The sequence below is a fragment of the Narcine bancroftii genome, chromosome 2 (genome assembly GCF_036971445.1).
Source record: "Narcine bancroftii isolate sNarBan1 chromosome 2, sNarBan1.hap1, whole genome shotgun sequence".
NCBI lineage: Eukaryota > Metazoa > Chordata > Chondrichthyes > Torpediniformes > Narcinidae > Narcine > Narcine bancroftii.
In genome coordinates, this window is record NC_091470.1 from 288,020,025 (window position 1) to 288,308,382 (window position 288,358).

A 288,358-nucleotide genomic window follows, 5' to 3' on the forward strand; every position below is an offset into this window, starting at 1 on the left:
TAGTCATGGTGGGGAGCTGGCTGATGGAGGACCTCAGTTTTCTTCAGGCTGACTTCAGAACACTTCCAATCTCTTTTCAGTGCCAACCGCTCAGTCCAAGATTCCGCCCTGCTCCAGCTCCCTCAACAGCCCCTAAGGCTAGAGCTGAATGAGGTCCTCACCCTGGATGAGACATATAAGGCAATCGAACAACTGAAAAGTGGCAAAGCAGCAGGTATGGATGGAATCCCCCCAGAGGTCTGGAAGGCTGGCGGCAAAACTCTGCATGCCAAACTGCATGAGTTTTTCAAGCTTTGTTGGGACCAAGGAAAACTTCCTCAGGATCTTCGTGATGCCACCATCATCACCCTGTACAAAAACAAAGGCGAGAAATCAGACTGCTCAAACTACGCTGCTCTCCATTGCAGGCAAAATCTTCGCTAGGATTCTACTAAATAGAATAATACCTAGTGTCGCCGAGAATATTCTCCTAGAATCACAATGCGGCTTTCATGCAAACAGAAGAACTACTGACATGGTCTTTGCCCTCAGACAGCTCCAAGAAAAGTGCAGAGAACAAAACAAAGGACTCTACATCACCTTTGTTGATCTCACCAAAGCTTTCGACACCGTGAGCAGGAAAGGGCTTTGGCAAATACTAGAGCGCATCGGATGTACCCTAAAGTTCCTCAACATGATTATCCAACTGCACGAAAACCAACAAGGTCGGGTCAGATACAGCAATGAGCTCTCTGAACCCTTCTCCATTAACAATGGCGTGAAGCAAGGCTGTGTTCTCGCACCAACCCTCTTTTCAATCTTCTTCAGCATGATGCTGAACCAAGCCATGAAAGACCCCAACAATGAAGACGCGGACATCCGGTACCGCACTGATGGCAGTCTCTTCAATCTGAGACGCCTGCAAGCTCACACCAAGACACAAGAGAAACTTGTCCGTGAACTACTCTTTGCAGACGATGCTGCTTTAGTTGCCCATTCAGAGCCAGCTCTTCAGCACAAATAGCGCCTTTGGAAGACTACACAAAAGAGTCTGGAAAAACAACCAACTGAAAAACCTCACAAAGATAAGCGTATACAGAGCCGTTGTCATACCCACACTCCTGTTCGGCTCCGAATCATGGGTCATCTACCGGCATCACCTACGGCTCCTAGAACGCTTCCACCAGCGTTGTCTCCGCTCCATCCTCAACATCCATTGGAGCGCTTTCATTCCTAACGTCGAAGTACTCGAGATGGCAGAGGTCGACAGCATCGAGTCCACGCTGCTGAAGATCCAGCTGCGCTGGGTGGGTCACGTCTCCAGAATGGAGGACCATCGCCTTCCCAAGATCATGTTATATGGCGAGCTCTCCACTGGCCACCGTGACAGAGGTGCACCAAAGAAAAGGCACAAGGACTGCCTAAAGAAATCTCTTGGTGCCTGCCACATTGACCACCGCCAGTGGGCTGATATCGCCTCAAACTGTGCATCTTAACGCCTCACAGTTTGGCGGGCAGCTACCTCCTTTGAAGAAGACTGCAGAGCCCACCTCACTGACAAAAGGCAAAGGAGGACAAACCCAACACCCAACCCCAACCAACCAATTTTCCCCTGCAGCCGCTGCAACCGTGTCTGCCTGTCCCGCATCGGACTTGTCAGTCACAAACGAGCCTGCAGCTGACGTGGACTTTTACCCCCTCCATAAATCTTCGTCCGCGAAGCCAAGCCAAAGAAAGAGAATTGATTTATATAAGAGATCCTGAAAATTCTTTAATTTCTTTATATAAAAAAATTACAAGATTATGGGGAAATATCTGGTTATAAAATTAATTGGGATAAAATTGAAGTTAGTAGAAGGAGATTATGATCATTGTAAATGAGTAGCTCAATTTAAGTGGACATATAACCCAATTAAATGTTTAGGTATTAGAATTAATAGAAATTTAGATAATCTGTATGTTAAATTATGTTCCATTATTTAATAAAATTAAAGAGGATTTAAATAAATGGAACAACTTACCTATTACCTTAATAGGCAGGGTGAATTGTGTAAAAATGAATATTTTTCCAAGGATTCAATATCCTTTTCAATCTATTCCTTGTTTTGTACCTCAAAACAGTTTTAAAGATTTGAATACAATTGTAAGGAAATTTTTATGGAAGGGGAAAATGAATAGGGTAACTTTAGAGAAATTAACTTTGAAATTTGAATTCGGTGGTTTACAACTTCCACATTTTCAGAATTATTATATAGCTTCACAATTAAAATTTATTAATGTAATGTTTGATCTAAATAAACCTTTTTGGGTGAATCTAGAGTTAGATAAAATTGATGAGAAGTCTATGTCAGAATTTATTTATAAATGGAATTCAAAATTGAAAATTGGTAAGGATCTACCAATTTTGAAACATTTAATTGAAATCTGGAATAAAATTGATTATGAGATAGGTGAAAAAGCAAAGATTTCAGGGGAAATGCCCTTATATCAAAATTAACTTTTTTTCCTTTTACTGTAAATAATCAGTTTTTAAAGATATGGAATCAATTGGGGATTTAAAAAGTTGAAGATTGTTTTGAAGCAGGGAATGAAGGAGAAATTTTAGGTTCCTAGTAACACGTTTTTTTTTATTATCAAGTTAAAACATTTTTATTGGGAAAATTAGGTCAAAGTTTAAAATTACCAAAACAATCTGGTTTGGAATTATTGCTTATTAAAGAAGAAAAAAATAAGTTTATTTCTGAGATGTATAAGTTATTACAAAACAAAATGCCTAACCTGAATGTTCATGAAGCAAGAATGAAATGGGAACTTGATCTAAACAGGAAGATAGACAAAAGTGTTTGGAGAAATCTGTGTAAGGATAGTATGACAAAGGTTATAAGCATAAGATATAAATTAGTGCAAAATAATTTTTTACATCAATGGTATTTAACCCCTCAAAAATTAAAGAAATTTGAATTAATTTCCTCAGATTTGTGTTTTAGATGTCGACAAGAGATAGGTAATTTTTTTCATTCAACCAGGACTTGTTCTAAAGTTAAGAATTTTTGGATACTGTTACAAGGTCAAACCAGCAACCACAAAGAAGGCATATCACACAGGGGTAAAGATGAACAATTACTTTATTAACAAAAAATACACCTTCAAACTTTAATTCAAAATCCCCCCTTTTATAACAATTCGCACTGGTTACTCTGCAAATTTCTATTACAGTGTAAAACGAATAAATTCCCCAGCCTAAATATAGCATATGTAATTAAAGTCTAAGTTATATTTCCAACCATCCCACAGAAAAACTTAGACACAAAACAAACACAAAACACACAAGACTCACAAAACTTCAATCTCAACTGAAGCAAAGATCATAAACAAAATTCAATTTGTTTGGTAAACTGAAGCCAAAAGATCTTTGAGAGAGAGAGAGAGAGCACAAAATTCAAAGTTGTCTTCTTGTGTTGCTTTCAGAGAGAGGAGCAATGGCTTGGTCCAGATCCTTCTGGCTGGCATCGGAATGTTCATCCTTTTTGAAATCCCAACATTCTAAACTGTCCTCCAGACCATGACTCATGCTTGGGCCTTCTTCCACTCCACAGCACCCCCAGCGGTGGTTTGTCATCCAAGTCCAGAAATTTTTTAGATCATTTTCTGCACATACTCAGTCCATCTCCCACTCTCTCAGCAGTTCAACTTCACCTTGGATCTCTAAGGCAAACTGTCACTTTTTAAATAAATCCACACAGCACATAGACCAATAGACAACACAGAACTCTGTAACACCTCCCCTGCTAAAAAAAAAACAAAACATTTGGTCCACAAGAACAAATTTTTAACAATTAATGGAAGTATTACATAAATAAAATAAAATGAACACTCCATTTTTTTTACAATATGTATGTGATTAGATTCATATCTACCCAGATTAACATCTTGACAATCTGCTATTACATTCTCCATCCCCTTTATGTGTGTAATAATTAAATCATACTCTTGTATGATTTCAATAACCGTCTGTTCTTATTTTTCATTTTAGACAGAAAAACTAATGGATTATGATCAGTATATATCATTTACTGTTTTTGAGCAGTACAAATATACACATCAAAATGTTGCAATGCTAAAACAAGCAATTATAACTCCTTATCAATGGTTGAATAATTTTGTTAATGGTCATTAAACTTTTTTGAGATGTATGAAATAGCATGTTCTACTCCATCACCATCCTTCTTCAGTAACACTACAGCACTAACAGCTTCGTCACTGGTGTCCATGGCTAAAGAGAATGGCTTTTCAAAGTTAGGGGTCACAAGTACAGGCTGATGGCATAAAATGGCCTTTAACTTCAGAAAAGCTTCCTGGCATGCATCTGACCAGATAATTTTTTCTTTCTTTACAAGTAGTTTTGTTATTAGGAGTGCAATTTCTGCAAAGTTTTTACAAAATCTACGATAGTAGCCAATGATACCTAGATATCTCCAAAAAGCTTTCTTATTACCAGAGATAGAGAACACAGTGATAGCCAATACTTTTGCTCCAACCGGTGCCACCTGTCCATGTCCTACCACATAACCCAGATAAATTACAGAGGCATGTCCAAACTCACTCTTGTGCAAATTCACTGTGAGGTGTGCTTCCACCAGTCTCTGAAATAATTGCTCTAATTCAAGCATGTGTTCTTCCCATGTATCCGTACTAATTACTAAATCATCGATATAGGCTCCTGCGTGCTCTAAACCCTGAATTACTGCATTAATCATTCTCTGAAATGTGCCAGGTGCATTTTTCATCCTGAAAGGCATAACATTATACTCATACAATCCTGAAAGTGTAACAAATGCAGAAATCTCACTGCCTTTCTCTGTCAAAGGAACACACCAGTATCCTTTTAAGAGATCAATCTTTGTAAGAAACTTAGCCTTCCCCACTTTATCTATACAATCATCTATTCTGGGAATAGGGACCGCATCAGTCTTTGTCACCTGGTTTACCTTTCGATAATTTGTGCAAAACCTAATTGAGCCATCTGGCTTAGGCACCAGAACACAGGGTGAACTCCAATTTGAACTTGATTTTCAGATGATGTCATTTTTGAGCATATAATCCATCTCTTGATCCAACAATCTGCCCTTTTCCTGATTAACTTGGTAAGGATGCTGCTTAATAGGCTTAGCATCACTGACCTCCACATCATGACAAGCCACAGTAGTTCTTCTTGTAACATCTGGGAATATATCCTTAAATTTCATGTAATGTCTTCATTTCTTCCCTTTCTGATTTAGTCAAATCCATGAACTTGGTGTCTAAGTTTTGCAAAACTATAGAATTTTCCAGCCCGGGGCTCGTCACTTTCAGTGCTCCATGACTTTCCCCGAAACTTATTTCCTCCTTACTTTCCTCTATAACTAGCACCTTGGTTGGAATCCTAGTCTTCTCCTCAGTCATTTTCTCAAAGTAAGGTTTAAGCATGTTCATATGACAGACCTGTATCTCTCTTCGATGATCAGGTGTCTCATGACATAGGTGACCTTGTTAATTTTTGATTTCACCTTGTGTGGTCCTGAAAACTGAGCTCTTAAAGGGTTTGACTGCATTGGAAACAAAACCAATACTTTGTCACCAGGTTTAATGTCCCTAATTTTTGCTTTTTGATCATACCGAATTTTCATTTTTCCCTGAGTAGTTTTTAAATTTATCCTTGCCATCTCGCAAGCCTGATGTAATTTGTTTTTAAATTTCAAAACATAATCCAACAGATTTGATTGTATATCATTATGTATCCACTGATCCTTAAACAATAGTAATGGACCCCTGACTTCATGACCAAACACCAACTCAAATGGACTAAAGCCAAGAGATTCCTGAGTTGCATCTCTAACAGCAAGCAATAACAAATGGATTCCTTCATCCCAATCCTTTTTATTTTCCATACAATTAGCCCTCATCCTATTTTTCACAGTTAAATGGAACCTTTCCAAGGCCCCTTGACTTTCAGGATGATAGGCAGGTGACACAATTTGATGGGCTGCCAATTCATACACCACCTGTTGAAATGTTCTGCACATAAAATTACTCCCTTTGTCTGACTGAATTTCCCTTGGTAGGCCAAACAGTGTGAAAAATTTTAGCATAGCCTTCACAATCATCTTTGCTTTAATGTTTCTCAGGGGAATAGCCTCTGGAAACCTTGAAGCTGTGCACATGAATGTTAGCAAATATTCATTTCCAGCTTTGGTTTTTGGCAATGGGCCAACACAATGCGTTGTCACTTCTGAGAAGGGCTCCCAGAAAGCAGGGATGGGTTGTAAATGTGCCACTGGTGGTCCTTGATTAGGCTTGCCCACCAGTTGACAAGTGTGACAGGTTCTACAAAAGTTCACAACGTCCTTTCTTAATTTCGGCCAATAAAACTGCTTCCTTATCTTTCCTACCATATTCTTCACTCCAAGATGACCTCCCAAAGGTGTACTATGAGCCAACTTTAATATTACATTCCTGTAAGTTTGGGAATTACAACTTGCCTTATTACCGCCCAGTTTTCACTGGCAGATATCACTTGTGGTCTCCACTTTCTCATCAATATTCCATCTTGAACAAAGTAACCTACTGGGACAGTTTCAATTTCGTGGTTAGACAGAATCTTATCTCTTATCCCAGCAAGATCAGGATCATGCTTTTGTCTGGCTATTAATTCTTCTCGACAACAGCAAAGCTGGATCCTTATGTTTGTCCTCAATGCTTGCCTCCACTACAGGATCATCACAGACTTTCTCTACCTCTACCTTTTTTCTAGACTTGGCTCTAGTAATGGCACTTGCAGGGTAGATTTCCAAATCCTTTTTGGACTCATAAACCAATGGCTTACTTGTAAGTTTCACTGCAGTTATGACTTTACTCTCTGCTAAATCATTCACTAACAAAACTCCATCCCTATCGTAACCGGGCCATTAACTAAGTCTGATTTCATCACTATTCTATGCTTCACCACCAATGCCTTGAATTAAATTCACATCTCCAGTTTTGGTCTCCTCACCAAAATTCAAAATGTTGCTTACTACAAGCGATTGGGCTGCTCCAGTATCCCACAGGATTTTAACTGGCACTTGATTGGATCCTTCTTTAACCGAAATGAAACCTTCAGTCATGAATGATTTAAAAATAAACCTAATTTTCTCACTCTGAACACAGGCAGTTGGTGTCACATTTGTGGCCCGAAATGTGAAGTTAATAAAACATTAAACACAAGTTTATCAGGTAAACTTCTCAGTGGCTTTTATTCTCCCGTTTCCTTTGTTCTCCTGCTTGTGTTCTTATCTCTCTCTCATACCACGTGACTTCCGGTACATCTCATACATATTCATTATCATGACATTCCTCCTTTAATCAGAAATAAACTTTACCTTCACTAATCAATATCCCTCGGAAACATACAAACATCGTAACTAATGGTAATACTATAACTCAACTACTTAAAATTTACTTCCTACAGCACTCATACATGCACTTTATGATATAAGATTAAATACTGTCCCAAAGTTCTTATCAAAACTATGGCACAAAGTCTTCGTATCGTTTGGGCACTTTCCGGTTTCGTTTCAGCCTGCCTGCGATATTGTCGTCGCTTCTCGGTTGTTCACTCTCAGCGTCGGACATACTGCTCACCACGGCTTCTGGTGTTTCTGGCGCTCTAGTCACTTCATCAGGAGTGCTGGTAACTGCCTCTGGAACATTATCAGGTCTCTCAGTTTCAGCATCTCGTATTGGCCTTTCAACCTCTTCACTCGATGTATCTCTGGACTGGTACCTTTTTACACTTGATACATTTCTCTTATACAGGACTCCAGTCAGAGACTTGACTGTCACCATACTGCCACTTCTGGATACGACAGTATAGGGTTGATGGTAATAAGGTGTGTCTAGCTTACCACCAGTTTCATGCCTCACTAGAACATTATCTCCTGGCATGATGTCTGAGTACTTGGCTCCACGTTTCGAATCTGTGTACAGCTTTGCTGCACCTTTCTTTTCAGCATCGTGGTCCCTCATCTCCTGGTCGTCTCGGATTTCCTTTATTTCTGGCATTTTTGTGTGGATTTTTCAACCTAAAAATGCTTCTGCAGGACTTTTTCCATTGGTTGCATGAGGCATTGCTCGATAGACAGCCACATAAGATAGCAATGCTTCTCACCAATTTTGTCCTTCAGCGTGTGCAATCCTCAATCGTTTTTCAATGGACTGATTTTGTCTCTCTATTTCTCCATTGGCTTGCGGCCATTTCGGAGTTACTTTATGATGGTGGATACCTGTGGTCCTCATGTATTCTGTAAATGTCTCTGAAATGAATTGTGGACCATTGTCAGAGTATAATGTAACAGGTAATCCATATCTTGCGAATATCTCTGCTAACGCTTGTATTGTTTTTTCAGTGGTTGTGGACTTCAACACCACGTACTCATAGTATCTGCTGTAGTAATCTATCACTACCATAATTGATTCACCCGTCGGTAAAGGTCCAAGAAAATCAACAGCTACGTTGATCCATGGTCCTGTCGGAAGTTGCGTACTCCGGATCGGTTCTGGCGCATTACTCCTACTTGTGATTTGACATCCGTGACAAGTTTTAACAAATTTCTCTGCGTCTTTATCACAACTTGGCCACCATACCTTGGTCCTGAGGTTTTGCTTGGTACCAACAATGCCTAGGTGTCCTTCATGCGCTAAGGATACGATCTTCGGTCTCAATCTTTGCGGTATCACCAATCTGCAACCTCTTAATACACACTGTCCGATGCAACAAAGTTTGTCTCTAATGGGAATGTAAGCCTTGTGAGTACACTTTTCCCATTGTCCACTCTGTATGCATTCTCTTACTTCCATGAGTTCTGGATCACGTTCGGATTCTCTCTCGACTTCCTTCGTAGTCACAGCTTTCGGTGTCAACTGAATAGCTACGAAGCGTACAAAGCTCTCTGTTTCTGTTCCCAATTCTGACTTGGATTGTGGACCTCCACCAATCTGGACAGCAGATCTGCAATGTTTGCTTTCCCTGCAATGTGGATTACTTTATATTTGTAGGGTTGTAGTCTGAGTACCCATCTCTCTATTCTGGCACATGGTTTGGATCTAGGTGCATAGATCACCTCTAATGGCTTATGATCTGTGATGAGTTCAAATTCAATGCCGTATAAATATGCATGGAACCTCTCACAGGCCCATACAAGTCTGAGTGCTTCTTTCTCTGTCTGAGAGTATCTTCTTTCCACATCTGATAACGATCTGCTGGCATAGGTAATGATTCTTGGTCCTCCATCATGCATCTGGACCAACACGGCTCCTAAACCAACCGGGCTGGCATCCGCTATGACTTTGGTTGATGCCGCCTTATCGTAATATCCAAGAGTTTTTGCATCTGTCAGGCTTTGCTTCAGCGCTGTGAACGCTTTCTTCTGCTCAGATCCAAAATGAAATGGTACACCTTTCCTGGTTAGTTTCCTTAGTGGTTCTGCCACTGTAGCGAAATTAGGAATGAACTTTGCACAAAAATTGACCAATCCCAGGAAACTCCTCACCTCTGTTGCGTTCTGAGGTTCACGTGCCTCTTCAATAGCTTTCACCTTGGCCTCTGCAGGGTTTAGTCCTTCCCGTGTAAGTCTGTGTCCCATGAAGTCTATTTCTGACACACCGAACTGGCACTTGTTTCCATTCACGGTAAGGCCTGCCTCCTGTAGTCTAGATAATACACGCCTCAACCGTTTGTCATGCTCTTCCTTCGTTGGTGCATGGACTATGATGTCGTCAGAAATGTTGGCAACTCCAGGAATGCCTTGAATCACTCGATGGATTTCATACTGGTAGATCTCCGAAGCTGCATTAATTCCAAATGATAGTCTCTTGTAAAGATACAATCCACAGTGAGTCACAAATGTAGTTACATCTCGGGAAGCTGGATCCAGCTCTAATTGATGATAGCCCCATTTCAGATCAATTTTTGTGAATACCTTACTGGTAGTTAGTTCTTGAAGTATTTCCTCCACTGTTGGTATAGGGTGTCGTTCTCTAATTATAGCTTCATTGGCCATTCTCATGTCAACTCATAGTCTTATGTCACCCTTTGGTTTGGGCACAATCACTACGGGACTGACCCATTGTGTCGAATGTTCCACCGGTTCAATAATGTCTTGTTCCATCAATTCTTTAATTTTGGCTTCAACTTTCCCACGAAGTCCAAACAGAGTTCGGCGCATTGGTTGTGCCTTGGGTTTGACCGTTTCATCTACCGCTAGCTTCAATTGTCAACCTTTCAGCTTTCCTACTCCTTGGAAGACTGCGGGGAATTCTTGCTTCATATCCTCGTATGACTGAATTGAATTGACACAAGCTCCAGTATGAAGTATTGCCAGGTCTTGCGCTGTGCTTCTACTCAGCAATGGTTCTCCCCTCTCTTCTATGACCATAAACTCTGCTTTGGTGTACTTATCTCCAGCTTCAACAGTTGCAGTAAAACATCCAATGGTCTGCAATGGCTTGGTTGCTGTGTATGGATACAGTTTCTTGGAACACTTCTTTGAGGTACAGATGATCTTCTTCCTTTTCAACTTCTCCCATAAATGTCGATCAATCACATTACTGTCACTGCCTGAGTCTACAATGTCCTGAACTGTCGCTCCACCAATGATCACTGGGACCTTCTCATGATGTACTTCATTCAACGTAAATTGGTAACAACTCTGTCCCTCCTGGGTATCATCATCGTCACCGTCTATCTGGCGAATGGTATCTTTCTTTCCAGGATACTTTCCTTTCCCCCAGGCTTTGTCTTTGGAAGTTGTACTCTTCCTCTTTTGGTCTGCATTGGACTTGCTTTTGCACTTCTTTGCAAAGTGGTCCTTACCTCTACACTTTCTGCAAACTTTGCCTTTGGCCGGGCAATATGGGTCTTTTCCAAAGTGACCTCGGTTTCCACATCGATAACACTCCACGTCCTGTGTCAACGTATATCTTGGCTGGTTATGGCGATGTGAGAGCCTCTTAATTTGCTGGCTTGAGTTGTCTTTCAGGGTCATGGTTTGAAATTGCCCTTCAACAGCTTCTAATGCAGCAGCAATGGTTAAAGCATCGGTGAGTTCCAACTCACTCCCTCTTTCCAGTAGACGTCTTCTGAGTTTATCTGATCTGCAGTGCTGTACGACTTGATCCAATAATTGGTTGTCCAAATCAGCTGGCATGTAATTGCATCCAACAGCTAGCTGGCGTAGTCTCGTCACGTACTGAGCAATTGTCTGGCCATCTTCTTGTCTCGTTCTCCGAAACAAATGGCGTTGAAATGTAGCATTTGGTGTTACTACATAGTGTGCATTTAATGCATCTACCGCTTTCTGGTACTCATCCTTTCTTCCAGTATTCAAAAGTGTCTTAAATGTTTCCCGAACTGAGGGTCCAGCAGTGAAAAGAAGTAACGCCCTTCTCTGCGCTTTTTGTTCAACTGTACCGGTATGTAGAAATAGGCCACGACTGTCGGCGTAGGATTCAAATACTTCCAGCCATGCCTTCCACTTCACACTTACAGTACTTGGATCACCAGTCGGGTCAAAATGAGCAATTCCACTGTGTGTTACAAAGTAACTGTCTGCACCAGCCATGAGGAAATATTCCAGCCCCAAAAGTACTGAAGCAAAGAGAAAATTCTTATCACCTTGAAGTTGTCTGTAAACCTCTGTAATCTTGTTTAGTCTTTAATTTTCTTCAAGCTTCTTTCATCCTCGTCGCCAATGTCACATTTGTGGCCCGAAATGTGAAGTTAATAAAACATTAAACACAAGTTTATCAGGTAAACTTCTCAGTGGCTTTTATTCTCCTGTTTCCTTTGTTGTCCTGCTTGTGTTCTTATCTCTCTCTCATACCACGTGACTTCTGGTACATCTCATACATATTCATTATCATGATAGTTGGTACCACCCCTTTCTCTTTCATCCTTTTAAGTACAGGACAATTTGCTATTATGTGCCCTGCCTTCTTACAATAGTGGCAAATAATACTCAAAAAATTTTCCTTCACCCATTTCTCTTCCTCTTTCCTTTAACCTCACTTCTAGATTTTCTTTCTACTCTACTTGGATTATCAGCAGTATTCCTTTGAAAGGTTTTTCCCTGGTGTCCACTTAGACTTGAGGGTTAAAGCATATTCCTCTGTGAATTTAGCCAATTCTTGCCAAGTTTTTTATATTTTTCTCTGCCAAGTACACTTGAATATCATCAGGAACACAATTTTTAATCTCCCCAATCAGAATGATTTCCGTCAATAAATCAAAGTTATTTTCTACTTGCGCACACCACCAATCAAAACACACAACCTTCCTATAAGCAAAATCCAGATGAGATTGGGTTGCTGCTTTTTTTAAACTCCTGAACTTTTGTCAATAAGCTCTGGGACTAGTTCATAAGATCGGAGTATAGCCTGCTTTACAAATTCGTAATCAGCTGCTTGTTGTACCGTGAGACACGAGTACACGGTTGGGCTTTCCCTTTAAGAATACTTTGTAGCAGGAGTGACCACTGGTCTGGTGGCCATTTTAAATTTACAGCTACTTTCTCAAAATGCTGAAAATACTGGTCTATTTCAGCTTCCTCAAATGGATGAACTAACCTCACTTCTCTACTGACCAGAAAACTCTCCTCCTGACCAACACACGGGTTTTGGGCTTCTCCCTCTCCTTGGGTAAGGGTCTGCCTCAATTTAGCTAGTTCTAGCTCATCTTTCCATTCTTTTTCTCTCTCCTCCCTTGCGGCTGCCCTTTCCTCCATTTCTGCCTGCCTTACTGATTCCCATTCAGCTTTCCTTTCTGCCTCTCTTTTTTCCTCTAACTCTAGTTTTCTCAAAGCCAACTTTAATTCCTCTGAAGTTTTTCTCCTTTGGAAACTGTTCTAATGCAGCTTCTTCAAATACCCCCTTTCCTATATAGTGCTTAACAATCTTTTGGGCAAGTTCCTTTTATTCATCCCAGTTCTCACTGTAAGAAGTTTTAACTTGCCAACTATAACCATTAGTTCTGACTTTTTAGCCATTTTTAAATTAACCACTGAAGGGTTCGCTATGGAGTGGTATACATTGTTGCTGGTTTTTCTGCTGGTGAGTTATACTAGACAGAGGAAATATACACTCAGCGTTTATTTTTAATTTCAAGCTGGAGGTTGAGTCAAACTCAGATGACTGATAACTAAGCACAAGTCAATCGTCCCTAAAGCTTCCAAATTGGTTTGATCCTGGATGATTACCCCAAATTATGTTACAAGATCAAACCAGCAACCACAAAGAAGGCATATCATACAGGGGTAAAGACAAACAATTACTTTATTGACAAAAATTCACCTTCAAACTTTAATTCAAAATCCCCCCTTTTATAACAATGTCCACTGTTTACTCTGCAAATTTCTATAACAGTGTAAAACTAATAAATTCCCCAGCCTAAATATAACATATGTAATTAAATACTGTTATATTTCCAACCAGTCCACAGAAAAACTTAGACACAAAACAAACACAAAACACACAAGACTCACAAAACTTCGATCTCAACTGAAGCAAAGATCATAAACAAAATTCAGTTTGTTTGGCAAACTGAAGCCAAAAGATCTTTGAGAGAGAGAGAGAGCACAAAATTCAAAGTTGTCTTCTTGTGTTGCTTTCAGAGAGAGGAGCAATGGCTTGGTCCAGATCCTTCTGGCTGGCATCGGAATGTTCATCCTTTTTGAAATCCCAACATTCTAAATTGTCCTCCAGACCAAGGCTCATGTTCTGGGCCTTCTTCCACTCCACAGTACCCCCAGTGGTGGTTTATCGTCCAATCCAGAAATTTTTAGATAATTTTCTGCACATGCTCAGTCTGTCTCCCACTCTCTCAGCAGTCCACCTTCACCTTGGCTCTCTAAGGCAAACTGTCACTTTTTAACATAAAACCACACCACACATAGGCCAATACATAACACAGAACTCTGTAACAGATACAAGTTCAATTGTTTTTGGTGCAAGTATTAAAAGTGAGTTTACCGTTTGATCCAATTTTGTTTTTATTAGGGAACATTAAGTCAATTGCTTTAAGACTGAGACTGACTATGTATCAAATTGAATTTTTATGTTTAGCTTTGGCCATTTCTAAAAAATGATTGGCTACTACTTGGAAATCTGATTTAGTTTGCAAAGATGGGTATACTGAAATGAAATCCTGTATTCCTTTAGAAAAGATAACATATAATTATAGAATAAATATCATTTTTTTGTAGAAGTATGGAGCCAATATTTGAAAATTCTTGGTTTGAAGATTTAATCTCTCAGTCCAATCTAGTGGGTGTCTCAATTTCCACAGCTAAAAAGTTGATTATTGTTGTTTTTAAGTGATGATCTCCTTTCTTCTTTCTTTGTAGGTGCAAGTGGGAGGAGGGAGGTGGATGTGGGAGGTTGGGGGGTTTTACTTAATTATACAATATCTGTATGAATATGTTATAGTTAATGTTATATGATTTAAAATTTATAAATAAAATATAAAAAAAGGCTGCATGCTTTGTGCCCTGCTCTAGTCCTTCTACACTCAGGATTGTGTAGCCAAGTTGAACTCCAATCTATTCATTTTCTGATGACACTACCATTGTTGTTCAAATATCAGGAAGATATGAGTCAGTGTATAAAATGGAGATCAAGAATCTGGTTAAGAGGTACCAGGACAATGAACTTGCTCTGAGTGTTGGCAAGAACATAGAACATTACAGCATGGTACAGACCCTTCAGCCTACAGTGTTGTGCTAACCTATATAAACCTACTTCACATCAATCTAACCTTCCCTTTTACACAGTTATAACCCTCAATTTATATTACATCCATGTGCCTACATAAAAATCTTGTACATGAACCTATAAAATCAACTACCACCACCACCCCAGCAATGCATTCGAGGCAACAACCACACAAAAACTACCACTGACATCTCACCAATACTTACCTCCACTCACCTTAAATAGATGTTCTCTGTGTGATAGTACAGATTCTATCACCAATGTGTATATGTAGAGATGGTAGTGGAGGATGACTGTGATTGGCTGAGAGTGTAGCCACACCTACTGGCAGGTCTTAAAGGATTGCTCCTAGCCAGACCAGGTCATTCTGGACTGGTCGACCTACTTGTGATATGCTCCAGTCTTTTAGTTAATAAAAGCCTTGGTTTGGATCAACAAGTCTTTGGTTCTTTCGACGTGCACTATACTCTGGTATTGGCCATTGTTGCCTTGGGGAAAGGCTGGTGTCTGTCCTCTCTATCTTTGCCCCTCATAATTTTTTCAAAGCTATTAAGTTGCCTCTCATCCTCCATAGCTCCAAAGAGAAAAACATTAGTTCAGTCATAAGACATGTTCTCTATCCAGGCAGTTTTTGGGTAAATCTCCTCTGCATCATGACTTTCTGAGTGACCATACCACAGGGAACCTTGTCAAATGCCTAACTAAAATTTACATGCAATACATCTGCCACTATCTTCATCAAACTGTTTTGCCACCTCCTCAAAAAACTCAATTAGGTTCATGAGTCACACCCTACCCCCATAAAGCCATATTGACTATCCCTAATAAAACTATCCTTCACCAAGTTTTCATAAACCCTGTTCCTAAGAATCCTCTCCAATAGTTTGCCTCCAACTGATGTCTTTAACTCCCAGGATTCTCACTATTACCTTTCTTGAACAGCGGAGACTAAGGACCTGTAGGAAGGGGAGGCCAAAAGACCATGAACCTATCTTGATTGAAGGGACAGTACATTCAATTTTATGGGACCACATATCAGCACACCTCTCCTAGAGCCAACACAAAACATTTGTAAAGAAGGCACATCAATGCCTCTACTTTCTAAAAAGACTGACGAGATTTCATTGAACTTCTATGGGTGTAATGTGGAAAGTATACTTACTGGTTGTATCATGACCTGATTTGAAAACAGATGCCCAAGACTGCAGAAGGCTACAGAAAGTTGCAAAGCAAGCCAAGTTCATCACAGGCACCTACCTCCCATCTATTGAAGACATCTACGTGAGATGCTGCCTCCTGAAAGTAGCCAACATCATAACAACCTAAAATCTAGCATTTCCATTTCAAATTTTTTTTCAAACACCCATTAGGCTTTTCAACCTCTCTGACCTAGCCTAACCTTACATAACGTTATCGTAGACTGCCAAAAGATCCAACTGCTCTATTGAAACATCATGTATTTCTTGCACTAATTGGCATGGTGTCCACTTACCCTTTCACATTTAATATCCCTTTTTCTGCCTTGATATATTGTGATAATTTCATGGATATGATTGTAGCTGGTGTATCTTACGTACCTGTGAGACTGCAAAGGTAAGAATTTTGGTGCATCTGTGCATCATACTTATGTATATGACAGTAAACTCTCATATCACACCATGTGCCTGAGGCCAGGCTTGTGGAACATGCTCTATTTCAGTTTCTGGACCTTGAAAGATAATCACAAAGATTTCAGATGCTGAAGGGCCTGCTGATAACTGCAACATCTCAGCTTGAGGGAACATAATTGGGGGTAGCTGGCTGTGGCATTGCCTGGAAAACAGTGATGGGAGGGAAGATTCTAACAGCCTGAAGCAAGAAGAACTTACAAACTGATCTCATGACATGAAACGTGTCCCTCTGAGATGTCAATTAGTGGAGGAATTTATTGTAGGTGTGCTTACTTGAAATTATAGTTGTCTTAACACCAATGATTGCTATTAAGAGAGGGCTGAGCACTCCAAACCCACTGAAATATTTCCACTAGGATTACAACTGAATTTCATGTCCAGGCCTCAGTGACATGATTAGGCATAGGATTAGCTCTCCTATTTTGGATTGTTCCAGTTTTTAAGCATTAGACCCTCAGCGTAAGTGGTATGAATGCAATGGAATCCCAAAGCAGAAAAAACTCCCCTTGAGGGAATTATTCTCTAAAACAGCAGGTGGCTTTCAAGCCTTAAAAAAAAACTTGTGAAGACACAACAAATATAACAGAAACTGTAACTTAATTTTAATTGGGAATAAATAGTGGTTCAATCTCCCCTTTATACATCATAATTGGACATTGATGTGCGTGTGTAATGCTGGAAAATGCACATTCAACCATGGCTTCTTCCTACTACAGTTTCCTTCAGTTATCAGAACAATACCCAGCTCTCCCTCTCCCTCATTTGCAATGGCTGGAGTTGAACGGCAGCTGCTGCAACACATTCAGATCACTAGAATAGACTCTAACCCTATCAGAATTACTATATAAAACTTTTGTTTTATTTTGCAGTACCTGTTGTATTCAAGAAGAGGTAGACTTCCCTGGATAACATGCAAAACAAAGTTTTTTTTTACTGTTTCTTGGTACATGCAAACTAAAACAATACTATTCAATTCAAAAGAATTCATCTAAAATTCATCACTCATTGTTCCCAATTTTATCATCCATGTTGTAATTGCACATGGTAGAAATGATTCTTTGTTGCTCATACTCAAAACTTGATATCTTAAAGATGTCCATTGGCCTGTCTTATTAAAATTCTGTATCAGAAGCCAGGTCAAATCATATCTCTTTGTTTAGTGCTAAATTCTGAAGATGAATTAAAATCCCCTGTTTGATAAGAGAAAATGTATTAACATTTAATCTGAAAAAGTTTGCATTCCTTGCCGGTCTTCACAGACAATAAATTTTCATCTCTCACAGTCTGTCCTCAGTTTTGCAGGATTGTTGCTTGTATTCCATTCCAAATGATGGTACTCACCGATGAAAATATTGTCTAGCATGAGTTTTTACATGGGATATAGGATGAAAACGGATGGAAAAGCTGGAAAATGTATCTTCAAAATTAACATCCTTTCCTGTGGGACAAACAACACCTACAAAAGGATATATTTTCCCTAGAGGGCAAAGGTTCATCAGATTCTGTAGATCCCTGAACTATCATATCAAGAGAGATTGGATTTGGGGGTAAGCCACGTGATGAGATAGAGTCAGGAAGTGGAAATCCAGCTCTCCTGGGAATTAGTTATCTAAAAAAAAGTGCAAAATTGGCAAACAGACTGAAACCGGAGTATTGAAAACTGTTTAAGAACAAACAGGAAGCATTTTTACAGTGCCCCCAAAGAGGGGGATAAACATCACTGGTCCATCGGAAACGCACCAAGAAAAACGACAAGGACAAGTAGTAAGGCCTACCACACAGATGGATCCGAGCTCCCAGCTGAACGATGAGGGCTCCTAAGGCTGCTACTAAACAACCTGCAGCGCCATTTTCAGCCTCAGTTACGGAGAGATATCAACGAGGATGAAGAAGCGGTACTGCGCATGTGCAAGCAGCAATGATCAAAAGGGTATGAAGAATTCAGTGAGAAGGTAGCCTTTTCGAAACACTACTAACAGAAGGAGAATATGAAGCTGAAATTTGGACCAGTGATGGAGGTGATGAAGATGAATAGAATCAAGAGGAAGAAGAAGCAGAAGAAGAAATGATACAACCTATTGCTACTAAAGGAAGTAGAAAACTTAAAATGCAATTAAGATGGATATTTTTAAAAAAAGATGAAAAAATGAAGAAATATTATGAAATAATGCAAAGGATGCAAAAATTATTTGAAAATATGGAGAAAAGAGTCAAAAATGTGGAATTTGGTATGGAAATGGTTCAAGACAGAATAAATAAAATGGAGAACTCAACGGATGCACTTGCTGCTGTAAATAAACAATTGTGTGAGAAAGTGGACCTGTTAGAGAATTTTAGTTGAAGAAACAATATCAAAATTGTTGGTGGTGAAGAAGGAGACAATTTAATAGCCTTTTTTCAACATTGAAGTTCTTGGACAAAATGAATTTGAAGATGTCATTGATATAGAAAGACCGTGACCATTGCCAGATCAAAAACCACGATCTATATTGATAAAGTTTCTTCGCTATCATATCTGAGAGAAAATACTAGAACTAGCAGCAAAACAAGCTAAAGAGAGAAATAATGCAATGGAATATCATGGAATTAAGATTTTCTTTTATCCTAATACAAGTTTTGAACTGTTGAAGACAAAAAAGAATTTAATCCAGTAAAAAATACCTTGTGCTCTCAAGATCTTTGTGCAAGGAGGAGCAAAGAAGTTATTTACAGACTCTGTTCGTGTGCAACCATATGCTGACACTTTATCAATTATTCAGCAGGAGGCTGAACAAGGGGGCACAACAAGCAGGAACATAAAGTTCTTTTGATCATGAAGAGCGATTTCTATTTACTTTATTCCTTTAAATGAAAAATAGATTTAGAATAGCGGTGAACATCTTGGGGGGGTGGGGGGGTGCGGTTCGTCACTTAACCCCACAGCTAGACCCATAATGAGCCCCCGAGAGAACAGCAGCGCCCCAGAGGTGATCCAGAGGACCTGTGGTGTTTCTACTGCCAGAGATGGGGGTGGAGATCACCATGCACATTTCAGGAAATCACTGGGGCCAGCCATTGCTAATGACCATGACAGCTGGCCACCAAGACAGCCTCCCGTACTTCTGGGACCAAAGGTCCGGATGACGCTTCCTCATAGATACAGGAGCAGAGGTCAGCGTTCTGCCCCCGTCAGGACAGGACACCAGGAACAGGCAGTCGGGCCCCACACTGAGGGTTGCCAACAGCAGCATGATTCGGACCTACGGTACCGGCAAGGCCTAACTGCAGTTGGGAGGTAGCCTCTTCTCGTGGGTGTTCACGCTGGCCACAGTGGAGCAGTCACTCCTTGGGGCAGACTTCATGTGCGCCCACAGCCTGCTAGTGGACCTCAAGGAAAGGAGATTGGTCTACACCAAGACTTTTCAAACCTTCTCCCTCAAAGACGTCAGGCTTCCAGCACTCCACCTAGACTCCATACAGAGATCGGACAATGAGTATGCCAGGGTCCTGGCCAAGTACCCTGCAGTGCTTACCCCTTAGTTCACCACGGTGATCCCCCAAAATGGAGTACAGCACCACATCCTGACCCAGGGCCCGCCATTCCACTGAAGACAAGATGCCTTCCTCCAGAGGAGCTCCAGCTGGCGAAGGAGGAATTCAGGAAGCTGGAGAAGCTCGCCATGGGCTTCTCCCCTGCACATGGTGCCCAAGGCAACTGGGGGCTGGAGACCATGCGGTGACTACTGCCGGTCAACAAGGCCACAACACCGGTAGCCTGTGCTGCACATCTAGGACTTAGCGGCTAACCTGCACGGGGCAAGGATCTTCTCCAAGGTAGACCTTGTATGGGGATATCATCAGATCTCGGTACACCCCAATGATATTCCCATGACCACCATCATCACTCCATTCAGCCTCTTTGAATTCCTTCAAATGCCGTTTGGGCTAAAGACCTTTCAGCAACTCAGGGATGCAGTTAGCCGAGACTGAGACGGCACCTTCGTGTACCTGGTCGACATCCTGGTGGCGAGCAGGAACCAACAGGAGCATATGGTGCACCTCCAGAACCTCTACACCCAACTGAGTGAGTTCGGCCTGACGATCAACCCAGCCGAATGCCAGTTCGGATTGGAGGCCATCAACTTCCTAGGCCACAGGATAACCAGGCAAGGAGCCACACCACCATCCAGTAAATTGGAGGCCGTCCAGAAGTTCCCCAGATCCAACTCGACCAAGGGACTACAGGTGTTCGTGGGGATGATCAATTTCTATCACAGGATCATCCCCCTCAGCTGCCTGAATCATGTGGCCCTTGTTTGTCTGGATCGAAGGCAAGGTGAAGGATATCACCTTGGATGAGGAGTCAGCAGAAGCCTTCATGAAGATCAAGGAAGCTCTGGCAGACACCGCTCTCCTGGCACATCCCAGGTCAAACTTTCCGAAGGCCCTGACAGTGGGTGCCTCAGGAACGGTGATTGGCGGAGTTCTGGAGCAGCAGATTAAAGGAAGTTAGCGACCACTGGCTTTATTCAGCAAACATCTATGGCCTCCAGAGAGCTGCTGCCACTGTACTTAGTCATCTTCCACTTCAGGTACTTGCTAGAGGGCAGGTCCTTCAGGGCTTTCACAGATCACAAGCCCCTGACTTTCGCCTTGGCTAAGATCTCAGACCCCTGGTCGGCCTGCCAGCAATGACTCCTGTCCTGCATCTCAGAGTGCAGTACAGATGTAAGGCACATCACATCTCCAGCAAGGACAACGTGGTGATTTGACACACTGCCTAGGCAAAGTATCCACGCACTATCAAGAGGAGTAGACTTCATGGCACTGGTGGAAGCACAGCAGAAAGATGAGGAGATGCCCCAATACAGGACTGCCATATCGGCACTGCAGCTCCAGGACATCCCAGTCAGCACAGGTAACACCACTTTCCTGTGCAACGTGGCCACTGGCCAAGTCAGACCCATCATCCCATCAGCTTGGAGACGACAAGTTTTCGACTCCATCCATGGACTGGCTCACCCATCCATCAGGACCACAGACCAGCTGGTGGCCAGCAAATACACTTGGTGTGGATTATGGAAGCAGATCAGTGGTGGGCAAAGGCCAAACAACTAAGGTACAGCAGCACACCAAGACCCCACCTTAGCACTTTGAGCCTGCAGAATGAAGGTTTTAGCTCATCCACATGGACATAGTAGGACCCTTGCTGGTATCCCAGGGTTTCCACTATCAGTTCACAATGGTCGACAGCTTCACCAAGTGGCCAGAAGCAGTCCCGCTGGCAGACACATGAACAATTTCGTGCATGAAAGCCCTCATCTCATCCTGGGTGGCACGGTTCAGGTTACCATCCCACATCACATCTGACAGAGGGGTCCAGCTTACCTCCAGTGGTCCAACCTCGCCAGTGTGTGGGGTGTCCAGCTGCATCACACAACAGCCTTCAACGCACAGTCCAATGGGTTGGTGGAGTGCTTCCACAGGCACCTCAAAATTGTGCTCATGACCAGACTCCCAAGGTCCCAACTGGGTAGACAAACTATCATGGGCGCTATTACAAGAAAATGTACGGCAGTGACATGGAAATCGGATTCTCAGTTAGGATGGGAAAGAAGGCACGTGGAAATTCAAGGCTGTGTACCTCTTGCATATAACTTTTTAAAATATATGATACATTTTTGAAAATTTGGTGCACATATTGTAGGCATAAATGTATAAATAGCTTTCCCTAAACTTCATGAAACCTCGCTAACACCTTGGAATAAATAAGGAAATAAAACTGAAAAGGTTAGAATTGAGTGACAGACGGTGATTCCTTGACAATCAGGTCTGTTTCTTTTTTCTTTCTTTATTAATTGTATTTTTCTTTCTTTCTTCCTTTTCTTTTGTTATTGGGGTTATTATTTGGGGGAGGGGTTGGTTGAGTTTTCATTTTCTATTATTAGTCTTTGGGAGTGGTTTATAAAACCATCATGTTTAATGGAATTGATATGACTATATGATTATTATATTTTGTATTTTGACATGAATACATGTATGGAAAATTTAAACAAAAAATTTAAAGAGGAGAGATTGGATTGACTAGACTTGTACACCAGAGTTCAGAAGACTGAGGGGTTTTCACCTATTGTCTGAAATAACAAAGGAGAGCTACAGTAACCTGTAAGCAAGGTATGATCCACTTCAGGTTTCAACTGAAGGGGGCTCCTTTCCACTGGTCTGGATAGTGAGCTTTGTATTTACTGATTTGGATGGTAGAAAAGCCAAAGTCACGTTCCTGCAAAAGTCATAGCACAAATAGTATTCAATATTTTCTCATGACATGTACTCTCAATGCCACTTGGAAAGTTTCAAATTTGATGAGTGAGTTCTGACATTTCTTGCCATTAGATTGGAATTGTAGAAATCTGCTTAGTAGCGTCACTGGGGTAGAACAGAAGGAGGCAATACCTTCAAAATGCTGAAAAGGAGAGGGGGAGGGGCATGTGTCTGGTGGTGGAATCTTGGTGGAGCTGTCTTGAGGATGATCTGTTGAATGGTGGGATGAAGTTGAGGACTGGGGAACTGTCCTTGCTCTGTCCAAGAGGAGAGGGATTGAAAGCAGATGAGTGGGAAATAATTCAAGTTTATTATCATCTGACTATGCACATATATCCAGACAAAACAGCATTTCTCCAGACCACCACTACACATGCGCATGTGCACGCACCCCTACCTCATAATAATCACATATATAATTTAAAATAAATATTTTGGGACGATTTACTTAGTTACAGGATACTGATCATCAATCTCAGAGGCTGCAGGACAAAGCTATTTCCCAGCCTGGGAGTCCTGATTTTGATGCTTCCATACTTCCTTCTTGATGGTAATGGGACAAAGATACTGTATGTTGGATGGAAAGGATCCTCAAAACTTTTTTGAGCCATATTTAAGCTTCTGGTCAATGTTGTCAATAAAGAGAGACCCCAGTTATCATTTCGGCCCACCCTCTGTATTGAATGATGGTTCTATGTTTTGCAGCTTCTCTACCACGCAATGATGCAGCCAGACTCTCTATTTTGCTCCTGTGAAATGTTGTCCAGCTGGGAGGTGATTGCTGTTCCCTCCTCAACCTTCTTAGGAAGTCTAGTAAAGCCTCTGTCCAGTAAAGGGGAAACCAGGGTTCAGGAAGACATTGCAGAAGCACTTGTGTGAAAGGTCTCATCATCAGAACAAATAAATGAAACAGAGAGATTGGGGAATGAAATGGACACTTTAAGGTGGAAAAAAATATGACCAAGACCATTATGGTAATCTGTGTTCATGATAATAAGATTATTTTCATATACATTTTACTATGTACATATACACCAAAATTCTCACTTAATGTGCCTGAACATAAAGAAATATGACTACAACAGTGGACATTAAATTAAAATTTAAAAGATAATAAAACAAAAGTTAGATATAAATGTTCACAGTTACAATTGTGCAAGAAAAAGAAACAGGAATTACAATAGAGAAGACAATCCATTGTGTAGTGTTGGAGCAGTTCATGTTAGTGTTACAAGGGGAGTTTCAAGATCCTGATAGCTGTCCAAAAGAAACTGTTTTTGAAGCTAGAGGTGCTGGTCAGGCTTCTGTTCCTACTGCTTGAGGTAACAAAGATAAAAGGTTGTGAACAGGGTGATATAGGTTCTTTATAATGTCGACTGCCTGCTTGAGGCGGCACATCACATAAATATCTTCAGTGGGTGGGAGGTTAGAGTCTGTGATGGACCTGGCTATATTTACTACCTGCTGTAGCCTTCACCATTCCTAAACATTCAAAATCCCAAATTTAATGCAGCCTAATAGTATACTTTCCACAGTTTGATAGCATATTCGACCACCAGCCAAATCTCCTCAGACTTCTTGGAAACTATAATTGTTTGTGTGCTTTCTTCACAAACTCTCTGTGGACGCATATTGCAACTAGTCTAGCTCCCGAGATAAAGACAGGAATTCAAAAAAGAAATAAATGAAGAGTGTCTTGTGATATATACTGTATGTGTAATGTACAGATGCAATAGAAGTCATACTTGCTGCAGCTTCCCAGGTAATATAAGAGATCAGTTTGCTCTTCCACAAAAATACCACATTTGTGAATAGATTTGATGGCAATGCCAGAAATGGGTTAATTGTGAGCAGAGGACTGCAAGTTCAGATACGAGTTGACAGGCAAGTGGAAAAGTCAAGGAATATCCTTCAGCAATCAGCATTAGCTAGAAATCAAGAGATGAATTGGCCAGACAAAGAAAGAAAGAAAAGAGGGTGGGGTAGTATTGATGGTGAGAGAAGGGACCGACACGATTGACAGGAAGGATATTAACTCAGAAGATGCGGAATCTGTATGGGTAGAACTGAGGAATAGCAAGGGGCGGAAAACGTTAGTGGGGGTGGTAATAGTAGTGTAGAGGTGAGGGAAGGCATTAAAAGAGAAATTAGAAAAGCGTGCAATAAGGGAACAGCTGTCATCATGGGAGACTTTAATTTGCATATGGATTGGACTAGTCAAATTGGTAAAAGTACAGAGGAGGAGGAATTCCTTGACTTTTCCACTTGCCTGTCAACTCGTATCTGAACTTGCAGTCCTCTGCTCACAATTAACGGTTATCTAGACCAATATGTCGAGGAACCAACTCGGGAGCAGGCCATTTTAGATTGGGTATTATGCAATGATAAGGGGCTAATCAGCAATCTTGTTGTGCGAGGCCCTTTGGGTAGGAGCGATCACAATATGATCGAATTCTCACTCGACATGGAGAGTGATAAAATTAAAACCGAGACTAAAGTCCTGAATTTAAATAAAGGGAATTATGATGGTATGAGACGGGAGTTGAGTAAGATTGATTGGGTGGTGTTTATGGGGGAGTTGACTGTGGATAGACAATGGAAAGCATTCATAGATCTAATGGAGAAATTGCAAAAATTGTTTATACCGGTTTAGCTTAAAAATAAACCAAAAAAGGTGACTCAACCGTGGATAACAAGGGAAATTAGAGACAGCATTGGGTCCAAAGAGAGAGCATATCAATTGGCCAAAAAAAGTACCGCAACCGAAGACTGGGAGCAGTTCAAGATGCAGCAAAGGAGGACAAAGGGATTAATCAAGAGGGCAAAAATAAATTATGAAAGTAAGCTTGCAGAAAATATAAAAACCGACTGCAAAAGCTTTTATAAATATGTCAAGAGGAAAAGATTGGTGAAATCCAGAGTAGGTCCTTTGCAGTCGGAATCAGGGGAATATATAATGGGGAATAAGGAAATGGCAGACCAATTAAATTCTTACTTTAGTTCTGTTTTTACAAGAGAGGATACAAATAACCTCCCAAGGATGTTGGGAAACATAGAGACTAATGCAAGGGAGGAACTGAAAGAAATCAGTATCTCTAAGGACATGGTCTTGGGGAAATTGATGGGATTGAAGGCAGATAAATCCCAAGGGCCTGATAATCTACATCCTAGGGTACTCAAGGAAGTGGTCATTCAGATAGCAGATGCTTTAAGAATTATTTTCCAGAACTCGATAGACTCAGGATCAGTACCCATGGATTGGAGGGTAGCTAATGTTACCCCACTATTTAAAAAGTGGGGTAGAGAAAAAGCAGGGAATTATAGGCCGGTGAGCCTTACATCAGTAGTGAGCAAAATGATGGAATCCATCATTAAGGATGTAATAGCGGAGCATATGACTAGCAGAAAAGGGATCGGACAGAGTCAACATGGATTTACAAAAGGTAAATCATGCTTGACAAATCTATTGGAATTCTTTGAGATGGTGACAGGTAAAATAGATGGGGGAGAGCCAGTGGATGTGGTGTACCTGGACTTCCAAAAGGCCTTCGATAAGGTCCCGCATAAACGACTGGCTTCCAAAATCCAGGCTCATGGGATTGGGGGCAAAGTATTGATGTGGATTGAGAACTGGCTGGCAGGTAGAAGACAGAGAGTTGGGATAAATGGCTCATTTTCTGAGTGGCAGGCGATGACCAGTGGGGTACCACGGGGATCTGTACTGGGACCCCAGCTGTTCACAATTTACATTAATGATCTGGATGAGGGGATTGGATGTAATATCTCCAAATTTGCAGATGACACTAAGCTAGGAGGGGTTGTATACACTGAAGAAGGGGTCAGGAAGCTCCAGTGTGATTTGGATAAATTGGGGGACTGGGCAGATACATGGCAAATGCACTACAATGTGGATAAATGTGAGGTTATCCACTTTGGTAATACAAACCGGAGGGCAGATTACTATTTGAATGGCAATAGATTAAGAGATGGGGAAGTGCAGAGAGACCTAGGGGTACTTGTACATCAGCCTCTGAAGGCGAGCATGCAGGTACAGCAGACGGTTAAAAAGGTAAATGGTATGTTGGCATTCATATCAAGAGGGTTTGAGTATAGGAACAAGGATACCTTACTGCAGCTGTACAGGGCCTTGGTGAGACCCCACCTGGAGTATTGTGTGCAGTTTTGGTCACCTTATTTAAGGAAGGATGTTCTTGCAATGGAGGGAGTGCAGAGGCGATTCACCAGGCTGATACCTGGAATGGCAGAAATGACTTATGAGGAAAGATTGCGCAAATTGGTATTGTACTCGCTGGAGTTTAGAAGATTGAGAGGGGATCTCATAGAGACATATAAAATTCTGGCAGGACTGGACAGAATGGATGCAGATGGGATGTTTCCAATGATGGGAAAATCCAGAACCCGGGGCCATGGTTTGAGGATAATAGGCAAACCGTTTAGGACCGAGATGAGGAGGAATTTCTTTACCCAGAGGGTGGTGAATCTGTGGAATTCATTGCCACAGAGGGCAGTAGAGGCAGGTTCATTAAATATATTTAAGAGGGAATTAGATATATTTCTTCAGTATAAGGGTATTAAAGGTTACGGAGAGAAGGTGGGGACAGGGTACTGAACTTTAAGATCAGCCATGATCTCGTTGAATGGCGGAGCAGGCTCGAAGGGTCGAATGACCTACTCCTGCTCCTATCTTCTATGTTTCTAAAGAGTTTGGGTGAATTGGGAATTTTGGAGGTGGCAGCCTAACATGAAGGATTGGAAATGGAGATGGAGCCGTGGAAGTGTGTGTGTTGAGCTTGTGCTTTACTGTAATGTACTTGCCTTGGACATAAGGTAGCCACTAAATTAATGATCTAGTTTAGGTTATCTCTGGCCACCAGCACTCACCTGGCTGTTGGAGTTAAGGGAATGGGGATTGACAATAATGATGAATGACAGGGGAAATTATGTCTTACAGTTGGTGTAGACACTTATTAGTTTAGCACAATGATAACTTGCTATATTAATCCACTTCCAAATGTTTGCAAGCTCTTACTGAATTAAAGTATGGTCAGCCTCTTTGTTTGTGCCTTTAAGCTAATGAGTTGGATCCACAAATGAATCAATGAGACAAGAACTGACAGTACATTCAGATCGTTATGCTGTCTTTCTCCTCCTCCTGCTACTGCTACTGCTTAGTAGCAGGGCTCCACAATGATCAGGTGATGAAAAACCAAGAGATTTCCTTTAGAGAGTACCACGAGACAACCCAACAACACTCCAAGAAGTGGAATCTAATTTTGAGGATCCCATACCATTCTGCCATTCTGCACTAACATCCCACAAACTGACAGATTGGTGAGCTAAGGATAGGAAGGATAATCCCTACCCTTCTAAGATCATTCAGCTATCTAGCTTGGTGACTGAAATATGACAGTGACAGAGGGTGTGCAAATGAAAACTTCATGTGAGTTTCCCAACTGATAATACTTTATATCCAACATTCATGAGCTGGTAGCCTTTGCAGTTCACTGTAAGATTTCAAACTCCATTCTTCAGCTCCATTTAATGTAATTAGCTTTTCTTCAGATTATCACTGCATAAGACCAAAAATGAATGATGTTTCCTTATAAATAATGCTGTGCCGTGCTTGTTCATACTGTTGAAGAGGGACTTGGGAGTCCTTGTGCAAGAGTCCTTAAAGATGAACTTGCAGGTAGACTTCATGGAAAGGAAGGCAATTCATTTTGAGGGGGATAGAATATAAAAGGCCTGGATAGAATGGCTATGGAGAGGATGTTTCCTTTCATGGGCACAGCCTCAGAATACAAAAACATCCCTTTAGAATAGAGTGTGGTGAGTTTTGGGAATTCATTGCCATGGACAGCTGCAGAGGCCAAGTCATTTAAGATAGAGGAACATTTTGATTAGGAAGAAAATTAAAGGGAATGGGGAGAACACTGGAGAACGGGGTTGAAAAGGATAGTAAATCTGCTATGATAGAATGGTGAGAGACTCGATGGGCCATTCACTAGTTGATTGTACATCATGAATCTATTTTATAGGGAAGGATTCAATTTTTTGTTGGAAGCTGTGTTATTCGTGCATGTGCCTTTATGTGAATGGATAAGTGTAATTGGAAGTTGCTATACGGTCTTGACTATATGCAATGATCATTTTAATCTTGAAAAAAGAACGCGTGCTTGTCATGACAAAACTGAGCTTTATTATGACCTACACAAGTTATATCCACCTGCACATACAACCACTGAGATTCTTCATTAAAGGTTCATCTGTTGATTTTTTTTTAAACTTGCCTTAATATCTCGTTAAGACATGCAAATCTGACTTGTGACCAATCCAAGTTCTGACCAATCATTTGGTTCCAATTACAGTCGTAATTCACTACCTCACACCTGTAGTGAGTTGAATGGGAAATTTAATTGGTAATTTTTCCAATTATAAAAGTGGAGAATAAGGGGTGTTGTGAACTGATTCAGCAACTAGAGCAGAACATTTTCACATGTAACCACATGGTTTATCTTACTGTTTAATCATTAGTTTGACAAATTTATCAAGATGCCTCTTTCATATTTTTCAAGGAGTGACAATTAAAACTCACAAATGCAGTTCATATACTTATTTTCATGTCGATATAGTTTATATTTCCTTTATTTTATTTTCAAATAATGCACTACAAAACAGCACTCAAAATTATTCAAAATATATCATGCTTTGTTCATAAATTAGAAATTGGAGGTAACAATTTTCTAATTCTATTTCTCCAGTATTGTTCATGCAATTGCAATAGAAAAAAAAAATAAATGTTCAGGTAAGAAAGAATGCAACAATACAGTGATTAAAAATTCTCATTTCATGTATTAATTCCTTGTGATTTTATTGAACTGGTAGGTAAAAGTAGGTTGTTTTATGTGTGGTTTTTAAAAAATTGTAATGCATTGCAATGTTTTACTCTATCTTCCAAAATAATATCAAGATAAATATAATATACATGATAGTTCTATATTATATAACAATTTTGTTCAAGATTAAACACATTTATACATTTAATATTTTATGAAATTTATAAGAGGTATACATTTTTATATTGAATTCAGTTGGCAAATTCAATATTTTAACAAACTGTTGGCATTTTACGTTCCATCGTGTTCAGAGTGGTATTCCCAGAATGTTATTGCTTACTAGTAGAATCTAAACTGAAGTTTCTGTATTAATGAACATAAAAGGCTGTTTTCATTAACATTTAAGACCAAAGTATGGATTTCTATCGACACAGCAGATTTGCAGATTAATGCAGAGACAAAGAAAGATCAACAAGAGTGCATCTCCATAAAGGTGATAATTGTTATTAAAAACTAATTTTCAAATTCCTGGATGTTTACACTGCCATGTAATGCTTCAAAGGATTTAGGGCTTGTTCTACTGAACGGAAGTTGCAGGGAGATGGATTGTTGTTTCTTTTTCTTTGACATTGATGTCTTTACCTAGCTTCGGCAAGGAACCTAATTCTATGGATTGAGTTACTAGTCCTTTGAAAAGGGAATGATTTTTGACCTTCAGTCCAAAGAGACATCAAGCAGAACATGGATTTCACTCTTTAGATTTTGTTTTCTCACTTTCCTGATTGCTTGAAAATGTTAACTTTGTTTGAACAGTGAACTTCAAAGTAAGTGGATGTTGCCCTCTCGCAGATCTTCCCTGTTCTTGTAATAAGCTGGACGTTAGCGAAAGCAAACAAACCTGTAACTTTAATTTGAGTTTCAATTGTTTACTTGGTTTCTTTGATTTAGAAATCTTTGATATAAAACCAGTCCCATTTGACATTTAATTGCTCTTCGAAATATTTTGTTATTTGTGCAATTTCATGGAAAAAGGTTACTTTCTTTTAATATGATTTTATTCCAACTCCATGTTTTAATTGGAAATTGTATCCAATTGGAATTGCTGGGTAAAAATCAATGATTTTGCTTTCCACCCCCCCCCGCCCCCCTATGACTTGAATTCATTTAAGTTGGGCGATTTTTAGTGCAGGCTTTTCCTGAAAATTGTGCCCTGTTGAATCCCCACGCTCAGACCTCGCTGTCAATGAAGACCTCAACTTCCTTGAATTGTCATTTCGACAGACAAGCCCTCCATAAATCTTCGTCCGCGAAGCCAAGCCAAAGAAGAGACAAGCCCGGCAGGTTTGGTCGTTGTGACCTGTTTGGCCATATAAGGCTTGGTGACACTCCCAGCGTTCCTTGGTTGCACACAAGCAAAACCAACCCTGAGGTGTGTGCAACTTGAAGCCGCTTTGGCCAAACATTCTCAAATTCTAGGGTTTCCACTGTGTTTACTCAACGAGCGCAAGGGGACGAGTGTCACATTGAAAGGCGCATTAGCAGGAACTGGATCTGTTGGGTGACCATATTTCCGCGTCACATCTCTGAGCAGTATCAGATTTTGTCAAAGGTAAGCCGAGGCAGAGTGACAGTTCTTCATGCGAGACGAATACCTGTCCTTTTTTCCAGTGACCTGTTTCACTCCATGTTTCCGACGTCCGATTAAAACGTTGCCCCGATTCATGAGGCGCATCTTATTTTTCGGTCTCTGCGGAGAGTTCCAGTATCAACACTTGTTGCGACGTGCACTGTCTCTGCAGTCTCACCTGTGCAAGGTTACTGAGTCGGGCCATCGGCGGTCTTGCTCGGATCAGTACATGGGGATTAAATTGGAAGGAGGAGATGACGAAAGGTGTTTTACAGAAGGTACAAATTGCAAACGGTCGTCCAGAATTAGTTCCTAATGAACTATATCCACTTAATACGTTAACGCTAACAATAGACTGTACGCAACCAAATTCTCAATGTACTCTGTTCAATGAAGTGGTTACATTTGGAATGTAATATTTTCTACAACGGTCTTTAAGCCCGAAGATTTACAGTACTTTGATTTCATTTCTTGAAGCGTGCATTTAATTTTTCAATAGGAACAAATAACCTTCTTATTTGCATTTCAGTTCAGTGGCATAATTGAGCAAATGACAGCAAGTGGTCAGCTTTTAACTCAGGCATCAGTCACTTGTAAGCGGAATTGTAAATCTTCATCGCATTCACTTAACGGAGAACAGAAAATATTTGGTCAATTTGCAAAGTTTTCTTTGCTGACCGAAGCATTGGTGCTACGAGAGGGCACGTGGATCTAAAAAAAAATCAATGTCGAATATACTCAGCTCTTTTTAGTACATTTAAAGTCGATACGATATTTGGAACAAGCCGGTGAGGAAGTCCGATTGTTTTATTTTCTGTTCTACTCGGGTAAGCTCGAGGTAGCTGTCGATAGCTTTGAGATAACATTGCAGTCGATGCTAGAGGAACGCAGGCTTGCTGCCTGTTGAATTGGGTCAGACACACAGCTGTTTGTTGAGAAACTACGGACTAGCTCATTTACATAATGAATTTATTTAAGCTACTAAGGGGTCTGGGATAACAGTGTTGCTTCCCATTGTTGCATTTCAGCCAGTGGGGCTGGATGCAGGAGAGAAACTATGGTTTGCATTACAAAAAACTAAAAGCCCCGAGGCACTTGGGCAGAACCGCAAGATTGAGCAAACAAATAGGACGGATGAAGGTTCTGCCATTTCTTTGTCTATGGGATCACTGATACCATCTGCTGCTGTTTCAAGGGAAAAGGTACATTGCTTCGAGCAGCGACTTAGCGACACACAGAGTTTGGTGCTTCATTGGGCTCGTCGCTCTATTTTCCGAAGTGTCATTTCCGAGGCTAAGTCTTCCTGTCAATGTGCGCAGTGGCTTTTTTTTTCTCGAAGCAGCTACTTCGAGACGTTTGCCCCTTAGTTTTCAGCGGTGACTGGTCTGCCCCCGTTCAGCTCTCTTTCAACTTCCAAAGCTGCTACTATGTTATTTACGTATCTTTCGGTGCATTGAATGCAGACTTTTGTGTTGAACAAAAAAAAAAGGATTATACAAAGAGATGACGGTTGATTGAATTCAAAAGCTTGAAAGGAATACAGTAGAGATCAAGGAGAATTGTAAGTGCTTGTAAGTACAAGTTTATCTCTATTAAATTGGATGGAAGATCACTTGAACTACTCACCGTTACACTCTTCTCTGAGCGAGAGGCATCGGAAACACTTTTCCTACATTTGCCTTTCTTGGAGACTAAAACCCAGAAAGTAAAGTCCTAGGAAAGTCTAACTGTTTCAATTGTTTGTGATTTAAACTTTAACAACGTGAGTGAAGAATATTACATTCGTGCAGTAAAAAAAAATAATCTCACATCGCATCCTGTAGCCTAGATTTCAGAATGACTTATAATTCCACACATTTCTACTCTGAATTTGTTCATTTAAATGATGCCCTGTAGCAGGTGAATGCGGCATTTTGGGCGAATTCATTTAAAGTGAGTTGTTTTAGAAAGGGTATTTGCTGTTTTCACCCGTGATTGGTCAGGTTACCAAAGAAGGAAATGTTTAATTGATTGACGTACCTGGTTTTAAAAGCATGTTTTGCATTTAAATTGAATGGGCAAATTGAGCATTAGAATACTTGTTCATCGATGGAATCTGCCGTGGGGTTTATTAAAACAAGGAAACCTTTTCTCGTTGAAACTTTTATATTTTGCACAGAGCAAAATACCGAATCCTTGCTCGACTTCAGGTCAGCAGTGAACTGAATGTACTAAGTCACAGTTATTGTTTGTGACTTCATTTTTTAACTGCTGAGCAGATTTTAAAGTGCATGTAAAACTGACTAACAATGGTGTAGATTTTCTAATGGCAAAATGAATATTTTGGATATTAAATTTCGATTAGAGTTTCTTGGCTCTAGTCAGAAGTCATTATTTGTATTAACACTATCACATTGTTATTATCATGGCTAGCATGCTCTTTGATTTTTAGATGGATAGGCTGTTTTTGCTTCAAAGCAACTTCTTAGTCCTTATTCACAGGCTGCTCATTTTGTGCATCCTGTTGCTATCTTACCAAAAAAAAGATGAAATCCACTCTTCATCCTACAGAAATGTTAGTCCTGAAGTACTAATAAAGTTGCAAGAGTAATTTTGGGTCCGTTTAACCATGGTATTTGTGCTGGGGTTTTTTAAACTTATCATAGAAATGGAATTTTAACATGGTGTTCCAAGCTGAGGAAAATGATATTCTCATTAAATGTATCCTTGAAATATTTCAAGTGAAAATTATTACCATAATTCAAATATTTGATGTGTTGCGTTTTCATTTTTTTAAAAAGGGGCCATGTCCAAGATAATTGGTAGTAATACAGTAGTTTCTTTGATTGAGTTGTATCTCCTGTCTAGTGCTCTATCTGACAAGGTGTGCTTGATTCTTCTCTGCTTTAGTGGTACAGCTAGAAATCATAATTCTATTGAGAGAAGAAAAATATCTGTGTCTATATTTCACACCATAAATTGACTAATATAAGTCACTATTAATTCAGTTGTGTAAAATTATTTTTACAAACAGATATCAATAACTAAATGGTTCTTGTGCGGCCGATTTAGAAGAAATAAATGCTTTGGAATGATCGCAAGAAAATCACTGGCAGCTGCAAGTGTCTAGGTGCTAGCACCCTGTGGTGTCCTGATTGCTGCCAAGGGTTAAAAGTAATTTACTCCTTCTGTGCAGGTTCCTCATAATCCACTTAAAGTGATTTATAAAAGTGGATTTTTGTATTTGGCCTTACTTTCCTGATCTTAATTATTATTTTTTTTTTCAAAAATATACCTTTCAATGATTTGTCTGTAAATTAAAAGATTAAAAGAAAAATTTGATCAGGATAAGATTGTATATTTTCTATTGAAAAAAAAATTGCTAAAATAATACTATTAATGTTTTAATGAAAGAGTCTAAAAGTTGATTATTTGGATAAATGAAATTTAACAGGTGACCAAAATTCAGACCGTGATTATAGTTTTCCTCATTTAAAACTGCCAGGCTTCTTGGATTTGGATGTTGCACTGGAACAAAATTATATAGAATTTTTTTTTGGAGTGCAAATGTGACCCGAGAGAGAATTCATTTTTGTGCCCGACACTGCGGTAGGGAAAACGTGATAAAATGTCTACCTTAAATATCGTTTGATCGTCTCTCAAAGAGTTTCCCTTCTGGAAATAATTTCTGGGGTTGAAGAGCACAGCATTAACAGATTTAACATAGCAGTTCAGTAAGATGACTAAAACTGAATGTCAGATTCAACAAGACACAAGAAACAAATTGTACATTTTCATAGCTGTGGGTCTAGAGCATACGACTACTTAAGGGGAAATTATACTTTAATTAAAATAATTGCATATGAGGTAATGAATTGTTTATTTTACAAATGCTGTTTATTCTCTACCTCATGTCAGCAATTGGCTTTGAGATTATTGGGAGGATTTAAAATCCTTTATTGATTTTAGCAAATAGGTAACGTTATTCAACAGTGAAATATTTTCAACATCGTCTTGGGTTAAAGAAAATGTATAATTTTAAAATTTCTCATTTTGTATATCTAATATTCAAAAAAGTAATTTATAAACCAGGAAAGAGATTTAGTATATTAATTATCTACTTGTTATAAATAGTGGATTACTTTTACAATGTTGAAAAAATATTTGAGATTGTTGGAATTGCATATTAAAATTTGAGTTACAATTATAAATTACATTAATTCTCATTTTGACATTTTAACAATTTTGATAAATTTCCTTTCTAAGCTTGCTATTGTATCCAGTTAAATTATCTATCTATGATCTAGTTGTGAAGCAATTAATATAAAATTAAAACTTTGTACTGTTCCAATTTTGGGGGGAAAATTTCAATGTGGGGGGGACACATGGATGACCAAGTTTCTATATGGCATGTATATTTTAAGAAGAAATCAGGTAGAAGATTTTATAAGAATTTTTACCTCTCATCTTTCACTTGAAACTCAATTTGAGTGAAATTATTGTTGTGAAGTCATTGAAATGAATCACTTGTAAAACAAATGAATTTTTGCTTTCTTACAAATTACCAATGGAAAGTTAAATGCAGAGAATCTGCTTACTGTACTGTAGACTCTAATTCAAAGAGAAAACTGGAGCCATATTAGATCCACAACGAGTCAGGCATATATGGCTAAAAGGGAGTTAACTTCATTATAATAGGCATATAATATGACAAAAAAAAACAGGCATTGTGATAATATTGTTTGTGATGCTCTCCTCCACAAAGGGTTTACATACATCTGCATTCATCAACTCCAATGCTAACATATTGTTAAAAAAGAATTTTAAAACTTGGTTTGCACATCATCATACATTAGTGTACAATAATATTTTAAATGTTAAAACTCTCTCCAATGTTACCTGCTTTGGGATATTAAATAAGGTGTTGTTATAATTATCCTGGCAAATAGAGAACAATACTTATATTTTTAAAGGATCAAAGGTCCAAAGTGATAAAACATATTGCTATGTAAGATTATGCAGGTATACCCATAAATTTAGTAAATAATTCCTTGTATCAAAAATAAATCATTTGAAATATTATTACAATGAACAATCAAAATCACCAAATCAAGTTTATGTTGGTTGTTAGTCTTCAGATAAGTGAAACCATCTGGGATTCTTTTATACATTCCAGTTCAAAGAAGTACCACCCCATCTCACTATATTCTAATTTTATTGCAGTTTAATAACAAAATGCATTTCTTTTGATCATTTAGTTTATTCAACTAATGAACAGAGGTAAGAAGGTAAAAATAGAGAAGCAAGGAATGTTTAAGAGTTGCTTTGAATTTGCTGCACTCAGAAGTTTCATCTCCTCTGGCTTTGTTCTAGGTACATCAAAGGCATGCTGGGTTTAGGTTGAACTGAAATGCACATCAAAGATGCTGTATGCTGTTTTTTAAGACAACGTAGTTTTAGAAGGGGATTGATCTCTTTGTACTTCAGGGTCAAAAATATTCAACTCACCTGGGCCATAGCACTAGTTGGCAGTTTGTATTGGTAATTGCAGAAGTTGTAGCTAACTTATTGTTCATGTGTGTATGTAACTGGAGTTACAATCATTAGTTAAGTGCAGAAATGTAAATAGATTTTTATGATACAAATTTCATTGGACTTGATATAAAGAAATGTATTGAGTTATGGTAAATGCATATTGTAAACATTAAGACATTGTAAAAATTGGATTTCATTTTTAAAAAATTTAGTATAAAATAATGAAAAGATTCTAAATTACTATGTAAAATAGTAAATCTTTGACTTTCTGCAAAGCTCTTTTCCCCCTATGACTCATCAAGATAAATTCTTTTAATTCATTTAAATAGAAGGAGCAGGTTGTCTTGTGGTGGACAGTTTAGGCTTATATTTTTACTGGAGTTTGAAAGAGCCCAGAAGGAGCTTGATTGAAACATGTATTTTGAAGGAGCTTGATTGAAACATGCATTTTAAATGGTCTTGTCAAGGTGGAAAGAGAGAGGATGTGTCTTCTCGTGATAGAATCCAAGCTCGGGTCAATGTTCAAAATTAAGGGGTGGCCTGCTTAAGATGGGTGAAGTGAATTTGTTCTGGTGGTTGAGTCTTTTAAGATCTCTTCCTCAAAAAGTGGTGGTGGAAGAAGTCTTTTAAAGCTATAGGTGCATAGATTCTTGACAAGCAAGGGACTAAAAGGTTGATTGGTTGAAATGAGAATTGAGGTTGTAATCCAATTAATCATGTTTATGCCAAATGGCAGAGCTGGTTTAGGAGGCATATTGGACTATTCCTGCTTCTAATTTGTTTATTTGTAAATGGAAAATATTTGTTAATCAAACTGGAGAATGGACTGTGTAATTTTAAAATAATGATCTTGATTTTTCCAACAATTTCCAAATTGTAGTCTTTCCTCAATCATTCTGTGGTTAGTAACTGAATTACCGCAGAGCCCACCTCACTGACAAAAGGCAAAGGAGGAAAAACCCAACACCCAACCCCAACCAACCAATTTTCCCTTGCAACCGCTGCAATCGTGTCTGCCTGTCCCGCATCGGACTTGTCAGCCACAAACGAGCCTGCAGCTGACGTGGACTTTTTACCCCCTCCATAAATCTTCGTCCGCGAAGCCAAGCCAAAGAAAGAAGACATTAAATGTAAAAATAATTGTTACTATCTTAGAATTTGAGATGTAATTTATTGTTGATCAGAATTGTGGAAGTATACCTTCATTTCTTGCCGATGCCTTTATTTCTAAAACAGCTGCTGAAATCTACAAAATTATTTGTGCGCCATTAATCTGCACTTTCAAAGTTGTATAGAATTGCAGACAATTAAGATGTCTTTCATCTTGAATGTTCTTTGACTAATTAATTAACTTTCCAGAATTGTACTTCACCTCTAATCTGTTAATTTTACTTTGATTTGATTAAATTAAATGCAAATCATAGTGACGACTGAGCATTGCTCATTTAAATGGCTTTCAGTACAACACAATTATTAATTTTTTAATCATTATTCAATTATTTTAAAAAATTGAAATGTTTCTCTTTCCATTTGTAATTGTCCTTTTAAGACTTCATGATAGTTGAGTAGTAAAAAGATAACAGCTTTGTGAAGGTTTATTATATGGGTTTCCAATGGCTTTCTGTTCACTTGTTATAAAATGTGCTCATCAGGAACAAGACAAATTTTAACTTTTAAAATGTGTCCCTTCCTGTCAATTCTGAATCTATCTACAAGGTCTATGTTCACTGCTCTTCCACCCATTCAGTCATTGACAAGGTCTATGTTCCCTGCTCTTCCACCCATTCAGTCATTGATAAGGTCTTTGTTCCCTGCTCTTCCACCTATTCAGTCATTGACAAGGTCTATGTTCCCTGCTCTTCCACCCATTCAGTCATTGACAAGGTCTTTGTTCACTGCTTTTCCACCCATTCAGTCATTGACAAGGTCTTTGTTCCCTGCTCTTCCACCCATTCAGTCATTGACAAGGTCTTTGTTCCCTGCTCTTCCACCCATTCAGTCATTGACAAGGTCTATGTTCACTGCTCTTCCACCCATTCAGTCATTGACAAGGTCTTTGTTCACTGCTCTTCCACCCATTCAGTCATTGACAAGGTCTTTGTTCACTGCTCTTCCACCCATTCAGTCATTGACAAGGTCTATGTTCCCTGCTCTTCCACCCATTCAGTCATTGACAAGGTCCTTGTTCACTGCTCTTCCACCCATTCAGTCATTGACAAGGTCTATGTTCACTGCTCTTCCACCCATTCAGTCATTGACAAGGTCCTTGTTCACTGCTCTTTCACCCATTCAATCATTGACAAGGTTCTTGTTCACTGCTCTTCCACCCATTCAGTCATTGACAAGGTCCTTGTTCACTGCTCTTCCACCCATTCAGTCATTGACAAGGTCTATGTTCCCTGCTCTTCCACCCATTCAGTCATTGACAAGGTCTATGTTCACTGCTCTTCCACCCATTCAGTCATTGACAAGGTCCTTGTTCACTGCTCTTTCACCCATTCAATCATTGACAAGGTTCTTGTTCACTGCTCTTCCACCCATTCAGTCATTGACAAGGTCCTTGTTCACTGCTCTTCCACCCATTCAGTCATTGACAAGGTCTATGTTCACTCCTCTTCCACCCATTCAGTCATTGTCAAGGTCTATGTTCACTGCTATTCAACCCAAGTTTTGAAAGTGAAGAAAGTCTGACCTGGGTAGCCTGTTGGGCTGGGCATTCCACTCAGTGAATACCTTATTCATTTTGAATAACTTGTTTTGCATTTGCATCACAGTGAGATTTGATATGAATAAGCAGTATGAAAATAAAGGTTGAGATTTTGAAAGCTACAAACAATAAAATTACTTCATTGTTTGAAATTGTTGTACTGAATTACCTTGCTAAAGCCATGATGCATCAATTTCTGGAATATGGGTGAATGAAAATTGCACTAGGCTATACTTCCACCATTTCTCTAAAGGAAGTTGAAAGCCTTCCCTTGTCATTGTACATGTTACATACTTGACTATGACTTGTAAGCAGATATATTTTTCTGCCAAACAATTACTTTTGATTTGTTTATAATAACATTTTTGTAGAACAATTATATGTCAACTAAATTTTACCTGAACAATTTTCCATATTTACATTTTAATAGGGATCTTGGAACTTAGAATTGGCCAAAAGCAATAAAAGATGAAAAGTGTGTTTGTGATTTCCATGGTGCTGTTTACTAAAATGTAAGCAAGTCATCGCCAATTCATTACTTATCAGAATAATCCATCTTTGCCATATGTTGGTGTTGCAAACATTAAATTTTTTTTTAAATGTCCTGCATTCCGAAAAATTTAGCTAAATTACTCTGGAATCCTCTAAAATTTAGCCTAATTACTTAATAAATGCTGAATGTTACCAAATTAAACTGTAAAGATCTTCCAATATCAAATTTATCAGAGAAGCATTTACAATCAATCAAAAGTGATTTGGCTTATTTTTCAGTTAATAAAACAAAAGTTTAATGGTTACAATCTGAACTTGAAATAAAAAGCTAATACAAAATTGAGTAAAATAAACTTCTTAATAAAATGGAGGGGAGAAAAAATACTAATTTTTATTTTATGGACAGAAGATGAAATATCTGATGATGGTGGTGGTGTAATGTTTCAGTTGCATTTGTTCAACATGTCTGGTTTTCAACCTACACCATTTTCTGCCAATTTTTCATGCTTACCTTGGCGAAACATTTTATATGTTGATTTGTGGGATGAGGGGGAGGGGTGCAGGGTAATTAATCTTGTTAGCTGTTGTTTCACCCTGTGGTGATTCACATTCCCATCATTTGGCTGCTTTCCTGAAATAGGGAGGAGAAAAAACTTGTAGGAGAAAACAACAGCAAAGATCAACCAAAAGACAATATGGCTCTGTTAGACTGTCTCTCTTTCTTCCTTTCTGATAAAGGTAAAGAATGTCTTTTCAAGTTGAAACCTATTGTTCAGAAACATGCTGGGCCTTGACACTTGAGTAACAAGGAGCTATTTTGTTCTTGACTGGCAGGTGGGGGAAAAAAAGTTTGACCTGATTCCGATGTTTCAGATCCTCCAGTTTCCAGGTATGGGCTTTGTTTAAAATTTTACACTGTGCAATATGTTTACACATTATCTCAGTTTGCTTGTTTCTATTGATCTTGGATGAATCTTCTCGACTTGTGAATAATGAATGTTTCAAAGATATTTTAAATGATAAAATAATGTTTTTAAATTGATAATTCTGGCATCCTGTTAGTAATGCTGTTCATCAACTTCTGCAAAAGATTTATAGAACTATTTTTAAATTTAATTATTTTTTTTAATAAAAATTTTAGACATAGGCCATTTTGACCCACGAGTCTGTGCCACACAATTTACGCACAATTAACCTATTCCCCTGGTACGTTTTGAATGGAGGGAGGAAACCAGAGCCCAGAGCCCACACAGGCACAGGGAGAATGTACAAACTCCTTACAGACAGTGGGAATTCGAACCCCAGTCCCAGTTGCTAGCGCTGTAAAAGCATTGTGCTAAATAACCACTACGCCAACCATTCCACTATGAACTCAAAGCATTCTAATGAATGGCCAGTAAAGTACATTTGAAATATAGAATTTGCAATGCCAGAAAGAGCACCAACCCTGCCAAATTAGAATGTATCAGTCTGCCTCTTTATCTGTCTGTTATTCTTCACTCCTCCCTCCAGGTCCTAATTTTACTGGTTGAAACACAAAAGTCTGCAGATGCTGAGTTTCTAGTAAAAGCACACCAAACTGCTGGAGGAACTCAGTCGGTCTTTTCAGTGTCTATAGGATACAAAAATGTATTGCCGATGTTTCGGGCCTGAGCCCTTTCTTCAACAAATAGGCAGAATAAGCCATAAGCAGGAAAACTTAAAAGTCTCTGAATTCAAACAATGCAGGCTAGGGGAGGAATCCGTAACAACAAAAGGTGGGGGGGGTGGGGGAGCGTGGCAAGATGGCGTAGAGTCTAGACGTGTAACCTCTCTGGCCGGACTTTTAAGTACCTGTTTTTTAACCCTTTGTTTTCACGTTTAAACTTCTTAAATTTTAGTTTAAAGTATTAAGGAATTATTATGGCTATTAATGGTATAAAGATTAAACCTCAAGTGCAGAAGAAGTTACATTTTCAAAGTACTGAAGATTTGGGACCTAAACAACTTGCTACAGCCTCAGGTTTAATTTCATCAGACTGGCTGTGGGAGCTGAAAAAAAAAATGTCTACTACTCACCAAATGAAGGATAGCGCTGGAATTACCCGTTCTCTGGAAGAAGGTGCGTGTTCCCATGCAGTGGATCCCAATTCTGGCAGCCTGCTGATTTTAATGGAGGGAGCACGCAGGAAGATGACTCCATTGTCTGAAACGTTTCTGGCAATGCTCCAACCTGAAGATTTCGATCTCCTCCGTGATTTTTTTAAAAAAACCGAACTGCAGGGGGAGGCCAGCGTCGACCCCCTGAGGAAGTCGGGGTGCCGTCGCTGGGAGTCCAGACCCGCAGTAAGACTGTTGAAATGCCTTTTGTTGAGTTGCAGCAGGAGCTGCAGTTACCTGGTTCTGCCACTACGTTAGAGAAAGCAAGGCTGAGATTTTCTGAATTATAATGTAACCAGTTAAATGCTGTGATTCAGCCTATAATGAATGAGTTGGCTCAAAGGATAAGTTCAGAATTGAATACAGTTAAAACATGTGTAGAAGCATCTTGTGAAGATTTTAAAAAAAATTCAGTCTGCTTTTTTGGAATGTCAACAAGTGGCTTCTAATACAGAAAAAGTGTTGAAGGTTGAAAAATCCCTTATAGAATTGCGAGAACGTGAGAAGGAGTTAGAGAGGAAAATAGACTATTTGGAGAATCAAAGTAGAAGGAATAATGTGAAAATTGCTGGTTTGCCAGAAGGTATGGAAGGACAAGATCCTCTTCGTTTTTATACTGATGGATCCCACAAGTACTAGGGCAAGAATTTTTTTCTGAAGGCTTGATATTGGAAAGAGCTCACAGAACTTTAAGGAGATCAACTTTACCTGGTCAGCCTCCGAGACCTGTATTAATTCGATGTTTGAATTATTTGGATAGAGAAGCAATACTTCGACTGATGGTGCAAAATGCAAGAAAATGACAAACTCCGTTATTGATTCAGAATAGCAGAGTTTTTTTCTATCCTGATTGGAATCAAGAGGTTCTTCAACGTCGACGTCGATTTAATCCAGTTAAAGAAGTTTTGTGGCGTGAAAGTTAGAAGTCTACTTTTCGCTATCCGGCAGTGTTGAAGGTGTTTCATGGAGACTGTCAATCTCGGTTTTTTGAGGATGATCATGAAGCAATGATTTTTGCTAATTCATTGCCAGACATAAGAGGACAAAGACGTAGTCCACCATTGTCTGCTAAAGAAAAATCTGGTTGTTCTGGAAACAGAAGAAATGGTAGAAATGGGAAAAATGGGAATGGAAAGAGTCCAACTTCTTTTGAAATGGGATCTTCGAGTTTGGAACCTCTTGGATGAATAGCAGAATCTTCTTATTCTTATTTTACTTTTTATGTTATTATGATATTTTGAGATTTTTTTTGTTCGGCTGGGGAGGAAGAGATTTGTTCTAGGTTCTATTCGTCATCAGCCACTGGTGGCTGATCCACACCTGAATTTTGTTTAGGGATTACTACCTTTTGGTAGTTTTTTTTTTGGGGGGGGGGAGGTTGTTAATTATTTTTTTTTATTTTTATTTTATCTAGCTTTTACTTTGTGATTTTTTTTTTCTCCTATTGGAGGGCCTATATACGATGATTTGAGTTTTTATATAAAGATATTATTGGTCTCTAGTAATATTAGTAGATATGTTAAAGATGAGGTTTGCTACTTTTAATGTTCGAGGTTTAAACAGTTCGATTAAGCGTAACAATGAGGGACAGCTATGGTATTGATAAGAATTCTTTGTTTCTTTATTTTTAAATTTGATCTTTGGTAAAATGTGTGTTTGGTAGAGATTATGATTTATCTGAAATGATTAAATTTGAGACTTTTCTTATGAAGGTACCAGAGAAGGGTTATATTTCATTCATGTATTAAATATTATAGGATGGTATGGATAAAAAGGGTTGGGATAAATCCAAATCTGTATAAGATTAAAATACCTTTAGATCTGATAGTATCTTTATTGGGCAGTTTGCAACCTCTGAAAGGTTTGGGATTAGATAAATTTCAACTTGCTTTTATATATTTAGCATTATTTGTAGAGAAAAAATGTATTATTAGTATGTGGAAAGATACAAATATGATTGATATTAATAGATGGCATAATGAGATGACATACTGTTTAATAATGGAAAAAATTACATATGTTTCACGTGATAATTATAGCTTTTTTATTAGTAAGTGGTTGTTATATTCAGAATATTTACATTTCAATTTATATTGATTAGATTTTAATATGTATGTTTAATTTTTCCTTAATTTTTTTTTTCCTTTATGACTCTCCTTAGGAGAGCTGGCTGAAGGGGGGGAGGGTTTTATTTCTTATTTTTTTCATTTTATTTCTATAAAATATAACATTCATGTTTTTGGTTTATTGTTGTATATGTTATTTACTATCTGTATTTTGAACGCATAAATAAAGTTTAAAAAAAAACAACAAAAGGTGTGTGAAAGGAGATGGAATGGAGAGACAGAGATGGGAAGGGTGGTGGGGGGCGGGGGGACGAAAGCCGGAGAAGTCGATATTAATGCCATCCGGTTGGAGGGTTCCCAGACAGAAGATGAGGTGCTGTTCCTCCAATTTACTGGTGATCTCAGTCTGGCAGTGCATGAGACCATACTCGGGTATATCAGCAAGAGAATGGGGTGGAAAATTGAAATGGGTTGCCACTGGGAGATCCATACTATTGCAGCGGGCAGAGCTGAGGTGGTCATCAAAGTCTGCAACCAGTCTCTCCAATATAGAAGAGACCATAACAGGAGCACTGACCGGATGCAGTAGGTGAACCCTGCAGATTCACAAGTGAAATATTGCTTTCCTGTTTCTGGCTTATTCCTTGATGAAGTGCTCAGGCACAAAATGTGATATATCATCATCTCCTATAGACGCTGAAAAGACCAGCAGAGTTCCTCCAGCATTTTGGTGTGTTTTTACTACAATCGCAGTGTCTGAGAATTTAATTTGCAATGTTCACAGAGCGATATTGTCAGATTTTTCTGCATAACATCACATCAATGTAAGGATCCTTTTTTGATGGTATTGGAATTTCTTGTAACCTAGCAAATGTAGTCTTTGCAGCCAGCTCAGATAAACTCCCTTCCAACTTTGACAGCCTGTAGGAGGCATGTTTTTTTTCCCTCTTTTGAGATCAAGGAAACCTTTTCAGATCAACAATCAAGCAAACTTGGGAAGAATGGGGACATGAGATTGCAGAAGCTGGGGTATGAAGCATAAAAAACAGTTAAAGGACTGTGGAAGCAAATTAATGGTTGAGGTTCTACATCGGGACTGAGAGGGATGAGATGGAAGCTGCTGGGTGTCAGTTGGATCTGCATGTGGGTGAGATGTGCTAAATGTTGGGGAGATGAAGTTGAAAGGGAGAAAGATTTGTTGAGATAGAAGTTGGATGGTGGTAGATGGGTGGAAAATGTGAGAGGAAAGTAAAAATGGGTACATAGAGCAAGGAGAGTGGAGACAGATGGTCAAGAGTAATAAGTGGAACCAGATAAGGGAGGGAAAATGGGTGGGTGGGGATAGGGATAGAAAAAGTGGAACCAAGGGAGAAGAATGAAAGCCAGTTCTGAGGGTGATGGGCAGATGGAAGCAAGTTGGGAAAGTAAAGAGTCTAGGTAACCAGGTAGGAGGAATGAAGAAAGTGAACAGAGTTTGAGAGAACCTGGGTGGACTGGTGTGAGAGAGGGTACATGGTTGCATGCACCTATTTGTCAACTGCAGGAAAAGTGGTCTTATGCCCTTGAAGATGGAGTTTCACTGACTTCCCTAATGCAGTGGTAACCAGGAAACTATAAGCATGGCACAGATCAGCAGCTGCTGACATGTCCTAAGGCAGGGAACCTGAAAGATTTGGCCTTGAAATTCACATGTGAAATTGATGCAGATTTCAGTCAAGATTTAAAAACAAATGCATTTTGAGTGTTGTCATTTTGTGTTGGTACAGAAGAAATATGGTTATTGAAACCTATTTGTTCTGGGTGCAAGTAAAAATTGGAATTATTTACATAAACAAGTTTGAAAATCACTTCAAATAATTATGACTTGTATTTAGCATGTCTTTTGAGAGTTTTAAACGAGTAAAAAGTGTGGCAAGAGCAAAAACCCTGCCTTAAAATGAGTGGAAGAATTTCGAGAAAGGCAGCAGGCATTTGAAAATTTGTACAAAATAATACATTCTGGATTAACTTTAAAAGTACAATGCCTTTTTAAGAGCTCTGTGAACAAATTGCTAGCTGATTTGTATGTATGGGAAATGTTCTATTTAAACACGTTCGTGTGTAAATAAACAAGTCAACTAAATTTTGACTTCCTTTTAACTTGATTGAAATTTAAAATTTCATTTCCTTTTTAAACAAAAAAAACTATTTATTCATTTTAGGTCTATGGAAATGCAGGATCTAGCAAGTCCACAAGGTCGACTAAGTGGAAGTAGTGAGTCTCCCAATGGTCCAAAACTTGACAACTCCTGCATTAATAATAATTCCATCATCCCAAATGGCACAGAAGGTGAGTGTTTAATAATCTCTGAGGTGCTGGGAAATAAAACAAATTTGGGGATCATACATTCATTTGATATTTCCTTTCAAGCCTCATGTGCAATTTTTTTCAAAATGCTTTTTGAAAAAATTGTTCACTTTCATCCATGCCTTTAATCAAACTCTTGGCAACTGGGTGAAGGTGGGATTATCTGAAAGCAGTGCATAACCTGGTTCTTCATCTGGTTGGGAGATGAAAGCAACTCTGGAACTGAGAATTTCTGTGTGCACTTGTATGTAGAATATATCCATACTGAACAAGCAGAATTGATTTCTTTTATATTTACACCTTATTTTGGATATTGGTTGCCCACTTTCTGCCAAGAATTGTACTTCCGGCAAAACTCATTGAGTAAATATGCCATAAGTCTAGCAAAAATCTTATCACAAGAGTTTTTGTCCCTAAAGTGTTCTTTCCAAAGGTCGTAAACAAGTTTGAGAAAAGGAAATGATATCTGTGGTCTAATTAAATAGATAATAGAATGTGTTATGCCCTACTTGGAGAGCGTTTGAATGGAAAATTAAAATGAGAGTATTTAACACCCCTCATGTGTTTGCAAAATACAGTTGCACCTCAGAATTATGTTGGAGAGAATATGGCTAGATTGGCAATCATACTCATATATTTTGGCACAGTCCCAAACTATGTCAATATTGGAGAGATATTCAGGTGAAAATTAAGCAGATTATGGGGGTAGATCTACCTTTGGAGCCACCATATTTTATACTGGGAATAACTCCAGAGGATATAGATACCAAAAACCAGGCCTGTTTACTTGGGGTGTTGCTGCTGTTCACAACGAAGATGATTGCAGTATTATGGAGAAATGTAAAACCACCAACTGTCCAACAATGGAGGGAAAGATTTTTTTTTAAAGTGTATTTTTGATGGAAATCCTAACAGCTGAACTAAAATTAAAGACTACTGTTTTCAACATCAGTGGTCACCGGTAATACTACAGTTATCGAGATTAATTAAGGAATGTAACCTCTCTATAATCTCAGTGGTGGGGAGGAGTTTGACCAGTGCACTCTATCTGTAATTAGAATAATGTTTACAGATGAGATTGTGATTGTCTGCACATATAGTGATGGCACAGTGATAAATTTAATAACATTTACTCTGACCCTTTTGAAAGTATCACAATGGGCATCTGAAGACATTTATGGTGAAATATATAGGTGACTGCATAGTAGTTAGAATGAGGTTAATTGGGTGCCCAAATCTGTGATACCTCTATGAACAGAACTTGAATAAGTTAGATTGATGCGCTGTATACATCTGTTATATGATTTATGTATTTTATTTGATCCTCACATGATTGGCTGATCCTAGTGCCATCCTGTCTCCTGTCTTGAAAGCAGAATCGCGAGATCTGAGAAGTGCACGGACCTCTGTGTCCAACCATGGTTTCTGGTTAGCCCCGGTTGTGTAGCATTTGATCTCCATAACACTTTCAATGCACTTGCTGATGTAACCAGTCAGCCATTGAGGTCGTGTACTCCTTGATGTTTACATGGCCACTGCAGTTAGCCACCTCTCTGAAACTGCTCCAGTCTGTCATTTCAAAGTAGTCATTTTGAAGAATCCATGTTGTAAATCCAGAGAGGTGCTGAACCGAGCACCTCTGAGCAAGTCACCCGTGACCAATGTCATATACATCCTGAGAGTCAGCTCTTTGTTATAGCTGCAATATATTCATGATGTTATTAAGAAGATTGGGAGATTTATAACCCATAAGCAAAAAATGTTCTCTATCTACTCAGTGTAGCAAAAAAGGAGAGTGAGAATAAAACCCAAAATGTGGTCTTGTACCATTTGGTGCACAGAAGAAATTCCTTAGGTTTAGGATGTATGCACTTCTCTTTCCCAGTACAGACTCATCAACTGGACACTTAGTTTTATGATAAACCCAAATGTTCAACATAATTTTGCCTATAAGGCCATGGGTCAGGGAATTGTGTGTGAGGATTGTCCTGATATTCTTGCCCCAAACTTGGATCCACATACTCTGGGCTTGACACCACACTGGGAATGGAGCCTTCCAAAATTTACAAGGCTGTTAAAATAACTGTTTACAGGAATGGGAATTGGTTGCACAACAATTTGTAATAAATTCTAAATCCAAAAAGCTGAAATTACAGCAAGGAAGAAAGCATATTCAAAGAAACAGTGTCCACTCTTAAAATTGATATTTCTTCAGAATTATGGGAACAACTATGGTTGTAGGCTTTTTTTAATCAGGAATTAATGGGATTGAAATCTGTTATTAAGATATAAGTTAATAATCATGTTCATGGTTTGGATTTTCGTGTTCTCCTCTGGAAAATAATGTTTACACTGCAGATGGGGGCATTGCTATTAGAGAGTCAAAGTAATTTTAATTCTAAGCAGAGATAGGAGTAGGAATGAGGTCCTGAAGAGAGAATATAAGGAGTTAGGAATGAAGTTAAAAAACAGGACCTCAAAGGTAGTAATCCCAGGATTTCTGTCTGTACCATGTGCCAGAGAGGGTAGGAAACCGGAAGTTGAGGCAGATAAATGTGTGGTTGAAGAAATAGTGCAGGGGGCAGAGGTTCAGATTTATGAATCATTGAGATTTCTTCTGGGGAAGATTTGACTTCTACAAAAGGGACAGGCTGCACTTGAACTGGAGGGGAACCAATATCTTTGCAGGCACATTTGCTAGAGCTGTTGGGGAGGGTTTAAACTAGTTTGGTGGGGGGGGGGGGGCAGAGGTGGGAATCAGAATGAGAGTGCAGAGGTTAGGGTAGAAGGGAGCCAGGGTGTTGGGGGTCAAGAAGTAGGAAAATAGAAAAATGTCAAAAATAATGTGCAGCAAAGATGACAAAAAGGACAGGCAGGTGGAAAGACAGGATAGATTGCAGCTTAATAGAAATACAGCAAATCAGTAACAGATACTGATCTAATGGTACTGTACTTGAACGCATAGAGCATTAGGAACTAAGATGACCATGTACAACTACAGATTAAAAGATATGACGTTGTGGTCATCACCAAGGCATGAATGATGGATGTGACTGGGAGCTGAATGTCCAAGGGAACACAGTATTTAGGAAAGAAAGGCGGGTAGGTAGAATGGGTGGTGTGGCGGTGATGATAAGCAATGATATTAACTCACTAGAAAAAAAGGACATAGGGTCAGAAGTGGCAGAATTCTTATAGGTTGAGTTAAGAAATAGCAAGGGTAAATGACCCTATTAGTATTTATGTACAGGGGCCCCCAAAAAGCAGCCAGGAGGAAGACTACGAATCACAGTTTGAAATAGAAAAAGTGTGTCAGAAAGAAAATGTCAAATTGTTATGGGGGATTTTAACATGAAAGGGATTGGGAAAGTCAGGAAGGTACTGGATCTCAAGAGAGGGAGTTTGTAGAATGCCTCAGAGATGGCTTTTTGGAACAGCTTGTCAATAAACCCACCAGGAATTGGCAGTTTTGGATTGGGTGATGTGTAATGAACCTGAGGTGATTAAGCAATTAAAAGTAATGGACCCTTAGGAAGTAGTGATCATAATAAGATTGAGTTCAGTGTCAAATTTGAAAAGGAAAAGATGATATCAGGTGTGTCAGTAATTCAGTGGAACAAAAGAAATTACAGTGGTATGAGAGAGGAACTGGCCCAAAATGACTGGAAAATAAGCTAGATGGAGGAACGGCAGAGCAGAATTGGATGATATTTGTACAAGAAATAAAGATATATTCTAAGAAAAAAGAAAATTATGAATGGGAAAAATGGCACAAATAGAGGTCAAGACGAAAAGCCAAAGGAATGGCATACAAGGAAGTAAAAGTTGGTGGAAAAACTGAGGACTTGAAAACTTTAAAAAACTTACAGAAAGAGACAAAGAAAGTCATTAGGAAAGAAAAGATGAATTTTGAAAGGAAGTTGGCAAATAACATAAAAGGATTCTGTTTTTTAAAATATATAAAGAGTAAAAGAGACAGGTAGATATAAGATTGAAAATTATGTTGGAGAAATTATGATGCATAACAAAGAGATAGCAGAGGAACTAAATGAGTATTTTGTGTCAGTCTTCACTGAGGAAGACAATAGCAATAAACCTGATATATGTGTCAGGGAATAGAATTAAGTACAGTCAGGAATACAAGAGAGATGGTGTTTTGTAAGCTGAATGGACTAAAGATGGATAAGTTTCCGAACCGGATGAGGTGCACCCATGGATTCTGAAAGAGATGGCTTTGGAGATTGTGGAGGGATTGGAAATGTTTTTCCAGAAATTGATAAGACTCTGGCATGGTTCCAGAGGTTTGGAAGGTCACAAATGTAGCTCTGCTGTTTAAGGAAGGAAGGAGGCAGAAAAAAGGAAATTATAGGCCTATCAGTCTGACATTGGTCGTTGGAAAGTTATTGGAGTCAATTCTCAAGGACGAGGTTATGAAATACCTCGAGGTGCATGACATGATAGGTTTCATGAAGTGAAGATACTGCTTGACCAACCTTTTGAAATTTTTTGAGATAATCTCAAGTAGGATGGACGAGGGAGAGGCTGTGGATGTTGTGTATTTGGATTTTCAAAAGGCCTTCGATAAGGTGTCGCATAAGAGGCTGCTTAATAAGAGGAGAGCCCATGGAATTACAGGAAAGATATTAGATCAGGTGGAGCATTGGCTGATAGGCAGAAAGCAAAGGGTGGGAATAAAGGGATCCTGATCTGGTTTCTTATCGGTTACTAGTGGTGTTCCGCAGGGGTTGGTGTTCGAGCCACTTCTCTTTACATTGTAGATTGATGATTTAGATTATGGATTAAATGGTTTAGATTATGGATTGAATGGTTTTGTGGCTAAATTTGCAGATGACATCAAGATAGGTGTGAAGTAGGAAGTGTTGAAGAAACTGAAAGGTTGTAGAGAGATTTGGACAGCTTAGGAGAGTGGGCAAAGATATAGCAGATGAGATCAAATGTTGAGAAATGTATGGTTGTACATTTTGGAAGAGGTAGATTATTATTTGGATGGGGGAAAAGTTCAAAATCTGGAAGTGCAAAGGGACTTGGGGGTCCTTGTGCAGGATAACCTCAAGGTTAATCACCAGGTTGGATCAGCAGTAAAGAAGACAAAAGCTATGTTGGCATTCATTTCAAGAGGAATAGTGTACAAGACTAAAGACGTGTTGATGAGGCTCATTTGGAGTAATGTGTGCAGTTTTGGGTCCGTTGTCTTAGAAGGAATGTAATGATATTAGAGAGAGTTCAGAGAAGATTTACCAGGATGATTCCTGGAATGCAATGGCTAACATAAGAGGAACATTTATCAGCTCTTGGACTATATTTGAGGGACTATAAAAGAATGCTCAAAGGTTTGGACAGATTAGATGTGAATAAAATGTTTCCCTTGGAGGGTGAATCCAGGACAAGAGAGCACAGTCTTAGAATTAGAAGGAACCAATTTAAAACCAAGATGAGAAATTTCTTTAGTCAGAGGGTTGTGGATTTCTGGAATTCGTTTCCACATACAGCTGTCGAGGCCCAATCATTGGGGGAGTTTAAAGACTAGATCGATAGGTATCTAATTAGGGTATCAAAGGATATAGGGAAAAGACCGAAACTAGATGTGAGAATGGTTTAGCTCAGGGTGGATTTGCAGAGCAGACTCAATGGGCTGAATGGCCTACTTCTGTTCCATTATCTTGTGAAAATCTAATGAGTTCTAAAATAGACATGGCTGCGTCTATTGCAATACTGTATTTTATGTACTTGAAAATTTAGCTTAATAGTTTTACAGCAAAGTGAAGTTTACTATTAAGAGTAAATATTGATGTTGATGAAGGCAGGCTCCTTTTTGTGCTGCAGTAGTCTGCAACCAAGGGTAATACATAGAAAATAGACAAATTAATGATGAACTGAATCATATGTACTCTAATATAAAATTCACCATAATATTCCTCATTCCAGGGAAGATGGGATCTGTACTGTCAGGAATGAGATTAATATCCTTGCGGGTAGGTTTGTTATTTAAACTAGATTTTCAGAGTCAGGGGTACCAGAATGTTAGAGCATCTTGTGAGAAGGAGGATAAAGGTCATGTGAGGACTGCATGTATAGACAGAAATCAAAGGTTTGTACGTGATAGAAATTTTCTTGTGTATTTATTTTAATGCAAGGAGTGTTGTTAGAAACACCGACAAGTTTGAGGTATGGATTGACACATATGATTGTTATTAGTGAGACTTGTTTACAGGATGGGCAGGACTGGCAGCTTAATATTCTGGGGTTCCATTGCTTCAGACGTGTTAGAAGGGGAGGTATGAAAGGGGGAGGAATGGCATTGCTAGACAGGTAAAATAACTCAGTTGTGCAAAGTCAGGGCAGCTAGAATGGTTTGTCAACAGAGGCCAAATGGGTGGAATTGAGGAACAGGAAAGGCGTGACCACATTAATAGGATTGTATTACAGACCGCCCAATAGTCAGAGAATGGAGGAGCTAATCTGTAGAGAGATAGCAGAACAATGTAAGAAGCAGAAAGTTGTGATAGTAGGAGATTTTAACTTACCATATATTCATGGGGACTCCCATAGTGTAAAAGGACTGGATGGCTTGAAGTTTGTCAAATGCATTCAGGAAAGTTTTCTAAATCTATATATATGTGTGTGTGTGTGTGTGTGTGTGTGTGTGTGTGTGTGTGTGTGTGTGTGTGTGTGTGTGTGTGTGTGTGTGTGTGTGTGTGTGTGTGTGTGTGTGTGTGTGTGTGTGTGTGTGTGTGTGTGTGTGTGTGTATATATATGTATATGTATGTATATATTTTTTTTTCTTTCTTTGGCTTGGCTTCGCGGACGAAGATTTATGGAGGGGTAATGTCCATGTCAGCTGCAGGCTCGTTTGTGGCTGACAAGTCCGATGCAGGACAGGCAGACACGGTTGCAGCGGTTGCAAGGGAAAATTGGTTGGTTGGGGTTGGGTGTTGGGTTTTTCCTCCTTTGTCTTTTGACAGTAAGGTGGGCTCTGCGGTCTTCTTCAAAGGAGGTTGCTGCCCGCCGAACTATGAGGCGCCAAGATGCACGGTTTGCACATACACATACACACACATTATATGTACCAATGAGAGAGGCTGCAATATAGGATCTCCTATTAGGGAATAAGACAGATGTACGTGTAGGCGAACATTTTGGGTCCAGTAACCATAATGTCATGAGCTTCATGTTAATTATGGAAAAGGATAAGTCTGGTCCTCATGTTGGGATTCTAAATTGGAGGAAGCCAAACTTCGTGGAAATGAGAAAGGATCTAGGAGGAATGATTGGGATAAGTTGTTTTCTGGCAATGATGTGTTCAGTAAGGTGAAACTTTGAGAGTGCAAAGTTTGCTTGTTCCTGTCAGGATTAAAGGCAACATTAACTGGAATAGGGAACACTGTTTTTCAAGGGATTTTGGTGATCTGGTTAAGAAGAAGGAGGAGGTGTATAGCAACAAGGAGCTAATAAGGTTCTTGAAGAGTACAGAAAATGCAAGAAAATACTCAAGAAGGAAATCAGGAAGGCAAAAAGAAGACATGAGGTTGCTTTGGCAGATGATGTAAAGGTAAACCCAAAGGGTTTTTTTCAAGTATTTTAAATGTAAAAGGATAGTAAGGGACAAAATTGGTCCCCATAGAGGAACAGAGTAGAGCCTCGCGTAATAGGGGAGATCTTACTCAGGAAACTGGCAGAGTGCATAAGAAATGAAGGAAGGAAAGAAAACAGAAGTGTCATGGAACATACGGAGATTAAGGAGGAGGAAGTGCTTGCTGCCTTACAGCGAATAAAGGTAGATAGTTCCCCTGGGCCAGATATGATATTCTCTTGGACCTTGAGGAAGACTGGTGTAGAATTGAAAGGACCCTAGCAGATGTATTCAAAATTGGAGGGTAGCTCATGTTGTCCCATAGTTTAAAAAAGGCTCCAAAAATAAAATAGGTAATTATAGGCTGGTGAGCCTGACATCAGAAGCAGGTAAATTATTGGAAGGATTTCTGAGAGATAGGATATATAGGTATTTGGACAGCCATGGGCTGATTAAGGACAGTCAGCATTACTTTATGTGTGGTAAGTTTTTTAAATAAATCTTGTAGAGTTTTTCGAGGAGGTTACCACAAAAGCAGATGAAAGAAAAGCTGTGGATGTTGTCTACATGGACTTTAGTAAGGCCTTTGACAAGGTCCCACATGGGAGGTTAGTTCAGAAGGTTAAGACATTAGGTATCCATGGAGTGGTTGTAAACTGGATTCGAAATTGACTACGTGGGAGAAAACAGAGAGTGGTAATGGATGGTTGCTTCTCAGACTGGAGGCCTGTGATAAGTGATGTGACTCAAGGATCTGTGTTGGGACCATTGTTGTTTGTTCTCTATAATCAGTGATCTGGATGATAATGTGGTAAATTGGATCAGCAAGTTTGCTGATGACGCAAAGATAGGAGGTGTAATGGCCAGTGAGGATGATTTTTCAAAGCTTGCAGATGGATCTGGACCAACTGGGAGAATGGGCCAAAAATGGTAGATGGAGCTTAATGCAGACATGTGTGAGGTGATGCATTTTGGAAGGGCAAACCAAGGTAGGATATGTACAGTAAATGGTAGGGCACTGAATGTGGAGAAGCAAAGAGATTTGGGGATACAGATACATTGTTCCCTGAAGGTGGACAGTTGTAAAGAAAGCTTTTGGCACCTTAGCCTTTATAAATCGAAGTATTGAGTATAGGAGTTGGGATGTTATGTTGAAGTTGTTTAAGACATTGGTGAGGCCAAATTTGGAATATTTGTGCAGTTCCTTTTCGCTAAACTATAGGAAGGATATCAATAAGATTTACAATGAGTGCAGAGAAGATTTACTAGGATGTTGACAGGAGTTGAGTTACAGGGAAAGATTAAACAGGTTAGGACTTTATATCTTAGAGCATAGAAGGATGAAGGGAGATTTGATAAAGTTTACAAGAATGTGAGAGGTATTGACTGAATGGATGTGAGTAAGCTTAAATTGGGGGAGATAAATCGGAAGGTCAAAATTTTAAGCTGAAAGGGGAAAGGTTTAGGGCAGTGGCTATCAACTTTTTTTTCCCCCACTCACATACACTTTAAGTATTCCCTATGCCATAGGTGCTCTGTGATTAGTAAGGGATTGCTTATGGTGGTATGTGGGTGGAAAGAAAAAGTTTGAAAGTCACTGTTTTAATCATACCTCTTCTCTTCTCTCTCTCTTAACTCTCATAACTCCAAAGGAAATGGGCCAATGACGATTTTTCTAAAGCAATATATTTCAATAATAATTTGGTCTAGAACAATGATTCTCAACCTTCCCACTCACGTACCACCTTAAGCAATCCCTTACTAATCATAGAGATTACTTAAGGTGGTATGTGAGTAGAAAGATAAAGGTTGAGAACCATTGATTTAGAGGGAACATTGGGGGAATGTTATTCACTCAGAGTGGTGGGAATGTGGAATGGGCTGCCTTCTGATGTGTATGTGGGCTTTATCTTGCATTTTGAGAATCAATTGGATAAATATATGGATGGGTGTGATCTGGAGGGTTATGGAATGGGAACAGGTCAATGGGACCAACAGAGTGGTGGTTGGCACAGACTAGAAGGGCCATCTAGCCTGTTTTCTGTGTTGTAGCATTCTATGGTTCTATTTACCATTCAATAATTTTTTTTAATCTTCAAAAGAGAGATTACAATTACATGGAAAAAAAATAGAGACAACTTTTATTGAATGGTAAATAAAGAATGTTATGGTGAATTTTGTATTGGAGTTTATATGCTCAAGAAATTCCAGGGACGGCATAGGGGTAAAAGGCTGTTCACTGGAAGTGCCTGATTCATAAAGCTTAAATGTCTGGATTCTTTGATATGTGTGCTTCATTTCCACAAACCTCCAGGCAAGAAAATGTACTGTATGTGTTAGCCAATTGCCTAATGTGTGATTATACAATATAATTTGCAATACTTAATTGTTTCTGCATTGTCTATTTTATTACATTGGATCAAGCTTTACTACTTTTTGTGATAATCACTCATATCTATGAGAATATCTCTTCTCTTTGGCTTTGCTTCGCGGACGAAGATTTATGGAGGGGGTAAATGTCCACGTCAGCTGCCGGCTCGTTTGTGGCTGACAAGTCCGATGCGGGACAGGCAGACACGGTTGCAGGGGAAAATTGGTTGGTTGGGGTTGAGTGTTGGGTTTTTCCTCCTTTGCCTTTTGTCAGTGAGGTGGGCTCTGCGGTCTTCTTCAAAGGAGGTTGCTGCCCGCCGAACTGTGAGGCGCCAAGATGCACAGTTTGAGGCGATATCAGCCCACTGGCGGTGGTCAATGTGGCAGGCACCAAGAGATTTCTTTAGGCAGTCCTTGTACCTCTTCTTTGGTGCACCTCTGTCACGGTGGCCAGAGGAGAGCTTGCCATATAACACGATCTTGGGAAGGCGATGGTCCTCCATTCTGGAGACGTGACCCACCCAGCGCAGCTGGATCTTCAGCAGCGTGGACTCGATGCTGTCGACCTCTGCCATCTCGAGTACTTCGACGTTAGGGATGAAAGCGCTCCAATGAATGTTGAGGATGGAGCGGAGACAACGCTGGTGGAAGCGTTCTAGGTATAAACCAAGAAATGGAAGGTCTTTAGGTCAATTCAGTTTATTTCCTTATTTGATTATTTAGTTTCTTCAACTGAAGTTCTACCAAAATGTTTTCTTCCATAAGATCTAAGAAATTCAGTTCAGCAACTCAGAAAAGCTGGATTTCATCCTTTTTTCTTATTTTGTGAATTGAACTAATACTTTCAGGGCACATTAATGATGCAACTACATGTGCACTTTTATTGATTGAAGCTACGAAGCTAAATGAGTTGCAGCACAGTTCAAATGATCAGCAACCCAACCTCCAGATGCACATCTCTGACCCAACTTGTAAGCCTTCAGCACCGTCTTCCATCTCTGTTCCGATACCTGTTATCCCCTTCAACCAATCACAAGCCAATCTCCAGCAGTCCACAGCCTGGTGAGAGTCATTTGACTGCAGTCGCCAGCAGCCACAGCCTGCACGTGTTACTTACCTTGGGTCATCAACAGCCCGCCAGCTGTTATTCACCCTCAAAACCCCTCACTGATCTGCCACCAAGGTCACCATCCTCTGGGTCATCTCCTCAGCTTCTCATTCTTAAACAGGCGATGACCTCCCTGTTTTCTGGTGCCCTGTGTCAGACTTCCACTTCCCTTGAGTCTGCAGCCCCTTGTGGCCACTGCCAATCGTAGGTGCCGCCACCTTGGGATTTTAAAATAAACTATCATCAGCTCCTTTAACAGGCCACGTAAAGCCTATACAGAGCTGGTGACGGTTGGACTGGCGATTGGACCCTGCAGGGGAGCACTGTGACTTCACGGCCCACTCTCCATGGGTCTGCACCAGCAACAGCAATGCCTTTGCAGCAGCTCCGACCGTCCCGCCATTTAAATAAAATGTATTTTAGTTTGATTTCTACCATTTAATTGTCAAGTATCCATTAAATCAGTAGTAAAAACATTAATCAACAAAGTAAAATTGGATTACTAGTTTAAAAAAATTGATGAACTTTAAAACTACTTGGAGGGAGCACGTTCTGTTTCAGAAATATAATTTTAAGATGCCTCTTCATTCACTAGTATTCCTAATGCACAGTTTTAGCACTCCCTTTTGAAGATTTAGGTACATATAATTCTTTCTTCATTTATTCATTCATAATTCTTAATATATTTTAGTTCAGTTGATTAGTGTATGCCAAGTCACCAAATGTAATGCTATTTAAACTGAACACCACCAATCCTCTTTGAACATGTGCAAAAATGCACCACGTGTCACTAAGTTTCACTACGCCACCCAAGACCGCAGTTAATCAAGAATTAAATAAATATTGTATGCTCTGCCTAGACATGAAAATGTCCCTTTTATACAAATAGAAAAAAAGTCTGGATCCAAAGGAATACAAGTTTAGTTCTAAGAAGTTGAGAATTGTTTTCATGTTCTCAGTTGAGATTACTTACTATTCTTTGAGTCCAGTTCATCAACATTTATGAAAGGAAAATAAAATGGGTATTTCACATGAATGGGTTTGTGCAACTGGTGCCAGATGCAGCTGATGCAAAGACAAGGGACCAAATGTGGTCAAGAAAGAATATTTTCTGCATTTTACATTTTTTAAAATTTAAAACAATTATCTGTCAGGCTTCCTCATTTTAATGCTCAATGTGTTACTCATCTTGGTGTCCCAATTGTGATATTGATGAACTTCAATTCACAAACGGTTTTGAATTCCATTCTCCATTTGCACACAAACTAGTGGTGTTGTCGCAGCTGAAAAAGATCCTGCTCAGTCTGCCCTCTGTCCTTGGTTGCACCTGCTTTTTACTCTGTAGCCACACTTGCATTTTGTGTCCCTGTGGACCCAGCTTGTGTCCCTGTGGACCCAGCTTGTGTCCCTGTGGACCCAGCTTGTGTCCCTGTGGACCCAGCTTGTGTCCCTGTGGACCCAGCTTGCTACCTCAACCATCGCACCATGGTGTTGGCTGTGAGTGATGTTCAGGCCTCTGATAAAAAATTGTGAGGCCTTACCCTCCAGAAGACCTCAGTAAGTCTTTTTGTGGTTGGTGTTATGAAAATACTATGAATGGACTTTAAATGGCTTCAATAATTGAATAAATTTAAAAGAAAGTCTTTTAAATGATAAAACATTATTTAAATTTCGACGCAGCACATTAACAGGCTCTTTCGGCCCACGAGCCTGTGCCACCCAATTAAACTACAACCCCCAATATATTTTGTATGGCGGAGGGAACTCGAAACCCATGTAATCTTTGGCTTGGCTTCGCGGACGAAGATTTATGGAGGGGGTAAAAGTCCACGTCAGCTGCAGGCTCGTTTGTGGCTGACAAGTCCGATGCGGGACAGGCAGACACGATTGCAGCGGTTGCAAGGGAAAATTGGTTGGTTGGGGTTGGGTGTTGGGTTTTTCCTCCTTTGCCTTTTGTCAGTGAGGTGGGCTCTGCGGTCTTCTTCAAAGGAGGTTGCTGCCCGCCAAACTGTGAGGCGCCAAGATGCACGGTTTGAGGCGTTATCAGCCCACTGGCGGTGGTCAATGTGGCAGGCACCAAGAGATTTCTTTAGGCAGTCCTTGTACCTTTTCTTTGGTGCACCTCTGTCACGGTGGCCAGTGGAGAGCTCGCCATATAACACGATCTTGGGAAGGCGATGGTCCTCCATTCTGGAGACGTGACCCATCCAGCGCAGCTGGATCTTCAGCAGCGTGGACTCGATGCTGTCGACCTCTGCCATCTCGAGTACTTCGACGTTAGGGGTGTAAGCGCTCCAATGGATGTTGAGGATGGAGCGGAGACAACGCTGGTGGAAGCGTTCTAGGAGCCGTAGGTGGTGCCGGTAGAGGACCCATGATTCGGAGCCGAACAGGAGTGTGGGTATGACAACGGCTCTGTATACGCTTATCTTTGTGAGGTTTTTCAGTTGGTTGTTTTTCCAGACTCTTTTGTGTAGTCTTCCAAAGGCGCTATTTGCCTTGGCGAGTCTGTTGTCTATCTCATTGTCGATCCTTGCATCTGATGAAATGGTGCAGCCGAGATAGGTAAACTGGAGATAGGAAACCCATGTAGATACGGGGAGAATGTGCAAACTCCTTACAGACAGCACAGAATGTTTGTTTTTCCCTTTGCTCAGTGGTGGGTGGAGAATTGGAGTCTGAATCTGACCCCCATGTCATTCTGGTTTCTATTTGCAAGGTACAGGCTGTCTTGCATACTGCAGTATAAACAAATAATTCCTTTTTTTTTAAATGATGGGGAGTTTGATATTTGCTAAATAAGATTTCATTATTTGTTAATGCTCATTAATTGAACTTGGAACTAAATGAAAGAAGATGCAATGAAAGGTAAAGATTTGGCATAAAAATCTTTATACTCTTTATGCATCTTGTTACAATTTATAAAGGCTTAATTTTTTAATTCAAGAGGTAGGAACATCAATCAGATATTTCCCAAATCTTCCTAGACGTTAACCCAGATGAGTGCCTTCCAAAAATCATATACTTGCATCCACATGTTGTTCTTTTAGATTTCGCATTCCTTCATAAACTGCCTCCCTCCCCCAACACATGTCGACCTCTCAATGAATCTAGTATCTATTCTTTGGTGAAATAATTAAACCATGACTGAATTTTGAAGCCTAGCCTTGATATAACTAAACAACTAAGTTTCTTTGTTTTAATCTAGATTTCTGAATTTAATGGATTTCATCCTGGAAAAGGGGGAAAAATATCACATGTCTTCTATGTTATTTTATCTATCTTCTTCTCATCAACTTTAAAAAAAAATCTCTTGTCAAGATTGGCTCCTTGTTTACAATCTCCCTTGAGGTGACTGCGTGATTATGCTTACCATAGCAGATTGATTGCCAGGTACAAGAACTTAAACCACTGCAGATTTTTCAAATTCTGCTACTAATGAACAGATTCAGTTAATTATTTGATGTTGTCTCTGTGCCCTTTGGATATGGTTTTGAGATGGTGTTTCAGCCTCAAGCAAGTTTTCATTAAATGTTATTTTATGTTAACTGATTAAAATCTATATTTTGCCAAGAAATTAAGTTGACTGCACTATGTATCTTATGGTGCTGTATTTTAGTTTATGATTTTGAAATAAGTAATTCATAATGCCATCTGTCAAATTGGAATCAGGACCGTAATTTGTTTGTAGAAATGGTGGAGCCATTTGAAAGTGATGAATAAACAAGCGAGGACATTTTGTTTAAAAGGTATTTATTTTGTTTGAATAGTAAAATAGTGGAAACTCATAACATTTCAATTAATTTAATTGATGTTAAGAGATCTTCTAGTGCATGGAATATATCAACTTATTAATCAAATCCATAAAACCTAATTTCATTTTGTTTTGCATTTTAAAAATAACTTGGGGATTAGTTGAATAAAATCACCATTTTAAAAATCTTTGGAATGAGAATAAATGATGCTCTCACAGGCACTTGAATAGAATTCCTGATGAAAAGAACTATAGAGCATTTGGATTCTTGCATTTATTGCAATATTTGAAATAAAGTAAAATAGAAAATAGTCATTGCTTTGTAAGCTTTATGCTCTTGGCTCAATTATTAGATATGCTCTAATGTATCAATTAATTGAATAATTCAAAGTTAGTTCATATGTGTGTTAATGGAGCATCTGATGACAATGAGATAGACAACAGACTCGCCAAGGCAAATAGCGCCTTTGGAAGACTACACAAAAGAGTCTGGAAAAACAACCAACTGAAAAACCTCACAAAGATAAGCGTATACAGAGCCGTTGTCATACCCACACTCCTGTTCGGCTCCGAATCATGGGTCCTCTACCGGCACCACCTACGGCTCCTAGAACGCTTCCACCAGCGTTGTCTCCGCTCCATCCTCAACATCCATTGGAGCGCTCACACCCCTAACGTCGAGGTACTCGAGATGGCAGAGGTCGACAGCATCGAGTCCACGCTGCTGAAGATCCAGCTGCGCTGGATGGGTCACGTCTCCAGAATGGAGGACCATCGCCTTCCCAAGATCGTATTATATGGCGAGCTCTCCACTGGCCACCGTGACAGAGGTGCACCAAAGAAAAGGTACAAGGACTGCCTAAAGAAATCTCTTGGTGCCTGCCACATTGACCACCGCCAGTGGGCTGATAACGCCTCAAACCGTGCATCTTGGCGCCTCACAGTTTGGCGGGCAGCAGCCTCCTTTGAAGAAGACCGCAGAGCCTACCTCACTGACAAAAGGCAAAGGAGGAAAAACCCAACACCCAACCCCAACCAACCAATTTTCCCTTGCAACCGCTGCAATCGTGTCTGCCTGTCCCGCATCGGACTGGTCAGCCACAAACGAGCCTGCAGCTGACGTGGACTTTTTACCCCCTCCATAAATCTTCGTCCGCGAAGCCAAGCCAAAGATAATGGAGCAAATGCAAGAAGGGACTTGATCTGATGTCTCAGTAAATTAAGCAATTTATTTCCTTAATCTATAGAAAGGAAGATTGGAACAATTTTTGCACCTTTTAGATATTTTACTTTTTTTCCTGAATATCTGCGGCCTCATGTCAGGATGTGCATAATCATTGCCAGAAATCAAACTTTGAAGAACCAGTGTAAAGGATGCAGAACATCCAAATAATTGTTGAAAACTTTAAAAATGCTAAATGCAAATACAGTTGAAAACTACAGCAATCCCGGTGCCACATCTGTCAGAAACTGCCTCTACTTTTCAGTTATTTACCCTTCTATTGAAACATTTTTAATGAATGATTTTCTCAATGTGTGACATGGAAAATACAACCTACTATTTTGATTTTAATGGATTTGACACTCAATTTTTAAATATCCAACTTTTTTAGATTAATAAAATCTTTTCTCTAATTGTTTTCAGTCAAAACCGAGCCAATGAGCAACAGTGAAATTGCTGCAACAGAAGAAACTTTGGACAATTTCTCAGGTATGAGTGACGATGTCAAGCTGTCCACATGTTAAGCACGACCATTGTCAGGATAGGATTGTCAAATTTTGCTTTGTAAATCAGCCCTTAAACCAATTCAATTCTAGAGTGTTTTTGAGCTTCGAAAAAAAGTGATTTGTGAAATCTATAATCCAACAGCCTGTTTTATTTGTACTGAGACTTTCTATGTTCCATCTTGCTCCAAAATTAATAAAAGTTGCTTGACTATTTTGTTAATAAGACCACCATTATCATTTGTTTTGCCAGATTTTTGCAACTGTATGCCCATGTTAGATTGTCCAATTAGATTTTTTAAAACTCTTGGATTATTTAATTATTACAAAAATCACTTTACAGCTTCTTGTCGGTTAAAAATAGAATTTTGTCACATCTGCATAATAATTTTTTTTGGAAACTTCTGATTTGTTGAGTGGCTTATTGTTAAAAAAAAAAATCCATTTTTGCTCTGATTGGCAGAGGAGTCAGAACCAGGAGAGAGCGAGAAATAAGGTAATTTTTTTTTTAAAAAGTGAACTGAGAGAATTTGTTTACATGATACGCAGTTAGGATCTGGAATGCATGAGCAGGGATGATGATGGAGACAAATTTCAATGGTGGCATTCTGAAGAAGAGTTAAGTAAGTATTTGGAAGGCAGGAAGGTGAGACTAGCTGGATTGCTTACATACAGAGCAGGTACAGACCTGTCTATCTGTTGACTCCACCACCATAATAAGGCCCAATACAAAGCAGAAGAACATTCATATCTTCAATCTAGGCACCTTGAACCATCTGGTATGAAAATAGATTTTCCAATTTCAGGTAATTTGTTCTCGCATCACTTTCCTTTCTCACGCTTGCATTTCTTTCACAGTCTGTTTCTTTAAAATGTCTTGCTCATGGACAGTCCTCCTTACCTGATCTATCCTAACCTATATTTTTTACCTCGCTCCTCCCCATAACTTGGAAACAGTATTTCTTCCACTCTTTTCCCACTTTTAACAGAGGGTCACTGACCCAAATATCAATTGGTTTGCCTTGCCACAATGTGGCCTAACTGGGTAAGTGCTGCCAGCATTTCCGTTTTATTCCTTGCATGCTATTGCATGTTCTGAATCCTGGCACAGGAGGGGTAGATGGAAACTTCTTCAGAGTCCATCCCCTAAGAGTGCACAGAGAGCCACATTCCTTCTGTCCATGGTCTCTGAAAACTTGTACCTCCAGAAACTTGGTCTTGTGTATTTTAGCTGTCCATCTACAAGGTGGGTTTGTGGGTGATGAGTTTCTACTGTATTTTGGGGGACAAGGGCAGTCAACACCTAATTTTGATATTTACTTGCACTCCAGCTCTGTCAGAATGGATTTAACATGAATCACTACTTGGACCCTAGTGGCAAATGCCAGTGGAATCCTGAAGATAAGATCCCATTGTTTGCATTACTCCAACCTAGTCCTGCAATATGCTCTGGAGGACGATAGAACATTACAGCACAGAAACAGGCTCTTCAGCCCTTCTAGTCTGTGTCAAACTATTTTTTTGCCTAGTCTCACTGACCTGCACTCAGTCCCTACTCTTCCATACCACTCGCACCCATATACCTGTCCAAATTTTTCTTGAATATTAAAATTGACCCCACATTCACCACCTCAGCTGACAACTCTTTCCACACTTCAACTACTCTCTGTGTGAAGAGGTTCCCCCTAATGTTCCATTTAAACTTTCTCCTTTCATCCTTAACCCATCTCCTCTGGTTTGTATTTCACCTACTCTCAGTGGAAAAAAAACCTACCTACATTTGCTCTGTCTGTCTCCCTCATAATTTGAAATACCTCCAAATCTCCCCTCATTCTTTTACATTCCAGGGGGGAAAAAAGTCCCAACCTATTTATCCTTTCCCTGTAACTCAGTTCATGAAGTTTGGCCAACATCCTGGTAAATCTTCTCTGCACTCTTTCAGTCTTAATCCTGCTGCAGTTAGGTGACCAAAACTGCATACAATACTTCAAATTTGCCTTTACCAATGACTTGTACAACTTTACCATAACATCCCAACTCCTACACTCAATAATTTGATTTATGAAAGCTAATATATCAAAAGCTCTCTTTGCTACCCTATTTATCTGTGACGTCACTTTTTGGAGAGATTTGGATACTTTGTCATCTGCTATTTCTTACTCGGTCTTGTCATTTTTTTTAAAAACTTTATCGGCAGGGGAAGGAAATGGATTTATAGGTACAACAGCTGGCAGTGGACAGAGACTTGGCAGATGCTGGCAAAGATGAGGCTCCCTCTGGATATGCTGTCAGCCAGTTTGATTTGCTGGAGATTTGCAGGATTCTATTTCACAGGCCATGCAGAGACAGGGAGGTAACATGGAGAAAAGACAGGTCATTCTCAGACCATCTGTGTTTGGTATTCAATTGCAGTGGGTCCAGGATGAGAGGTTACACCACCACTTCAACTCCAGTCGACCTACTCTCCAGTTGCTTTGGAAATCTGTAACGATTGCCTTTCATGTAATGTGCAAAATTTGCAAAGAGCTGCTCAAAATCAATGATTTATTTTTACAGACTAACAACTTATTCTTTGTACCTGTGCAGCAGTAGCGAGACTGCAGTGAATTAATGAGCATTCTCACTTTGAAGTAGATAGTGCTTCTATGATGGTGTGTGGAACTAGTGCCAGAGGAGTTGGTTGAGGCAGATACTATTGCAATGTTCAAGAAACATTTAGATGGATACATGAAGAGGATGGGTTTAGAGGGATGTTGGTCAAACGCAGGCTTGGTGGGGGTGAAAAGGATGAGGAATGGGTCTGGGTGAGCAGTGCAGGGGGGGGGAGGGTAGTGGCAGCATGGGGGGTGGCAAGATGGGAAGAAAGGCCAGTTTCCACGCTGTCTGACTCCATGACTAAGATTTCTGTTCATGTCAAGAGAATCATTAAAGCTAATCAAGTGCTTTCATTAAAGATTCTTGCAATGAACTGCTGTGATTAACTTTAACATACCTGACAATTGCTGATTTCAATACTCTTCAAGGGTGGTAGGCTTTAAGAATGTAACTCTATAAGCCACATTGGCACAGACGGGTAAGTTGCATGGCCATGATATTTGACAAGCTGTTAGGATGCTGCATTTTGTCAGGAGAGACTTTCGTGAAATGTGCAACTGTAGTAAACACACAGGAAAGAAGGCTCAAGCCTGAAACTTCAGTTATATCTCCTATGGATGCCATGAGACCTGCTGATATCCTCTAGCATTTTAATTATCTCACAGAAAACACTGCATCACATACATCCATCATAGATAGAGTGTGAGACCAAAACCTGGTTTGTCACCAGCACAAGCAAAGATTGTGTCTGGAAGTTGTTGGAAATTAGTTTTCAAAATGCAGGACAGAGTTCAAATTGACACAGCATTATTGAAGTGTCTGAAGATTGAACAAATGGAGGCTGTTCATTCCATTGAAAAGTTTGCCTTCCACTTGATTGATCACTGTTGGCTTCATCAAATGCCCAAAATGGATTGCTGTCCTTCATCTGGAATTCCAGTTTCAAGATGTGTGAAACACGAAAGTTTACAGACATTGTGGTTGTAGTCAAAGTGCACAAAAATGCTGGAGGAACTCAGCTGGCCTCACAATGCCCAGAGGTGAAGATATATTATCAACATTTCAGGCCTGAGCCCTTTTGCAAGCTATAAGCAAAAAGCAGGTAGGTGTTCGAATTAAAGACTGGGAAAAGAAAGGAGGAACCATGGGAGGGGGAGGGGGAGGAGTCCAGACCATCAGCGAAAAGATGTTAACTGGATATGATAAGAGGAAAGGTGAGAACTGATATTCCCTCTGTGAAAAGGGATAGAGGGAAAAGAGAAGAAAGACAGAAGAAAGGAGATGGGAAGAAGATTGGTGGGGAGGTTAATGGATTGATTTTGGCTCTTGTGAAAGAAGACCAAAGTACTCTCTGGGGTAATCAATTGCTTAGATTCTGTGTACCTATTTGGGCAGAAATCTCCTCACCTTGAAAATGCCTTGATATTCAGATTTCCACACTATTATAGCATATGTGTTACTTGGCTCCCACCTACAAAAAGGACATTAATGGTTCTGGTCCAAGGACAGGTTTTAACTGGAATGGGCCCAAAGGAGTTAAAGCTGGGTATGATTGAGAAGATAAAAGAGAAAGGGAATAGGACAGAAGATGGATGTGTTGAGGACGAAGGAAGACTAGGGAGAGATTTGACTTTCTGGACAATGGAGACTATTTGTGTTTCTTTTTGCTATCTTTAAGCTTTTTGAGGCAAATTAAGGCATGTTTGTTTGACCAAATGTCCTATCTGCACTTAATTATAACATGTTCTATTTGCATCCTCCATTCATTGGATCTAGCCTGCTGCCCAAACTTGCCACACTTTTCCTGAGGCCACAATACCTTTGTAACCCTGGACTTTCAATTGATTTTGGCTGTATAACAAAGTGCAGTGAGTATCAACCAGGCCTCCACCAGTGAATTCTGAAGCTCCACCCATTCATCATTCTGAAGGTATTATAGACCACAAGATGAAGGAGCAGGACTGTGTTACAGGCCCAGAGGACCCCAAAACCCAGCAGCAATAGCAATTTACCAAGACAAATGGTTACTTAAACAAAAGTTACTTTTAATTATCTTTAAACATGAAAACAAGATCAAACTTCAACTTATTCTTAACAACTTAAGTTAACCCCCTTCTAATTCTAAGCACACACATATGCAATGTGTGTATAAATTCTAAAAAGTTTTTAGATTTACAGTCCAGTCTCACTTTTCACTCCTCTAAGTTCATCAGTATCAGGCAATTCTCATACTCTGCACAGAATTCAACATTTATGAATCTTCACCTGGTTTTGGCGCTTGAAAGAAAAACGGTTACTGCTCAGGAAGGTTCTTGTGGGTTTTCAGAGTGAGATTTGTTGCTTGTTGGATACACACAACTGATTCCTTCCGATAAGCCACTTCAGTGTCTTGCTGAAGAAACTTGCCCCATCAGGGTTTTCCAGATGATAACCTCTTTCTTTCAGGTCACCACAATGAAACGTTATACAGCCAGCTATCTCCTCTTGTATGGACTACAAGTGCTTTGAATAGGCTGAACTAAGAACTCACAACCCATCTTCAAAATGTTTTTTTTTTCCCCCACAAGCTTGACAGCTTGTCATGTTTCAGTTCTCTCTCTCTCTCTCTCAAAGTTTTTGCAAAGGCACTCAGAGCCTGGACTGTCGGGCTTGAGCCAAGCTCCTGCATTTTTAAATGAGATCTGTTTTGAAGTGTTTGTATCTGTGTGTGACCTACACTAAAAAAAACTGCCACAATTTATCTTCTTTAAAACATATCTATATACAATATAAAATAATCTGTCATAACTGGGCCATTCAACCCATTGAGTCTGCTATGATATTTGAATCATGGCTGATGTTTTCTTTCTCTTAATCCTAGAATTTTTTTTTTTACCTTCTCCCTGTAACCTTTGACACCCGTGCTAATCAAGAAACTAGGAACCTCTGCTTTAAATACGCCCAATGACTTAGTATCCGCAGCTGTCTGTAGCAATAAATTCTATAGATTCACCACCCTCTGGCTGAAGATGTTTCTTCTTGTTTATGTTCTCAATGGAAATCCAGTGTTCCCTCTGGTTCTGGATTCTCCAGTTCCTAGGAACATTCTAATAGTCCACTCTATTCAGCTCTTTCAATATTCAGTAGATTTTGATGTGATCTCCCTTCATCCTTATAAACTCCAGGCCTAGAGTATCATTAAAAGGATTCTAATATGTTAATCCTCTTATCTCAAGGATCATTCTTGTAAGCCTATCTGGTCCCTCTTCAATGCCAGTATATCCTTCTTTAGATATGGGGACCAAAACATTTCACAATATTCCAAATGTGGTCTGAACACTGCCTTGCAAAGCCGAAACATTAAATCCTTGCTTTTAGAATCAGAATTTGTCGTGAAATTCAGTGCTTTTATATTCTAGTCTTCGAAATGAATCCTTTCATAACTTATTTAAAAAAAATAAGTAAATAATTTTCCTTGTAAATTAACCTCCCCCAAAAGAAATAAATTAATGAAAGTAAGAAAAGACAAAATCAGCAAATTATTTTTTCTTTTTATAATCAAGTCAGACACTTCTATTCAAAAATAGAGGATTGTATTTCTAATGCCAGTCATCCTTGCTGTAAAACTGAGGGACCAGATTAAAAAATGCATCTGGTTCCTCAGTTCAATCTGTTTATGCTGAGTGCAACAGCCTTACCCAGAGCCAAGTGTAAATGCAGAGAATAAAAACAAACTGGCACTGCAGGAGGATATTGCCAGTGTATCTTTATATAACTGCTGGCCACAGAGGAGGGCAATTCAGCCCTTTGTTTTATATAATGAGCTGCAGTCACACAGTTTATCTTGCAAGGATTGCTTCCAATATTTGCATATGATGTATAGATGTAGAAAGGAGAGCAGCTCTCTGGAAGTATTTGCAAAGCTGGCCACACCATATTTATTGTATTGTTTCATAATACCTTGATTAGAAAAGAAATCCACTCTGAGGACAACTTGGTCATAAAAACTGCAGCCCTACATGTTAGACTTTCTAATTATGATTTGACCTTCTGATGAAGTTTTCACATATCAGTGAGTTTCCCTCTAAAATGGTCTGCATCCTGAGTATAATGGTATACATATTAATGGATTACAAATTTAATTTTCAACTTTAAGACTGATTTTTGTTCATTGCAGCACTCAGAGAAACACATTGTGGGAAATAGTATGCATGAGTTTTGTGTTTTTCTGTCCATTAGAGTTATGCTGACGTATGTTAATGGGAGGTAACTGCCACAGTAAATTGCCCACCCATTATGCAACACCATCTGATACTCCTTTCTATCAATTTTAATGAAAACCAAGCGGGTTCTATAAACAGACAGTGACCTGCCTGGCAGTTTATCACCCAAACTAGAGGTAAATGTTACCCTTTATTATGTTTCATGAGCAAAAACCATAAGCTGCACACATGAAGGTTTCCATAATGCACTCCCTGCAGATGCCAAGCCCTCTTCGACCCTTACAAATGAATACAGTAATTACTTAATCTGTGACATATTTGTACTGCAACACCATTGATCTAAATGATTTTTTTAAAATGTGGACAATTTTCACCCATGATGTCGCATATGTCGCTCCTTATAAACTCTTCCTGGTGGAAAAGAAAATTGGGTCTGGTGTTTGAATGGTTGATTTACAACCATATAGTTTACACTCCTGGTGAAGAAGAAAGATTTTTTTTTAAATCAAGATCATATTTACAAAGAGTAGGTATGAATATTTAAATGAAACTCGGACATTCCCTTAAGGAGTGTTCCTGTTGAAGATCTCTTGTCCTATACCTTTTTGCTTTGTAGGGCGTTATATGGTGGAGGATGGGGAGTTTACGGGATTCTTTCTCATATATATACCACATGTATTTGGAATGGATTTGCAATATTGTAAAATATGCAATCTATATGTGATTTTACATTTATAAATAATTTTTCTTTAAAAATGTCAGTTTATGTCTATTCAGTGAATTGAGCTGGAACATCAGGTGAAGAAGGAATGAAGAAAATTGGAGGGAGAAACTTGTGAATTAAATAAACAGTTGGGCTTGATTAGAAATTGATAATTGTGTGTTGCTGTTATTTAAGCATGCATTTGAATTGGTGAGATAATACTGACCATCATCAAATAACTGTAGATTTCTAAACTATAACTTTTCAATTTTTTTTTGGTTTTTATAGGAAATACAATACAATGAAGGAAAGGGAACAAAACTGAAAATACAGTATCATATGTATAGATACATTAATATAAATCTTCAAACTGTATTAACTATTTCCCCTACCACCACTGCAATGGGTGAAAATGAAAAAAATATCAAAAGTATTGTATATATTTTTTTAAAAATCCACCTAACCTACTCTAATTTTTAAAAAAAACTAACAAAAGCAGCTGAGCAGCTTATCCAGATGGTTACATATACTTTGCAGTTTTTGGTTCCTGCTATAAATTTAAAAAAAAGTAAAATTACAACTCATCTGGAAGAGCAAGTGCATCTAATCACATTAGAAACATTTACATCACATGAAAAAAAACATAAATGTCATCATGTATCTTCAGTTTTCACCGATTAACTAAGTACATGATATCTAATTATTTTCTAAACTTAAACAAGACATGAGAAAATAATCGAAACACTGTTGAAGGACGAGAGTCTTTCCATTTGAATACAATAGCTCTTCTAGCCAACACTATAGAGAAGGCCTCAACCCATTGAACAGATACAGGAAAAACTCCCTATGTCTAGGTCAATAACTCCTAAAAGAGCAGTTTTTGGATTGAGTTGAAGCTCCACTTGGAGTATAGTTGAAAAGATATTAAAAAATGTCTTTCCAAAAGTTTTCTAAGGATGAGCAAGACCAAAACCTGTCAATGTAGCAATTTCAGATTTCCATCTGTCACAAATAGGATTAATATTAGAAAAATATACTAGCCAATTTATCTTTGGACATGTGAACACTATACACCACTTTGAATTGGATTAATAAATGTTGAGCACATATTGAAGAGGTTTAAAAATCTTATCCCATAGATGAACTATATCTTCTAACAATTTTTTAAAATTCTGTTCAGGAATTGATGGTGGCTTTAGCCCACGGGAAACTCATCACTTCTCTCCACATATTTATTCTTCCAAGTAAGTTTTCTTTCATTCTTTGAAATAAGCAGAATTGAGAACAATTTAAGCCCTTACTCAGCTCCTTTAGTTTTTATCCATTTTTAAACTTTGTTGATTTGCAAAGACAATGATGCTTTATATGACCAGAACCCAAAAGTTACCATTTTTGATAGTATGTTCCTTTGTAGAGTTATTCATCCAGGGGGAAAAGAAGTTTTCTATCATATGCACTGTATTCAAGTCTGACTGACAGAGTTACCTGTGATTTATCAGTTGCTTTATGCATTTATACTGCTTTTATTCCATATTGCTCCATATTTGTTACAAGCAGCAGGTCATATCCACACATTCTCCCTACACCACCCTCACAAACGATGGCATCATATGGACAGTCTCCGTATGCAACAGGAATGCAGCAAGGAGCAACTTATGCAACTTATCCCCAACCAGGCCAGCATTATGGAATCCCATCCTATGGTAAGCAGATTTATTGTTTAAATTATCTTTGTTTTGTCAGTTACTATTACAGAATGACTTCAAGAGCTAACAACAAATTTTATCATTTATTTGACATTAGACATTTATTTACATCAAATGATAACTGTTCTGTTTCTACTATACCTAAATGAGAATCCACAGATCTGATGACATTAACCGATATAGGTGCATTATGGGCAGGCATCAAGACAGAAGGTGGATTGACTCAAACGCAGTCACCTGGCCAAACGGGATTTCTAAGTTATGGTTCAAGCTTTAGTGCACCTCAACCAGGCCAAGCCCCTTACAGTTACCAAATGCAAGGTCTGTGCCATCTAATGTGCTTAACCAATTTCATTGTGCAGTGATGTTTAACCAATGCATGCTAACTTTTTAAGATCAATGCTTGCCAGCTACATTTGTATTGGTGTACATTAACCTGTATACGAATACGTTTTTAAGGTACTTCATTCACAATCACGTAGTTTGAGACTAAACGGAGAGACAAGGTCAGCATCAAAGCTAGGAAAGCTTTACTTTGGTATTGAAAGTATTCAAATACTATGAAACAAATACATGAAACCTTATTCTGTAATGAATTCCAGTCATTAATGTAGAGTGGAAGTAAGTTTATTGAAAATGTGTAAGTGAATGATAATATAATGTAAGGCAATAATATGAAGTTTGATTGTCCTATAAAACTCTTGAAAAGAAGGGATATCTTGTTAGCATCAACTGGTGTTATTTTGTTTCACTCGAGAGATGGGACAGCACTGTCTTTGAAGGCAACTTTTACTCCCATGAAACAGAACATTTGGCTGTTTGATAATAGGGGTATCAATTATGGGTTCATCTTTAGACTGGTGGACTCATCTACTTTGCCAATTTGTCACTCTTTCTGATTCAATGTTGAATGACTCAGCAACTTCTCTCCCCATTTGTATTTTGCCATCTACAGCTACAAATAAACCAGCCACATAACGATCACTGGGTAAAAGTGTAGCTGGAAATTTCCACTTGGTCATCTGAAAAATTTGACTCCATTATTCAAATAAATTGAATTTCAAAAGTCAAGTTTTTAAACATGCAACCGCTACTATATTGTACAATTACCAAATGGGGATGTATTTCCAGACAGGAATCATTTGAGAGCTTCTGGCTGTGAAACACAACCTTCTCTTTCCCCCCCCCCCACTCACTTTCCTTCCTGCTCCTCCAATCCTATTTCCACTCTCCCTCCCAAGGAGTTTTCACTGGAAACTATAGTAATGCTTGTATTCATCTGCAGACTGTGACATTTTTCATCATTGGCTGAGTGCTATCAATAGTGTTCAATGCATTGTAGCGAGGGCATACAGTGATGGGTGAAATACATTTCAAACAGATTATGGAGTGAAAGGTTCAACTACTTCAGGCAAGAACTTTCTGTTTTAGAAAAGTGTCCATCTCTTCAGCTGCCCTGGAGATGGCTGACTCATCTTTAACTGCAAGATGCATTTAAGACCAATCTCCTTCTCCCTCCCTGAAGTGACTTCCAACTTTTTACAGTTCTGTGACAGAAGATATCCAGAAAGTATTTAAACTGTTTGAAGTTGTTATGATTCTTCCAAAATGTAAAATTATGGGCCTGATAGTGAACAAATGTTTCTAGTTTGACGATGCTGGGGTAAATTCCAGAACAGTGAATGCTGTAAAAGGGGTGGCCTGAGTTGAACTAAACATGCATCAATGTTCTGGACACCTGACCACATGTTATTGCTTAGTCTGCTGAGCTCCTCCAGCAGTTTGCCTATTTTGCTCCAAATTCCAGTATTTTCTTTTCTCCTGCGTCTCAATATACAAGTAGCTGGCTCATGATAACAAGGGAAATAGCATCAAATGTTGTTGGGTGGTAAACTTCAGGTCATTAAACAAAGCATTTAACTGAGCCACGGACTAAATGAAGTTGAGTAGAGCAAAAAGTTGAGAACGATTATGACTAGGAAATGTAGGTAAAATTCAATACTGGAAGTTAAGATATTATGAGGCATGTATTTGTGATGACAGTGTATGGAGAAAAAGGTAAGGGGCAGCAAAACATTGAGCCTCTTGACTCGCTTTTACAAATGATCCTATCCTGTACCTGCAAACTTGCTAAATTACTGCCAATGCCTTTGCAACTTGAATGGTGTTTGGCTTAGAATGGCTAGTCAGCATTTTGCACACTTTAACAGAATTGTCTCTCTGAGATATTTTAGCATCATGGGGTACTAATGCAATAGATCTCCATGCTCCAGTTGCTGCCTAACCAGCAGTCTGCAATGCAGCTGCCAAAAAAATGATTCTACAAATTCAACTTGTCAAAATAAGAAGCCAAATGCTCTTGTTGGCTCCACAGTAGTTTCTGTGTCATCTTCCCCTTTTTCTCCTTGCAACCTCCATGGGCCTACCCAAGGGGAAGAACTAAAGGTGAAGATGGCACAAATTAACGTGGTGGAAAGCAGAAAACTATTTCTCTGGTTGCCTTACTGCCACCCGCAGTTCAGCAGACTTATGCTAATGAGGACGAGGCCCAATTTCGGAAGAGCCTTGGGCATCTAGTTTCTGGTGCACACAAAGGATTTAAAAAAAAAAACAGATTTGAGAAAGGATCCTTTTTTTAAAAAAGCACTATTGCACGGATTAATATTGTAGTTACAAAAAGAGAAAATAGACCGTGAGGAGGTATTATGTGTTTTTTTTTAAATGATGGAAATTATAACATCAGGATTTAATAGAACAACATGGATAAAATTGATAGGGAACAAAAGAAAGAAACAAGTGTTTTATTTCTGGTCACATTGTTAGATTTAACTAAACACTGAAATGTATAAAGAAATAACAGAAATATTTTTGAAGCCGAATTTACTCTTCACATTAATATGCCACACTGTCTGCTAAGTTCCAAGTAAATGTTGAACTGATCTTGAACAATCCTGGAGCAGCAAGGAGTAGCACTAGAAAGTCAGCTAAATGCTTTGGGGAACCAAAGTGGGCCCACCCACGAGAAAGGTGAAATAAACTTTGACAGCTCTGCAGAGCCCAGGTTTGTCCAAGTTGTCGATCACTCTGAATGTTTCTGACATTAAGCACTATTAAAACCAAAAGTAAAAAGAAGTTAAAATTTCCAAAACACAGATATTTCCCCAAATCCTTTGCAGCTATTTCCTTTGATTTAAAATGAATGGCTAAACATGCACAGTAACAGAATGATGATCCTGCAGGTTTCCTATTGTGGAAAACCACTGCAATGTCCCACAGTTGGTGAGCCACTGAATGCATTAACAGAATGCCCATCCTCTGGAAATCTCAAAATGGTGGTGATGGATTATTTCCACAATCAAATGGGGAATGCTTGTTCCCCACCTCCACCACGTGCAGACAGAATCAGTTTACAATTCAATGGAAAATCAGCTTGGATGATCAGAACTGGAGTAAAAGAAAATATTTGGGCAATGTGATGTGTCAGACATGGATACGGTGGTGATGAAAGTCATGATTTATATTTGCACAGTGTTCTCTGACAAGTTTGTGTTAGGGATGCAGCAGATGTGTGTTATTTGGGAAATTCTGCATTTGTGTGTTGAGTTCTTGGCTGAAAATTCAACGTTGCTTCTTTGTCAAGACAACATTTATTGTCTGGGTGTTTAATCTAGACCATTGGAACATCCAACAGAAAGAACTGCTATAATTCTTCCACTGGACTTCTTGGAAGATTAAATTTTGTATTGTATTTTAATCGTCTCTAAAATTTAGTGGATTTTTAATGTCCTGCTTTCTCTTGGTTTAATTTTAATGTTTTCCCACTCAATCATTCTCCGCATCCTTACGGAGATGGGATAAAAGTTGAATGAAGGCTAGTAGACATTTGCTTGTTCACGGTGTTTTGACATATAATATTTTCCCATATGTTGCGATCTATATCAGGTAACGCTCCTCAGATATTCAGCCAATGTGCTTTTTCTGCTTGTAGACATTAAACCATGAACACAAAGGTATGTTTAAGAATAATCTTGAAATAGGGTAACATGGGATGCTCAGCAATTTAATTTGAAATGGCTGTTTAAACATTTTGGAGAATTCAGAACCATAGAGCCAAAGAAAATTACAGCACAGAAATAGGGCCTATGGTCTTTCTAGTCTGTGCCAAACAATTTTTTTGACTAGTCCCAATGACCTGCATATCCAGGCCATTGTCCTGGATATCCCTCCCATCCATGTATCTGTCCAAATTCATCTTAGATATTTATAATTGAGCCCACATTCATCACTTCAGCTGGCTGCTTGATCCACACTCTCACCACTCCCTATGCGAAGAAATTACACCTAAATTTTCCCCTTTCACCCTTAACCCTTTGGTTTGTCTCTCACCTACCCTAAGTGGAAAAAGCCTACCCACTTACTCTCTCTATTCCCCTCATAATTTGAAATATCTTGATCAAACATCCCTTCATCCTTTTGCGCTCCAAGGAAAAATGTCCAAACCCGCTTAACCTTTCCCTGCAACTCAGTTCCTGAAGTTTGTGCAACTTCCTAGTAAATTTTCACTGTACTCTTTCAATCTTATGATATCTTTCCTATAGTTAGGTGGGCAAAACTGCACCCTTTACTCCAAATATGGCCTTATCAATGCCTTGTACAACTTTACCATAATATCCCAACTCCTATACTCAATAATTTAATTTATGATGGCCAATATGCCAAGTGCTTTCCTTGCAACCCTTTCTCTCTGTGATACCACTTTCAGAGAATTACAGTGCTCTCCATAATTGGGACAAAAATGCTCATTTTCCTTTATTTGCCCCTGTGCTCCACACTTTTAAATTTGTAATCAAACAATGCACATACCAGATTTTATTCAAGGTTATTTGTATACATATTAGTTTGACCATTAAACAGGCAAAAGGCAAAGGAGGAAAAACCCAACACCCAACCCCAACCCACCAATTTTCCCCTGCAACCGCTGCAACCGTGTCTGCCTGTCCCGCATCGGACTTGTCAGCCACAAACGAGCCTGCAGCTGACGTGGACTTTTACCCCCTCCATAAATCTTCGTCCGCGAAGCCAAGCCAAAGAAAAAAGTTTGACCATGTAGAAATTACAGAACTTGTTAAACATTGTCCCCTCATTTCACTGTAAGATTTGGCTTCACAGGTATTTGTGAGACTCTGGTATGTTTAGTTGCTTCATTGGTGCAGATATAAGAGACCTGAATATGCTTCAAGAGTATGTGGTTGTCATTTTTCAATACAAGGACTAGAGTTGTGCGATTGAAAATCAAAGAAGCCATTATGACTCTGATTAAAAAAAACAATAATAAAACATTAAGAGACATTGGTCAAACTTTAGGATTACCAAAATCAACAGTTTGGAACATTAAGAAGAAAGAGCGTACTGGTATTCCAAGGAAGACCTCCATTGCAGGTGCAAGAAGAATTCTCATCATAATGAAGAAACATCCCAAAATGCCTGCCCGACAAATCAGGAACACTCTTCAGAAGGAAAGTGTGGATTTGTCAATAACTACTTTCTGCAGAAGACTTTATGAACAGAAATACAGAGGCTACTCTGCAAGATGCAAACATCGCAAAGGCGTTATGCTTTGGATCTTGGGCAGTTCCTTTACGCCTCAACACTTTGCTCTTGCCTTCACTCTGATACAGGTTAATTTGGTCTCATCTGTCTGTTCACAAGACCTTTTTGTGGAATACCGCATGCTCTTTTAAATACTTGGCAAACTGTTATCTAGGTACCTTTTCAGTGGTTAATTAATGGTTTGCATCTTGCAGTGTACTCTCTGTATTTCTGTTAATGAAGTATTCTGCGGAAATAGACATTGACATATCGACACCAGCATCCTAAAGTGTGTTTCTTATCTGTTGGACCTGCAGTTGGGGATTTTTTTTCCCTCATGATGAAATTTCTTCTGTCACCAGCAGTGGAGGTCTTCCTTGGAATACCAGTTATTTTTCAATTACTGAGCTCACCAGTACACTCTTTCTTCTTGATGATGTTCCAAACTGTTAATTTTGGTCATCCGAAGGTTTGGGCAATGTCTCTTAATGTTTTTTTTCTTCTTGTTTTTTTCAGCCTCCTAATGGCTTCTTTGACTTTGCACAACTCTGGTCCTCCTATTGAAAATGACAACGACAGACTCTAAAGTTGATCAAGAAGCAAACCCAGCTCTCTTATACCTGCACCAATAAAGCAATTAAACATACCTGAGTACTCACAAACACCTGTGCCGCCAAATGTCCCCCTGAAATGAGAAGACTATGTATATAAAGTGCTTTAATTTCTAGATGGTCAAACCAAAATATATGCCTTGAATAAAATCTGGAATGTGCACTTTAATTACATGTGAATTGTTTCATTACATATTCAAAACTGTAGAACACAGGCAAATAAATGGAAAAATTGTCTTTGTCCCAAACATTATGGAGGGTGCTATATGCATCTGTTATCCCAAATACCTCTGTTCTACTGTACTACTCAGTGCTCAACCATTTACTGTGTATATCCTTCCAAACTTCAACACCTTGTGGCCATTAGGTAGGCGAACCAGCCACGCTTGTCAAAATGGTGGCCAAAATGGCGCCGTTGAGGGTTTCCTCCTGACCTCATCACCGGGCTCAGAAGCCCACGCTTCGGGACCCACATGGACCCCCCCCCCCGGTGACTTCAGGGTGCCCCAGCATGGTTCTCAGCCAGGTCCGGGCTGAGAGTATAAGACCAGCCAGGCAGCCTGCAATAAATCAGTTTTTGCTCACTGAACTCAACCCATCTGGTTGTCCGATCCTTCAGTTAGCAGTGTAGCCGCCGCTACAATTGGTTACCCCGGAAGGTTCAAAGATGTTTAAACCCAACATGAATGACCCTTCGATCAACACTATAGCCATCAAGCTTCCTGACTTCTGAGTTCAGGAGCCAGAGACCTGGTTCAGGCACGCAGAGGCTCAGTTTCACCTCCGCCAGATTTCATTGGATTCGACCAAATTTTACCATGTGGTCGCCGCCCTGGACCATGCCACCCCCAAATGAGTGCTGCACCTCGTTCAGCACCCACCCATGGAGAATAAGTATGGGACCATGAAGCGGGTACTCACCGGCTCCCTTGGGCTTTCCAAGTGCCAGCGTACCACTCGGATGCTGCGCCTCGACTCCTTGGGGACAGAACTCCAATTGAGTTCATGGATGAGATGCTCGCGCTCATGGGCGATCACACCAACTGCCCACTCTTCGATCGCATCTTCCTCGACCATCTGCCTGAAGACATCCGGCCGTTACTGTCCCTGGAGAGCTTTGTCGACCCTTGGAAGATCGCTCAAAACGCTCAGGAGCTATGGCTCGAATGATTCCCGGAGGGCTCAGCTATCCAGCAGGTTACGAGTCACAGGCATGACCACGCCAAGCCTTCCTCTAGCACTGAGGTGGAACAGCCTGGTCCTGCAGGGGCCTCAAAGAACATAGCCAGAAGCAAATCATCCACTTCAGGCCTCTGCTTCTTCCACCAGCACTGGGGAGCCCAGGCTCGGAAGTGTTGTCAGCCCTGCTCATTCCAGAGAAACTAGCAGGCCGGCCGCTGTTAATGGCTGCGGCGGCTGGCTAGGAACTCAGTCTTCTCTATCTGCGGGATTCAGTCAATGGCCGACGCTTCCTCGTTGACACCGGGGCCCAGATCAGCGTCCTCTCAGCCACAGCCATCGAGTCTCGGAACCAGCCTCGAGCACCTCCCCTCCGTGTAGCCAATTTGACAGAGATGCGAATGTATGGAGACAAGAACGCCCACTTCCAGATCGGCCAGTGGATTCTCGTGGAGATTCACCGTTTCGTCCCTTCCAACTGCCATCCTGGTTGTCGACTTACTCCTCACCCACGGACGCCTGGTTGACATTCAAGGTAGGCGACTGGTAGATGTCCGTACCTTCCAATCTGTTCACCTCAACACCTCCTGCACAGAGTAGCTGCAGATGGCCATGGTCAGCACGCCCAAGGACGAGTTTCAGCATAATCCTGGATGAATTCCCGTCCTTCCTCAAGCCACAGTTCTCCGCCGCCTCACCACGCCATGGGGTGTTTCATTACATCCCCACCAAAAGCCCACCGCTCCATGCCAAGGCATGCCGGCTCCCACCGGATAAGCTTCAGATAGCGAAGGAAGAGTTTTCGGATCTGCCGGAGCTGGGGATTATTCGACGCTCTGACAGTCCTTGGGCCTCACTACTCCACCTGGTCCCGAAAGCCTCAGGCAGTTGGCGCCCCTGTGGAGATTATTGAAGGCTTAACGATGCGAAAGTACCCAACTGTTACCCAATCCCTCACATCCAGGAATTTACAGCCAACCTGCATGGCGCGAGGGTATTCTCCAAGGTCGACCTGGTGGGCGGGTATCACCAAATCCCGATGCACTCTGAGGACATACCAAAAACAGCCATCATCACCCCCTTCAGCTTGTTTGAATTCCTACACATGCCGTTCCAGCTCAAGAACGCCACCCAGACCTTCCAGCGCCTTATGGACACAGAGGACAGGGATTTGAATTTTGTATTCATTTATCTGGACGACATCCTTGTCACCAGCTGAGACTGGGCACAACACAAGTCTCACCTGTGGACCCTTTTCTCCCGACTGGCCGACTTCGGCCTAACATTCAATCCGGAAAAGTGCCAGTTCAGGAAAGAGTCTATGCAGTTCCTGGGCCATACCATCATGGCCAAAGGAGCCACACCTGCCGCTACGAAGGTCACTGCAATCAGGGAGTTCCCACCCCTCGACAACCTGAAGGGGCTACAGGAGTTCGCGGGTATGGTCAATTTCTATAACCACTTCATTCCAGGCGCTGCGCGCATCATGCAGCCGCTCTTCACCCTCATCGCGGCCAAAGACTAGACACTTGCCTGTACTCCAGAGGCCAGTAGGGCATTCGAAGCCATGAAAGTTGCCCTCGTGAAGGCTACCCTGCTTGTCCACCCATGCACTGACCTGAATATGGCGCTCTCCGTCGATCCCTCTGCCACAGCTGTCGGTGCCATCTTGGAGCAGCAGGTGAATGGACAGTGAAAACCACTGGCATTCTTTAGCCGACTCTTTTGCCTGCCAGAGCGCAAGTATAGCACTTTCGATCATGAGTTGCTGGGCATATGCCTGGTGGTGTGTCATTCCTTCTACTTGGAGGGGAGCCATTTCACCATTTTTACTGACCACAAACCCCTCACTCAGGCGCTCGCAATGGCAAGAGATTCCTGGTCGGCCTGCCAACAGTGTCACCTATCCTTCGTGTTGGAGTTCACCACTGACATTTGGCACAAAGCGGGAAAAGATAACATGGTCGCCGACACACTCTCACGACTGGCCATTTGCGCACTGACACCTGGCCTCAACTTCAACCAGCTCGCCCGGGACCAGAAGTCCGACGAGGAGACGCGGGCCTTCTGGACTGCCTTCACATATCTGAGGTTCCAGGACCTCCCAACTCCTCATGGTGAGGGCACAGTCCTGTGCGATGTCTCCATGGGCACCCCGTGACCAGTGGTTCCCCAGCAGTGGCGCATGCAATTCTTCCACCATATCCATGACCTTTCCCACCCTTCCATTAGGTCCATGGTCTGTATGGTGGCAAAACATTTCATCTGGCATGGGCTTCAGAAGCAGTTTGCAGACTGGGCCAGAACCTGCACCCAATGCCAGCTTTCCAAGGTACACAGGCACACCAGAGCGCCCGTACAAGATTTTGAAGATGTCCGGTAACGGTTCATCCACATACATGTGAACATTGTCGGACCCTTACTCATTTCCCGAGGTAACCATTACCTTTTCACAGGGGTAGACCGTACCACTCATTGACCCGAGGCAATCCTGATGCCAGATGCCTCCACAGACTCCTGCTCCCGAGCACTTTTGAACGATTGGGTTGCCTGGTTCGGCGTCCCGAACCACCTCACCAGTGATCGGGGTGCCCAGTTCACCTCTGTGCTCTGGGCATAGCTCGCCAACAGGCTGGGGATCGAGCTACATCACACCATGGCCTATCTCCCACAGTCCAATGGGATAGTCGAGCAACTGCACCACCACCTTAAGTCGGCACTTATGGCCCGCCTCACCGGCCCTGACTGGGTGGACAAGCTGCCTTGGGAACTCCTGGGCATCCGCTCAACACCCAAAGAAGACCTACAGGCGTCATCAGCCAAGCTGGTCTACGGAGCACCGCTAGCCCTACCCGGTGAGTTCGTCAATGCACCTCACAACCCCCAGCAGTCACCATACTGTCTACTTCCCCACCTCCAGGCCCAGTTGGACTCCGCCCAGACACAGCACATGGTCCTCTTACATCCTCAGCGAGCTGTACTTCGCAGAGTACATTTTTATCAGACGGGGTCTGTCCACAGCACCTCTACAAAGACCATATGAAAGGCCATACAAAGTCGTCCAGTGTTCTGGATCCACTTTCACACTGGACATCGGTGGTAAGAGGGAACTGTTTACGGTGGACAGGTTAAAGCCAGCCCACTTCGACCCCACTGAATCAGTAGTTGTGGCCCAACCCAAGAAGTGAGGCCACGTGGCAAAAAAGGACATTGGTGCTGGTTCGGGGTGGGGGGGGGGGGTGGTTGCTGTGTGGCTATACGCCATTAGGCAGGCGAACCGGCCCAGCTTGTCACGCACACGGCGGGGCAGCCGGCCAAAATGGAACTGTCAGGGGTTTCCTCCCGACCTCAGCACCGGGCTCAGAAGCCTGCACTTGGGGACCCACGTGATGCCCCGGTGATGTCTGGGCCCCCCAGCACGGTTCTCAGCCAGGTCTGGGCTGGGAGTATAAGACCAGCCCGGCATCCTGCAATAAATCAGTTTTTGCTCATTGTACTCAACCAGTCTGGTTGTGCGATCCTTCATTTAGCAGTGTAGCTGCCGCTACAACCTAACACTTGTCTGCATTAAATTCTATCTGCCATTTTTAGCCCATTTTTCCAGATGGTCCAGTTCACTCTGCAAGCTTTGAAAACCTTCCTCGCTGTCCACAATGTCTCCAATTTTTGTGTCATCTGCAAACATGATGATCTAATTTACCACACATTATCAGCTTTATTGTCAGAGTACATATATGACATCACATATAACCCTGAGATTCCTCTTTCTGTGGGTGCGGCAGAATTACCAATTAATTGGTAGTGCAAAAATAAACTATACACAGCATAAACATGTAAAGAAATAAAAGAACTGTAAACAAACTGCAATATATAAAGTGCCCAAGTAAGAGTCCTTAAAAGATTCTCTGATTGATTTTGTTGAAGATTCTGATGGTAGAGAGTAGCAACTTTTACTGAGCCTGGTGGTGCGAGTCTTGTGGCACCTATATCCCTTCCCTGATGGTCACAGCAAGAACAGAGTGTGTGCAGGGTGGTGTAGGTTTTTGATTCTTGCTGCTGCCCTCTGATGGCAGTGTTCCCTGTGGATATACTCAATAGTGGGGAGTGTTTTACCTGTAATGTCCTGGGCAGTGTCCACTACCTTTTGGAAGGCTTTATGCTCAGGGGTATCATGATGAAGCCGGTCACCGCACTTTCCATCATGTCTCTGTAGAAATTTGCCAGACTTTTTTGTGTCATACCAAACCTCCACAAAGTCCTGAGGAAGTAGAGTCACTGACATGCTTTCTTCAAGATTCCATTTGTGTTGGGTCCAGGAAAGATCCTCTGAGATAGTGACTCCCAAGAACTTAAATTTTCTCACCTTCTCCACCTCTGATCCAACAGTGATTACAAGCTTTCCTTTTCTGAAGTCAACAATTAGCTCCTTTTCATGACATGCTTTAGCTGGTTCCAGGAAGTGCATAGCCATTACTTGGAAATCAGATACAGGTTTTGGGTTAGAGAGATGGCATGCTGAATTGTGTAGTTGCATTCCATTTGAGAAGATAAAAATATGGAGCTCATACTTACAATATGTTTGTTTGAAAATTTGAAGGATTCTCTGAAGGCCCATTCTGTTGGTGATCCTCAGTTCCATCATTATTATTAGTATTCAGATTTTTTTAATATTCTCCAAACATTTTTGCTACCTTTTTATGTTCTTTTATAAAGAATTTAAAAAAAACAATTAGCTCCTCTTCCTTTATACAACTTACTACCTTGGTATTGTTGGCAAATATGTAGATGGTGTTATTGTTGTACCGAGCTGCAAAGTCATAAGTGCAACCAGATCATTGATACAGATGACAAACAACAATGGTCCCAGCACAGATCCCTGAGGCACACTAATAGTGACGGGCCTCCAGTCTGAGAAACAATTATCTACCATCTCTTTCTGGCTTCTCCCATATAGCCAATGTCAAATCCAGTTTACTACCTCACAATGAATACCATGTCTGAACCTTCTTGACTAACCTCCCATGTTAGACTTTGTCAAAGGCCTTACTAAAGTTAATGTAGACAAGCCTTTTTTTTTTAAAAAGATTTTTTATTGAAGCAAAATGGCCATATTTTTAATAAACATTCACATCGGAAAAAAAAAACAAGTGAACAAAGCCTTCCCTCCCACCCACGACCCCGGTATGGTAGAAATTTCTCCCAAGTTCACTCTTGAAAGATAGCAAAAATAAAATTCGATCAAGTAAGGCAGTGGTTTTCAAACTAATGCCATAAGTGCTCTGCGATTAGTAAGGAATTGCTTAAGGTGATATGTGAATGGGAAGGGAAGGTTGAGAATCGCTGCTCTAGACCCAATTGTTACTGAAATATTTTCCTTGAGAAAAATTGTCATTGGCCCATTTCCTTTGGAGTTATGAAACCGTGCACATAACAAGTCAATTAGGTATGATTAAAACGGTGCTTTTCAAATGTTTTCTTTCCACTCACATACTACCTTAAGCAATCCCTTAATCACAGACCACCTATGGTATAGAGATTGCTTGAGGTGGAATGCAAATTTAGTGGGGCACTTTGAAAACCTCTGAAAAGTTGTGAGGTAGCCTTTCCTTTTTTTATTGTTTTTAATTTAAATTTAGACATACAGCATGTAACAAGCCCTTTCAGCTCACAAACCTGTGCTGCCAAATTACACCCAATTGACCTACTCCCCCTGATAAATTTTTGAACAGTGGGAGGAAACCAGAGCATCCAGAAGAAACCAACGCTGTCACGGGGAGAATGTACAAAACTCCTTATGGACGGCGTAGGATTCGAACCCAATTCCCGACTGTTAGTGCTTTTTAAAAGAGTTGTGCTAACCTTGCCTTCATTAACTCTCCTGGAAATGTCCTTGGAAAAACAATAGATTGAATAAACACTACTTACTGCACACAAAACCATGTTGGCCATCCAAATACCTGATTTCTTGGAACACTTGCCAATAATTTACCTGCTGCTGCATCAAGCTCATCAGCTTAAAATTTCCAGGGTTACTTTTGGGGCCTTTTTTAAACAATGGAATAATATGAGCTACCCTTCAATCCTCTTGACCGCACCTGTGGTTATGGACATTTTAAATATTTCTGCCAGAGTCCCTGCAATTTTTACACTAGCCTCCCTCACGGTCTGAGGGAATATCTTGTCAAGCCCTAGGGATTTATCTACCCTTGGTTTAAGACAGCAAGCACTTACTCCTCTTTAATCTGTATCCGTCCCATAACCTCACTGCTTGTTTTCCTAACTTCCCTTGACTCTGTGTCGCTTTCCTGAGTAATGGATGCAAAAAAAAAACACATTTGAGATTTCCACCTCTTTTGGATCTATACATAGCTGACCACTCTGCTCTTCAAGGGGATCAATTTTGTCCCATACTTTTGCTTTTAATATACCTGTAGAAACCCTTAGGATTTTCCTTCACGTCTGTCAAAGCAGCCTCATGCCTTAGTTTAGCCTTTCTAATTTTTTGTATTTTTAAACTTAAAATTAAAATCTAATTTTATTTTTTTAAAAAATTAAACATACAGTATGGCGGCAGGCCATTTTGGCCCACAAGACCTTGCCACTCAATACAACCCCCAGTACGCCTTGAATGGTGGGAGGAAGCCGGAACCCTAGAGGAAACCCATGCAGTCACGGGGAGAACATACAAACTCCTTGCAGTGTGGGATTTGAACCCTTGTCCTGATTACTGGCGCTCTAACGTTGCGCTAACTGCCACGCCAACTGCGCCACCTCTTATTGCATTTTTTGTAACTCTTCAATTCCCTGATTTTCTCCGTGTTGCCTTTCCCTGCTATACACCTCTCTCCACTAAAACCAGTCCCCCAATATCCCTAAAAAAAACAAGGTTCCTTATGCCTGTTAACTTTGCCTTTAATCTTGACAGGAACATATAAACTCTACTCTCAAAATTTCACCTTTAGAGATCCTCCATTGACCTCGCACATCCTTGCCAGAAAACAGCTTATCCCAATCCATGAATTCTTTTTTCTCAAAATTGGCCTTTCTCCAATTGAGAACCTCAACCTGAGACCCAGATCTATCCTTCTCCATAATTAGCATGAAACTAATTATCACTGGACCTAAAATATTCTCTGACACATACTTCTGTCACCTGTCCTATTTTGTTCCCTAATAGGAGATCCAGTATTTCACTCTCTAGTTGGCATGTCTATATATTGATTTACAAAACTTTGCTGAACACATTGGACAAATGTCAAGTTACTAGTCCCTTTTATGCTATGGGTATCCCAGTCAATATATAAAATCTCCTACTATCACAACCTTGCACTTCCTGCAGCTGTCTGCTATCTCTCTAATTTGCACCTCCAATTCTCATTGACTATTAGGCAGTCTATAATACAACCCCATGAGTTTGGCCATGCCTTTCCCTTTCCTCAGCTCCACCCCTATAGCCTCAGTAGATGAGGCTCAGTTGTCTGTCCTGGCTGAGCGTAGCTGTGATATTTTCGCTGAATAGCAATGCCACTCCTCCCCCTTTCACATCTGAAACAACGAAGCCCATAACATTGAGCTGCCAGTAATGGCCCTCCTGCAATCAAGTTTCACTAATGGCCACAATGTCATTATTCCACATGCCAATCCACACTCTAAACGTGTCTAACTTTCCTACAATATTTCTTGCATTAAAATAGAAGCACCTGAGAAAATTTCAATCACCTACAAATCTTTGATTTCTAACTTTACATGCAATTTTCAGATCATCCTTTCCCTTCTCCGCTTAACCATCTACTCTGGAACTGTAGTTCCCACCCCCCTGCAAATCTAGTTTAAACCCCTCTGAGCAACACCAGCAAACTTTAGTGCAAGAATATTAGTCCCCTTCATTTCAGATGCATACTGCCCCATTGGCACAACTCTCACCTTCCCTGGGAAGAGAGCCCAATGGTCCAGAAACCTGAAGCCCTCCCTCCACCATGTCTTTAGCTGTCTTATTTCTATATTCAATATTTCTAACCGCACGACTAGCAATCCTGAGATCACAACCCTGGAGGTCCTTTGCGCCTAATTCCCTGAACTCTTTTTGCAAAACCTAGGACCTCATTACCCTTCACGTCCAAAAAACATGCAAATTCTGTGTCATAGTGGTTATTTCTTTTAAAATTTACTGGGATAATTTGTTATCCTTTAAGCAAGAATAGATTGTACTTCTCCACTAGATGAGACTTAATAAAATTGCACTGGGCTTACCTTGGCAAATCAAAATTCATGTGGCTCTGCTCAAATGGTATACCTCTTGTGGTAGAATTGTTCAAGTAGTTACTAATAATAATCCAATGACACCAGGCAGAAAAAAATCATTTTTTTTAAATATAACCAGCCACTAAAATTGTATTTTCTTATTTAACAAGTTAGATTTACAAGTTCATAATTTTAAAAGCAAAGTATATGCTATTTAAATGTTTTAATATGTCTTTGCAAAATACTGCATTATATTTTTCTATCATAAAATTGTGCATTAATCTGTAAACCAGCTTGAGCTGAGAATAATTCAACCTGTAATTTTACTTAATTTATTGGTGTTTGTTATCTTGGCAATTGCAAAATTTAAACATTCAAACTCTGAATTTCTCTATTTCCAATGGAAGAGTACAAAATGTATTGCCCAGAAGTTCAAAACTCAGCTGTACAAATTAAACATGTGTGATGTATTAGAGACCAGGTGTTTAGTCTGAACTCTCTTGTTGCCTTCTCCCATCAGGAACAAATGGAATCAGTCATGTAACTAATGAAGCAGAATCCATATTGAATAAACATTCGGCCAAATATTTTGCCTGCTCCATCCTGAATTAAATTTAGCAGCTTGAGTGAATTCCTATGAGGGCATTTTTATTTTTTTCCCCCAGTGGAAAACTGACTTCTGTTTGTAAGATAATTATCAGATCCTTATCAGTCTAAACAAGTATTTTAAAGAAAGATCACTCTTAATTTTATTCCTTATTTGGGAAGAGAGGTGCTGGAAAAGTAGGATGGAACAAAAGAGAAAAAAAATGTTTCAAAAATATGCCTTCTATCTCATTAATCCACTGGAATTTTGGGGAGCTTTTGTTTTAAAAAAAATTCTTTTTTTCTCCCCTCATCTCCTGAAGGTGCTGACCGTGGTGGGTAGAGTTCCTTGGGCACCAGCAGACCTTCAGTATCTCACCCACGTGGCCATTCTTCATGCATAAGCCTAGAGGGTGAGAGCCCGCAGGCTTTGACCATGGGACCATCACAGGTGAGCCTGACGTCCACATGAGCACTTTCCAGCAGGAATCACTGGACAATGATCTGGAAAGAGAACCATGACTTTTTTTGGTTCCCCATCCCTACATCTAGATGATCCACCTTTTAGATGCCCCACCTGGCATGTCTAATTCAGTGGAGATTAGAAATGAAAAACAAGAGCATTTTGGTCTTGATTATGATTTAGGGCTACACCAATTTGTGACATTGTGCACAGGCTAGAATTTGTGAAGTCATGAGACCACTAAAGGACTGAGGAAATTTCCTTAACCCCTTATTATGAGTTATCCATCTTCACATCTTGATTTGGCTCTGATAGCACTAGAATATACATCTCTTGGGGTAATCATCTCCAGTTATACTGGACTCTGTAACAATCAGACCTATTCTCAAAAGAGTGCTTAAATGAATAATGTCACACAACTGTATTTAAGAACTTGGTTTGAATTTTGAAATGAAGGTGTACTGCAGTGCAGGAAATGGAGCACGTCAAAGTTCATTTGAACTGAAATCCTGGTGCTTTGAGCAAACTATTTGACTTTCAATTTTTTTTAAAACAAATGTCACCTTTGGCTATAAATTTGACACTTATTTGATTTAACTAAGATATTAATCCATGTTAAGGCAATTAGCAATGGCAAGTAAGAAACATAACATCTTTATCCTGCTTTCCTCTCTTCCTTTACTTTTTCAGAATGTGGCATTAGATTGAAAACTTGTCACTGCAATAAGTTGCAGATTGGAGTGCAGATTTGCTGCAAACATTCAAGTCACGTGGATATCCCTGGAAGGGGAAAACATTATTACAATTAGAACATGGGCATGTGATAATGAGCTAGATCATCTTGGTCACCATGGCTTCTTGGAGCTTCTTTGGTTGATTTTGTGGATCAGAGAGCAATTTTTTAAAAGCTCTCATCCTAAAATGACCAAAAGCTTTTCATTTTGATTTCCCATAAATTAAGCATTTCATACCATAAGAATTTTCATTATTTTGGAGACTTTCAATTAAATAAGTTGATATCGGGCCACCAGCACTAAAAAGAGCATGAGGAGATGCATTATTTTATTTTCTTGGATTTCAATCCCAGGTCAGTACCAAGGTCAAAGTTCAGATTTGTAGTCCAGTTACAGACATGGCATTACATACAACCCTGAGATTCTTTTTCCTGAATGTACCATCTACCAGCATACTGAACTTTTAAGAATTTATTTCTATTGGCTTCAATAGACCTATATTTCAGAAATGGAATATTGAGTGCACATATTGACAGTTTGAATGTCTTGGGAAGAGTATTAATTATATTTCCTGGACAGCTACTTAAATGAGCAAAGCATAGAAGGATATCCAATTAATACAGAAAAATCAGATTAATATAGATGAGGATTGACAGTCAACATAAATGTGATGGCCGAAGGGCCAATTTCATTGCTGTAGAGATCTGACTCTGATAATGATTAAACTATAGCCCAAGAGGACATCAGCCTGCTATTGTCTTCAGAGATCCATGCAAATTTTTAATATGCAATTCACATTTGAAGCAAATGACTCTCAGAGAATTAATAGAAAATTACAATCCCATTATCTTTGAGAGATGGTTGCAGTTTTCTTCATGGTAGCGAGCAGCATTGTTGAAACACATGTTGAATGACCATGTTATGCGAGATTTGTAACACAGCAGCTAAAAACAAGAGCATTGGATTTGAATATTTACATCTGTGTTTCTAATAAGTTAATGTTTTCCATGTGGATGTAAATTCCAGTGCAGCCAAATATTAATTGAACTGCCATTTTGAGACTTGGCACCCCTTTTATCACTGGAATGAGCTATTTATTAGTTTGGAGATGAAATATAACATGTTACAAGTTGTACAATATACAAAAAGTCTCAGCAGGCCTACTACTTCCTACTACTGTAGGAAGTAAAAAGTTGTAATTGGTTTGTAATCATGTTCTCACTATACTTCTGAACTTTTAGTCTTTGATTATTTTTGTATCAGGTCTGAAATTTATGGACTTGCATTACTCGTGTGTTAACTGTATTTGACTCGACTTGAGCATCTCTATAAAATGAAAAAGTATGAAATCAATTCAGAAATGTCAATTCCAAACAATATATTTAACTGAACTGAGAAAAGTTCCCCTGGGTCATTTCCAGCAGATAAAGGAATTTGTTTTATTGGTATAAGTTGTTTTCTTAGACTTCACTACCTGTACTGTTTTGCAGTGGTAGTGCACTTTGTGCTCATTGGAGAGCCCTTTTTGTCTAGTATTCAAATACAAATTTGCAATCCCATAGGCAGAGAACAAGTGATTTTGTGATCCCATGCCAGCCAGATCAGTGTAGAATGGAATTCCCATTGAATTGAATGAAAATCCTTGATGTAGAGATAAGAAAAGGTCATTTGATTATTTTGTCCAGATTTTATTAAATAATGTAATAAATGTAAACAAACTGCGCAATACAGAGGGGGGGAAAAAAAATCAATGAAGCCCTTAAATGAATCTCTGATAAAAATTTGTCAGGGTTTCAGATATAGTACCAAACCTCCGCAAACTCCTGAGGAAGTAAAGTTGCTGATGTGCTTTATTCACTATGCTATTAGAGTGTTGGGTCCAGGAAAGATTCCCTGAGATAGTGACTCCCAAAAAGTTAAATTTGCTCAGCCTCTCCGCCTCTGATCCCCCAATGATCCCTCTGGTTTTCCCTTCCTGAAGTCAACAATCAGCTCCTTCGTTTTGGTGACATTGAGTGTGAGGTTGTTGTGGGTGCACCATTCAGCCAAGTTTTCAATCTCCCTCCTGCATGCTGACTCCACAGAAAAGGGGTGTTGTCTGCAAATTTGTTGGTGTTGTTGTGCTGAGCCACACAGTCACAGTGCTATAGCAAGTAGAGGAGGGAGCTAGGAACGCAGCCTTGTGGTGGACCGGTATTGATGGAGATTGTGGTTCTTACCAATCCTCACTGATTGTGGTCTGGAGGTGAGGAAATCCAAGATCTAATTGCACTGGGGTATTGAGTACTAGGTTTTGGAATTTGCTGATCAATTTTGAAGGGATTGTGGTGTTAAATGCTGAACTGTAGTCTATAAAAAAGCATCCTGATGTATGCATATTTGCTATACAAGTGTTCCAGGGCTTTGTGTAGAGCCAGTGAGATGACATCCACTGTTGCTAAGATAAGAGAGTTGGGACAGATCCATGTCAACGCTCAGACAGGATAGGATGTGCTTCAACGCCAGCCTTTCAAAATGCTACATCGCTGTTGAAGTGAGTGCCACTGGTCAATATTCATTTAGGCAGGTTACCACACTCTTTGGCATATTAGAGATATTTTAAAAACTCTCAGGAAGCCTCAGTGGTTTTTCATCAGTCAATTCACCATCTCAGCTTGCTCCTGATGAGGCATTATGGGGCTGGTCTCTGCAATACACCAGCTAAGATGGAGTCACTGCAGAGTCTCTCCATAGACTTCAAACCCATTATATAAATGCGAGTGAAACACAAAAATCCTGGAGGAACTCTACATGTCTTGCAGCCTGCATAAGGGGTAGGTAAGGGGTTTGGCTGTTTGGACCAATCCATCCATACCAGATTATAATCAGAATGGGGAGAGTGTGAGGTAAGTCTGGGTGGTGGGCTGAACTGAGCTTGATGGTTCTTGCGTTGCTATAGAGTTATCACATTTTGCACTAGGAACCAACCTTACCCTTAATTGCAACTTGACAAAATGTCCTTCTTGAAAAACCACTTTGTACATAACTGAAGAATAAATTGATTGTAAAATAAATTGCAATGAGAGACTGGAAAAATATTTGCAAGATGTGTAAAATTCCTTGTAAATATCAAGATAAATCCTGACAATTATAGGCGTGAAATATTTCCTGAGTTTGCTATAGTTCATTAAAATGTTTCATTTTTGCATAATTCCTCCCTCCTCACAGGTTTGCAATACCTTGTTTGGTCAGAAGCATTGAAACAATTCCAAGAATTTGACATTTCTGTTTCCTTGTTATTTATGAGTGTTGGGCATTTGTTAAAAATAACCTTGGCAATGCAAAGTGTATCCCTTTAATAACTGACCTGCATTTTCCCTGTCCTTGCATGGATTATATCAACTCCTGCAATAATGCTGCAGAATGTTGAATAATTACTGCTTAATTCAATCATTTATGTTTTGGAGGCAGTTCTATATAAATGCACATTGTGTCACAAACTTTGGAAATTTAAGTATTTAACCCGGCATGTGTAGTGTTTAAATGTAGATGTTTGAGTTATTGGTGATCACCTATGCTAGAGCACAAGCTAACTGATCTTGTTTTTTTTTAAAAAGTAAAAATGAAATCAGGGAATCAAATTCTCTGATTTATAGAGCCCATCTGGACTCCATAGGCAGCTCCCTCAAGAAATCTTCTAACTTCTGCCACATATATTGTGCATTGATGATGGACATAGCACATGTCAAGGAGCAGATCAACCAAAGCAATGGACTCCTGTCAGAAGCCCACAAGGGAGGCCTACATCTGGCCAACAAAAATGTGAAATTTGTGGGGGGGGGGGGGGGAGAGAAACACTGTGCGTGGGAGCTGGAAACTAGTCCCAACAGGTCTTCATTCCTTCAATATTGCTAAGGTTCTTTGCTTTAATGTGGGTCTCTGCTCTCTCCTGACTTGGCCTTTAACCTGAAAGTTTTAAATTTTTATCGAATTTGGAAGTTCCTATCTAGTTAATTTGTCCTGCAGAGACGCCAAAGTTTTAAAGACCTATGTAGAATTCAGAGCCTCAAAAACAAAACTACCTGTTCCTCTATTATACAGGAGGTGTATGGTTTACATTCTGAATGTTGATGAAACTTTTAATATTAAACTGCTGTAGTAATCTTCATCTATCCTCATTAAAATGCTAGGTCACAGTCAGCAATACTGGTTTGCCCACACAGTGTCTTATATCAAACCTGTTTTACGTTTGTTACGGTCTGTAAGACCTCCCCATGAGTTGATGGCCACAGGATGAAAGGGCCATGCTCATTTTGTTTCTCTTAACAGAGGTGTAATTACTTTTTCTGCTGACTGCTGTGAATTAATCTCCTGTGTTATTTTTACAAAAGCTGGTAATATTGAAGAGATTTGAATCAATGAGATAGGCAAGGTTTCTCATGGAAGTTGCTTTTTGGTGGTGAAGGCGTATAACATATATACACAATTTTGTTTTTCAACAAAATTGTAAAATAGATTCTTTGTCTGGACCATCAGTGTCTTGGGAATATTCATACAAAAATTAAAAATATTTGTGATGTTCATTTTGCACAAATTTGCCACTTAATTAAAAATCATTTCCAATATGCATTTTCTAAGTCACAATGTAGTTTTACTCATTGACTTCTTTTTTTTCTCATTGGTGTTCACATTTTCCAAATGCCTTAAACACTTCAATACTTCACCCCAGAGAGCTGTTGTGTATTCTTTATTTGAAAGTTTATGATTGCAGCCTGTGCAACACTGGAGTATTGCACAGCTCTACGTCTTTCTGTTCGCAGTTAACATCCATAAGGGGACTTGAGGCAGAATCACTCTGGTATTGATTGGAAGAGTGTTGCATTTTTAATTAAGAGGCTGTTTTTTTTTAACCTACTAATTTATGATGGTTGAGATCAATTGTAATGTATCTGATCAATCTTGGTTGAGATCCACCTAAGTAAAATAACTGAAATCACACTTAATTAATTTGAAAATCTTGATGTATCCTGGGAAATATTTTCTGTATGATAATTTATGTATGAGCACTTGGAACTGAATTTTAATTTCCTGGTGTACTGAAAACAGTTAAGGTTGAGCCTTCAGCATGTGAGAAAACTGGAAGTTTCTGGATCACCTTCTCTGTGACTGCTTAATCCAGCCATTGAATTTCTAAATTTTTTCAAAACTTTGACCAAGTATGTGAAATGCCAGTACATGTCTCCATTTCATCTGCATTATGTAAAGAGACATTAAAAATGTGGCATTTGATGGATTTGGAAGTTGGCTGCACAATAAATGGAAGAGAGAAGAGAAAGTATTGATGAGGCAGGCTGTCCCTGAAGTTGGTGTTTTTGTTTCCTCTGTTATGCTGGGATCTGGAAGAGTTTATGGGGAATTTATTTCCCCTGCTGCTGGTAGAAAAAAAAACCCACAGCAAGGCCAAGAAAAATATGGCTGAAAGTAGCCGCAGTAGTGAACAGCATTAATATGCAGACTCGACCTGAGTGATTTTTGTAACTTCTGCAAGGCATAAAAATGAGGATGGTGATACAATTGCACACACACTCTTGGGCTTGCTCACATCACTTGAAGCTTTTCCTAGCGGGTTAGAATGTACCATTTCACCTTTCAAGTGTTTTCATTACTTTTTGCTTCAGCTGTGCTTGCATTCACAGTATACCTGATATGCAACCATCTTTATAGTTTTGTCTATTACATGGGCAGTGTGAAGAATTGCTGTCCATCATCTGCTCAATATCTGCAAATAATTTCGCTCCTAGGTTGCTTCCTATTTTCAGAAGAAGGGATCTCAGACCACCAAGTAGAAACAGAACCAGAACTGGGCATTCATGTAGTCCTTATGCTGGAAGTGCAGACCACTTAGAGATTTCTGGGAGGTTACATTGGCATGGAGGGTGTGGGGAGAGGAGAAAGATGCATCAAAATGACCTTATTCCCAAAAGAAGTTATTATCCTTCTGCTCTGTATATGACCCTTGCAGGGGCCCAAGTCAGCATAAAGTGATCAAAGACATCTGCATAACCATAACTCTTAAAATTCTTAACAGGATGGTTCCAATTCTTGTCTCTAGAGCAGGGGTGGGCAACCTTTTTTTTAAAAAAAAAAACCTCACATTGCACCTTAAGTATTCCCTATGCCATAAGTACTCTGATTGGTAAGGTATGTGAGTGGAAATAAAATTTTGAAAACCACCGTTTTTATCGTACCTAATTGACTCGTTATGTGCATGGTTTCGTAACACCAAAGGAAACGGGCCAATGGCAATTTGTCTCAAGCAAAATATTTCAGTAACAATTGGGTCTAGAGCAGTGGTTCTCAACCTTCCCTTTCTACTCACATATCACTTTAAATAATCCCTTATTAATCACAGAGCACTTATGGCCTAGGCATTACTTACAGTGAAATGTGAGTTTTTTTAAAAAGGTTGCCCACCCCTGGTCTAGAGGATGAAGACTTTGTGAGATATCAATCAAGATACTGAGCAAGTCAGAGATGAAAACCTGTTAATTGCTTTACTTCAGAGGGTTTTCACTCTTGTAACTTTTGCCAATGAAGTACCAGATCATACATTTGCAGTACCATACATGTGGTAAGAAAAGGAGTTTATTTTTCATCTAATAACTTGAGTAATATGTGAGGCATGGTGATAATGGAGATGCTGAGCAGTTGAGAACCATACTAGAGGTTGCAAGACACTCCCCAGGTTTACACTGATATTGTATCTTGCAGTTATCAATGAATAGAGTCATTGAAAAATGTGTGATGCTCTAGAGATTATTGTAGCCTTTTGAGCTTGGAATGTCTGAAGGTGCAATGGTTTTCAAACTTTTTCTCTCCACTCTCATACCACCTTAAGTGTTCCCTAAGCCATAGGTGCTCTGTGATTGGTAAGGAATTACTTAGAGGTATGTGACTGGAAAGAAAAAGTTTGAAAACCACTGTTTTAATCGTACCTAATTAACTTGTTATGTGCATGGTTTCATAACTCCAAAGGAAATGGGCCAATGACATTTTTTCTCAAACAAAATATTTCAGTAACCATTGGGCCTAGAGCACCTTCCCTTCCCACTCATATACCTCCTTAAGCAATCCCTTACTCATCACAGAGCACCGACAGCATAGGGATTACTTAAGGTGGTATGTGAGTGGAAAGAAAAAGTTTGAAAACCACTGCCCTAGAGGAAAATATTGTATTATTTCACAGATTCAAGTGATGTCTATGTCAAAGTAAAGAGAGAGCATAAAACACAGCCATTTTTATATGTAGATGTTCATCAGGTGCCTGCACACTGTGAAGAAGAGAGACGATGACCCAGTCTTGACTATTCATTGCCTCATTTTGCTCTTCAGCAATGTAATTGTTAACTAATGGCCAGCCGAACAGGACATAAGGGCCAGGAGATGGATGATAAATTGAGGGGCTTATGAAAATGGAACCTATGGCTCTTCTTCTCATCTATTGTCTTCCTTTCAGTCCATATCTTACAGTTTGCCTGCATCTTGTGTTAACCATGCTATCAATAGCAGGATTCTTGTGTGTTTCATAAACAGAGATTGTTAGTCATGGTGATTCGGCATCCAGAACAGGGATCAGAACAAAGGAGCTCTGAGTTACAATGCTAATTCCGCAGATCGGAAGGCACAGATCCAGCACTGTCTGTAAGGAGTTTGTACACTCTCCCCATGGATTTTCCCTGGGTGCTCGGATTTCTCCCTACACACCAAATCATGCAAAGTGATAGGTCAATTTGGATGTAATTGGGCTGCATTGGTTTAAATGGCCAGAATCAGCTTCTACTGTGCTGTAAATAAATTTTAAAAAATTTAAATGCAAAATTTTAAATGTAAAACCTCTTACACCCTTCAAAGCCATTGCATTTGGCACAAGTTCACCATGAGCTTCAAGGAGCTGTGATGAAGTTTTCTTTTTTTTAAACATGATATTGTTTTCAATAATATATTAACCTAACAAAGTTGGTATTCTACTTCTGATGGATTGCTCAAATTCAAGCCACCGATTGGAGGTAGCTTTCTGGTAAGCTGTTACTTCCAACCTCCCATCTGTGCCTAAACTCAGGTGCATGGATTAAAATTCAGCCTTTATTGTAAAAGTATCAAAATAGACATTTAAAAGAAACACTCCAGGAGATCAGGTGTACATATTAAGGTTTTGTAAACAAACAAATATAAATTGTGTAACTATTAAGTTAATCAACAAAAATAGAAATTTCAGTGCATCCAATGGGGGAAACAAGGTGGGTGATGCAGCTTGGTTTCAATGACCATTTTAATTATTGCCCTCTCAATGCAAATTTTAGTTTGCATAATTTAATTGGTTTGCTGTGTCCTATGATGGTTAGGTTAGGACGGTCAATAGTGATGGGGAAAACAGTGGAGTCCTGTGCCATGACATTCAGTTCAGTGATCATTAAGAATCCCCAAACGGGCATATCTGTGGAAAATAGTGCCTTTAGCAAGCACTGAAATTGTGCCTTTGTCCAAATATCTGACACCCATATTTTTGATAACTTTACCATAATATCAGCTCAAAAATACGTCAAGCTCATTAATCTTTTAGCAAATTTTGACACTACATGAAAATTATAACTGCACCTTTGTTGGTTTCACTGCTGGAAATTGGTCTATGATGTGATCAAAGTCAGTTTTTTCAGTTTATTTTCTTTCTACTCTCAGCAGGTCAAGATCACAGAGTCTGTCTTGACCCATGGAGGCTCTCAGATATGAAAGTATTAGTTTTAATTTGCTGAATTATCTCTCACAGCTGGGGATGAAAACTGCAATGGTTAGCATTATCTAAAGAACAATGTGAGGAGTGGGGAAGATGCTCTCATCTCCATTATAAACAAAGAATTTGAGAAGCCCTTCAGGTCTTGATATTTCATGTTGGCTCACCTTGATAGTAACATTCTGCAATCCAAAATTTCTTTATAAAGCTGCTGTCCATCAAGATCAGAACTGTACAATTTGCTCAAATTTTCACACATCTTCTTTAGGCTGTTAGTGTCAGTGCCATAACACCAGTCCCTCGACACCAAGAAGGTGCCCAAACTTGGTATCAGTGTCATGCAGACGAGCGAACCTTTCATCCATTTCTCTGTGAAGACAGTCTAATGTTCCCTTCATGACTCTTTCCGTTTCTTCCTTAGCTGTTAACCCAGCATCTCTCGAGTTCTCATCAGTCATTTGTTTCTTTCGTCTCTGATGTCTTTCAACTTCAATATTCTATTCTTGACAGAGACCAAGTACCTCCTAGTGACTCACTAACCAACACTTCTCGTTTATCATCAAAATGATCTCAGAGGGCTTTCAAATCCACGGCAGCCTCATGGAAGTTCAGGCTAAGATCCTGCAGTCTCTTTTGAATACGGTCAATACAAATGTGTACTTTGTTCCAGTAATCTTACTGAAATGGAATGATTTATCCCCTACTCATACACTGGTTATATGATGCAATGTCCAATTTAAGTACGGAGAAAATTAAAGATAGAAAGTTTTAATTTATAAAGTTGTGAGGCCCATTCTTAGAATTCTATTATAATTAGAAGAATTATGAATTATCGTGTGCTCCGGAGATACAATGGGCCACCATTGGATCCGCATTTTTATTTTTATTGATTAATTAGAGGAAGGGGGTAGATTAAATTTAGTTTTTATTTTTTTTTTAATTTGGCTTAACTCAGCAAACAGGATTAACATGGTTATACAGATCAATTCAAATTATTGTTATTTATGTTTATCAAGGAATTCTGGACTTTGTTTCATTTTGTTTGTCTCCTTACATGTTTACAAATGATTTAAGTGCTTTCTTTACTAAAGTTTATATGTTAAACTCAATAAAAATACCTTAAAAAGAAAGAAAATGCTGGAGGAGCTCCATGGGTTCAGGCAGCGTTCATGGAAGGGGTGACAGCCCAAAATATCCACTATCCATTGCCTTCCAAGGATGCCTGCCTGACATGAATTCCTCTACATTTTGTGTGTTGCTTGAATTGTCCAGCATCGGCAGTCTTTCTCATTGACCACTGTAATAGCAAGTTTGGTTCTTGTCTCTGAGTAGAGTGAAATGTGTCTAAGGAAAAACAAAATTCTGTTACTTATTTTATGCCACATCATCCATCTGTGTGTGTTTGGATTGTCAAATGTTCTGTGTGTGACTTTTAAAAAAAGCTTCAGTTTTTCCACCACTGAGGTTGGATTTTGTTCCTTGAAAGCAGTAAGGGTCATCCAAATTTATTGTAGTCACTTCCTGCCCACTGGCAACAGGCTAAGCATCTAAATTATAGAGCTTGAGATGTAGGGACTCTGGGCACTTCTATCGTTCTGCCTTGTGCTCAGAAGGGACAGGCTGAAGGCCAGAGCATTATCATGCATGCTCTTTATAGATGTGTACTTTTTTTTGAAGGAACCTCATCTAATCCTTGATTGCATAGCACAAGGCTTGATTGTCTCATTATGGGGTCTGATAGCAAAAATTGCCTATCATAAATGTTTTCAGATTTCAGAAGCTCAATTGAAGTGAGGTTAATTTTTCTCAATACTTGGTGATGTGAAATCCCAAAATAAATGTAGTATATATAGGCTGTAGAATTGCTTGAATCTCAGTGAAATTAGAACCTTAGAGACACCTCTTTGCTTTTGATTTTAATAGGTAAAAAATGCTATTATATTCATTTTTATGAGCCCTTTTTAACATGAAATATTGTCTGAGTTCTATACTCAAGAATCTGTGGTGCAAGAATCCAGAAACAATAGTTGGGGAAACTATTTTTTTTTTTTTAAATATGGTTTTTATATAACCCATACTTGCATTGTTCACTCTTTTCCCAAAAAGTACACAAATTAGATTTTGTTGAAGGAAAGTCTGATGAAAGTTTTCTTTTTTTCAGGGGGAAGTTTTACTTCAGCATCAGGAATTTACACTGGAAGCAATTCACTTACACATTCGACAGGCTTTAATAGTTCACAGCAGGTAACCGTGGCTTCACTTTTTTATCTTTACTGCAGGACTAAAGAAATGAAAACTCAACTCATGTCTTCACAGCCTGGAAATAAAAGCAGGTTAAATTAAGCAATAATTTAAAATATTATATCAGTTAAAAAGTAGAGGAGGCCAGAACTAACACTGAGGGCTAACTTTAACGTGTGAATGCAAAGCAGTGAAACAAGCCCTACGCATTCAGAAATGACTGTTGGCTCATGGCGCAGTGCCTACCTGTTTCTTCTGGTAACATCTTTTAATATGTAAATTAGGTACATCATCAGTTTCCATGGATATGATTGCTATGTCTGAGGGAAAAAATAATTGATTCATTCCAAAAACAATGAGACCGAAAAGTAGAAGCTTAAAAATTGTTTTTTGTGGAACCACCAGTGTGCACCCAAATATATAATAGAAACTTAACCGTCTCTCCGTCTTTGCCTCATCCTACCCCACATCTTTCCCTACGTACCAGTGCAGGCACACCACTTCAAAATAATTTTATTATCTTTAGTTTCCTTAACCACCCTTTCCTTTTCCAGCACAGAGCCAATGTTCCAATGTTCCCCTTTTTGTGTGTTCAACTATAGAACAGTCCCCTCAGCCCAACTGACCAAGTTGGCATTCTGGATTTGGTTCATTTCACTCCTATCCATAAATCTGTCCAAATATCTTTGGAATTTGGTTTTTGTGTCTGCACAAAATCTCAACTCAAGTGAGCAACACCTTCAATTTGTACATAGACTCCAACTGCTCATATTGTACTTATCAATTCAGGATATGAAATAGACATTTGTTCATCTGCATCATAGATTATTACATTAACATGCAAGTCCCTTGAAAAATCAATTAGAGTCAAGGGTGGTTTTATCTCTTTTTTTTTAGTACAGGAAACAATGGTAAAAATCACCAATTTTCAATGCTTTATCAAATATGTTCAATATCCTGTTCAGTTTTGTTGACACTTAGTCATCCTGAATCACTTCTCTATACACAGGCTAGACTTTCTGTATATTTGAATATGGATCTTAGCATGTGCTTAAGAACCCCTTCTCAGAAATTGGGGAATGGTTGCTATCAAACATCTAATATAATTTGGTGCGATGGGCAGTAGCTCTGAGTGACTGTCAGTCAAGTTAAGCATCTTTTTGATTCAAGTTCCTCCTGAGGGTTTCTACCAGTGAGGTGTCTGGTCTGTATTGGAATTATTCAATCTGCTAACTACTAAGGCCGGGAAGATTCCTTCATAACATCAGTAAATTGGAACAATGGCCGATATTTAATTTTGCATGATTCCTCAGCCTTCAACCTCCAACCTGCTCTGCAAAAGCATTATCTAACCATGTGTAGTAGTAGAATGGTGAACAGTGGCTTACACCCATTTCTGCACATTTACATTTGGAGCTTGTTAAGGATTTGTCATTGGCTTCTCAACATTTAATTTGGATATGTAGCATTGTATCAGGCCAATCTGGCCCTCCAACCGTGCTGCCCAGATACCCCACTTAACCTATATTTTCTGTGAAAGTATCAGCTTCAAATCTACACCAATGACATCCAACTCCTCACCTCCATCTTTCTTGATTCCTCAGTCTCTGATTTGTCAGATTGCATGTTTGACATATCGTGCTGGATAATAGAAATATCTTTCAAATAGAAAGAATAAATCCATTATTTGGGAGTTATTCCATAATCTGTATCCCTAGATTTTGACTGCATTATTGGAAGCTCTTTCTGGCAACTCTCTGAAACAAAACCTTGGGCGTTCTATGTGACTGTAAGATTAGCTAAGAACCACCTTCTCCTGGCATAACTGAATCCATTTGTTTCAGCTCTGTGCCTTCATGTAACTACACCTCTGCTTCAGTTCATCTGATGCTGAAACCTTCATCATCTTTATTACCTTTCTTCTTCACTAGTACCACTATTCTAGTCAGTGTCCCAGATGGCACCTTGTGATTAGCACATCTGAAGTTTTGCTGCCCATAATCATCAGTTGCTCCTTGACCTCTTCACCATTTATGCCACTGCTCACAGACCTGCATTGACTTCCTGTGTACTAACAATTTGGTTTTGAACTCTTATTCTTTCATTTAAAATTGCCTATTTCATGGTAACTTACTTCATTTGTACAATTCTACAAGATTTTTGAGCTACTCCAATTCTGGCCTCTTGTGCATCTTCTATTTTCATTACTCAACCACTAACAAACTTGCTGCTAATCCATGGAGTTCTCTACCTTAATGCTGCTCTACCCATCTCCTTCTTTACGATACTTATGAGTTTATACCTTTGAAGCACTTATATTGTGTCCTAATATCCCTTTATGTAACTTGGTGTTTTTGATAATAGACCTGTTGAACATCTTAGGCCACAAAATGCAGGACGATGTCTGATTTTATGTGTAAAGAAAAAGGATATTATTATAAAATAAATTAAAACTGGGGGGAGAAATCTGTCAAATCCCTTTTAAATCTTTTCCCTCACACCTTAAATCTAGGCTCTTAGATTCCCCTACAGTGGGGGAAAAAATATTTATCTATGCCCCTCATGGTTTAATAAATCTCCAAGGCCCCTACTTCATCCTCCTATGCTCGAGGGAGTCCTTCTATTTGGCCTTATAATTTTTTTAAATGTTAGAATATTTTAATGATATAGCATGACTGAAGGCCCTTTTGGCCCATAAAGCACGCTACCTTATTACCCTCAATTATTCTGCTAATTCTGCATGTTTCGGAGAGTGGGAGGAAACAAGAGCACCATTTTTTTTTAAACCCACACAAGACACAGATAGCATGTTCAAACTCCTTACTAATAGAGCCAGATTTGAACCCTGGTTACCGATACCATAATAACGTTGGGCTAACTGTGCCGCTCCTTCAACCCCACCAGCCTTGGTAGCATGCTCGTGAATAGTTTCTGACCCTGTAATCTTGTTTCTGTGGATGGATGGATGACCAGAACTGAACACAATAGTCCAGGTGCAGTCTCCTCAATTTCTTTGTACAGTTGTAACATGATGTCCCTGCTCCTGCATTCAATGCCTGACCAATGAAGGCAGGCATCCAAAGCAGAAAGATGGCTTATGGAACCATTCAAGAACTAATAAAACAATTCTTTATTGTTCAAGTTATCAAAAGTTCTAAGAACAAATCCATAAGCTCTAACAAATATTTTTAAAACTTGGGTGGGGGTGGAGGGGGGGGTGGTGGGGAGTGAAATATATGCTTGGGAGTTTCTACCAAGAAAAAAATTCACAGAAATGTGTGAACTTGAGCAATGCTTAATAGCACAAAATACTCGTGCCAACCTGAGTTCTCAAAAGATGATACAAGTTTCACACTGCAGCATTGAAAGCACAGATCACCAATGTGCCAAGCTGATGTGAACAAGAACCATTTTTAAGAGGTGACTGTTTCATTGTTATGTTTAACACTGATACAACTACCCTCTGTTTATTATAAATCAAGGGTAGTTCTTTTATGTGTAAAGAAAAAGGATATTATTATAAAATAAATTAAAACTGGGGGGAGAAATCTGTCAAATCCCTTTTAAATCTTTTCCCTCACACCTTAAATCTAGGCTCTTGGATTCCCCTACAATGGGGGGAAAAAATATTTATGCCCCTCATGGTTTAATAAATCTCCAAGGCCCCTACTTCATCCTCCTATGCTCGAGGGAGTCCTTCTATTTGGCCTTATAATTTTTTTAAATGTTAGAATATTTTAATGATATAGCATGACTGAAGGCCCTTTTGGCCCATAAAGCACGCTACCTTATTACCCTCAATTATTCTGCTAACTCTGCATGTTTCGGAGAGTGGGAGGAAACAAGAGCACCATTTTTTTTTAAAACCCACACAAGACACAAATAGCATGTTCAAACTCCTTACTAATAGAGCCAGATGGTCTATTGTTTGCCAAGGATGGTCTATTTATGTAATGTTATTCCTAAATGAATATTAGGAAACCAATAATCAACACTTTATGCCCTTATGCTTCTTGACACCCAACACTTCTGATTTCTCGATAAAAATTTTAAAGGCTGAATTCATCCCTTCAGCTTGAATTGCCTCCTTAATTATTGTATTCATTTTAGTTCCATAGAACTATTCCTGTTAAAAACACAATGCTGGAGAAACTCAGCAGGTCAAGCAGTGCCCTTAATATAGCAAAGATAAAGATACATAACTGATGTTTCATGTTTTACCTCCATACTCTTGTTACCCCACTCGACAGTTATTTTCAGATTAAAATTGTTAAAGGCCAATGACTTAGCCTTCCCGTCTCCTTGGTACAAGGATAATCTACAAGAGATGATCCAAAAAAATGTAGGCAATAAGCAGAATTGGGGGCAGCTGCTTGGTCAATGGTGAAGATGATGAATGTGTGTTAGCATGTGTGAAAGCCATAACTGCAATTGCAAAGTTCAGAATTATTGGTCGAGTTTGAGGTCAGTGATGCTAACTTTCAGGAAGGCAACAGCTGAACAAAGGGGTTTTAAGCCCACCCTTGTTTTTAGCAAACAACTGATGCCGCAAAGTGCTTTTCCTGGGCATCCCTGAAATCTAGTTGGGATAGTAATGCACTGCCTTTCAACAATTCAGTCTAAGGAATTCTAAACTGGAGACTATAAATTAGCAAGGATGAATTAGATGAAAACCTTGCACCAAAAATTAAATAAAACTTGAGAAAGATAGTGAGCTAATGGAGTAAAAAGAGAGAGCCCAAAAAAGAAAAAAATGATAATATACAACTAAAAATAATTAAGCTCTGAAGGCACGAAACTCCATACTTTTGTGATACCATCAATTTTTCTGGCAATTCACTCTCCTGACTATACTATTAGGTGACATTCCACAGAAGTTGGATTACTGTTTTGCTTGTTCTTGTTCCCTTCCATTGAGGATGTGTACATCTCTGTCTACACATGAGAACACTTCTTGCCCTCTTTTCAGTTGTAGACAACATTTTTACAAAAGTCTAATGTTTGTAAAAGATCACTGTCGCTGCTAAGTGGGAAGGTGTGGGCTAAAATTCAACTTCAAAGATTGGAATGCAAAAGCTCACCTGGAGTTCCTGTGCAGCAACAAGGACGGTCATCTGGACTGATTCCAAACTAATGTTTGTCCTCAGGGATGAATATAAAAGACACCATAGCATTATTCCAAAGAGTATGGGAATACTGGTCAATATATACCTTCTAGGTCATTCATTGCTTTGGGAGGCCAAACCTAACCTTGAGCAACAACACATCCTATTCCTCCTGGAGACTCTTGAACCCAACTACATGAACAATGATTTTTCTATACACCCTCTATGGGTTTTGTACAACAAATCCACCGACTTCCGCAGCAACCTTAACCACACCTTCCTTTCACATGTAAGGATGTGTCCCTTTCTGCCAGTTTCTCTGCCTCCGCTGTATCTGCTCTTAAGATGAAGCCTTCCATTCCAGGACATCTGAAATGTTCTCCTTGTTCAAGGAATGCAGCTTCCCCATGGTCAATAGAGGCAGCTCCTGCTTTTTCACTCTTTTTGCTCTCAACCCCAGCCCCCCAAAACAGAACGTGGATAGGATTCCTCTTGTCCTCCCCTTTCATTCCCATGAGTCTCTGCATTCAGCACATCATCCTTCTTCATTTCTGCAACTAGGCGCCACCATTAACCACATCGACCCTTTTCCCCCTTCCACAGAAGTTGAATCCACAGTCAGATCACCCATGACTTTATTGATGGCCTCCTCCTGCTCCTATTTATTTTGTTCTTATGCAATAAAAACTGCTGTTGGAACACAGGAAGTCGAGCACATCAGTGGGAGGAAGAGAAATAGAACCATGGAACATTACAGCAAAGAAACAAGCTGTTAGGCCTTCCGAGCCTGCAATAAAGTATTACCCTGTCTAGTCCCACTGACCTGCACACAGTCTATATCTCTCCATGCCTCTTGCATTCATGTACCTGTCCAGATTTTTCTTAACTGTTAAAATTGAGCCCACATTCACCATGAGTGACCAGATGGAAATGAAGGTAGGAGGGGGTGGAAAGAGAGGATAGGTTTAAGTAGGGGAGGGGGTAGTGAGTGGAAGAGGATGAAAACAAAGAGGGGGTGGGGGGATTGGGGAGAAAAGTGAACTTAAATGGGAAGGAAAGAAAGGGGGAAGAATAGAAATAGCTTGGAAGAAGCAAGAGGAGCCTCTATCTGAAATCGGAAAATACACTGTTCAAACCATTGGGCTGTAGTCTCCCCAGGTTGAATATGAGGTGATGCTCCAACTGTTTTAAATTTATTTAATGAGGCAGTCTTCACTGCTTCCTTTGGCAGGCTTTCCCCAATTTGGCCTAAGTGTGACTCCAAACCCACATTAATGCAGTTTTGCTCCAGATTCTACCATTTGCAGCATCACAGGTCTCATTTTATTCTAAATTTATGTAACTCTCACCTCTATCTAGTTCCAGTTTCCATCTCTTTCTTCTTAACCATCATTCTTACTTTTCACTCCAGGTTTTCCAATTGGTGTCTCTCTCCTTCACTTGCTCTCCCACCTTCTTCTCCCCAATTTTTTTCTTTTGTTTTGCCCCCCCCCCCCCAACCTGATATCATCCCTTCCTACTTTAGTCTCTATAAAAGGTTCTGACCCAAATCTGAACAACTATGTCACACGTTGGCTGGTTGAATGCCTCCAGCAGCTGGTTTGTTCAAGACTTCCAGCATCTGCAGCTTTTGTGTCTCTTTAACTACTACCTGTGATTCTTCCACAAAGGCGGCAAGGTTGGTGTAGTGGTTAGCACAACGCCTTTACAGCGCCCGCGATTTGGACTAGGGTTTGAATCCTGCGCTGTCAGTAAGGAGTTGGTATGTTCCCCCTGTGTCTGTGTGGGTTTTCCCGGGAGCTCCGGTTTCCTCCCACTGTTCAAAACACACCGGAGGTGTAGGGTAATTGGGCGGCACAGGTTCGAGGGCTGAAATGGCCTGTTACGGTGCTGTATGTTAAATGGGGGAAAAAAATTAAAAAGCCTTGTATGGTAGAATCTTGATGGATCGAAATTAACTGCTAAATATCCTGAATTAAGACCGAAACTTCACTTCAAAAGTAGTCACTGGCTGTAAGAATTGTGGACTGCTCTGAAGTTGAGACAAATGTAAACTAAATTGAAGTTCTTTCTTCCTGTGTTTATCTGAAGCTTGGGGTAGGCTTATTCATATTTATTTCATTATCTTCTCACTGACCTAGCAGCTGTTTTCAATGTTCTCATCTACCTATTACTAATAACTGGATAAGGCAAGGAACATCATGTACAAAATTATTTGAACTAATAGGGTAATAACAGTATTTAAATAACATCTAAATCTGTTTATTGCCTTTTCTAGGAATATTCTTATACAGGCTTTGGCCAGGGGCAATATCCACAGTATTATAATAATTCTCCATATTCTTATATGACGAGCAACATCACCAGTCCAGCAACTCCTTCGACCACCACAACAACGTATCAGCTCCAAAGTTCACCATCTGTCACTAGTCAGGCTATTACAACAGACGCTGCTACAGGTAATAAAAAAAAACACTTCTAAATTTACTTACTGTTAAATTATATTTCAAGGACCAGGAAAAGAGCCATAAAGGTAGGAAGAAATAAAATGCTGAAGAATTCAAATTATTTGGGGCTATTTAATTATGATAATCAATTACTAACCCAATCATCTGGAATAATTATCCGGAGACGTGAGATACATATTATTGTGCCTGTAGGGGAATATAAATTTAATTTAAATCTTGAACAAAATAAAATGATAGCAGTAATCCTACTCCTGACACAATTAAATAGATGTAAATCCAAGGTGAAGAGTATGTGGTGTCTTTCTCCAATTTGGCTGAAATGTGTCTGTAGTCCCACATCAATGTGATTGACTCTTATGTGACCTTTCATTTGGCACAGTAGCCTCCAATTGTAGCAGAAATTACTTTGCATGTATAAACTGTAGTAGTACACTAAAGTGTGTTTCACCTCCACTTTCTCTGTGAAAATGAATGCTGACCTTGCCAGCAACAATCTCGTCTTTTAAGTAAACAAAACAATGACATAATCATGCCTGAGAATACCAGCCCATTTGAGTTCAGTTTTTTTTTTGGGGGGGTTGGGGGGGGGAAAGATGAACTAGAATTTTTCTCTGACAGAATTTAGACCTTAATGAAGAAGAAAGGAAGAAAGTTTGGGAGAGAAAAGCCTTGATGTAACATTTTATAGTTGTATGATTTTTGGGAAATAGGTTATTCTGGCCACCTAAAGGATTCAACTTCCACCTAATATTCCAAGAGTGGTGCTTCTGCCTAAAGAATTGTTAATGAAACCTTTGAAAATTAAGTCAAGGTTCCCAGTAGATTAAAAGTATGTTGGGAGAAGACCATGTGGGTACGTGATTCAGTCTGTAAGTCCTGGAGGAGTTCTATTGTTTAAGATCCAAACTTCCATCAGTCCTTCTAGCTTCACAAAAGCTTACAATTATTTTCAATTCCCTTTGTGACTGGCTTATTACAAAGTCTGATGTTAAACTGCCATTTTATATCAAACGTTTGATTTAAAGGCAAGTCACTAATTTTTCTAATGCAATGTTTGAAGCTGATCAGAGATATGTGAGCATGTTTAAGGAGGGTTTTTTCTGTGTAGTATGTTTACGTGTTGTTATGGACTATCCTTGTCATTTCATTCGGAGCCGAACAGGAGCGTGGGTATGACAACGGCTCTGTACACGCTGATCTTTGTGTGTTTCTTCAGGTGGTTGTTTTTCCAGACTCTTGTGTAGTCTTCCAAAGGCGCTATTTGCCTTGGCAAGTCTGTTGTCTATCTCTTTGTCGATCCTTGCATCCGATGAAATGGTGCAGCCAAGGTAGGTAAACTGGTTGATCGTTTTGAGTTCAGTGTGCCCGATGGAGATGTGAGGGGGCTGTGGTCATGGTGGGGAGCTGGCTGATGGAGGACCTCAGTTTTCTTCAGGCTGACTTCCAGGCCAAACATTTTGGCAGTTTCCGCAAAACAGGACGTCATGCGCTGGAGAGCTGGCTCTGAATGGACAACTAAAGCAGCATCATCTGCAAAGAGTAGTTCACGGACAAGTTGCTCTGTGTCTTGGTGTGGTTCTCTACCGGCATCACCTACGGCTCCTAGAACACTTCCATCAGCGCTGTCTCCGCTCCATCCTCAACATTCATTGGAATGACTTCATCACCAACATCGAAGTACTCGAGCTGCCAGAGTCCGCAAGCATCGAATCCACGCTGCTGAAGACCCAACTGCGTTGGGTGGGTCACGTCTCCAGAATGGAGGACCATCGCCTTCCCAAGATCGTGTTCTATGGCGAGCTCTCCACTGGCCACCAAGACAGAGGTGTACCAAAGAAGAGGTACAAGGACTGCTTAAAGAAATCTCTTGATGCCTGCCCCATTGACCACCGCCAGTGCATCTTGGTGCCTCACAGTTCGGCGGGCAGCAACCTCCTTTGAAGAAGACCGCAGAGCCCACCTCACTGAAAAAAGACAAAGGAGGAAAAACCAACACCCAACCCCAACCCACCAATTTTTCCTTGCAACCGTGCCTGCCTGTTCCGCATCGGACTTTTCAGTCACCAACGAGCCTGCAGCAGACGTGGACATACCCCTCCATAAATCTTCGTCCGCGAAGCCAAGCCAAAGATATCATTTCATTAATATAAAAGGGATTTGGAGCCTGGAAAGTACTAATTGTATTCAATTTTTGGGACCTTGGTATATTTATCATGTGTTTGAATACTCCTGTTCAATTTCAGGAATGCATGGCTTGCCAGGATAGCTCCTTTGGATATAAATGCTACCCTTGCCTCTTAAGATGTGCTTCTGAATGCAGGGCCCGCTAGTCAGAAGCAAAGATGCAGTGGTTCTCAACCAACACCAAGAATTTGAACAAAACGATCAATATCCATGCTAAAAACGTTTGCGTGCCTGGTGGGTAGATGCGAGTGGGTAGAAGCCTTGCACATCAGAGGAGTGGAAAGGGACAGATATTTATCCATCAACAGGTTGACATCAAACATAGAAAAGGAGCCAGCCACAATTGAATCTGTTCAAGACACCTTCACTGAATTCTAAATCATAGCTTCTTAAAATGCCTTTTCCTTCAATTACCTTGGCCTATCGGTCATTAGAGTTGATGGAAATTGGTGGTTAATTCACTAGACTACCAGCCAGAGTTATGGATCATTGATCCAAATCCAACCCCCCCTCCCCCCACCTTAGTAGCTGGGAAAGTTGATTATAAATCAGTCTGGAATTTTGAAAAAAATGAAGCTTTACTTGCTGATGTTAACCTTAAAAGCACGAGTGTTGTAAAAAAATTGTGTGGTTTACTAATGTCCTTCAGAGAAGTTAATTTGTATGCTTGTCCAGTCATTTCTGTCCAGGCTGACTAATTAAACTCCAGTTTGATTACAGAATAGAGAAGAATTAGAAAATTCTATATTCATACCATTATAGAATACCCAGTTTCCAAAGGAGAGGGAATAATTCCTGTTGCCTCTGGCAGCCTTTATCTTTTAATCATCAACTCCATCCTGTGAGACTCATCTTCCTCCACCTGATCCCTTTGTTTTTTCTTGCTTTCTGTCCCTTTGACTGGCATCTGCCAATCTACTGTCTCTATCCGTCATGCCTCACTTCTCCCTGGCTCACCAGTCGCACAAGGAACCCCAATCCCACTGCCCACTCCCAGTCTTCTTTGCACTTGTTTGCTTCTGCATTTCCACCATCTCAATTAAGTGTTTCAGCATGAAACATCAACCATTCCTTTTCTCCCATTGATGCAGCTTCACCAGCTCAGTTCCTCCAGCCGATTATGGTTACCCACTAATTTGGTCACCTCTTTACCTCCTCTTCATTTCAGGCCAGTTAGGTATGGACACTAAATGCAGAAACAAACAATATGCTTGTAATAGCAAAGGGAAAATTCAAATTTACATTTCAGAAATTAATAGTTGATTAACTAAAATACCCATAATAACAGCTTTTTTTTTGTATTTGATTTAAATGTGGCTGGGCCAAGGATCAGATATGTAGGGACTTCCTTGAACTAGAATAATCATCTTGTGTTGGACAAGACCCTTTTCCTGGAACATCTAAATCCTGAGATTGAAATAGGACAGGTTTGAGACCTTAACATGGGCACTTTGAAACCCTACCTTACCTCATTTCTGCTTCAGAAAGGATTCTGCGATGAGACATAGACGTGGCCATGTATCTGCAAATGCCACATCACATAACTGTGGTCCAACACTCCCAACCTGGTGACAAATCCGAAGTTCAACTCCTACATGGCAACAATCTGCTCCTTGAAGGCACCGTTGGGCCCCTGGTTTCCAACTTTCTTCTCTTGCAGATCAGCAGTTGTCTCTGACTGATTAATCTGCTCATGATCATTCTTAGCCCCTCATCCCAGCTAATGTATCTCACCCTTTGAAGATCTTTGCCATCATTGCATTTCAAAGTTCAATCTAGATGCAAAAACAAATAGCGCCACGGCCGGAGCTACTGTAACAGTAGCGCTGCCGCTGGTGTGGACCTGCAGAAAGCTGGGAGAAAAGTCTCAGCGCTCTCCCCTGGGTCTAACTACCCAGTACAACTGTGATCGGCTCTGTATGGCTTCAAACAGCCTGTTAAAGGAGCCAATGGTGGTTTATTTTAAAATCCCGTGACTGCGGGGTCTGGTCCAAGATGGCGGCACCTACGATTGGCAGCTACCATGAGAGGTTGCAAATTTTTGGGAAGCCGAAGACTGGTTACCAGAAAATGGGGAGACCAGCCTGTTTGAGAAGAAGCAGAGGAGATGACCCACAGGCGGTACACTGCCGAGAGGCTCTGAAGCTGAAGAACACACAGACAGCGAGCTATTGGTGACTCAAAATGAAGAACTCGTGCAGGCTGTGGGCTGCTGGAGACTGCAGTCAAAGGACTCACACTAGGCCATGGACTTCTGGAGACTGGCTCAAATTGTACCAGGTATCAGAACCAGGATGCGAGAGGGTGCTGGAGGCTTCCTGATCATATCAGAGGAGTGAATCTGATGGTTCAGAATGAAAGCTGTGTGGCCATGGGAGCTCTGGAGGCAAAGCCATGAGCATTCAATAACCCTAGGGGAGCTCTTTTGTTTCTTTCCCTGGCTGTAAGGGACACTGGGCAATTTTTGCTGATAGCAAATCTTTGTCTACTTTACATTAGGCTAAAGGAAATTTCGTGTTTTAACAAACCCAAAGGACCCCAAAACCCAGCAGCAATAGATATTCACCAAGACAAATGATTACTTCCAAAAAAAGTTGGTTTTAATTATCTTTAAACATGAAAACAGAATTACACTTTAAATTTTCTATTATTAACTTAACTAACCTAACTTAACCCCCTTCTAATTCTAAGTACATGTGTATGTAATATGTGTGTAAGTTCAGAAAAGTTCTTTGGTTCACAGTCCAATCTCCCTTCTCATTCCTCCAAGTTCACTGGTTGCAGGCAATTCTTATACATGTGCGGTACTGTGCATAAAATTGAATATGTATAAAGTTCACCAGGCTTTGGTGCTCGAAAGGTAAATGGTTACCACTCAGGAAGGTTCTTGTAGGTTTTCAGAGAGAGATGTGTTGTTCCAGGATTTCCACTGAGGTACTTCCCTCAGTCACTTCATTGTCTTGCTGACGAAACTTGCCCCATCAGGGCAACTCCCAAAAATATTTCTATATACTCTGTCACAGTGTAATTTCACACTTTCTGTTTTATTACATGACAATAAAATAACCTTGAATCTTGAATTAGTGTATATAATCTTTCTCTTGTTTTCTTTAGTCCACCTTCATTTCTATGGTCAAGTATTATGTATTCCATAGCAATTTACAGCAGGACATTTATTGTGAGAATGTTCCACAGTCCTCTCGATAATTTTTTACTGATAAGGGAATGCATTTGGTTCCTGTGGTCCATTGGTTATGTGCCAAGAATTTAAAATTAGTTCATTGATCCTGTGTTGGATGTGGATTTGACACTTCTATGAATGTAACTGAGGATAGGAAGGAAGAATAGCATAAAAGGGATGTTGGAAAAGTTCTTGCTTCGTAATACAAATTTCACATTGAAGGTCATTTGTCTATGCAACTCTCATACCTAGGAATTGGAGTTGCATTGAAGTCTTACAATTAGAGTTCACATGTCGGCACAGTTCAATGTTCAGTACCTACCTCACAAGGGAGACCTACCTGTGTTCAACCTCAGTGATGTCTGTGTGGTATTTGTACATTCTACTTATGACCCCATGGGTTTCCTCCAGGTGTGTGTCAGTTTCTTCTGACGTGTGAAGAAACTGGTGCAGGGGGTAAGGCTTCAGATTCTTGGACCTTTGGGATCTCTTTTAGAGAAGGGATGACCCACACAAAAAGGATAGGTTACACCTGAACCCAAAGGGGACCGATATTCTGATGGGCAGGTTTAATGTAGCTGTTCGGGGCATTTTAAACTAATTTGGCAGGGGATGAGAACCAGAGTGCCAGGCTTGAAGAAGGGGGGAGCAGCAGTAAAGTGAAAATGATGTGCAGCAAGGATGACAGGCAGGTGATGAGACAAAAATAATAGCCAGAGGAATATCAGAGTCCTAGTACATTCAAAAACTGGTCTAAAGGTATTATACAGTACTTAATTGCACACAGCATTAGAAACAAGTTCAGCTACAGGTTGGAGGGTAAAATGCTGTAGCCATTACTAAGTCGTGGCTAAAGGATTGATGTTATTAGCAACTGATACATGATGTATCCCAAGGATAGGTTGGAAGAGGGGCCTGTAAGGCTCTGCTGATAAGCAACAATATTAAATTATTGGAAAGAAGGGACATAGGATCAGAAGAGGTTTAGTCCTATTGGATTGAGTTAGAATATAATAAAGGAAAAAGGACACAAATGGCAGTTATATACAGCCCCCCAAACAGGACGTGGGTTACAAAATACAAATGGAAATAAACAAGGCATGTCAAAAGGACAGCATTACAATAATTATGGGGGATTTTAACATGAAAGTAGATTGGGAAAGTCAGGTCAGTACGGGACTTCAGAGAGGGAGAGTTTGTGGAATGCCTTTGGGATGGCTTTTTGAGGCATCTTGCTGATGAGCCCACCAGGGGATCGGCAGTTCTGGATTAGGTGATGTGTAATGAATCAGAGGTGATTAGAGAGGTTAAGGTGAAGGGCCCTTAGGAGGCAGTGATCACAATATGATTAAGTTCACTTTGAAATTTAAAATGGAGTGGCTAGAGTCTGACATGTCAGTATTTCAGAGGGGTAAAGGAAATTACAGTTCCATGAGAGATGAACTAGCCTAAGTCGATTGGAAAAAACATTAAAGGGGAAACCAGCAGATCAGCAATGGATGAAGTTTTGAGAAATGAAGAAAATGCAGGACAGGCACAGACCAAAATGAAAGAAAATTGTGAATGGAACAATCCCCCATAATTATTGTAATGCTGTCCTTTTGACATGCCTTGTTTATTTCCAGTTGTATTTTGTGACCCACGTCCTGTTTGGGGGGCTATATATAACTGCCATTTGTGTCCTTTTTCCTTTATTATATTCTAACTCAATCTAGTAGGACTAAACTTCTGATCCTATGTCCCTTCTTTCCAATAATTTAATTGTGGGTGATGAGAGAAGTTAAAGCCAAAGTGGAAAGATTGAGGACTGGGAAACTTTTAAAAACTTGGAGAAGACAACTAAGAAGGTGATTAGGGAAGAAAAGATGAATTATGAAAGGAGGTTAGTCATATCCAAGAGGACACTAAAAGCTTTTTTAAATAAGAATGAAAGAGTGACCAAGTAGACATAGGACCAATAGAAAATGATGCTGAAGTGATGGTAATGGGAGATAAGGAGATGGCAGAGGAAGTGAATGAATATTTTGGATCAGTCTTCACAGTGAAAGACATTAGTTGCATACCGGACTCTCATGGCTCTCTCAGTAGAGAAGTGAGTGTGGTCAAGACCATGAGAGAGAACGTACTTAGGAAGCTAAATGGTCTAAGGGTAAATAAGTCTCCGTACCAGATGAAATACACCCTCAGGTTCTGAAGAAGATGACTGTCATGTCGCATTGGTAATAATCTTCCAGGAATCTGGCATGGTTCTGGTAGGCTGGGGGGATCATGAATGACACTTCACTGTTTCAAAAGGGAGTGAGGCAGCAGAAAGGAAAATGTAGGCCTATTCGCCTGATGTTGGTGGTTGGGAAGCTGTTGGAGTTGATTGTCAAGGATGAGATTACGGAATACCTAGAGGTGCATGAAATGTCAGCATGGTTTCCTTAAAGGAAAATCATGCCTGACAAACCCATTGCAATTTTTTGAACAGATCGCAAATAGGATAGACAGGGGAGATGCAGTGGATGTTGTGCATTTGGACATTCAAAAGGCTTTTAACAAAGTGCCACACATAAGGCTGTAAAACAAGATGATAGCCCTTGGAATTACAGGAAGGATACATGCATGGCTAGAGCATTGTCTGGTTGGCAGGAAACAAAGTAGGAATTATTCTGGTTGACTACCAGTTACGAGTGGTCTGCAGTGGTCGGTGTTGGGGATGCTTCTTTTTATGTTGTATGTAAGTGATTTGAATTATGGAATGAGTGGCTTTGTGTCTAAATTGCAGATGATACCAAAATAGATGGTAGGGGAAGTGATGCTGAGGATATCAAAAGGCTATAGAGATACTTGGATAGATTAGTAGAATGGGCAGAGGTGGCAAATGAAATACAATGTTGGAAAGTGTAAGGTCGGGCACTTTGGTAAATGGGAGACTATTATTAAGATGGGGAGAAATTCAAAATTCTGAGGTGTAAAGGTCCAAGATGGTGGCTGCATAAGCATCTCACAGCGACTCCTCCAGTCAAGTGCACATTGTATGTTAAACTGGAGAATTTAGACAATTGGAGCATTGAGGAATATCCAGTATTCAACAACGGCACTGTGATACCTCCATGTGAGGTTCATGGCACTGCTATTGAACTGACCCACCACTGTGGAAGTGGGCCCTCCAGTCCTCGGTGTCAAGGAGCATCGGATGTGAGGTGAGGCTGGCAGAGTTCAAGAAGCAGTGGCAGAACAATCAGTTTTGGAGCTCAAAGGGACAGGAGTTGGGACTTTCATGCAGGCTCTCATGGAGAGCTGCAGCTGTGAGGATTGGAGTAGGTCGCAGAGACCAACAGAGGAGTGCGATGGTGAGGTCGACCGGGCAGATAATGGGACTACTGGTTGCAGCAAGCACTTTGGGGAGTGGTGTTGGAGGGAGTCGGTGGTGACATTGACTACCTTGATCACAGTGTGGGGGTTTCCCCTTCTGGGCAATTGAACAAAGTTACTGAACTCTGAGGTCAATTGACTGAATGCGTGTCTGTGCTGGAAGTAGTGGCTGTTTAAGATCTTGCCTGCTACTATTGTGGTATTGTACTACTAGTCTGGTCCTACTGATTGTTGTATTATAGTCACTGTCCAGTAATGAGGGGGGTTTATATTGATTGGGGTCCTTGGTAAATTTTGTGTTTGGTGTGTCCATGCTGCAAGCGTGCTCAAGATGGCTGCGTATATCTATGGCAGCTTCTTGGGTGGGTAAAGTGGTTTGGAATTGGTTGTATGTTTGGTCTGGTGTTCCATATAACCATATACAGCACAGAACAGGCCAGTTTGGCCCTACTAGTCCATGCTGGAACAAATCCCCACCCTCCTAGTCCCACTGACCAGCACCTGGTCCATACCCCTCCAATCCTCTCCCCTCCATGTAATTATCCAGTCTTTCCTTAAATGTAAATAACATCCTTGCTTCAACCACCTCTGCCGGAAGCTTATTCCACATCCCAACCACGTGAAGAAATTTCCCCTCATGTTCCCCTTATAATTTTCCCCCTGCAATCTCAAACCATGGCCTCTGGTTTGAATATCCCCCACTCTTAATTGAAAAAGCCTATCCATGTTGACTCTCTCTGTCCCTTTTAAAATCTTGAACACCTCCATCAAATTCCCCCTCAATCTTCTATGCTTCAGAGAAAAAAGCTCCAGGCTGCTCAACCTTTCTCTGTAACTCAAACCCTGACATCCTTTCAACCTTCTCTGCACTCTCTCTATTTTGTTTATATCCTTCCTATAATTCGGTGACCAAAACTGCACACAGTTCCTTGCTCGTGATGGTGGCGCGTAGATTCACAGTGGCTTCCGTGGTTGGCTGAGTGCTGTGCATGGGCTGCCTTGGTTAGTCTTGTTCTTATTTATTAGATTGTTTTTGGTTGGGTCTTGTCTCGTGTTTATGGGCTCTGCGGGGAAATACATTTTTGTTTTTATGCTTTCAGTTAGGAAATGACAATAAAATAACTCTGACTTGGGAGTTCTCGTATAGGATAACCTAAAGGTTGACCTGGTTGAGTCAGTGGTGAAAAAGGCAAATGCAATGTTGGCATTTATTTTGAGAGGGTTAGTACACAAGAGCAGAGATGTAATGTGAGACCTCACTTGGAGTACCGTGCACAGTTTGGGCATCATATTTGAGTTCTTGGACAGGGTTCAGAGAAGGTTTACTAGAATGATACTAGGAATGAGAAACAATTGACAGCACTTGGACTGTACTCTTTGGAGTACAGAAGGATGAGCGGAGACCTCATTGAGGTATTTTGAATCTTGGTATGCCTAGACAGAGTAGATGCGGCAAGATTATTTTCCATGTTGGTGTATTCCAGGATAAGAGGGCATAATTTCAGGATAAAAGAGCATCAATTTACAACAGAAATGTGGAAAAATGTCTTTAGTCAAAGGATTGTGAGTCTGTGGAACTTGTTGTCACAGGCAGCTATGGAAGCAAGGTCCTTAAGGTCCAAATACACAAAAGTGCTGGAGAAACTCAGTAGGTCATGCAGCATCTATAGGAAGTCAGGGATAGCCAGCATTATGGGCATGAGACTTTCATCAATGTATGACCAAAAAACTGACAGGTGCCTGAATAAAAAGGTAAGGGGAGTAGTACAGACTAACAGTTAAGTGGGTAGAAAAGATAAAAGCTGGGAAGTGATTGGGGAATGGTACCTCTCTGAATGGAGAAGGAAAGGAAGGGGGTGAGATCTAAAGGAAAGGAGACAGAGGGATATGGAAGAGGAGAGACTTGGGAGAGGATTTTAATGGAAACTGAGTCGATATTCATAATATCTGGTTGGAGAGTGCCCAGGTGAAATTATTAGGTGTTGTTCCTCCAATTTACGGATAGCTTCGATTTGGCAATGTATGAGGCTACCCATGTGAATGTGTGTGGAATTAAAATGGTCAACCACTTGGAGTTCCCTGTTATTCAAACTTCACAATTATTGTCAAGACATACATGGCATCACACAGAACCTTGAATTCTTTTTTTTCTCTCTCCAGGTCAGGCAGAATTTCTACTTATTGGTAGTAAAAAAAAAAAGTACTCCGGAAAGATATGTATACAAAAGATAAACCTACAAATCAAGTGTGCAACACAGAAAAAAAAATTCAGTAATAAATAATATGCAAAATAAGAGTCCTTAAATGAGTCTCTGAGTTTGTTGTTTAGGTTACTAGATAGGACTTTGTGACAAATATGCTTAGCCCATCTTAAGTTTTGAACCTTGTGTTATCTGGTCAGGATAATGTGAACTATTTTGTAACCATGTAAGCATACACCCTTCTCACTGTAGTAACTGTAGTGCATCACTGTGGGGTATATGTATAGAGTGTGTGTGAACAGTTTCCTGAGATGGTGGAAGACATCAGTAAGTAAAGTCTCTTTTGTTATTTGAATCTTGCATCTCTAAGTTATTTAAGAAGCCTCCCAAGTAACACAGTTATTTGTTGAAACATCTCCAAGCACATTAAGTGGTATTCACAACGATCACTAATTCCCAAAGCTCTCTGCATGTTAGTTGAATGTCAAAATATCTGATCTATTTTCCAAAGCTGCAATTTGAAAATTATTCATATTTTTCTTTTACATATCCCCATTATAGCTAAATTGATCTTTTAAAAAAAGATACTCTTGCATAAGAAAAACACAAACTGCTGGACGAACATTGAGCAGCATTGTTGGGAGAAAATGAATGGTCAAATTCATCCCTTCATCAAGATGCTTTATCATCCTTTATCAACGGAGTTTGTGTTGAATTGCATGATTTAAATGGTTTCCCGTGGAATTCCTATTTCCCCTCCAGTCTCTTTCCCGCCCACATATATGGCACACAAGAAGACAATAAGCTGAAGAAATCAATATGCAGCAGATGAAAATCTCAAATAAAGCTAGAAATACTCAGTCTAACCGCAAATGTGAAGAAAGAAACAGTTAAAATCAGGTCAATGATCATTTATCAGAAAGTGTTCAAAGTGATTGAACACAAAATTTATATTTTTAATATTCTATGACTAAAAGTGTAAATGTTCTAGTCTGGGCACTTGGGCATATGTGAGTTCTGAAAAAGAAATTTTGTCCTTGAGATTTGGCATCAGTTTGTCCGATTTTTTTTTTTTTTTTTTCTCATCTAATCCATTTGTACGTTCAGTGACAACATTAGGACCAGAATCCCACTTCAATTTCCAATCCTTGCAATGCATATGAGAGCAACTCCATTCTTAAAGGAGGAAGATGAAAAGATTTTCCTTTTGTGGTAGTAAAGACTATATTTGCAAATTTATTTTTTAGTATGAATTAAGGTATGGCTCCCAAACCTGAAATTGTGATTCTGATACAGAATTACCATTTCATACTTCAGATCTATGAAAGGTCTTTGCAAGGGCTATTAGATAAAAATACATTACAATTTTTGAGTTCATTTGCAGTCTGTTATCTATGTGTCTTTCCATATTTCCTAAGTCTATGGTCTTGAGGTTTGCAGTCAACATATTCCAGGTTGGGTCTCATAAATGTAGCAAATAAAAATATATTGACTCCAATATCGATCATAGAACTGGATTTGCTTGTTTGATGCTAATAATTCTGGTTTGAGGCAAATCCGATCTGAGCTCATTTGTTAACATTCTTTAGATGTTCCCTGTTCATCAGATGCTGACAATTGAAATAAAATCTGCACGAGAAAAGGATTTATCTAAGATCCCAGAATAATTATTGTTCATCCAAATAGTCTAATAGCTTGAGGACAAGACTACATTAATCCAAGAGGAGGAAAACTGGGATGTGTTTCAGTAATTCTCCACCATATAGTGTGTTATTTCCATTAAGGGAAGCAAAGAACTCTTGTATTTTGTTCCTGAGAGTGCAATGCGGAACACCCTTAAATCTGGAGGTTTGCTTTCCTTTAAAGTAGTCTGTGTTATGCTTTTAAAATAAGCACAACTGCATCATCTATGAATTTTTTTTTTTGTTCATTTATTTTTTTTCACATAGATTTTATGAGTGATTTTTTAAATTTATTTTGTATCCCAGATTTTTTTGATAGGGGTTCGTGAATTCCATAAGGCAAATTTCTGTTCCCTGAACTTTCATAACATTGGGTCACTTGTACAATACTTCCTTTAGATGTAGGCCTTCTGGAATCACTCGCTCTACTTTTGAAGAATTAACTGACTTTATAATGGTTTATATTTCTTGTATATTTAGAAGCAACTTAAAACAATTCACAGCCAATGTATTTGTTTTGAATTATAGTTACAGTTATGAAGGCAGAAGGTAGGCAAAACAAATGGCCAAGTAGTCCATACTTTTTGATGGAGTTGGTATAGGGAATAGTGGTAGCACAGCATCTACCTTGTGCCTTGGCCCATGTATAGAGGCTTTATCCTTAAGATGGATCTTTAACTATACAGCTAGAATATGAAGCTGTTAGTGCAGATAATTGACTGCTTGAGACCTGCCATGTACCCACACTCTTCAAATTCCCAAGAGAGAATGCTGCAGCTCTGCCACAATAACATTTGAGAAATGGCAGCACTACCACTAGTGCGGACCCGTGGGAAGAAGAGACAGCGCTTCCCCCCACCAGGTCCTACCACCCAGTGCTGATGGCTCCATACAGGCTTTAAGCAGCCTTTTAAATGAGCTGATGGTGTTTTATTTTAAGATCCTGAGACTGCAGGGTCTGGGCCAAGATGGCGGTGCCTATGTTCAGCAATGGCCACAAGGAGTTGCAGATTCCGGGGGACCAGCGGACTGGTGCAGGGAACCAGTAATGGGGAGAACACCCTTGTTGAGAAGGAGAAACAGAGGAGATGGCCCTAAATGGTGGAAGACTAGCGAGGGATTCTACTGCTGATGGACACACACAGGCAGTGAGCCATTGGCAACTTGTGGGTGGGGAACCCACAACAGCTGTGGACTGTTGGTGACTTGAGGTCAAAGGACTCACACCAGGCTAAGGGCTGCTGGAGACTAGCTCATGAGAACCAGGTATTGGAACTGGGATTCAAGAGGATGGTGAGGGAAAGGGTCCTGTGGGCTGAAGACTTTCTCATGGGCTCAGGTTGCTGATGGTTTGATGGAGTCTTGGATGACTGCAGAGGTAAACAAGCACTGGAGGTGAATCCACAGACACTCGGTGACTCTGGGGGACTCTCTTTTGCTTTTTCTCTGACTGTCAGGGCCGCTGGGCAATACTAATCTTTGCCTTATGGCAGACTATCTTATGTAAAATGACATTTCTATTTTATTACATTACAATAAATAGAATCTAATTCTAAGTTGAGATTTGTGATAGTTGAAGAGGTGAACAAACTAGAAAGGGTGTAATTTTACAAATATCCGTCGTATTAAAAGTACTGTGTGCTGATTTTTTTTCTTGAAAGGTTGAATATGACGAATGTTACTTTTCAAATTTTAAAGCATGCAGATCACAGGAATTATTGGTGTCAGTGTAACAGTAGAATATGAAATGAAATTTTGATGGAAACAAAGGCCCTTTATTTAAAATTGACTAACCTATTTAATATGAAGAAGGCAGATAATCACAGGATTGTATTTAGCATTCACTTGTTAATATTACAAACATAACTTTGTCTTATCACCATCTTAATATATATCCCAGGTTCATAAATGAGTTCATTCTGATATTGCATTATGAACATTTGCATAAAAATCTGTCGAGTGTCTTTGTTGTTGGAAGGTAAATGTTGCTTTATATTTCAGGACAGTTTGGTACAATCCACGGTCCATCTACAACCATTAAAGATTCAGAATCAGATAGGTTACGTCGAGCTTCAGATGGAAAGTCACGTGGCAGAGGCAGGAGAAATAATAACCCCTCTCCTCCCCCAGACAGTGACCTTGAGGTAAGACTGATGTATATGGATGCTATTAAAAGTAAATAAAACATTGAAATGATTTACGAGCACCATTGAATGTTCTGGCTCATATAACAATGGTTTACAGTTGATAATGAAAGATTTGAATAGCTTAAAATCTTTTTGCTTTCCACAGTCGCAGTTCATTGTATTGATTTTTTTTAAATGTTAATTCTATCGATAAACAATCTGTTAAATAAATGAATTAGATTATACAGTGCAATCTAGTAACCACAAAGCATTAAGATGCATTACCTCTTTTGATGAGTGACTTAGCAAATAGATTAGACTGGTTTCAGACTTTTGACTTTTAAGTCTTTTGGTGAGTAATGCAGAAACCGAGGTCATGACTTAGTAGCACTTCCCAACAATTCCCCCAGGTTTCATGTTTATTGATTGAGGTATCATTTTTCTTCAGAAATGCAGAGAGCAATATTGATGTCTCTGTCTTTTCACAGCGAGTGTTCATATGGGACCTGGACGAAACAATCATTGTTTTTCACTCTTTGCTCACAGGGTCCTACGCCAATAAATATGGACGGGTAAGTATCAAACAAAATAACTTTAGACATTCAAATTGTTTTCCTAAGAGCTTGTTGTTTAACATTTAGGAATATGATGGATGTTAAATTTTATTGAAAATTTGTCATAGCTTTAATCTTTGAAAGTTTCTTTTGTCTAGCGATTGTAGATGCAATTAAAAAGGATTCCAAAGTAATGAATTATACATGACAACCCTCTTCTCTTCCTGATTTTCTTTTGTGATTTTTGAGTAAATGTTTGTCCTATTTTTTTAAAAGGATTATCTTATTTTCCTAGGGAACTACTTCTCTCATTGATTTAACCATAAGATAACATATGGGAAATAAAAATGGAAAATGTAGATGTAATTAAGTTAATGAGGAAAGCTTTGCATCAAAGTCTGGGCTGCCTTTATCTGTCATATTTATTGCCTGGGTCTTGGCTGGGTGGTCCATCCAATGTTATTCTTGTTATGATTTCCCATCGTCATCGGATAAAACTGAAAAGCTATTTCAGAGGGAAGCTAAGAGTCATAAAATAGATCAGCCAAGGCCATTCTCTTCCCTAAAAGATTGGAGAAACAAAGATTTTTGTGGAAATCTTGATAACTGCATCAGTGTTTTTGGATGGTGCAATGAAACTATTCTCTTAGTAGCATATGGCCAGGGATAGGACCAGGGATATTGCTGCAACTTGAGATCAGGAACAAAGTTTCTGGGTTGTATAACTTTGTACTGGATTGGAGTATTTCACTAAAAGCATGATACGACAGCAATTGCATATTGTACGCAGCTTCTAGTATTTAGTGTTATTGATGGATTCGCATGTCAAAGACAGTTTAAGCGCATGCCTTGAGACATCATTTGCTTTGCATTGATGTATTGACGAAGATCATTTTCTCCACGGATTTTAATCTGCATCATTGAAAATATTTGAATGGCTCTTACGTGTTTGTTTATTTAGTAAACATTGCTACAATTGGTTCCTCTACAGAATCTAAAGTTTATTAACTGCAATCTGAAGGAACAGCGGCTGTAGAGAAGTAGCCACTGAAATAAAAGTCCATTTCTAAGGATAATAAGATCCATTACTGAAAGAAGTCCTGAAAGTGCAAAGTCTGAAATATAAACAGAAAATACTGAAAATACCCAGCAGGTTAGGCAGCATCTATAGAGAGAGAAAGACAGTTAATATTTCAGGTGGAAGAATATTTTAATTGGAACAATTATATAATGCTTTAACTTAAAGTTAGGCCCAAGCCTTTCAACGGCATGTGAATAAATATAGTACTGAGTCCCATGAAGACCATTTGAAAGGAAGAAATGGAGAAGATTAGGGTGAAATTACTGTGGCGGCAGGTGGTGCCTCATGCCCATTGGATCTGAATTTAATGCTCAGGTGATGTTGATGCAGAGTTTGCTCCAGCTTCCTCCTGCAGCCCAAGATGTATTTGTAGTTTAATTGGCTGCTATAACTTGGGCCTGATGTAGGTGGGTGGTGTGTATTGGTGGAAATGTGAGAAAGTGCGAGAAATGTGAAATTATCTCATTTCCATTGGAAAAGAGCCAAATAATCTATTTTGCTTTTGCAAAGTGAAAAATTACCTGACCTAATGACAACTGAAAGCATTGATGCTAAGGTGAAAGTGAAAAATGATTAAATGACCAGAACTGGAGTACAGATGTTGAAGATTGCAGGTCTGGGGCCTGTTGTATAGAAAGGGAAGACTGAGGACCTAGAGGTTGATGAAAATTAGGAGTCTGACATGAAATGTTGCTTAACCAGAAGACAGTGCAGGATGTGTGTTTGGACTTGGAGTGCACAAGGGTTAGGTTTAGTTTTGTGGCATGAAGGAGATCAGTATTGGAATAAACATGTTTAGAGGTAGTAAGCATATGATGAGTCCTTCAGCAGCAGATAAGCCAAGGCAGAAGTGCCTAATATTACATCATTTAAAAGATGAACAAGATGGCAATGGAGAAGAAATTAAGCCACAACTGACCTCTAAATGAAAGAGGACATTGGGTTGAAAATGGTCTTGTTCAGGATCCAATCATTACCTGATAGAGTCAGTGGGTGGAGAAGAGAGTTTGTGGCAGGGTCACAAAGCAATATTTCTGATTGCAATATTTATTTGAGAGAAGCTTTTGCTCTTCTGTTATGGAATATCTGTCAAGAGATCAAGGGAGAGGAGAATAAGGCAATTATTCTAAATATGGGGTACTTATGGAATGTGGTGTGATGTGATCTTCCAGAAGAGATAGTTGCGACAGGGTCCTTTTCTGTCATTGAAGAGAAGGTTGGATGTGTACATGGATATAAGGGGGTTGGAGAATATGGGCGGAGTGTGGGAGGAGGAAACTAGTGGAGTGGTTTGTGTTAACCGCCATGGACTCGAAAGGCCGATATGGCCTGTTTCCATGCTGTAAAGTGTCAAATATGGTCATATATATGGTCTCTGGGTCAGCATTTAGATGGCTACCCACTCTAATGTCTTTGGAATGGAGATAATGGAGTAGAAGGATTCTCTGGGTATGGCTGGATTGATTAGAATGAAAAAGTCTGCAACCTTGAGAAGAACTTTTTGAAGGGATGGTTTACAATCACGAATAATTTAATTTTGAATTCTGCTAAAAAGACATTTTAATGGAGTGTCTGCAGTGGAGGATCCTGGAAGAATTCTGAGATGGAGATCCCTATTCGCAGATCTCAAACTGGAAAATAAGGATGGAGGTGATGAAGTAGATTTGAATGACAGGGAATGGGATGTTAACAGAGCTGAGGCATTTAACAAGATAGCTTATAAAGGAGCGGAGGAATAAATAGTTATATTTGCATTTCAGAAAGATCTGGAACAGTGAACTGTCTAATAACAGAGGGGTTTGATGAAGAATTACCACATCAGTGGTCTACCATATCTAGTCATGTGGTTATATAGGCCTGAGGAAGTGGAAATTTGAACAGATGGCAGAAGGTAATGATTCTATTGGGGACAAAGGGAAATGGTGAAAATGCAATTGACAAAAGATTTGTAACTTCAGAACCATTATGCTGCTAATTAACTAATCAACATTTAAAAGTGCTGGTGGTAGCAACTGGAAGTATTTTTATGCTGTGATCACTGAAGGGGGAAGGACTGAGAGGAGGCAGGAATGTAGAGGAATTCAAAGAAATTGTGTAGTGAGGGGTAGGGGAGGAATTTTTTTCAAAATGTAGAAGGATGGTTTGGTCCAATGCAGCAGTTTAAACATGAGATAAGGTTAGGAAACTGCTCAACTTAGGGGATTCGGTTCTATTTTCCAGTGGATTAATTTGCAACAGATTTAAGTCCAAGTTGTGTTCAAGAAGTGACAATGCAACAATTCATATTTTGAAGTTTAAATCTTCTGCAAGACACTGACAGAAGATTTGAACATGAGGCAGAAACGTCAAAAATAACATTTGGGAAATCTCCCACTTCTGAGAACCTGCAGAAAGAGCAGCAAATATAAATTCAGGTGGTAAAAAGAGGTGTGTTTATTCTAAGATGGCGGACTGTGCAATCAGTCCAGCTTTGCATGGTCTTTCCCAGTACACAGTTGGTTTAGGAGCTACAGATTCTTAGAATCTATATGATGTGTATTCAAATGCACCAACTACAAGTTAGCTGGCAGGACCACTTCTGGGCAAGTTATGTACCATTCCATACCTTGATGAAGGGCTCAAGCCCAAAGCGTCAGTTATATATTTTTACCTGTACCATATAAAGAACAAAGTTTGACCTGCTGAGTTTCTCCTGCTTTATATTTCATCCACAGTGTCTGCAGATTTGTGTTTTACTTGTGTAGCATTAAGCTGGCTGTATAGGTGAATATCACTTAAATTGCAAAGGCATACTGTTAATTTAGAAATAAATGAGTCTGTCACCTTTGATAGCATCAGCCTCCTAAATGAATGGCATCTCAAGAGGGATTGCTGGAAGTAGGAGCACCAGCCCAACAGATTTGTTGGTAATCAATAATACTGCAGGCGAATAATATTTGGAAAGCTATCATTCTCTGAACTTCAATGTCATTCTTCCAGCAACCTTCTCTTTAATATAAACAAGGGTTTATCTTTGGCTTGGCTTCGCGGACGAAGATTTATGGAGGGGGTAAAAAATCCACGTCAGCTGCAGACTCGTTTGTGGCTGACAAGTCCGATGCGGGACAGGCAGACACGATTGCAGCGGTTGCAGGGGAAAATTGGTTGGTTGGGGATGGGTGTTGGGTTTTTCCTCCTTTGCCTTTTGTCAGTGAGGTAGGCTCTGCGGTCTTCTTCAAAGGAGGTTGCTGCCCGCCAAACTGTGAGGCGCCAAGATGCACGGTTTGAGGCGATATCAGCCCACTGGCGGTGGTCAATGTGGCAGGCACCAAGAGATTTCTTTAGGCAGTCCTTGTACCTTTTCTTTGGTGCACCTCTGTCACGGTGGCCAGTGGAGAGCTCGCCATATAACACGATCTTGGGAAGGCGATGGTCCTCCATTCTGGAGACGTGACCCATCCAGCGCAGCTGGATCTTCAGCAGCGTGGACTCGATGCTGTCGACCTCTGCCATCTCGAGTACTTCGACGTTAGGGATGTAAGCGCTCCAATGGATGTTGAGGATGGAGCGGAGACAACGCTGGTGGAAGCGTTCTAGGAGCCGTAGGTGGTGCCGGTAGAGGACCCATGATTCGGAGCCGAACAGGAGTGTGGGTATGACAACGGCTCTGTATACGCTTATCTTTGTGAGGTTTTTCAGTTGGTTGTTTTTCCAGACTCTTTTGTGTAGTCTTCCAAAGGCGCTATTTGCCTTGGCGAGTCTGTTGTCTATCTCATTGTCGATCCTTGCATCTGATGAAATGGTGCAGCCGAGATAGGTAAACTGGTTGACCGTTTTGAGTTTTGTGTGCCCAAAGTCATTAAGAATCATCTATTCTGACCAGATGCAGCAGACTTACAAATACAAGTTCAATGAAGCATTCTAAGAATGCAAAGAACTAGGGCCTGGGTAAGCATCACTGAAACCACTTGCTGTCTGACCACCTGGAATACCCCTGATTTTCTGGCAAAGCACCTAGCAATTTGTAGGCTACATTAGACTGCTGGCCTCCTCAGCAGCAAAGCCAGATTTTGTTGAGATTGTCCATCATTTGTTTCTGAAGAATCTGCTCCTGGAACCCATCAACCTACAGTTTTATATGGGCATTGCAGGGCTTCAGGGAAGAAAGGGATAGTTCGTTTTAAACTGTATTGGCTTGTTGAAGTTTAAGTATCTGATGCATTCAAGAACATTTTGGGATGGCACAGTTAGCGCAAAATATTACAACTCCAGTGACTGGGGTTCAAATCCAGTGTTGTCTGTAAGAAGTTTGTATGTTTTCCCTGTGCGTGGGTTTTTACCTGATTTTCTGGTTTCTTCCCACCATTCAAAACATATGGGGTTCTTGGTCAATTGGGTGTAATTATGTGGCACAGGCTCATGGCCCAAAAGGACCTATTACTGTGCTGGATGTCTAAATTTAAATTTAAAATTTAACAGCCATAACTAATCTGTTAGTTGCAAAGCTTGGTGCAGACTTTGCTGCTTGTCAACTGTTTCTAGAGGAGCTCCTTGGAGGCCTGCCTTGCCACTCCAATACATGTTTGAGGTCCCATCACCAACTAGATCCTTGTCACTCCACTCCTCGCTTTGTCTGGACAAGTAAGACTGGCCTCCAAATTGGGTTCTGGTGGGCTTAGTCAAGATTTAACCACAGGTGTGAAAATGATTCCTAGGTTTCCGATGGGAAAAGTCCAGGTCAAAATTTTTTTAGCCTCTACTTGTACAAATTCACAGAATAAATTGCATAATAAGCATAAGGTAGTCATTCCAAGTTATTGAAGCCATTAATTGTATTCCACTCACATTCTATTGTTTTGTTTTGAAATTTAAAAAAAAGTCCACAATGTGCTCACATTAATTGTGCCTTTGTTTTGATGAGAGAAGTATTTGAACGCTTGGCTGACTCTGTGGTATTTATTTACTTTTTGTTTGTCATGCACACTGAGCAGATGGGAGCCCAGGAGACTGCAGACTTCTTTCAGTGCCACAGAAGCTTTATTGAAACACTGCAAACTCCTAATGGAGCCTTATTTTCAAAGACTACAACCTATTATCTATTAAAATTATCCAAAATAAGACCGGGAAACTCATCACAGTTATGTTTCGATACACACTTCTTCTCCACAAAATACAAAAAGTTGGCGCATCCTGGAACTCAAAAAGCAAATGCCCGAAAAGAGCCTGCACAGATTAGTGCATGAAAGAACCCTGACATGTCCAGTGGTGTACAAGAGTATTCACATATGATTAAATACCATTTCCATAGTTATCAGGCACACAAGCAGTCTTTGTCATCACTCTTGTAGATAGTCTCTCACAGTAGCCCTGATCTCTGCTTCAGGGTAATTTAAAGTAACCTGCTTTTCGTTTTGCCCCTTTATCAGAAACCAATTTGTCAAAACTTCAACATACCCAAGTAACATTTAACAAACTATTCTCAACCAAGAGTTTAACAAACTATTCTCAATCATTAGCCCAGCTAATGATCACACTCCCATTCCCTGATTCACCTATTGTTACATCCAATTAATGATCCTGGCACCTTGCCTTGAATTTATAACCTTACTAATACAATTCCTGACATTGTCCATCACCCCTCTATTGGATTCTGAAACCTGTGACTGACCACCCTCTCAGCACCCACCCAATTCCTTGCCTGAGTTAATCAAGAAAGTTTGTAGACACTGTGCTTATAGTATAATACACAAAAGTGTTGGGAAACTCAGCAGATGAAAGGAAGGGGAATCAACCTTTTGGACCTGAACCCTTCATCAAGGGATGACCAAAAGGTAGGCAGGAACTTAAATAAAAAGGGGGTGGGGCAAAGAATGGAGAAGAGAGGAGGAAAAAAGTGGCAGGAAGCAAAGCACAGGCTAGCAGGTGAGGTCATAGGTGGATATGGGTGGAAGGGATCTTCTGCTGAAAAGTGATGGAGGAGTGCAGCTTTCTGAATAGAGAAGGAAAGGGATGGGGAGCTGGAAGAAAGAACACAGAGGGTGAGGGAGAGAGATAGCAGAAACTGGAGGTCGATGTTAGTGCCATATGGTCAGAGAGTGCCCAGATGCAATATTAGGTGTTGTTCCTCCAATTTGCAGGTAGCCTCAGTTAGGCAGTGCCATGGACAGACATGTCAGTGTGGGAATGGGCTGTGGAATTAAGATGGTTGTCCACTGGGAGATCCCTGTTGTTGCAGCAGACAGAGCAAGGGTGCTCAACAAAACAATCTCCCAGTGTGCATCCACTTTCTCTGATGGAGAGGAGACCATGACAGGAGCACCAGATACAGTAGATGACACCTGTAGATTCACAAGTTAAATGTTGTATTACTTGGAAGGGTCTTGTCTGATTTTGTTTGGAATGTCTGCATAGTTAAAGGTTAACTGAGTATCTTGTCATTCTACATAATTCATCTTCCCAAAAATTTATTGGAAAGATCTCAAAATACATTGGGATAAATGATCTGCAAACAAACTTTTCTGAAGGAATAAACATCAGAATTTGGAAATGACACTCAGGCAAATTTTGGTGCCTTGTGCAGTCAGATAAATTACTGAAAACTGATGACTGCCATTCTTCAGTGATCATCCTTTGGAGGAAGATTGCACCACAGTGATTGCAGAAATGTAGTTATCTTTAAAAAGATAAATAAAACTGTTCTGGAAAAACTTGTTCAGCGAGTTGATTTCAACCGCCCATTTTTCAGTGCAGGCTTATTTAATTTAGTTGTACATCATTTTTGGCAGTACTGATCATTTTATATTAGCCAGTTAAGCTACATTGCTTTGCATTTTATTTATCCAGTTGTGCTATTCACAATGTTCTTTGAACAATGTCTTTCAGTGGTGGGTTGAAACTATAAATATGATAAGATTCATCTGTTATGTTTATCAGTTATCTTGATTGGCATCAGCAGTCCTTGCACATAAACCTGACAGTTCAAACCAGCTGCATGATATTGGATTTTGGAGGCTGGGAAAAAGGCTGGTTGTACTGATGACAGCAGACAGGTGCAAAATCTAAAGAGCAGCTGAAGCCTAACATTTCCTTGCATGACTGCATCTGCAAATTTCCTGTTCAGTTAGTGTTGTACTGAACTACTTAGAGAAAGAGACCTGTGTCAGGAAAAGAAATAGTTTTGGGTTAAGTTATACAAAAACGTATTGGGCTACAAATTCACATGCTTCTTTTTGTTACTGATTAAAAATATAGTTGCTTAGAAAATAGTCATTTTTTTTATTAAACTAATTGTTTATTGTAAAATTACAGAGAAGGTGATTCAGTGAGGAGAAACTAAAACTGGCATTCAATCTATGTCTTCAGTTCACTCTCTTGAGGTCTAAATGTTCCATACCGAGATGTAATTTATTTTTCTCACTTAATCCTTACCCCCCCTAAAGGTTTGTCCATAGTTCAACCACACCTTTAAGGCAGTCACATTGAACTGCAAATCCTTATAAACATTCCTGCATTGTAAGCTTTCTCTTTAAGTATGTTATTACAACTTTGAATGATTAGCTTCCAATTAGTGGCTTTGACAAAAAAGCTAAGAGTTTAATTAAGCACATTTTTTCTAGTACTCAGATGAACAACAATTTTAGCACCAAGTTATCAACGTAATTACAGTCTTTATCGGACCAGTTTTTAAAAAATCCAAGTTCCAGATTAAACCCAATTTCATTCCATACAGCCTTAATTACAAGTGAAACCACTTTAATTGATGATATCAAAAAGAGCCTAAGAGCTTTTGAAAAGAAGCTTTCTTTTTGCTTGGGAAATGTGAACCGTGGAAAGAATGAATAAACTAAGTGAATACATGGTTCTTATTTCAAATCCAAAGGAAAATTTCAACCAACTGGTCACTAATGTATATTGCACCAACATTGTTTTTTGATGATTGATCAGATATTTGTATATGATTTTTCCCTTATTCCCAATTAAAATGTTCATGCATTTACATTGTGAGGGTGGGTATTTTTGTCATCTTAGTTTTATTTATGAGTAGGGCAATAGCAGGTCAAAAACTTTTTTTAAATGTAGCTGGACCTATTCCATACTTAATGATCACAATATAAATTTCAATAATGCTTTGATATTAGCTTGTCATTGCTCACCTTTAAATATTTAGTGATACTTTATTTATTGCACTAATTGCAACTAAGTACTTATCTGTCCTTTCATATTTTTTTTGTCTTGATGTATTGTAATTTAATTTGTACTGTGGTTACTGGTATATCACCTTATCATCTTTGTCCTTGAACTCCTTATCTGAACTGTCTTAATCCTATCTTCAACAAAAAAGAAACTGCAGCAGTCAAGCAGCATCTGTGGAGAAAGAGGGATAGCCGAATGTGCATCTCCATTAACCATCTCCATATAGATTTCATCTTGTGCCTCACTCCTTCCTAAGGTCTGCTTTGAAAAGAGGGATAGCCGAATGTGCATCTCCATTAACCATCTCCATATAGATTTCATCTTGTGCCTCACTCCTTCCTAAGGTCTGCTTTGAAAAGAGGGATAGCCGAATGTGCATCTCCATTAACCATCTCCATATAGATTTCATCTTGTGCCTCACTCCTTCCTAAGGTCTGCTTTGAAAAGAGGGATAGCCGAATGTGCATCTCTATTAACCATCTCCATATAGATTTCATCTTGTGCCTCACTCCTTCCTAAGGTCTGCTTTGAAAAGAGGGATAGCCGAATGTGCATCTCCATTAACCATCTCCATATAGATTTCATCTTGTGCCTCACTCCTTCCTAAGGTCTGCTTTGAAAAGAGGGATAGCCGAATGTGCATCTCCATTAACCATCTCCATATAGATTTCATCTTGTGCCTCACTCCTTCCTAAGGTCTGCTTTGAAAAGAGGGATAGCCGAATGTGCATCTCCATTAACCATCTCCATATAGATTTCATCTTGTGCCTCACTCCTTCCCAAGGTCTGCTTTGAAAACTCTAAACCTTCCACTCTTTTCCTTGTTTTGTGGAATAGTCACTGATCAAAAATGTTTTTTTTTTCTTTCCACAAACATTGACTGGATTAGCTCTTCCAGCATTTTTGTTTTTATTTCTGAACTCTGGGCTTGGTAGATTTACAGTTTTTTTCAGCATGACCAGGGCATCACTGAATGTGCCCACATTAATATGCAATCAACTTCAAACTGGGCATTCAGCCAAGAGAATATTGGAGGGGGTAACTTTTCCCCCACTCCCCGGCATTCCTCCTATTTCCAGCAGCTTGCCTCAACAGAGCTACAAATTGCTTTTAATGCGATTAAATATGGCTTGTGCCTCATTACCACCTCTTAAATCATCCCTCTGCCAATGCCAACTTTTTTTCACTATACAAATCCAATAAAACAAGAAGTCATTTGCACAAGTTGCATTGTGAAGCAGAACAATCTGTGAACAGTGATGAAGTCTCAAGGAACAGACTTGAGGCCCAACCCCAAAACTGCTCTGAACTCCTATGTGGTGAAAAGTAATTTCAGTTATTTCTAGCTGTCTGATAATAAGACAATATTAAATGCAATATTTTTTTCTTTTTCAAACTTTTTATTGGTTTTACATATGCAAAATAGGTACATGTGTATCAATAATAAAGTAAGTTATAACCAAGTATCAAATAACAATGATCAATGTATATATGAACCCATGTTATTAAATGGAAAAAAGCAAAAGAGAAAAAAACATATTCCTAAAATAAGAATTAAACCCCGCTCTATGAGGGCTGCTGGTCAAGTTAATGAGTTCACTACTAATAATAATGACAAAGGATCATGGGGAAAAAAAAATAATGAATCGGCAAGTTTTGCAAGTAATTGAGAAAAGGACCCCAAAGTGAAACAAAGTTAAGATCAATTGCAATAGTAGAACACCTAATTTTTGTTTTTCTGAAGGCAAACATGCCATTATATCCGACAACCAGTACGAGTGGAAGAACAGCATCTTTCCATCTGAGCAAAATGGTCCTTTTTAGCAATGAGAGAAGCAAAAGCCACTACCTGGGATTGTAAAAAAGTCAATATTAAATCCATCGGCCCACTCACTCCAAAGATAGCAATGAAAGGGTGAGGGGGTCAAGTTAATATTAAGAACTGGTGATAAGGTGCGAAATACCCCTTGCTAGAAATCTTTAAATAATGAAAAAAGTGATGTTTAGGTATTTTAAATTTAATATATAATTGTTCAAAAGAAGCAAAATTTTGGTCAATATATAGATGTAGAAAAGATTGGATACTCAAACTTAGCTGTTGAATATAACAAATATCTTGGACCAACAGTTTTTTTTTTAAGTTACGTAGAATAGGGCTAATCAATAAAAACCTATGGAAACTAAAATGTTTTTTAAATTGAAACCAAATTTTCAAAGTGTGTCTGACTACCAAATTATCAGTTAACTTGGAAGCCAAAAAAGGCAAGGGTGCTCCAAGTATCGAAGGAGAAGTAAAGGAGAGAATAGCTTTTAGTAGACTTGATCTCTAAGTCAATCCATCTTGAAGCACCTTGATATTCATTATGATGAATCCAAATAATAATATCTAATATTCACTGCCCAGTAATAAAATCTAAAATTAGGTAATGCCAAAACTCCATTTTTGGTTGTTATTTTTAAGGAATTTTTTTTTGAGGCGGAGATGCTTGTTTTTCAAACAAAAGAAGAAATTAGAGAATCTCATGAATCAAAAAAAGGATTTAGGGAATGTTTAAATCTATTGTATAATATTCATTTATCCGTTAGCCTTTTTATTGGGTTTTCTGAAGGGTCTAAAAAAGGAATTAAAATTGCACAAATATCAAATTGCATTTATTCGCTTGACTCCAGCTGTGGCAAGAAAATGTGTAGCGGTAACATGGAAGGATGTTGTGGAAATAAGTATTCAGAGATGGCATAATGAATTGAAAATTTGTATTCCTTTAGAGAAAATAACATGTAGTTTGTATAATAATTATTCTTTTTGAACTAAAATGTGGGATCCATATTTAAAGTATTTGAGTATGAATATATAATAACTATTTCTTATATATGCTAAAATGAAGTTCATATTTATCGATGTAAAAGGCTCCATTATTATGAAGGGGTAGGGGTAGTTTGGGTTTTTTTTTGTAGTGGGGTGGTTGGATGGGGGGGTATTGTTATAATATTTTTTTGTGGTTTTTTTATTTATCTGTATTTTATATACAGGTATTATAAATAAAGTTTTTAAAGAAAGAATAAGGGTATTGTAAGCATCATAAAAGTTTTGACACAACTTTCCATTAATTGAAGATTGAGCAAAGACAGAGTCCAAATAGGATATCAGCAAGTGAGGAAAAAAAAAATTAAAAACTCTGGTGGGAATCCGTTTGAATCAGGACTTTTGCTGGACTGCAAAGAGTTGATAGCTGTCTCTATCTCCTGCTGAGAGATAGACTGTTCCAATTTAAATCTGTTTTCTGAAGAGACTGAACGAATCTGCAATTTATCTAAAAGTTTCATATTTAAGTTTGATCTTGAATAAAATCAAAACTCTATAGTTTAGAATAAAATTGAACAAAATATAATTTATTTCAACATGATCGCTAGTGGTTTGGCTGTCAGCTTTATGGATAAATGCAATTAAAATAGAACTGATTTTTTTTAAGTAAAAGTATTGAAATACAATATAAATTAAGTAGAAGATTAACAATAATTATAGTTCAGAATCACTTTCATTTATCTTTCCTCCTAAATCGGTAATCACCTTCACGTGAATGGGGGTATTAAATGCGGGAATAGACCTGGGGATGGAGGTGAGAGGGTGTCAAATGGGAAGTGTATTCTGCTTCTTAGCTTGATATAAAGAAGCTTTGCTTCTGACCCCAGTGCCAGCAAAAAAAAACAGGCAGTCAATCCTGACATCGTATGTTGAACAGCAAATGACAGACGGGGGAGGTTGTAGTTCAACCATTTGTTTATTATGTGGCATTTGTACAAGGTGACTCGAGTAAATGCTTGTGTGCTGATATTCTGACTCTTGTATGATCTATTGCCAAAACTTGAATACTTAGGACTCATGAAAAGCTGGAGGTTCAAATTTAATCTCTGAATATGGCTCCTCAAGATGCATGAAGTACACTTCAGGAATCCTCAAAGACAACACACATCAGTGACATGTGCTATGAATTAGAAGGAAGGATCTAGAACTTTGCAGTTGCACATCTCTTTTTATTAATAATTTAGAACATTGATCAGAAAATGTTACAAAGCTTTGATAATTTTTTAGACTCCTAGACTTCCTTCTGTGAAGCTCAAGTAAAATTAGCTAAAGGGCTCAGACATGGGGAATAGAGTAGAACTTGTACATAAAATCCAAGTGAGTTGTGATTTTTTTTTTTAAATTCTAGTTAATTAACAAATTACGTATTTTTCTTTGTCATTCATTTATTTTCATCATAGTCTCTCTTCCCACAGATAGGGTGACCTGCTGAGTATTTCCAGCATTTTCTGTTTTTATTTTTACTTTGGTAAACGATTACATGTACTTATTGTCCTGCAAACTAATACTAAAAATGTTCTCCTTGAATGATCATGTATTAAAATTTGTTTTTTTGCATTGTATCAACCAATCATCAAACTAGATAGAACAGGGTCCTCCCCAATGAAGAATCTCCAATTATTTTGTCCAGTTTGTTTCCCTTGTATTTCAGTCCCTTCTTTCAATTTAACCTATAAATGGCAATTTTGCAAAGCCTTAAATTTAATAAAAGGAAACCTTCATGGCTTTTTTCACAAATTAAAATGTAAACCATCACTGTTCAATGGATATTACACATGAAAATAAATCATTAGCGATTCTGGGAGGTGAAAGTTTACTCTTCAAAAATATAAGGCTATCATAAAAATTTGGTGTTGTAAAATTTTCTAGGAAACCAAATAGATCTAAAATAATTTCCCTTTTAAAGATGTGCATCAGAAATTTATTTAGCTTCACTTATTTAGCTGCAGATGCTCAAACTTCGGTTTAAAAAGGCTTTGTCTACAAGTAAACAGAGTAATAAACCTCAGAAATATCAATATTTAGACTGTTATATTGATCGAATTTTATGGGACCAATAATTATTGGAAAGAAAAGTTTCAAGCCTTTGAGGGTAAATCCCAAATCAGAACATTGTCAGTTAGCATCATTAGCCTGAGGTCTCATTTTAAATCTTGTATCTGGTGCCTGAAGATCCAATGTAAATTGATAAATGTGAAATCTGATGTATACTAATCTAAAATAAATCTGAAATGTGTATATGCCCCAAGGATCCATAGGGACAAAGAGCATTCCAATTTCAGCCAGTGCTGTTTTCTTATTGTGCACTTTTGTGTATAGGATCCACCCACATCAGTGTCTCTTGGGCTACGAATGGAAGAAATGATCTTCAACTTGGCAGATACGCATCTCTTTTTCAACGATTTAGAAGTAAGTGGAGAGTTATTTTGCTTCCAGTCTTTGTTAAATGTGTTCCATGTCTGTTAAAGCTATCACATAATTACTAATTTTATCATTTTTTGATAGACAGAAGAATGGGGTTAATGACTTTAGCATTGTTTATTCTTTAAATTGATGAATAATTTAAGATATTCCATTGAGATTTGTCTGAATGGAATTTTAGTTGTTTACATCCTTCCATAATGTCATGACTATACCATAATGTAAAATGAGTTGCAACTTTGCTCTGCTCAAAATTTAAATATTGGACACCATCTTAAAGGCTACTAATCTCTGATGTATTAATGACTAAACATTTTGACCACATAGAAGCCGAATTTGTCTAAAAAAATGTTTTACAAACATAAAAAAGAAACTTTAAATGTAATGCTACTGGTTTCCCATGTGTCAGGAAGAACAAAATCCTTTGACATCTATTTGCAGGGGTAAAGTTAAAGTTCCAGAGATCATTTCACATCCATTTACAATTAAAGAGAGAAAACGTCTTTTTTTTTTAAATCTGAGGAAATGTTCCAGTAACTGGTTTCATTTCTGTTAATGTGGAATTGTTAAGAAATTGGGTACATATTTGCAGATGGGCATAAATGTAGAGCCACAGTCTCCCAAATGCAAAAAGAGGTTTCACTGAATACTCCCATTTATTATATAATTGGATCATTGTTCATAGCCATATGATTTTAAAATTTATATCATGTTGCTTTTTGTACAAAATTCAATTTTTCAAGTAATTGTTTTTTGATTTGTAGTAATTTCAATTTTAAAAGAAATGTTAGTAAAATGAAAATCATGGGAAAATTCTCCACCAGTTGGAATCATTCTTCAGTGCTGTGATAATGAACTAGATTGCATCCTAATGCAACAAGACCTGACTACATTCATGTTTAGTGATGCATGGCAAGTAAAAGTCAAACCAGACTAGTACCAAAAAAATGATTTACTCCAAGTCTTTAATATTCAACTACAACAAAGTTCAAATTTATTGTCAAGCATCATGTACAACCCTAAGATTCTTTTTCCTAAGGGCCAGGCAGAGTTTCTACTTAATGGTAGTGCAAAAAAAACTATGCTAAAGTTGCATATACAAAAGAGAGAAATGCAAACAAAGTACAAACAAACTGCAATACCGAAAATAAATATTCAATAATAAATAATGTGCAAAGTAAGCATCTTTGAATTTGTTGTTTAGGAGTCTGATGGTGGAGGGGTAGCAACTATTTCTGTACCTGGTGGTATGAGTCTTGTGGTGCCTATACCTCTTTCCTGATGGCTGCATTGAGATCAGAGCATGTCCTGGGTGTGATGGATACTTGATAATTGCTGCTGTTCTCTGATAGTAGCATTTCATGTAGATTTTCTTGATGGTGGAGAGAGTTTTGCCTGTGATGCACTAGGTTGTGTCCACTACCATTTGCAGGGCTTTCTACTCCGAGGTATTGGTGTCCCCATATCAGGCTGAGAAGCAGCCGGTGAGCAAACTTTCCATTACACATCTATGGAAGTTTGCCAAGGTTTTCAATGCCATACAAAATTCACTGTTGCTGAATCCATACCATCAACCTGTACAGTTGTTGTGGGTTGGTTCCTATTAACTGAACTTCTCATAAAGCCAGAGAATGAGCACAAGACATAGCTCCTCTCCAAATCCTTTTTTAACCAACATGCCAAGAAAATGATGGAATTCTCATCACTTCTATGAATGAGTACTGCTCCAACAATTCCCGTATGCTCAATATCATCCAAGAAAAATCAACTTAATTGTTCAGAATCTAAACCACCACCTAAGAAGTTTTCTCTCTTCAGCACCAATACCTTCTGCTTCATTTAATTTAGACATACTGCACAGTAACAAGCCCTTCTTATCCACAATCCCATGCAGCCCAATTAACCTACAAACCCCAGTACGTTTTTGAAGGGTGGGAGGAAACCAGAGAACCCAGAGGAGAGCCACATAGACATGGGGAAAGCATACAAACCCCTTACAGACAGTGCCAGATTTGAACCAGGGTCACTGGGACTGTAATAGCATTGTGCTAACCGCTACTCTAACCAAAGCTGTCCACAGGATGTTTTACAACTGCTATCAAATTTCTTCAACAGAAACTTAAAACCTCTGCTGTCTAGAAGGACAAGGGAAACAGATGCAGGGGATACCTGACATGTTTGTTGTCATCCAAGTTGTGTACCATTTTGATTTGGAAATGTTTAACCATTCCTTTATCATCACACAACAATGATTTAGGAACACTTTTACCACAAGGATTGCAGTGATCAAGATTGTGGCACAATATTGGTTTCTTAAAGAGTGATGAGAATTAGATGACAAAACAAAATTGGCAAAGTCACTTCCCATGAAGAGTTGATTGTCTTATGTAGTGATGATTCAGGGACTAATGTTAGCACAACGAGAACTTTCTGCTTTTCTCAATCGACCTGAACAGGTGGATGGGGTTTAGTAAATGTATTCTCCAAGATACAGCAGCTTTAGCAATGAAGTATCCTTTGGGAATATGTGCTTTAGACTGTAATGAACTGAGATAACCAGATGTTCAAATGCATTTGGAGCCACTTCTGAAATATGGAACACATTAGATAAAAAACATGTCTTCCTTACTTTGTAACATTAATCCTCAGTGAGGCAGCTAGTTTGGTGAATAGCAGAATGCGATTGCAGCGCCAGTAACCCTAGTTCGAATCCAGCACCTTCTGTAAGGAGTTCCTGCATGTCTGTGTAGGTTTCCTCCGGTTTCCTACCACATTCCAAGGCGTAGTTTCAAAACTCGAAACGGTCAACCAGTTTACCTATCTCGGCTGCACCATTTCATCAGATGCAAGGATCGACAACGAGATAGACAACAGACTCGCCAAGGCAAATAGCGCCTTTGGAAGACTACACAAAAGAGTCTGAAAAAACAACCAACTGAAAAACCTCACAAAGATAAGCGTATACAGAGCCGTTGTCATACCCACACTCCTGTTCGGCTCCGAATCATGAGTCCTCTACCGGCATCACCTACGGCTCCTAGAATGCTTCCACCAGCGTTGTCTCCGCTCCATCCTCAACATTCATTGGAGCAACTTCATCCCTAACGTCGAAGTACTCGAGATGGCAGAGGCCGACAGCATCGAGTCCACGCTGCTGAAAATCCAGCTGCGCTGGATGGGTCACGTCTCCAGAATGGAGGACCATCGCCTTCCCAAGATCGTGTTATATGGCGAGCTCTCCACTGGCCACCGTGACAGAGGTGCACCAAAGAAGAGGTACAAGGACTGCCTAAAGAAATCTCTTGGTGCCTGCCACATTGACCACCGCCAGTGGGCTGATATCGCCTCAAACCGTACATCTTGGCGCCTCACAGTTCGGCGGACAGCAACCTCCTTTGAAGAAGACCGCAGAGCCCACCTCACTGACAAAAGACAAAGGAGGAAAAACCCAACACCCAACCCCAACCAACCAATTTTCCGCTGCAACCGTGTCTGCCTGTCCCGCATCAGACTTGTCAGCCACAAACGAGCCTGCAGCTGACGTGGACATTTACCCCCTCCATAAATCTTCGTCCGCGAAGCCAAGCCAAAGAAGAATAGATGAATAATGGCAGAGCTGCATCATTTTTAATAAATGTATGAGTCAATTAAAAATACAAAAATGCTTTGTTGGTTGTTCACTGCAGATTTGTTGGGTTAATTCCCGCCACCAGGGATACGGGCTTCCAGGAGATATTGATTTATATTAATTAGAGTTTTCAGGAATGACTAGTGATGGCACTATTTCCTTTCAGCCTGGAATGTCTTAGAAACAGTATTAATCTCACGATGGGAGATCAGCTCCTTGGGACTGGGATGAGAAACTTTTTTACTCAATCAGTTTTAAACCTTGAGAATTACAGAATCATGGAATATTTATGATGTCGAAGGGGTCCATTTGTGCTATGCAAACCAAAGATAAGCTATCCAATCTAACCCACCTTCCAACATTAAGGTGCTGATAGGGAACTATGCATCTCAATATCTGTAAATTTCAGATCTCTTGCAACCTTGAGGTAAAAAATTACTTCTGCCTGTTCCCTCCACACATCACTTTGAATCTATATCTGAATTTCTGGCTCTTTCCTGTTTATTCTGTCTAGGTTCCTCATAATTCTACACACCTCAATTAAGTTCCCCTCAGGCTTCGCTTCCCTATTACAAAGAAAACAGCTCCACCCTATAGCTAAAATATTCCAGTTCAGACAATATCATTGTAACTCTTCGCTGCATCTTCACCTCTGTCACGGCTGTGGATGCTCAGTTCTTGATTATATTCAAGGCTGAGATTAACAGGTGCTTGGATACTGAAGGAATCTAGAATCATAGTGAGAACAATGTGCAAGTTCATCCATAATCTTGCAAAATGAAAGAGAAGGGTGACGCGGTTAGTGTAATGCCTTTATAGCACCAGTGATCAGGATGCGGGTTTGAATCCTGCGCTGTCTGTAAGGAGTTTTCTACGTCCTCCCCGTGTCTGCATGAGTTTCCCCTACTATCATTCGAAACATGCCAGGGATGGAATTAATTGGGTGGCATGAACTCCTGGGTCAAAATGGCTTGTTACTGTGCTGTAAGCCTTTTTTTAATTAAATAAGAGGTATAACCTACTCCTGCTTCTATTACTTCTGTTCTCATGACAACCATTCATTATGTAAAACTGTTTACTGATTTGATGCTATTGACGAGTTGTCAAGATCCCTAAGATGACCATTTAGTTCACTAACAAATCTTTGGCTTAAAACATGCACCCTGGACAGGTTTTAACCCAGCAGGATCAACTTAAATAAAAACTACTTGATATCTAGAGGAAAATGGAAAAATTTATTTGAAATAAAGTTACAAGATCATAAAATGGGAAAGAGACAAAAAGGAGAAGAATCAAATAAAAGAAAGATTAAAAAATACTAGCCATAGTTTTATTTTAAATGCAGAATAAACATGCTAGGAATTTTGGAATTAAACATAAAGACATAACTAAGTACTAGAAGACAATTTGTTCTATCATGTCTGCTCTCTCATTCAAGAAGGTAGCATCTGACCTCACTCAACCAATATTGCTTGATTCTTTTCATATCTTATAAATCAATGGACTGTATCCATGAACTTGAATATACTATAAATTCAAAATATTTTATATTTCAATGAGATCATCTCCCATTCTTGTAAATTCAATTGAGTATAAGTCCTGCCTGTTGGTCTCTCCTTGGGATAGTTTGAAGATTAATGATTAGTATCTTAACTCATCTTTAGTAGTGAGATTACTTATATTTTGACCACACAAAAGGAGACCAATTGGCTGATTAAATCCACACCAGCTACCAGGAGAGCAATCCTATTCATCAAATTCATTCTCTCCTTTTTCACTACACCCTCGAATGCATGCCCATTGATTTCCTCTTACACATGCCAATCAATCCCCTTTCCCCCATCCCATTCATTCTTTTAGTCATTACCACCAAGGGCTAACTTACAGTAGCCAATTAATGTACAAGCATGAGTTTATTGTCATATCCATAAATACAACATACAAATACACCAAACTTCTTGCTGCAGCCTTACGTTTGCACAAGATACACCAGCAACACTTGTACAAATTATCATAATGAACCATGAGGCAGGAAAAGAAATAATAAATATAAAAGGGTAGATAAATATTCACAATTGCAGTTAGTGCAAAACAAAAATGCTTTAATAGGACTAGAATGCCTTCTAGTAAGAAGGAAACAAGAGCACAGAGAAAACCCATAGGGATGCAGAGAGAATGTGTGCAAATTTAGTAAGACAGCACCCAACATCAGGATCACCCCAGTTCCCTGGAGCTGTTGAGCAATAATACTAAATGCTGCACTGCCCATGATAGATTCCACCTATTCTATGCTTTTATGTTTAAAAACAAAACATCTTTTGTTTCTCGTTGATTCATTATTCAGAACCTGGGATATTACTGGCATCTATACTTTCCCTTAATAAGATCACTTTCGACTATTAGATTGAGAAAGTGGACACCAAATCTATGCAGGAGAGTTAACAGAGCGCTCACCATGAACGACTGAGAATTATAAAAGGGAAGCAAATTTCCTGCAGATATCCAGGCAGGGGAATTTTTGTTTCATTGATTTCAATTGTTTGAAGCCTTGATGACTGGAACTAAAGTGGGCAGAAGAAAGAAAGTACAGAAGGGCCTGTTGGTTCCTGTTGGATAGAAAGTATTATAGTAAGTAGGGCGGAGATAAGATTATGACAAGTTAGATATAATTTATTATTTTGATCTTAACTGTTGTGGTCTTGATGATATGTACAGATAAGGGGCTCGAAAATTGTTGACACAACTTGCACAAAAATAGCATTATGGTGTTGAAATTTGCATTGAAGTGAATTGAATCTCTGCATGTCTAAAGATTTGATTCTGAAGTTGTATACAGTTTTTGGTTACAATTTAGTTTTCACTTGTACTTTTTCCCTTTCAAATTTTGTGAACAGTAGGTGAACACCCAAGTTCTTATCGGCAAAATTTTCAACCACATTGGCCTGAAAAGCAGTGATCATTGTTCACTGACAAACCATCTAGCATTTACTCATGCTGAGTGCTCAGAAGCAATTCTTGTTGAAAGTCTAATCACCTGTGAGCATGTAGGATGGCTGCTGAAAACCACCGTACATGCTCACAGGAAAGACTCAGCCTTCCTACATCTTGAACCACTCTGCTACAAGCATTTGTCTAGACCTATTAATGGCCTTGATGACATGTATGTCAAATAGATGTGTCGTCAACATCACTGGAACCATGCCACAGGAGATGTAAATGAATTCATTTTCAAAGACCTTGTCCATCCAAGGCTTTACATGAAGCCACACTATTTTCTGAACGTCTTGGAAGAGCAAGGTCAATTCAGGTTAGGTTTTCTCACTGAAGCCTGTAACCTTAAAACTTCATGAGCTGTTCTTGAAAAATCAACATTTCTCTCATAGGATTGTTCCAGGCCACAACTGTTAATAAATGCCACACCACCATCAGTTTCTAACTGCTGCACAAGGGAGTTCAATGATGTTCTTTGCTCTAGAACAGGAGTCTCTTCTGTTTCTCCTTCAGCAACGGGTTAGCACAGACGCAGTGGCTGAAGCGTCTGCCTCTATACTCCATGAGTCTATAACAGGAGCAGACAGACCAGGCTTTTGCCACAATGACAAAATGGAAATGCACCTAGACTGCACTAATTTTCAAGCTTCCATTCACTACCCAGAAATATTCCTCTTCATGGAATGAGCACATTCTTTCAGAATGCAGTTTATGTAAAAATGTTGGGAGAAATTTTTAAAAGTCCTTTCCAAGTATGCTTTCAGCCCTGAAATCTCATTTATCCACTTCTTTCAGAGGTCATTAAAGATAAATTTCAAAAATACACACCCTCTCATGCTCATTTTACCCCCACACACACATCCCCCCCCACACACACATCCCCCCCCACACACACATCCCCCCCCACACACACATGCCCCCCCACACACACATCCCCCCCACACACACATCCCCCCCACACACACATCCCCCCCACACACACATCCCCCCCACACACACATCCCCCCCACACACACATCCCCCCCACACACACATCCCCCCCACACACACACCCCCCTCCACACCCTGCAAAATCAGTTAACATTCATCATGTCAGATTTGTTTGTACATTCTGTTGTAATGAGAGCCAACTTGTGCACAAAGCTGCTCATTCAACTCAGAGCTCAGTTGATTAGCACTATGGATACTGCCACGCCACCTCTCTTTCTCCTATTATGGGCACTGGGCAATACTCATGGCCACCCTTACAGCAAACAAAAGCTGAAGTATATCATGTATTTTACATTTGTAAAGTATTATTATGTGACAATAAAGGAACCTTGAACCTCCTAGGAAACCACTAGAAGATCAGTGCAAGTGGAGTTTTGCTGTCTGGCAGTACAAGCCATTGGACTAACTGAATTCTGCTCATCCTTTCAATTTCTTCATCTTTTACTCATTCGGAAGGATTGAAGTGCTCTGCTGTCTTTTCAGGCTACAATGTTAAATAGTTAGGAGGTAGCAGACAGTTATATGAGTTCTGTACAATTGATGACATGGTGAAAAACATCCTAGATACAAAGATGATTGTCTGAGACTTGCTGGTTCTTGTCTACATCAATTAGAACATTTACAGTGATAACGCAACAGAAGATTATGGAGCCTTATTGTATTGTGAGCCAATGTTGACTCCCTTCATTCACATTTAATGGAGGGTATGTATACAACAAGTCTAATTTTGTGAAGAACTTGACTTCCACTAAATCTACACAAAGATCTTGGGATGTCAGCAACAATAGTCCTTGCCTTATTCAGGGTGGTTTTTGAGTCGATGAATAATTTAACCTTCTTAGCAGCCTTGTATACTTCTATGATTGAGGCTGCCTGTTTGCTATGCTTTCTCCTTTAGCTTGTCTAATTCTTTATCCACCTGAGATTTTGGTAAATTTACCATATGTAGAGGTTTGGAATATACAGATTCGCCTGAAGCACGTCAGGTTTCGATAACTTTTCCAAGCATGATTTCACTCTACTACATCTGCTCTAAACACATCTTCAAAGTGATCTTTATTTTCCTTGGCGACTCCTTCCTTGGTAATATTGGTTACCCTTTGTACTCAGCTACGACTATCTCTTGAGACCATTTCTACTTCCTGCCAAAAGTAGATGATGCAATTTCCCAAAATAAGCAATTCTAACCATGATAGAATAATCCACTGCTGGGTCAATATTCATTTCTATTGCCTGGTTATTTACTTCTCAACTTGAAATGTTGCTATTTTTCTGTCATTTTCCAATCATGAAAAAGCTATACAAGCCTTGTTCTGCTCTAACTGAATCAGCTTCAGTGCTTTGCAGTTTCTTTTTTCTTCCATGTTCCACAACTTTGCTGTCTGTGAAACAATCGCCTCAATAAAGTTTGGTTTTGCAAGCCTACCATTCAATCTATGACAAGAATTCATGCTGTCACACCAGCACAGTGCTGACTTCATCTGAGGAATGGAGCTTTCATGGTTGCCTTCTGAGTACATGTTATATTCACACACATGATTTTTAATAATATTTATTTGTTATTTTTCACTGCTAATTCCATCAAGCCTAGTGCAGTGTAGTAGGCCAAGTCAAATTCAACGCTTCATGTGTAACAAATTCATCATTTAAGCCACGCACACAAATATCATTTCCACACCGCATGGTTTGAAAATTGCAATGTCTGAATAAATTCTTCAAATGTAGCAGGATAGATGGTGAAAAGTTCCTCCCATTGTTTCATTCCTTATGTCAAACTTGTGTGTGTCTGCTAATTCAAATGGTTGTGGACTGACATAATCCTTTAGTTTCTACAATTCTGTGGAAAGAATGTCTTTGACTTAATGTGGGACTAGGAGATTAGTAAGCATATGGAAAGTCTCAATACCAAGCTCTTTAACAGCCTTCTTACACTCTGCTACAGCTGTATTTAGTTGATGTACATTTTAAATGTGATCCTGGATTTTGAGAACCTTGTGAGCAGTAAAAAAGCATTTCCCACACATTCATACAGGCAGTGAAAGGCTGACATGCTTGATTGGACCCTCCTGGGTCATCTACAGTAAATATCCTGTCCATGCAAGCTGCCATTATGTCCCATTTCCCATCTAAATGGAAACTGCTGCTGCAGTCAGAGCTGCTCTACTTTGATACTTGTCATCCTGTGTATTCAGTCCTCCTGTCAGCAACAGATCTTTTGGTACAGCATACTGCTGCTGTTCTTTTAACTGGCACAATTCATGATCCATGGCATCAATCAGCAAGGTTCTGCAGTCATTTAAAGAATTTCTCCAAACCTTATTTTTTTTCTGGGGATGATGCTTATTTGTTATGACTCTCCTTGCCGACAGTTGCACTGCATTTGAAATGGTCTGTTAACCAGTTTCACTAAACTAGTAAGTATAATATTTAATAATTTCCTGGAGAAACACAAAGTTCACATTGGGTGTGGGTTGCATTAATGCAGACTAACAATATCTACCACATGAGCACAGCTCATTTGCATTAGTTATAAATCCACTATACGTAAATATACGTAATATCCTTTTCCCCTCAGGAATGCTACCTGATTTGCTAAGTTCTTTCAGCAGTTTCATCGTCTGATCTGTCCTTGCCACTAGTCCAGTCTCAGTCATACTCATCGTCTGCCACCACCTCAGGATCGACCCGAGTATTCTCGTAAAGAAAGAGGAGCTGATCAACTCCAGTTGAAAGAGACACCAGAAGAAGGGCAGAAAGGGAAGAGACAACAATGCAGCTGGGACATGCAAAGGGAAAGGAGGAGGGAGGCAGAGGCTTGTATCTGAGCTGTTGATGTTGTGAAGAGGCTTTTAAGTTGCGAGGATTCACACTGACTAAGCAGGCCATGAGTTTATTTTGTGACATTGTGAATATGACCTGCATTGTTGAACATCGAAGATTTCCCAGGCAACCCCCTGCTAGATTGCTTGGATGTAGTCTTCATTTCCCGCCACCCCTTGATCATATGTGATCCCTTTTGAAATTTTCCACCACTTGTTCAGCTCTTTCTCAATGAATCTGGAAACCTGCTCCTTACCCTGTGGAATAAATGGCGTAGCTCATTAAATATTATTTTCAGTTGTCGGTAGCTGGAAGAGTGCTAGTGCAGTGTGCGCGTGCTGGCCGATGAGCATTCCACTCTGCAGCTAACTGCTTCCAGCTGCAAGAAATTGAACCAGAGCTCTCCAATAACACCAGTGATTTCTGGAATAATCTAGCACTGCATGAGGAGGGGGGTGGGGGGGGGAACAGAACAGTCCTGTTTCCTAAAATATGCAGTGCAATATCTTGATTTTTTTTTTAATTGACATAATGTTAAGGAGACCTTTCATTCTGTTTAAATGACAAAGAAATGGTACTAAGGGCTTTCTCAGTCAATAGGTTTTCAAAAAGGGAGGCCATGAAACTCTTCAGGGGACACACAAGAAACTGCAGGTGCTGGAATCTGCAGCTAAAATCAAGACCCCTCCAGAGTTCTGGCCTGAAACCTTCTCCCTGCTGAGTTCCTCCATCTGATTGATTTCTGCTTGACTCTTTCAAAAACCCTTGCAAAAAAAAAGCTAAACAATGTTATTTGTGGGAACAAACGCATTGGCAAGGAAGTAGTAACGGCAGTTTTGAAAAGGAGCAATGCTCTCTCAAGAACGCAGCCAACGTCACCCTGGTTCCAACCTCTCTTTGTTACTACCTTCAGGAAGAAGGTACAGAAGCTTGAAGTCCAGCAACTCTAGGTTCAAGAGCTTTTCAACAACTGTCAGGCTCTTGAATCTCCCTGTAACCAGGATCACCACAAAATCTGCCTACACTATTGAAATGTCACTCCTTTCTTCACTGAATCCAACTGTGAATATTTATTTATCTGGCCTCTTATATTTTACTGTTTTTGTCTTGGCAAATTGTAGTAATTTAATTTTTGAAATTGGTGTAATGTGGCAATTTATCTTTTATGATTGTGTATCTGGGCTGCAGCAAGTCAGAATTTTGGTGCATCTGTATTTTGTGCTTAGTACTTGACATTAAATTCTCATCAACTCAACTCCACTCAATCCTGCAGTTAAGTAATCTTTGGTGTCCTTGTGTGGTAAAAGGTTTTCTGCATCATAATGTCTTGTGCATATATATTAATTAAATCTAAATTTATAAAATGCATCATGCCCTCAAAGTCCGATAGGTTTATCAGGTAAAATCAACCATAAAAACCATCATAGCAACTTGGAAGGCTTATTGCTTCTCCCTATATTCACACACAACAGGTAAAACTTCACAACACTATTGTTGCCTTGGTTAAGCCTATGTACTTCTATAAAGAATTGCATCATCTTGTTTACTCGGGTGTTTATTCTGTTTGCAGTGTTTCTGTAAAGAGAACAAGGACATGATTGATAACATAAGACCATATTTTACACAATATTATAGGACATTTACCAAGCTCTGTGTGTTGCCTTAGTCATGAGTGGGCATCTTATTTAATTTTAAATTCCAGAAATATAATATGAGCAAGGCTCCATTTGCTGTTTAAATGAGTTATAAGATGTGCTGAGCCTACTCCAGCCACTTATGTTCTTGTTTGAATAATGCACAACTAGTTATTGACTGATATGTCTAAAACTTATGTATAGTTATGTTGAACAGATAGAAATGTATCAGAGAAAATCTTACTGGAGATAATGTTGGCATGATAATGCTGCTCTTTTTTTCATTAGAGATTGAATCATGATTGGATAAACTGATTTGTAACTGTACATCCAGCATAGCAAACAATGTCAGCGTTTTGAGGAGGTGGCAGGGGTCATGTTTGGTTCCAATATGAGAAGAAAAACAATGAATTTTGTAATTAGTAACAAGCAATCAACTCACCATTGGCTGACAAAAATTTGGTCACCTTTGGCTATCCTCTCTGTGGAAGAAGGTAGGAGATAGATACCTAATTTAGACCTAATCTGCAGAGAATCCACTAAGAAACCAGAACAGTTCCAGCTGTATGAGGTATTACGGGTAGGGAAGACAGCTGTATTTTGAGCCGTAGAGGGCAGCCCTGAAGGCCGAAGCAGCCGGGTGTAGCTGTCTCAGCCCACGCCGGCCCCTCGGAGCCCCTGCCTTGGAGGGAGAGGGGTGAGTAGGGAGATGGGTCACAGGCTGACAGCATCATCAGCCCGCCCTTAACCAGATGCTGCGGCTGTACATTCAGGTCAGACGAGAAGGGTTGGAATCGACGCCTTGAAGCTGGCCACTGCGTATTCAAGAAAAACTGGTGTTTTCCCTGCTTGAAAATGCCTAGAGATGCACATGGGATAGAATTGGAGGAACACAACAATTGGAGTTTTGTAGGAATTGTACAATATCACACAACTAAGAGTCAAATGTACAAGTTAACATTGTTAATTGGCAGTTGTACATTGCAACTGATGTTTAAATGGCTCTGCAGCCCTCACTGTGGCCAATTAAATAGTTAACTCAGACATTTTTGGGACATGAGAGGAAAACCGACCACTAAAGGAAACCCATACAGTTACAATCATTGGTATTCCATTTAATTTAGAAGAATAAGTGGTGATCTTTGGGGGAAAAAAATATAAGATCCTGAGGAGCATGATATCAAGATAATTCCTCTCATTTTGCTTACAATGACTCTTAATTTTAAAATAAGATGCTTAGGAATTTCTTCTCAGAGAGGACAATGATTCTCTTGAATTCTCCCTCCTGCAAGGGAATGCTGTGGAGATTATATCATTGGGGGCATTTAAAGAGGAGTATTTTCCTTTTTAATCTTAGTAACTTCCATCAATTCTCTTTCATCAAATTACCATTAGCATCAATCCCTTCTGATTCCAAGGCTCAAAGCTTTAGACTTCCCTTCTAAAACATTGCTATATCTACATTTGACTGACCAGTTGTTCAAAATAAGCTTCTTTAACTGAGTTTTTAGTTACTTGCTCTTGTAACCATGAAAATGGCTCATTGTTTAATGGGTTTGATAGAACTGTGAAGCACCTGAGATGTTTCAACAGGATGAAGCTCTATGATGCGCTCGTTATGGCTGCAAAGAGCAGACCATTTGTTTAATGCCAGACACCTGTGATGCCAACTTGAGCCTGTCAATAGCAAACATATAAAACTAGCTTTTCCTTCTCCAAGTGCCCTGTTTCTCATGTGAGAACATAACTGGGTTCTACTCTGTGAACTTCTGGAAATATAGTTGAGATTGTAATCTAAGTGAGGAATCACTGGCATAAAACTTCAATACTGCAAGTTAGTGGCGATATATTATTTTCAATACCATAATGTATATGTAATATTTACTTGTCCTTTGGCTAAAAGAGATGGCCTGTCAGCTTTTAGTCACCATTCTTAGTGATTAGTGAAGGGGGAAAATTATAAGGGGAACATGAGGGGAAATTTCTTTACGCAGAGGGTGGTGGGGATGTGGAATGAGCTTCCGGCAGACGTGGTCGAGGCGGGATCATTGGTTACATTTAAGGAAAGACTGGATCGTTACATGGATAGGAGGGGACTAGAGGGGTATGGACCGGGTGCTGGTCAGTGGGACCAGGAGGGTGGGGATTTGCTACGGCATGGACTAGTAGGGCCGAACTGGCCTGTTCTATGCTGTAAGTGGTTATATGGTTATATTATCAACATGCTACAAAAGGTAGAAATTAAATACTTTAAAAATCAGAATCATGTTTATTGTCATGAACATGTGTCACAAAATTTGTTGTTTTGCGACAGCATTATAGGTGCAAAAATTGCTGTAAATTTTATTTCCGTAAATGCACTATTTAAAAATAAATAAATGAGTACAGAAGAAGAGGGGAAAAAAAGTGAGGGAATGTCTGTGGTTCATTGTCTATTCAATGTTCTGATGGCAGAGGGGAAGAAGCTGGTTTTGTACCATTGGCTCTTCATCTTTAGTCAACTGTATCTTCTTTCTGAGGGTGTGGTCTGGGTGGTGAGGGTCCTTGATGATGAAGGCTGCTTTCTTAATGGAGTGAAGACTAATGTCCATGATGGTGCAGGCTGTATTCACAACACACTGCAGTCTTTTCCTGTCATATGCATTGGCATCTCCATTCCAGACAGTGATGCAACCAATCAGAATGTTCTCCACTGAACACCTGTAGAAATTTGCAAGAATGTCTGATGACAGACCAAATCTTTTCCTAATGAAATATAGCCACTGGAATCTTCATGATTGCATCAATATGGAGGCCCCAGGATACATCTTCAGAGATGCTGACACCCAGGAATTTGACGTTCTTTACCCTCTCCACTGCTGACTCGTCGATGAGGACTGGCGCATGTTATCCTGGTTTTCCCTTCCTAAAGTCCACCATCAGTTCCTTAGTTTTGCTAACATTGAGTACATGGTGGTTGTTGTGACCCCACTCAACTAGCTGATCTATCTCACTCCTATCTATGTCCTCATTGCCATTGTGATTCTACTAACAACCCATGATGTATTCAATATAAGCTAATGTGTTAATGCTGTGACTGGCTGCTAAAAGCATTGAACTTCTTTTACAAGTACCAAAAATTTCCATTAAATATAAAACATTGTTATTTTTTAAACAATTGATAGCTGAGCATCAAATCCTCAGTTACATCCTACATTGCAAGTCCATGGGATGTGAACTTTGCATCAGCTGTCGATTCCATGCTATCGTCTAATAATAATAATGATTCCATGCTACTGAATCAAGAGGTAGAGCTTGTTAGATTCTATGGGCTCTGTTTAAATCTGTTATGACTGCTTGATTGGAGTACCTATATATTTGTATTAATTATTGCTTTGAATACATGGCTAGGGAAGTATTTTGTTTTTCATTACACTTTGAATAGCTTTGAAAATCCTTACTGGTGCTTAACCACTGAACACTTCATGAAGAGACTGATATTGAAGAAAGGAAGAGATTTTACTCTGTTATAAATTCTGTTGTATTGCTCTTGTTTTGCAACATAGCATGAAGAATAATTTTGCTTTACAAGTCTTTATTCTGGAAAATTGTCAGGCACTGTTCTTTCAAACATTAGTCAGCCAAGCTCAACTGAAAGTAATCAAGTTTTTTTTAATGACCTTCCTTTTGTGTACAAACCTGCATCTGTTTTCTACAGGGGAAGGAAGAATTGAAAAGATTTCAATCATTTCTAGTTTTGCTTATCACAGTTAATTAACATCAATTTCTCTTTAAATTGTTCCTGATGTTTTTCTTCCACAAAATCTCGCATAGTATGCTCTCTTTTACAGATGAAGCAAAATCAATTTAAAATACCAGTTTGCAAGGTAGCTTTCTTGAACATCTGCACCAAATTTTGACTTCTTTCATCATTGATGATGCCAATTATAGACAAATTGAGAGCTGGCACATTTGATAAAATTATTTAAAATCACTGTACTTGTTTAATTAGAAGACCATTGCCTTCAGCATTCTACAAACAAAATACAAAGAGGTTATATGAAAAAATATTGTTATTTCTAACAATTTTCATGTACTGTGATATTTTAAGTTAATTCCTTTGCTCTATTTTGACCGATTTTCTTTCCAAATTGGTTGATGGTCAATGCTAATTGTAGAAGGTTCATATCTTCTATTACTCCATTCCACATCCAAGTTACTACAAAAAAAGAGAGAAGTCTGAAGAAAGCCATCCCATGACTTTTACAATGTTCATGTGATGGATGTACCAGAACAATTTTAAGGTATCTTTGGGTTCAGATTACAAGTGGAAATTAACCTTGTGTTATACGGCATCACCTGAACTTGTGTTAGATTTCAGGGTGCAAAAATACTGGAGAAACTCAGCAGGTCATGCAGCATCCATAAGAATAAAAGGCCTTTGACATTTCAGGCCAGAACCCTTCATCCTAGTTCACTTGCAATGTTCCTTTGTAATCATTCCATGTAACATACTTTTTTTTTAATCTACAGTGTCTTCAGTAGCTAGTGATTTGTGCTCAGAATGGAGTACATTTCCCACAACTACCATAACTTTGCTGTTACATCATCATAACAGACTTGATTTTCCTAAGTAGGCATTGCTCTCCTCATTTTTCCAAAGTCGATCCAGATGGTTTTGAAGCTGAACAGTAAGGCATAGCCTCAAGTGATTTGATGGGAGGCCAGAACAAACACTTCTCCATGAAATTCTGCAGAAAATCTTTGACTGGCAATAAAACCTCACCTTCAGTCTTAATCTCTGTAAAAAGCTGTTTTTCAAGACCTCCTGATCACATTTTTTATTTCAACAATTAAATAACATCAATTCTAAAATGAACTCAAATAAATCTGTACTTTGAAATTATTAAAAGTATTAAGCAAACACAAATAATATAAATAATACTTCCCTTTATTTCCATTATCTCACACACACACACACACACACACACACACACACACACACACACACACACACACACACACACACACACACACACACACACACACACACACACACACACACACACACACACACAAAATGTCCTTCAGATAAATGGGCTCACCAGTCCTGCACCAGGTATATCCTGGTGTGAAATTTAAGCACAAATTTCCCAGTGTAAATGTTAGGAAATCTCAATAAACTTCTGCTCTGACACCAGACTTCATGGAAAATTTGGCCTGCAAGTTCAAAACAGTGAGATATAGGAGCAGAATTAGGTGATTAGACTCATTGAGGCTATCCCACAATTCCATCACGGGTGACTTACTATACTTTTCAACCCCATTCTCCTGCCTTTTCCCTATAACCATTGATCCCTTTCTGATCAAGAATGTATCCACCTCCACCTTCGATATCTCCAGTGACATGACCTCCATAGCTGTCTATGGCAACAAATTCCATTAATTCACCACCCTCTGGGTAAAGAAATTCCTCCTTATCTCTGTTCTAAATGGACATTTTTGTATTCCCAGACTCCACCACCATAGCAAACATCCTCTCCATGTTCACTCTCAGTATTTGATGGGTTTCAATGTGATCCCCCTCATTCTTCCAAACTCTAGCAAGTACAATCCCAGAACCTTCAAATGCTCCTCATAAGAAAACCCTTTAATTCCAGGGATCATCCTTGCAGACCTCCTCTGGACAGTCTCTCCAATGACAACACCTCATTCTTTGAATACGCAGCCCATAACTGCTCAAGATGGTGAACTTCCATAAGAATCCTTAAATTACAATGACCATTCCATTAATAGGCATCAAAAAATTGTCTTAATTTCAAGTAAAATGTTATAAATTCCGGTTGTAATCAGAGAAAGCATAGCATATTACACGTAAGATGATGACATGCAGTACATCATTATTAATAATACATTGTTTTTCATATGAAATATTGATTGCCAACTACAGTAAAATTTTCTTCCTATTAATTATTGGGAAAAACACAAGTTGTCTTTGATGCCTGCCATGTCATTTCTCAACATATTATCAGATTGAGTTAAGTTTATGACTATGTTCTTTTTTTTTTAATCAACAAGTCTTTTTTTTCCCTGCTGTTGAAACCCATATCCATTGCTTTAATACTCATGGACTCTAGTATTCTGGGATGGCTTCCCATCCTATTCAAAAGTCTGCACCCAATTCAGATCACATTCCATTCACTCATCATACTTGTGCTTGGTGATCTATACCATTCTGGTAACTTAGAATCAAATACCTCATTCTTGTTTTCACTCCATTCAATATCTCGTCCTTTTCAATTTCTAGAACCCGTTCTGTACTTGAAAGTTCTGGCCTCTGGCCCAGTCTCTGGATTTGTTGCTCTATAGAACATTACATTAGCTATTGCCAGCTAATCAATGCTAACTCTGGAATTCCCGCTGTAATCCATGCCATGTCATCATGACTCTCTCCTTCATCACCATTAGCTCTGTAAAGCCTTCCACTGTATTTCATTTTCAATTTGCATATCCTACTATTTCCCAATGCAAAATTGTGCCTTTTTTATAATAGTAAAGACACTTTATAAATGTTTGTCATTTTATAATTTTTCAGTTTGGTGGCATACTTAACAATAAATTGTTTTGCCAAATTATATTTGGTCTCAACATAATATTCAGTTTCCTGCAGACCATGCTCCATGGTTGCTTTAACTTATTTCCTGTCCCCTCAAAACTGACAGCTTGACAAACAGTGTTCCAGTCTTACTGGCTGTGCGCATAAAATGTAAAAAAAGAAAATACATCAAAAAGTCCAGAAGGTATTTAAATGGTACATTTTGTTTGATAGAGCTATATGGCAGAATTTTCACATTTTTTAAAAAAATTCTACAAATAGCAAAAATTTCCTCTAATTAAATATCGGGGAAACTACGGATGTTGCATTTGATTCCTACCAAAGCTGTTCCCTGACACAGACATAGCATGCAACACATGGCATCCATCAAAAATATTATTGATACATGTGCCATAATTCAGGGCAGAAAACTACTTTTCAGTCATTTTAATGTTTCAAGAGACAATCCAAGAATTTCTTCACTGAACGTAGGGTGCTCTGTTTCCTTCCACATCTCAATGATCTGCTTGTTGGAGGTCAATTAGCTACTTTAAATTACTTCAACTTTAGGTGGTTGCTCTGTGATAATAAATCATGGGGAAATAGCTTTGATGAGATAGTTCTGATAGATTCATTGGATCGAATATTCTTCATCAATGTCATATGGTAATTTGAGAAAAAAACCTGGAATTATGGTATCCAATTAGATGAATTCAGTAAAAATCCTTGGAGAGACATGTTCTGATTGAAGTTCGCATGCCTGATCAAGGACCACTGTCATATAATTTGAGTTCTCCGAAGTGTTCAAGCTAGGAAATGGTCAATACACTAAAGGAACTCGGTGGGTTAAGCAGCATCTGTGAGGGAAGAATTGTTGAGGTGGTCTTGAAAGATTTTGACCTGAAACATCAACAGTTCTTTAACCTTCTCTACAGATTCTGCTTGACACACTGCATTCTTCCAACAGATTGTTTTTTGCTCCATATTTCAGTGTCTGAAGTCTCTCGTGCCTTTAATAGTTATCTGTTCCCTTGAGTTTAAAGTATAATATCTGATATCACGTTCAAACAATTTGGCCCACCGAATATTGGAGCTGGCTAAGAGTAATTAGTGCTGGGGATATTATCTTGGGATAGGGCATTAATATTGGTTTGTATTTCTTGTCCATGGATTTAGGGATTTTGCAGAGGTAGCATTTCTCGTTATTCTCAAGTGTCTGGGGTATTGTAGAATGGGGATTAGACCACTACCAGTTAGACTATAACTACATCTTCAAATATTCTTTTACTCAACTGACCAAAGTTTTTGCTGGGTATGGTGGTAGACATCACCACAATACCTGCCTTCCATGAGAGGTGACTCCTGGATGTGGAAAGTGATCTACAGTCTCCAGTGCTTTGTTATGGACCCACATATGTCGGTGAAGGGAGAGGCTAGTGTTGTTCAGTTGGAAAGATTTTATTAAGTCTTGACTCTGGTAACATGTTTCTGCATTAATTACTTTAACGCAATGCTTCGTGAGATCAGTGGCCAAAATCAAGGTTATTTCTAATGTGAGGAATGAAAATAACGTAAGACTCCAATTTGTTGGAGTCTTCAACCTTCTTTGCAATTTACTTTCCAAATATAATGTGGGAACTTGATGCTGTTCATGTTGGATTAAACATAGAATGTATTGGAGAAATGACCATCCCATGAACTATTTCAATTTGTAATGAATAGCAATTCAATCCATGTCCCCAAAATAAATTGCTGTCCTTTGCAAAATAGTCTCAAGATGTGTTTTTAGTATAAGGTGCTTTTAGTGTTTTTAGTATACATTGCCCAGCCCTTCAAGTTGTTTTTAGTCTCAGATAGGAAATCTAAATGAACAATATATTGACAGGCCTTTTTCTGTAGAATTCCCTTTAATTATTGCATCTGTTTTTCCCCCAAGAAAACATTACTAATGCTACAAGGCTTTCAAATAAATTTTAAACACATACAGTATTTCTTCTGGGTGGCTCAAAGGATCCTAGCCCTACAAAAATAAAGGGCAGGAAGAGATTGTGTAACTTGGTGACAAGACAAACTAACTTTGGAAAATCTCCCGCTATTTCTAAGTTCACACACATCTGCCAGAAATCTAATGTCACTCCTGCAACAAGTTTACCTCCTTGTTAAAAGAAATAACCAAAGTGCTTCCAGATTTGCACACTTTGAATCAAATGGTGACCCTATGTGCACCTAATTTTGAAACAAAAATAAAAGATGAAAGTTACAAAAGCCCTTTGCAATGGCAATAATCCACTTTTCTGAAGCTTTATTGAGAAGTGATTGGAATAAAAAAATATAATAAACATAAATCTCATTATACAAAGTATTTATATGCATGACCCATAATGTTCACCTTCCCATTTCTTACCTTACTACCATGCCTCACACACTATGTGTGAATCCAGGCTTGTGAGAGGCTACTTTTTAATCCTAGTTCAGTCTTTATAGATGGCATGAAGTCCCTCAAATGATTGAAGGTGATGCAATGCTTTTTTTTTTATTCTTGCTTTCTGTCAACTAAATTATATCATCTGCCTTCCCATTTAGGCTCCGCATTATAGTCCTCGACCAAGAACTCCATGGAAGAACTGATGTGCAATTGGCAGTACCTGCCGCTAATCTACCCCATTCACTCAACATCATCCAAGAGTATAAACTTGAATTTGGTCCCTTGCATTGACACTTTGTCTTCCTCTTTCTCCTCTGTGGAGCAGTGTCCCCACATTCAGTTCAGGGCAAATGCAGAAGGTATCCACTGAGATTCTACACAGTTTTTTTTAATAGATAATTTTTAATTTTTCTAAGACTCGTATCGAACATTATTATAGTCATCATATAGATAGTATTTTAAAATGGCAGTCTCATATGATTACCCAAATCTCACCTTCGCTCCCCCCAACTGCTAAGGTTTATATTAAAAAAAGTGCTTGGGCATGCCTCAATTAATTAGTCCATATCTTGATCTTAAGGAATTCAATGCTATTAACCTAACTATATTATTTAAACCTTTTCAGGGAAGTTAATTATATCCCTAAGCCAGTATGATTCAAATAAGGTTGTCATACTTTAACAAACACGTCATATTTCTTTCTAAATTTATGTTATCTTTTCCAGGGGGCACAACTTTGCATTTCCATATCCCAACGAGCAATTAGTAGGGGGGGTCAGATTTGCATGTAACAGCTGTACATCTCCTGGCTACCGCTTGTACAATCCTCATGAACTGTATTTGATATTTTTTGTGCCAATAACCATGAGATTGCTCAATAAATACAGTTCTAGTTTCAATGGAAAATCCACCTATATAATTTTTGTCAAAATTTCTGCCAAGTCATACCAAAAGGATTTTACTTTCATGCCTAGCCAGGCTAAATGTTCCAACCTCTATACTGTACCTAAAACACAAGTCCAGAATTTCAGATTTTAAATCATGTAATTTTTTTGTGGAGTAAGGTATAATTAGTACATAAAATTGTATTGTACCAATCTATATCTGACATTAATAAATAATGTCATATTATCAGAGCACCATTTTGACCAATATTATTCTTGAATCCTTTTCCCCAAGTCCGTCTCCCACCTTTGAGAATGAACATGTTAATGGTGAGTGAATGACGCTGGGTATGCAGATACGTGAAGCTAGAATATTTATTGCTACAAGAGAACAGTGTTAAAGATTTTGCGTGCTTTCTATATGTGTCATCTTGTCCAACCTGATTGGAATAATTCCCTTCCATTTTGATAGGACACAGGACTGTTGCAGGCAGCTTTATCTTTCAAGGCAAGGGGAAAGTTGAGGATGATGTTCTCTTTAGCTTGTGTAAGTTGTTAAGGAGGACTATGGCCATTTAGAGTGTAAGAGGAAAGCTAGAGATACCTGCCATTCTGGAATTGTTTTTTGTCGGAGTAAGTTAGCATTTCTACGACATGGGTTAGCTGTGTTGATTACAAGGCCGCACTTAAATGTCTGAGCACTAACTTTGGCACATCTAGTATAGTCATTAAATACCTTTTCTGCATGGTCAGAGCTCCAAGCACAATTCTATAGGCAATCGTGGTGAAGATTCAGGACTCATGACATTTCCTTCACAGATGCTGCCTGGCCCACTATGTTCCTCCATAAAATCAATTTTTCCTCCAGGTTCCAACATTTGCAGTCTCTTCTGTCTTCACAATGAACAGAAATCACTATAGTCAATCCCATCACCCTATCCATTTTGTGTTTACTGGATCTCCTTTCTCCCTTGGAGTAGTGTAGAGGACAAGCCTCTTTTGCTTTTTTAAAGTCGGGTAATGCTCTTTTCCCTGTACAGACACTCCTTTTGCCATTACAACTGCACATACATGTATAAAGAGCTTCTTCAGGAAGGTTCATAGGGAGAGCTCAGTGATCCACAGGCTTAAGGAAGAGGACAGATAGACATACTGAGGAACAGAAGATTGTTTTATGCTGGTCTGCTTGACAGTAAGGCCACAGACAGCACAGACTCCATGAAATTCCTATCACAGAGGTCTTAGATGATACAATGCAGGAGAGTTTGGATGAGGTGACTGACGACATCAATCCATTCAAGTAAAACTCCCAGAAGCAACAGTTTACCGGCTGAGTTGTACACAGCTCTGAGGGACTGGGTACGTCCAGACCCACAAGAAGTGTACAACACTATGCTTCTGACCGACAGTGTATCAGACTCCATGATATTACCCTTATCTCCAAACAAATTGGAGAGAAGGAGGACATCAGGAAGACCCATTTCACCATTGGACAATGATTACCAAGTCCTCACCAAACCCATTGCCAATCTGGGACAGTTGATCCACCCAGCCCAAACCTGTGCTATTCCTGGTAGGAAAATCTTTGACAGGCTGCTCAGAGACACCATTGGCAATATGCAGGACAGGAGAATGGACACCTGCCTGGTCAACATGGACCAGCAAAAGCCCTCAGCAAAATGTATATCACACATATAGACTAGCTCTCCAAACTGAGCTTTGGGGAGGGAATCAGAAATTGGATTCAGCTGTTATACACGAACATCCATAGTGCAGTTCAAATCAATAGATGGGAAATGGATAGCTTCCCCATCGTCTGGAATCAGGCTGTTTTATTTGTGTACTTTGCTGAATCCATCAGAAGGATGGGGGCATAAGTGGGGTGACATTAGCAGGCAACGGGGCACTCACGTCAAGCCTCCCTGTACATAGATGACGTGGATATCTTCTGTTCAGAGACATGATCGTTTGGCAGACTGATCAGCATCTGCAGCCAGTTTGAGTTGGCATCGGGCGCCATAGTTATGCAGAAGAAGAACGAGGCAATGTTTTGACTGTTGTGCCATCGCAGTCAGATGTGACTGCCTAAAGATGCTTGGGGTCTGGTTCAGAAGGGCAAAGGTGTGTAACAAAAATTTGTTGGAACGCATCAAAAGGTCCATCAGAAAGTGGGTCTGTGGGAGCAGTGCTCCTTCTCATTAAGAGCCTAGCCATCAGGTTCAAGGTGCTACTATGCTTGGTTCATCCCCCGTGCTTCTGCACTGGAGCTGTTTGCCGGTTATTCTGGGGATCCAGGATAAAATGAGACCCACTGGCAACCATGTATATGTCACTGGACAAGGGCATACCCAATGTGGCCTCTATCCTGATGATCACCTTCAAGTACGGCTGCATTAGCCTGTAAGTGGAACCAAAGTACTAGGACATCAAGTGCCGGAGAGTGCTAAGGATGGGCTTAGCCTTGCTACTGCACTGCAATCTAGTCAGTTGGACATTTCCACATTAATTATCCTTTGTTTAAAAAAAAGATTTTCCAGAAAATCACCTTTGACCTCAAATCCATTAGATGTTGTCAGCACAGAATTGCCTACAGACACTGATAGACAATGACTTGATGGGTACTATGGGGTGATTTATTGAGCAAACTGTTCAGATCATCTGGCAGCTTGCTTCATTTCCAGAACTCAGTCACAAGCACCAGGACCCGGCCTGGTTGGCAGTGAGAGGAGCCTTCACAGTCAGATCTTCTGGTATGACTGGAATATCATCCCCAATGTATGTTGCCTTTGAGACAACTGTGATGGGGAAGAGACTGTCTCCCACCTCACTGCAAACTGGAATTGCGAAGAATGTGTGGAAAGGATGCAAAGGTTCTTTTGCTTTATCACCAGCAGTAGCATAATAGAGGATTCTCTGATTTATGGCCTGTTCCCAGGGACTCGTTCAGAGATAGGCGTCTAGAAGATCATCAATGTGATGGTAGGCATCCTTTCATCTGCCTGAAACATGTTGGTTTTCCAGCACAGTGTGACATCAGTGAGTGACTGCTACTGACTGACAGATTCCAGGCTGTATCAGTAAATGTTGAGGGATGCATTGAGGCTTGGTGCAGCTAATGCAAGAGTTCTATGGGGGAGAACCATAGTCTAGGATCCTACCACTGCTGGGTATTGAGGGGCTGAGATTGGTGGGGAAGCCCCTCAAACAGCAAAAGGGGGATGGGGGTACATTAAGTAGCAACAGAACGAGAAATGGTTAACACTACAAGGAACAATAGTATAATGTATAAATGAATCTGACGCACTATGAATGTTAAGACTGCATTGTGTTGCTTTGTGTATACATAAATATGAGACATTTTGAATGTTAAAAGACCATGCACACTATACATATTTTTATTGTGAATAAAGCTTATTTTTTAAAATAAAATAATTCGACCCATGGATGTTATCAAATCTACTGAGTTCCCTAAGCAATTCTTTGTTTACCCGTTTAAACATGTTTTGCTTTTCCAAGCCTGTAGTTTGCTCCATTTGGAACAATATGAATAATCATGTTAACTTCAGGAATGGTTTAATGCTATTTAAAAGTGAGCTGATTTCTAGATTGGTTTCTCCAGAGACAGGACGATCTATTGTAATGTCTTTTATATATTAAATTCATAAACCACAAAACAATGAATATATTAGTTCCATGATTCTTTATAACGTACATGCAAATTGCCAGCTCATACTCTTCCAACAAAAGTTTTACTACAATTATTGCTGAAGTCTGAAATACTCATCATGGAAGGTAGCATCTGTAAAGAAAGAAACAAAGATAAAATTGCATGTCAGTGAAGCTGGAAAAAAAAACAGAACTGATCGTCCACAAGTTCAGGAACAGGGACCAAAAAAAAATCTAAGAGGAATATGTTTGACTGGGTGAAAGATGAAAAAGTTAGATGGAAAGACAGGAAGAAATAACAAGGCAAAATGGGATAAGCAGAAGGAAAATTAATATTTAAATAGATAGATACAGGGAATAAATATGAATAGTAAACTCATTTCCAACATCTGTCTGAAAAGAAATACGACAAAGGTTCGCATTGGCTTAAGGTCAAAGGTGATTTTCTGGAAATTTTTTTTTTACAAAGGATAATTAATATGGAAATGTCCAACTGACGAGATTACTGTGCGGTAGCAAGGCTAAGCCCATCCTTAGCACTCTCTGGCACTTGATGTCCTAGTACTTTGGTTCCACTTACAGGCTAATGCAGCCGTACTTGAAGGTGACCATCAGGATAGGGGCTACATTGGGTGAAATCAATTAATCTGCTATTGAGCTGAGGAGATGGATCTACTTGATGGTCGTTTATTTTTTGCCTTTCAGTGAGAATCTCACCGCTTTCCTTCTGAACACCTATGTAAGATACGGTACGCTATAAAAGTTAAAAATTAAATCATTGCTGCTGAGAAATTAACATTTAAGAATTAGCTTGCTATAATTTCATCCTGGTAATAAAGGATACGCATATTCAATTACTTAGAGCCCTATATAGCCTGTTGTAATTCCTTTACTATTCATCGAAAAATTGTAGAATGGAATGAAGTAGGTTTCAAGACACCTTTTGTTCGTTATATCCTGTGCTGACCCAGAGGTAATCTGTGCTCCTGTTTCAGCATTGAGTAATTGTGGTGGGAAAGCAGAGAAAATGAAAGGGTCATGAACCATAGATCAGACAGGGATGACAGGATCTGCCAATTGAGTGCCAGCATTGAGAACCTGCGAACCATAGACACAGGTTTTTCACATGGTATTAGCTTTTTTGGTAAGAAGAATATTGTGTTGATGGCTAGAAGTGTTCAAGGTAATTGGAGTGCTGTTCTATCAATTTTAAAACCATCTGAAGTTTCAAACTCAATGAGACATTACCGAAACTACACCCAGTATTGCCAAAATACATTGTGTTACAGAATTAAATGAAAAATTACTTATAACATTGGTATTAATTTTATTAGTTTGATTTTCTAAGTGTTTCATAAACATTATGCAGATTGATAGACTGCAGTTGGCGATAACCTTCTCTCGACAGGAAGACTGAAATGGTGGATGTTAATTGCTTGATGACAGACAGAGAAAGAACAAAGGATGTACTGATAACTTCCTTTAAACTGGAAGAGTTCCAACCAGGCTTTCTGAAAGAACTAGGGGAAGATAAAGTGTGAATAAAAGTTGGCTGACTCCAGAACGTTTTCTTTCAGTTGACCTTTTTTTAGTTTTGACTGTCTTATTAACCCAAATGGGTCATTTACTAATTTTGTTGCGAAAAATTATAAAAATGTGCATGATTTTAAATAGAAACATGGAATATTCCAAACTCAGTTTAGGTCCTCAGTCCACAATTTTGTTCCAGCCCATTTAAACATAGTCTACACTCAGTCTAACCCTTCCCTCCCTCACTGTCCATAATTCCTTATTTTTACATCCATGTGTCTATTTATTTTTTTAACTATCCCTATTATTGGATATCCCAGACTGAATCTCCTATTAAGGAAAAGACAGGACAGGTGACAGAGGTATGTGTAGGGGAACATTTCGGATCCAGTGATCATAATGGCATTATTTTCAGGTTAATTATGGAAAAAGATAGGTCTGGGCCTTGGGTTGAGATTCTAAATTGGAGAAAGGCTAAATATGAGGAAATGAGAAAGGATCTAGAATGCAAGGATGTGCAAGGTAAGTGAAGGATCTTCAAAGGTGAAAATTTGAGAGTACGGAGTCTGTATGTTCCTGTCAGAATCAAAGGCAAGGTTAGATGGCATAGGAAACCTTGGTTTTCAAGGGATATTGGGTTTATGGTTCAGAAGAAGAGAGAGGTATATAACAGGTATAGGCAGCATGGAGAAAATGAGGTAACATGAAGTGTATAAGAATGCAAGAAAAACCTCAAGAAAGAAATCAGGAGGCTAAAAGAAGACATGGGGTTTCTTTGGCAGACAATGTGAAGGAAAATCCTAAGGGTTTCTACAGATATATTAAGAGCAAAAAGATAGGAAGGGACAAATTGGTCCTGTTGAAGATCAGAGTGGGCTGCTTTGTATGGAGCCAAAAGAGATGGGGGAGATCTTAAATGTTTTTTTTTCCCCTCAATATTCACTCAGGAAATGGGCATAAAGTCCTGGGAAGTAAAACAAGCAAGCAGTGAGGTCATGGAACTTATACATATTAAAGAGGAGGAAGTGCTTGCTGTCTTAAAGTAAATAAAGCTGGATAAATCCCAAAGGCCTGTCAAGATATTCCTTCAGGCCTTGAGGAAGGCTAGTGTAGAAATTGCGGACCTCGACAGAAATATGTCCTGAGCCATGGGTATGGTGCTGGAGGATTGGAGGGTAGCTCATATTGTTCCATTGTTTAAAAAAGGCTCCAAAATTAACATTGGAAATTATAGGCTGGTGAGCCTGACATCAGTAGTATGGAAATTATTGGAAGGGATCGGATATATAATTATTTGGATAGCAAGGGACTGATTAGGGATAGCGTGGTAGATCGTGTTTAACCAATCTCATAGAATTTTTTGAGGAGGTTACCAGGAAAGTTGACAAAGGAAAGGCTGTGAATGTTGTCTACATGGACTTTAGTAAAGGCCTTTGACAAGTTCCTGCATGGGAGGTTAGTCAGGAAAGTTCAGACACTAGATATTCATGGTGAAGTAGTGAACTGGATTCAACAATGGCTAAATGGGAGAAGCCAGAAAGAAGTGGTGGATGATGCTGATCAGATTGGAGGCCAGTGACTAGTGGTGTGCCTCAGGGATCGGTGCTTGTCATCTATATCAATGATCTGGATGATAATGTAGTAAATTGGATTAGTAAGTTTGCAGATGACACTAAGATTGGAGGTGTTATGGACAGCAAATAAGGTTTTCAAAGCTGCAGAGGGATCTGGACCAACTGGTAAAGTGGGTTGAAAAATGGCAGATGGATTTTAATGCAGACAAGTGTGAGGTGTTGCATTTTGGAAGGACAAACCAAGAAAGGACGTTCACTTTATATGGTAGAGCACTGAGGAGTGATGTTGAACAGAGGGATCTGGGAATACAGATACATAATTCCTTGAAAGTGGTGTCACACGTAGATAGGGTGGTAAAGAAAGCTTTTGGCATATTGGCCTTCATAAATCAAAGTACTGAGTGCAGGAGTTGGGATGTTATGTTAAAGTTGTATAAGACATTAGTGAGGACAATTTTGGAGTATCGTGTACAGTTCGGGTCACCTAACTACATGAAGGATATCAATAAGATAGAGGGAGTGCAGAGAAGATTTAGTAGGATGTTGCCTGAACTTCAGGAACTGAATTACAGGGAAAGATTAAACAAGTTAGGACTTTATTCCCTGGAGTGTAGAAGAATGAAGGGTGATTTAATAGAGGTATTTAAAATTACAAGTGGGGATAGAGTAAATGTAGATAGGGTTTTTTTCCATTGAGGGTGGGTGAGATTCAAACAAGAGGACATGGGTTAAGGGTGAAAGTGGAAAAATTTAGGGGAAAGTTGAGGGGGAACTTTTTCACAGTGGTGGGGGTGAGGAATGAGCTTCCAGCTGAAGTAGTAGATACTGGCTCAATTTTAACATTTAAGGGAAATTTGGACAGTTATATGGATGAGAGAAGTATTGAGGGCTATGGACTGAGTGTAGGTCAGTGGGACTAGACAAGAAAAAGTAGTTTGGTGCAGATTGGAGGGGCCAAGGTGGCCTGTTTTTATGCTGTAATTGTCCTATGGGTCTATTTCAGCCTCAATCAATATCTCCAGAAATACATTCCAGGTATTCACCATGCTCTGTGTGTGTGTGTGTGGGGGGGGAACCTATCTTTGACATTTCATAACATTCTTCCATTCACCTTAAACAGGTGAATATTGGCCATTGCCACCCTGGGGAAAAAAGATACTTGCTGCCCACCCTCTTATAAAATTATACACTCAGTTTAAGTGGCTTCACGTTCGTCATTGTTCCGATGAGAAAAGCCTGAGTTTGCTAAACCTTTCTTCATAAGACATGTTCTTCAATCTAGGCATCATCCTAGCAAATAATCTCCCCATGCTCTCTGAAGCTTCCACATTCTTCCTGTAATGAAGTGTCCAGACTGAACACAATTATCTCCCCCCCCCCTCCCCCCACCCATTGCAGCTGCATTCCTTGTGCATCTAACAGCATATTTGGACTGAAATTTATTTGTGAAGTGCTATTCATTTAATTAACAATATTTTTCTTTATATCAAATGACATATAGTATGCACACACAAAGCAGTTTGTCAGAAAGCAGTAACCTCTCAAACACCCTGTCATCACAACTAATATAGATTACAAGTCATAATTTTCTGTACCACTTTTATCTGCACTGACTGTTACCTCACTGCCAGCTGCTCTTACAAGTTTGAAGACCTTGTTGTTTTGTAGAAATGGAGTCACATTTTTATAAGAATTATGAGCACCCATCGAGTCTCCTTTTTACAGCTCAAGTCATTATAATCTCTGATTCAAAAAACTTTTAAGAGTTGAAAAACAAATGGTGGGAGGGGAAGTAAATGAAGGTCATTGATCTGGTATTGTGCGCTGCCTCACCATTAACATGAAAGAAACATTTCTCTAAAACTTATACATGGCATCCCGAAAGGTAGTTATTTGGAAAATATGTGTGCTGATAACGTGCTTTGCCCACCCAGATGACTGAGGGAAGACCTTGGAACATTTAGGGTGGAAAACAGTCTCATATCTTTTGAGAAGCATAATGGGGTTTCCATTATGGGTGGAAGGGTATAGCTTTAAAAATGTGACTTTGTAGTTACACTGTATAAATAAGCTCTTTGCTTAAACCAAAGCTTCATAATTATTCCTCCTCAGACATCTTCCTGGACCAACTTCCTATTCCAGACACCCTCCCTCCCTCCTCCCTAATTTCTCTCATCTACCAATCCCATGATTGAGCCAGAGACCCTGTTCCTTCCGGGAAGTCCCTCTCTCAGCAGCCAATTGACATTTAACTGCCTGATGCCTGAGTAGCTGTCAGAAAAGGCTGGCTGCTGATTCAAAGGGTGCGCTGAGGGCCAGTGGGAGACTCGATTCACTGGCAGGTCGGTGAATGCTGTGGCACTTTGTGATGGACCAACCTTCAAAACCAAGAATACATGCAAAAACTGGAAGTTGTCTCTCAAACTGGTGTTCCTCCCTAATGTGAGGAAGTAGTCAAGGCAACTGATTTGCAGAGCCAAGGTCCTAGTTGCATGCCATTTTAATTCCATCCTCAGTCTTCTCCACTGCCAGGCTGAGCCCCAAGACACAGTCAAGGATCAACACTCTATATTCTGTTGACAGTCCAATGATATGAACAATTAATCTTCCAATTTCAGATCTCTCTCTCTCTCTCCACCTCCCTCCTCACCTCTGATCTAGTTGTGTTTTCTTTTTTTTCTCAACCCCACCCCTCCAGACTTCCATTGCTCATTTTTATCCACCTCTCCCTCCTGGTTCCATCCACCTACTGCCCACGCATCTCACCACCAGATCCCCTGGCTCCCTCATCTGCTTCCATCTATCCTCAACCTCTTTCCAAATGGTTCCCATTATTGTCTTCCTTACTTATCAGATTCCTGCACTGGTAGCCTTTGTCTCCATCAGCTGTCTGCATCTTTTACCCACCTCTCCCTCTCCTCTCCTGGCTCCACCTGCCCTTTTCTCTCTCTTTGCCTGCTTCCAACTAACACCCACCTGTCTCCATCCCCCAACTCCATTCCTCCACCTCCCCCACATGGCTTCATCTGACCATCACACCACCCCTCCTCAGTTACCAGCCCATGTCTCACCCTTTCCTCTTTGTATTAGCAATCTTCCCTTTCTACTCTCAGTCCTAAAGCACAGTCTTGACCTTAGATGCTGCTGGAGTTGCTGAGTTCCTCCAGCAGATGTTTTTATTTTGTGTGTCCCAGATCCCAGCATCCCAGTGGAGCATTAATTCATTGTTTTCCCTTCACATCACATCCCATTTCTTGGCTCCTCACTACATCATATGAGTGAAGGACATGTACCACAAAGTGGGATTTCTTTACTTTTGTTTCCCAATATCTCGCTTGGAAGTTATTTTCCAAACTACTTCTGTGATTAACATTTTCCTGAGAACTTGCATTCAATTTTCCATGAAAAGAAGCTGCTATTCTCATAGGGGAAGGAAATTTGAGAACATTTATGTATTTTGTAATGTTATTTAATATTATTATGCACGATGAAGATGGACACTTATTTTTACACTTACTTTGATAAGGATTTATTTATTGGATTTGTGTGTCAACAGAAACATTTAAGGTGCAAACTGAGAGATTGTTGCATTAATGTAGGAATCATCTTTTCAGAGAAGATTTGAAACATGCTCCTTGGGATCTCTGAGGTGAAGGTCAAAGTTCACTGGAGCTTTTGATAAGGAGTGGAGAATTCCAATCCCTGACCCTGTCCAGTTCCACTACTTTGCCCCTTCCTGTATTCTAGCTAATAAGTTCTGCCTCTGGCACGATTAAAATCAGATTATTCATAAAACTGTTCCTTCATTTACATTTAATTATCTGGATGTGGAAAATTTGGCATTTATATCTTTATACCACAGTGAAGACACTTCAAAGTACTTCATTGACAGTGAACCTGATGTTGCAGGTGCCTAACCTTTTATCCAGGGTCGTCGGGACCAGACACCTATCATTGTTTGGAATCTTCCAGATTTCGGAATCTTTTTAATTTCGGTCCCTTTAAGCAAATGACTTGCACTTAGCCCCCACCATCTATCCCATCCGGCCAGCTGTCTGTCCATCATTTCCCCCCCCCCCCCCACCAAAACAGTCTTTCCATTGCTTCCCACCCCCAGGATTGGTGCCAGACTATTTTGCGCCCTAGGCCAGGATGAACATGGGAGGAGGTTCGACGTGTGCTGTACACGAGGCTCTCGACCAGCGCATCAGTCGGGTGGAGGTTGGCCAAAATGGTGGCCAGCGTCGGCTGCTCAGAGCTAGCGGCCAAGTGGAACAGAAGGCTGAACACGAGGTGTAGAGCTGCAGGAGGAGTGGACCGTCAGGATGGTGGTGCAAGCGTCGGCGGCTTTCAGGCGCTCCACCAGCTCATCAGGCCAGCCCTCAGGCATACCCCAGCAGCGCAGCGCTGACTGTCACCCCCCCCCCTCCCCCGCCATCTAATTCGCGATACAACATCATGGGTGCAATGTTGCCATGCCCGGAGTTTACAGTGCACCGCACCGGATCGCAGCAACTGCTTAATGCAGGAGCAATGGCTGGAACCACTGCATGGGAGATTATCTTTCCACCAAAGGTAAGAGAGGGCACTCATGGGGGTGGGGACAACGGGGACTTGGGGTGGGTGGGGGGGGTTCCCTCTGAAAACAGAGTACTTTGGGAAATTAATGTTGCTTATGTGTAATGTCATCTACTGAAAGTGCTGGTTTTTGAAGGTTGCTGGTTTTCATAATTCTGGATAAAAGGTTAGACATCCATATATTAATGGAGACCTTAATTCTCTTAAATAAGCAAATCCCTAACATCCTCTGCAATTTCCATCACCTACAATATGATCCCATAACAGACACATCTTTCCCTCTCCACCTTCTCTAGGGATGGCTCCCTCCGTGGACCTCTTGTCCCCTCATCCTTTCACCCCAAATCCCTTCCCCCCAAGTCACTCCCTTTGTAGCTTCCCCTGTGACTGTGACTGCAGGAAATGCTTTACATCTGCCAGTACCTCCTCCTTCACCACAGTCCCAAACAGCCCTTCCAAGTGAAGCAACACTTTATTTGTGAATCTACAGGGGTCCTCTACTGCATCTGGCGCTTTCATTGTGGCCTCCTCTACATTGTAGAAACAGGACACAGACTGGGAGATCGCCTCATTGAGCACCTTCGCTCTGCCCGCTGCAATAGCGGGGATCTCCCAGCGGCAACCCATTTCAATTCCCTGCTCCTTTCCTATGCCAATATGTTTGATCATGGTCTCATCCACTGCCAAACTGAGACCACCTGCAACAACTTGTGTTCCGTCTGGGCACCCTCCAACAAAATGGACTTCTCTGGTTTCCATCAGACCAACACCTCCCACCCTGTCTCTCTCTCTCTCTCTCTCTCTCTCGCTCACTCCCTATCCCTCTGCCTCCTTTCCTCCACCTCTGCATTCACAGTACTACCACCCCCTCTCCCTGATCAATTCTCAGCTTTTCTCTCCTGCCCTCTCTATCCATGTCCACCATGGCCTGTGCTCCTCACCCTGCCCTTTCTTCTCTCCATTCCATAGCATTTTATTCAGGTGCTCATAGCTTAACGAGGGCTCACACCCTGTATATATATTTTTGCCTCCTATGGTCGCTGAAAACCCTGCTGAGTTTCTTCAGCACTTTTGTGTATTAACCTTAACATCAATTGCCTAAGTTAGTTATTTACTTCAACAGAAGGAGACTGCTTAGCTCATCAGCTCCATGAGAGCTCCCAGCTGAGCAATCCCATCAGTCTGCAGTATTTCCTCATCGCTTTACTCTCTAACATGTCCATCAACCTCCCTTTAATTCTCTAACCTATACCAACACATTTTTTGGATGAGGGAGGAAACCCAGAGTACCAGAATGAAACCTATGTAGGCAAAGGAGAGTGTGCAAACTCAACACAGAGAACAACCAAGGTCAGGGTCAAAACTGGGTTCCTGGATCTGTAAGTCAGAACCAACATGACACCTGTCAGAAATAAAACTTCTCACACATGAGTCTCTTTAAAACTGATGACACGACAAGCTTTATTTACAAGTCTGCAGAGTTGGACTCAACTGGTTTCTCACCAGTTAAGCCCCGATACATACAGTGCATTGATTTTTATACCTTTATTATTTTGCCCTTCCCCTTCTTATTAATACTGTTTTAATTGGTTAGTATTACAAAAACATTCTAAGTATAACTGCATTATTAATTATCACGTTCGTTACGTACGCTGTGAACTCTACATTCACTGAATTCTGTTTCTCACACTTCTTATCAATCCTTTGTCTCCTGCATGTCTCTCACTATGACCATGAAAAGATAGGTTTAAAAAAACATATTCAGCAGCTCCTTCTGTCCTTGACTGCTAGTAAACTCTCTGTCCGTTCTGGCTTCCCTGTTTCTGATTAATCATCACATTTTAACTTAAGTCTTTTTAACCTAAATTCTCTATATCACAATCCACCCCTTTCTCTCTTTAAAATGTGTTGAATATATGTATAGATATAAATGGGGATTCTAAGCTAGGGAAGAAAAATGTTTTATGATACATTAATCTCACGCTGAAAGAAAAGTCTTACAGGGTCTCCCATCCCCCCTGGTTGCATAGCTTGAACCAAGTCTGAGGTTTAGGAAACCAAGTGAAAACACCAGGTGAAATGCGAATCCATACAGCCTTGCAGGGACTTTCTCCTACTGGGTATTTGCCGGCTCATGAGAGACAATAAAAACCAGAGGGGACGTTAGAGAGAGACCAGGTTTCTCTTGATCTTGTTCGGTTAGTTGTCCAAATGCGGGAAATCATGGTCAATGAATTGAGAGGTTCTCCCCACCAAGGCCATTGTTCTGACATCCGTGGACCCCCGCAGACCCAACAATTGGTTACATTAAAAGTTCCTGCAATTTTAGTTGCCAGATCTACAAAAAGGTTTTCTCCCCCAATTGCATTTCCGAAACTTACATGGTTATTTGGATGGACTCGAACTAAGTCCGGCTGTCTTAAAGGGACAGGCAATTTCAAGTGTGGAGTGTAACTTCTCATTGGAACAGTACGTTGGTGTATGCAAAACCAGAGTCCATCAGGGCATGGTGGGCTTGAGTCACCTTTCCAACCATTAAGAGGGAAAGGAGTGGTATTAGGAATCTGTATATAATGACCTATATTATTTCCTTCTTTTTCCACACAAGGGGTATATGGATGTTGGGTGGTATTTTCTGCCCAGCATTTCTCAGGAACTGAGGTATGGGAAATGAAATTACCTTCCTTTCTTCCCCAAATGTGGTCCTGAAACAGGACCACTGTATCTCTGCATTTCTTACATTTCACACCTGATAAAGACATAGGCAAACTAAGAAAAATCAAAGAACATAACAATAACATTGTGAATTAAGTCTTTTTGCGAAATCGTAAGGTAAGAGGTTTTTCTCCAGGAATACAAGTCCAATCTGAGTTCGTATCAGGGTCCTGTGGCGCCTCTACAGGTCCCTTAAATCTGGATGCGTGTGTCCACCCCTTCTCTCTTGTTCGTGCTGCAGCTTCTGTAGTTAAGAGAACTTGGTATGGACCTTCCCACTGGGGCTGGAGTTTTTCAGTCTTCCAGGTCTTGATAAGAATCCAGTCTCCCGGTTCCACTTTGTGTAAAGAAAAGTCTAGAGGCGGTGTTTATGCCAATAGTCCTCTCTTTCGTAAATCTGTAAGAGAGCGTGACAGTGCCTGTAAATAGTTCCTAACAAATATATCCCCTTCCCCCAAGGTGGGACACCCCTCAACTGTACTCCAGAAGGGAAGCCCAAACATCATTTCATAAGGGGACAGCCCTACATCTTTTCGTGGGGCAGTACGAATTCTTAATAAGGCTAGGGGCAGACACTTCATCCAAGGCATTTTAGTTTCCACCATTAACTTTGTCAATTGGATTTTTAGTGTTCCATTCATACGTTCGACCTTCCCTGAGCTTTGTGGATGCCAAGGGGTATGTAATTTCCAAGAGACCTGTAATGCATCACAAATCAATTGCTGGATTTTTGAAGAAAAATGTGGACCCCTGTCTGAGTCTATAGAATCCATTATACCATATCTGGGGATTATCTGCTCTAGGAGGAGGCGAGCTACTGTAGAGGCTGTAGTATTTATTGTTGGGAAGGCTTCTACCCATCGGGTAAAGTGATCTATTATCACCAACAGATATTTCCATCTTTGAACTTGAGGTAACTCTGTGAAATCGATCTGGATACGTTGAAAAGGGCGTATGGCTAATGGTTGACCTCCCATGGTCCCTGTCCTCATTATCTTCTTATTAATTTTTGTGCATAGGTAACAATTTTGCACCTCTTGTTGGGCCAAGGTGTAGATTCCCTTACACACATAATCTCGAAGCACTGTGTCACATAAGGCTTGGGTGCCCCAGTGGCTCTGTTGATGCAGGTGTTTTAAAATATTGCGAGTTATTTCTTTATTTAGAACAATTCTTCCATCTGGTGTTTTCCATGTTCCATCAGGTAACTGGCTTGCGCCCAGCTGATCCATGTTCTTTTCTTCCTTAGCAGTGAAAATGGGAGCTGTCTTTATGCCTTGCCTTATTGGGATTAAAGTCAGCAAACGGACTTCTTGTTGCATGGCTGCTCTTTTGGCTTCTTCATCAGCCAGTCTGTTTCCAATTGCTGTTGGGTTATCTCCCCTTTGATGGCTTGGTATGTAGACCACTGCTATTTCTTGGGGTAATGTTAAGGCTTCTAGAGTCAGAGTAATCATCTGTTCGTGTGCCAATTCCTTTCCTCTTGATGTAATTAGACCACGCTCCTTCCAGATCTTACCAAAGGTATGCACTACCCCGTATGCGTATTTGGAATCTGTGTAAATTGTTCCAATTTTCTTTGCCAGTATTCTGAGGGCTCTCTGCAAGGCATATAGTTCACAGGATTGTGCTGACCAGCTTCCGGGTAGTCTCGTGGATTCTACTACTTTCCAAGAATTTCCTTCTATTATAGCATACCCATTTCTTCTCATTCCGTCAACACATCTGGCGGAGCCGTCAATGTAGAATTCATATCCTTCTCCCAGCGGAGTATCGCAAAGGTCTTCTCGGGTCTTGGTCTGAAGATCTGTCAACTCGACACAGTCATGCTCCACCTCTTTCTCTGTTTCACTGCCGTATAAAAATTGAGCTGGATTGCAGCTATTAATTTTTGCAAACTGTAAATCTTCTCCAACCATTAAAATGGTTTCATACTTTAATATGCGAGAATCAGTCAGCCATCGATGGGCAGTTTGTGTTAATAAAACACTCACAGAATGGGAGGTGTACACAGTCATCTTTCCTCCAAAAGTAAGTTTACGTGCTTCCTCTACCAACAGAGCAGCAGCCGCTACTCCCTGGATACACGTCGGCCATCCGCGAGACACTGGGTCCATCATTTTGGAAAGGAAAGCCACTGGGTGTCGCTGACCGCCTTTTTCCTGTGTTAAAACTCCCACAGCTGTTCCTTGGTTATGAGTGACAAATAGCTGGAAGGGCTGTTTTAAAGAGGGCAGAGTGAGCACTGGGGCTCGTGTTAGGCGATGTTTCAAGTCCTCGAACCATCCCTCCTCCTCCTGGGTCCATTTCAATGGATAGTCATTTTCATTTGTCAGTTTATCATACATAAACTTCACCAAAGCTGAGTAGTCCTCTATCCATAACCTACAGTATCCTAAGAGTCCCAGGAATTGTCTTATTTCCTTCTTATTACGGGGTAAAGGCATTCTAGTGATTCCCGCAATTCGTTCAGGGGTAATTCGTTTCTGTCCTTTACTTATCTGGTGTCCCAGATATATTACAGTTTTCTCAACAAACTGTAACTTGTTTCTGGACACTCGTAGACCCTTTTTCCCCAGATAATTCAAGAGTCTAATGGTCTCTCCCCTCATTTCTTGTTCCTTGGGTCCTGATAATAGTAAATCATCCACATACTGCATTAGTTGGGAATCATCAGATTGTGGATAGTCCATCAGGATTTGTTCTAGCATTTGTCCAAACAGGTTTGGAGATTCAGTGAACCCTTGGGGCAATACAGTCCACCGAAACTGTCTCCGTCTACCTGTCCATGGATTTTCCCATTCAAACGCAAACATATCTCTACTTTCCTCTTCTAACGGACAAGTCCAGAAGGCATCCTTCAAGTCGATAACACTAAACCACTCATGGTCTGGGGGAATCCGACTCATAATAGTATAGGGATTAGGCACCACTGGGTGGCGGGTCTGAACAATAGCATTCAAACTTCTTAGATCCTGAACTAGGCGATAGGATCCATCTGACTTTTTTACTGGGAGTATAGGGGTGTTATAAGGTGACATGCATTCTTCTAATAGTCCGTCTCGTATTAAAGTCTCAATTACCGGCTGTAGCCCTTTTCTCCCTTCCAAAGAAATAGGATACTGACGTTTCCTTACCGGCTGATGACCTGGTATTAATGTGACATGTAAAGGTGGGATGTCCAGACCTCCTCGATTTCCCTCCTTATACCAGACTCTCTCGTCAATCTGCCGTTCATCCTCTTCCTTTAAAGCGCAGAGGTGGACTCGCACTTCTCCGTCCACAGGGAGAGCACCCAAACCTAGGAGAGCCTGTAAGTCCCTTCCTAGGAGGTTAAATCCAGCCGAAGGTAATAACAAGAGGTCTTGTACCCCTTCTCTTTCTTCCAGTTTCACTGTTACTTGGGGAATTATTGATACCATTCTGGGAGCCCCTTCTATCCCAGAAATTGTCAAATTACTTTTTATAGGCTCAGTTCCGATTGGCACAGTTATTACACTACTTCGTTCCGCTCCTGTGTCCACCATAAACACCACCTCTTCTCCCTTGGGACCAATTTTTAGTTTTACCAGGGGTTCCCTCTTATATTTGGTCCCTAACATTTGGAACCACTGACACCCCTAATCTTCTTCCATAAGTTCGAGGGCACGCAATTCCCTCTTGTATCGGGGGCATTCCCTCTTAAAGTGTCCTTCCTCATTGCAGTAATAGCACTTAACGAACCTCCGGGGTCTTCCCTCTCTTGGATATTTTGGATTGTTTAGAGGAAGGTTTTGTTTTCTTTCCCCTCTGGATTCAGCATTCATCTGTCGGATAGTCTGTACCATAACCTTTGTCGCCTTCTTTTGATCTTCTTCTTCTCTCTGCACATATACTTTTTGTGCCTTTTTTAACAGTTCACTTAGGGGTTTTTCACTCCAGTCCTCCTCCTTTTCTAGTTTCTTTCTAATGTCTTGCCATGATTTGGAAACAAATTCAATTCGAATAAGCTGTTCACCCATTGGTGTACTAGGGTCCACACCAGCATACTGTTGGACATTCTTTCTCACCCTCTCCAAAAAATCAGTAGGGGACTCGTCTTTCCCCTGGTGGTTCCCAAATGCCTTGGTAAAATTGTGACCCTTTGGCACAGCCTCCCGTATCCCTTTAATTGTCCACTCTCTATATTGTCTCATACTTGCCAATCCCTCGGGTGTTCGTTTGTCCCACCTGGGTTCATTTAAGGGATATTTTTGTTCATGGGGTCTAGGGTCCCCAGGTTGTTCATATTCCCACATGAGGAGGGCAGCCCGTCGAATCATCTGCCTCTCCTGGGGTGAAAATAATGTTCCCATTATTGCCTGCATCTCTTCCCACGTATATGTGTTTGGTCCCAAGAATTGGTCAAGCTGTTCAGCCAGTCCTATAGGATCTTCCAATAACTTTTTCATTTCTTTCTTAAATCCCCGCACCTCTGTACTAGTTAGGGGAACATTCACATATCCCGTTCCCCCTCCCGGTCCTCCCATAGGAACTTCTCTTAGGGGATTTAGGTTTATTGAAAACTTTGATGGTCCTGGACCAGTCTGGGATCTTATCCAGGGTCGGTTTACCGGTGGAAGTTTAGGGTCCGACTCCCTTAATTCATCCTTTTTATCCCGGCCCCCTTGGGGGCAATCAGATTCATCACCTTTCCCCTCCGGTAATAAGCTTTCCTCGGGCGCAGTAGGCACCGGGGGAATATAAGGAGGGGGAAGGTTGTCCAGAGGTTCCCATTTCTTTTCTCCTGCCACTCTCAATTTAAAACATTCTGTTAAGGATCCTGGCCAGGGAACCCAACAAAATGCATATGCTGACTCTTCTTGATTCACCTTTGGTCTCGAATTTACATATATGTTTAATGCTTGTCTAACCCAATCCTCATCAGATCCAAATTTCGGCCACCAGACCGAGGAACCTTTAATAGGTTGTTTTGACCAAAGGAGACAATATTGGATCATCTTTTTCTTGTTTTTGTCCCGATATCTTTTACTATCCCAATTTTCAAACATTCTCCCCAAAGGGCTGTCAAGGGGTACTCCCAGGAATTGTCCTGAATTTTCAGACGAGCCCTTAGATTTTGATCCTCCCATTTTCCCACCTAGATCTGTTTATTGTTGCTGAGGACCCTCTCGCTCTGGACCCTACTCCCTTCCTCTCAGACGCCTCGTCGGAGGTGCTGTCCCTCCTTCGGTTACCGCTGAGGTTTTCCTGGGGTTGACCCCTCTCTTCTCGGCACTTCGTCGGAGGTGCTGTCCCTCCTTCGGTTACCGCCGAGGTTTCCCTGGGGTCTATCCTAGAGTCCCGCGACAGGGTCCTCACACAACGACAAAAGATCTATACTTAATCTATTCCGTTAGGTTTTTATCCAAACAGGTGTATCCCGTTACACCTGTTACCCAATCCCCACACCACAATCGTAAGTCGTCACTTACCGGTGTCTTCCCGGGGATTGAACCGTCACCCTTCTCCTCTCCGTCTTGTCGTGTCACCCTGTCCGGATACCACTCGCTCAAGCCGCCCGAAGCGACGAGCAAGGGACTAGGAGCCGCTGAACTCAGCGGGGTGCACCGCCTCCGATGTCCCTCTTCTCGCCTCCCCTCACGGCCGGAGTGTAGATCCCGGACGAGCCCCCATTTCTCAGAAATAAAACTTCTCACACATGAGTCTCTTTAAAACTGATGACACGACAAGCTTTATTTACAAGTCTGCAGAGTTGGACTCAACTGGTTTCTCACCAGTTAAGCCCCGATACATACAGTGCATTGATTTTTATACCTTTATTATTTTGCCCTTCCCCTTCTTATTAATACTGTTTTAATTGGTTAGTATTACAAAAACATTCTAAGTATAACTGCATTATTAATTATCACGTTCGTTACGTACGCTGTGAACTCTACATTCACTGAATTCTGTTTCTCACACTTCTTATCAATCCTTTGTCTCCTGCATGTCTCTCACTATGACCATGAAAAGATAGGTTTAAAAAAACATATTCAGCAGCTCCTTCTGTCCTTGACTGCTAGTAAACTCTCTGTCCGTTCTGGCTTCCCTGTTTCTGATTAATCATCACATTTTAACTTAAGTCTTTTTAACCTAAATTCTCTATATCACAACACCTTTTGAGGTGTCAGTTTAACATCCCAAAAGGGGATAGGATAGAGTAAATTTATATTACTGTATTCCTCTTTTTTAAGCCATTTTTGGAAAAAACCTGTATTTCATTCCTATTCCAGAAATTGACATCTGAGGAGCACATCCAGTATTATATCTCTTTAACATTTCTTGCATAATATTGGGTTAGCTTTAGTTTTTATCATGTTTTACTTGGATGCATTGTATGATCTCTCCTGGAGCCTCCATGTCGATGCAATCATGAAGAAGGTTCATCAGCGGCTATACTTTGTGAGGCGCTTGAGGAGATTCGGTATATCACCATAGAATCTCGAAAATTTCTACAGGTGTACCGTGGAGAGCATTCCGAATGGTTGCATCACTGTGTGGTACGGAGGTGCCAATGGTCAGGAAGAGAAAAAACTCCAGAGGGTTGTTAACGTGGCCTGCGACATCTTGGGCACCAGACTTCACTCCATCAAAGACATCTACAAGAAGCAGTCTTAAGAAAGCAGCCTCTATCCTCAAAGAACCCCATCACCCTGGACATGCCCTCTTCACTCTGTGCTACCATCGGAGAAAAAGGTACAGGAGCCTAAAGACGAGAACTCAGTGGCAAGAGGACAGCTTCTTCAGTGCTGCTATCAGATTCCTGAACAATCAATGAACCAAAGAAACTGCTTTACTTTGATCTTTTGTGCACTATTTTTATTAATTTTTGTAAGGTGGTTTATACGAATGTTTGCATTGTAATGCAAAATGGTGAATTTTGTGACTTGTTCATGACAATAAATTCTAATTTTGGTTACTGTGTTTGTTGATTATTTTAGATTTAGTTGTAGATACATTAGTTTATCTCTTTGAGAGCCAAAAAAAAATTTTCAAGTGTTTATCGTTATGCCTTGTAGATGGTTAAATATCTTTGAGAAGTCATGTTTTGAGAAACTTGCCATAAATCACCAATCTTCTTGCGCGCTTTTACAATACGAGTATTTATGTGGCTGGGCACAATTACCATTGTATCAAGTACTTGAATTACAAGTCAAGTTTATTGTCCTGTGATTGCACAAGTACAACCTGACGAAACAGCATTCTCCGGTCCTCAGTGCAAACCATGCAGACACACAACCAAACATAACACACATACAGGCAACCAATACATATACAGGACAAGTATTTCATCTATACAAATAAATTAATATTTCTTTGTACATATGAAAGACTCGGATGGTTAGTGTGAGCAGTTCCTTTGGTTGTTTAGCGATCTCACGGCTCATGGGAAGAAGCTGTTCCTCAGCCTGGTGGTGCTGGCTCTGATACTCCTGTATTTTTTCTCTTATGGGAGCAGCAGAAAGATGCTGTGTGCAGGGTGAAAGGGGTCCTGGATTATGTGCACCCTCATCAGACAATAGTCCCGGTAGATCACATCAGTGGGGGAGAGGGAGATTCCAGTGATTCTCTCTGCCACTCTTATAGTCCTGTGGATTAACCTCCAATCCACTTCTCTGAAGTAACTGCACCATATTGTGATGCAACCAGCCAGACACACTCGATAGAGTTCCAGTAGAAGGTTGACGTAAGTAGCCTTGCCCACTTCTGTCTTCTCAGGAAGTGTAGTTGCTGTTCCGCCTTCGTAACAAGTGAGAAGATGTTGAGTGTTCATGGTAGGTCACTAGTTAAGTGATCTCCAAAGAACTTTGTGCTTTCCACTCTCTACTGCAGATTTGTTGATGTATAGTAGAGGGTGGTCAATGCTGATCCTCCTGAAATCCACCATCATCTCCTTCATCTTGTCCGCGTCGAGACTCAGGTTGTTCCTCTCGCACCATTTCACAAAATTTTCCACCTCTTCTCTGTAGTGCAATTCATTGTTGTTGCTGATGAGGCCGACTACTGTTGTGTCATCTGCAAACTTGATGACACCGTTGGAGCTGGATCTGGCAATGCATTGTGGGTCAGTGTAAACAGGACGGACTAAGCACACAGCCCTGAGGTGCACCAGTGATCATTGTGACGGTGCTCGACATTCTGCTACCGACCCGAGCAGACTGTCATCTTTCCATTAGGAAGTTCCAGGATCCAATGACGGAGAGTTACAAATGAGGAATACTTCATTTAAAAATTACCAGATGAGGGAGGAGACATTTATCTTATCAGATTAGGTTAAATTAGAATATTATTAAGATACCTTTCATTGTAACATTAATGCAGGGAGAATTCTGGTATCTTTAAACAGTGACATAAGATCTTTTGCATCTAACCGAATAGGATATGGTCCAGTATATAATCAAAAGATAGTAGTTTCAATGAAAAGTTGATCTTAATTCTGATATCAATTGCAATCATGAGCCTTTAATCTTTGAATCTAAAACTTCTATGAGTTGAGCCAAACTGGCAGACCATTAATCCAAGATTGAATTTAATGTCATGTAATAAAATTGCCTGTAGTCTGCTACAAGGCCGACATATTTGATTTTGGCAGCAATTGCTTAAAGTGCCTCTTACAATCTGAAAAAGAGAAATAAAAGACAGTTCCCCCAGATTCACTGTGTCCATGGATTTGCCTCCAGCCCTCCAACAGCTTCCACAGCCACTCAGAGACCAGTCCAAACCATGCCAACAACCATCCAGACACAAATATAAATGCAAAATTATTAAATATAATGGAGGTATTTTAGATAATCTTATTTTGCAACCTTGCTAATGACAGGCAAGGTCATGGAGGACTGGAGAGTAGCCAGTGTTGTTCTTTTGTTCAAGAAACAAAATCCAGGAAATTGTAGGCAGGTAAGGCCCACGCCAGCTATAGAGAAACTCTTAGAAAGAATACTTAGGGATAGATGTACATCTGGAAAATCAGATTCTGATTATGACAGTCAACATGCATTGTGAGGGGCAGGTCTTAGCAATTTGATTGAATTTTTTGAGGAGGGGACAGAGATAGTTGATGAGGAGGGAGCAGTGAATGTTGTCTATGAGGCACTTGACTAGGCCCTTCCTGGTAGGCTGATCCAGAAGGTAGAGATGTGTGGGATCCACAATGAATTGACAGTTTGGATACAGAACTGGCTGGCCCATAGAAGACAGAGCATATTGGTGGGAGGATGTTATTCAAGCTGGAGAATAGTTATGTGCTGCATGGATCATTGTTGGGACCCCTGCTGTTTGTGATCATTGTCTTGGAAGGAAAGGTATGTGGCTGGATTGGTAAATCCGTAGATGACAGGAACCTTGGTGGAGCTGTGGACAGTACAGAGGGCAATCAAAGACAGCTTTTACATATATGTGCAGAAAAATGGCAGATGGTATTTAATCCAGACAACTGTGAGGTGCTGCATATTGGAAGGTCAAATTTAAGGCAAGTGCACACTGTTAACGACAGGGTTGCTGAAAGCATTCATTATGCAGAGGGATCTGGTGGTTCAAGTACAATACTCATTGCAAGTTGATAGAATGGTAAAGAAGGCATATGATATGCTTGGCTTCATTGAGTGCAGCTTTGAGAACAAAAGTAATTAACTTATATGTTCTGTGCTGTAAAATTTGGGAGTGGGATGGAGAATTGAAGGGATAGACAACTGTAAGTTCAGGATCACCCACTGCCAACTAAATGCAAGTGCTGTGCAATGCAATCACTCAATTTGTATTTGGTTTCTTCAGTGCAGAAGGGTTCATTCATGATCTAACCAAGCAAAGGTTCAGTGCTAAGATGGTCAAGCAGACTGCAGAAAGATAATGCTCTGCTATTGTGTCAAGCAGGCTAGGAAGGATTTTGTTGAATTTTGGGAGTGTCCATAACTGGTGTACCATTAAGATAGCCTGCATGTTTTGTAAAGAAAGCAAAATCTACTTATCCATTTTTGAAAGGAACTGTTACTCAAATTATTTTTATCTCATTTAATTATCGGACATATTTGTGGTTCTGTCCCATCATAAAAAAGGATGGCCCATTACTGAGCACATTTAAATGAATAAATGGTAACTTATGGTGTACTTGCAACATTCTCATATTTTCTGGGTGACGTTCTGTGCAACTTATTTTCCATAACAAACCAATGAAGAAATATAAAAGGAATAAGTTAAATTAAAAAAATGAAATCCAATCTCCCAAAAAGCATTATCCAGCACATATTACACCAAAATATGTTATTTAGATATGTCAATTATTACAGAAGTGCTTTATTAAAAAAAATTCAAAGTGTAGAATTAACAAACATTTGTTGTTCAAATCAAGTTTATTGTCATCTGATTGTACAAGAGCAACCCAATGAAATAGCATTCTTTGGAGCTCGATGTAAAGCATGCAGAAACATTACCAGATAAAGCACATACACAGACAAATAATACATATGCAAGACAAATATCTTATCTATAAAAATAAATAAATAGTGTTTTGTACAAATGAGAGTCTTGGTTGGTTAGTGTGAGCAGTTCCTTTGGTCGTTCAGCATTCTCACTGCCTGTGGGAAGAAGCTGTTCCTCAGCATGGTGGTGCTGGCTCTGATACTCCTGTATCTCTTCCCGTAAGGGAAGAGATTGATTTTACATGCCCTCTTCAGACAACGATCCCAGCAGATCACGTCAATGGCAAGGAGGTGGGAGGAAGAGTCCACTGATCCTCTCTGCCACTCTTAGGATCCTGTGGATTAACCTCCAATTCATTTCTCTGCAGAAACCGTACCACACTGTGATGCAGCCAGCCAGGACACTCTCGATTGAGCTCCTATAGAAGGTTGACATAATGGTGGCCAGTAGCCTTCTCACTTCTATCTTCTCAGGAAATGCAGTCACTATTGCACCTTCCTGGCAAGTGAAGAGATGTTGAGTGTCCACAATAGATCACTAGTTCAGTGAACTCCATGCTCTCCATTCTCGCTACTACAGAGCTGTTGAGGTTGGTTGTTCCTGGTCCTCCTGAAGATCACAATCATCTCCTTCATCTTGTCAATGTTGTCAGATTGTTACTCTAGCACCATTTCACCAGATTTTCCACCTCTTCTCTGCAGTGCGACTCATCGTTGTTGCTGATGAGGCCAATTACAGTTGAGACATCTGCAAATTGATGACACTGTTGGAGCTGGATCTGGCAATGCAGTCGTGGCTCAGTAGTGTGAACAGGAGTGGGATGAGCAACGTGACAGTGATCAATGGGACGATGCTCGATATTCTGCTACTGACCCAGCCAGACTGTGATCTTTCCGTTAGGAAGTCCAGGATCCAATTACAGAATGGGGCGTTGAATCCCAGTGAGAACAGCTTCTCCACCAGCCTCTGGGGAATGATCCTATCAAACGCCAACCTGAAGTCAATGAACAGCAGCCTGGCGTATGAGGTGTTGTTCACCAGATGGGCAAGGACAGAGTGAAACGACAAGGCTATTACTTTTTCTGTGGAACAGTTTCTTCTATAGGTGAATTGAAATGGATCCACCATCTCTGGGAGGTGTGGTTTGATGCGTTCTATCACCAGACACTCAAAGCATTTCATAATGGTGGAGGTCATGGCACAGGGCGGTAGTCATTAAGCCCTGTTATTGACACCCTCTGGGGTACCAGGATGATGGTGGCTGTCTTGAACCCTGTGGGAACAATAGACTGCTCCAATGAGGTGTTGAAGATGTCCATGAAGACCTACATCAACTGGTCTGCATAGTCCTTCAGTACCCAACCAGATATGTTGTCTGGTCCTTGGTTGTGTTCACCTTGTGTGGGTCGCCGCCTTGCATGGGTTCACCTTGGATAGAATTATCCTCACGTCAACCGCAGCTATGGAGGGGGCCAGTTCATCAAGGGGTCACAGATCTTACTTTTACTGACTGTATTTTAATAAAGTCTATTTTTTAAATAATTAAACCAGTATATTTTAAAGCTTCTACTTTGCTGAATGCAAAATTTAAACAAATATACATTATTATTTTATACTGGGCCTGATGTGTATGTCATGGCATGAATTCTGCTTGTAAAAATCAGAAAACATACAATATAAAGCAGACTTCATTTTTTCATTGATGTCTAAAGTAACAGAAAATAGTAAATTAAAAATGATAACACGTTTCTATTTCAAAACATTTGTTTCAAGTTCAAAGTAACTAATTCTAGAGTGATGAGTGATGGTCAATCTTCAATTTAATAGTGTGGAGTGACAAAATCCTGCTGCTTGTTATGTACAGATGTTTTAACTGTTGCTATAGTTTTATAGCATTGAACAACACCGTTTATTTTAAATTGGAAGGAATGTGGGCAGTAAAGAAATGCAATGGAGTGAATGAGCAAAAATGTTCTGGAAAATAAAAATATGATAGTATTAAGAAGCTCTGTAACATATTCATCAGATGTTGATTAAGTCTGGGAGAAGAGTTCAAAGCCAATGGTGGAAAAGCTCTGTTCCTATGGATGTTTTCAGACTGCACAGGCAAGCTCTGCAGTCCTCCACAATACAAGGTCATGGCTGCACTTCAGCACAAACAAGTAGGAGATATGATCCTGCTCCCTTGACAGAGAGCAGCAGACAACATGATTATGTATTCTCAAGGACTGTGAGATTTCCAAAGGTGTAAATAATTCCATCACATGATCATGGTGGCAGCATCTTGGAATTTTGAACTGTTCCAGCAGTTCAAGGGCTTTCACATCCAATGTGTTCAGTTTGTCTTCCCTTGGAAAATTATAACCTTCACTGTCACCAACCCACATGGTAGTTCATATATTGTCATCAAGCAGCTTTCTGGTGTGCCTTCCCTTTTTCAAGCACCTTAGGAAAAACGGTGCTGTCAACCCACGGAGACTTTCTGTGGGCAGTTACATAAATCAAAGCATAGCAACCTGGGATAAAAATGTATCCATTTACCACCTTGTTCTTGATTTCAGTCAGAATTCCTCAAACAACAGAACAAGGGAACAGCTGTGGAGCAGGGTGGTGAGAGGAAGGAAAGATAGAAAGGGAGGGTGACATTGGCTTTCCCTTTCTACTATTCCAATAAACATATGTCAGTAAGAGTGGCCAAGAGATATGTAGCAGCAGCAGGTTTATAGAAGACTTTTGTCTTCCAACTATCCAATGCATGACCCTTCCTCTTTTGTATTACAGGTCAAAGAAATAAACAATAAGCTACAACTCAGCTCCCAAGTCTCCACTTATGCCAAATGAGGGAACCTTGGTTCAGTTGTACAAACAATGAGGGTTGAATAAAGGATCATTCATTGCAGCACAGAGCTTGTTAGAGATGAGGTGACATCAGTTGCTAGTATGTTTGAGAAATACTCTCCATAATTCATCTCAGTTGAAGGATCTGAAGGTTTTCTGAGATTAATAAAGACCATGTAAAATGCTGGATATTTTTTAGATTCATTGCAGAAAAAGGATCATGCCCATTAAAGCACTTAAATGATGACAGAGCCAAATGACAGAGTTAGCTGGTTGATAAAATTCTGACAGTGAGATGAGGGCAAGAATGTTGTTTTGAGGAATGAGTTGGCTTGAGAAAACCACATTAATTGAGCTTCATAGTCCAGCACCAACCAGATTACTGTCTCCTAATCTTCCAACGGAACTTTATAAATAAGGGAGAGCAAGAATTCCTAAAAGACAGTTTAGAATGGAAAATGACAAGTTACAAAGAGGATTAAAGTGAACGGAATGATCATAAAATCAAAAGAATAAATAAAGGCAGGAAATTTTCTACTTTGAAAAACACTTTTATCGTTTGCTTGATAAACTTTGGATTTGTTACTGTAGAGGATAAAGCAATAGAATTCATATACAAAAGGAACTTTATTAAATGGTCTATCCTCTAAGACACTGGTTTTCATATCGAGCCAGACATTTCCAGGGGGATGGGATAGGGTTTGGAAAATTAGAAGGATATGCATTCATATCAAATCATTTTTATTCAATCCATGTGAGAGGAGATATTGAAGGTGGGGAGTGCAGAAAACTGAAAAGTTCACTGTGAATCTGAAGTATCAGGCAATTCTGCAATAGCAAATTCATAGGTGTTTCTTCAAGTAACCTATAAGTATACAAAATAAATCTAAATATTTATTATATCTTTCAGAGACATAAACTGGCTGAATATACGAGCAATTAAATTATTTTGAATTCATCGATGCCTTAACATTTAGCTGTTATTTATTTATTCGGCTTCTGAACTACTTTAGTCTTAGAAATAATGTACAAAACAATTTAATTTTCAAAAGACATGAACACCCGGTTATCATTTTTACACTAACAAACTATTTTATATTGAAATATTTCCAGTCATTGCTGCTCTAAATACCGTTTTAATGGTACATTTTATAACAATATTTTACAAAACTTCAAAATGATTGACAAAATTATCTAATTCCAGTAAATTATTCATATTTTCCTCAAAACATATTCTAGACATTAAGATTCAACTGTGTAAATAAAAGCATACAATTTGGCAATTTCTCCCAGAAACAGAATTGGATGTTATGTAATATTATGCTTGCTTTTGCCAATTAACAGATGTTGGGTGGCTGCTACATCATCTCTTCTGGCAGTCAGTCTTTTACTATTCAGTTTAGATCTTAGGACCATGACTGAAATGTTAAGAATAAATGAACTGTTAGTGTCAGGCAATTGATGTAAGGCCCAGAAAGGTTTCAGTATTGTTTTTCTTGGACGAGGGAAGAATGTTATGGGTTCTTTTCCACCAGGATTAATCTTCCATGAAGATTGATTGCAGCCTAAGCCAAAATCCTAAGCCTGTCCTTTCAATTTACCCTTTTCCATTTGTGGACCTCTGACAAACCATCCAAAAATGCATCTTCAGTTTTCACATTTAAGCTTTGCCTGACCACCACTTCACTCTCTACTTCTCTGGTGCCTCTAAATTGCTGTTCTGCTTACCTGACATCTAATGCTAAACTGAAATCTTCTAGCAGAACTCTGAGAAGACAAAAGCCATTGTCTTTGGTGCCACCGTCAACTCCATTCTCTGGTCACACCTCCATCGTGTCCGCAGATTTGACTGTTGCAGCACACTCCTGGTCACACCTCTCATCGGTATAAATGAGGTTGTGTTAAATTCTGCTGCCTTTGGCTTGGCTTGCACCAGAGCCTGCTCTGCAATCCTATGCTCACCTCTCCCAACCGCTCCCACTTACCCCACCCCCATTACTCCTCTATGACCTCCGCAGTACAGTAAAACTCTCTCCATGACCTTCTGCTTCAATAGCTCAGAGAATGACCTCAGCTCTATGACACAATACCTTTCTCTGATTCTCGCTACTTTTGATCATCACTGGGGTTAATGATTCCATCATTGTTGCTGTACTCTCTGCCTTTCTCCTTTTAAAAATCAGCTATCTTCCTCAGCGTTACTTCAAATAGTTTGGTGCCAGATTTTATGTGATAATGTTTCAATGAAACACATCACTGACTACATAAATGTTCTCCAGAAACTAACTGGGGAGCTGGATGATGAATGTTGGACTGCAGCATCCAACTCGTTGGATGTATTCAGTGAGTGCACCTTGAGCCTCAAAAAGCCCTGAGGCCTGAAATAGCTCATTGGGTAAGCAGAAGATTCTGATCAAAATCTGTGCCAAGGTTTGAGGCCAAATTAAAAATTAACTAAGAATGTAAACCCCAGATCCTAGGGAATGTGAACCTGGAGTTGACTTTTAATTCCTCTCACCTGGTGGCATTTAAAATAAAACAGGCAATTCACTCACTTCGCTCTCCCTCAGATCTGACTGATTGTAATTTTAAATTGCAGGCAGCAAGGGCTTTGGACCAATTCTGCTATTATAACCTTAGGCCTTAGAGGGAAGAAATGTTGGCTTCCTCACAAAGCCAGATCTTCCAGGAACAGAAGACAGGGCCAGAGCTATGTTTTTTTTTTAATTGCTTCCTTCTGGTTCAGAAGGAGTGGTGACATTATCCCAGCTCCTACCAGGAAGCCTATAGCCTCCCTTTTTCTATAGTCCCTGTCCTCCTAGCTCCTGGAGCACTTACAAGGAAACATTCCTGTAGTTCTCTGATTGTTTAGATCAGGAAATCATCAAGAAACATCTTTAATGAGCCCCGGCTTTCAAAATTTGCCAAATCTCTGTTCTCTCACTAGCAGACAAGTCAGTAGTTTCACCTTATTTCTGCTTATGAAATAAAAGTAAGTCATTAATATTAATAAAATAGTTATATTTAAGTATCAATGAAAGATAAAATCAACAAAAAAGCTGGTGTAAACATTTAAAAAACACATTGGCCTTCAAACTGCACCTCAAGAACGTTACTGTGCTCCTTTCCAAGTTATCATAAAATAACCATTTATCACCTTGATCTACAAATTTATTTTTTAAAGTTGTTAACATTATGTTTATAATCATGTTTCCTGCCAACTTTTACAGGCTGTAAATAGCACTTCCATTTGTCATAGACTTTCGGTTTATAATATTAGGAATGTAGAGGGAATTACTCCGGGTGAACGTTAACTCTGATCCTTAAGTTCTACACTTACAGTATATTGCCATTCCTGATTTTAATCTGTGGGGTTTTATAGCTGGATGTAAGTAAGCAGTCATGAACACCTAGAATTTATGTAAATTGGAAACCTATTGGGCTAGTTCAAGACTACTAACCTTCAAACCAAAATCTAAGAGGAATAGAATTCTACTCCCTCAAAGATCATTTGAAGGGCACCTGGTTTTAAACAGCTAGGTGCTAACCAATTTGCAGAAAAAGGAGATGATTAGTAAATGTTAATTGAAACAATAATAATGAAATAATTGTAAACTAAAAGTACTTTTAATAAGACGACAACGGACAGACACCACTTTCTGATTTAAGTCATTTAAAAGAATAAAATACATGAAAAACATTACATTCAAACTGATCAAATGTTTCACTTTTTCACATTGAGTTAGTTTATAGTTTAATAATGTAAATCAGATTAAGTATTAAGCAAGAAATTAGCACAACTTCTTTTCTTAAGTGGTTAGGGCTTCCAAGAAGAAAGAGAAAATACATACCATTTCATTCCTTCTCATGCAGTTCCTTAGGAATAAAGATGTCCTGCTTCCGTTCCAGTTCCGTGGGTTTTGAGGTGGCTGATGAGGGATCTGCAGATTCTGTCACAGCTGGGACTGAAGGTGCTTACCAAAGAAAGCAGGTGGATAATTTGAATCACATGATTCCAAGGAAGAGAGTCAAGGTTTTCAGTGCTATCCTGCTCCCCCTGAGTAATACTGGGCAGGGATTTCCATAAGTTGCATTTCTTTTTGAGGAGGTTTTGAAATATTCCTCTGTCCTCTAGATAAGCTAAATTTCCCATTATGTAGTTTCAAGCAGAGTGCTGGACATATGAATCATGTGGCCCACCCATCATAGTTGGCTGGAAGGGATCAATCAGCACCTCAAAGCCTGAGCGAGGATGCTGATGTTGGTTTGCTTATCCAGCCAGAGGATTTGGAGGACCGCAGAGATGATGATACCTGTCCATTGCTTTGAGGTGCTTGCTGTTATTAGTTCAAGTCTCTGAAGCATGCAGGACGACATAGGTCACTGGTTTGAACAAGTTTGAAATTATGATGCAAAATACTCTTTTCCTCAGTTAGACGCAGATTATGTTGGTAAACTGGAAGGGATGGTTTCTGAAGTCTCTCACCAGCAAAGCCCTCTGGGGCAGGCAACAGGGACGCTGTCTGTCCAGAGGTCTTGTTTTGCTCTGTATATGGCCTTTTCAACCTCTTGTTGCTCTGGAATGGTTGAGAGACTGGACTGGAAAGTGTGTTACAGATTGGAATCATGAGCATTTTAATCAAGTCACTTTTGTGTTGAGAAATCTTTCAAAGTGGTTCTTCCAGACTATCCTTCAGCTTTTGATGAGCTCACCTCCAATCTTGGCTCTCAGCATGGTGGACACTTGGGTATTTGGGCCAAAGACAATCTTGACAGTTCTGAATCCACGCATGTTGTGATTATCAGCAGGTGCTTAATCTCCTGACCTTGAGGTCACAAACATGTTTGTTCATGGGGTGTGAAAGTTACTGGCAGAGTTGGCATTTATTGTCCATCTCCAATTACCATTGAACCTTGGAGGCATTTGAGGGTCAGTACATTTGGTGAGTTCAGAATCCTGTAGAGGCCGGATCAAATGAAGACAGCATATATTTGCCACTGAAAGCTATCGATAAGCCACCTCATCATATCCTTTTGGGCATCTCAACGAATGTTACCACCAATTTATTATTTTGGAAGTGTGCACAGATGTTATGATGCAAACAAATAACCTAATTGTATTCATAATAAAGAGAAAGATTATGTACATTTAAACAACATTTAAAGATATTGATAGGTAGAATACCAGTAGTAGAAAATACAAGAAATGCCTATTTGCTATATGTTAATATTTTGAAAGTAGAGACTGATGGGTTTTGAAATATTAAGGAAAGAAAGGAATCTGACTCTAAGCTGTGTTCTTATAGAATGGTGGGGCAGGGATGAGTGGCCAAATAGCCGACACCTACTTCTTAAGGATGAACTGATTTTGATGGTAGAAGAAATGTCGGTTAGCACTTTGCAGCCAGCGACAAAGTTTTGGACTGTTGAACAGTTATATGGGTTTAAATCCCATCTTTACAATATGGAAATTTAAATTCAAATAGTAAAATAAGTCTGGAATTAAAATGCAGCAATCAGCAACATTGATCATGAACTTAGCAGACTGTTGGAAATCTCCATCTGTGGTTTATTAATGCCGATCAGGTAAATAATCACCTGCTGTTACCCAGTCTGGCCAATAAATGACTTCAGATCTAGGTTACCTGTTATATATACATCTTGTGAATAAATAAATATTTTAAAAACAATGCAAGCTGGATTTGCACTCTCAGGTTTCTGAGAAAAACCCCATGCCAGTATTTTGAAGGAGACCACAAGAGTTAACCCCAGTCCCCCAGATAATATTCATCCCACAATCAACTGTCTAAAAATTAGACCCAATGGCATCTGTTTTTTTTGCTCTCCAAAATAGCTTTAATTCTTTTTTCAGTCAAAACTGCTTTTAACAAATCTGTTGCTACAGTGGATCAGCTGCTACCTATCAAAGTGGCAGATGATGAAGGCTTTCACAACTTATCTTGAACAATATTAAACAAACAATTTATAACTGAACTGTGTCTTGAATGGGTATTTTTCTGGATTGGAGAAACATTACAAATAGTGCAATCTATTTTAGTAGATGTCGTACACTGTTAGGTAATCCCAATAAGGAAATATAGTTCACGCCCTACAGAAAGTTCATGGTAGGTAGGTATCTTTGTCAAGGGAGGGTGGGGAGGTACTACCCCCATTGTTTTAATTCTGATATTTCCTGCTTCTTGCTGATTCTGCTTTTATTCCTTGAAGAAGGGCTCAGACCTGAAACAGCAGCAATATATATTTGTCTCTTGTAGACACTGAAAGGACTGGCTGAGTTTCTCCAGCATTTTGGTGGGTTTTTATTATTAGAAAGTATTGTTAAACGGAGACCCTCAGGATAGGGTGGCCATTTCTAGAGGAAGATAAACAATCAAGAGGATTGCCAAAGAATTTTTCAAATTTTACAAGAGTTTTGAAAGGTTGAATAGAAAAAAACAATATTGATGAAGTGTTCAGGCCCAAAATGTTGGTTCTCTTTTTACTTCCTATGCTGCATGACCTGCTGAGTTTTTCCTGTGCTTCTGTATATTGCACTTGACCCCAGTATCTGCAAGTTTTCTCGTTGAAGAAGATTCTTTCGGTTTGGGAAATTAGTCTAGAAAACACATAATTTCAAAAGTAATGTACATCTTAAGATTGTTTGACTTCAAGTACTTTACCCATAATCAACAAGACAAGCAAAAACCATTTTACCTTTTAAGGGACATATGTTGAATATTTGAAGCAATAAAATATATTGAACAGTACCAGATAATAATGTTAATTTTAGATCACTCTTGCATAGCACTTTAGTAGAGATAAAGTAGAACAAATCGTTGCTTCTCGCGTGTAAGCCTCAAAATTTTTAATGGGATTTCTCGAAGATTTGGACCAGTGAGATAAAATAGTCATCTGAAAGGGAAGCAGTTCACATTAATTCATTGAATTGGGCATTCTAAGTAAGGGATAAGGAATTGCTAATCATCAAAGCTGCCATGTTTAAGTGCTAAAATAACCATGCAATGCAGGTTCCCATCTGCTGAATGTTTATGTAGGTAAAAGGGGAGACAATTGGCACTACATAATTATAAAAGGCTTGCTTTGCAAACAATGCTTCAAACAGCCCTTGCTGACTCAAACAAAGCTTGGGGGAAAAAACAAACACAGGATGTTGAAGAAGAATAGCCATAATAGATTCATTAACAGCCAATTAGTAGGTAATTGGGTACAAGTAGTCCCATTAAATAGCTCCTGGTGAAGGGCTTTTGTCTCTAATGAAGTTAACTATATAATTTCAGGTTTTGCTCCTATTTGTTGTACAAAAGCACTCATAGTCTGATTGAAAGGATTATAGCCTTGTGTGGTAGTTTGTGAGCAACTGAATGTAGTTGGTGTTTTCTTCCTGGCATAGCTTTCATTCTCTTTTTTTTCTGTCAAAATCTAGGTGAAGTGTTTGCGGGTCACTCAGTTCTGAAGCACTGCAGCAATGATTCTGCTTTGGCTATGACAAATTGTCGTAAAACCATCGTATTAGTGGGGCCTTCATGAGTTGTCTTGAAGTAGATTAAACAAACAACTTTTTTTTAAAAGTTTCTGAACTGTGTCTTCAACTAGTGGCTAATGTTTTAAAATGTTGAATTCACAGCCCTCCTGTGAGGCCACTTTGACTTTCTCTCTCTCTTATCTGAAGTTTTGACCTCCAGGAAGGAGGAGAAGGTTACGGGGTCAAAGTCTTTTCCTCCTTGGCCTTCACTGCTTGCTGAGAGAGGTTTGATTGCAGAATAGATGTATTAGAACCAAGGTTGAGGGTCAGAATTTTAATTCTGTTAAGGAACAGCTGGTTTTAGTTTCTTTGCAATCTTTTCCCTCCTTTACCTTGCCAATCCATGAATATGACAAATGTCTCCCCAGGAATATGAAAAATGTTTCCTGAAGAAACTCAGTAAAGTAAAAATCGTCAGAGATGAACATATATATTTTGTGTGATTGGAAATGTTTACTGTTTAACTAATGCAAAACTGGAAAAAAATTGCCATTGCATTTTCAGATGAACTACAAATTCTTGAATCATTCCTGCCTTTCTCTTCCTACTTTGTCTCTGTAATAAAATAGCAGCCCTGTAATAGGCCCCTCATTACTACACACATTTCTTATTATTTCCAGTGGCAACCTTGTGAAATGGGTGCGGCATGTTCTACCACCATTGTGTTAGACTCTAGCTGTAAACGTTTTAACAGAATGTGAACATAGAATATCCATGTCAAACTTATTGCAGATTTTTTTTTGTACTTGCCCTTTTAAATTTAAGCCTGGGGCAATGTTGATGTGTGGCTCAACAGTAATCAGGGGTCATAATTTCATTGGCAATTGGCATCAGACTTAATTTTTCTATCAAGCAACCGCAAGTCTATGTTTCGTTACTCTGGAAATTGACCACTGCAATTTAAACAAATATGAAATTTAAATGCAAATTGCATCAATCAAATAGAAAGCAATTATTTGGTCTTTTAACAATATAGAAAAACTGATTTTGAGATATTAAACTGGCAATGGGTTGATATGTTTCAGCCACAGAAATGTCATTTGGGATTGGACTTCTGTGCCTGTCTATGGGGTATAGATATCTGAAACTTAATGAATAACTTATCGAATCTGTGGCCTGCTCCAATGCTAGTCTCATCTTCCCAAGGAGTCCAACGGTGAAGCCGACCCTTACTGGCATCAAACCAGGAAATCATCTCTAGAATACAGCCAGGACCCTGTTGATATCAATGGGGAGTGCAGGGCTGATAATTAGGAGGCAAAAAGTGTGTGTTTTTTTTAAGTATTTTACTTTAATTTTATTTCTAATTATTTTTGTATCTTCAAGTTTTAAATATATACTGCAGTTTTAAGAGCTTTTAAATATCACTGTATTTTGGAGGTTTTTGTGAGCGAAGCGCTTCACTGCTTTGTCATGTTGTTGAATTACTGCCTGATACCTCACTGCCTGTGGAGGACCAGCAAAGTCTGCTCTCCTTATGAGATTGAATGGTTGCTGGCAGCCAGGGCCAGTGAGAAGTGACCCCAGACATGGAATTAAATCCAGAAAAATCTGGTCCAATATGAAATGTCATCATTTCAAAACTTGTTTAATTTTAAAGTAGCAAATGAACCTCGTCGTGGACTTGAATATGTTAATTTTTAGAACCTGTGAAGAAAATTTGAAGGACTGTAGACTTATTACCATTTGTAAAAACACAAAGATGAAGAAATCTGGTATCCTTTATTAGCACCTGTACTGGATAGACAGACTGCTGTGTAAAATGGGGTTAACCGGGCAATCTGCCTGGTTAGCGCTCCAGTTATGTGGCAGATAGAAAGGGTCTGACCCGGTCATCCCCATCGGAATCCAACCGGATCCCCTGACCTACCTCTCAGGTAGTCAGGCAGCCCAGTTAAACTTACCTAGGTTACGTCCACAGGCGTTTTCAAAATGAAAATGGCCAACCTGCTTATTCCAGTGACGTCAGCGCTTGCACGCATGCATCACCAACCGGGCAGCCAACATCCAAACATCCGGCAGTACTTCCAGTCAGTACGTGACGCATCATTGAGGGGGGAGAGCGGGATCCCCCTTAAGTCACCAGGTTGGTAATTTAATGGTAGGTCCCCTGCAATTTACCTTTGCCCCAGTAATCACACCTAGGTCCCAGGAGGGCTACCCAGATGCTGCAGTTTAAAAGAAGCTATTGAAAAGGGTTATTCCTGATTACAGTGCAAGTAGTATATCAGCTTCATGCTGCTTGTTGATCATAATAATTTCTGGGTCCATTCAGCACAAGCCAGGTTGCCGATTGACTGAACACATTGGCAAATGTTCCAACATTATAACTTGCTGGTACAAGTTAAAGCTAGCCATTCACTGCTAGAAGCTCGTCTGCACCTCAACAAAGAAAGGTGCCTTCTGGCTGAATGAAGCAAGTGCTGACAGCCATGCCGGAAGTTAAACTGACACTGGAGACACAGAGTAGACTGCAGATGCCGCAGTCTGAATCTGAAAAAGAGATGCTCTCTTCTGTTTCCTGTGTTTTCAGACATGAAGCTGTAGTCTATAGGAAATATAGAAAATTTTAGAGAAAGGATTTATATTTGCACAAGCCCCTTAACAGGCTGGAGGAGATGTTGAGACCCCCCACCCCCAAACCCCCTTTCCCCTCTTCCAGCAGCTTTTCTTGCCCTGCTCATTTGCCCAGTCATGATTTTATTTTTATTCATTCAAATGATAGGGGCTTCACAGGCTGAACCAGCATTCAATTACCCATCCCTGACTCCGTTTGTCAAGGTGGTGGTTCGCTGCTTTCTTGAACTGCTGCAGGAATTGAATATATTCAAGATGCTGATAGGAAGAGAATTTTGGAATTTTGGCACAGCAGTGGTGAAGGAGCGACAACATTTTTTCAAGTTAGAATCGTGTGTGAGTTGGAGGGCAACTTAGAGGGTATGGTGTTCCCACACCTTTGATGCCCTTGTCCTTCTAGCTGGTAGAGATCATGGATTTGGAAGGCACTCTAATGAGCCAGGTGAGTTGCTCTGGTGTGTCGTGTGAATGGTACAAACTGTTGCAACTGTACATTAGTGGTGGAGTGAATGAATGGTTGTGGAGAAATGATCTGCCAAGATGCTGAGCTACTTTAATGTGTTGAAGCAACATTCATGCAGGGAAGGAGAACATTCCATTGCACTCCTACTGTGGGATTCCTAGCCTCTGACCTGCTCTTGTGGCCACATTGTGTTTATGGTTAGTTGCAGTTCATTTTTTAGTCAATGAACTTTACAGGCCCTTCAGTCCATGGTGCTGTGCGACCTGAGTAAACCTTCTTCACATTAGGATATTAACAGAGGGGATTCAGTGATGGTAATGCCACTGAATGTCAGGATGTGATATCAGGATTTTCTCTTGTTCTATTTCAATTTTTCCTGGCATTTTTGTGGCACAAATGTGATGCCACCTATCAGTCCAGGCCTGGATGTTGTCCACATCCTGCTGCTTTTGGTGGTATATTGCTCTGTTATCTGAACAGTTGCAAATGGAGCTGAACATTGTTAGATAGAACTATAGAACACTAAAGCACAGAAAACAGGCCAATCAGCCCTTCTAGTCTTCCGAAATATTATTCCACTAGTCCTATTGACCTATACGCAGTCCATAACCCTCCAGACCTCTCCCATTCATGTATCTATCTAATTTATTCTTAAAACTTAAGAGCGAACCCGCATTTACCATGTCAGGTGGCAGCTCATTCCACTCTCCCACTACTCTCTGAGAGAAGAAGCTCCTCCTAATGTTTCTCCTAAACCTTTCCCCTTTCACCCTAAAGCCATGTCCTCTCATATTTATCTCTCCTAATCTAAGAGGAAAGAGCCTACTCGCATTTACTTTGTCTATACCCTCATAATTTTTTAAACCTCTAACAAATCTCCCCTCATTGTTCTACACTCCAAGGAATAAAGTCCTAACCTGTTTAATCTTTTCCTGTCACTCAACTACTGAAGACCCGGTGGCAACATTCTCGTAAATCTTCTCTGCACTCTTTCAATCTTACTGATATCCTTCCTGTAGTTTGGCAACTAGAACTGAACACAATACTCCAAATTTGGCCTCACCAAAGTCTTATACAACCTCACCATAACATCCCAGCTCCTGCACTCAATACTTTAATTATGAAGGCCAAGATGCCAAAAGCTTTCTTTACAACCCTGTCTACCTGTGACGCCACTTTCAGGAAATTATGTATCTGTATTCTCAGATCCCTCTGTTCCTCTGCACTCCTCAGTGCCCTAACATTTACTCTGTATGACCTACCTTGGTTTGTCCTTCCAAAATGCAACACCTCACACTTGTCTGCATTAAAATCTATCTGCATTTTTCAATCCACTTTATCAGTTGGTCCATATCCCACTACAAACTTTGAAAACCTTCTTTGTTGTCCACAGCATCTCCAATCTTAGTGTCATCTGCAAACTCACTAATCCAATTTACCACATTGTCATTTATATCAATTATCTGGGTGATAAACAACAACGGTCCCAGCACCAATCCTTGAGGCACACCACTAATCACGGCCCTCCAGTCTGAGAAGCAGTCATCCACTACCATTCTGACTTCTCCCATACAGCCCATTTTGAATCCAATTTTTACAACCCCTCCATGGATACCTAGTGTCTAAACCTTCTGAAATATCCTTGCATGTGGGACCTTGTCATAGCCCTTATTAAAGTCCACATAGACAACATCCACAGCCTTTCCTTCATCTATTTTCTTGGTTATCTCCTTGGAAAAACTCTATAAGATTTGTTAAACATGACCTACCACGCAAAAATCCATGCTGACTATCCTTAATCAGTTCTTGGCTGTCCAAATACTTGTATATCTGATCTCTCAGAACACCTTGCAAAAACTTACCTCCAACTGACATCAGGCTCACTGGCCTGCAATATCCTTATTTACTTTTGGAGCCTTCTTTAAACAATGGAACAACAGGAGCTACCCTCCAATCCTCTGGCACCTCAGCCGCCACTAAGGACCTTTTAAATATTTCTGCCAGGGCCCCTGCAATTTCTACACTGGCCTCCCTCAAGGTTCAATGGAATATCATGTCAGGCCCGGGGGATTTATCTACCTTTATTTGCTGTAAAGCAGCAAGCTCCTCCTCCTCTTTAATCTCTATGTTTCCCTTCCTTCCTTATGTCCTAGGCCAGTTTCCTGAGTAAACACTGATGCAAAACAACTGTTTAATGCTCCCTCATCTTGTGAGGCTCCACATACAGTTGACCACTCTGATCTTCTAGGGGACCAATTTTGTCCCTTACTATCCTTTTACCCTTAACATATTTGTAGAAACCCTTCAGGTTTACCTTCACATTATCTACCAAACCAACCTCATCAACAAACATCCCTATTCTGACATTATAATTGAAGAAGCAGTTGAAGATTATTGGACCCAGGACACTATCCTGAGGAACTCTTAGGGGGTTCTATTGTGGGGAATATGACCATGGCAGTGAACCATTGAGGAGCTTAGCAGCTGAGAAACCCACACAGGCTGCTAGCAATTTGTGGTTGAAGGACCCACACAAGCTGCTGGAGACAGGCTATGGGAACCAGGTATCGGAACCGGGAATTGAAAGGATGCTCAGGGCAAGGGCCTCGGGCACTGAAGGTTTCCTGATCACGTCGGAGGTTTGGATCTTGGTCTCAGGTTGCTGATTAATCAAAAAGTTGTCCTTGAGGCTGCAGCAGCACCAGACATGAATCAATGATCACTCAGTGACGCTGAAGAGACTCTCTTTTGCTTATCTTTCTCTCTTACTGTAAGCGAGCTCTCCACTGGCCACCGTGACAGAGGTGCACCAAAGAAAAGGTACAAGGACTGCCTAAAGAAATCTCTTGGTGCCTGCCACATTGACCACCACCAGTGGGCTGATATCGCCTCAAACTGTGCATCTTGGCGCCTCACAGTTTGGCGGGCAGCAACCTCCTTTGAAGAAGACCGCAGAGCCCACCTCACTGACAAAAGGCAAAGGAGGAAAAACCAACACCCAACCCCAACCAACCCATTTTCCCCTGCAACCGCTGCAACCGTGTCTGCCTGTCCCGTGTCGGACTTGTCAGCCACAAACGAGCCTGCAGCTGATGTGGACATTTACCCCCTCCATAAATCTTCGTCCGCGAAGCCAAGCCAAAGAAGAAAGATACTGTAAGGGGCCACCAGCGGCGACTCTTTGTCTGCCCTGTAGCAGGTAGAAGGCAGTTTCATGTAATAGTACATGTTCTGTACTATTACATGACAATAAATGAATCTTGAATCTTGCAGAGGTGTCCTGTCCACCAGCGGCGACTCTTTGTCTGCCCTGTAGCAGGTAGAAGGCAGTTTCATGTAATAGTACATGTTCTGTACTATTACATGACAATAAATGAATCTTGAATCTTGCAGAGGGGTCCTGTCCACCAGCGGCGACTCTTTGTCTGCCCTGTAGCAGGTAGAAGGCAGTTTCATGTAATAGTACATGTTCTGTACTATTACATGACAATAAATGAATCTTGAATCTTGCAGAGGGGTCCTGTGGCTGAAATGATTGACCTCCAACCATCAAAAACATCTTCCACGTCCTAGGTCTGATTCTGAACTGTGGATATTTTCTCCGATTCCTATAAGTCAGTTTAGCCAGGATATCCTGGTGCCATATCCAATCAAGTATTGCCTTGATGCCAAGGGCAATTATGCTCACTTGTCTTCTAATGTTATTGCCTATTGTTGCTGCATTCAACTTGAAATATTTAGTGTTCTTTTCCAATTCATTCAAACATGTTTTAATGTACTAAAAAAGTTGAACAAAATTCAGCCTATGTACCAGCTCCTCGTGTGTGAGGAAATAGAATCTGGTTTTAGTGCTTTATTTCATTTACTTTATTCAAATTCATTTTTTTCATAGGAATGTGATCAAGTTCACATTGACGATGTATCATCAGATGATAATGGACAGGATTTAAGGTATGTTTTGAACTAAAAGTAAAGGCCTATCACTCCAGTATCTGTCTTTGGTTGATCAGTGTCATTTGATTTCCTTTGAACAGCACTTACAACTTTGCAACAGATGGTTTCCATGCTGCAGCAACAAGCGCAAATCTTTGCCTAGCAACCGGTGTGCGTGGAGGAGTCGATTGGATGAGGAAACTAGCTTTTCGATATCGGAGAGTAAAAGAAATTTATAACAATTACAAAAATAATGTTGGAGGCAAGTACTCTTATTTTCCTTCATAAGGTTGTTTGTTAATCAGGAAGAGGCTAGGTAATTTAAAAGCAGCAAATATAGACTTATTTAGACATATGTTCTCTAAATCCTAATTTGATACCACCTGGAGCAGTGAAGCCAATATGCTGTTGAACTGCTTCACTTGCTCTGGTTTACTCCATAACAGAGTGTTACTGCTGGGCCTGTCTCAGGTGCCTCCACAAAAATATGGTAAATATTCACCTCCAGGAAGCCGAGAATTATCTTTGGACCACTGAGCTTCCTGGTAGCAAAGTACACATGTATATTATACAATGTGTATGACAATAACTCATCATCGTCATCACCCTCAATACACCTTATGTTGTCTACAGGAAAAGCATCTTCCTTGAAAGGTTTGCAGACAACATGAACCTCATATAAGCCCCAAGGCACATTTGAAATTCACAACCCCTGGTGGAGCCCCTCCAAACACGACAAATGAATGCTAGTCTCACATCAGTAGATGTTGTCTGTATGGATTTCAGTAAGGCCTTTGATAAGGTTCCGCGTGGAAGGTTGGTAAGGAAGGTTTTGGTGCTAGATTTTAATTTTGAGATAGTTCAAATGGCTTCAACAGTGGCTAAAAGGTGGATGCCAGAGAGTCATGGTGGATTACTGTCTGTCAGGGTGGAGGCCGGTTACAAGCGGTGTGCCTCAGGGATCAGTATTGGGTCCCTTGTTATTTGTCATTTACATTAATGGTTTGGATGATGGAGTGGTAAACTGGATTAGTAAATATACAGATGGTACAAAGATAGGTGGCATTGTGGATAGTAAAGAAGGTTTTCAAAGATTGCAGAAGGATTTTGAATACTTAGAAGAGTGGGCTGAAAGATGGCAGATGGAGTTTAATGCTGAGAAGTGTGGTGCTTCATTTTGGATGGAATAATCAAAACAAGACATAAGTAGTAAATGGGAGGGCATTGAAGAATGCAGTGAGGCAGAAAGATTTAAGAATAATGGTTCATCATTCTTTGAAGGTGGAATCTCATGTAGATAGAGTGGTGAAGAAAGCTTTTGGTATGCTGGGCTTTATGAATCAAAGCATAGAATATAAGAGTTGGGAAGTGATGTTGAGATTATTCAAGGCATTAGTGAGGCCAAATTTACAATACTGTGTACAGTTCTAGTCTCCACATTATAGGAAGGATATCAATAAGGTAGAGAGGGTGCAGAGAAGATTTACTAAAATGTTGCCTGGATTGCAGTATCTAGAATACAGAGAAAGACTGAGTAGACTTGGTCTTTTTTCATTGGAGCGTAGAAGGATGGGGGGGGGGGGGGAATCTGATAGAGGTATATCAAATTATGAGGGGAATAGATAGAGTAGATGTGAATAGGTTCTTCCCCTTGAGGGTTGGATAGATTGGAACAAGGGGACACAAGTTAAGAGTTAGGGGCAAAACTTTAGAAGTAACGAAAGAGGAAGCTTATTCACTCAGAGTGGTGGCTGAGTGGAATGATCTTCCGGCAGAGGTGGTTGTAGTAGGGTCAATTTTGTCATTTAAGAGAGGGTTGGATGTGAGGGGGGTTGGAAGGTTATAAGCAGGGAGCAGGTAGGTGGTACTAGAGGAGTTCACTTAAACCAGTGCAGACTAGAAGGGCCAATTTGGCTTGTTTCCGTACTGTAATTGTTATATGGTTATATATTCATTGGAGCATAGAAGGTTGAGCGGAAATTTCATAGAGGTATTTAAAATTATGAGAGAGATAGATAGAGTAGATGTGAATAGGCTCTTTCCCTTTAGAGTAGGTGAGATTCAAACAAGAGGTCACAAGTTAAGAGTTAGGGGGCAAAAGTTTAGAAGTAACATGAGAGGGAACTTCTTCACTTTGAGAGGGTGGCTGAGTGGAATGACCTTCCGGAAGAGGTGGTCGCAGCAAAATCAATTTTGTCATTTAAGGAAAAGTTGGGTAGGTATATGGATGAGAGGGGACTGGAGGGTTAAGCAAAATGAAGGTAGTGGGACTAGAGGAGATCACTTAGATCGGTATGGACTAGAGGGGACGAGATGGCCTGTTTCTGTACTGTAATTGTTATATGATTTATCTAAATGGATCGTAGTCCTGTTGACCATAAACATTTTCAGGCCTAATCTGGAAACGCCCCAAACAAAGAAGTCTCAGCTTTTAACTTAGCAAGTAAACCTGGACAGCTATTCCCTGTTTGAAGACAGTTGAAGGCACACAAAGAGCCAGAACATAGTCTTGCTTGCAGCTTTTATACCCTCATCCAACAATTATAGAGCTGAGACGTTAATGAGGGCATTCATATTTCAGAATGAATCTGCAGAGTCTGTCTCAATTGTCAGGGGTCAAAAGCTTTTTTTATAAGATCATGAAAGGACATGTATAGCAGTTGATGCCCATTTGTGCATTATTTTTGGAATTGTTTCATGGAAAAGATCAGATCTATTTTGCTCTGAAATCAACATTCTATTTCAGGGAGTAGATCTTGGCCACTGGGAGGAGAACTTGGTTCTGACCTAAATACAAACTTACAAACTAAAATCAGGAGTAGTCCATGTGTTCCTCAAGCCTGCTCCAACATTTAAATAAGATCATGGCTGATCTAATTTTAAGCTCAACTTTATGCTCTAGTCAACCCATGTAACCTTGCACACTCTTGCTTAGAATCTATCTACCTCTATATATTAAAAAAAATTCAAAGGCCTAAGGGTTTCTATAGGTATATTAAGAGCAAAAGAATAGTAAGGGACAAAATTAGTCCCGTTGAAGATCAGAGTGGTCAGCTTTATATGGAGCCAGAAGAGATGGGGGACATGTCAGTATTTACTCAGGAAAGTGGGACAGAGTCGAGGGAAGTTAGGAAAACAAGAAGTGAGGTCATGAAACCTAATCAGATTAAAGAGGAGGAAGTGTTTGCTGTCTTAAAACAAATAAGGGTGGATGAATCCACGAGGCCTGACAAGATATTTCCTCAGACCTTGAGGGAGGCTAGTGTGAAAATTTCAGAGGCTCGGGCAGAAATATTTAAAATGTCCTTAGTCACAGGTTAGGAGCAGGAGGATTGGCGGATAGCTCATGTTGTTGCATTGTTTGAAAAAGGCTGTAAAAGTTCCCTTGGAAATTATAGGCCGGTGAGCTTGATGTCAATAGTAGATAAATTATTGGAAGGTGTTCAAAGAGATTGGATATACAAGTATTTGCATAGCTCAAAGTCAACATGACTTTGAGCATGGTAGGTTGTGATTAACCAATCTTATAGGGTTTTTCAAGGGGGTTACCAGGAAAGTTGATGAAGAAAAGGCTGTGGATGTTGTCTACATCGACTTTAGTAAGGCAAGAATCCACATGAGAGGTTAGTCAGGAAGGTTCAGATGCTCGATATTCATGATGAAGTAGTAAACAAGATTCAACATTGGCTATATAGGAGAAGCCAGAGGGTGATAGTGGATAATTGCATCTCTGACTGGAGGCCTGTGACTAGTGGTGTGCCTCAAGGATCGGTGCTGGGACCTTTGTTGTATGTCATCTATATCAATAATCTGGATGATAACGTGATAAATTGGATCTGCAAGTTTGCAGATGGCACAAAGTTTGGCAGTGTTGTAGATAGTGAGGAAGGTTTTCAAAGCTTGCAGAGGGATTGGACCAGCTGGAAAAATGGGCTGGAATTTAATGCAGACAAGCGTGAGGTGGTGCATCTTGGAAAGACAAACCAAGAAAGGACATAAACAGTAAATGGAGGGAACTGAGGGATGCAGTAGAACAGAGGATTATGGAAATAAAGATATATAGTTCCCTGAAAGTGACATCACAAGTAGATAGGTTTATAAAGTGTGCTTTTGGCATATTGGCTTTGGTAAATCAGAGTACTGAGTACAGGAGTTGGGATGTTTTGGTAAAGTTGCAAAAGACATTGGTGAGGCCAAAATGGAAGCATGGTGTGCAGGTTTGGTTACCTAACTACAGGAAAGATATCAGATTGAAATAGTCCAAAGATTTACTATTATGTTGCCTGGATTTCAGGAACTGAGTTACAGGGAAAGGTTAAACAGGTTAGGATTTTATTCCCTGGAGCATAGGAGAATGAGGGGAAATTTGATAGAGGTATTTAAAATTATGAGAGGATGGGAGAGGTATGGATTGCTTTGGACTGGATGAAAGTCAGTGGGACAAGCCAGAATAATAGTTTGGCACAGACTAACCATATAACCATATAACCATTTACGGAGCGGAAACAGGCCATGTTGGCCTTTCGAGTCCGCACCGGTTCACTGATTTTCTGTGCCCTCTTCAGGCATTGGTCCTGGTAGATAGAAGGGCCAAAGGGCCAATTTCTTTCCTATAATACTCTATTATTCTACCACCTTTTGTGGAAGAGAGTACCAAATCTCAGTACCTTCTGCAAAGGGTTTGCCTTATTTCTGTCTTATTTGGGTGATCCCTAGTTTTATATTCTATCATAACTCTCCATCCTGTTGACAGCCCTCGGGACCTCTGCAATCGCTTCTCACACTTCTAAATTCCAATAACTATAGCTCCAACATTCCGAACCCTTCTTCATAAGTCCACCTTCCCATTCCAAATATTGGTTCCATGAATCTTCCATACGTTATATCCAATGCCTTGGCATCCTTCCTTATGAGAGATATTAAATCCACTACTCCAGTTGTGGCTTCAGTAATGACCTCTGTAATTGAAGCATTTGCTCTTAACTGTTCTATTCAATTCCCTGTCCAATAAACAATTATTTCTGTACCTGCATATAAGCTTTGGTGTATCACATGATAGTTCTCTTTGTATCTTGGGGCCCTACTTAAATACTGTGTGTTTTTTTCTTTCCAAATTAGACGATTTTATACTTTTCCCACTTGATGCTGCATCTCCAACAATTTGTTCAGTACCACTTCCTAGTTGTCATTTTCTTAAATCCTCCTTCCCTTTCAATTCCTTTTTGCTTGCTGTTACTGGGAGCTTAATTTCTAGAGTGAAGACTGTTTCTGTAACAAAGATCAGAGACTGTGTTTTGGTCACTGCAAATGGATTTGTCTCATTTCTGGAAGATGGCCATGATTATAATATCTGAGGTATTCTGGCATGCTCTCCTTCTAGATGTGCAAAATGAGGTTGTACATTTATGTCTGAAATTCCTGCCCATGAACCTTTCATACCATGTGCCATGGAGGCTTTGCTGTCTTTCAAATTGATAGATATCTATTTAAAATTTATTAATCTGATATGTTGGTGTGATGGGAGAAGATAGTGTGCTGTGGGATAGAGCTAATACATTTTGTGTCTTGGACAAGTCAGCAATGTCAATAACAGAATGTTATGGGCTTTGATAATGGAGTGATGTTCAGGTCTGTTACTCTTGGACCTATCTATGAGGGTCAAACCTTCCAAATCTTGAACTTCATTTGCTTGACTTTTTGAATGTGCAGATGCCAATGCACTTCTGTTACAGAATTGGCTGAGGTTTTGGTGTAGTCCTAGACAACTGAACTTATACAGTACATACATGGAAGAGTGCAGAAATGTCTAATGCTGTGTGTGCATGCACACACACACACACACACACACACACACACACACACACACACACACACACACACACACACACACACACAGTATGAGTGGGGTTATAAATGACTCTTCTACCGCCTACCCACCTCTTCCTACCAACCTGACTCTCCTGCACTCTACCATTTGTGTTTGACAAAGGTGCTAAAAGTTTCTGTCACACTATTCCAACACTTCCCAAATGTTCTTGCTGCTATAATGTACTTCAAATCCAACATCTTGCTTGGGTGGAGCAAATCCACATATCAATTAAACTGGCCAATCCATTGTCTCTCCTTCAGAAGCAAGATCAGTTCCACCTCAGTCGTCAAGTTGCAGCATGCAGACACCTTGCGTATCACTCACTTGTAGGCAGACATGTCCTGTTCATTGAAGTATTCCAGAGATTTGGCCTCCCATTGAAACAATACAAAACAAAGGTCCTGCACCAACCTGTCCCCATTGCAAATCATCATCTCACTCCAGAAACCCAAAATTGAGGTCCATAACAAGGCACTAGAAAGCATGAAACACATCTAATATCTGGAGAGCCACTTATCAACAAAGGCAGACATTGACCGTGAAGTACACCACCATTTCTACCAGCATAGCCTTAGGCCATCTGAGGAGAAAAAAATGTGAAGCTCACCTCCGAAGCAGAATGTAAGTGAAGCTTCCTCAGTCTCTTGGGCTGCCTAAGGAGAAGAACATGTACCCTTTTCGTAATTACAAAACTTACAAAATGTCTGCTTTTTATTCCTGAGCTATAATTCTTCCTCTCTGTATAATTTTACATCTATTTGAATAATAGTCTAATCTATTTTTATTGTGAAAACAATGCAAATGAGAAGCTTGTTCAGGTTCATACACCTTGCATTAAATCCATCAGTTCTTAGGTAGATTGAAGCACTCCAATAAAAGAAAATCCTTCTATACACCTGTACTAAAAATTGCTGAAAATACAACTTCTGTATCCCAACTGGACATTGTTGAATTTTGCTATACAAGTAACTGATGATTGGGTAACAATGGAGAAGTAAAGGGCCACCTTGACCTTCTGCCTCAATGTGGTTTTGTGACATGTAATATATAAGAAAAAAGAAGTAATGCATAAATGAAAAAAACACCGTATTCATCGTGACTTTAATGCAATAGATACACAATTGATAAAAATAATTTTTATCGTCACGATGTTTTCTGATGGAATTGCAATGAGAGACTGATAGCTGCTGTTAGAAATAAATAACTTTGAATACTTTTGTTCCGAATCTTAGGACTTCTTGGTCCAACTAAAAGGGAATCTTGGTTGCATTTACGAGCAGAAATTGAAGCTCTGACGGATTCATGGTTAACACTTGCGCTAAAAGTGCTCACACTCATTCATTCAAGGTGAGGGTAGAAATCAATTTGTAATTTCCTTGAAATAAAGTAATTCAATTTATGAAAATATTCTAAAATAAAAGACATCATCAACAAAAAGCAAAGTTTTCTGCAAAATTTTAGAAATTTAGGATATAGATTTGTTCATTTTAATTTTGATATTTAATGATAAAGTCTTTGTCTTCAGTGATATCAAGTAGAGAGGAGAATAAACCACACTATGATAAATGAATAGTGAAATATTTCAAAGTCCAATCATCAATAATGCCTAAAATACGTTGTCTTTCAGGTCAAACTGCATAAATATCTTAGTCACAACAACACAACTGATCCCTGCTCTTGCTAAAGTCTTGTTGTATGGATTAGGAATTGCTTTTCCAATTGAAAACATATATAGTGCAACAAAAATAGGTAAGTAATATCAAAATATGAATTGCCAATAGTTATGGTTTGTTTTTCACAATTATAATTTTCAAGTCCAAATAACATTTATCAGGCTTTTTCCTCTACAAACAATATAACCACATTAATGTTAAGCTCTGGTTGTGCAGTAAAGAAACATTTTAGAGAGCATAATCTTGATATAAGGATCTTCATTTGTACAAAAGATTGGTGAAAATTTCTTCACTTCAGAATTCTCTTCTCTAAAAGGCAATAGGTGCTCAGTCTATCCGGATGGAGTTTGATGGATACTTAAGGAAATCAACAGAGTTTGGAAATCAGCCAAGAAAGTAAAGTAAAAATTGCATGTCAGTCATGATTATAATGGAATAATAGAATAGGTTTGGGGAACTATATGACTTATCCCTGTTCCTGTTATTATTCAGATTTGCATTTGTATAAGATGGAATAAGATGTAGTTAAGCATCTAATCTGACAATTGATAATCACATAGTTTAAAATATCAAGCTGATGTATGTAATTTGACATTTTACATTCATTTTATGTTAATGCATTATTTAATGCAGCAATCAACTTGCACACATTTTATGTAATATGTTTTATTTAATTGTCATCTCCCACGTTATTTTCATTTCCTATTGATAATAAAACACAGTTAGGGGACATCACTTTATCAATATTCCTCTTTGCTTGTCAATGGATCTGGCTACTAGTAAATGCTACTTCTCCCACTCTCTCCCTCTTTCTTTTATGTTGATAAAGGACTTTTATATAGTCTATATTTTCCATGGTGGGGGTGGCACATCTTAAAGTTCAGATTTATTGTCAAACTGCATACATAACATCACATACAATCCTGAGATTCTTACTCCTGGATGAACCAGACAGCATTTCTACATATTGGTAGTGCAAAAAAAAACTCTACTCAAGTAAAAATATGTGCACAAAAGAGAGAAATGTGAAGATTACCATTATATAATAATCAACTTGTTCCTTTCATGGTATCTAATACTATTTTGAAACAATGGGAGGAGAAAGGAATACATAATTTATCTGACTGTTTTTTAGAAGGTCATTTTTGTTCTTTTGTAGAATTGCAAAAGAGATTTGATATAAGTGGTTATTCTATATTTGTGTATTATCAGTTAAGATCTTTTGTAAAACAGGTATGCGGTCGTCAAATGAATTTACTGTCTGAAACTGATTTTGAGAAATATGTGCTCTCATTTCCAAAAAAGGGTTATATATCAGGTTTGTATCGTATTTTGTTGGAAAGTGAAAGTAAAATAGATTGGGATAAAGATAAAATGAAATGGGAAAAAGATTTAAGTTTAACAATAACTGAAGAAGATTGGTCTGAAATCTGCCGTAATAATGTTCGAAAATTGATTAATGCTAGATTGGCGATGATTAATTATAGTTTTATACATCAATTATATTTTAACACTCGAAAAATTTAAAAAATTTGGTTTTAGTAAGTCAGATCTTTGTTTTCGTTGTGATCAGGTTTCTGGTACTTTTTTACATGCTGTTTGGTTGTGTGATCGGTTACAACAGTTTTGGAAAGGTATTCAATCTGTATTTAATAATCTATATAATCTTCATATTGTATTAGACCCTGATATATTTTTATTAGGGAATATGCAACCGTTGATTGATTTAGAATTAGATAATTACCAGATCTCTTTTATTTACTTAGCGCTGGCAGTGGCAAGAAATGTATAGCGATTACTTGGAAGAATAGAAATGTATTGTCTTTAGATAGGTGGTATTCAGAGATGAAGTTTTGTTTGGTTATGGAAAGAATATCTTTTTCTATACAAGATAAGATGTCTTTTTATGAGTTAAAGTCGACCCCATGTATTGATTATATATAATTTAAATAAGTTTGAATTAATCATTTTTTTTCTTTAAAAAAACTTGTTTTTTATTATATATTTTTTCTATATATATGTTTTCTTTTTTTTCTTTTTTTTAGATTTTTTTTATTATTAGTTGTTTTTTTTCATTTAAGTTCTTTTTGTTTTTGTTTTTTATATATATTCTTATATAATAAAATTTTTTGGATTAATAATTAATACTTAATTCTTTTTTGGTTTTTTTTATATATCAATCTTTTTTTTAAGATTTTTTTAAAATTATACTAATAGTATTAATTCTTCACTCTTTATCGTGGGGGTGGGGAGGGGGGGTTTAGGGGTTAAAAATAGTTTTTTTTAGTCTTAGTTTTTAGTTGTTAGGGGGAGATGCCGAGATTGGTATTGTATTGACTATGTTACTTTGTACTTGTATTACTTTATTTTGTATTTTTTCTCTACGTGAATTACTTACTTTCTTCATATGTTAAAATTAATAAATAAAGTTTCGAAAAAAAAAAGAGAGAAATGTAAACAAGAAGGAAATGCAAACAAATTGTGCAATACAGAAAATAATAAAAAATGTGTAAAGTAAGATTCTTTAAATGATTATCTGATTGAGTTTGCTGTTTAGGAGTCTGATGGTGGAGGGGTCATAACTATTCCTGAACCTGAATCAATGCACCGGTGTGGACTCGAAAGGCAAACATGGCCTGTTTCCGCTCCGTAAATGGTTATATGGTTATATGGTGGTATGAGCCTTGTGGCACCCATGGTTCTTTCCTGATGGCAGTAGCGAGAACAAGGCATGCCCTGGGTGGTGTGAATCGTTGATGATTGCTGCTGCTCTCCGACAACAGCGTTTCTTGTGTTCTTGATGGTGGGGAGAGTTTTGGCTGTAATATACTGGGCTGTGTCCACTACCTTTTGCAGGATTTTCCACTTAGAGGTATTGGTGCTTCCATACTAGTCCATAATACCTTACGAAACCTTTGCAAACTCCTGAGAAAATAGAGGTGATGGCCTGCTTTCTTCACAATAACATTCATATGTTGGGTCCAGGAAAGATCCTCCGAAATAGTGACTCCCAGGAATTTCCACCTCTGATCCCACAATGATCAATGGGTCGTTCATCTCTGGTTTTCCCCTCTTGAAGTCCACATTCAGCTCCTTGGATTTGGTGACATTGAGTGAGAGGGTGTTAATGCACCATTCAGCTAAGTTTTCAATCTCCCTCCTGTATGCTGACTTATAGCTCCTTTTTATATGACCCACTACCATGGTATCACCAGCAAATTTGTAGACGGTGATATTGTTTACTGAGCCATGAAGTCATATGTGTTAAGTGAGTAGAGCAGGGTGCTAAGAACAGAGCCCTGTGATGCTCCTGTTGTTATGGACCCTAGACAGCTTTATTTTCAGACCAGGGACAGGACTGAACATGCAGCGGGAGAGAAAGGAGCATGCACTGTGGGAAGCGCTGAAGCAGCGTGCTGAGAAATCAAACAGCTACTTGGAGCACAAGTCCCCTGCACTGGGAGAATTGACAGTTGTCAGAAGCACGAGAGCCCCACGCTGTACACGGTGAGCTCGTAGAAAGTGTGCCCACTATTGTCAATCCATCTCCACCAATCAGGAAAGCTGGAGGCATGCACTGGGGCAGTTGAGGAGCCCAGCGAACAGTTAGTCAGACAATAGTTAGTCGGACGGCGGTTAGTTAGACGTTTGATCTGTGTGTGGATGCTTACCTGGCAGCTTCAGCAGGCAGGAGGCTGAGTTGCTTCGTTCACGGGTGCCAGCACTGCCATGAGGAACTATCTGTCAGTGTGTTCACCCAGCAGGTTCAGTTCAAAGGAGACTGAGCTGCTTTGTCTGCGGGTGCCAGCACTGTTGTCCTGACAGCAGTTTGTGACACTCTGACTCCCAGAGTGTGGAAGTGTGTCAGACCTGGGCTTCTCCAGTCTCCTTTCAATAGAAGTACTTCAGTGGCAGAAGTCATTTGACAACCCAAGACAGGGTTTTAGGCGAGAAGACTCATGTGACAGAAGGTCACATGGCTACCCTAAAACGGGTTTGAGAAGTGCAGACCTCGTGTTAGTGACTAAGAGGTCAATGTGTGAAAATTCCCTTGTGAAGAAATTAAAGGTGGTCGCTTCCACATTAAACACTCAAGAAAGTCTCTAGTAGTCCTCTATCAAGGTCGTAAATTTTCAGTGATAGCAGTCATCTCTCTCCACATCCAATTAAAAGACCTGTGTGCAACAAAACTAAGAAATTAACACCTGGAGACCAGATACTGTGGAATGTTCCTTTGACTGACTGACTTGACGCAACAGACTTGAGGTTTTGTTTTGGGAATTTTATATTGGGGCATTTTGTAATGATCTGTGTTTTTTTTTCAGATACACATTAGAATATCTGTTGTTAGTATATAGTTGCCATAAAGGCTTATGTTTAGTGGTTAAGTTTATTGAGGTAATTCTACATTGACAATTGTTAATAAATTTTGAGTTAAACTTAACCTATCTCTTTATGAATCTCTCAATTGCTGCTGGTGAGGCGTAACATGGTACTCATGGAGATTGTAGAGGAGCTTTTCTTGCCAATCCTCACTGGTTGTGGTTTGGAGGTGAGGAAATACAGGATCTTATTACATACAGGGGACTGAGGCCCACATCTTGATGCTTGCTGATCAGTTTTGAGGGGATGATAGTGTTGAATACTGAACTATAGTTAATTTATTGTCAAACTGTAGCTCATTTACTAAATCACCCTATACAAGGAATCCGAAGCAATAATCTACCATTTCACACAATACCACAGCACATTAAAGCTCTAACCAGTAGAGTCAATGCTTCAAATGAAAGATTTGTCTCTGATTTATAGTGAAATCAGTGAAGTTTTTTTTATATCTTACTTTAGGAAAGGAAAGCTGTTTTGAAAGAATAATTCAAAGGTTTGGAAGAAAGGTGGTGTATGTTGTTGTGGGAGATGGCATTGAAGAAGAACAAGCATCTAAAAAGGTAAATTGTTTAAAGATTTTAATGCTCTCTTTGGTGCACAATACATTTGAGTTAGTTTCATGAGAACAATCGAAAGGAATTAATTCTAATTGAGTACTACTGCTGTGCAAGAATTGGCACTCCAGTCTCAGCCAATTATGTGAAGGGTTGCTATCAGTGCTTGGTGTGGGATTGAATTCAAGAGTGGGAAATTGGTGTGGAAGGAGAGTGGGGTTTTGGTGGTGATGAAGGTGGTACGATCAGATCATTATAGACCTCTCCCCCTTCCCCACAAATGTTTTCCCTTCTCTCTGTAGTGGCCTTTTGTACAGTGTCTGTGGCTGCAATAAAGAATGTACTTGAAAGGCAAAATCTGCTTCCCATGACTCCTTCATGGCAATGATATCACAGCTGTAATCTCTGCAAGCAGCTGCTGTTGGCAATCATACAAGTCAAATTTCAGGACACCAAAATGCAGAAAATTACCCGACTGATTTTTAAAGGTAAAATTTCAACAATTTGATGTATTTTAATGGGTTCCTGGATTAAGTGTTAGGATTGAATGCAGTGTTGGTTTTGTGGACTGACAATATATGAAAGCCAATTACTACCTAGAAATATTTTATGAGAAGCATCTGTTGAAGAATAAGTGCCTTGAATGTCGTAAAGCCCATGCAGAGCAAGAAAATATGGATTGGGGGAGAAAAATGTTACAGCAAATTTGTTGACCTGACTGATCTGTTTATGTGGTTCATAATTGTCCTTGTTACAGCTGAGCTGAATGAATAGTTATGAACTAAGTTGCCTTTCTTTTTCTTTTTAACGTGTTTTTATGGAGTTTAACAAAAACCCTTTACACAAGGTAAACTAATGATAACATAAATCTAATCATATCCTATACATGTCACATACCAATTGTAAATTAGAAGTTTAACCATAATTGTTACATAATTCATTTCATTCAGGACATCAAATTCTATAATTATAATAATTAAATCATAACCTGTACTATGTCCAAAAATACTATTGAATACAAAAATTATACAAATAATACATGTAAAATTTCCTTATATATTTTAGACTTCTCTGATATGATCATGTTCTTCTGTGATATGATCTGTAATCTATAGTTAACCCCCCCCCCCTTTACTTATTAGTCTTAATAATAAAAAGGGGAAAAAATGTTATCCCTACTAATCTACCCCTCCCTCTAAACAAGGTTATCTGTATAAATTGTAAATATGGATAGAATAACGGCCCCCAGATGCCAAACAGGGAATCCCCAGAGCATCCACACCACTTAAATCCTCGGATTATGATGGTAATCCATGAACAGACCCGACATCATACCAAATTTAGACTTTGCATCTTTAATATTTTATTTAATTTTTTTCCAAACTTAAATAAGACATGATATTCCAAAGGATTAACAACTTGTTTGGTAGGACAGTAGTGAATTGATGCAGGGAAGTGTTTGTGCTGAACTAACTGACTCATCCATGCTCATTAATTGTGCTCTGTTTACAATTAAAAGAAACTTTGCCCAACTGCAATGTATCCTGCAAGGCATGGATTAGCAATACTATTCTCCTTGCACAGCTACAAAAATCAGTCAATGGCAAGGTCCATGAAAAAGAAGATCAGTGAGTCAAAAGTGCTCTTGATAATATATCTATATATCTCACTGCTCCTCAAAGCAAATCTCATCTTCGTCAGAACTAACCATAAATAAACATGGCAGCAATCAAACAATTCCAGTGAAACTAACCCTGGTGATGAGTTTTCACTCCTAGGAAAGTAATAAACAGGGGTCATAGTAACATAATAAGGAGCTAGTCAAAAAATGGAGGTGCAGAAAAATGTATTCTTTCGGAGGGTAGTGAATCTCTTGAAATCTCTGCCCCCGGGGTGTGGGGGAGGGGGGGTGTGGAGGCCAGATACATTCAAGGTGGAGATAGATATGAAGGATTGAGCAATGAGGGCTTTAGGGAACTGGTACAAAAGTGGACAAGGACAGCACAATTCAGCCATGACTATTTAGGGGCCTGGTGGATAACTCCTGCTCTGTTTTCTTTATCTGATTCATGCATTCAAGAGAGGAGAAATTGGTGAGAATTAAATAATAATACAGGGCTAAAGGAAAACAGGTATAATTAGGAAATAATGATTAGGTTAAAGCAGAAATTCTCAATCTTGTTTTGGGGCTATGGTCCCCTCAGGACTCTGGTCAAAGTTTATGGTGAAGCTGTCAAGTTTAGTTGGTGTCTTCTGTACTTCTCTCCTGCCGACTGCATTTTAAAAAAATCATTTAAAAATGTATGTTACATGAGGTGAAAATGAAACAAGGTTTTTACTTAAATATGCTGAGGGCCCCCATTGAGAATGGCTGGGTTAAAGCATTGTTGTTTTTTAAAACAACCTGTAATAAATGTTAAAACACTCAGAGAGAAGCACCATGCAACTGACCAATTGAAGCATAAGAGAGTGTTAAATGCTGGTTTGAATACAGCAGGAAGCGTGAGAAATACTTCAAAAGTCATGCAGCACTGTGGAAAGAGAACTAATGTTCGCCCTTCATCAGATTTCAGACATTTCTGTTTCATGAATTGCAGCATTTGCGGATTTTAGAGTTTCAATTACTGCTGATTGGAATATATTTGCTCCCTTAATTTAATGCAGTATGTTGCTTTAATGTCCAGATTGACACCATGTGGATTATAAGTGGTTCAGTTGTACACTTCCTTTGGAAGTAGATTGGCTATATTCTGTCCTCTGAGCAGGCTATTCTGGGAGTGGGAGGGTTGAATACCCATTGTCCTGGGAGTGGGGGCCCGTACACCTCCTGCTCTGGGAATGGAGGCCTGTACACTTCATGTCCTGTCAAGCAGGGCCTGTACTCCTCCTGTCCTGGGAGTGGGGGATTTATGTACCTCCTCTCCTGAAGTGGGAGCCGGTACACCTCCTGTCCTGAGAGTTGTAGGGTTGTACTATCCTAGAAGTGTGTGGACTGTGGGTTTGTTGCGCCTCCATCTTCCAATAATTATAGGCTGCATACCCTGATCCTGCCTCAGTGAAACCTTGAAGTCAGTGGTTGTTATATTTCAGCTGATACCAACCAGCCATTTTTGGACTCCTGAATAATTTTATACCTTGTTAATATTTTCAGACTCTCCTTGATCTCATTCTTTGCCAGCATGAAACTAAAAGTAAACTTGAAGAAAAATATTCCTCCTTACAAACAGAGGCATGAACATTCATTTTTCCAATTCTAGGTAACCCCTACAATCTGATCCTGTACCATGTTTCCATCTCTCCTTTACCTGCTTCTGTTCTCACTTTTCTCTTAAATATTTTCATCTGCCCTCCCACCCCATATCCTGTAACCTTGCCCCACCATTTTTTCATGCCTGCTCTCTCCTTTTCCAACTTTAGTCTCAATGAAGGGTTCCAGCTTGAAACAATTGATTGGATGTTTCTCCTCCTGGATGCTCCCTGACCTGCTGAGACCCTCCAGCATCTCTTATTCATTTAAGTGGAAGTTATTTACTTATTATTATTATTCAATGCTTCAAACAGAACCAGCAGTTTAAAAACCGAGGGCAGTGAAGAGGTTGAGACAGTGAGGAAGTGTTGCAGCTGGCAGTGCACCATTAGAACCCAACTTGCTATCCATTGTAACGGATTTGAGTTAACCTTTAATTTAATGTTAAAACGAATAGTTTTGGGCTGGTACAGGGTCACACAAATGTCACAGCACATTTACAGAGAAGCATAGAGAAGAGAGTTCATTTTCAGAGTTGACATGTTTTGGAAAGACAGCTAATGGATCTGAAGTGGGTCTTCATAATTCTATTCTATAATAAGTATTGCTGAGGAAGCCATCTGTTTTTAATCAAAACCACTTAAGCCTCTTGAACAGAGAGGAGGTCAGTGGTTGTTATGGATATGAAATGGTTTTGAAAAAGGACAAGAATTTTGGTTGAAATAAAACTGAAAGTCAAGTGGTTTGCAAGAATTGGGATGGACTTTGTTTGATGATGTAACAGTCACATGATTTGGAGAAATATATTATCGAATCAAGGCATTTTTGAGTCAGTTCAGTTTGAAGAGCACAGATGTCAAAACCCTGTGACACAGGGCTTGGAACCTTGTGAAAGACAGGGTTGAATTACGATAACCAGAATAATGCTGTGTGTATTACTCCTGGGAAAGGGGGAACACAGAATCAGTGGCTTTTGAAAGAAGAAAGACCACTTCGCTGTCTCTTTGAAAACAAAGAACAGATTTCTACTGGGTTTAATTTTTGTATAGCTACTTCGTTTAACCCTTGTCTGGTTTGTGACTTCATCATGGAAGAAGATAACCATATTTGTTTAACCCTTGTCTGGGTTTGTGAATTCATCATGAAAGCAAATAGCCACATTCGCTGTCTCTTTGAGAAGAGGGCAGATTCTTTGTATGGAAAACAGAATTGTGAGTAAAGAGACCTGAATTTATGATGTTTAAAAGTGCTTTGAATTATTTCTGACTGAGAATTTAAGACCTCAAGCAAGATTTAAGTGATGCTGAACTTTTAAAGATTGGCTTTTCAGAGTGGGACTATTTTTTGATATATAGTTAAAGTCCCACTCTGAAAAGCAGTATATATACACACACATTTACATTTGCCCAAAGTGGGGTTAAATTTAGAGTTAAGTAAGCTTAGAGATAAATAAGAAATGTTACGTTGTTAATGGTTTAATTGAAAAACTATTATTTTGAATTTGCCATTGTCTGGTGAACTTTCCATTGCTGTTCCTGTGTTAGTGCTAACAAAGTCCCTTTAGCCCCAAACAAAATTTAAAAGGGTTGTTAGTTCATAACACTGTCGATCAAGTTTCTATGGGTCAGCATATAAGTGAAAAATAGGAAGGATTTAGGATCCAGTTGCAAATAATCCTCCTGAGTACACAAGTGATGTGCATTGACCGATTCCCGGGAGATGGAGGTTCACAATTCCCAGAAGGTGGGATCTTTGCAAGAATTACGGAAACAACAGAATAGCTGCAGGAATAGAACTTCGCAACTTTACTCTTTTGATAAATTTAATAGTTAGGATTGGTGAAATCAGAAAAGGTTCAAACAATTACAAGTCAGCTACATGGGCAATGGAAGATGATGGTGTCATGTATCATGTTAAATGTGGCTGGCAGAAGGATGCAGAGTTGGGGCAGAGAAGATTGTTGTGGGTTCATATATTGTGAATCCTCACTGAGGTATTTTGAGCATTGTCAACAGTGAATAAAGAGTTCAAAGTATAAATGCATCTTTGTCTCACTGAAATTAAGAGATTTGTGTATGAGGCTGCAATAGAAGGCCAAAAAAAATCTATTCGTCTGTTAGATTGCTTTTCCGTAAATAGTTTTGTAGTGTGGATAGCTCTTAAAGTACTTCAGCAGTTGTGTACATAATTCTTTGTTGTAAAAAATTAGAAGATGTATATATATATATATATATATATGTGCCCAGTAAAGGGAATTGGCCATTTAGCTTTTAAATTCTTTGATGTAAACTAAATTTCTCATAATAACCCCATCAATTAGAAGGCTAATTAAGTAGCATGCAGGGGCCTGACCTGACAGGCAGTTTTTTGACATTAACTGCAGTTAAAGGTAAGACGAGTGAGGAAATTACTAGGTGCAAGAATGAGGAAGGATGTATTATTTCCAACCTTTGAAAAAGGTAGTTTTCAGGTAGTATTAAAAATGAATAGCATGCTTCAACAAGCCTTTTCTTTGTGATCACAAATCATGGAATATCGAAGATTAATTCTGAAAGTTCCATGTCTTGCCAGGCAGAAATTACCCTGAAACATTTTGTGCTATTGGCTTTATCCATATTTCACTGGTTATCATACTGAAAAAGATACATTTTAATGTAAGAGCGAGAAAAGAACCACTAATTGTGAGTATTTAAATAAATATCTAATCTAGAATGAGGAAAGCAAAAGTGATTTTATCATCAGTTGATGACATTGGCGTCACTCAGCTTGGTGTCACCCAGTGTGGTAATATATGGTGTGCCACCTCCCCCCCCCACCACCACTGCCCCCATGGACCTCCTCCCATACCAGACTATACAGAATCCTTAGTAATGTTTTCGAACTAATGTTACTCTAAATTGTAATTCCTGTATATCACTAAATATTATGGCAATAGTAGTGAGATAAAACAACTAGCAAAATTAAAATTGCACCTTTAAATTTCAAGATCATATGCACAGCAGCATGGTAAAAAAACAGTGCATTCTTGTAGCGCGTGCAGACCAAATCACGTGATTCAAAGCATCATTGTAATGGAGTAATAATGACAGCTCTGACCAGAGTGCATTGGAAGGTTCAAAAAGTATATTAGCAGAGAGTTTTAGCCTTGTAGGTATATTCATAAATGTAAGCTGGGCTTACGAGAAATGTTTTTTTTGTTGTTATAACTGACTATAAGGATATTTTTATATATTAAAAAAATAAATTTCTGCTGAAACACTGCACAAAAATTTTATAGACAGTCATTTTGGTGTCACCCCCTCTGATGGTGTCACCTGGTGTCCGCACCCCCGCACTTCCCTAGTGTCGCCAGTGGTTGATGACATAAATATAATGGAGCAAGATAATATCTGACCCTTGCAAGGATATCAGTTCCCCACGTAGCTTCAATCACCAAGACTTACTCTGTGGTATTGACCTTCTTTAGAAAAGCGGAAGCAAATCTAACAAACAACAGAGCTGAAGCAGTAAGTATTTTTTAAAAGATCTAATAAGGGTATTTTTAAATATTTGTTTTGACACCTTACTCTGAGTTGATAGCTAGTGAATAACATCACCAGTCTCAACAGTAAAGGAGATTTACACAACAAAGAAAAAGCCATTACTTCGGTCAGCATTGGATATTCCTTCTGAGAAAATATACCTTTGTTAAAAACTTGGTAATGATCCGAGGAAGAGATTTAAAGTTATTTCTTGACAAGGCCTCCATCTAATTCACCTGAGAGCCGGTTTTTCTACAATGAATGCATTTGTTTTTAAGTGAACAGAACCTGATTGTCATCATTCTAATTCCTGAGTCGTCGCACACACATCTTTGTTCTAATGAGACGGGCTCTTCCTGCTATAAATTTTATTCATCAAAAAGTAACCTTTTTAGTCCTGAATAAGGTTGAAATGGGATATCAATAGACTACTCACCGCTTTTCTATTGTGTCAAATCACTTGTTCTTTAAATGATATTTAGTTTGCCCTGCTGGATCTATATTGCAATTCTTAAAATGTTAAAATTGAAAGTTGTTCATCAAAGTTCCTTCTCAAGTGTTCTTCCACAATTGGCAGTGGTTTCCTTAATATTTTAAATCTCTTTTAAATCTCTTTTAAACAGGAAATCATTGACAATGTTGATGAAAACTTGGCATGATTTTATATAAGAAAAAGAAACAACAGAAAAAGAATTTATGTCACTTTACGTCTTTGAAGCCATAGCTTGTACAGAGTTGGCATATCAAACATTTGATCGTTTGGCCAGAGCAAAGGCTATGTGGTCTTCTCAGATTTCCTGTTTGTGTTGTCTGCAGCACGCCATGCCATTCTGGAGGATCTCAAGCCACTCTGACCTTATGGCCCTACATCATGCCTTGGAATTGGAGTACTTGTAGCAGTACGGTGGCACTTTGAAATTTAGGATCTCCACCCCTCACTATACATGAACTACAAAACTTTTGAATCTTGTGGCAGCTTCTTACTACAGGCTGAATGATGAGTCCGAAGGGTTGAAATACAGCTGCAACTTAACGGAATTGATTTAACCTCTGGGAAAGCAGTTTGATGCCTCTAAAAACCGAACTAGCTGTGTTTGATCAAAAGATGTGACATGACCTTTCCAGAAGATGCTTAATTTTTTTCCGTGCCGAATGAAAGGCAATTAAATGGTCCTAAAAATAAATGTTACGGTTAATGCTTCAAGCCTTGACGGACGTAAGGCCACAACTTGTAAAAAATTATTGCCCTAAGGAATATAAAACGTACACTGAAAATTAAGTTGTAAATTGCTAGTGGCATATTTTACTTGTGGAGAAAGTTTGCTTCCATTTTTGCTGATATTATTCTGAACACTCCTATTATTTATGAACTGATTGTTTTGTTTTAACAACAGTTATTAAGCAGAATTTTGCCGTCAGACACAACAAGCACATTTAATATCACAAAGTAGTTTACAGAAAAAAAGGTTTTCGTATAATTTAAGATGACTATTTACTTGGCTAAGACAATCATGTACAGAAAATGTCATTTTTTGTAAATTTGTAATCAGGCAATTATTTTGCATATTGCTGTGATAAATGTAATTGAAAGGTAGCAATGCCTTATCTGTGATAGGTGTAACAAGGCATTGTATGCACATTAAAACTGTGCTGTGCCTTAAAAATGTTGGTGTGGTAAAAGGCAATTTTTGGGTAAATATGTAGATATTGAATTTTTTTTAGATAATTTTGTCAAAATCATGGATGTCAAGTGTCAACATTTATATACTTTCTTTTTCTAGCTTTCCCTTTTCTTCTAATTAATTTAATCAATTTTTCTTCAAAAGAATACTCTACTTGAATAAAATAGAAAATTATTCCCTCCTCCCTTTGAGTACCAATAATCTGGATGATATAGTGTATATTTTTATTATAAAAGCTGTTTTCTTTTAATATCAAGTAGCATGTGAAATACTTTACTGTCAATCTATACCCTTCATGTGTCTACATTTTTATGTATGGAAGTACATGAGCAAAATAATGTTTAAATTGATTTTCTCAAGTGATAACATCCTTTCAGTGTTGTCAATTTTTCAAATAAATGTTAATACCATAAACTCACTGATATTTTGGTTGAAATCGGATCTCATAAACCTTCATCACTTTTATTGCAGAAGTCTACAGGCATGTCCTGTTTATTGTCAATGCTCTTCTAACTATAGCCAATCATGCCTTCACTCTCTCCCCACCATATGATCTCAGTAAGTGTCTTATATTCTCCTCATTTATTTAAAATACTTACTTCTTTGCAAAAGCTTTTTTCTGTAGAAGGTCTCACAAAAGCTATGCATCGCACCAATAGCCAAATGGCACATTCACATGAAAGTTTTACTGCTTCATGAGGTGATTTATTAAATGGCTACTGCTAACAGACCAAGACCACAGAGAACCATTAGAGCTTATTGGTAACTGAATATTTGCAAATAAAGATCTTGAATTTAAAATAAAATACTGTGGATTATAATTTGCATTTTGCAGGAAGAATGACTGGATGCTAACACTCTCCACTTAGCCTCACTGTAAAAATAATTGTTGTGTCTGAAAAATACATGTACAGACTGTTCTTATGAATTATGAGTTTAAGTTAATAAAGTTCAATTTGTGACATGAAGCTGTCTTTTTATTTTGAATTGATTCTTAATAAATAATGTCCTTTTCAAGTTAATGCAGATCAAATACTAGCCATGATTTTTTTTTATTATATTCGGTTGCACCATTTTCTGATATTCATATTCCCAAGTAAAGCAGATTAGTTTTTAGTAGTGCTTTTCAAGGTATGATGTCTTCATCCTGATTGTCCCTTTCTATACTTCTGAGATGTTCAACATTCAGGCCGTCACTACTAGATGTGTTGCAATGTACAGAATCACCTCAATCAGATCTCATTACTTTCCTGTTGATATGGATCAAACCTATTACAAACTTACACAAACAGTTGTGGTGCAGTGCCCTTTCATATGAATGATGAGTGCACAAGTTGTTTCCTCATTCACCACATGCTTTTATATTCACACAAGGTAGCTTGGCTGAATAATAATTGCAATCTTCCAGAGACTTATAAGAATTCCTGTGTTTTCTTAACTCAGTCACAGGCTTTGCCCAGTCATTCTGCACATTTGGCCTATTGAGTAGTCATACACTGTTTGAAATACACGCATCTACTTATGAATACATTCATGACCTCTTCATCTATACAGTCATTTTACCATGAAGCAGCACCTAATATTTGGCGACTATAATTAAAGTAATATATTTTTGAAGGGGAGGTATTTATTCCTTTGTTTGGATCTTGTTAATCCAACTTTCCCAGTGCTTCCGCTTTCTGAACAAGTCAATCTATCATTTAAACTGAAGAGTAAAATTGCCTCTATGCATCTTCTGATTTCATCCGCGTTGATTGTAGTCAGCAGCAATAAACTTACATAATTGTTAGCTCCATCAAAGGACAATGACTAATCTAAGGAGGAAAGAAAGAAGAACGTAATCAAACTAATGAAGGCACTGGCATGAGTGGTTTGTATCACAGTTCCAAGTAGCAGCAGCAAAATTCTGCAATAACTGGAATGAACCTTTCCAGGTTTATCATGTTGCACAGGGGAAACCTGTAGCAAAGAATCCATCGAGAATTTGTCAAAATAAATATTTGAATGTATTTGCTACTTGTAAGTAACTACAACAGTGTTAAATCGGGTTTCATTTAATCTCCCGACCCTCATCATTTCACGTTCCACTGTTCCCAAACATACCGGGTGGAGGAAAGCCCAGCGGAAGAATTGTTTTGCATTTTGTGCACTAACTCCTTGAAAGAAGTTTCTTAAAGAAAATCATAACATTGTAATCTCCTTACTGCCTGTGTCAACGTATGGACAACGTTGAAAACGGTATATCTAGTGTAAAAGGGGAAGGGAATGACTTCCGTTCTTCAAAGGGTTCGTGTTCATTTGCCCCTTTCTTGTTTCATTGGTTGTCCAGTACCGCAGATCTGTCATTAAATCACTTTAAGTTATATAATGTATTTGAATTTCACAGAAATAGTCCACACGCATCGATAATGATGTAACGGCAGAACTTCTGGATACGCCTGAAATGTTCGCATCACTCCCTTCGTGTTCAAAGATCGGTGCAAGGTTAATTATTGTATTTTTTTTAAAAATAAGGTAATTTTGTCGTTAGAAAATTGATTCAATTCCGTTAAAATGCGATGATGTAAATCACACGACAAAATTAGTTCAAGCACAAAGTTATTTTGCAGCCTCGAAGGGCTTTTTTTTTGCGTGAGACGTGAATCAAGGTCAGCAGCGCGGGGCTCGCAGGGATCGAAGTGTAAATAGACCAGTCCCGTTAAGCCGGTTTCATCAGTTACTTAGCGGAAACCTCCATCAATATCGGCCCCTTTTCACCATCCATCATTGAAATGCCAAAAGACTGGGATCTCGCCTCCCTCCCTGAACACGCGGGGGGTGGGGGGGACACCAGTGTCCTTGGGTAGAGATCGACTCGGATCATTAAGAGCGGGGACCAGGCGAGAAGGAAATCTCAGTCTTGGGGCTGCATTGTAAATACAGCAAGCCGTGGCTTCCTTGCAAATAGTCTCCGGTTAATAAATCGGAACCATGCAATAAACACAGCTGAGTAGATGGAAATAGACAAGTTGCAGTGGTCATGGTGGTGTCCCTGTGGCTCGGCGGAACGTGGTCCTGGGGCAATCGGCCAAAGTGCAGCGAGATGCCATCACCTGGACGTTCCATCGGGACAGGATTGGCCCTCGGCCCCAATTTGCTACAAGCGCTCCTGTTGAAACTGCACGACTCCTGCTCGGGTGCGCCACGCTGGTCCATTTGAAGGTGCATGTCGAGCTGGACCATCTCTATTCCGCTGGGCAATTTTTTGAGAGAATCGCATGCTTCGCGAGAGAGAAAAAAGAACCGAATTTCCCCCGAATGGTGCAAAATGCACGGAAAGGCGGCGGAAACCATCTCTCTGACCCGATTCGACTGAAGCATGAGTCCCGCATTGGTCTTTCCCACGCGTCTCCCGGCTTTCGGACAGCTTCAGATTCTCGCCTTCCTGGGTACGCGGAGACGAATGGCTGCGCGCTGTTCCCTGAAAGAATTCTTTAGTTATACAAAGTTCATCGACTACAATCCCAAATAGTCATCGAATAAAACCATTGCTGAAGAACTACCACCTTGTTCCCAACTCGAAGTTGTGGGCTGTCTACGGTCACCAGTGGACTATTAGCCTCAAAGTCAACAGAAGGAAAACCTCATGAAAAATTAGATGGTTAATTCTCTCTCCTTTGTTTTGGTTCCTTGTGTACATTACTGTTGGTTCGTTTTTTGTTGTTGAAATTCCAGTTTAATTTGAGTTTTAATATCTGCACCATCTGTGGGATGTTTCTGTATTATTGTCAAGAAGCCTGGCAGAGAATCCTTTGACCCATTGCTGTGTTGGAGATTAACAGGACATTTTCTAACAATATTACCTGAACCAGACTAATTTTAAAAATCAATAAATAATGAACTGCCTGAACTGTCACGATTAATGCAGAGAGCTGGGATGGTTCTTGGGGACATTTCACAGCTCTGCTGTCAGTCTAATTGATCAGTGACTTTAGTTAACATGTTGTAAAGCACCAAAGTCTGCAGACTGAAGTAAAAACAATGCTGGAGCAACTCAGCAGGTCAAACCATGTAATTTATACAGCAAAGATAAAGATACATAACTGACCTCAGGTTTGAGCTCTTCATCAAGGTATGGACAAAATGTGGGCAGGCGCCCGGACAAAAAGGTTGGAATTTGTCGAGACTGCCAAATGCTTCGGGAAGCTTTCAAATTCTAATCAGAACAAGCTGAAAGTTTTCTTGCAACACAAGCAAAATGTTTAGACAACAAATTTACTTCTTGCTATTGTAGGCTGGTGAAGTCCAGGGGTACAGTGCTAATTTTTTAGGTGCCGGAGCTCACCCAAAATGATCAAATATCCTAATGTTATTAGTGGTATTTTTCCCCCACCAGCCACCACCTTCTCTCCCCACTTCGGTATTCAGAGTCACCATCAGAACGCATCTAACAGAGGGCCATTAGGGTAACCGTAGAAGTGAGGAGGGGGGGCACTGGGATATCTATGTAAAATAGCTTCTGTGGTAGGGGTGATCCATGTATCAAAGTAAACGGTAGCAAGGAGTTTTTGCGAGAACTGGCCTTGGTGGCTGCCAGGTTGTATTTGGCATGGTATAATTGAGAGCGAACGGTAGGACTAGGAAGAAGGATGAGTTTACCTGTCCTTGTATGTCCAGAATAGTGGGTGGGGGGGGGGGGGGGGGAGGCATGACGCCAAGCCTGCCTGTATTTAAAATGTGGCCACACTTGTTGAAATTCCCCGCTTGTTTATTTTTCCTTTTTTTTACAAGATGCCGGAGTGAAGTCACAATTTATTCAGCTGAGGGCTAGAAAACTGGAAAAGCAGCCGGTTAGTCTATTTCACTGTGTATAGTTAAGGCAATTTATTTGTTAGGTGCCTTTATCGTGTATAAAGCATGCCATACTGATATTTTCAGGGTTCCCTCCAATCACAGTCAGATATTCCTTTGAAGGATAGAACAAAATGGTATCTCATTGCCTTTGTTTTCTCACTGGAAATTGGTAGGTTGATGAGCAAGGTAAAGATGGGTTGTTCTGGTGAATTGCATTTTTTATGTTTTGCTTATCTAGTAACAGTTGGGCAGCAAGTGGGGAGTATTCTGTTGCACTCCTAATATCCCTTGTAAGTGGTGAAAAAGCTTTGGGGAATAAGGAATGAGTTATTTTGCACAGAATGCATAGCCTCCAACCTACTCTTGTGGCCTTAGTACTTTTAAATCTGTTTCACTTAAATTTCTGACCAATGGTTGCCACGGAAAAATGATAATGGGGAATTCAACATTAAAAATGCCACTGAATATCAAGGAGAGGGGGCTAAATTTGTCTTGTGTGAAGCAAATGTTATTTGCCACTCACCAGTCTAAGCTGAATGTTCTAAAAAAAATTCAAGAAGGTTGTTCAAGCATGAATGTCTTTTGAAAACCATACCAATTATTCTTTGCTATCTTTTCACAGTTTCTAGAGGTTTATGTCTGTGACATCTTTGAGTAGATTTCCTTTATCTTCTCCAGTACTGACATTAAGCTTTAATGATCTTTAATAACTCTTTCTAAATGCAAAAATCACCAGGATTCTCACATTGTGTGTGTGTGGGTCTGTGTATGTGTGTGTGGGTCTGTGTGTGCATGTGGAGTCTGGAATCTGGGGCCGACAAAGAATTCCAAAGGTCAGATTCAGATTTCAGATTTATTGTCAGAATACACACACAACATCACATACAACCTTAAGATTCCTTTCCCTGTGGACGAGGCAGAATTACCACTTATTGGCAGTGCAAAAAAAATGGACTCAATGTACATTTATAAACCAAATAAAGAAAAGTAAACAAACTGACTGTGCAATACAGAGAGAGGAAAATATCAATGAAGTGCATAAGTAAGAGTTTTTAAATGTCCCTGTTTGAGTTTGTGGTTGTTGGGTCTGATGGTGGAGGGCTTCCATGGGTACAGATGGTACTATTTTGAGTTGAACTCCTTTATCAATACTAAGATAAAAAGGGAAAATTACAAATACAAAGGGGGAAAGGCTGGGGGTGGGGCCCAGACATGATGACAGAAGGATTGAAGGTAGAGAGACAGTTGAGGGAGAAACCATTATGAAGAGTTGGAGGGAAAAACATTCAAGAGAGAAAAAGATTACAACAGCAGTGGGTAGAGATGGAAACAATGGAATCAGATGGGGGTGGGCCATTAGATTTAAGGTTGTCAGGAGGAATATGATGTGTTGTTCCTCAAGTTTATGTTTGGCCTCACCCTGACAATGGATGAAGCCGAGGACAGACATCTCATTGTAGGAATGGTTATGGAAGTTAAAAAGGTTGGGCCTTGATCCTACATCTTCCTCCTCACCTCCATTTTAGGCCACAAACAGACCTTCCAGGAGAAGCAGAGCTTTACATGCACATCATCCAACCTAATCTACTGCATTTGTTGTTCCTGGTGCAGTCTTCCCTACATCAAGTGTAGATTGGGTGACTACTTCGCTGAATACCTGTTGGTGGGTATGAAATTCAGCTTCCACACACTTCCCAGTAGTTAATCCTTCAACCTGTCTCTCCATATCCACCCCTTCTGTCCTTTGCCCTGTCATCTCTAGACCCCTTCTCCAATTTCTTCCCTCCCTTACCTTTCAATCTTAATCTTGATAAAGGATTTTTTTCCAACATATTTTAGGTCCCTGTTAATTATACTTTTTTTCTGACTTGCACTTCATTAAATTATAATTTTGTATTTCCTTTTTGTGTTTACTTATTTCTTATCTGTATATACATTGTCCATCCTTCAGTTGCAGTGTTATCCTAATTTTTAATGTATGCTTGGCCCTTTTGTTCTTGCTTGTTAGAGGAAAAAGTACCTCCTGATTAGAAAATTTACAGATGATACTAAAGTTGATCATTGTGGATTATGAGGAAGGTTGTCAAAGTAAACAGCAGGATATAGATCAGTTAAAAATATGGGCAGAGAAATGAAAGATGGAGTTTAATCCAGAGCAGCGTGAAGTGTTGCACTTTGGGACATTGTCAGTGGAAAATGTACAGTAAAAAGCAGGAAATAAACTGCTAGAGGAACTCAACAGATTGAGTAACATATATAGAGGCAATTGGATAATTAGTTTGAGATTATGCTTCAGGACTGAGAGTGTAGAAGGGAGATAGCCAATATAAAGAGGTGAGGGGGTGGTGGTAAGGCAAGGACTGGCAGGGAATAGGTGGAACAGGTGAGGAGGGGAATGATGGGCAGATGTTACCAGGTGGTGGGGTAGGGGTGGGATTGGGAGATAATGGCTGGTGGGTAATAGGCCTTGTAGACAGATAAGTAGAGAGGAAAAATAGGGGCAGGTAGAGCCAGATTGGGAAGGATGGAGATACAAACAAAGGCTGGGAAGTGATGTGGAGACACAAAAGGCTGAAGCTGCTGGTATCTGATGTTAGTAAGGAAATAAGTGAAACCAAATGAGGAAGGGATGAAACCTAATGAAGAGGGAGATGGGGAATGAGTGAACTAGGAAGTTGTGGAGGGAGTGTTCACTGAAGATTGAGGAGAAGTATGTGAGGATTTCATCAACCACTGAAGAAGGAAAGGCACATTCGCTGGAGAAGCAATACATTTCAGGAGTCCCATAAGAACAGATGCAGCAGAATCAGAGAGACTGAGAGAAAAGGATTACATCCTTACAAGAGACCGGGTCGGAGGAGGTATAGTCCAGGCAGCTCTGGGAGCCAGTTAGTTTACAGTGTATTTCAGTGTAGAGTTTGACACCCGAGATAAACGCAGAGGAATCTGGAAAAGAGAGAGGTATCTGACCATGACACCTGATACATAATTATTTCAGGTTAGTTAAAATTCCAATGCCATTATTCAATACTTTTAATTCCCTCATACTTCATTACATATTTTTCATTCACCTTAGAGCACTAGATGGTCTGTTTTTTTCCCCCCTATAATGTGACTGATCCCTTGCCATCTTTTAATTTAATCAATATATGTTTGGTTTATAAACTTTTATCGGCTGTGTCTCTTACCTCCAATCAATATATAATGTCTGTAATTAGCACAGCTACCCTGAGCAGTTCTGCCTTCCTTCAATCTTTACCTTAGGTCCTGTAATATCTAATTGTCATTCCTGTCCATTACACAGTCACGCGTCAGAGATTTCTGCTACTTACATGAATATCACCACCAGGCTGAGGAACAGTTTCTTCCTACAGGCAGTGAGAATGCTGAACAACCAAAGGACTGCTCACACCATCAAAGACTCTCATATTCATGAAACAACATTTATTTATTTATTTTTAATAGCTGGAAATGCTTGTCCTCCAAATGTATTGTTTGTATGTGTGTCGTGTTTCTGTATATTTTGCACCGAAGACTGGAGAACGTGATTTCCTTGGGTTGTGCTTGTACAATCAGATGACAATAAACTTGACTTGATTTTCATGAGATTTCTCTGCCCATTACCATTTTCCATCAGACACCTTGCCCATTGCACCCATGCACTCTCCATTAATCCCCACCATCAATATTTCTTTGACACCACTGCCTCAACTTTTCCTGAAGGACCCCCAGCCCCATTTTACTTCAGACAGAGGCCAACCCAGCACGACAGCTGCATGTAAGATTGGTCCTTTCATCAAGATGGATTCGCTTGCGGCACAGCCGGTTGCTTTTGCTTCTTGCAAATCTTCATATTTCCAGAGATTATGCATGATGTCACAATCTGTTATATCTTATAAAATAGCTAATAGAGAATATTTTGATATTAATTGATACTGAACAATGAAAGTACTTCAAGTATGAATTTATATTGTCAAGTCTGTAAGACAAAATCTTGAAATGGAGAATGGAAAATTATATTTGGTTCTAAATTACAAAATGAACTCTGTTTGGAAGCAGGGGATCAGATTCGTGGAACTTTGGGATCCCTTCTGGGGAAGTAATTGCCCAAGTGACATGCACCATTCATCTGAAATGCAACAGTACAAGCCCACCAGACTCCACAGTAAATTCCCTCATAGGTTATCCGCTGTATAGGCTTCTAGCACCCCTGTGACACAGGATGCAAATTTACAGCTCAAAACTTTGAAATCCTGGATATTGTTTTATCTTATTATTTAGCAAGCCCTAAAGCAGAAACTATGTCCAAGGATACCTGTGAGATTGGACTTCCAAGGTGAAGCTGAAAGCCCAAATTAAGTTTTTGGCAAAGATGAAAACTGGTGTTGTACAGAACATGGTATTTCCATTGCCATATTAAAGCCTATCATCTTTTGCCAGTGTTACACCCTATGTGATGAATGCAGCAATGGAGTGGCAGATGCAGGCAGTGTATTCAAGGGTCTGTTGGTATGATTTATGGAAATGTCACGTTGTTCTCCAGTTCATCTTTCAAGCTGATATACGTCCAGAGCCAATACTTCAGCACAGTTGCACTGGTGTCAGATTTCAAATGGGTTAAATGAAAGTGTTTATTAGCCCCAGCATCATAACAGCTTTAATAAACTATACATTTTGCTGGTAGATCTTTGGCATGGTGCATGATGGATATTTTTCAAAGATGTAAGGCGACACTCAATTTTGGAATTGTGATTTTGTTTTTACTAGAATCTCTTTTCCTTAATAAATATACTGATAAATAAAACTGCTGTGTTTCCTTACAGTACCAACCAACTGTACTTTAAACTTAGCTGTCAGGAGCTTTGGGACTTCCAGATATACTTTATAAATACTTATTCATTCTTTGGTTCATACTGTAAAAGGACCTTGCCAATGAATATTAACATTTGCTTTAAACCACTATTCTCACTTCAATGCAATCCCTTGAGCAATTAGAGCTTCCTCTCCCCAATCCCTTCTGCTTTCTATGGAGAAAATTCTTGTTATGAATTCCTGCCCTGCTCATCCCTCCCCACCATCTCCTCCTACTGTCCACCACCTCCCCCCCTCCACCCACGTAGGTACTTTCCCTTGCAATGTAGGAGGTCCAGTACCTGCTCCTGCATCTTTTCCTTTCCTTCATCCCTAAATAACCCTTTCAGGTGAGGCAGCAATTAACCTCATCTATTACATTCAGTGGTTTTAACGTGGCCTCCTTGACAGCAGTGAGACTAAACCAGGACTATTTGACTAGCTTTACAAACTATCTGCAATGGCCATCTGAAGCTCCTGGTTATATTTTTATTCCCCTCCTCTTTTATGCTGGCCTGTCCACCCTGAGCCTGATCCACAGCCAGGATGATGCCAATTGCAAACTAGAGAAACAGCACCTGGGCACTCTATAACCCAGCAACATGTGCATTGTGTTCTCCAATTATAGGTAACCCATACTCTTGGATTCTCTTCTGATCCAACCATCCTCTCATGCATACACTTTTTCCAAACCTCCAACTTCCAGCCCCTGTTATTTGGATTCTTTTCCCTTCCCACTGACTCCATCTGCCTATCACCCACATACATCTCCCTCTGGTTCCCTCTATTCTTTCTCATCCTCCACTATTCTCATCCATCCATCATCCCTCTCTTATCTGGTTCCTCTCATCACCTTTCTTTCTTATGAGATTCCATCTTTGGCAGCCGCTTAATGTCTCCACTTACAAACTCCCAGCCTTTGTCACTATTTGCACCCTCCATGTGGTTCCATCTGATCATCAACCTACCCCCACCTCACTTGGATTTACTTGCCAGCTTCTGTCTCCTATCACCTTCATCTCTTTATACTGGTTATTTTCCCTCCTCATCCTCCTGCAGGGTCTCAACCTGAATTATCAATTGCTGCCTGACTGACAGAGCCCTTAGAGCAGTTGGCTTTTCATTCCATTTCTCATCATCTGCAGCCTCTTGAGTCTCCATTCTCATTATGAGGACATGTTAGAATATTTATTGCTCATATTTAGTTGGGTAAGAAACTTTTGGTTGCTTTCTTGAACCCAAGAATTTCTTTGCGATGGTTTCTTATTACTTGCTAGGCATATTGAAAAGCCAACTGAACTGGCATGGGATTAGAGGCACAGGTAAACAGGCCAAGTAAACACAGGAAGCTTCCTCTCCTTATGTATATGAATGATGTAGGTGGCTTTTATTCACCAACAATTACAGCTAGATTTGTTTTTCAATATTTCACTATCGGACTACTTCATTTACTGAACCTTCAGTAACTGTGAATATTTATTAGCTATCATTTATATTTATTATCTCTATCTGTACTGGGGTAATTTAATGTATAATATAATCATTGTTTTATTTTTATTGTAAAGTACTTCATTAGCTGGAGCAATTAAGAATTATGGTGCATATGTACAGGTAGTCCAAAACTTACAACCTCTGTGAGTTACGTCAACCCCCACATGCTGACCAATCCTTCGGTCCCAATTACAGTCATAAATTGAAGACTACCTGTACATTGTACTTATGTGTATGAACTAAACTCATCCTCATCAAACTAAATGCAAATTCGTAAACAAATTCATATTTAATGGATAACTAGTTCAAACTCAAGTATGACTGGTTCAGCAAAAAAAATTCCATACATTTCTGCTTTTATTTGGTAAACCGTCAATGTATACTTTTGAAATCTCAATTAAAGCCATTGTATAACAGTCTTTTACTTTCCTAGAAATTGACAGGTGCAAGTTAAACTATTGGTTTGCAGTAAATCAAGGAATGCTTTGTTCATGGGGCCACTGCTGGGAAATTCATGACATCTTTCATCTACCTTGTAGGCTTTAGGCCAGGTACAGGCCCTTGCATGCTGTACCATTGTGAAGTGTACAAAAGGAATTAAGTACATTTAGAAGAGCATTTCTAAATAGCCTCCACTTGGTGCTGAGACATTTCTGGATGCTGTTTGCAGGCAATAAGTGCATTAAGAACTGTAGATGAACACATTCTGAAGACAACATGATTGAGCAGGAAATTTAAGGAATTGGATGGGTATAAATTAAATTAATATTTTTTTTTAATTTAGACATATCACATGGTAACAGGTCCTTCCAGCCTGTTACAAGCCTGTGCCATCTAGATACCCCAATTAACCTACAACCCCTGTACATCTTGAAGGCTGGGAGGACACTGGAGCACTAAAAGGAAACTCCCTCAGAAAATGTACAGACAGCACCAGATTCAAACCCAGGTCGCTGGTGCAATATTAGCGTTGTGAAAACCACTAGGCTAACCATGCCAGGTAAGTCAGCTTGCTTGCTTACTTTATGTTGAGTACACACCATAAGACTTTCATTCCATTTATAAAGTAGCTCTTCATTCTGTTGTCAAAGTGTAATCTCTCTGCACAGTAGATTTCCTAATTTTGTTCTGTTGTATCCTGTTTTCACATTGCAGCATTCTGAAGACAACACTCTTTAAAACATTTAGGTGTGCCACTTTCTGGGAGGAAATAAGAAAGCCATCTCTCTAACTGTTAGGAATTTTAATGCAGGTCTATCAATAGGAGAGTGGTGGAGGTAGTTATGTCTGGAGTTCAAATATGTCAATCAGGTTGTAGAACTCTTCTTGTATGTATCACCTATAAATGGGTTGAGTGTACAAGTTCAACACCCTTTAACAATAGTTGTTCAGATAAACTGATCAGTTGTGAATAAGATCAGTGGAGAAATTCTCATGCTTCCCACTTGCCATTCTTGTTAATGGGTATATGGATGTCCTTCAACTCTAAAGAGTGGGAGGGAGGTGACCAGAGGTGATGAGGTTGGAGATTGTGTTGGAGATGGTGGCTTGATGAGTGGTGGGGGGGGAGGTTCTGTGGAAAGGATAAGTAGGAGGAAATGTCTGAGAGCTGTCATCTGGCCTCAGCAAGGTAGAGGTCAGGGTGCCAGACCACAACAGCACCACTATTGCTGCAAATTTGATGGTGAGGTTGGGATTGTTGCAGAGAGAGTGGAGGGCAGAGTGTTTGGGGGAGGTTTTGATCAAAGGTAAGATTTGAAAGTAAGAGAGGGGAGTGGTGAAGTTGAGACTGTTGATATCAAGTGGCCTTTCCTGGTTACACTACATCTCCATCCTTGTCAGGAAGGCACAAAAGTGAATGCACTCCCTGAGAAAACTGAGTTGGGCAATGTTTGTCGCCACCATCCTATCAACTTTCTACAGGAGCTCTAATGAGAGTGTTCTGATAGCTGCAGAGCATTGGATTGGAGGTCAACCACAGGACCATAAGAGCAGCAAAGAAGATCACTGGGATCTCCCTCCTTCCACCCCCATTGATGTGATCAATCAGGATCATCATTTGAAATTGGCATGCAAAATCACTGAGGATCCTTCTCACCCATAACTATGGGAGAAAGAGATATAGTGCAACAGGTGAGGCCACTTGACATCAATCATCTCAACTTCACCACTATGGGAGTATGATTCACAACCTCCAGGCTGATAAACAGCATCTTCCCACGGGCAATAAAACTGCTGAACACCCAAAGGAACTACTCATGCTAACACTCTGAGACAATATATTTATTAAACAATATTTATTTATTTTAATATAGCATGTACAGCATGTACTGCATATGTATCATTTGTCTGTATGGGTGTTACGTGTGTCTTATGCTTGTCTTTGTGTGCATGTTTTTGCACCAAGGACCAGAGAACGCCATTTCATCGGATTATACTTGTTCAATCAGATGATAATAAACTGAATTTGAATCACTGCATGAAACAGGAAATGCTCCACTCACGACTACAATAAATTGCAGAAGGTTGTAAGTGTACCTCAATCCATCATACATGCATACACACATGCACACGCGTAAACCACACACACACCCACCCTCATCGACTCTATCTATCCCTCACAATTCCTTGGAAAAGAAGGAGATGTACAAATAGCTTAATCCCACCCTGGCCACACTTGCTTTACTGCACTATTCCATTAGGAATAAGATTCACAAGTGTGAGATCACACACCACCATATTCAAGAACTGATTTTTTTTTGCACCATAATCAGATCCCTGATTGAATCCAAAAATAGCAACATTATGTTGGATTTTGCTCTCTACCAACTGAACTTTCCCTATAACTCTGCACTGTACCTTGCCTTGCTTGCCTTGTTGTACTATGTATAAGCTGTGTACTGGTCTGCTTGCAAAATGACCTCTATCACAATAAACTGGAATTTTACCCAGTTCCCTCTGTTCTACCACACTATTTACCATTTCCTTGCTGTTTACTATTTAAGTCTTCCCCTGGTTGGTCCTCCTAAAGTGCAACACCTTACATTTGTTCACATTCAGTTACACCTCCCACTTTTGCATTCCATTTTTTCCAGCTGGTCCAGATCCCACTGCAAGCTTGGCAAACCTTCTTCGGTGTCCACTACACTCTCAATCTTAGTGTCATTTGCAAATCTATTGATCCAATTTACTACAAATTGTTGAGAGATTACATACAACAATGGACCATTGAGGAACACCACAAATCATTCGGCCTCCAATCAGAGAGGGTATATGGTGCATTCCTTTTGTTGCCATTATTTTCCCAATGTGTTTTAATGCACTGAGGTCTGGTAATTTATCTATTTCCGAAGATATCCAATGCTTTCTCATTAAGTTTATCCTAACCATGTCTTACATGTTTTCTCATTAACTGCAACATGAATATCATAGACTTTTTTTTTCAGAACACATGTGTAAATGACTTATTAAAAGCCTAACTCCTATCCTCCACTACCACACAAACCTTTCCAACAAAGTTTACATTTTCATTAGTTTTCTTTTTGTCCTTTATGCACTCAAAATATTTTTAGATTTTCTTTCATTTTGCCAATAAGTCTTCATGGCCCATCATTACTTTCTTAAAGACAATTTTATTTTAACTTTTGGCTTTATTAAACTCTGGTATCTGGCGTTATAGAAAGAGGCCATTCAGCCCATAAGATCTTCACAGCTGCCATAACTTACACTTTCCCTTGCACTCCCGCCAACTTTGATTCTTTTTCTACTTACCTAAACTGAGACGATTTACAGTAGCCATCAGCATGCCTTTAGGACAGGGGTGTAAAACTCAAATTCACAGATGGCCAAAATTAAAAACTTGGACTAAGTCGTGGGCCAAACTAAATATTTATTGAAAATTTTCAACAACATCTGCATGTTTTCTCTTCTTTCAACATATGTAATGTTAAACTTTTTCTTATTAAAATAAATGTTTAATAATAGTTTTGGTTAAACTCTTTCCAGAAGAAGCATCTACAAAGGAGAAATAAAATATTCAATAAATAATATTTCTCTATAGCCTTTAAGCTCCGTTTAAATGTATTTTTTTTCACAAGCCAACAAGTCAAAAAAAATAACAACTTGCTTCAATGAAAATCCAATCTTTCAACTATGAACAGTCCAAAGTTAACCAAAGAAAATATTAATCCAAGCTTAGCTTGCTACACTGTGATTTACTCTGATGCACCTGGGTCTAAACCAGATACTTGGCATCTCTTCTTAGATGCAAGTTCATCAAACTCTGGGGTCAGAGTTTGCCTCCCACCTGTCTTGAAAGGTCCTGTTTTCTGTCTTTTGTTTGGCCATTTTTCGTAAGGGGTTTATTACCTGTGAGTTAGGTGACAGGTTGCAGATGTTAATGAAAGTAAAGAGAGGAGGTGGGGGCGATTAGCGGGCTAACGGGCCGGTGCCAATGCATTTGCAAAGCATTCTGGGATTTGTAGTATTAGCTGTGCATGCACTATACTGGTGCGGCGGGCAGCGGGCCAGCTCTAATACATATTTGATATGATCTTGCGGGCCAAATATAATTATAACACGGGCCAAATTTGGTCTGCGGGCCTGAGTTTGACATGTGTGCTTTAGGACATGGGAGGAAACTACAGCACCCAGGGACAGTCCATGACATCAAAGAGAGAAACAAAACCAATTTCTCTTTACAGCAATGTATATTACAATAAAATGAATTATTTGGTTTCTCAATTCACAAATATTCTAATGGGAACAATTAGTGAAATTCACAATAAAGTACTAATTGTTTGTACTCTTCAATGTAAGCTTATGGAACACACAATGAAAGTGATACAGTTGCTTTTGATATGCAGCTGTGGTTATATTTAAGCCTGGCTACTTTTCGATGGATCTTCTTCTTTCTTTGGCTTGGCTTCGCGGACGAAGATTTATGGAGGGGGTAAAAAGTCCACGTCAGCTGCAGGCTCGTTTGTGGCTGACAAGTCTGATGCGGGACAGGCAGACACGATTGCAGCGGTTGCAGGGGAAAATTGGTGGGTTGGGGTTGGGTGTTGGGTTTTTCCTCCTTTGCCTTTTGTCAGTGAGGTGGGCTCTGCGGTCTTCTTCAAAGGAGGTTGCTGCCCGCCAAACTGTGAGGCGCCAAGATGCACGGTTTGAGGCGTTATCAGCCCACTGGCGGTGGTCAATGTGGCAGGCACCAAGAGCTTTCTTTAGGCAGTCCTTGTACCTCTTCTTTGGTGCACCTCTGTCACGGTGGCCAGTGGAGAGCTCGCCATATAACACGATCTTGGGAAGGCGATGGTCCTCCATTCTGGAGACGTGACCCATCCAGCGCAGCTGGATCTTCAGCAGCGTGGACTGATACCAAGCTGATTAATCACGTAGCCATTTAATTCTGTATGCTTTGGCTCACCTTTAATGTGTAATACTGATGAATCACCTCAAGAACATCAGCATCTAATGAACAACATCTAACTGTCAATAACAAAAGAAGCATAAGCAAAGCAAACAGTGCACAAAGTAAAAGTAAATTTGGGATTTTTGAAGTCAATACTGCAGTTTGTTCAAACTCCCAGCAAGAGTAGGTCATTGCTAAAAGGATGTGTCAATTATTGTTTGCAGTTATGAAAGTTGCTCATAGTAAAACGAATCGTCCACAGAAATCCATCCCTGCCCATTCTGTCCCAACTGAATATTGCTCAAATCATACAGCCATTTGAAGCAGATATTCCTAATGTTGGTAAATGTCTCACCACTGATTCTGACTGGAGTTTGATTAAAAAGTACTTCAGAAAAGGGTTTAAATGATTATGCTACATGAGTGAAAATTGTAATTTAATCAGTTGTTATCACTTTACAGAAAGCTCTATGTGCCAATCTTTCACATGCTTACTGCATTTTGCTCACTATTTACACAAGGCATGCTTCTCACTTTATTCTATGATTAAAAACAGCTCCAAAAATCAATGCTTTAATTCACCAGTAATTATAGAACTTTAGAAATCATGACACAGTGGAAATATATCCACATGTCTCAGTAATAATGTTACTCCCTTTCTCGTCGATTTATTTCAGTAATATTAATCCAACAAAACTAAGATGTGCTCCTTTTATTTATATTAAATATATTTTTTGTTTGATGTTTGCCAGATAACATTGAAATAGAAATTAATGAATATTTTAATAAAAGGTTAGACAAATATCTGAAGCAAAGAAATATGTGAGACGATGTGTGAATGTGTCACTCTATAATTTGTTTTATAAATGTTCTATCAAAGTGCCATTCTGACCCAATGTTGTAAATGAATAGCATATAATAAACAATACAATATGGATAAGGGTTGAGTAGAGTATAAAATGGGCAATTGCCAAGTTAGTGCGATTGCTAATTTTATCAGAGCTTGCAACTAAGTGAATAAATTGAAGAGATGTGCAAGATGACAGCATATGCTTTTGAGGTAATAACAAAGTGGCACATTTCCTTACTGCATAACTGCTCAATGTTGGCTATCATATTACATCCTCCCTAGACGTATTGGATTATATGTTTGGTATGCTAAGCTAGCAAACAAACATAATAAAGATATGTGGGAGTTCAGAGAACAAACAATTGAAAAGCTTGAGCAGTAGCAATGTTTATCCGTGGAATATCCAAGGGAACATCCTCCCAGATATCAAATACATCAAAAGTTTATAGCTCCCAAGAATATTAATATTCTGAGAACTCCCTAATATAATTAACACTGTTAGACTGAGAAATATTCAATGACCAAAAGAAAGAATTGGACATATTTTCTTTTCTCTAATGAAATATATATTGGAGACAATGTATAAATTAACTAATTGCTCGAATTGATCCCATTTTGTTAACTATTAATTTGATGTAATTAACTCACTCAAGGGTAAACAGAATTATCAGATATGCACAAAATCTCATAGAATTAAAAGTATAAAATGAACAAATGCATACGCTGACAAAAAATATAATTAAATGTCGCATGCAAATGTATAAATAATGAAAGCATGGATGGCAGCCACATTAACACTTTGCTTTTTAAGTCATCATATTTTTAAAAGAAATGATCATTTGGACATTCACCCTTCAATTTTTGAATTAAAATATTCTGAACTTTAATGTTAAGTATTGTTTCAACTTAATTTTTACTAAAGATAGAAAGTTTCATAACATAATCTTTCCTTACGTGGAGGTTGAGCTTTTTTTTACTGAAGTGAATGTGGGGACAGTGTGTATCATTTGTAAAGAGTAGTTAGATAGAAAATGAGCTGACGTTCCTGTCCTGGAAATATTGTAATCACCATTGTGGCTATCGGCTAAATCCACTCAAATGTTGAAAATGCTAAAAGCTTCAGTGAGTGTAAACAAACTCTGCATTCTGAGAAGCGGAGTCTTCAGGGACAGATCTGTTAACCATCAGTGGGTATGTTTCATCTCACCGCTTATTTCATGAGAGTAAAAGGAAGCTTTGTGTACCTGGCTGCAGACTAGTGCTGGGAATTTGTGGTACAGGAAACCATTGCCTCCCCTTTAGGCCTTTAAACAGACAATATACAGTATGCTATTCTTCACACACCTTCCCTGAGGCAATTACTGAAGAGTGCACACACAGGGAACAGCAAGAAAATACTATTTGAAGATTTTTTTTAACATGTAAAACTGTACTAAAAAGTCCAGTCTCAGCATCAATTACCTCTATGCACCGTCTTGAAGCTCAGCACTTTTTAATGATCAGTTATTGTATTTATTTTTACATCTATTATGAAATTCCATTAAAATTATATTAGACTTACCATACCCCCAAAACCACTAGTTTGCAGAAAATAAAGTTAATAATGTTATTCAGTACTGTGGAACCAATCAATGTATTTTTAGTAATCCACACCATTTCTCTATAAATTTCTAGATTCTGTCCTTTTGATCTTAATGACTTAATGTATTTTCATTTTGTCTCAAAGCCATAGGACGATTGCAGCTGCTTTTGTTTAATGACCAGCTACTGAAGGAAAAATTAAAACTTTGGGATTGAGGTAACATTTTGACCTTTGGAATTTTCTTCATTAGCCTGTCTAACTTGCCACTCTCCTGCAACTCAGATATAAATTTGAATGTTCAGCATTGCTAATGTTTCTCCTGAGCACAATATTTGTCAGAATATGTCTTGAGTACAATGTTTGTCAAAATATGTGCTCTGGTTTCCTCCCTCATCCCAAAGATGTACAGGCTGGTAGGTTAAATGGCCATCATAAATACTTCTAGCGTGTAGGTGTGTGGTAGGAACTGGAGGGAGATGTTCAAAATATAAGGAGAAATTTTTAAAAATGAGATCACTGTAAGGAGTCATTGACTGTCCAAGAATTCACCTCCAGCACTCCCACAGCCTCTGCAACTGCACAGACATTTTGCACATTGTTATGTAGATGTCAGTATAATAGATGTGGTGAAACGTCTCGCTGGTGTTTCACTACTTATTGCCTGCTGCTGTAGCCCTTGCTGTTACCAGAGGGACTAGGCTGAGGTAACGAAATCCCTTGATTCACTACACTCTTTGTGAGGAGATTTCTCATACAAAAGCTCTTGTTCCTGTAACCTAAGACTACAATCCCTTGTTTTAAACACCCCAAGGGGGAAACATCCTCCTCCCATTGAGCCTTGGCAAACTTCTGTAAATTTCAGTGATCTGAGCTCTAGTGAATATACATAAACCTGATTAATCTAATCTCTTCTCACACACCTAACCAGTCTATGAGAGATCAGTCTTGTGATCTGCTGCATCTCAAAGCCAGGTCTTCAGGAGTTGAGTGACAGGAAAACACTAAACAGTTTAGGACTTTATTCCTTGGAACGTAGATGAATGAGGGGAGATTTGATAGAGGTTTATAAAATTATGAGGGGTATAGACAGAGTAAATGTGAGTAGACTCCACTTAGATTAGGAGAGATAAATATGAGAGGATGTGGCTTTTGCGTGAAAGGGGAAAGGTTTAGGAGAAACATTAGGGGGAAGTTCTCTCAGAAAGTAGTGGGAGTGTGGAATGAGCTGCCATCTAACGTGGTAAATGCGGGCTCATTCTTAAGTTTAAAGAACAAATTAGATAGATACATGGATGGGAGAGGTCTGGAGGGTTATGGACTGCATGTAGGTCAATGGGACTAAGGGAATAATATTTTGGAAAAGACTAGAAAGGTTGATTGACCTATTTTCTGTGCTGTAGTGTTCTGTGGTTCTATGATTGCAGCATCATCTCCTGTTGTTTGCACAATGCTTTTTCTGTTTACCACTCATGCAGTCACTAGGTGCCTTTTGATTTTTAGGACTATCTGCTGCTTTTCCTGACACTCTTCATTGAATAAGCATTTAAGCCCTAGCTGGATTGTAATGGTGGAGTGAGAATGTATCAGACCTTGACAATAGAGTTTGGGGTTAAAGTTGAGAATTCCCAAGGGTAGTTTCTCCCCACTGCATCCCATAGCACTGTCACCTTAGATGGGTCTGTCCTACCAATGAGACTTCTGTGAGATGGACTTTGCAAAGTAAATTGAGGTGGGCCTGAATTTGTCTCTTGGTCAGCACTGGATGACTGGCTGTTTTTATGTATCAGCTATGATAGAATTGACTAGCTATTTTGAAGGGCAGCTGAGAGTCAACTATATTTCTGCAAGTTTGCAGTCACATCTAGTCTGGGACACGTAGGAATGGCAAAAGGCTCACACTCTAGATGGACATGAGTAAACTAGATGAATTTCTGCAGCGATCACTTTTTTTTATCATTCATTTTTAGTAAGAAGTTTACATTGCACAGCACTCAAATTCCAGTGTAGGACCTTAGCAATTCTCACACTTCTCTAAAGGTCATTACTGTGGTGCTGCAAATCTCCTGCAGTTCTAGTGAACCATGGTCCAGAAGCAGCTAGCTGAGTTTACCTGTCTGATGTCTAACTTTGTGTGGCAGCTGCCAGACAATGGTGGAGGGGGGAGGTGGTTCTCTTTGATTTGCAATAGACACTGAGACATGGTCCACCAGTACTGTGGAATGCTGGATGTGCAGCCACTGAAGTGGAATTGGCTACCTCATGCTTGGCTGAGTAGACTGCAGGGCACCAAACGCAAGGTAGGGGAGGAACTCTCCAGGCTACTTGGCACCACAGGGAGATGTGGATACATCTGCCAAATTCATTGCAGAAATATCTTAGTCCTCCCCATGGAAATCCTCTCCCAAGCACTCTGCATCTGTGGATCCTTGACCTCGTGGGAGCTAGCAACCGAAGACTTCCTCCCTCTGCAGGCCATTCACATACAAAGTTCTGTTCATCAGTACAGGCCTCTGTATCTTATTTCTAGAAGAAGCCTTGGTACTGTACTCAAATTGTGGCTTATTACATCGACCATAAATTTATTTGAGCTATTATAATAATGGTAACATTATCAGATCTTATTTTTTGTGCTAGGTTCTGAAAATGGGAATGGGTTGACTTACCCATTAATCACTACTTTTAAGAAAATAATGCAACCTCACAATGTTTGAGCGATTGAGTTTAACATATTTTTTGCCAGCTGACGAACTGACTTTCTTTAGATTATTTACGACAATGAATAGATATTTATCCATTTTCTCCCAGGGTGTCTTGCTGTCTCGCCTCTTTAATTCTCACATCCACCGCCCTTCCTTCTCTTCTTCTCATGTTGATGCTTTACCATCACATGGATTTTATTTTTCCTTTTGCAGCAAGGCTCTCAACTTTCTGTTTGATTTCCTTCTCTTACTAGAAGCCTGTCCACACCTCTTTAATGAGTCTAATCCACTTCCCCTCAGCTTCTCCTACAAGCTACCGGAAGGAAGTTGAGCTCTGATGTCAAATGTGCTGGTTTTAACCCTCTCAGTAGACGTCAAACCATTGTGAATGTCACACTTTCACCTTATGCAGCACCCTGGACCACCCTGTATGGTGCAGGAGCTATCATCATGACCGCATTGTGCAAAGAGAGCTATGGCTTAGTTACAGTAGTAGGTTTCTCAACTCAAATAGTTTTCTTATTTAAAAAATGATCAACAAACTTCAAATGTCACTTTTAAACAAAATTCTGGACCTTGAAGTTCATTTCTGGCATCCTTTACCGACCTTGTGCATTCACCCCACTAACCTCTGTGTTTGATTGCAATGCTGAGTCTGGCTGACGTGGACTTGAGCAGCCCTGCGACACAGGCTCTCTTGTGCTGGCAGTTCAGCAGGCGATTGCATTTGATATTCCAGCAGAGATCCTTCCATTAATTTGAATAGACAACTGGAATGTGAAATGTTTCCCCAGAGAGCATGGTCTGCAGCACAATTAAGTGGAGAGAGGAAGCTCTCCTGAGGCAGCCGCATTTAAAAGGCTAACGATGAATCCAAACGTGTGGATGGGCCTTCAGGAAAGCAAATGTTCAAACTTGAAAGAAAAAAAATCGACTTTCTCCTGGTGCCTTATGTGGCCTGCATATACAATGAGACACTTCTGGTGGAGAGGAGACTTGGTTGCAATCCGAGGAAGGTGGCAGGCAATCTTTGGACTGAAAGATCCCACACTTTAGAGGAGAGCACTGACTTTCTTATTAAGAACATGGTTGCAGTTCTCCCATACTATTGCCCATATCGAGTTCAATATCTGTGAGTTACTGGTGGAGAGGATACTTGAATATAGAACGATAGTGAAAGGGAAAACAAGAAGCTTGTTTACCTGGATACAGGGAAATATTTTGCGATAACTTTACAAAAATCAAAGTCGAGTCGATTTCATAGAATGCTACCAGAGGGACCCCTTATTAGCCCATCCTCATGTCAAACTATCCAGGTGGATATCTTGCCTGTTAAAACTGATGGTAAGAAAATCACATTGGGATCACTGCAGCTTTCAGATGTGTGAATGGTGAGTGGAGTATGTCTTTGTAAAATTGGCCATACAATTTTTTTCTTATCCTGCGGCTGTATAACTAAATGTGCTTATATTCTCTATATGTGGAAGGGAAATACAGGCATAGCTGGTTAAATAAATAAGACAGCGTACAAACATGAAAGAAAATCATAGATAACAACTGAACACTCATGCAGATGTTTTTTTTTAATTTCATGGTTTTGTAAATAAAAAGTTTAACAATTAAATCTTGTTATTTGTTCAGCTGCTTGTCATTTACAGACTTTGCACCAAGCTAATAGCATGCTCTATATACTGCAATCATAATTGCATAATTAAATCATTTCATAAAGATTCAATTCACCAGGAGTACCAGTCAGGCTGCATCAAACCAAAAACCTGTCAAATATCCCACCTAATTTTCTTTTCATTGAATTCAAAGGAAAAGAAATCTCTGACAGAATGTACAACAGGGAGCCGCTTTGATCGTCCTCATTTTACACCTTGTAGTAAGGATGAAAGCTCCCAAGATTGTATTTGAGCTCTCGGAATGAAGAAAAAAGAAACCATCTTCCTTAGATTTTTCCTCTCTCTCTCTCTCTCTCTCTCTCTCTCTCTCTCTCTCTCTCTCTCTCATATATATAAATATATATATATATATATATATATATATATATATATAATTTTTTTTAAATATACATCAATGAAACAAAAATATGAGCAGTTGGCAGAAAGTTTGATGTTCAATTTCATCTTCCAAACATTTGGATTGGAACTCGAAGGGGTAAAGAAATGAAGGTGGTAAAGTCACATTTGTAGAAGCATGAGTACCATTATGTTTTTTGAAAGATAGGCTTAAATTTAATATGTGGGGTTCATACTGGTTCTTCTGTAATGTCACTCATGAGATTTTTAAGGAAGTGTTGATTATCTGAAATATAAACAGAAAATGCTGGAAACACTCAGCAGGTCAATGAACTCTTGGTTGAGAAAGACCCATCCACTGCTGCTCATTGGCAACTGGAATTTTCCAGTCCACAAGAGGAAAATTGTAGAGGACAGCCCTGACTGGGAGGTCTCTGCTGTCAGTTATTAGCAGGAGAAGTTAAAAGCAAGCCTGGAAACAATGCTTCTGTTTAATCAATGTGCACTGAGACTGCATGGTCAGTGCTTGAAGAGAAAGATTTAGTTTGACCGTAATAATTCTGACAGCTGAAAAGTCTGAGGATATTCAGACTCTGAATTTAATTGTTACCTCTTAACATCATGCTGTGGGCCACAAATTTGCCTTGGTCCTATTTCCACCATCTTTATGCAGCAATAGTAATTTCCAATCCTGTTCGAATAATTTTCTTTTTGCCACTGATGTTGACGTTGGATGTTCTTTTTTAAATCTCCACAAGACATACCGGTTCAACCCTAATCGAAGTATTTTAGCCTGGGGCTGATTGGTTTCCTGTCTGCAATTTGCAGACAAGATTGGTTGATTGGGCTTATAACTAGATTTAGAAGCACTGGGCAATAGTTAGCAGTTGGAGCAAATCTGACAGCATCTGTCCTTGCATGTTATCAGATATTCTGTTTTTTAATATTATTGTGAGGCAAACTGCTAAGGGCAAAGCTTAATGACTTGACAGCGAGGGAAACTAAATGAATCAGAGAAACGCAGGGATATCTCCTTAACCAATTAAAGTGTAGGATTGTGGACATGAGCAATAGGAGGATTATGAAGGAAGTACAAATTAGAATTTGTAAATTTAATATCAAATTAGGTTCAGAAAGTAAAATAAAAGGGAAAGAATTTTTGGAGTGAGAGAAAGAGGTAAAAGAGATACAAAGGGGAAAACAAAAGAAGATAGCATGGTTAATGAACTAGGATGAAGCTTCACTCCCTTGCTTAACATGTTGGCATGCTCATGATATGATGCCTATAATTGCAACATGGTGCTGGCATTAACCAATCTGTTTCAATGCTGCAGACATCAGGATGGGAGTTGTGGTGTGGGGAGGCAATCAAATTCATGAACAGTAAATATCCCTTAAAGGGAGGAGTATTGTGAGTGTGTAATATGGTTTTAAAACTTCAATACAAGAAAAAAAATAAGAAAGATACACCGCAAGAGAGGGAGTTCATCTGCTCAACTCTGGCATGAGCAGTGAACTGTATTCAAAACCTATTATATAGAGTTCATCAGTGAACTCCCCAAAGTAGCAAGTGATGGCAATCTGTATGATGTTGCTAATCTCTTTAGCCCCAGCTTTAAATGAACCTGACATATAGCATCCTTTGCCATGGTCAGGTCACACCCTTTGGAAATGTGGCTTTTGCCAAGAACACTGCTACAGCCATGGAGCAGGCCTGGTACATGAGCATTAGACCTCAGGAGAGCCAGAGCAGGATACTGGACAATGGGAAGGTTGGGCACAGTGAATTGGAGGAACATGTGGAACTAGAACGAGGTAAGAATTTTGCAGAATCTAAAGAAAATGAGGCCATTTAGCCAGCCTTCTATCTATTTATCCACAGTGGATAAATTGTCTATTTCCATTTCCTTCTAGTCTACATCACAATGACCTCATCATGTCCCAGTGCTAGATATTTCCTTGAATCTTGCTTATTTTTAAAACTAACTTGAATGACCACAGAGCAATGACCTTCAAGTTATGGACTAAGAGCAAGGGAATAGAAATAACCTTAATAGCAGGTGGCATGGTTCGCATAGTGATTACCGCAATGCTATTACAGCACCAACAACCCAGGTTTGAATCTATCACAATCTGTCTGTAAGGAGCTTGTATGTTTCCTTCCACCTTCCAAAGATGTGCAGGTTATTAGGTGAATTGGATACTGAGCTGTATTTCTAAATTAATTAAAGACACAATGAGATGGATAGCCTTCATCTAAGCCATAAATTTCCAAACATTTATTGTGATAGAATCAGCATTTCTTGCGCTTGCCTAATCACATTTGTGAAGTAATGATGAAGACTATTTATTGAATTTTTGAAAAGAGAGTTCTACCATTAATGCACAGTAACAATGAAGAAAATGCCAAGATATTTCCAAGTTATCATAGTTGGTGACTATAAGAAGTGATGACAGTCCCATATGCCAGCCTTCCAAGTTTCCAGTTTAGAAATTATGTCATTAACACCTTAATGAGCTGTTCAAAACAAGCTATCTTCCTCTAAGTGAGTTATAAATCCAACTCATGGAGTCTTTTCCCACAAGATTCCCATTCAGTTTTACCATAGCTTTCAATGTCACAATCAATTGTTGTTGTTCACCTCATCTCAAGCATTTTGCTCTTTGGTCCATATTTAGATCAAGGTTGTGATGAGACTGTGGCACAGTGGCCCTGACAAATATCAAAGAGAGCATTAGGAAATAGATTTTCTATGTGAGCACCTTTGATTTCACTGTCAAGCTATTATTTTTTTTTTGACATGTATTCAATTTGTCATCAAGACTACAGAGGACAATCATATATTTCTTTCAGGTACAGGATGTCATTTGGCACATCGTCCATGATGGCTGTATGACCATTCCCATCAGTCACATTTTCCCACATTTCCCTCTCAAACATCCATAGCCCCCTTCCCCCTCTCCAAATTCTACTGTCACCCAGGAACAACTGTTAACTATTAACCAACCAACATGTTAATGAAGCTTGGATGGAAACTAGAACATATAGGGGAAGCCCATGCAGTCATAGGGAGTGAACTGGGGTCACTGCAGCTATGCATCAGCTCCACTGCCTGCAGCACAACTGTGCCATCCTTGTATAGTGTTGGCTCTTTCTTGCCTGCAATGCTGCTTGAGATTCCACTGCAATATTCTGAATTTATAGATAATAGAATAAACTTCATGGAATGCCTCATAAGAGTATCATCAGACAAAATTTTATGACAAATTTTACAAGGCAAGAATGATGAAGAATACAGCAGAAGACCAAAATTTGGGATGAAGTGGTGGATACTGAAGATTATCTGAAAGAAAACAAAATACATAGGGAGATAGGACGTGCTTGCATTCAACATTCCGAGACTAGGCAGTTGAAGGCTTAGGCTCCAAAAGCCAGAATTTGATACTGCATAAATCTCAATAAGTTATAGGGCTAGAAGAAAATATACATTGAAATGAATGGCAGTGAACAGGAAATTGGATAACATTTGAATAAATAATGAATATACTGTATTTCAGAAGATATTTTCCTTTAATACACAAACACCCAACAGGAAATTTGGTCCATTCATGACGGGCAAGAGAAATTAATTATAGTAATAGATCCAAGGCTTATAAAGTTGCCAGAAATATGAGGATTGCGAGCATTTTAGAACTCAGGAAAGGAGGATGAAGAAACTGGCATTACATTAAATTCTTAGGCTTCTTATGAATATGTAAAAAGGAAAAGAATAGTTAGGACAAATATAGGTCTCTTACAGTCAGAGAGGGGAGAAATTGTAATGGAAAATCAGGAAATGTAAGTGTAATTAGTGTGTGTCTTCATAGAAGAAGTTCAAAAACCCTGTTAGGGATATCTGAGAACCAAGGGTCTAATAAAAACAAGGAAATTATGGAAATAGTAGTGGAAAAATTTTAACTAGTGAAGTTAGCGAGTGTAAAAGCTTAGAGGAACAAGAGGAATGACCTATTTTCTGTGCTGTGGTTTTCTATGATTTCTAAGTTCCAAGGACATTATGATTTGCATCCCAAATTTTTCAAAGAGGCAGATTTGGAGAAAATGATCTCTTTGATCAACATTTTCCAAAATTCGATAGATTCTAGAATGCCTATTGTGGTTAGGAGAATAGTGTCTATAGTTCCGCAAACCCTGAAAGGAGAGAGGAAATATGGGACCACCAAACTGTTAGACCAATGTACGGAGTAGAGCAAATACTGAAACCTACTTTGGAGGATGTAGTAACAAAGCATCTAGAAAAGAATTATAGGACCATGCTGAATCACCACTTTTGAAATGTGCGTCATGTTTGATTAATTCTCTATAATTTGAGCTTGTATCAAATAGAACAGAGTATGAGAGTTTATTGTCATGCATAAGTACAATGTACAGATGCACAGAAATTTTTATTTGCTGCAATCACACAGGTGTGTAGCATGCTCCAATTATGATAATATAAATTAAATGATCACAATATGCCAAGATAAAAAATATATAAAAGTATTGTTAAATAAATATTCATAGTTGCAGTTGGTGCATGAAAAAAGTAATATTTCACTGGTGCAGACAGATTTTTGGTGGTCCCAGGATAAGTTGTGGTACAGATTCTGGTAGTATGGGGAGGTATAAGAACATGGTAGCTATTGCAACAAAAAATGTTCTTGTAACTGGACTCCAGGCTTTTGTACCTTCTGCTTGAAGATAGCAGCGAGAAGAGATTCTGACCAGAATGATGTTGGCTGTTTTCTTGTCTAGAATGGACAGGAGATTAATGCTCGTGATGGACTTGCAGTTTTCTGTGTTCCTGAGCATTCGAGTTTCCAAACCATGCCACGTTGCAACCAGTCAGTATACTTTCCACATTTCAACTGTAGAAGTTTGATAGAGTAGGTGACCACATGCCAAATCCCTTTAGACTTCTTAGAAAGTAGACATACTGGTGTGCCTTCTTTATGGTTGCCTCAGTGTGCAGGAGAGGTCCTCCAATATGTGGCCTCCCATAGAAGATGGATGCATTTTCAGAAGGTTTTACACAAGTTAGTTGACAAGGTAAGAATGCAAGGAGTTGCAAGTAAAATACTGACATGGATGTAATTGAGAAGAAAGCAAAGAATGAACAAACAAATCTTTCACATGTAGTGCCTAGTGGTGTCCTCAAGAGAATGGTGCTTTGGTCCCAGCTATTTATTATCAATGACAATAGCTTGGCTGATGGAACCAAATAGAAAGTCAACAGGAAAGACAAATGGCATACTGGTTTTAGTATGAAATAATGTGAGTACAAGTCTCACTGTTTCTGAGTAAGGGAAAGTCCATTTAAGGACTGAAATGAGGTGAAACTTCTGTGTTACTCAGTCATTAAGTTAATTCAAAACAGAGGTGGCTAGATTTCAGAATATTAAGACCATTGAGGGATAGTGGAGTTTGGTGGAAGGTTATTCCGATTCATTTCTTTTGAAGTTACAGTGATTGAGAGGATAAAGCAATGAAAGGAGCTGAAAACAATGATAAGAAACTTAGGATCAATTTAAAAATATTGAGACATAAAGCCATTTCGGCCCATGAGACCGTACCGTCCATTTACACCCAATTGACTTACAATCCCCAGTATGTTTCGAATGGTGGGAGGAAACTGGAGCCCCTGGAGGAAACCCACCCAGACACAGGGAGAACATACCAACTCCTTACAGACAACACGGGATTTGAACCGATTGTTATAAAGAGATCAGTGGCTGCTCATCTTTGCAATATAATTAACTCCGTTAGTTGAAGGTAAGCAAGTATACAATATCTCAGTTGATAGCAGGGTATCCCACAGGCTGTAATCAATTATCTGTTGGAACTCCATTAAAATTGATTGTAAGAATTTTTCTGCAAGTAATAATTTTGTGCCATGATCTTGCCAGCAGATTTTTCTTTTCTTATTGGGCATCATGATTGTAACCAAGCTGAAGGTCAGATTCAACAGCAGCCCTTATTTTCTTTCAGAGCAACATGAGGTTTCTGTGCTCCCTAAGTTGAAATCATTGTTATCAAATCACAGAAATACTCGATAAATTTGAAGTTCAAGCTGGATTAATGGAGCCATTAGTACTTAGCCATTATTGAGGGTTTGGCATTGCAAGCATTAGCAATCAAATTTCCTGGATCTGCATTAGAAGAGCAGCAAAGTCTTGTTGATTTTTGAGTTTTACCTATCTGCAGTCATATGTAAAAAATGATTACTGTAGTTAGGTCTTAGTAGTGCCATAAACTTGCACCCACAAGGGGTATGATTAAGGTTGGAGGGGCTGGGCAGAAAATGGAAAAAAAAACACATAAAGAAAATGGGGTCCCCAGGGAGAAACAATACCCAGAAGAAGCCAATATGTGGGTTCTGATCCCTGATCTGCTAAAATATGGTCCTTCTTCATGCACAGTCCCGCGCATCCGTAGACAGTATAGACTCTATGCTTGTTATAGTTGTTAATGGGACCCTGCCAATGCGATGTTTTAATTGGACAAGAGCATGGGTATGGTTTGGGGTTTAGATTTGGTTTGTACTTGGCCTCCTAATTCTCTGTGGATTTTAAATACGTATAAAGAATTTCTGGCCCAATTCTTACCCACAAGAAAATTCAATACCACTCGTTTTAAGGAGACCTACACAGAAAGCAAATGGTGTAGTACTTGATGAGTAATATTTTGAAAATGTCAACTGAATTGCAGAAGAAAAAATATCTTCACTTACCTACCACATTGAATGTGTCTTCAAATGTTGACTTTTTACTACGAGCTGAAGAAAGTGGAAAGGGCCTATATATGGCCTTAGACAATGACAGTTTTATTTTCGTGTTATGGCCACATCGAACAGCAGACCAAAGAGAGAAATGTATTGCTGTGATGGAATAATGATTCCCTGTGTAACCAGTTAGTGTTCAGGAATTCAGACAGGGAGGCATTTCACTGCAGCCTTCTGAATCGTTCAGGTAGGAAATGCACCCCATCAAATTTGGGTCTGCTTATTCAAATTGTGCACTCCAATACGGCACATTTTCTATCATAAATATTGTAATGAACCATACTGCTAGGAATATCAGTTCATTTCTGTTATACAGGATCACTCCAATAAGTTTTTAAGTTCAAATCGCCAAAGGAATCTCAGGAAACCAATTTGATGTATGATCTTCTTAAATTGTGGTACTTGGGAAATCATTCCTATCTGATTTCTCATCTTAGCCTACAACCAACTCTCTGTAGCAATGACTCCTTCACAAACTTTCCTGGCAAATTATTGGGATTGCTGAAGATTTTTTTCCCATCAAGTTTATACAGATGTCATAAAAACATACAGAAATGTTGGAGGAACTCAGCTGGTCTCTCAGCATCCATAGGAGGTAAAGGTATATTACCAACATTTCGGGTCTGAGCCCTTCTTCAAGGAATAAGCAAAGAATAGGAAGGTGTCAGAATAAAGACAAGAATGACTGGGAAAGGAGTTCAGGATAACTAAAAGTGTTAATTTGATATGATCAGAGGAGAGGTGAGAATTAATTTTGGCTCTGTGAAAGGAGAAAGAGGGAAAAGGGGGGGAGAGAGAGAGAGTGAGAGTTGGGTAAAGGTGACAGGGGAAGAAGAGGGGTGGAGGTTTAACGGAAGCCAGAGAAGTCAATGTTAATGCCATCCAGCTGAAGGGTGCTCAGATGGAAGATGAGGTGATTGTCCTCCTATTTGCAAGGGAATTGGTGGCCACTGGGAGATCTACACTATTGTAGGGGACAGAGATGAGGTGTCAACAAAGCGATCTGTCAGTCTACATCCAGTCTCTCCTCTTGGCAGCATTGCAAACGTTTGAGTTGGGGTTCCACTTCATGTACAATTACCAGATTTGACAGAAACTTTTGTTTCTTTGGCATTGACTGAGTTGAATAACAAGCCCTAGCATTTGAGGAAATTCTACTAAAATAGGCCTTCTCTTCTCCACCAACACACAAGTAGCAAGTGCCACTGATGTTCTTTGGTATTGTCTTTGATGTGAAAAATTGGATTAATATCCCAAATGTACTCCACTCCCATAAATCTGGCCTCCTGCTGCACAGTCCCAAATGAAGCAATTCCACCTGTGCTGTCAACTGCCAAGACTCAAGCCTTTGGAATTCAGTCCATCAAACTTGCTGCCATGCTGCTTCTTTTTGCTTATTTCACAATTCCTCCTAAATCCTACTGCTCATCTAGATTGTAGTCACCTTCTGCAAAATGAGGCACAATATCAATTTTCTGTTTGATGATACTCCCATACTCCCATTAAAATATCTTTTGATGACTTTGTTCATGTTAAAAGGATCACATATAATGAAAATGATTATTGTTGTTATATGCGCATTACTATCCTAAGATAAAATGGTTCCATCTTTTTATTTTTTATATTTTGTTTTAATTTTCCCAGACTTACAAAATCCAATAAACCAATCCCTATTCGTGTCCATACGCACACCCAAAGACTGTATTTTCCCCAAACGCTCTTCTCCAATGCCACAGCAAATACATTCCAAAAACTTATCTTGATCCCACTCATCATGGGGCATATGACCCCTATCAAGACCTGCAATGAAAATAAATTGCAATGGCAACGCCATTCAAAGAAAACACTAAAAAGAAAAGAAATAAACTCAAAAGAAAAAGGAAAACAAAGGACCTGAAAAGAAAAGGGCAGGTGCATCGTCTGCGCCAAGTCCCATTTCTGTAATCACACCTCTGGCCGTACTGGGATAATTTAATCTTATCCCTATTTAAAAGGGGGGAATCAATCTATCTGAGAACCATTGTCCTACAAATAAGATTGCCATACTCTACCAATAGTGTCATGTTTCTTCCATAGGTTACATGTGATTTTTCTCCAGGGGAATCCAACTCTGCATTTCCATATTCCATCATGTGGTATTTAGCTGGGAATTGGACTTCCACGTAACCAGTATACACTTTTTGGCTACCACTGAAGTGACCTTCACAAACAGTCTAAACTGCACTTCTCCAATATCCCCCAAGAGGAACAGCTCCGGGTCCTGTAGAAAATCCACTCTTGTAAAATTTTTTTACAATATCCCCTAGGTCTTCCCAAAAAAGGTCTCACTTTTGAGCACAGTCAGGTAGAGTGGATGAAAGTTCCCACCACCACAACACATCTAAAACATACTTTTGATGTGGAAAAGGATAAAACAAGGTATTGAATGGAAGGTGGGGATATCCCCCAAAATGCTACAGACTAAGAATAATTTAATACCCTTGACTCTAGGTAATACGATCCTGGACACCTGGTGCCAGAGAGGGATCAGGTGTATTGAGAATTGTTATGAAGGGGGTATCTTACGTCCTTTGAGCAATTGAGAAACAAGTATAATTGTCCAAAAGAACAATCTAATGCTATCTGTAAATAAGATCTATTTTGAGGGAAAAGTTTGGACCTGCAATGACCATGCCTGAATGTACAGACATGGAGATTCTAATTTGAAAAGGGAATGCATGTAAATTTATTTCTGAGATGCATTACAAATTCTAAAGTGAAAGTCCAAAACTGGGCCTACAAAGGTCAAGGGAGAGATGGGTGTCAGACTTGGGTACAACAATCAATGAAGAATGGTGGTAGGAGCTGTGTGATGGGTTGTCAACGCCAGATATAGGATGGTGCAGTGTAACTTTCTGTACCAGTTGTACCTTGCACCTCAGAAATTACACAGATCAAAGTCTGAGATTTCAGAAATGTGTTTTAGATGTGGTGTGGAGGTTGAAACTTTCATCCACTCTATCTGGCAGTGTTCAAGAATGATTCCATCTTGTATGTCACCACAGTTTTGTTTGGTAAAGATTGCTCATTCTACTCTCTACAACAATCTATTTATTTAAAAACGGTATTCATTGATAACATTGTCAGAGGACCATTAAAACAGCAGAGAGGATATTTAGGGTCTCCCTTTTCTCTATAGATGATATTTGCTGGGAACATTGACTAAATAGTACTTATAGAATTATAGAAGACCCTTTCCATTCAGAGCACAGTGTTGCACTCCTCTAAATCTGGCCTCCTGCTACACATTCCACCACCATCAAGATGAGGTACAGGAGCATCAAAATAAGGACTGCAAGTCTGGTTAATAGCTTCTTCCCCAGGCTGTGGGACTGATGAACAGTGTCCTGTAACTATGTCAATTATCCCAAATATTTATTTATATTTATTATTATTTATCTGATCATTATGTACAGTGAATTGTGTGTTTTTGCTTGTGTACCATATTCTGGAGAGATGCTGTTTCATTGGGTTGTATATCTTCAATCAGATGATAATAAACTTGAACTTGATATGATTAATGTCCTCTTTTCTTTGGTTTTATTCAATTTACCTCAATGCAAATAATTTTTTTTTCTTGTAATTGGTCACTTTTTCTACCCTTGCATTACCCATTGTTAAAATAATTTAAGACATAGGAATAGGTTTATATCATGGCTTCTTGAACCTTTCAGTAAGATTACAACTAATCAGATCCTTGGCTTCAACTCCATTTTCTTGTCCAATTCCTTTAGCTCATAATTTCCTAGCAGATGAAATCTATCTCACTCTTGAAGATAAACTCTGATTCACTATCCACAGCTCTCTGTAGTAGTGCATTCCTAAGGTCCACAATCCTCTGAAGAAAGGAATTCTTCTTCAGACCTTCCCCATTTCCTATTGACATAACATTTGTGTTCTTCTAGTGAAATTATTGAATAATTATGATTTAGGCTTTGCTATCTTTCCCCTTTTTCCAGAGTAGCTTGTGGATTTTCCAAATCCACTTTGGTGGCAGGCACAGGATCTTACTTTCCTACATAAATCCTTTGCATTAGAAGAGGGTCTCCAGTTGCAAGAAGGGAAATAACAATCAGTGTCAAGAAATAAAAGTCAAATGTAATTCAATTTTTTATAATTAATGTTTGTTTAGAAATTTCCTTAGGGATGTAGAGAAGATTCAGATTTTTGCATATATGTTGCACAACTTGAGATTGTGAAATAAAGAGAAATTCAGCTTGCTTTATTTCATTCTGACTGATACCCAGCTGGAGTTTTAAACTCAGTGCTATGGTAACTATACTTACAAATATTTGCATGAACAATCATGCCAGTAGAATTAAGTGACTTCCAATTTGCCATTTCTTGGGTAGAAATAATTTATTTTTTGTGCAAGTTTTGATTAAATTACATATGGTCATTATATACTATTTTTGCCATGAATTCTGCCAAGGAGAGGTTAATCAACTCTGTGTAGACGTTTGTTTGCCAGAGGCAAGTCGTTGTATCAAGCAAAGCCCTTTGGGTTGTAATGTATCCATCTGCAATATCCAGCCAGCTTTCATTTCCAGAAGGCTAAGTTTGCCATCATACAGTTCAAATGTAAAAAAAATCTGAAAATCTTGAACTCATTTAAATCTAAAGACAAGAATTCAAGAAACATTTTGCAACAATACTTATCAGATTTCTCTCAATTTCATACAAGTGAACCAAATTAAACTGAACCAAATTAAGCAAGTTTTCATGAATTTTATGGAAGTAACTTTCTTTCTTTGGATAAATTGACCAGCTACCTGATGAGAAACAAATTTTCCTGCTGTTTTTTGATGAACATGATATTCTCAAACCAAAATGTTTAATGAAGGATGCAAATGAAATCAATATATCAAATTATTTACATATCTATATATTTACCTGGAATCATAAGAACACAGAGCAGAGAAACAGGCGATTCAGCCGATGAGATTACACTCCATCTGAGGCCTCAACCTATCCTCTGCCATATCTATCCATACAGGAAAGAAACAGGCCATTCAGCCGACGAGATTACACTTCATCTGAGGCCTCAACCTATCCTCTGCCATATCTATCCATACAGCAGAGAAACAGGCCATTCAGCCGACGAGATTACACTTCATCTGAGGCCTCAACCTATCCTCTGCCATATCTATCCATACAGCAGAGAAACAGGCCATTCAGCCAATGAGATTACACTCCATCTGAGGCCTCAACCTATCCTCTGCCATATCTATCCATACAGGAAAGAAACAGGCCATTCAGCCGATGAGATTACACTTCATCTGAGGCCTCAACCTATCCTCTGCCATATCTATCCATACAGCAGAGAAACAGGCCATTCAGCCAATGAGATTACACTCCATCTGAGGCCTCAACCTATCCTCTGCCATATCTATCCATACAGCAGAGAAACAGGCCATACAGCCAATGAGATTACACTCCATCTGAGGCCTCAACCTATCCTCTGCCTTATCTATCCATACAGGAAAGAAACAGGCCATTCAGCCGACGAGATTACACTTCATCTGAGGCCTCAACCTATCCTCTGCCATATCTATCCATACAGCAGAGAAACAGGCCATTCAGCCAATGAGATTACACTCCATCTGGGGCCTCAACCTATCCTCTGCCATATCTATCCATACAGCAGAGAAACAGGCGATTCAGCCAATGAGATTACACTCCATCTGAGGCCTCAACCTATCCTCTGCCATATCTATCCATACAGCAGAGAAACAGGCCATTCAGCCAATGAGATTACACTCCATCTGAGGCCTCAACCTATCCTCCGCCATATCTATCCATACAGGAAAGAAACAGGCCATTCAGCCGACGAGATTACACTTCATCTGAGGCCTCAACCTATCCTCTGCCATATCTATCCATACAGCAGAGAAACAGGCCATTCAGCCAATGAGATTACACTCCATCTGAGGCCTCAACCTATCCTCTGCCATATCTATCCATACAGGAAAGAAACAGGCCATTCAGCCGACGAGATTACACTTCATCTGAGGCCTCAACCTATCCTCTGCCATATCTATCCATACAGCAGAGAAACAGGCCATTCAGCCAATGAGATTACACTCCATCTGAGGCCTCAACCTATCCTCTGCCATATCTATCCATACAGCAGAGAAACAGGCCATTCAGCCAATGAGATTACACTCCATCTGAGGCCTCAACCTATCCTCTGCCTTATCTATCCATACAGGAAAGAAACAGGCCATTCAGCCGACGAGATTACACTTCATCTGAGGCCTCAACCTATCCTCTGCCATATCTATCCATACAGCAGAGAAACAGGCCATTCAGCCGACGAGATTACACTTCATCTGAGGCCTCAACCTATCCTCTGCCATATCTATCCATACAGCAGAGAAACAGGCCATTCAGCCAATGAGATTACACTCCATCTGAGGCCTCAACCTATCCTCTGCCATATCTATCCATACAGCAGAGAAACAGGCCATTCAGCCAATGAGATTACACTTCATCTGAGGCCTCAACCTATCCTCTGCCATATCTATCCATACAGCAGAGAAACAGGCCATTCAGCCAATGAGATTACACTTCATCTGAGGCCTCAACCTATCCTCTGCCATATCTATCCATACAGCAGAGAAACAGGCCATTCAGCCAATGAGATTACACTCCATCTGAGGCCTCAACCTATCCTCTGCCATATCTATCCATACAGCAGAGAAACAGGCCATTCAGCCAATGAGATTACACTCCATCTGAGGCCTCAACCTATCCTCTGCCTTATCTATCCATACAGGAAAGAAACAGGCCATTCAGCCGACGAGATTACACTTCATCTGAGGCCTCAACCTATCCTCTGCCATATCTATCCATACAGCAGAGAAACAGGCCATTCAGCCGACGAGATTACACTTCATCTGAGGCCTCAACCTATCCTCTGCCATATCTATCCATACAGCAGAGAAACAGGCGATTCAGCCAATGAGATTACACTCCATCTGAGGCCTCAACCTATCCTCTGCCATATCTATCCATACAGCAGAGAAACAGGCCATTCAGCCAATGAGATTACACTCCATCTGAGGCCTCAACCTATCCTCTGCCATATCTATCCATACAGCAGAGAAACAGGCCATTCAGCCAATGAGATTACACTCCATCTGAGGCCTCAACCTATCCTCTGCCATATCTATCCATACAGCAGAGAAACAGGCCATTCAGCCAATGAGATTACACTCCATCTGAGGCCTCAACCTATCCTCTGCCATATCTATCCATACAGCAGAGAAACAGGCCATTCAGCCAATGAGATTACACTTCATCTGAGGCCTCAACCTATCCTCTGCCATATCTATCCATACAGCAGAGAAACAGGCCATTCAGCCAATGAGATTACACTCCATCTGAGGCCTCAACCTATCCTCTGCCATATCTATCCATACAGCAGAGAAACAGGCCATTCAGCCAATGAGATTACACTCCATCTGAGGCCTCAACCTATCCTCTGCCATATCTATCCATACAGCAGAGAAACAGGCTATTCAACTCTATCAGATCACACTCAGTCTGAGGCCTCATCCTATCCTCAGTCAGATCCATTAACATTACCTTCCATTCTTCATTTGTTCCCAGCCTCTGATTAAATCCATCTATTCTACAATCTTCCCTTTCAGTGAAAACCCTCTCTATGTATCCATTTTATCAATCCCCTAAATAATTTTAAAGACATCTATGAGGCCACCCTTCTGCCCTATTTTCTTAAGAAACAAAAAAACAATCTGTTCATCTTCCCCTGATGCAGACACTCTTTTTTATTTTCTAGTATTATTCTTGTAAATCCTCTCTGTGCTTATTTTCAAATTATTTTCTTTATTGTTGGAAAAATTATATTAAAGCAAGAATTTAATATGTAACCATATAACAATTACAGTACGGAAACAGGCCATCTTGGCCCCTCTAGTCTGCACCGATTTAAGTGTGCTCCACTAGTCCCACCTACTCGCTCCCTGTCCGTAACCCTCCAATCCCCTCATATCCATGCACTCATCCAACTTTCTGTTAAATGACAAAATTCACCTTACTGCATCTCTTCCGTAAGGTCATTCCACTCAGCCACCACTCTCTGAGTGAAGAAGCTCCCTCTCGTATTACTTCTAAACTTTTTCCCCCTCATCCTTAACTTATGACCCCTCCTTCCATTCTCTCCTACTCTCAAGGGGAAGAGCCTATTCACATCTACTCTATCTATCCCCCTCATAATTTTATATACCTCTATCAGATCCCTCCTCAACTTCAACACTCCAATGTATAAAGAGCCAGTCTACTCAATCTTTCTCTGTATTCTAGATACAGTAATCCAGGCAACATTTTAGTAAATATTCTCTGCACCCTCTCTACCTTATTGATATCCTTCCTCTAATTTGGGGACCAGAACTGCACACAATATTCCAAATTTGGCCTCAACAATGCCTTGAACCAATACCTCCCAGCTCCTATATTCTATGCTTTGATTTATAAAGGCCAGTATACCAAAAGCTTTCTTCACCACCCTATCTACATGAGAATCCAATTATTAAAGGATTGTTAATGGGTTTTCCCCCTTCATAGAGTTACTATAAACTTATAAATTATTGCCGTGTCATGAGATGTATCCATGAGAATTGAGAGACAGGCATCTGTCTGACGTTACACTTTCTTATGATTACCACAAAATCCTCCTTCCCATCCTGAAACAAGTTATTTCAGCAATGAGTATTTTAAAGATGAAATATTAGAAGGATAGACACTGTTCTTGGAACAATTTAGTGAGAATTTGAAATAGCACAGTACTCAATAAACTGGAAAATAGTTCTTCATTTTCCTTCTTCTGAGGGAAACAAATAACCCACAGGAGAGATATAAAGCAGACTGCAAATGACCATTCTGCTTCATCAAGAGTTATTTTCAACAGCTGTGACCTCATAAAAACTCTATCCACTGTCACTGAGCAGTTGAAGGAAGTGTAAAGCAGTTTGCCCATTTCTTATCTCCCTTTGAAAATGATCATGACCAAACCAGAAAAACAGGGAAAATACATCTTAAAGGAACTGAAAACAGGAGTGATGCTTTAAGTTACAAACGCTCTCTTTCCATTTTTACCATGTGGTTGGAGGTGTTCAAGTAAAGGCTATAATTCAATCCCTGCATGTTTTCTACTCCTACGGTGGATGTAATGGGTAGTGAAACCATGAGAAAGAATAGGCAGTAGATGGGGCATAAATGCTATCAGTTGTATTTGTGGAAATGTGTTTATTTTAAGGTGAGACAGTTAAGAATAAGACCAGTACAATGTTGTGGTCATGACAGAGAGTTGGCTGACACAAGGACAAGATTAGTTGATGCATGCCCTGGGGTTTAGATGTTTCAAAAGAGATATGGAGAGAGATAAAAGAGGGGGAGGAGTGGTATTGCTAACAGGGATAATATCACTGTTGCAGAAAAGGAGGACATTGTGCAGGGATCATCTACTGAGTCAGTGCTGGGTGGAAGTCAAGAAATAGGAAGGGAGCGATCACTCTATTGGAAGTAGTCAAAAGGCCCCCCCAAATTGCTACCAGGCCACTGAGGAACAGATAAGTAAGTAGATTTAGGAATGGTAAAAAAAATCACAGAGTTGTCATGGGAGACTTTAACTTCCCTAATATTGATTGGTACCTCCTTTGAGCAAAAGGTTCAGTTGGAGCAAAATTTATCAGGTATATCCAAGAAGTACTCCTGATGCAGCATGTGGACAAACGCACTGGAGGAGAGGCTTTTCTGGATCTAATACTGCGTAATAAAGCTGATCAGATAATAGACCTCTCCGTAGGTGAGCATTTCAGAGACAGATAGTACAACTCCCCGATGTTTGGCATAACTATGGAAAAGGAGAGGAGTAGAGAAAATGGGCATGTTTAATTGGAGTAGAGATAATAATGATGGATCAGGCAAGAAATAGGGAGAACAAATTTGGAACAGATGCTCTCACGAAAATGAACAACAGAAATGTGAAGGATGTTTAGGGAACACTTTTGCAGGGTTTGTCCCACTGAGGCAGGGAAAAAATGGCAGGGTAAAGGAACCATGATTGTCAAAAGAAGTGAGATAGCCGGTGAAGAGGAAGAAAGAAACATTCATAAGGTTTAGGAAGCAAGAGTCAGGAAGGACTCATGAAAAGTATATGTCAACAAGGAAGGAAGGACTTAGAAGAGCAAGGGGGCCTGAGAAGGCCTTGGAAAGAAGGATTAAGAAAAATTCTCAGAAGCTCAACACATATGTAAAGAACAGAAGTATGACTAGAGGGAAGATAGGACTGATAATGATTAAAGGGGGAAATGTGCCTCGAGCAGTGGTTCTCAACCTTTTTCTTTCCACTCGCATACCACTTTAAGTATACCCTATGCCATAGGTGCTCTGTGATTAGTAAGAGATTGCTTAAAGTAGTATGTGGGGGGGAAAAGAAAAAGTTTGAAAACCACTGTTTTAATTGTACCTAATTGACTCATTATGTGCATGGTTTCAACACTCCAAAGGAAATGGGCCAATGAAAATTCTTCTCAAACAAAATATTTCAGTAACAATTGGGTCTAAAGCAGTGGTTTTCAACCTTCCCTTCCCACTCATATTACCACCTTAAGCAATCCCTTACTAATCACAGTGCACTGATGACATAGGGATTACTTAAAGTGGTATGTGAGTGGAAAGAAAAAGGTTAAGAACCACTGGTCTGGAGGTAGAGGAGATCCTAAATAAATACTTTGCTTCAGTATTCTTTAGGAAGAGGGACCTTGATGAATGTGAATTCGGTGTAGAACAGGCTGATGTGCTAGAGCCTGTTGAGGTTAAGAAAGAGGAAGTGCTAAATCTTCTTAAAAATATTCAGATAGATGTACCCCAGGTTACTACAAGAAACAAGGGAATAAATCACTAAGGCATTGGCGAAGTTCTTTGTATCCTTCCTTACCAATAGGAGAGGTATCAAAGGATTGGAGAATGGAAAATGGTATCCCCTTGTTGAAGAAAGATAATAAAATTAATCCTGGAAACTATAGACCAATAAGTCTTATATCAGTGGTAGGAAAATGATTTGAGAGGATTCTTAGGATCAGGATGTATGAGCATTTAGAAAAGCCATGGCTTCTCAGAGTTAATCCACATGGGTTTGTGAAGGGTAGGTCATGCCTCATGAGCCTAACTCTAAATCATTCTATGCATACATGAAGAACAGAAGGATGACAAGAATGACCATAGGGTTGCTTAAGGATGGAGGGAAAATGTGCCTGGAGTCAGAGGATGTAGGGGTGGTTTCAGTGTTCACCAGAGAGGGATCTTGGTCAATGTGAGGTTAGTATAGAAAAGGCTTATGTGCTGAAAGAGAAAGAGAAAGTGTGCTGGATCTTCTTAGAAACATTCCAATTGATAGGTCCCCAGGACTGGATGAGATATACCCCAAATTAATACAGGAAGCAAGGGAATAAATAACTGGGTCGATGGGAATGATCTTTGTGTCATCCTTGGCCACAGAAGAAGATTTGAAAATGGTTAATGTAGTCCCTTTATTTAAAAAAGGGAATAGATAGGATTTGGGGAATTAGAGACCAGTGGGTCTTACATCAGTGACAGTAAACTATTAGAAAAATATTTTAATTATACACACACACACACACACACACACACACACACACACACACACACACACACACACACACACACACACACACACACACACACACACACACGCGCGATTATTTTCCGTCAATTTGCATTGCAATACACTTTACAAAAACAATGTTTCAGAATCTCAGTTACTTATTTCTCTAATAAACGGTATTTATTTAATTTATTTTGCTACTGTTTGCCTCAACTATACCAAAGCTGACACACTCAATGAAAATGTTTTCTTGCAAAGTTTGAGACTGAGGGAGGCCAGCAAGCATAGGCAAAGGAGCTCACCAGTTGCCAGTGCCATTCGGAGCAATCAACCACTCATGGTCAAAAGGGGCTTATGTTGGGCAGGCCCTCATGGAGACCAGCTTCCACTTGGAAGATTGTGTTCTGGGGTATGCTGAAAAAGCAGCGTGATCACAATAATCGGCAATGTGAGCTCAGAAGATCAGAACACATAATTTATTTCATGGTATGGCCATGCATTACTTACTTTCCCAGTGTTCTTCACTGAACTCTACTCCTGTTGAGCCATCTGGAGAATGGCACCTCATATGCCAGGCTGCTGTTCATTGACTTCAGCTTGGTGTTTAATATGATCATACTCCAGAGGCTGGTGGTGAAGTTGTCCTCCCTGATACTCAACACCCCTCTCTGAAACTGGATTCTGAACATCCTAACAGGAAGACTACAGACTGTTCGGGTGGATAGCAGAACATCGAGCTGCAGTTCAAACTGTTCTTCTTCACGCTACTGACCCAAGTTTGCATCGCCAGAACCAGCTTCAACAGTGTCATTAAGCTTGCAGGTGACAGAACAGTAGTTGGCCTCATCTGCAAGAACAATGAGTTACACTACAGAGAATAGGTGGAAAATCTCATGATATGGTGCAAGAATAACAATCTGAGCCTCAATGTGGACAAGATAAAGAAGATAATCGTGGACTTCAGGAAAGACTATTATCCACTACACCAATAACTCTGCAGTGGAGAGAGTGGAGAGCACCAAGTTCCTTGGAGTTCACTTAACTATCATGGACACACATTTTCTTACTTGTCAGGAAGCTGCAAGAGTGACTGCGATTCCTGAGAAGTCTGAACTGGGCATTATGTCAACCTTCAACAGGAGCTCAACTGAGAGCACCCCGGCTGGCTCTTTCACAGTGTGGCATGGCTGCTGCAGAGAAATGGATCGGAGGTTAATTCACAGGACTATAAGAGTGGCAGACAGGATCACTGGAGTCTCCTTGCTCCCCATCAACGTGATTTACCAGGATCATTGTCTGAAGAAGGTGCACAAAATCATTGAGGATCCCTTCTATCCCACACACAGCATCTTTCATCTGTTCCTGTCGGAAAAGAGATATAGTAGTATCAGAGCCAGCCCCACCAGGCTGAGAAACAACTTCTTCCCATGGGCAGTGAGAATGCTGAATGATCAAAGGAACTGCTCACACTATCCATCCAAGACTCTCAAATTTCTGAAATAATATTTATTTGTGTCAATGAATACTGCATATGTATTGTTTGTCTGTATGTGTGTTATGTCTAGTTGTGTGTCTGCATATTTTGCACCGAGGCCTGGAGAGTGCTGTTTCGTAGGGTTTTACTCATGCAATCAGATGACTATAAACTTGATTTGACTCTCCCTTAAAGTAGCCAAGGAATGCAGATAAAAGATTAAGAAGAAGAGGAGGTTTTGAGTGGTCCCTCTGTCCTGAACTTCAATTGCCCTGTTAGACAACTAGAGCAAGGTAAATATTGTGGTTATAAAGAGAAGATCTGTGTCTACGTTAAATTATAAACCTCTTGCTTCTTCAGAGCCTCACTACTATTTGCAAACACATTTAATATTTTGATTTTAAAACACACCTCATTACATAGGATCAGTGACCAACAAGAAAGCTTGAGGCTTTCTCCAGCAAAGCAGCCTGTGTGATCAACTTCACTGGTTGCAGTTTCTATCTCGAGGCAACTTTTTAAAGTGCAACATTAACTTTCGCTAATCCATCACTTGAAACTACAGTCATGAGCCACTTAATGTTCACTCGGGCAACGTTCAACCACATATACGCCCGTGGTCCCATAGAGTTCAGAAATTCCGATCGGAGAACTGGACATAGTGAATGCAACAGCTTTCCGCACTCAACACGTGTATCTCATGTCACTTGATAACAAAGCGATTACGTTGACAGGCATACAATGGTAGAGCACATATATAACTTATAACATATATGCCTTGATAGTCATAATAAACAGCTAAATTACTGGCTATGTATGTACTGTACTTTCTATCGTTATTTTAATGTGAATTTTCCCTACTTATAAAGTGTACCATATAACTGTATGCTTCGACTCGTAGGAAGCAGCATCCAATCTCGTGTACAAAGTAGCCTAAGGTTAGTTTATAGAAATAAAATAAGAAAAATATTTATTGTACATATAGCTGTACACCCAACACCCAACCCCAACCAACCAATTTTCCCCTGCAACCGCTGCAACCGTGTCTGCCTGTCCCGCATCGGACTTGTCAGCCACAAACGAGCCTGCAGCTGACGTGGACATTTACCCCCTCCATAAATCTTCGTCCGCGAAGCCAAGCCAAAGAAAAAGATACTGTACTATAGTGTGCATACGATAATTTAGTGTGAGTTCAGTATCTTGTACAATACAGATCTGTACCAGCCACAGCCTCCGGACTCACCCAACACCATGTTAGCCCTGCAAGCTCCAATTGTGGTAAGTACAGATTACATATTAGCCTATGAATACAGTAGTGTTTATTATTATATTATGTATACAGTATTGTACAGTATTAACCTACTTAACCCATATATTGCCTTGCCAGATACATTAGTTGAAATACAGTATCTTGGCCATTTGTCAATGCACGTAAACTACAGTAACCCATATAGCTTTGCTAATGTGGTGTTCGCACAATGTCCACATAATGTCCTATTTCACAGAATGTATCGTGGATGTTAAGCGACACATGACTGCATTTTCTCCAAGAGCCCACAAGTTGCAGTCTTCATTAACAGAACATCCTGCAACTGGAGCCTCCATTACCAACCAGGGAAGGATCCAAGTCTACCTGATTTAGGTGGCAAAGATGAAGTTAAGTTAAATTATCAATTAATTTGCTTTAGCCTAATGTATTGAATACTTATGGAATTTGGTTAACTTTACTTTTCTAAATGAGTGTTTTTATTGTTTTAACATTTACTTCAATTCTAATATTTATAAAATATCTCTCTATGTCTGATGCCAGGATCCATTGAGCCATGCCTATTTTTACAGTGAACTTGGAAACACCTTGACCTAGAATAACATGGGTGTATTCAACTGCATTCTCATTAAGTAGTTTCTGACCATGTAATTCAAAACCAGTTCTTTAAAGCGCTGACCTCTTTTTAAACACCACAATCTCTAATGACCTGCAAATCTATCAGCTTGAACACAGGGTTGACTGAAATGATTTGTACTTTTGTGTTTGTGAAAATTAAATGATCATATTAATTCCCTTCTAAAAGGATTTGGCTGCCATTACTATGTGTCATGTATTATTAATAGTTAAATCAATTGCTGCATTGAAACTTAATACGTGCAAGCACCGTGGACACTTCTATTGTCTCTCGACAAAGAATGTTAATATTTAATGTTCATGGTTCTTATTTCTCACTCCATTCGACTCAAACAAAGATATTAAAGAGACTGTATTTGAACTGCTTCTTGGCTTGAGTTTGCATAATGGAATTATAGGCCTAATTAACTTGGCTGTGTTTTTATTCTACACCATCTCCCTTTATATGAAATGTACATGCCTCATGTACAGATGATATCAAGCAAAGAACATCATTTTGATATAATCTAACACGCGTTTCCTTTTTATCGGATGATTAATCCCTTTAACATTAAATGTAGCAAAATTCAATTTACTCATTATCCCCCTCTAAATGGCAACCAACACAACAAACCCTTACACAATATGTAAGCTCCTAAATAAAATCTCTTAAACTACCAATATAAAACTAAAAGAAAAAAAAGAAAAAAAACCCACCCTATATAAAAAAATCCTCAAACAACAACAAAAATAAACCACCTAAGTGGTACCCCCCTCTATTATCTGGGTGTGGTCTAAACCACTAGTGGCAGATGACTTCAAAAGATGCAGAGTTACCCACCCCTCCCCCCAGCTAATAATCCAATATCAAAAAAAATTCTTCCGTAATCAAAAAGTCAGTCCACAACTCCCATGACACTGGCAGCTTGACCGTCATCTCCAGTCTTGATCAATTTCTGCTCCTCCACTTTCTTCCTTCCGTTTCCATTCCCATTCCTCTTTGGAGAGCCCTGTGATTTCGTTTGTTTCTGCAACTCAGAACTATGTGGATTATTTGGCAAAGAGTTAGCAAAAGTCAAAGCTTCACTCTCATCCTCAAAAAACTGAGCTTGAAAATTACCATAAAACATTTTCAACACAGCTGGATATCTAAAAGCAAATTTGTAACCCTTCTTCCTAACACCGTCTTGGCCGGGTTAAATTCTTTACGACTCCTTATAACATCCTGACTCACATCAGCATAAAAGAAAACTCTATTATCCAGGACCATCAAAGGTCCCTGGTTCTGATGAGCTTTCAGCACTGCCAGATGTAGTATCATTTCACGATCTTGATACCTTAAACATCGAATAAGAACCGCACGTGGTGGTTGATCTGGAAAAGGTTTTCGTCATATTGCCCTGTGCGCTCTATCCAATTCTAACCCTTCCAGAAACGCATCTTTTCCCAACAACTCAGGTATCCACTTACGGAAAAACTTCACTGGATCCATTCCTTCTATATCCTCAGGCAGTTCTACTATCTCAACATTATTATGTCGGCTTTGATTCTCCAATGAATCAATTTTCTTCAAAAATTCTCATTTTTGCACATCCCATCCCATAATACAATGTTCCACATAATCCATCCTCTCTGTTTATCTTTACACTTTATCGTTACAGTCATGGAAAGCCCATTTAATTTCTTTAAATTCATCCTGCACCTCATCCACTGCTCGCAAACATTTAGTCACGTCTTTTTTAATTGCAGACACTTCTTCTCTCAATGTCAGTTGGATCTTGTTATCCTTAAAACCCTGCGTAACCTGTATCGCCATATTGTCCATCCTATGCATAAATTCTTCAGACACTGATAATGTAGCATCCCTTTCCAACAGCCACAGCTTTAAAAGTCTGCAAAAGGGGAGATTTAAATCTCTGAGGCCTACCTTCTATAATTCTTGCAGCCTATAATATTCCTGTTTCTTCTTCCTCAGGAGTTATTTGCAACTCTTCTTCTTCTTCTTCTTCTTCTTCTTCTTCTTCTTCTTCTTCTTCTTCTTCTTCTATGTCCAGGGCCACCATCTCGGCCCATGCCACCTGACTGCAGGTCTGGACTCCCTCCTAAACCAGGCCGACATTGTTAGCTCATCAGGAGGGAGTCGTTCCCACAGCCTGAGCCCGATCGGAGGTAATGCGCACACGCGTGATTCCCCGCGCATGCCCAGTTCTCCCAGGGCCCGGAGGCGCAGATCTTCCGACTCTGCGCCCTAGGTCACCACGCTGCCGGCCACACCGATGCGCTCGTGGTTGCATTTGCAGTCGGAACTCTCGCCCCCGTGAACCCCCACATCCTCGGACGCACAACCTGGGTCGCGCTCACGCCCCAGGCGCTGGTGTAACAGAAATCCTCACCTGAATGGTCCTCTGTGTCTTCAGAGCTTCCAAAATCAATGTCTGTGGATCCCTCTGGAAGGTAGACCTCAACTCTACCGCACTTTCAGCTCTTTTAACTTGTGTTCGCTTTCCAGTCTGAGCCTTCAATCCTTTCATTGTTGTTACAGTTAACTCTTAAACTTAATCAGAAAGAGTTTTAAATATTTTATATGTCTTTAATTTTCAGGCATTAATTATTCAGCTGGGGAGAGGTGGTTTTACATGTCCTCTTCCTACGCCATCTTGCCATGCCCACTGGTCAATGCTATGGTGACCTTATTAGATTCAAATTGCTGCAGGAAAGATATTGAAGATGAAAATACATCAAATAATAAGAGCAGGCACGAAGTCTTTCAAAGTTCAAAAATTAAAGTTCAGATTTATTGTCAGATAACATCACATATAACCACGAGATTCAACTTTCTTCAGGACGGCAAAATTTCTAATTATCAGTAACTGTAAACTGTATTCAAGAAAAAGATTTGCATATAAAAGAGAGAAATGTAAACAAACTGACTGTGCAATTCAGAAAGTATAAATAATAAATTATTCAGGAGTCTGATAGTGGAGGAGTATCAACTGTTCCTGAACCTGGTGGTACGAGTCATGTGTCACCAGTACCTCTTTCCTGATGGCAACAGCAAGAACAGAGCATGTCCCGGGTGGTGTGGATCTTTGATTATTGCTGCTGCTCTCTGACGGCTGTGTCCCATGTAGATTTTGTCAATGGTTGGGAGAATTTTGCCTGTGATGTACTGGGCTGCATCTACTATCTTTTTCAGGGCTTTCCACTCAGAAGTATTGGTATCCCCATACCAGACCATGTTGCATCTGGTCAGCATACTTTCCACTACACATTCCTAGAGGTTTTCCAAGGTTTCTGATGTCATACCAAACCTTTGCAAACACATGAGAACATAGAGGTACTGATGGGCTTTCTTCACTTAGTTTGTTGGGTCCAGGAAAGGTCCCGAGATAGTGACTCCAAGGAATTTAAATTTGTTCATCCTCTCCACTTCTGATCCCCCAATAATCACTGGATCATACACCTCTGGTTTTGCCTTCCTAAAGTCCACAATCAGCTCCTTGGTTGAGAATGGATCAGCTACAGATTCAAGACTACAAAAGTTAAGCAATTTCCTAAGACTGATTTGCTGTGATCTGATTGTACAATGTGCCTTAAATAATCTGAACTAGCAACAGATGAAACAAGCCATAAATATAATTTCCTCGAAGCTCATTGTCTACAGTGATTAATTCTAATTATTATGTAGATCTGAGGTCAAATATCCATTGAGTCCAGTTTAGATCTACTCTATCGTATAACATAGCATAAAATTGACCCTGTTGGATGAAAAGGCTCAACAAATCACATCACATGATTGAGAAAGAATTAAATGAATCTTATATTTGAGAAAGTCCATATCTATTATGTTTTGAGTTGATCACATAATTGTGGCCTAAATGATAGATGCACACTTGAATTGTGCCAGATTTGACTTTTAATGATGCTCAGCAGGTCAAACAATTCATGTCTTCCATTTGTGTTTCATGAAAAATATTAAATGAACAAAGAATCTGGAACAAATGGTACAGAAAGAGATGTTCTTCAGATGAGAAGTGAATGAAACACTGTCGAAGGACCTCTGCCAAAGGGGAGACACATGCCAGGTATGTATCCTAAAGAGCATGAATGCCTTCTTTGAATGCAAGCTTTTGCACAGTCCTTCACTGAAGCTAAATGCCTCTTACAGGTGTGAATGGAAGGATCTCCACTTTTCCAAAGAACCATTTCTTGACATCTGCAACACCACAGTCAGTAGCAGAGTGTCATTTCTCAGAAGAGCTGGTCAATAATGACCCTGAGTAAAGGTTTTAGAGATTGAGGGTGATCTTAGCTTTGACTGCAAGAGCAGTGCAAACATTTTGAGTTTGTTTTCTATTTGACAAACATGCAAAAGTGTCTGCACTGTCAGCAAAATCCCAGGGTTTGTGTCATTTGACCGCTGTGAAATGCGACAAATGGTGCTACTTCTCTCGGTACATTGGAGATCAAGAAAGGGTTTACCAACAAAATGGGGAACTTACCATTTTGGATAAACATCACTTTTATGTTTTTGCACTGAAGGGACATCTGGCTGCATTTAAAGGCTTCTAAAAGTGTTAGCATCCAGAGGACACAACCTCTTACAGCTACCTCTCCATTAGCTTCTTGCCTCGAGTTCTCTTTTACAAGGAGGTCATCTCTTATGCTCATTGCGTTTTGGAAGGATGCTCAGGTTCCTCTATCCTTGGCAGGACTGTGTTACATTGTGGCATGTATTAATTGTTTATCAAAATTTCCCAGTGGCTGACTGACAACTGGTTGTTTTGTGGTATGACTGCTTATGGGTTAATTCTGGAGGTCAGATCTGTGAAGAAAAATGTTAACAACAATGGAAATTCACCACTTAAATCCCATTGTTCCTGCAACAGAGTTTACAGGCAGTTTTGGAATTGGTGGCAACAAATTTTCCTATTTTTGTTACAGGTTTTTGAAATAAGATTGAAGAGATTTACATACGTAAATACTGTATATTAATGTCAGGAAAAAAAAATTAGGAGCAAAATTTCTGGTTTATTGTTAATATATGTAAGGTACTATGAATACAGTTTTAAACTCTTTTTGTTTTAGCTGCAGTTTAGATCTTGAGTGTGAACCTCTACAGAATAAAAAAAATATTTTTTTTTCACATTGCACTACCAATGGAGATTTTTTTTTTACCATATCACACACTGTATCTCATGTCTGCAGTGAAACTTCAATCTTCAACATTTATTCATTAATGATTAAAAAAAAAGCATTGTGGACGACTTCTTTTCAGCATGTGCTCTCCATCACATGGGACCAAAGCAAATGATGAACCTCCATTCTACCAACAAGGTCTGATAACAATCTTCATTCCTCTCTCTTCATTGTTATGTTTAATATACAGCAAACTTATGAAGAATTATTCTGAGTTCTTTATTGATAAAGGGGTGATTACTTTATTCCATAGTATGTGTAAAGAGGAGAGAGGAAAAATATGTATATATGAATGAGTTTCGCAGGAAGTATTTGACCTACATATGTTCTTTCACCTCTCACATACTCTTTCCTTTAAGCCAATCCTGGAAATTTATATAATTTAAAAAATTCTTGATACACAGTTTCATTTTGAACAATTTAGTGTAACCAGTAAACAAAGCTCTCATAATTTTCTCTGTTTAAAGGAGAGAAAACCCCAAATGAGAATATTTACTTGAAAGGAAATAGAGGATTAAAGAACATCAAAGTAACCCCAGAGGGAAGGTAAAAATTAAAAAAAATTGATAGAAAACTCCCTAAATAATTTATGCTACTTTATTCCAAGACATTGAAATGTATTTAATTTTGAACTGAACAAAAAATGTAATTTACTTTTCCTAGTGCCTGCTAATTATCCTACCTGTACTGTTTCAATCTGTCTATCAGTTAAAGACTGTTTGCAGTACTCAGCAAACAAATTAAACACATGGAGAAAAGTATTTTATTAATAAATAAATACATACATAAATAAATAAAGCTGTTCTGAAATTATTTTAATATTTTGTCAATAGTTCTGCATTACACCTGAATTTCCTTTTTAGTTTGAGATAATAGCAAATTAGCAAAGCACGTTTTTGTGAAAAAGCAAATTTAACGATGCTGGGTTTCTGAAATAAAAACAGGGAAGAGTGGAAATGCTCAACGGGATCTAAATTCCTCTGGACAGAAAAACAAATTGCATAGTTCAACAACATTTCATCAGAATAAAGTCTGTAACAACTTCAAGATTCCAAATTATTTTATTGTCATGTAATAATACAGAAAATGTAATATTATACAATTTTCTTTGCCTCCTGTAAGGCAAACAGTCACCATTAGCATTGCTTGGTGCCCCTTATAGTAGAACCAAGAGAGCCCTTCAGAGAAACTGAGTGTCCAAGAATTCACCTCTAGTGCTCCCACCGCCCCTGTATCCACACAGCCTCCTGTGTGATCCACTGGCAACCCAAAATCCATGTTCAAACCTCCAATCTGATCAGAAAGCCTTCAGTCTCCTAGGTTCTTTGTGGGTCCTTCTTACCCTCTTCATGCTTGTGAATCCCAGTTCCCATGAACTAGCCTCCAACAACCCACAGTCTCTGGGGGTCCTTCGGCCTCTGAGCCCCTTGCTGGTCTGCTGCTGTAGTCACCATCCTGTAGGGTCATCTCCTCTGCTTCTTTTTCTGAACGGGTGGTGTTCTCCCCCTTTCTAGTACCCTGCACTGGTCCACTGCTCCCTCCCTCCCTTATGACTGCTGCCCAGCACAGGTGCAACCACCTTGGGCACAGACCCCGCAGTTGGAGGGTTTTAATTAAAAACAGCACCAGCTCTTTTGACAGGTTGTCGCCATTACTACCGGGCAGCTGGACCCTGTGGAGCAGCACTGTGTCTTTGCACACCGCACACCCGGGTTTGCACCAGCATTAGTTCTGTCGTTAGAGCAGCTCTGGCAGCGGTGCCATTGTTTTTATTAAATAAGGAAGATTTGCATTTCCACTTACTCTTTTATGATAATTTTATTACAACTGAAAGTGCAGTTAATTCCAGTTCAGGTCAGTACACTGTTATGTTTTGACTGAGTCTCTTCCAGCCTTCTTCATTTAATCCCAGCAATATATTCTTGTTTATTTCTCCCTCTTGTGTTTATTTATGTTCCCATAAATGAACCAATGTTAACCAATACAACAATAGCTTGTGTTACCTGATACACATTCTAACTAGTCTTGACATGAAGAAATTTTTCCTGTATTAACTATTAGATTTATCTTTCACCTACACCCTCGATAGCCAGCTCATGTGTATGGCCCCAAATTCTGGTATCCTCTTAATTGGAAGTGTCCCATCTTCTCTGCTTCTAGCTATTAAGCTGCTTCATAGCATACATATATCTGCTGAGCATTACCAGACATGTCTTAAGCTTTGCCTTGGCTTTGACTGCCATCTAAATCAGACAAGAAGTCACTTCAAATACCTATGGTGAAATTAATATTGTCCTTGGTTTTAACTGTACTGGATAGTTAACAACATGACCCAGAATGACATTTGTCAGCAATAAATACAGTTATGAAATAAACAAACTGCTCATCAGCACCTAACATTTTGAGTGATCAGTAAATGAAAGTGCTCAAGGACTGTGGCAGTAATTAACTCACACCTACTGGATTAACTTCTACGTGTGTGTAGTGTATGTAGCCCAGAGAAAGAATTGGCCATGAGTTGTGAACAGTCTGAATTGAGCTAATAAATTAAATTATTTAATTTTGTTCCAAGAAAATAACTATTTTTGAAATATATGTTAACATGATTGTAATTTCACTTAAACATTCGCTGATCATTGCATGAAACTAAATAAAGTCCACAGTAGCAATACAAGCAAAGCAACAAGGAGAATTGTGGGTAGTTATGTCAATTCTACATTTGAATCTTTACGTATTTAATCCTTAAAGTATGAAATGTTTTAGCATTTGAGAACATCCTGTCTCAGATGTGTTTTGCAATATCCATTATTTTTCTTTCATACTATTCCTGTCTGAGTGTACGTATTGGTGCCAAGAAAATAAAAGGAGTCAAAATCTGATTATCATATTACTATTAATAACATTAACTGGCTTTGGGGATAGGACCATGTTTCAGTTTCTTATATTTTTTAGAGTTTTTTGTAAGCATTCAAGCTTTTATTGCTCATTGCTCTTAAGTAGTCTGAGTATTCAATCATTTTGAAAATGAAGGGGACTGAGTACAAAGGTAAGGAAATGAAGCCAAGCATACCACCCTATCGCTGAGCTTTAGACCTGAACTCCCAGCTCCCTTTGCACATCAAGTTTTGTATTTGACGTCCCAACTCACACTTGACTGGACTAAACTCCATCTGCCGATATCAGTAATTGCTCTATATCCTGGTTAGCCTCTACACTGTCCACAACTTCACCAATTTGAATGTCATCTGCAAACTTACTAATCTATCCACCTGCATTTTCATCCAAGCCATTTGTGTATATGTGCATCTATATCTATCTATTGTGTGTGTGTGTGTGTGTGTGTGTGTGTGTGTGTGTGTGTGTGTGTGTGTGTGTGTGTGTGTGTGTGTGTGTGTGTGTGTGTAATGTGTGTGTGTATATGTATATATATATATAATGTGTGGGTGTGTAATATATAAAATATATACACCACAAACAACAGGGTTCCTAACAACACTCATTGTGGAACACCACTGGTCACAGGCCTCCAGCTTAAATAATATGCTCCTACCACTATCTTCTATAGGCCAGTCAATTCTGTAACCATACTATCAGCCCACCACGGATCCCATGCATTACCCTCCCATGAGCAATTTTGTCAAATTCCTTACTTTTTTTTTCTTTGGCTTGGCTTCGCGGACGAAGATTTATGGAGGGGGTAAAAAGTCCACGTCAGCTGCAGGCTCGTTTGTGGCTGACAAGTCCGATGCGGGACAGGCAGACACGATTGCAGCGGTTGCAAGGGAAAATTGGTTGGTTGGGGTTGGGTGTTGGGTTTTTCCTCCTTTGCCATTTGTCAGTGAGGTGGGCTCTGCGGTCTTCTTCAAAGGAGGTAAATTCCATGTATCTAGCATTCACTTCCCGACTCTTATCAACCTTCTTTATCACCTCCTCAGAAAACTCAATCAAATTGGCAAGACAAAACCTGCCCCTCAAAAAGCCACATTGACTCTCCCTAATCTGACCATTACTTTCCAAATGTTCATTAATCCTGTCCCTACACATCCTTTCCTATAACTAAGGTGAGGTTTACTAGCCTATAACTTTCTGGATTATCCTTTTTCCCTTTTTGAACTAAGGTACAATGTTAGCCACACTCCAGTCCTCTGGAACTTCTGTTAACAGTGAGGATGCAAAGACCTTCATCAAGTCCCCAGCAATTTCTCCACTTTCCACTTCAACAACCTGAGATCTATCCCATCAGGTCCAGAGGCTTATGTTCCTCTTAAATGCTCCTCTTAAAAGCCCAACACCACCTATTTCTTTGTCTCAAAATGTCCTAACATATGAGCACTCCCCACATTATGCTCCTTTTCACTATCCTACATGGCTTTCTCCTTGATTGACACTGAAGCAATATATTGAGTTATTTTCTTGCTCACTTCCAGTTTTGTCATATGTGGTGAAACCACTATTGTACATATTTGTCATATATAAATTACGTGACCTTTCCTGGTTGACTCTGCTTTCACAGGCCAGCTCGTGACTCCTCTCCTTTCTTCCCCATAAAGGCTGTCATGCCACAAGCCTGCCCCCAGTTCAAGTCCGGGTCAGAGTGAGCTGTCCATCACTTGCAAATAAAAGTCTTCAGTTTTGGCAACTTCAGTATTCGTGTGATTGACTGTGCATCATCCTAGTCTGGACCAATCATCATTATATTCATTCTCTTCTCTTTAATGTAAATATAAAATGCCTTGAGATTTTAAAACACTCATGACCAATTTTAGCTTTCCCAATACCCTGCATGAGATCTTTCCTGCAATCTTTATATTCCTCCAGGGCTCTGTTTGTTTGTAGTTTCCTGAACCTTACATTTGCCTTCTTTTTCCTTTTGATTAAATTCATGACCTTGTCTTAATTAAGTTTGATGAAAGAATCGGGGACAGGTTGATTTCTGGCAAAGGTATACTTGGTAAGTAGGAGGTCTTCAAAAGTGAAATTATAGAAGTTCAAAGTTTGTATGATCCTGTCAAAATTCAAAATTCTTACACTTCTCAAGAACCCTCAGTTTTCGAAAGAAATTGAAGCCCTGGTTGGGAAGAGAAAGGAGTTTAGCAGGTATTGGCAGCAAAGAACAAATAGGGTTCTTGAGAAGTGTAAGAAATGCAGAAAATCAGGAGGGGTAAAAGAAGGCATGAGGTTGCTCTGGCAGAAAAGGTGAAGGAAAATTCCTTCGTCTTTTATAGATATTTTAAGAACAAAAGGAAAGCAAGGGACAAAATTAGTCATCTTTGACTGCATGGTTAGCACAACACTATTACTGTGCCAGTGACCCATATTCAAATTCAGTACTGTCTGGAAGGAGTTTTGTACATCTTCCCATATCTGCGTGGGCTCCTCCAAGAGCTTCAGTTTCCTCCCAACCTTCAAAACGTACAGGGATTGAAGGTCAATTGAGTGTAATTGGGTGGCACAGGCTCATGGGCCGGAAGGGCCTTTATTGTGCTGTATGTCTAAATTTCTTTAAAGATTAAATCTTGAAGATTAGAGTGGTCATATATGTATGAAGCCAAGGTAGATGGGAGAGATCCTAAATGGATATTTGCATCTGTCTTGACTTGGGAGACAGACACTGAAGTGTCTTCACTAGAAGTGAAGCCATGGACTCTGTACAGATGAGAAGGTGCTTGTTGCCTTTAGACAAATAAGGATGGATAAATCCCCAGGGCCTGACAAGATACTCCTTCAGATCTTGAGAGATGTTAGTACAGAAATTGCAGGGGCCATAGCAGATGTATTTTAAAAATTAAAAGAAAGTTAATGCTGTTCAGTTACTCAAAGGCTTCAAGAATAATCCAGGAATTTATAGGTCAGTGAACCTGACATGAGCATTGGATAAGTTACTGGAAGGTATTCCAAGAGGCCAAACATATTAGTTCTTGGATAGACAGTAATTGATTATGGATATCAACATGGCTTTGTTCATTATAACTATACATAGAGTTGTTTTGAGAAGATTACCAGGAAAGTTGATGAAGGAAAAGCTGTGGATGTCTACATGGACATTAGAAAGGCCTTTGACAAGGTTCCATATGGAAGATTGGTCTAGAAGGTTGAGTTGCTTGGTATCCAGGATAAGGTAGTAAATTGGATTAGTCATTGGTTTCGCAGGAAAATCCAGAGAGAGGTGGTAGAAGATTGCCTCTCTGACTGGAGGCCTATGACTAGTGGTATGCCTCAGAGATCAGTGCTGGGTCCATTACTATTTGTCATCTATATCGACAATCTGAATGATAATGCAGTAAATTGGATCACCAAATTTGGACTGTATCTGGAAAAATGCTGGATGAAATTTAATGCGAACAAGCATGAGGTGCTGCACTTTGGGAGGACAAACAAGTGGAACACCTAGCACTTCTCTATGATAATGGTGGGACTTGCACAGTAAATATAAACTAATAACAATGTCATAGGTAGATAGAGTATTTAAGAGACCTTTTGAGACATTGACTTTCATAAATGCAATCAGGCATTTTCCTCTGAAGTTAGAGAGACAAGAACTAGAGAATATGGGTTAAGGGTAAAAGGTGAAATGTTCGAGGGGAATATCAAGGGGAACCTCTTCACTCATAAGATGGTGAGAGAATGAAACAAGCTGCTAACAGTGTGGTGGTACACCACCGGCCTACTGCAGGGGCAACTTCTGTACCTGCAGGAGTGTTAGGGGACAGGACAACACCTGACCGGCAGTCAATCAGTCGGCCTGAATGGATCAAGCCCCACCCGGTCGGGTGTCAATCACCCTCCGGGATATAAACCTGCGCCGGCCTCCCGAGGCCTCACTCAGATGCTGCAGCCTGGCTCTGTGGAAGTCTTTGTGGATTAAAGCCTGTTGTACCGTCTTTATCTTTGTGTGTGTCTGATTCTGGCTAATAGAGCACCACACACACAGAAGTGGCGGATGCAGGTTTGATTTCAACATTTAAGAGAAGATTGGATAGGAACATGGATGGAAGGGAGGAGGGCTATGATGTGGGTGCCGATTGATGGGGCTAGATGGAATGATACTTTACCATGGACTAGATGGGTCAAAAGGTTTGTTTCTGTGCTGTAGTGTTCAATGGTTGTCTTGTCATCCAAGGTTCTCTTACTTTGCCATCCCTCCTTCACTGTCCACTTTTTAATGAATGATTCTTGTCCTGGGCACCATTTAGTTGGTCCTTAAACATCTCCCCGTGGTGGGACTTGCCCGATAACAGCCTGCTCCTTATTTACTCCCTTAGCTCCCGTCCTAATCATGTCGTAGTTTGCAATTTAGTACTTTTCTCCAAGACCTAAGATAATCCTTGCCCAAAACTCTGGAAACTCACATTATTTCTTTTGATAGATACTGCACTGAAATTCCGATCACCTGGACAGGCTCATTTGTCTATACTGATCTAGTACATCTCCTTTCTTAGTTGGACTATCCACACGCTGCTTCAACAAACCCTCTTGGATGCAATTAACAAAAGTTGTCCCATTGAAGTCACTATTAGGGAAATTAAAGTCCCCCATTACAACAACCTTGTTGTTTTACAACTTTCCATAATGTGACCACATATAGAACCATAGAATATTACAGCATAGAAATAGCTGCCTTTGGCTCTCCTTGACTCTGCCAAATTATTTACTTTGCCTAGTCCCATTAACCTCCTTTAAAAATTCTATAAGATTGGTGAAACATGACCTACTACACACAAAGCCATGCTGACTATCTCTAAAGAGTCCTTGGCTATCCAAATAACTGTATACCTGATCTCTAAGAACACCTTGCAATAATTTGCCTACTACTGCTGTCAGGCTCACCTGCCTATAATTTCCAGAATTTCTTTTGGAGCCTTTTTTAAACAATGTGAGCTACCCTCTAATCCTCTGGCACCACACCCGTGGCTAAGGACGTTAAATATTTCTGCCAGACACCCTGCAAATTCTATACTAGCCTCCCTCAAGGTCCAAGGGAATATCTTGTCAATTTATCCACCTTTATTTGCTCTAAGACAGCAAGCACTTCCTCCTCTTTAATCTGTATAGATTCCATTACCTCACTGCTTATTTTCTTTACTTCCCACGACTCTGTGCCCGTTTCCTGAGTGAATCCTCAGTGGCGGCCCTGCCGGAGCTGCTGTAGAGGCAGCGCTGTCACTGGTGCAGACCCACGGGGAGTGGAGCTCCAGTGCTCCCACGGGGTCCAGCCACCCAGTTGACTGCCATTGGTTCCAAACAGGCTTTAAATGGCCTGTTGAGCCAACTGTGGTTTTAGTTGAAATCCTGCGACCACAGGTCTGCACCCAAGATGGCAGCACCTAGTAATCAGCTGCAGCCACGAGGGGGCTATAGACTCAGGGGAAATGGAGGACTGGAGAAGGACACCAGAGGACGGGAAGATTACACACCATCTGAGAAGGAGAAGCAGAGAAGATGACCCACAGAGACAGTGACCACAGAGGCAGACCAGTGAGGGGGCTCTGCAGCTGAGGGACCAGTGCACGTGGTGGGCTGCTGGCGACTCGAGGCGAGGAACCTGTGGAAGGTGTGGACTGCTGAAGGCTGGTGTCAGGAGGCTGGCTCAAATTGGCTGGAGGAATACCAGGCATCGTGACCGGGATGTGAGGAGGTGCCAAGGGCGCTGGAGGGTTCCTGACCGTGTCAGAGGCTCGAATCTGGAGCTCGGGTTGCCAATGGTTTTGACTGGACTCTGTGTGGCTATGGGGGCTACAGAAGCACTGGAGGCGAATCTACCGACACTTGGTGACTTTGGGGGGACACTTTTTTGCTTCTCTCTCTGACTGTAAGTCTGTAAGAAGCACTTAGGCAATTTCTGCCAGTGACAAATCTGTCTGCATTGCAGCAGGCAAAAAGAAAGTTCATGTAATATATGACACTGTTTTATTACTGTGACAATAAATTGAAAAAAAAACATGTAAGATCTCCCCCATCTCTTTTGGCTCCACACAAAAGGCGACCACTCTGATCTTCAAGGGGATCAATTATGTCCCTTACTATCGTTTTGTTCTTAATATACCTATAGAAACCTTTAAGATTTTCCTTCACGTTACCTGCCAAAGCCACCTCATGTCAGCTTTGAGCCTTCCTGATTTTTTTTCATGAGGCTTTTCTCGCATTTTTTTTTCATATCTTTTTCTATCACCTCTCAGTAGCTATTGGAAAGCCTGCAGTCCTATTGGAGTGAACACCTGGAAGAAACCCACACAGGCATGGGAAGAACATGCAAAATTGGCACAGGTGTCTCACAAAGTCAGGATGGAATCTGGGTCACTGGTGCTGTCAGTTCTGTCAGCTAGGCCACTGTACCTATACTGTCCCAGATTGATAATGAGCCAAAACCCTTGCTCTTGCAAGTTGATTCAGACGTGAGCAAGTTAAAATCTTGCTTTGTGTGGTTTCTTTGATATTAGGGAATTATTGCACTTCTGCAACCAATTACTGAATCAAAATATGAAAATAGGCAAATATTAATGAGGAAGGACTTGTGCCTGCCTGCTCTTTGTCAATACCATGAAGAAAGCCTCAGGCTCGAAACGTTGGTCACCTTTTACATACTGTAGACGCTGTGTGATCTGTTGAGTTTCTCTAGCACTTTTGTGCATTCTGCTACAATCTGCAGCCTTTCCTGTTTAACTGAGATATGGTAAACTAGGTTGGAAAAACATTTGCAGTACTGAACGAGGGCCCTACAACTCCCCTGGGGGCCACAGCACATTTAAATAAAAGCCTTGTTTTCTTTTCACCTCATGTAACATAAATATTTTTTTTGCTTTTTATGTAGTCGGAAGGAAAGAAGTATAGAAGAAACCAAAACTTGACTGTTTCACAGGGAAGGGGGCCCATAAAGTTTGAACAGAGACTGAGGAGATCATAGACAAAAAAAAAAGGTGAGAATGGCTGATTAAAATCACTTTTAAAACATTTTTGTGGAAAGGTATGACAATTTGCTGGCATAACAGGATACAATGGACATAGTCACATCAGACCTGATACAGGTTTGTTCTAATATAAGCCCAGACTTGTCTTTTATGCTGCGAAGAGACAAGTTTAGAAGGAACTTCAGAGGCTAGAATAAAGTGTCAGTCTTTTCCTTCAGGGTGCTTGAAACAGGGCAGCAATGTGGAGACTACCATGTCACACTAAATCAGACTGTAGTCAATGTCCAGCATCCGCTCAACACTTCACAAGACTTGCCAACAGCATTATCAGTGTCAAAAGTATAAACCTGTGCACAATAGAAAGTGGATAAAGATAGTAGTATCTGATCAGCAACATGTAAAAAGAACTACGCTCACACATACAATGAGTTAAGTTTGTACCAAGATTTTCTAGGTGATGATAAATAAAACGATTAATGGATGGATCTTTGAGTAATTGAGATGGTCTTCTGAGCTTGTGATTTCAGAGGGAGTGTTCAGGTGATTACATGAACTCAATGTGAAGTTGCTGTTTTCAAAATAAGTTGTGCATTTCTGTTTAAATGTTGATATCAATGGACTACTAAATGCCTTGGGATTTTATACATTTTCACCAAGTCACTTTCATGGTCTCTTTGGCCCTCCTCCTGTTTCATTGTGTATGTTCTTTCCTGTTTCTTTTATATTCCACAAGGGCCCTGTCTGATTTCAGCTTCCTCAGCCTTACATATGCCTTCATTTACATTTTAACAAATTTTACAATACACCTCATCGTCCTATGTTTCCAAAGGTTGCCATCCTTGTCTTCCCTTTTCACAGGAAAATGTTGGACCTGAATTCTGACTGGCAGTTATTTATATGACAGATGTGGACATTGAATAACAGCTGCTCCCAATCTATACTCCCCAGCTTCACTTCCAGTCTAGTCTTATCCTGAGCTACAGTATCTTAAAAGTTACTGACTTGTGATCGTTGTTCCAAAAGCCCTCTCATGAAACTCCTATCACCTGTTGCCAGCTCATTTCCCAATACAGTGGCATCTTCCCTGGTTGGTCTATTTCCATACTGTTTCAAAAACCTTCTTGCATGCACTGAACAAATCTGCTCCATTTAAGCCTTTCGCATCAAGGGAGCTCCAATCAGCAGAGAGGAAATTTAAGTAATCCACAATAACAATCCTGTTTGTGCACCTTCACATAATCTGCAAATGTTCCTGTTCCTCCATCTTTCATTGACTTACAGGAAGCCTGTGGTATAAGAATGCAAGGTTATCTTATTCACTGGAACACTACATGTGGGTTAAAGTTGCCATGTGATAAATCAGTTCATAGTGTTTGTGAAATCTTTTCCCCTAATAACATTATTAGTAAAATTAGGTCTTAAAATCAGCCATTGCAGCTCTGGCAGTATCAAGAATGCAAAGATGATCAGTGCCTCAATCGCAGTAAGCCTGTGCAATTGAGAATTAGAGGACCAAACAATGCCCTTGTAGATGTCCTGTCTCTGTCTCAATTTTAGCAGCCAAAAAGTCAGTCAAAATAGTTAAGGAAGCTGTAAAAAAAGCAAGTGTTTGCAGGGATCTTCAAATCCCAGCATGAAGTAGTTCTCGGCTAAAGTTCTGAACCTCTATGCACTACCTGGGGTGTAAACCTGCAGGACTCGCCCCGAAGCAAGATGAAGAACATCCTTCAGCCTTGTTCACCACATTTTGCGGAAGAAAAAAAATAACTGATTCAAAACTGTTATAACAATAATCAAAGTAACGTTCCTTCAGGCAAAACATTGGCATTTGTGTTCAGCGTACCAAGGCGAGCTTACACAGGTGGGAGGGAGGTAGGAACCAGGGCAGAGGTTTGTAGGACCGTGAAACATTTGGTTGAAACTGGTGAAATTCTTTTGTTAACGTAGATCAAATACCATTTGGCAGAGAACATCCAAATCTGGCTGGTGTACTGTCTGAACATGAAATTGTGACCAGGTTGAATCGAAAACAGGAAGTGAAGAAACAATTTGAAGTAAAGCTGACAAAGAAACTAAATCTCTTTTGAGTTCAAATCTGGAATGAAACAGTCGAAAAGTTGATTTGATATTTAGTGTCTACTAGTTTTTGCAGGGCTTTACACTCAGGGGTATTGGTGTTCCCATACCAAGCAGTGATGCAGCCGGTCAGTGCTCTTCCTACTACACATTTGTGGAAATTTGGCAAGGTTTTTGATATCATACCAAGCTCCTGAGGATGTAGAGGTGCAGACATGCTTTCTTCACCTGGCATTTCTGCACTGAGATGGTGGCTCCTAGGAACTTAAATTTATTTACCATATCCCCCTCTGATTTCCCCCCAATGATCACTGGATTGCACACCTCCGCTTTTCCCTTTCTAAAGACCACGATCTGCTCCTTTGTTTTGGTGACATTGAATGAGAGCTTGTTGTTAGTACAAAAGAAGAGGAAGAGAAAAGAAGATTCAGCCAAGTTTCCAATCTCCCTCCTGTATGATGATTCTTTCCCCCTTTACAATCCACTACTGTGGTATCATCAGTGAATTTGCAAGTGGTTTTGCCATAATGAGCGACACAGTCAAAAGTGTACAAGTTTTTTATTAAGTAGTGCAAGGGGCCAAGATCGCAGCCCTGTGGTGCCCTGGTACTGATGGACATTGTGGAAGTGATCTACTTGCCGATCCCCACTGATTGTGCACTGGAGGTGAGGGGTATTGAGGCCCAGGACTTGGAGTTTGCTGATTAGTTTTGGGGTTACAATGGTGTTGAATGTCAAACTGCAGTCAATAATGAGTAACCTGATGAATGCATCTTTGCTCTCCAGGTGTTCCATAGTTTTGTGTAGAGTCAGTGAGATGGCATCCACCGTAACCTTGTGACAGTGGTATGCAAATCGGAACAGATATATATATCTCACTACTCAGACAGGAGCTGATATGCTTCAAAGCCATTCTCTCTTTTAAAAATATGTTTATTGATTTTAATAAAGAACTTATGCAAACAAAAGGGTACAATTCAATAAGTTAGTATGGACAGTTGCATAAACTAAACAAGATACTCAATTCTCTCAACGTGCTTCAGCACTGCACATGTGAGTGCCAATGGTGGGTAGTTATTTAGACTGGTGACCACACTTTTCTTGGGCGTGAGTACAGTTGAGGCCCGTTTGAAACAGTTGTGGCCCGTTTGAAACAGTTGGGTACCATGCCCCATCGGAGTGAGATATTGAAGATATCCATGAATACATTGGTCAGTTGGTCAGCAGAGTTTTCAATTCTCAGCTGGGTACTCCATCCAAACTGGATAGTTTCCTTAGATTTACCCTCCTGAAGGCAGTCCTCACGCCATCTTTGGATACTGACAATAGAGGGTTATCGGAGGATATGGGAGTGCGCAGAGGTTCTGTTATTCAAGATGATTATGAGTTGTATCTGCGTTGATATAATGCTACAATGACTGAAGCTCTCAGGATACTGCTAATTGGTGCACTAAATGGGTGCTCCCTTCAAGTGCAAGAAATTAATAATTTGGGCAAATTTACCTGGGAAAGTTTATGCACTGTGTGCTGAGTGCAGTTGCAGATGTCTGCAGAATTCACAGCTGTCTCCTTTTTTAATTTTATTATTTAATGATATAGCATGGTAGAAGGCCTTTCCGGACAATGAAACTCATGCCACACATTTAAATCTAACTAATTTACCAACTGTGTAGGATGAGAAGAAACCAGAGCACCCAGAGGAAACCCACGCAGGTCAAGGGGAGTATGTACAAACTTCTTATGGACAGTGCTGGATTTGAACCTGGGTCGCTGGCACTGTAATAGCATTGTGCTAACTGCTACACTAACCGTGCTGCCCCATTGCAATAGGAATCGTGAGATGTGGATCTCAAATTTGAAGAAATCTCACCATCCCAAGCACAGTACGGCAGTAGAAATGGATGTCATGAAGGTGAAGGGGAAACCTGAGGAAAGGGATCATTTATCTTCAGTGTGCAAGGCCACACCACATTATGTAGACCCTTATGGTCAATGTCAGATGTTTCGAGCTGTGGTAAAGCAAGGGCTCATCATTATGTAGAGTCCTCAGCCTGTGTGCATAGCTGCAGTAAACATAGTAGAACCCAGCAAAGAAACACAATTCCAGATGCTGGAATCTTGAGTGAACAATGGGATGGACTCAGTGGTCGGGCAACATCCATAGAGAGTAATGGTTAGTCAACATTTTTGACCAGGACCTTTTGTAGAAACTTGACGAAAGATTAGTGAAATATGCATAGCACTGAAAACTCAGGTAGACAAACGATGCAGTCACAATGATATTCCATTGAGAATCCTTTAATTCACATTCCCTTGCTGCCTTACTCCAGGCTTTGTTGGTTCTTTTTATGGGGAATTTTTTTTAAAAACATTGTAGATTATATGTTGTTTCTCCAATTTCTATCAGTAAGGCAGAGAATAACCTGATGATGACGATACATGATGCATAAACTACCCCAGAAAATATTACCCATCCTGAGGTAAACTGTATCCAGAAGTAGTTGGCCTAATTTCACAAAAGAGGGGCATTTCAAAAGGTATTGTTTAAAATGTGCTTTTCCTGTGTGATTGGCAAATAAGAAATGAGAACAAATTGGTCTCAGTACTAGGCTTCAGACTGTTTCAACATTCAGAACACTTTGGATTTTGTCTGAACATATTTATACAGTTATCAGTTCATCCACCATTCTTTTTGTCCAACTGCCTTTTAAGCTGCAGGCTACACTTGTTTTTACCAACTTAATTCAAATTAAGTTATGTTAAATAGTGTCATGGTTTGTTGGATTAATATCTTCACAATATTTC

At 39.7% G+C, this 288,358-nt stretch overlaps 1 protein-coding gene across 11 annotated transcripts; it reads left to right on the forward strand.

Moving 5' to 3' along the window:
* Window positions 1-30,973: 30,973 nt before the first annotated feature.
* eya1 (EYA transcriptional coactivator and phosphatase 1) lies at window positions 30,974-223,741 on the forward strand. Of its 11 annotated transcripts, XR_011352235.1 has the most exons (19): window positions 30,974-31,196; window positions 40,762-40,816; window positions 46,334-46,461; window positions 62,948-63,013; window positions 71,708-71,771; window positions 72,082-72,230; window positions 72,384-72,554; window positions 100,564-100,646; window positions 108,027-108,207; window positions 122,826-122,968; window positions 123,439-123,522; window positions 137,940-138,029; window positions 201,801-201,859; window positions 201,943-202,103; window positions 208,943-209,057; window positions 209,338-209,459; window positions 214,229-214,329; window positions 214,626-214,811; window positions 221,908-221,966. XR_011352235.1 is itself a non-coding variant. In XM_069921239.1 (18 exons), the coding sequence occupies exons 3-18, from the start codon at window positions 46,338-46,340 to the stop codon at window positions 221,986-221,988; spliced, it is 1,794 nt and encodes a 597-aa protein (XP_069777340.1). In that variant the 5' UTR covers window positions 30,974-31,196; window positions 40,762-40,816; window positions 46,334-46,337; the 3' UTR covers window positions 221,989-223,741. The 11 variants fall into 11 exon arrangements, 10 of the variants coding, with proteins under 10 accessions (XP_069777340.1, XP_069777345.1, XP_069777344.1 ...); XM_069921239.1 differs by lacking the exon at window positions 214,626-214,811 and having other exon boundaries at window positions 221,908-223,741; XM_069921244.1 differs by lacking the exon at window positions 214,626-214,811 and having other exon boundaries at window positions 72,432-72,554; window positions 221,908-223,741.
* The last annotated feature ends 64,617 nt before the right edge of the window (window positions 223,742-288,358 follow it).

What these genes read in the sequence shown, in the direction of transcription:
- eya1 (XM_069921239.1), top strand. Translation starts at nt 46,338, where the DNA reads ATGGAAATGCAGGATCTAGCAAGTCCACAAGGTCGACTAAGTGGAAGT. An exon ending in TACAACAGACGCTGCTACAG is followed by an intron (nt 108,208 to 122,825) that starts GTAATAAAAAAA and finishes TTTATATTTCAG; the next exon opens with GACAGTTTGGTACAATCCAC. An exon ending in CTCACACTCATTCATTCAAG is followed by an intron (nt 209,058 to 209,337) that starts GTGAGGGTAGAA and finishes GTTGTCTTTCAG; the next exon opens with GTCAAACTGCATAAATATCT.